The sequence below is a fragment of the Harmonia axyridis genome, chromosome 5 (assembly GCF_914767665.1).
Source record: "Harmonia axyridis chromosome 5, icHarAxyr1.1, whole genome shotgun sequence".
NCBI lineage: Eukaryota > Metazoa > Arthropoda > Insecta > Coleoptera > Coccinellidae > Harmonia > Harmonia axyridis.
In genome coordinates, this window is record NC_059505.1 from 30,504,829 (window position 1) to 30,793,186 (window position 288,358).

The window sequence follows — 288,358 nt, forward strand, 5'->3', positions numbered from 1 at the left end:
TTCATCAATAGGTAAAATATACATCAGACAAAAACTTCACTTGCAGAAATATACAGCCTAAGCAAGCTTGTATGCTGTCATTATCTGCTTTTACAACTGATGAACATTCTCCCCAGTTATACAAAAAATCAATACATTTGTTGAAAGAGAAACAACAAAAATGTAGATTACCAATTGAAAGGCATAACAAGCCAAAGAAATGCAAAAAAAAACAGAAAACAAAAATTATGCCGATAGGATGGCTTCGAACCTATCGGAATTAACAATTACATAAATTCGGAGATGATATCTGAAAATTTTACTTTTTACATTGGTTGTTGATTTAAGTTCTTGGGAGAGGAGGTTTTAATTTTTTTTTTTTTATCAAACTCCAACGCATTTGAGTAAAACATCAAATCATCAAAAAATTTTTTCGTATACAACGTATATTGAAATGTACCATATTCATATTCGATAGACATATCGAATTCAATCTCCTTTCTAGCAACATCAACACTAAAATATTTGTTCTCTGTGTCATCCAATTCTGATTCGAAGCAATCCATTATACAACTACAATAGCAAAAGAATAGTAAAAATATAGTAAAAAAAAAAATTCCACAATCAAACTCTACAACAATTGTAGGCAGTATGTACAGTGAAACTACCCCGATAAGCGTATATGAACTAAACCTATATAGAAATCACCTACATCATACAACATAATAATACAATTCAATTCAATCATTATCAACTCATTTAAACTAAGGAATCTACGTCCTGTTTATCATTAAATGAAATTACACCTTTTTCAGTTCTAACCTTAATTATACCATCACATTCTTGGGAAATTTCGCTATGGCATACTTGAATATATCGATTCTTTTTCTGGTTGGATCTTCTTTCACAAAGACCTTTGATCCCACAAAAAGTTTTCTTGATGAGTAAAATTCACTACGATATGATTCATCTAAAAATTTGACAATAATCGGACGTGTTTTGTTTTTAACTCTTTTTCCTAAACGGTAGCAGGATTTTATAAATCGTGCATCAATGTTTACCATTTTATCTTGACACATGGCTATAACTTTCTTTTTCAGATCCGAATTATCAGATTCCGGAATTCCAAAAACAATAACATTGTTTCTTTTACTTTCCTGTTGTAAATGTTCCAAATAAGACTCGGTCTTGTGAAGCCTTGATTTTAGTTCTTCCAAATTTCGATCGGTAGAAGGAAACTCATCATCTTGCAATCGAAAATTCAACCGTTTAAACTCTTCCTCCATTCTGTCCTTAATCTTGAGCATTATTTTCTTAGTAATGGTATCTAAATAGCAATCCAGTACGGCCACTACTGTCCCTTTAACGATTCCTTTCAATTCTTCTATATTATAAGCTATCCAAATTTGTTTTTTACTACTCCTCATAATACAGGGTGTTGAAAATGTAAGCATTAAAATGTACAACCTAGTCTGCCCCTGGTGAACTAAAATAGTTAATTTAAATTTGAGGGCAGTATTTGAAGAGGTCATTACTCCTTACGGTAATTCTTTACTTTAACGCCCATCATATCAAATTTTCTTTAATTTATATTAAATAGTTTGAAATTTATTACAGTAAAATGGATTTCCAGCGACGTCATTCAAGAGGCCGTTTCTCCGTTGGGAGGAGGGCCGCTAGGAAAAAAAGTTATGGGAACTTGTCAGAATGCCAGAATGGTCTCCAATATCCGATAACGGATTGGCACTATCAAGAAGAAGAACTTGTCATCTTGTTTTTTTACGTTTTATCTGAATCCGAGAGATTTCCCACATTTTCCCGGACACCCTGTATAATACAAAACCAAAAACAATCGTTACTAATAAAAATCGACGCCTCCAGTTGGGTCGGCTGTTGAACTCTTATCTTCAAATCTCCACCCGTAGTAGACCTAACATTATCATCAAACGTTCAGAATCGCCAATGAACCGAAATATTCCACGCCATATCATTTTCCTGCGAAGAACCTATCAATTACTCAATTCCAAAATGTCGGAGCTACTTTAAATGTCATTACTTCCTGTCGATAGTGTCAATCGATATCGTTGATTTTCCGCAGTTTCTCACAGTTTGAGCGAACACCACCTCTGCCCGTTTGGGAAAGTGAAGTTTCTGATTCTGTTCACTGAATTCGACATTAATTATTATTGTTGTGCATGAAGTTGGAGTGAAGTGAGCTAGAAGTGTGGTTAACGATGGGGATCTTCAAACGATCACCGAAACAGAATAGGTAGGCTATAAGTGTTTGCAATGATAGGAGTTGGCGCCATTAGCTTGAAATCTTCATTCCTAAAAATATCCTTATAGTTTTCGGTATTATTTTTTCATATTGGTTATTGTTGTTTTATGGCATCGGTATCGATACGATAAATTCCAAATATTTCAACTTCTCAATAGTGTCAAGTACCATAATCCAGAACTTTCTGCTTTTCAATATAGATGTTACCATTTTCAGAAACTAAAAGTCCCTTACTCAATTTACATAATCATGCAAAAGAATTACGCAATAACCACTTCCATGTGATAAATTTATTCCTCAAAACCTTCGACAACATCTTATTAACGATTTAAAATCGATTAATGCTTTACTTAGATTGAGCAGTAGTTACTCAAAAAGTCTGTCTTTTATTTATACATCCTAATAGCATCTTATGTATTCAGAAACATTCAATATTCTTTCAACTGTTCAGGAATACATATACCATGATCAGTTTCTGAGACAAAATCAGCAATAGCAGCACTTATCGATCATGATTATGCTCCTATTTATCAACAATATTATGAGTAGTTCATCCTTTATATACTAACTGACGAAAAAACTGCAACATCCAGAAGAAGTTTTTCAATTTCTTTCTTTGTGAAACATAGATAGTATAGCAAGAAGTAAATGATTGAAATTTGGAGAAAAAAACGAAGGGTTTACAATTTTTTAAATAAATTCGTTAATAATGTGTTTGTCCACCGCGATTATCTATACACTCCCTGAAACGTCTCGGCATTGATGCAATAAGATGGTCTATTTCTTCTTGAGGGATACTATCCCAATCTACCTCTACTCCATGTCTCAGAGCCGCCAAAGTCAGTGGGAGGTGGGGTAAATTTCCAAGCCTTCTACCCATAATGTCCCAAACCTGTCTATGGGCGGAAGATCGGGGGATCTGGGCGGCCAGGGCAAAAGATTTACATGGGTCGCTTCGAAAAAGTTTATGCTAACTGTAGCAACATGAGGTCGGGCATTATCTTACTGAAATATTGTATGTTCGAGCTGGTTAAGGTGAGGGAGAACATATGACTCCACTATTCCTTGGAGGTAATGCAGCGCTGTCAAATTACCTCGAATAAAGACTAAAGAACTACTTGCATGTGCAATAGCACCGCATTCCATAACGCCTACTGTCCGATGTACAAGATGCTCAACATCAAACTGAGGTTTCACGTCTTTCTCCCCGACATCGTTTAACCCTTCTTCGGCCATCATGTGCACCCAAAGAGAATCGAGATTCATCAGAAAAGATGATGTGAGGCCATTCCACATTCTAATGTTGCCGGCGATGCTCAACCGTCAGAGGTAAGACAAGATGGGGTCGATAATGCTGCAGTCCAAAAGACCTTACCGGGGTTAAAAAGTTAGGAAAGTTACAGGATGACCTTGTTCTCCTAACCACTCATCAGTCAAAGATCGAGTTGTCGCAAATCGGTCTCTAACGGCCATAAGTCTTAGACGTCGATCTTGAACTCCATTTGTGGCCCATCGACGTCCGGTGCCTACACTTCTCCAATTTTGGGTATTATCAAAGCACGCTTGACAACATATCATAACAGTAGTTGGATTTCTGTTCGTACGGTTAGCGATTTCTCGAAATGACAACCCCGCCTCCCGTAGACCAATAAATCGACCTCTTTCAAATTCACTTAGCTGGCGATGAATTCCGCGTACACGTGCTCTAGGTATTTTAACTACAACTGAATATCGACTTTGGATCTCCTCGAACAGCTGGTTTGTTGTAAAATTGAAGTAACAAAAATTGTCTACCCGAAAAAACCTTCACGGTTTTCAACATAAATATGTCAGCTTATCCTGTAAATTTTTACACAAACCAGTCACTACACCGATACGGGGAGACAGAGTTTTTGCTAAGGTTTTTATCTGTTCTTCATATCATACGTTGAAATGTATGATGCCCCGTTTACATTTCCTCTGCTAATACTGAAATTACATCTACACATGCTTTGTTGTTTGAAGTTGATAATTTTTGTATTGCTCTCAAAGGAATATATATATAACAAAAAAAAAATTCAAACAGCTCCTTCTGTGTGTTGCAGTTTCTTTGTCAGTTAGTATATGGTTCCACCAACGCACCAAAAACTATTGTCAAATTATTTCCTAAATGGTCACCTAATAATCAAACGATTTTTTGTTACATCGTTTATTTTTTCCAATCGTATCATCCTTCCCGTTTTTTCCGCCTTCCATTAATCAAATCAGGCTGCGTTCCTTTCCAGAACGTCCGTTAATAAAAATAGAACGCGTACTACATAGGTGCAGCTCATATCGGAACCAACCGGATATCGCCTTATCATTACAAAGCCACCAACAGCGCCCGAGACATGTACAAAGAACGCTACCGCGTGAGACAGCTGGAATATTGCAACAAACAAATGTTCGGTAACCTCATCGTCACATGCCCGAACCACGTCAGTCAGATGCCAAAAAAGTTGATACAGCCAGTTCCGATCACGGTTAAGCCGGTATCTACGCCGCAAGAGATAGTGAGGAGGCACATGATGGAGGCTGAGAGAAGAAGGGCTTCGATGCTCGTGGACCAGCTGCTGATAGACATCCACAACAGCATCCAGCACACCACTGATTACAACTCAACCACCAGCGGAAGGTCCTCGCAGAAGTTTAGCAGGTCTATGACGCACGATCTGTCCAAGAGAGGTGAGTTTGTGGTTTTTTCGTTGCTTTGGGGTTTTTGTGGCTTCGGATGGACAGTGGTTGAAAATCTTTTGATTCAACTGCTCCTTTGCCAGTTCAGAGTTTCAGAATTGAAGGATAGAGCAAAATCTCAGGGCTACCTGACGTTACTTATTTTGGGTCGCATTATAAAGTATTTGTTGTATACTATAATGGTATCGATACTCCCTTGTTTGAGTCACGAACCAATTTAGAGGTATCAATGCCTGAAGGTACATAAATACATTACTAACACTTAAATACTCAAATTGTTTTAAGAAATCCCATAAAAAAATCCCACAAAATCTCATCCAAAATTGTGAATAAGTATTGCCAGATTTATTTACATGTTTTGTTGTAGGTATTGTCATAATTAAATCATGTATGTTGAATTCCAGTTCATTTTTGGATTCAATATAGATTTTAAACTACAATCAAAAACTGTTAGTAGGTGTACGTTATTGTCTTACTAATATCAGTTATAACTAGTACTGCATATTGGGTTCAGAAAATAAGTAATGTTTGGTTACCCTGGGTCTTACAGAACTTAAAGGAATGCTATGCTATGTATTTTTATACATTATAATTATTTTTATGTTCAACTAAAATGAAGAAAAGTTTATAGATATGTTATAACATAAACAAAAAGAATTATTAGAAAAATTTGGCTCAGTTTCTAAAGAAAAAATTCACTCTTAGAGTTCGTTAGCAATCTTAAGATTTCGATCAAAAATAACGGAGATAAAATATTGGTTAAACTGTAATAATTGCTCTTCATTGTTAATATGTATATTGATAAATCGTTCGATCTTTCAAGATGAGATTATAAGAACATCAGAGGAACTCTATATCAGAAACTTGTCATTCAACATATGCGATTCATTCAAAAAAGTTCGAATTTTGAGAGTACCCCTTTAACAACAAAAAAAATCTAATGAAATCTCTCAACAGTTTCGATAAAGTTCGTAGTTTTGTATTAATTATGCTTAACTTCGTTGACCAAGAACTTTTGTAATTTTTCATGGATTTCGATTATTTCTACGCCAAACTGAAGATAAATTCTTTGGTATTTACAAACTACAGAAAAGTATTCCAAAAATGTTGATAGTTTATTTATACCTACAGGGTGAATACAAACCATGTGTTTGTGGTTTGTAGTCCAATTTCTTAACACCCAGTGGAACAGTTCGGGAAATTTGTAGTGTTTACACTCAGTTTTTTACAAAGACCATCGTTTTCGCCATCTATTTGTTTTTATTTCACCTTGATATCTTGATTTATTTGGAAGATATACGTATTCAAATAAAAGCCTGGAATTTTATAAACACACCAAGTTCTAAGGAGAGGTTTACCGACTATATCTGGACGAATCTCATATCAAAGAGGTTCTGTTATGGTATGGGCCGGTATATCAAAAGCTCCACGTACCGAATTATTATTTATTGAAAACGGAGCTCTAAATGCTCAACGATACATACAAGATGTTCTTCAGGAAGCTGTAGTCCCCTACGCTCCATTGGTTGGAGATGACATTTAATGGACTCATGTAGCAAATATTGTTAACCAATATTTGGATGAGATTGATATCCAATGATTAGAATGGCCAGCATGTAGCCCGGATCTGAATCCGATTGAATATCTCTAGGATAAATTTAAAAAAAATCATTAGTCGTCATCCTATACTACCAGGAACACTTGACGAGCTGCGTTTTGCGTTTCAATCTGAATATGACGCAATTCCTCAAGATCGCATTATTCCTCTTATCAATTCGATGTCTCGGCGATTGCGTACAGTTATTTCCGCTAGAGTTGGCAAACGAAATATTAAAAAAATGCCAATTTCAATTTTATTTTTGTTTCAAATCACTATAGAATATTAAAACATTACCAATCAAATTTTTCCCTAGGATTTTAGTCGAAAAAACGTATCATCAAAAGAAATCGAGATATTAAGGTGAAATAAAAACTGAAAGATGGCGGAAAAAATTGTGTTTGTGAAAAACTGAGTGTGAACTTTACAAATTTCTTGAACGGTTCCACAGGGTATTGAGAAATTGCACTGGAAAAACAAACCATTTTTTCACCCTCTATAAATAAGCTACCAACATTTTTGGAAAACTTTTCTAGAGTTTGTTTCGAACAAACAAAAAATTCATCATCAATTTGGAGTATAATCAATTGAAATCGATGAAAAATTACGAAACTTCTTGGTCAACGAACTCCAGTAAAATTTCAGGTGGCTCAGTGTTTTCGCCGGTGATTGTATTAATACGTCACACAAAAAAACCCGATCCTGGTGCACAGATGGCACCACTAGTGCCATACCATTTTTTTTTGCATTAGTACTAAGCTCTAAAGGCGGCCACTCACGAGGCTACCATGTTCGAGCGTTCGGATAATTTTACAGTCGGGCAGCTCGGGACACGACCGCACGACTGTAAATCAGAGAATGAACTTGACTGCCCGACTGGAATCTCTTGGACGCTTGGCGTTCGAAGTCTCGAAAAAACGCTTCGTTAGATGCGGGTCAAAATTTCAGAACAGAGTTATGCCTGGATCGAATTATTGAAGGTTAAGTGGCGCTTCATTTGTTGTTTGTTTCAAAATTGGATAAAAACGAGTTTCGTGGAATTTTATAACATGTTTTTTTGGTGGGAAAAAAAGTGTGCAAGCAAAGCAATTACTTGATAAGCCTTTATAAGCTCTGCTACATCGACAACAACGGTTAAAAAGTACTCCAGGGAAAGAAAATTCGCTTGATGAAGAAGTGATTGCCGCGGTTGAAACCTATTTCGAAAACAAAGACGAATCATTCAACAGAAAAGGTATAGAAAAGTTAGAGTAGCGTTGGAGTACATGTGAATCTGTTGACGAAAAGTCGAATTTTAAAGAAAAATGTGTTTTTACTAGTTAGCCCCCGTACTTATTGAATGAATTGTTTTTCATATAGATCGTAACAGATTCGATGACAAGTATCCGTCAAGGATCTGTTCTAGTCTCCTAAATATTCGGAAACTCTCGAAATTAAGTTCGTATGATATGCAGCTCAGTCTATTGCTCCAAAATCTAGGACATCCACCACTGTGAATATTCTCAACACTTACCCTTGATATATAATCGTACACCCTCATTATAGTCCCCTTATCTCCAATTTCAGACATAGAAGACCTATCCGCCCTTGTGGTCCTCCTCGGCGGACAAATTGAGCGGGTTGGTGTCAAGTTAGTCCGCCGTCTGAAGCGTCGCGAGGCCCTGCGACGCCAGCAGGAAGCTCACTGCGACGTCATTACCTGTCAGCTGAAGAGACGTAAGTATGCGTTGTTGTCGAATTTCTGGCGAAATCCTACAAAACTAGGAAGTGATCGAAGTTGATAACAATTTTTTTTTCAAACTGACTGACAATATCATCGAAAAGTTCTACTTTTTGTCCACCAGAGGGAAAAGTGTAGACTACCAATGATAACTATCAACTAAGATGTCTAAAAATATGGTGAATGCACTCGTTAGTTTTTGAATGGAATGACATTCGATCAAATTGAAAATATAAGTTTTATTTCGTGGCGGCGCCGCAATGTCATACCTTTTTTTCCTTTGATTTTGACAGGATACATCAATTAAAACCCGATCCTAGCCAATCAGAAGCTTGAACTAATATTCTCAAAATTGGCAAAACAAAAGCTAATCAGTCCATACACCAGGTTTTTAGACATCTTACTATCAACTATTATACTTCATGTCTGTCAAAATTAATTCAGCATGACAACCATAATCAGGCAAATTTTCCATTAATCGATCAATTTAGCAATCGTTATGATTAATGTTTCGAAACATTTGAAAAAAATTGCATATTTTCTCTATTTCTGTATCATAATGAGTTCATTACAGTACTAGAAACAGTGCTGTAACGAACTCATTGCAGTATTGTTTTCAGTTATATTTTTCGTTTTGTGGTTGTCAACACAGACTTCGAATCTCATCAAAATTCAACACACATCAATTGTCAATATAATAATTTGGATTGAAAGAAATGATTTGCGACATTATTCGCAATTTCTTTTAATTCTGTTGGTGTTAAATCGATTTCGACAGAGATAATTCACGAATTTAATGCATATTTATAAATTATTTAGAAATTCCGAACGTACGATTCGAATTCAAATTCCGTAATCTGTCAATTTTTTAACAGTCACACCAACTGCCAAGATACAATACAAATGTCACTAGTATGTATAATCTGAATTTTTCATTGAATTTCGACAATATTTCACAAAACTTGACTGAAATACAGAAAATGTCTAATACTCGTTGCAGAAGGCAATTCCAACACTCATGCGTTGAATTTCGCATTGGTGTTGGAATAGGGGCCCATTCTGCAACTCGTTTTAGAATATACTAAAAGGAAAAGTGACTTTTCATGGCTCGCCTTCAACACAGGCTCCTCCTCATTGAATGGTTTACTATTACTTTCACTTTTAAAATTTGAGTTTGATCATATGAAATTGGAGTGTACAATTTTTCGATGTGCCGTTTTCTGAAAGAGCGCATTGGACAAATTAAATCTTTGTAGGTTGTAGAATGAGGTCAATCAGAGAAATTCAATCGATGAAAAGACAATTTAGGTCTCAGCTATGTCAATAAAACTTGAATCACATTAATTTAAAATGATTTTGATGTGTTTCAAATCGATTTTATACTCGCTATTACGACAATAACATGAATGTTTCTGTTTTAGTTAACGATCATTAAATATTACATAATAGTTCTTAAAAGAATGTGGTTTTTTCAACTAAAACAAGAATTGTATCGACTTATGAATATTCAAAAAAAGTCCCTCGTTTTTCAGTCTTATCAGTAACCAGCTGGACTATTTTATGTGGGTTCTATGTTCATCTTGAGCATTTGCATTGAAACATATACATAATAGATAATTGGAAGAACTAGTTAAAAGATTCAGTTTCCTACACTTTCATTAATTTGATTTAAATTGTGATAGAGAACATCTTTGTGTGACAACCAAAATGCTCGTGTGGTAGGTGCATCTATCAGTCTATACACTTCAGTGATGGTTGATAAGTGCTTCAGTTATCGATATTCGGAATTGAATCTTTAATCTGAATTGTCTTAGTTCGTCACTACCACATTCAGGCTTAGCTTAATAACAGCTAGTTTCGTTGTCAACCATCAATGTTGGAACTGACAGAAAACTAATTTGGCTTTAGCCATTCCATTTTCCATTCAGCTTCACTAGCAGTCACTATTTCTACTTCTGTTGTGGAAATTACAATAGTTGAAGTTGACTACCAAGAAATACTTCCACCACCATACCATGCATAACAAGTAAGAAGTCGAGTATTCTATTCTAATGTCTTCTTCTTGCTGATCATCACTGAAGGCCAACTGATAAAAAAAGATGTGGCCTAATTTGTCATCTTCTTTTATGCAAGAAAAATATGTATTCCGTCTTTGAAGAATTCTTCTCAACATAATGACTTTCACACCACTGATTGATTCTTGTAGTAGAAAATAGAAGTTGTTGAAGGTTTTCTAGGTTTTTGATTCCACTATGATATTTGTGTCATCGGCATAATTTATCAAGGAAGACTGGTTGGCATATCGTTCACGTATACAAAAAAAATAGAGGAGCCAGGATGCTCCCTTGTGGAACCTCTCCAACTATATGAGACCTAGCAGATAAATACTTAGAATCCTTGACATTGATGGAAACATATTGGGTTCTTTCTGAAGGGTAACTACGAAAAAAACCAGCTGTTTCTTCCTAATACTACAGCAGTAAAGCTTCCGCAAGAGAACCAACTGCGAAATGCATTCAAAAGCCTTTCTTACGTCTATAAATATTCCCAGCGGCAATTTTTTCCTCTATACAATCAGTGAGTTGCTCTATGGGATTAAAGATAGCTTTTTCTGTCCTCTTGCTGATGAATCCATGTTGACTGCTAAGACTCCCACTGTGTTGCACATGATATAACGTATGAAACTTTCTATCACTGGAGCTATAAAAACGTGCCCAACTAGAGCATTGGAGATCACACAGATCATACAGATATCATACCTCCCGATCTAGCGATAGAGAAAGTGGCCTACGAGGTCACTCTAAGACTATCTGGGGAAGATACCGGCAATGAGTGAATTAGGAATAAGAGAGCCTAGTTTTCCCTGACGTATTACATACCATCAGCGAACCTTTCCATTGACGGGATGGTGAAGAAAATTAGCAACGAAAAAACTTTCATTCCGATACTAAATAGAGAAGAATATTGGGAAAATGAGTCCACAATCCCAGTTCTCAAAAAGAATACCATGAAATGGTACACAGATGGTTCCAAAACCCCGATGGGGACTGGTGGTGGAGTATCGTTTGGTCGCTATCTGTGTGTCTTTCAGGCATACTTGAAATAGAAAGATTTGTACAAATTAACCTAGCAAGAAACTGTCAGCAATGTGATATAGCGATACATTTTAATGGTCAGGCTGCAAACAAAGCACTGAGCTCACATATTATTGATTAAAAGATGGTATTGGAATGCCGACGAAACCTTAATGGAATAGGCATGAATAACAAGGACTTTTTAGTCTAGGTTCCCGGCCACTCAGGAATTAGAGGGAATGAAGAGGCCAACACTCTTGTCAGAAAAGAAGCACAAACTTCTTTCATGGGCCCGGAACCTTTCTGTGGCGTAGACAAATGAACTTACAAGAAAGAATTTCAGGAGAAGGAAAAAACCGAAAGAGAAACACTCTGGAAGAATCTTTCTGGTTTGTATCACTCCAAAAAGTTTCGTCGAAACTTTGACTCTGCGAGATCCAAGAAGTATCTAGATCGTAATAAAAATATGCTACATATTCCTCACAGGGCATTGTCGGCTTAGGAAACACCTCATGAGAAAGGGTCTAACAGAAAATGACGAGTGCAGATTCAGTGGGGAGGAGGAAGAAACTCCTGATCACCTGGTAATGGAATACCTCGCCATCACTATCCAACGCAAAACCTGCTTTGGACACGAAACTTGTAGAAGTGAGGAATTAGCCTCCTTGAAGCCATCCCAGATACTGGCTCTCATTAAAACTCTGGAACTGGAAGGCGAGCTGTAGATCACGTTATAGAGAAAATAGCTCTGATTGGGGGCACAATAGACCATTAGGTCGTAGTGAAACGGAACCTCCTCAATTAAATCTATCTAACAAGAGAAGCTATAGCTTGTGCATATGGCGTATATGCCACATTGCGTCTGAAATGAAGAATTGAGATCCTGTCCGTTCTCGTCCCTTCCCAACTAAAGTTCATAAAATTATAAAATTCTTCATATAACTATGTAAATAAAATGAGATTTATTGTTCAATAGACTGGAAGATCTACAATATATCATATCATAGGTGTCTTGTAAAGCGTATTACCACATCTCTGAACTAGTATATAGACAGGTTAATTTCAAATTTAAATCTTACTAATACTGAAGTATTACTCAAAGTAGTAATTGGTGTTGTTATTTTCTTCTTCTTAGTTACTTAAAATTATTTGGTGCTGTCATTTTTCTTGTTTCCAACGTTTTTTTACCTCCATTTTTTTCCCGAATCTTCCCCTAAAGTTCCAACTTGGCAACGTCAGCCCAAATCGATAGTCCTCTATCCCTATTGACGACGAGCCCATTTCTACGTCACAACCCTCCGACGCGTCGTCTTTTGCGTCGGACAAGGAGGATATCTGCTCACGTTTGAGAAAAAACGATTACTATTAACCTTTGCGATCCAAGTGACAGAACTTCATGCAGTTTACTTTCAGAGATGTTTGAAGTGACGCGTCCACATGAGTGCTTTCCTGAATTCGCTGATGAAAGCTGCAAGTGGGTCCAGCACTGGTAAGCTGATTTTGAGGACTGAATAGAAGGATAGCCATTGAGACGAGATGAGTTTCATTCAGAATTTTTTGGTTATGGTCCGCCTCGTTTTTTTCCGAAATTCGTTGTTTCAAACGATCAAAATTCACTTTTTCGCGGATTAGCTATCGCTAACGTATTGACAAAACAGCTGGGAAACTAAAACAAAGGGGTATAGCTGTTTTGAATTGCAAATTTCGCTCAACATATGGTACGTGTCAATTAAATGCATGTATTATCTTGTTAATCATAGTATACGAGTTAATCTGTATTCAGCTATTGTGATCCTAGTGAAATGAACTGGGTTATTACTGTCCCGAAATAGATATTATACTCGACGATGAGTTTTATCAAAGAACTTCTGCTCTCTCTTTCGAACAACTTTTTAACTGAGATCATTAACTGCTGGTTAGATTAACGTACTTCAAGTGTTACTTTTTAATTAAGTTCGAAGAAGAATATTGCAATAGCTCGACATTCAAAGAAAAGTTTAAAAGTGCTTCTGAAACGACTGTTGCAATGGATTTATGTTGATGTATTGTGTTTAAAAAATTTTCTGAAGTACAAAACACACTCTACAATAGAAGAGATAAGAAGCCTAAAGAACGTGTTCGTAATGAAATTGTACTAACAGAAAACTTTTATGCTCAAACAATCACAGCACCTTTTTTTCAGACATTTTTTCATCTAAAAAGTCATCATACTAATCTATTGATTAAATATTCCTTTTATCTTATCGAGGCAAAGCTCATAAGTCCAACATATTCCAAATGAATTTCTAGTATAAATGTAATTCATCCTTATCCTCATTTCTGTTATGAAGAAAAATAATTATAAGAGTATAATATAAGCACCAAATATTTTTTCTGGTGATACGATCCTCATAAAATCAGGCATGAACATTCGGGTTTTTATTTTACATAAACCAACTGAATTTGAATGCATAGTTACGAGAATATTGGGTATTATTTTTCGATATTTACTCAAATTTTTCAAATGCCACGTGATCAACATTGTTATTGTTGTTATTTTCCATCCACATGAACAATTTAAACTTGGCCAGCTGTGTTATCACAGGAATATTTTGTATTATTCTTTTTAATTTCCTCTGGTCTGGTGACGCGATCAACATGAAACTTTACATGAAGCTTGAAATTGTTGTTGTTCATGTAAGTGCAAAATTTGAACTTGATCGAATTCATAATTCGATATTTATGGGATCCCTTGTCAGATTCTGCCTTTGAAAAAACCCAACCGAGGCATTCTTGATTCATACCTATTTTAAAAAATTTTATCGTGTACTTCGTACCGTTCTGGACAGATGTACAGAATTGTTTTTGACCAAGAATTCGTCATCAGTGAGCCGAAATTTATAGTTTCGGACCATCTCGGCTAAAAATACTAAAATAAGGAAGAGTAAACAGATCGCTCAAAAAACAGAGAATTATGATTTTGAACTGTTTTGCTACAATAATTCTAAAATACATTAATCTTTCTTAGACTCATATGTATTTTTGTTTTCAGTCCTGCCGAGCTCCCCAAAAGAAATGTGTTTCACAGTGAACCCCCAAGCTGGAGAATCAAGTTTTTCACAATGGGTTACAGCCATGAAGATGGTTGCCCAACTGCCAGGAGGTATACCACCAGAATTTCGAAAAAGGTTATGGTTAACGATGGCAGAAAAGCATCTGGCTTCGAAAGGGGTAGGTCAAATGAAATCGAATGTTACTCTTTTTTAAGCAAGTCTGATGGCGTCTCTTGATGAAAAATATTCAGATCAACTTTTAGTTTTCTCAAATTTTGAACTCCAAGTAGCAGATCATATTTAACAATGCAGCTAGTCAATCTCTCACTTGTACTTCTTAAATACCTTTTCAGTCTTTTGAGGGTAGAATAAGTTCTTTCTGGCAAGACCGTCGATACTGGTAACGTACAAAATATTTTGCGTGATATAGATATGTTATAAAATAACTGCACATAATATTTAGAAAGTACCGATATTCTACTAAATTTCGAATCGGAAATTCTCGATTATTTCTTCTTCCGCATCTTTAATTCAAATTCAAGGGTTATTTCGTTGGCTATTTTCGAATCTATTCAATATAACTTTCTCAATTTTTTTTAAATCAGTCGAAGTGTCATTATTCCGATCAATCAAAAACATGAATTGATGTTTGAGAAATCTGTTATTCAATCGGAAATTTTAAAGTCAGGTGTTTATATTGCTTCGACTTCAAAGCCCCCTAACTGCGATAGTGAATTACAGACATTGGGGTGGAACCAAAAATGTGGTGAAATGCATTCTTGATAAATATATCACCAAATACATATAATTTTCAGGTCACTGAAGACATACTTCACTATCTTTTTCCATATAATAAAGACAAAGGAGTTTTGATATTAGGCAATGTGCTCATTTGGGAATTATGCAAACATATTCAGAGGGGATGACTTGTCCACTTATCCTTATCAATTCCACGTTATGAATATGCAAAACTTTTGATAACACACAGTGTCAATATTAATTCAATAATCCCAACCATTATAATATTAACATTACTGGAATTTTCAACAAGAAACTATTTGAAACTACTCAAGATTCGAATTAGGTCTGCTATTGAAGTCATAAAATATTTTACCTACCATAAATCGCTTTGATTGTTTACCCACCATAATTAATCTACTTCCCCAACCATGTCGATTGTGTGTAGAATTTTAATGATGTGTGACAATTTGCAGGTAATTAATTGACTTAATCACCAAATAATTCAAACGAATCATTTAAATCAAAATGCATATTTCATGAAACACTGTGTTTGTTGTTGACATTATTTCGGAGTTTCGGACTAAATAGTGTCATCAACACCTAGTTCGAATTATTACTGATTTCAAGTTTCGAAAAGAAACCAGTATTTCAATGAAACAGATAAATTTTAATTGCACAAGAATCAAATTTAGTTATGAATGATTCAGTTTTCTGAGCAATCTCTTCGCAATATCAATATTTTTTTTCAACAATTTCCAATAAATAATCAAAATTGATATTTATTGTCGCTCTATCATTTCGTCACAAAGTTTGCAATTATCGAATGATTTAACTCACTGACGACGAATCCGTGATCAAGAGCTAGATACTTAAAATTTTCAAGGTAACTTCAAATTTTGAATGCCGCAGTTAAGATCGTAAGAAGGAAAAATCCGACTAGGGGTTCTGGGAATATGAAATGAAAGTTCACATTCGAATATAGATGAAATTAATATCACGGCTATCAGACAATTTTTCCACGAGCGGGACTCGAACCCGCAACCTCCAAATCACCAGTCCGATTGCTCTTGAGATTTTTTAGATCTATTCCAGTTTTTGAGATAATAATTGGAATAGTTCTCGTTGATGTTATTCACTGACCTTTTATTTGAAACTCGAGTACCCTTAATTTTGAAATTTTTTCAACTTGCTTTTGACGCATGTTGTTGTTATTTGGTATTGCTACATCGATGAATATTGCTTCTGATTTTTATCGACTAGTAATATATTTGGTCAGTTTGGTCTATTGTGAGAGACTGTTTTATCAGTTTATTTATTTTTTTTACTTTGAATGAAGGCATCGACTGCTATGGTTATTAGCCTGTTTATCAGTTTATTATTATTATTATTAGTAGTAGGATCCATGAGCAGATATGAATATTCGCATTTTTCGCGTTGGTTTGGTAGCTTTAATGCAGAGTTGGTTACATGTATTTCAGAATTGATAAAAATGAGTAGCCATATCTAGTATTATTATTATTACTGAATCAAAGTAGTTGTGGCTATTTCAGTCTTCCGGGGAATTGTGTCCAAATTGATATTTCGTTCTTAACCCAAGATATTCATACAAACCCAAGGAGGCCTTAGATACTGTTGACGATATCTTTAGGAGCCTGTTACTTTGTGAGTATCCAGCACTGGCTTTTCCATTGGAGTGGATCTTAGGCCAGTCAACCCCGGACATTTGCACACTATGTGTTCGGCTGTTTCAACTTCCTTTCCACAGAGCAAGCAAATCTTATCTATTGATTTACCTATGAGGTACAAGAGGTATTTGCACCTACATACAGTGCACCCGAAGCTCAGCTCGTGGTAGCGTCAAGAACTTCCTGGTATAGGTCGGTGAAAAGACCACAAATATCTTTAGCTTAGCAAGACCAGCAGTGTTCCTCCAGAGAGTTATTCTATTGTTCAACTCCTATTGTCAGACAGTTGTTATATTGGTCTTTTCCAGACCCACAGAAAAACCAACAGGTGTTAACCTTAATACTCTTTTCGCAAGTTCATCGGCTTTTTCGTTTCTTTCAATATTACAATGCCCCGGTAGCCATGTCTATGTAATACCTGCATTGCACATTGGACCGGTACCTTACAATCGGTACTTTACTGTTCATTATGATTGTTGAGAAACAGACATCATCAGATCACATTAGCAGTGAAATAAATCTATTATTTTGTGCAAGTTGTTTTAGATGTCTTGAATACTGGTGTATGGATCTCTTCATCCTTTTCTTCCTTAAGGAGGCGCTATACAGAGAATTGACCAATCAACGGCATCAATTCAAAATTTTCATTTCTCCTTCATTTGTTTTGTCAAAAGTCGTTGAGCTGATTCAATAGATTTCATATGAATAAAATTAGGTCTATGGCTGATTTTCATCAATCAATTCATCTTAAAACCTCATTGACAGTAAGACGACGTGAGCGCCATAAGAAAAGATGAGGAAATGAAGCAAATAGAGACCAATGCCATTAAAATCCAAGAAGTATGATCCGTACAAAAGTCACCACTTTAATCTTAAGGTTTTCCAAGAGTAGGTGAACACATCAGTGTTTTAGACATCTTAAGGTTTTTGTAACCATCGACAAAATTCTAGTTGTTATCATTTCAACTGGTATTTTCGTTAGTCGACCTACTTTCAATTCAAACATGAAAATGAATTACATCAAATTTTTTGTAACTTCTAAGCGCATACGTATCGGATCTATGTTCATGAGAAGAAGGTCTAAAATCCGCTCAACTATCATTTTGTCGTGTAGCTTCTAGAACACCTTGTATATTAGAAATTTGATAATTTCATCTACCATTGAATATAAAAAGTCCGAATCGATACAGCACGAACTGAAAAATCCTGCTGAATAGAATAATATCCAGTACCACTCACATCAAAGAGTATTGCAGTCCACATGGAAACCTTACTATGTAATGAAATGTCTGCCGGTCTTTTTTCCCATTCAAGTATTCCTCCAGCATGTGTAATCCAATAAAGTAACTCTGGGGCCCCATGTAGGCTGTAAAGCTATTCGAGGAGCATACGACATCGAATTTCAGAACATAGGGCCCTTAATCTTAATTAACGCTATCTTCTGCTTCTACAACGTTATAAGGAGTTTGTAAGCAGAGGTTCGCTCCTTGCAGTCGTCTCTTTTGCCGTCGACAAAATTAAAAAAGCTCGGCTACACTTACCTCGTGAGAGATATTTCTCTCGACGTATGGAAAATTCGTTAGGGATGTAAAATATTCAGTTCGAGAAACATCTTAGGGTATTTTCTTGGAGTTTGAGTATTCCCTAAGCATTCATTAATTCCTGTTTTCCCATCAGAAAACTTAAATGTGCTCTTTTGTTGTGTTTTTATGATGATCATTTTTCGTATGATAATTGTACCTCTTCAGTATAGAGGTTAACTTTGAAACTGTGAAAATTCTGAATAGGATTATTACATTCTGAAGAAATTAATATTATAGGATCCAACAAAAAGTTCATTCAATATTGATATGATTTTTCTATCTTAGGTGTAGTAAAAAGAAATGCTTAATTTTTTCAATAGAACACTTTAGTTATCTGTATCTCGCGTTGTATAAGTCCTAACGGTTTCCAGTAGATGGCGTTGGAAAGATGAGATTTCGTACAACAAAAACTTCTATGACAGTTTTGTGATTGGTTGACTCTATTTAGTTTGAGATTGAGAGCGCATCAAAGATGGACACGGGCAAAGAGAAAATACACTATATTTTGTTATGTTTCTTCGATAAAGACTAAAATGCAAGTCAGGTGGCTTATGGCCCTGATACTGTAACAGACAATTTGGTTTCAACGATTCCGTCCCAGTAATTTCGATGTCAAAGATGTACCACGCACTGGAAGGCCAATTGTCGAAAATTTCGATATAATCATGGAAATTTTCGAGTCCTACCATAATGCTCCCATGTCGAGTGTTAAGAAGTGCACAAAAAACCGTTTAAAACCATTTGCATAAGGTTGAACCCAAGAAGAAACTCGATGTATGGGTACCACACGAGTTAACGCAAAAACCTCATGTCCATCTGCGAATCGTTGCTGAATTGCAACAAAATAGACCCATTTTTGAAATGGTTGATGACTGGTGATTAAAAGTAGATCACTAACGACTACGTCAAGCGAAAACGGTCGGGGTCGAAACACGGTAAACAGGCGGAAACGGTGGCCAAGCTAAGACTGACGGCCAGGAAGGTTTTGATGTGTGTTTGGTAGGATTGGCAGAGAGTTATCCACTATGAGCTGTTCCCCTATTCCACAACTGTTAACTCGGAACTATACTGTCCACATTTGGACCGTCTGAAGGAAGCGACCAGCTTTGGCCATTAGGAGAGGAATTGTGTTCCATCAGGACAACGCCAGGCCACAAACATCGATAGTGACTCGCCGGAAATCCGGGAGCTTGGTTGGGAGGTTATTATGCATCCACCTTATAGTCCGGACCTAGCACCAAGTGGTTACTACCATCTGTTCCTGTCAATAGTGATCTATTTTGCTGGTGAAAAATTCGCTTCAAGCTTGTGAAAATCGACTGTCTCAATATTTTGCCAATAGGGATGAGAGCTTCTATGAGAGAGGCATAATGATATCACTTTCAAAATGGCAACAAGTTATCGAACAAAACGGTGCATATTTGACCTAAACCGGATATTCTAACTATGGTAATCAAAGCCTTGCTTTTCATGTAAAAATAATGGATTTCATTTTAATACACACATTTTCACAGGAGTCATTTCGTATTATTTCGTTTTGTTTCGTGTTTCGTTTCTTTTTTCTTCATATCTCTTCTCTTTTCTGTTCTCTTCGTTTAGTTTCTTGCATATGATCTTTCTGATCACGAGGTCAACTTGAGATTTTTATGAAACCCGATATTGTTATTTCATATTTACTAGCAAAATCTCAACTAACTGCAATATTAGGTTTTTTCAAAATTCTGCTTGAACTTTCTATAAGCTTATAGTGAACAATGATGTAGTAAGTTGTGTGTATTTGCTTGAAGCTTCAAATTATTATTTCATTAATGAAAATTTTAACCGTAGCATTCGAGATCCGAACCCTGAAAATTTCATGTTTCTAGTTCAAGAGTTTTCGTGTTTACGGCCGGGCACACTTGAATTTGACTCCGAATTCATCAGAAGTGATTGGAACCTTATCTTTGGAGACCATTTCTGGCTCAAAATTGGAATATTGCAGACATGCTAACGAAATAATCCAACTAATTTATCGCGAAGAGTAAGTGAGACAATAATTAAAAATATCATCTGAGTATTATTTGACGTTTGAATTAGCAAATACATTGAAAATATCGAATTCGTGGAAAAGAAAACTTCAAAACTTCGAATTCAATTTGAAACAAATTGTACTTGTACAACTTGTTTCTTTGTGAAATTTCGTATATTTTCCTTCAAACTCCGTCAAAGTTCCTAGTTAGGTCAACACCTCCCCGAATTTTCCCCAACGAAAATTCTTCGTTTATTCTGAAAGTTATTTGAAATCCAACAAGAAGAAAGTATCGATAAAATTATTCACTTGTAGAAAAGTTTATTGTTGCTAGTTCGTAAGAATGGCTGTATGCACTTGTTGAGACAAAGTTTTTCTGGCGGTCTGCATTTGACACACGTTCGGTTTTATATATACTTCAGAGTTTTGGTTCTTCGAAGTTTGAGTCTCCAAGGGTCAACGCTTGATCGTTCTCATCTATTCTCAGGCAGAAGTTCATTCCAACATGTCGAACTATAAAACTATTTTAAAAATATAGTGTCAGTCGAAACAATAATTCCACGAAAGGAAACTTTCATTGACTTCCGTACTACTGGATCTACTACTAATCTTTAAATTTTCGCAAGAATTCTTCATATAACAACATATGATGAGGTTTTATAGCATACCTATAGCCAACATATTTGTGTTGTAGAAACATCAACTTTGATAAAAGTTGATATTGTGTTATACTCACATTTCTTCATCGATTTTAAAATTTTCAAAGTTGCTTCAGTATCTTTCTAAAGAGTCGAATAGAATAGAATTGTTATTTCATTTCTACAACCGAAATCTAAATCAACTTCGTCGGTTTTGAGTTCACGGAAATATTGGCTAATTTTTGTCGATATTCTTCTTTATTTTCTATAGTTATCGTTACTGAATATACATGTAACTTTTCAAAAGGCTTTAAATCGTTATTCTATATCCAGAAATGAATCTTCGTTTCTATCAAATGAACAATTCTAAAGTTAACAAGAATCCAAAAATTCGGAAGACTTTATTTACACAACGACTAGACCGATTATGGACATCAACTTATATAAGCGCAGCATTCAAAAACTGAACCAGTCCTCCAAATATCAAGTCTCCAGGTCCTTCCGTTCGAAAGTTATGTTGTTTATGCCAGACAGACAGTTAGAATCGAATTCGGAGTAAGTGAGTTGAACCTTATCGTTTTAGAACATTCCTGTCTCAAAATTTGAAAATTACAGACATTATAGAGCGGTCTGTTCAGAGAACAAGTGCTCAAGAAACATAATAATATTCGGAGTAATTTGATATTCAATCAAGCATCACAGAGGTAATACTCAACCCCATTTTTGAACCTTTTCAAATTAATCAATTTGTCAAATATAATATTCGATTCAAAGTCATCAAAGTGGGGTAAAACCTTTTCAAACCATGGAAGAAGCCGTCTGAAAATTACACTTTATTGTCGATCAATATGAACAACGAACTGATAACAATGTGCCACAGTGAGAATCTCATTATGAGTATACAAAGCTACTACTATCAACCTAGTTCAACCTGAGGTTCAACCCCGAATCTATTTCAACGTGTAGGCCAATATCATTCCATATAATGCAAGTTATGAATTTTTCAACTTTGTTAAAAGGGAATATTATATTACAATAACTATTCTCCTCAAAAAATGTCAATATTAACGCATAGATATAATACAAATCCTCGTAAGAATCACTTAGCAACGAACCAATATTTTCGAATATCAATGTAGCGTAGAATATCCGGGTATTTACACTTGTGCTATAGGTGAATATTTTTGTGACGTTTTAAACCATCGAAAACATTCGGGATGATTGTCAAAAAGATTTATTTATTCAAATTACCATGGCAGGCGTTAGGGGTGAAACAGTGAAGTAATCGTTTCAGGCGCCACTATTTGAGGGTTGGCAATTCGGCCCATTTTGCGGGGCGCCTTTTCATATCCCATTCTTGATCCTTGAGAAAAACATAAGGTTGTTCCATTCCGCTGCGTTTGTCAACATTCTCAGCAATAAAAATCTCAAAAACACCTTTATCAAGCTGCCTGTTTAATAAATAATACATGGCAGTCCATCCAATATAAACATAATTCCCTACTACCTTCATTGAAAGAGGGATAAAATCGTGAAATTCACAAAGACGAAAAACAACACTATCTTCGCTTTCGAATTATTTAGAAGCCGATATTTACACATTCATTATAGGGAAAATTCCTACATTTGGTATTCTAAACTTCTTACTGTTGAATACCAAATGTTTTCAGCAGAACCAATGGGTTTTAGAATCATTTTCGATCAATCGATTTTTTTCTGGGGGAGGGTTCTTTTGAGGGAAATCATGTTGTTATCAATGCTTTCTCAGTAGGAGCGCCGAAAAATTCTTTGTTTCAGACACCAAAATTACTCGCGCCGGCCCTGCAAATTACAGTTAGTATTCGAACAATACAATTAAAATTAAGTGAAATAGTGCTTCATATACTTTTTGCTTACCATATTATCGAATATTTCCCTGCCTGCACGAAGAGCAGCACTGCCAGCACTCGGGATATAATTACTGACTCTTTTCTTCGTTTTGATTTCCATCAATCACAAACGTTCAATTTTAAATTACTAATGGTTTCTAGATGGAAAAACTGTATGGCAGCACCTGTCAGCAGTTTTTTCGAGTTTACATGAGGCAGAACTCGACAGCTGTTCAAATGGTCTGAAATATTATAAAACCTTCGACAACAAGTGACTATGGTCTCATGAGATAGTCTTGTCGAATACCATTCGGACATTTAATTTTTCCTGTGAAAGAAATCGAAAAAATCCAATGCAAAGTTACAATTTTTTATCGAGAAGCACTCGTGCAAGTGCAAAAAGCTCGTCTTCGACTCGGATTTTTGTTACCACAGCACTCATGCTCCTTGTTAAATTATTACTTAGCATGTGTTTCGATTTTTTCCGGAAAAATTAGTTGTCCTTATTATATTACGAATGAGAACATAAAAATGTTCAATCTTTCGCAAAAATCAAATAAAAGAGATTCGAGTCGAATGAAGAAGTCATTACCGAAACAAACGCTTATTTCAAGAGCCTCGAGAAAACCTATAATTTGGAGGGAAAACAATTATAAAACGCTGGACTTAAGGCATCGAGCTAAAAGGTGATTATGTAGAATAATAAAATGTTTAATTGTTTTATTCAAAAAGTCACTGACTTATCAAACCGCCCTCGTAGCATTTCAAGTTTTTTACATAAGCTATGTCTCTGAATGAGGAATACCAACAACTTTTGTGATAATACCCCCCATAGGATCCTATAAACACCTAATTTAATTTCGTTCATATACGTCCGAATGTGAACTCAATAATAGTATGATTAACTCCGTCTCTGAGCTCTCAAAACCGAATTGCCCATAAAAATTCAGGCCATATTCACTCGAAAACGACTACGTCTTCCTTTTATGTATTGTTAGGATAAATGTGGATATCGATCCTTGGGGACGATGTGCGGCATTTCAAAGGGAAACATTTATGAATCCGCCGAGTATGAGTTCGCTAATATCCCTGATGAAATGAAAATAACTAATCAGCTCAACGTTTCCAAACAATTCTCCCCGTGAAATTCAAATTGGGCATTCCCCAAAAAAAAAGTCCCTGTAGCAGCGTTTAAAACTGGCAGAATTATTAAGGATGTCGAGGGTATACCCATCACGTTAGTGTGATAACTCAGATGCGTTTCAACGTGGAGACTAATCTACTACGATTTCTGATCCCAAATGATATAATTATCCCAAATTTATACTTGTTATTTTTACATTTTTGACATAAGAAGATCATATTCCAACAAAATCCAAGTTGAGACATTATTCCTCCTGAGTGTAATGTCACTGAGTGACATTGCTCATTTCTCGATATCTATCGCGAATGCGTAAAAATAACAAATAAATTTATGAACAAAAGATAGACTTCATTTCATATGTTAGAATCCCCTGTTACAATCACTCTACATAGTGGATGATGTAAAGCCTTAAACGTAACCTTTATTTCAAATTTGATCTTAATATCTCAAAAACTGGAAGAGCTATGAAGAAAAAACAAAAAAAAATTGTGAAACCTTAACGCCCTGCAGTTCGGTAACGAAGTATTTGCGAACACATGTCTCATTGTGATTTAAAAAACACGACCTTGAAATCTTGATACTAAATTCTAAATCATCCTGTTCAAATCTAAGACGGAGCAATATAAACAAAGTAAATCGCAGGATTTGCGCATAGTGCAACTGTTATTGGTCAAACACGCATAAATCTTATCCTAACAGACTGCCACGATCCTACTCGCAACTGAATGTGGATATCAATTATAAATTGATGATTTGTATAACCATTTCATAGAAGAGTAAGGCTTTACGTCTTGGTATATATATTGTGTTGAGATATTTTGTAAATTAATATAGGGTAGAAAAGAAACTGTATGATCATGTGAACTATCCTTAGTTTGACTCTGGGCGGACAGTAGGTACCTCATCCTATTTATGCGCGAACTGATTTATATTGCTCGGTCTTATATTCGAACAGACTATAGGACCTTCCGTTCGAAAGCTATCATATATGCGCTCAACAGGCGGACAATATTGAATTCGGTATTAATATTATTAATATCAATTACTGTCATTATGACGAACTGATAGGGTGACATCAAGCGCTCAAAAAAACAGAAATAATATTCGAAACAATTCAATATTCTTAATCAAGCATCACAGAGACAATATTCAGCACCAGTCACATTTTAAACCCTTTCAAATACATGATATCTAATATTCGATTCAGGATCATCCTCAGAGTAATTAACATAAATAGAGGGAGTCATTTTCAGTAATCAAATTTTGTCTCCAACATGAACCATCAAATTTGACATGAAGCGCGCGGAAATGAAAACATATCAGTGATACGATATTTCACTCAATTCGCGAGTTTCTCCACAAAGAAGGCACTTCTTATCTCCCATAGTGAATCAACATTTCATATCAACTCAAAATATATCGAGATGAATACTTAAATTTATCAGAAATTCAGAAAACAAAAGTCAAGCGAGCCTGACGACATGAAAAAACCGATGACACTAGGAGAGCAAAAGTTGCCAAACCTTTGATTTCAGCACGTTGATACAAAAAATAATAAATATTCTGCTTATTATAAATTCGACAAGAAAAATATCGGATTCTAAATATCCAAATTTGCATATTTAATTGGGAATCACTCAAATAAATGTATTTCATTATGATATAATAACCATTCATAATGATATAGTAAAATTGTGGATTTAAAAAGACATCACAAACCAAAAACGTAACCTAACCATGTTGGGGACATGTAAATTGGGTATACTTCCTCTATCTATGTTTATTACTTTATGGCATAAGGTAACTGTTATTGGTCAAACGCTCATAAATCATATCCTTTCTTCGTCCCTAACAGACTGCCAAGATCGTACTTGCAAATGAATGTGGATATCATTTGTAAATGGATGATTTGTTTATCTATTTCACAGAATAGTAAGAGAGCGAATATAGGGCTTCACTTTTTGGGGTATATTTTATGTTGAGATATATTATAAATTAATATAGAGTAGAGAACAAACTGAATGATTATGTGAACTATCCTTAGTCTTATTTTGACTCTGGGCGGACAGTAGATACCTCATCCTATTTATGCGCGAACTGGTTTATATTGCTCCGTCTTATATTTGAACAGACTATTAGGTCCTTCCGTTCGAATGTAATGTATGCGCGCGACAAGCGGCAATAGTATTGAATTCGGCATTAATAAATAATTAAGACCACAATCTGCTCAAAATTCGAAAATCACTGACATCATGACTAAATATTACGGTGATCTGCTTTGAAAACAAACGCTCAAAAAACAGAAATAATATTCGAAATAATCCAGTATTCTCAATCAAGCATCACAGAGACAATATTCAGTACCTGTCACATTTTGAACCTTTTCAAATTAATGAGATCTAATATTCGATTCAGGGTCATCAAAGTGGAATTGCACAAAATAAAACCTTTTCAAACTATGGAAGAAGCCGTCCGAAAATAACACGTTATTGTCCCTGCAAAGTCGATCAATATGAACAACGAACTGATAACAATGTGCCACAGTGAGAATCTCATTATGAGTATACAAAGCTACTTTTATCAACCTACGTCAACCTCAAATCTATTTCGACGTGCAGGGCAATATGCGTCCGTATAATGCAACGTGGGTATTTACATAAACAACCCAAGGCATAATAAAAAAAATTACCATTTTTCGACGGGAGCAAGGCAAATATACTGGGCGGCATTAATGAATGACAGACGTAACCTGAGGGGGGTTAGCAATAAAGGTTATCTCGTTTTTATAGCCTACCTTCTGCTGGAGGTCTGAAAGGTGTTTTTTTTGACGGACGTCAAGGGGTTGGACAGATACAATCGGTGACCAAAAAAGTAAATACGGTTTTTCTTACAAAGATTTCAGTTATTTGTGGACAGCACTTGTTTATTTTTTGTCATTCATTTCAATATACGAATTGTTTCATTAAAAAAAAAGTTCCCATGAACCTCTGTCGCAAAAGCTACTTGACAAGAAGTGTTGAATTTGAAAAAAAAATAGTTTTTTCTAATATCTTAGTAACTCCACAAGATATTAGAATAACCCATGATATGTTACAACTTTTTAACCCTGTAAATAAGAATTCAATTTGTTTTCAAATAGTCAGGGGCGAAGAATATAGGGGTAGCGGTGGGTTTATTATCCCCATTTTAAAATTTACGCCCATTCAAGAATCGTTTCGAATTGCCAAATGAATTTTGAAATAAATAAAAATAATATTTTATGGGCGAGTGATTCTAATCACATCATTAAAAAGACTGAATCATACTGATTTTGACATTCAATAATAAAAACTTTGCCGAAAACCTGGCATCTTTAGTTTCAGAACTAAAATTTGTTTTTGAGAAATTAGGTAATTGAAAGATTATGTTTATTTATTTTGATATTATATATAATATAACCCTATATTATTCTACCCTGATCACTTTTTTCGGAAGAATTTCAATATTAGTGAGTATAGTTTGAAAGTTTATAACAATACTTCAAAGCTCATTTTATTATATGTTGTGGTTTCCAAGATACCAAGGAAAAATGTTTCTTCTCAAACTTCAACTCAAGGAGGCATTTGCGGACTAGCTGGCTAAATCTAGCAGAACCACCACAGTAATCTGGGGTGCTTTTACTGTTAGATGTACTATTGTTTTTACTACTTTATATGTACTACATAAAAATTACTAAGCAAATTGATCGATAGTACCAGGACGACGATTAGAAAAATTGAAGCCGGAGTTCCCCAAGAATCGGTGATAGGACCGCTGCTGTTCAACTTATACATGACAGACATACCAAAAATCAATAGATGCAAGATAGCCAAGCTGCCAGATGACATCGCTATCTACTATCTCAGTAGAATGCGGAAAACGATTACAAATCAGTTACAGATAGACTGATGGAATAGGTACTTCAAGAAATGGTAATTTAAAGTGAATACGACGAAAAGAGTAGCAATCTAATACCGAGGAACAACAGCAATGAAAGAGAAAGCAGGAACGTTAAAAATAAGCTCTCGAAATTTTCTTCTATGTTATTCTTAAACAACCTGGTTGTTTTCTGTCTGTCAATTGTATTATTTAGTCCAAATAAAACGAAGCGGTTATCCTAACTCGTACAAGCTCTAAACATCTGAGACGTCTCACAGGGGCCAAGGAAAATCGAAAAAGAAAACATTGAATAATAAAAATAAGAGATGTTTTTCATTATTTTAGATAAAAGAACGTAAATATAAAATAACAATATAAATAATGTCATATTCCATTCGAATCCTGGTCTGTACCTTGGTCTTTATTTTAGTTTTAGTGTATAGATTTTCTCCACCATATCATAAAACTGCGCTGCTGCGAATGCCATTCATAAGAACATACACGGTGAATGCATTACTGGTTTAGATATAACATCACAACACAGGCTTCATTAGCCTAGCGTGAGTCTACTTCAGTGATGCATCATTGCATCTGAATATAGAAGCAAGCCGTTGGTTGAAGAAAATAGCAATTACAGATATTGACTTATAATAATATAACCAATTTGAGAATGGTACTGATGATGAATATTGTATTTAATGTGTTGAATAAAGTTTGATTTGATTTGACGTGAATCAGAGTGCGTGACATCACAGTTTGTAAGACAAACAAAAATTCATTCCACTTCCACTACAAGGAATATTATGAAAAAGCGGTAGAAAGAGCGCTTTAACTCCAGATAAGATCATCCCACAAGAGATTTACTACGAGCGTAATTAAAATCAACAAGAATTGTCCATTATGATTTCTTGGAAACGTTGGAAGCCATCACTGCTTAAATCCACTATAATCAACTTCATATTCAACTCATCCAGAAAAAGCCTTCTTTCATAATCAACAGAAAGTGCTCATCTTATTTTCGTTCACCGTTTCATTTCTCTTTGGCGATAACAATGGTAATTTAATTTTGCTAAACTGTTTCTTTTCTTCCTCGATGTTTTCTCAAGAAAAGACTTAATGAAATGCTTAATTCTTTCGCAGGTGGACTGGAACAGAGTGGAGAGGACGTGCTTCAGCGAATGGGCTCATCCAGAAGACGGAGAACTGGGGGTACAAATAGTGAAAGACCTGCACAGAACAGGTTGCAGCCTGTTTTGCGGAGAAGGCGGACAGGAAAATCAGGCTCTGCTAAAGAAGGTCCTGTTGGCATACGCTAGATGGAACAAAGCTGTAGGTGAGATATAAAATATAAACTTGATTCTTAATGAATTACAATTTGCTACCAAGTCTACCACAATGGTACATTTTTTTGTTAAGGATAAATTCTAAAAATTTAAGTAAAATGAAACAAAAATGTGGAAGAATCATTGAAATATCTCTAGAAATGAAAAAGTTATGGGACTTTGAAGTTGCGCTTGGAAGAATAATTTCATAGTACGCAGCGTCTAGTGTGTGACGTCACGCCACTTACACGGGGCGACTGGTATTCGCAGTGTGCTTACGAATTCATTGGTGTACAATCACTTGTGCCGTTCGTGTCGTGTTTTGTTCGTTACACGATGGCTGAAATAAAAAATAATCCTACAAATATTGTATTGTGCCTATGTGTGCAAGCACGACAATTAAAAACCCCAATAAATTGTTTTTTCATGTACCAAATGACATGAATCAAAGGAAGAAGTGGTGCAAATTAATGAGGCGTGACTTAATTGGAACTAAAACTACTTCATATGTGTGTGAAGATATTTTGATGTAAATTCACACACAAAAAACAACATACTACACCACTGACATTGCGAACTATCTCCCTCGTGTTTTAAAACATAAACATGACGATATGACGCCCGTCAATATCCAGTCCACTTAGATAGAATTGATGCATACCGGATTCAGCACTGACTTAAGATGGATTTGAAGAAAAAAACTCCATCACTGCAAATATATCTATTTTAGGCAAATTGTCACTTTGTCCTTTCACTTAGCCTTCTTCCATTATGGTGACATAAAAACAAAACTCGAGTTAAAACTACACTGTACAACTTCAAACGGCGCGAGAGCCTTGGCGCGGCTAAGTATTTAAACGTAATTTGTGGTGTAGCGATCACAGGCAAGTGGCGTGACGTCACAGAGGAGTCGGAGACCAAAGACGTTCCGCGCTAAAATACGTAAATTTAAATAATCTATTTCTCAGTCATTTATTGGTGGATTTGCAAAATTTTTTCACTGATTTATCAGTTTTGCTCTATATTTTAATTTTATCGTGTCAAATATAGTATTATCTTCTTCTTCTTCTTCCACATATCATAGGCCTTAGGCCTGTGTTTTCCAACTCTCAGCTCTCTTGAGAGTATCACTTTTAGGATGAAAAAAATCTGAAACCATAGACGGTTTCAGATTTTTCATGCCCGAAATGTATATCAGGCCATCCAGAACAACTTTGGTTTCGTGTATGTTTCTATGTTAGTCCGCACATCCTTGCAACAGCCTTAATTAGGGTCCCTTTTCCACTAACCGAATTCGAATCAATCATAATCAATCCTAATTCGATTAAATCCACCCTGATTGAAGAGAAAGGGGGAATTGGCATGTTTTCCTTCCGCCACGGCGTCAATCGTGAATAAAACAGGAGGTATATTTAGATCTTCTCATCGTTCCGAAGGTTAGGTTTTAGATAAAAAAAAAGTCGGTCTTTGGGTCCTCACATCCTTATAACAGGTGTTGAGGTTGTGTTAAGGTTCCATGGGAATTCCCAATGTATCTGTTGCACATGCGTAACTTAGAACTTCCTGGTAGATGACAGTTTCACAATACCAACAAAAGCATCGCAAAAGGTAGGACTGGGACAATACCTACTACCATAGTATAAGGAAAGGATAGTAAGCCAACCGCCGTTTGACGGCAAGGAAATAGTCACCAGGGGTCGCTACTGTAGTTGGATTTGGATTTAGAGAAGTAACTCGATAATAGATAGCGCTGACTCATGAGCTATAGATGGCGCAGAAATAATACGATAATTCATTCAGTGGCGTGGTTGAAAAGGGTTCGCATGACATTGCCAACAATTTATATGTTATTATTAAGTTATCACAAATACATGCCACTGGCGTAAATGCTTATTACAGAGCAGAAAAAATATCAAAATATAGAAATCTTCTGACCACTTTATTTCAAATATTTCAGTTCTTCAAAATAACACCGATTTTTTCAGAGGGCTCCACTTTAGGGACCAATTTTTGACAGTAAGATTCGAGTAAAACGTGAGTACAACTAGATGGCGCTCAACATCAACAAAATCGAAAAAATCACTACACTGGCTTACTATCCTTTCCTTATACTATGCCACTACATACATAGATTACGAATCGTGTCGAACGCAGCCGTAATGCTAGGAATCGTACAGTTTTTTTTAATTTATGAATACCAATAAAAGTGAATAAAAAATAAACTTATTTTTTCAGATGAGAATCATCAATTATAAAAAAGACGGAAATAATATTCAACATATTCATACATTTTTCATAATATAGAAGAGTGATTCAAAAATTGAGGAATGTATACAGGCGGATATTCTCGAGCATAGATTATGAATCGTTCACCACACATTTTTTTCTCAAAGAAATTTCTCCATGAGCATTTCATTTTTTGAAGTACCCACTATTCGACTTTTTTTTTTGTTACCTAATTAGATATAATAATGAAGTTCAAACTTCGGCATCTGAATTAGATTTAAATACAGAAAGCGAATCGAGGGATTCCAACATTTGACACAAGAACCCAAGTAAACATTTTGAATCCCACCCAGTAGTGGGATCTTACTAATTTGTTATCAATCGATAATAAATTAGTAGGATTTCACCATCTATGTGATACCCGCTTAAGGTTTACAAACCTTTGGACTCAATACACGAATACCAAACTTGTAGTAGTTGTCTACTACTCGAGAGCAGTACATAGCAATAGCCTGCGTGCTAATATAAAAAAGAAAACCCTTATTTTTTGCATAAAAACAAGGCTTCAAATAATAATAATAATAAAGGATAGTGTGCGCCTCAAAGTGTGAATACTTTTAAAAATCTGTTGGATGCACTCCAATGTCGTTTTCCATTTTCTTTATTTTAAGGTTATGTAAATTTTTCTGTATTTTTTCCTGAGAGTTATAGGCTTGTATGCCTCCTCTCTTATCCATTTTGTAATAATAATAATAAATTGCCTTTATTAAAGAAGAGAAAAATACATATCAAGAGGCGAAGTTTAGCATAGCTTCTTTTACTTAACCTCTGCGCCGTTTTCTTTGATAACTTGTTGTCATTTTGAAGACCATATCATTAAGCCTATCTCATAGAAGCCCTTGTTCCTTTTGGAAAAAAATTAAGACATTCACAAGCCTCTGTTGAAGCGAATTTTTCACCAGCAAAATTGTTCGCCTTCGACAAGAAAAAAATGGTAATCACTTGGTGCCAGATCTGGACTATAAGGTGGATGCATAATAACCTGCCAACCCATAGCTTCTTGCGAGTCACTATGTGTGTGGCCTGTGCGTTGTCCTTATAGAACACAATTCCTCTCCTATCGGCCAAAGCTAGCCGCTTCTGGGCGATTGCTTCCTTCAGACAGTCCAATTGATGACTGTTTAGTTCCGGAATCGATAAAATCAAAATAGCGCGTGATAGATTATAACAGTGTCAAGACCATAAACACTACTTACATTTTCAGCCGCTTGTCTTGCATTTATCGAAGAAAAACTATAATATATACAGGGTGTTTCCTAAACATGCGGCAAAAATTCAGGGGGTTGTTCCTTGGACTATTTCAAGCATGTTTTGTCCCTGGATGATTTTTGAAAAACCTCTTTTTTTCGAAGATACAGGGCGAACAACATTTTTCATATTTTTAAAATTAATAATAGTTTAAATAAATCCAGATCGCTGGATTGGAAGAGGTGGACCTCATTTATGGCTTGCTCGTTCCCCGGACTTAAACCCCTTAGATTATTTCCTATGGGGCCATCTAAAATCATTAGTTTATACCACTCCAGTAGAAAATGTGGAAGACTTGCGAAATCGGATCATTGCTGGTTGTAACTTAATAAGAAATGATCCTAGTGATTTTGAAAGGGTTCGGCAGTCAATGAGGAGATGATTGGATGCTTGTATGCTGGCTAGAGGTGGTCATTTTCAACAGTTTTTGTAGGTTGAGTTGAATTTTCATGTAATTTTTCATAATAAAATGTTATTATCTGAAATTTTGTTTCCCCTATATCTTCGAAACAAATAGGTTTTTCAAAAATCATCAAAGGACAAAATATTCTTAGAATAGTCCAAGGAACAACCCCCTGAATTTTTGCCGCATGTTTAGGAAACACCCTGTATAACGTATTTTCTTTTTACTAGTGTTCATCTTTGACGCGCGCTCAAACTGAACTTAGTCAACTAATTACAAAACTGTCAGAGAAGTTCTTGTAGTACGAAATCTCATCTTTCTACAGCAATCTGGTGGTATCCGATCGGAGTTATACAACGCGAAATACAGATAACTAAAGCCATCCATTGGAAGAATAATGGATTTCTTTTACTACTCCTGATATGCGCCTCGTTAACATCGTTGTCTTCGATTGAATATTATTGTATTTATTAACACTGCATGTATTATGAAAGCTCAAAGGAAAATATGTAGGTAACCCTTTCGACTTAACTTATTTTGACTCGATTGGTGTAAAGACATAGACATAGAGACTGCGAGTCAAATTCCTCCTGATTGGAATTGATTCTTATTAATTCAGATTCTTATAATGGGTATGTAGAATTTGAATTTAGCGGATTGTCTAATATTTGAGATGATAAAATCTTCAAATACTACCTGTATTTCACTGGTTCTGGATGTCTTCTATCTTTTGTCTTTGATTTTCAAACAAGAAGTTGAAGCTTTAATGAAACGTTTGTAGAATATTTCGTGTTACTTGTTGAAAATGTGAATTATGAAAATTGTAGGAAAATCTGTATCATCCATATGCCATCGAAAGACTTAGTAGATACAGTCAGATTTGAAGGAAAATTGATAAATAAAATCAAAATTAAGAAATAGAGAAATTTAACTAAAACAAATAATTACACTGCGAGGTTTCTAAAATAGGAAAGGGGCCTAACAGATCCTATCGAATTGGGAGAAAGTGAATCCAATTTTTCCAAAAATACAATCACATCAATTTCTCTCCATACCATGTATTGCTTTCATCTCGGCCACATCTTCCGGTTTCCGTATCCTTCCAATATCAATGAAACGGCTTTCGAGCTGAGGCAAACCTCATTAAAACACTGGCTTCTTTATGTGTAATCTCGGTTTTGACGTCGCTTTTGTATCAAATGTACCTAATTCAATTAAGTGCCATCCAAGGCGTAAGGTAATGTTTCCATTCAACCGAATGGCTTTTTGAATCAAATTGGAAGAGTTTAGTGGAATTGTTTTCTGTCACGCAGATCGGGGACTTGAGGTGGTATTACTTTGAGGTGAGTTGCTTTCGGGAATTATTCTCTTACGGTTGAAAGATATTGATCTTTTTTTATGATTCGTTTCGAGATACTTTTGAGGTTGATTGGTATTAAGAGGGAACACCACCACGTGACATTCTCGTGATCTGTCAATATTTGCTCAGAGGAGGGCGGGGGGGCACAAATAATGTGCGTTGTTGCCATAACGATTGAATGATCAGTAGAAGTTGGGAATATTACAATAGTTCCCATTTTCGTCAGAAGGAAGTACGAGTCTTTTCAAAAACTTTCACAATATTAGATTTTTGCCTGCTTTGTAATGATTTTTTCTGAAATTCTTCACGAATATTTTTAAAATACATCAGTGCTTTTTAGGAATACTAGGTATATCACCAATTATTGCACGAAAAAAAGGAAAGTTACCAAAATTATAATTTTGTTATTCATTATTATTATTATTCAACTTAAAAGTATTGAAATACTACAATGTAGATCATTTTTTGAAGAAATTTTGTGAAAACCCCATAAAAGAAGCGACTTGAAAGGAGAAATATCTCTAATTTCTTTCTGAACGAATTACTTGATCGAATTGAGTGACCTTCAAGAGTGATACATGAACTCCAACGCTGCTCTAACTTTTCAAAATCTTTTCTGTAGAAATATTCGTCTTTACTTTCGAAATAATCTTCAACCTCGGCATTCACTTCTTCATAAGAGCCAAATTTCTTTCCCTGGAGCATTTTTTGAGGTCTGCAAAAAACAAGTATTCACTAAATGCTAGATCTAGAGCATAAGGTGGAAAATCGAGCAGTTTGAATCGCATTGCGTTCAATTTTACCATGGTTTTCATCGATTTGTGACAAGAAGCATTGTCTTGGTGAAAGAGAATTTTTGATTTTGCATTTGAAGATGTTAAATCTTAATTTATTCATTATGTCAATCCAATAACATTATATTCACCGTTTATGGTTTCACCTTTATCAAGATATTCACTGAACAATATAGCAGACACGTCTCGAATACACTTCGGGATAGATGCCATAACTTTGCCAGTTTGAAATGTTTGTCTCTTGGAACAGCATTCACCGACTGCTTTCCTCTCAGGTGAGACTCTCATTGATTCATGGTGTAGTGATGACTCCCTGTTTCGTCAACTGCCACATATCAATGCAAAAAAATCGCATTTATTCCGCTTAAATAACTCCAAACAACATTCGGAATCGACAATGCACAACTTCAATTTACGATCGCTCAGAACAAAAACATTTCCTGTACTTTTTGCTTGATATTATATAATGCCTCCCATTCTCATACGTTGAAGAAAGTATAAATTCAAGCGCTGTTTCATTATAGTGTGGGAATAATTTGTATGCCTTAGAAATTTTTTCCATGAAATTAAGGCTCTCTTGTATATTAACATCATCTCTATATCTATTTTGGTACAAATATTTAATGGTCACAACTATGTTAACAATTTTCAGAACAACAAAAATAGTTCTTCGAGTCCCAAAGATGATTTGTTTCCGATCCAAACCAAATTAATCCAGCATCAGGCTTTATCAGCTCGATAATTTTGATATGAACCAAGCATGAAATCAAATTCCACAGTTCATTATAAGCAATGTTAACAACAGATGAAAAGGTCAAGATCAATTAAATTGTGCAGCAAATATGGACCCATCAGTAACACAATTTTATTAAATCTATTCTTGCACTTCAGCATCAGTAAATGCCATTTTTCAGCGGGATAATCGAATTCAACATTTTGGAGTGATAATCAGAGCTGCCAATAAATTTTTCGTCTTCACAATTGGCGGCATTGCAGACATTTCATCAGTCACAAAAAATCAATATCTCGAATAAAAGGAAGTTGATGTAATGCATTCACAAGAATATTTCAAGAAAATTATTTTATTAGTTACGATGAAGGCTTCAATAAAATTGTTAAGTGCTTCACCCTGTACACTCAAGTAAACACTAATTGAGATTCATATCCGGTATTTTCGATGTTTTCATTCCTCTTCATTTCCGTCCACGCATTCAATCAAATTATATATAAATATTATGCTTCTGCTGAGAAAACCGAATGAGGAAACAGGAGGAAAAATAAATCAAACAATTCCACTAAAGCGGCAATTCACATGTACAGACACAGAAAAACCTTAAAAGACTGTCGAATCGTATCGTTAATCCTAAGTTATAGCGAGGGATTAAAGTAAATCCCATATCTTTATTCAATTTACGGAACCTATAAAATCAATTCAGCTTGTTTGCACACTAGACTTCGACGACGCTTGACCAATATGAATCGATGAATTCAGGCCTTTCGTACCAAATTGCAGGGAATCAATAAAATTCACTAAGCAATAAAATGGTTATCTGAAAATTATTTTGTAGTATTTAATTAAAAACCAACCATCCAAAAATTTCAATACAGCAAAGTTGTACGCCTAGTGCAACTTTGCTCCCGCCGTTTTTTCCGGAATTCGAAGGCTTTATTGCAAAAAACTGGTTATATAAGTATTGTCCATCGATGGCCACTACTTTCTCCCATCTTTCGGGCAGCGTACGAATCCCGCGTTGAAAAAATTGGTCATCTTTTGAAGCAGTCCACGAATCGGTCCGATTATGTACTTCTTCATAAGAACGGAAATGCTGGTCGGCCAAGCCGTGTGCCATCAATCGAAACAAGTGATAGTCCGAAGGAGCAACAACTGAAGAATACGGCGATTGGAGTAGGACTTCCTATTTCAACGTTTCCAAGTATGTCTTGACCACTTTCGCAACATGGGGTCCAGCATTGTTATGCTGTAAAATCACTTTATCATATCTCTCGTTGTATTGCCGCCGTTTGTCTTTCAATACTGGGCTCAAACGCATTAATTGCGTTCGATAACGATCGCCTGTGATTGTTTCAGTCGGTTTTAATAACTCATAATGCACTACGCTGAGCTGGTCCGATCAAATACTGAGCATGAGCTCGAAACCGTGAATATTCGGTTTGGCCGTCGACATAGAAGTATCCCCATGTTTTTCTGCGCTGGGATTATCGCAGTGAACCAATTTCTCGTCTCCAGTCACAATGCGATGCAGATATCTTCTTTATCTTAGCCTTCAACTCGTACGGCGTCCAATTTCCTTGTTTCTGAATCATTCCCAAGGCTTTCAGGCTTTTTGAAATAGCTTGTTGCGTCACTTCCAATGATCCTGCCAATTCTTGTTGCGCTTGATACGAATCTTGATCAAGTAATGCCTCCAATTCTGCATCTTCGAAAACCTTCTCTCTTCCACTGTCATGCTGATCTTCGACGTCATAATCACCGTTCTTGCAGCATTGAATCTACTATCGTTACGTTCTTTCACTAATAGCGGCCTCACCATAGGTATTTCAGAGCATTCGATGAGCCTCAATCGCAGATTTCTTCATATTAAAGCAGAAAATTCAAACCTCCCGCAAATTTCGAGGTTTGACTAGTAAGCTGACATGTTTAATCGAGAATAACTTTATGATGCAGACACAAATCGACTAATATTTCGATAGCGTTATTATAACAAATACCCAAGCTTATTGTATGAAATCTACGATCTATTTATTTCGACTACCACTAACCGCCACAGACATATATTGCAAAACGGCAGAAGCAAAGTTGTACACCTAATATAAGGACAATCTCGAATCCCGGTGTAATACAAGGTTCTAGTTCTAGCCAAACCGAGCACTTACATATTCATACCTAATGAGAATAATAACGATGAAGTTTGAGATCTCGTTTAACATAGGGATACTTACATTTGGCATCTTCAGCATTTTTACATGAATTATTTATCAAAGACCCCAACCTCAAAAACTTCGGAAATTTGTCTAGAACACACTGTTATCATGTGATTAAAAAAGTGGTTAGAGAAAAATATTATTCTACCCTCTTAATATACAAATATATTTCAACAACTAGTACCTTATGTACTATATTTCATTTAGTAAATATGCATATCATTACCTGATTGTCTTCTTCTATATCTGCAGGTTACTGCCAAGGTTTCAACATGCTAGCAGCCCTTATTCTGCAAGTAACTGATAAGAGTGAAACTGATGCCCTAAAGCTGATGATCTACCTCATAGAGGGTGTCCTTCCTGACTCCTACTTTGCTGATAGTCTCCGAGGACTATCCGTAGATATGGCTGTTTTCAGAGAACTACTGAGAACTAGGCTACCTAGATTATCCAAACACTTGGACCTACTTCAAAACTTGTCCAAAGAAGGAACTACTAGCTACGAACCACCCCTCACGAACGTCTTCACCATGCAATGGTGAGTCCTGGAACTCCATTGGATACATTTCATATTTCCTTCCTATCTTGAATTCTCTCCTTCAGGTTTCTCACTCTCTTTTGTAACTGTCTTCCTCAACCCTCAGTCCTTCGAATCTGGGACCTGATACTTCTTGAAGGAAACGAAATTTTACTTCGTACAGCATTGGCAATATGGCAGACTCTAGCAGAAAAGATTCTAAGGGTGAGAAGTGCTGACGAGTTCTATTGTATCATGGGTATTTTGACGACAGAACTTCTCGAGAATAATCTTATAGACGCTAACACTCTTATAAAAGCAGTTGTGTCTGTTGGGCCGCTCATCGAGCTGAAGAGCTTGAGGGAGCATTATCTTTTCAACATCAATCCTCTTGGTCCTATACCAGCAAATTTGGGATTTGCCGAGAAACAGTTGAAGATATATCCTAAAGAAAGGTACGGTAAGAGATTAGTTAATATGAAACATTTCATTCATGCTTGGTTCTAGGATTGCTCTCGACATCAGCACCCTCAAAAAGCAATATATGAAGCTGAGACAGAGGCAAAGACAAGCTCATATCATCTTCTCAGCAGCAATCAACAGACAACCACCTCCTAAAGCTCCTGTAGCAATGAATCACCTTCTTCTTGGCAAAAGTGCCTTGGTACCTGCGAAACGACTCGGTCCTCCTAAAGGTAGTACCACAAAACCCAATTGGGGCTCTTCTTCAACACTTCTTTAATTTCAGGAAGTATTCCACCTGCCAGAGTACCCACCACACTTCTCTGGAAGGATACGAAACAACCATCCAGTTCATCATCGTCAGATACTGAACTTTGCGACGATGACAATCCTCCAAGTGAATGCTCGGATGACGCGAATCGAAAATCGCCCGTCCCTGATCTTCCTGAAGACAATCCCAAACAAAGTGATACCTCAAACGTCGAAGAAGATGTTCAAAACACTCCGACTAGTTTAGTCGAAATAGACAATATAGAAAATCAAAAAAGCGGTGATATTTTCGAAACGTTAGTTAGTAGTGATTTCAACATAGAGAAAATTGCCGATGTAGACTCTGAAGATGACTCTGTAGACTTCGAGCTTTTTCTCGAAGATCGCGTTAAAAGTTTGAAGCAAGATGGTGAAAATAAAAGGGTTAGTTTGTCTAGAAGAAACAGTGAAAGAGCCTTACAAATTATTCAAGAAAATTCGTTGATTCTACACAGAATCCTGCAGTGTCAATCTAGACTCAGTTTGTCTCCACCAGCTACAGAAACCGGTTGTGATACTGAAGAAGAATCCAACTCGAAGAAGAGTCCTTGTTTTGCAGCAGATGAAATGGAATACGGATCGACATCCAGGTCAGAAACCACAAGTTATAATGCCGAAGAAGTAATGTCAAGTTCAAAAATGGAATCATATCCAGATATCTCAAACTACTCACCCAAAACTCCTGGAGATGAGAATGAATACATTTTCCCCTCAAAATACGAAGATATATTGACGAAAAGCAAATGTCTTAACGAAAAATGTGATGATCTTTTCAATACCAAGAAGGACGAATCGAAGGAAGGGGATATAGAGTTACCTGAATCTAAAACATTCACCAATCAAGATGAATTGATAGATCTTATATCTGGTTTCACTGAATTCCCTAATAGTAAGAATAACTTCGATAGTACGTCCTCTGAAAATACATTGATCAATTTTGATGAAGTGATCGAAGATGATAAAATAAGACCATGGTTGGAAAAAATTGATCTGAACCGAAACACAGAGTATCTGCAGGATTCAAAATTAATGAAAAATGACTCGATTCCCCAACACACGGAAAACGAAGATTTGAAAAGCTCCACCTCCTCCAGATATTTTGATGATACACAAGCAACAATTCCAGATATGATTGTAAGCTTTTCTGAAAGTAGAAAAAATTCGGAAAAGGAATCTAATATTTTGTTATCGAGTATTGACAATGAATGGTCAAAGAAATTCTTGTCGGATATTAACAAATCTGCAGGTACTATCGAATCTATATCGGCCTTAACAACCGCTAATTATACCTCAAAACTTGAAACCCCTAATTTTGAAAGGAAAAGTTTATCAGCAACCAATTCTATCGAAAAAACTGAGGAAGTCAATGATAGGAGGAGCTTATCAGCCAACAATTTAATGGAAAGAACTTCATCTCCATCTTCCAGGGTTATAGATGAAGATATACAAAAAGAAGATACTAAAAGATTTAGGATAAAGTCACCAGATACGTCTTATGATGGTAATGTTTTGTCTCCACCAAGATCAAGGCTTAGCAGCAGCAATTCAAGAGATCTGACATCACCTCTCAATGAGTCAAGTATATCCATTTCTAGTCGAGTATCTTCACCATCTCCTGAAAGAGATTCTGAATCTTATAGAAGATATTCTCCAAGGAGAACGTGTAATCTCGCCAGAGATGATGTGAAAGGTGCATTTTGTGAAGATATAACTGAAATGAGGAGTAAATCACCAAAAAAGAACTTTGAAATCGATGACCCTCGTGACAGTTCAGAATACAGAAACTATAGAGTATCTAAAGATAGAATAGAAAGAAAGCTTTATGGTGATTCTTCGGAATCGTCTAAAAGTGCCAGAGATTCGAGTGAAAACTTAGATTTGGCATTCAGAGGCTTGTCCGCTTCCATAACATCCCCAGAGAAACGTTTCGATAACCCTAGAGATCCCTTGGGATCTCCAGATGAGGCGCATATTTTTTTCAGAAGTCCATCTGGGAACCGATCAACTGAAGAACAATCTGAAATAAGAAACCAAGACACGCGCAAATCATATTTGGAGCAGGATGACTTCAAATATAGACCTACATCTCCAAAATTCTCCTCGACTGGTTCGTACTCTTCTAGATCTTCTCCATTACTGAGGTTCGATGAAAGACGTGGTAGTCCTTCTCCTAAATCACCAACAAAAGTCTTCAACCCTTTTCCTATACCTCTGAGCTCGAGGCAGAACAAGGAGATTGGTGTAAAGCTTGGTTTATACAAAAAGTGACAAATTACATCAGCCTTACGTGATTTCTCAATAATTGAAAGACTGCCCTAGCTTAGTATCGGCTATATTATGATCTTATAAAGCGTTTCTTATGTAATAATTTATTTTATTGAATATTTACAAAATGATTGAGTGTAGTTATTGTGTTATTGTAAGACATGATGACATGTTTTATTGTTTAAAAACACTTATAGTGGTTGTGACGTGCTATTGTTCTAAAGAGCTCGTTTCTACTTCAGTATTATAGGAATATTTCAAGTTATAAGCTTCAATTTTTCGAGGATAAATCTTTTTGGAAATATTTAACGTGATGCACTTTTTCAATATGGCACTTTTGGATCTTCTAATTTATTCTGTCCTTGGAATGACCTTCATCTGGAAGGAATTAAACTGAGGCATCTGAGAAGACTGACAAGAACGGTTAGAAACGTGAAAAACTTCTATTCAAAAAGAAAAACTATGTGAATTTTTGCACTGTCCTTTTCAAATCAAAGCTTCAACTACTCTTATGCCAGCTGCTGTCGATATAATTGATCTAAGTATATAGATGGAACCATGCAGTGTATATTCTCTTCGTTAATCACAATCAGCGTTTTAATATAAAAATAGTCGGGATTATCGAAAATAAGGTAGACAACAAACTTTTAATCAAATATATTTACAGAAATGTATGTGGGTGAAAAAATTTGAAACTGTTTTGTTACTGAATGAATATAATCAGCGAAAATTCCGCTTCTCAAACAGAATATCATTAATAACCTGATTGTTCGCATAATAGAATATTTTTAGAATGAAATCCTAAGCGACAAAAAAATTCAAACTAATTCCATTCATAATCAAGTCAATTTTGTATTCCAGTGTTTTCGATAGGGCAGATGGAAGCAAAAACAAATGAATATATAAGTTTTTAAAAAATCTACATCATTCATTTCGGCGATTCCACGAAGTAAAATTGAAATCACTCATAAATAATTCAATCATCATCACATTAAACTTTTCTTCTCTTTTTTCTCTATTCAATTTCTTTTTCACATATTTATTTCATTCATCGATTCACAACCATTTATATATGTTGAATGACAATTAGATTCGTCAAATGATGTAAAGCATAAATTTTGTGATTACTAGATAAGTTAAGTATTTTCCATAAGTATGCGCTGTGCCACATCTGTTCTCGATAAAAACAATGTTAGCGAATTATATATTTCCATGAAAAGTTGTTGAAAATAATTCAATAAATAGTTTTCTTTTTCAATCGTTTTTCTAGGATTGTCCAAAAATTCTATAATTCCACTTACAATAATCTTAACCTAACTTAACCTCAACTTCCTTATGTTAATTACAATGGTTTGTATCATTTTTTATGACCTTAGAAATTGTGAAAAGTAGATAATGATTTCAATTGAACAAAATGTTTCTTAGTGAACACACATTTGCTTACTTAATAATTATATTCATCTAGGATAGGTGGGCATGTACAAACCAAATGTTTATCACCATAGATATCGTCTATTCTTGCTACAGTAGGCCACACCTTAACTTCTGGTTTAACGAAAGGTGCAGGAAAAGCTGCTTGTTCTCGAGAGTAGGGTCTTTCCCAAGTTGAACTCGTCACTTGTTCTTGTGTATGAGGAGCCATTTTTAACGGATTAACTCTAATGTCCATCCTACCCTCTTCTATATCTTTTATTTCTTGTCTTATACTGATCATAGCGTCACAGAATCGGTCAAGTTCTTGTTTATCTTCAGATTCTGTAGGTTCAATCATCAGGGTTCCTAGAATACAAATATTGTAGTATGGATTTAGAAAAACAATTTAAAACTTACCAGTAACTGGCCAGGACATAGTTGGGGCGTGAAAACCATAGTCCATCAGCCTCTTAGCGATATCATGTGCCTCGATATGGGCAGTCTTCTTGAATTCTCTCACATCTAAAATGAATTCGTGAGCGCACAAATTGGTGGTGGGGCTCTTGAATAGTGTTATGTAGTATGGCTCCAGAACTTTAGACATATAGTTGGCGTTAAGAATGGCGACCTAAAACGAAGTTTTCAATTTTGTGCTGTTGATTTTTATAGAAAAACTAACCTGGGTAGCTTTTCTCAAGCCTCTAGCACCCATCATCCTGATGTATGCCCATGAGATTGGAAGAATGGCTGCAGAGCCGAATGGACCAGCACTCACAGCTCCACCATTGGTGGTACCATTCTCACCCAAGGGATTTACAACAGGATGTCCTGGTAGATATGGCGCTAAGTGGGATTTTACTCCAATAGGACCCATACCAGGTCCCCCACCACCATGAGGAATACAGAAAGTCTTGTGCAGATTCAGATGAGATACGTCACAACCATAATCACCTGGAATTTTCAACATTCAAATTTTTGTATATGCATATTTAAAAAAATCCTACCTACCTGGTCTACACAGTCCAACCTGAGCGTTCATATTAGCTCCATCCATATAGACTTGACCACCATTCTTATGTATTATATCACAGACATCAGCTATAGTTTCTTCATACACGCCAAAGGTGGAAGGGTAAGTTATCATCAAACATGATAGTCTGCCACTGAATTTTGCAGCTTTGCTCTTCAAATCATCCATGTCGATTGAACCATCTTGTTTCACCTTAACAGCTTCAACCTGAAGAAAGGATTCAAGATTCAAGAGCTTTTACTCTCTAATTTTGGTATTTGAACTACTTTCAATCGACATTTTTATTGCCGATAAATGAACATAAAATATATGTCAGCGAGTTTGAGTAAAATTATTATTCCTTTCTCACTAAAACAAGATGTGCCACCGATCTACCTTTCAAGCTGATTCACATTTGAAGTAGTTCAGAAAGTTGTTTATCCCTTAGATGCATTAGCACCCAAACAACTAGCAAGTGCCGATATTGTATATTTCACACAAAAAAGTTGAATAAATAATCAAGATTTCTACGTCTTAAAACGAGCAAATATTACTCAACTTAGGTGCTTATTAAGAAGCGAGCAAAAACATGATAAACCTTCAATAATACTCACCTTCATACCTGCCATTTGGGCACTTGCAGGATTCGTACCATGGGCACTCACGGGTATCAAACATATATTTTTTTGACCGTCTCCTATCGCTTCCTGATAGCATTGAATGGCTCTCAAACCTGCATATTCTCCTTGTGCACCACTATTTGGTTGAAAACTGATGTTATCAAAGCCAGTAATTGCACATAAGTCCCTTTCCAACTCTTCAAAAAGCTGCTTGTAACCAAGAGCCTGCTCAGCAGGAACAAATGGATGCATGTCAGTGAAATGCTTGAAAGAACATGGCATCATTTCTGTGGTTGCATTCAGTTTCATCGTGCAAGATCCTAAAGGTATCATGGAATGAACTAGTGAAACATCCTTATTTTCTAATATCTTCATATAACGAACAATTCTGTTTTCTGAATGGTGCGAATTGAAAACTGGGTGAGTTAAGAAGGGTGATGTTCTCTTGAAAGGGCTGTTACTGATGGAGGCTTCCTTCACACGAGGTCTCAAACTGAAAATTAAAAACCCCAAATCTGAATATCTAGACACTATAAAACGACAAAGTATGTAACTTACGCGCTTTGGGTTAATTCCTCTACTGTGTGATTACTACCAAATACATAAAAAAGATCATTAACATCTTCTACAGTAACTGTTTCATCTAAAGATACTCCCACAGCTCCTTGATCGTCATAGTAACGTAAATTGATTTTTTTCTCATTTGCACGTTTTTTAACCTCTTCCACACCTATCCTTGGATGAATCCTAAGGGTGTCAAAAAACAATTTATTGGCTTGTTGATTTCCATCTTCTTGTAGTCCATAATTAAGCACCTTAAAAAAATCTATTAGTTCTATGAAGAAGGAAGGAAGTTCAAATACTCACCAAAGACAAATTATGCACTCTACTAGCTATATCTTTCAAACCTTGTGGTCCATGATAGACAGCAAACATTGCTGACATTGTAGCAAGTAAGGCTTGAGCGGTACAGATATTGCTAGTAGCTTTATCTCTTCTTATATGCTGTTCTCTCGTTTGTAAAGCCAATCGGTATCCATCTCGACCAGCAGCATCCCTTGTTACACCAACCATTCTTCCTGGCATCAATCTAACCAAAGATTGATTACAAGCAAAGAATCCAGCATGAGGTCCACCGTAACCTAGGGGAACTCCAAGCCTTTGAGAGGTTCCTATTGCAATGTCTACTCCAAAATCACTTGGTGGGTGTAGGAGAGTTAGACTTAGAAGATCAGTAGCGCAACAAACCAGGGTTCCTGAGGAAGATGAAATATTATTACGTATTTATTTCTGTGATGTGATGCTTACCGTTGGCATGGGCATCCTCGACAACTTTGGAGAAATCCATCACATTTCCTTCAGTGTCAGGATATTGAAACAAAACACCAGCAATTTCGTGATTGCTAAAATCAAAATTGAATACATTGCCAACCTCGATTTCTAATCCTAAAGATTTCGATCTTGTTTCCACGACAGATATTGTTTGAGGATGTAATTTGTCAGAGAGGAGCATCTTCTTCCTCTTGTTGTGTCTGTAGCATAAAGACAGTGCTTCAGCTGCAGCTGTTCCTTCATCGAGTAGGGAAGCATTGGAGACGTCCAATCCTGTCAATTCAGAAACCATGGTCTGATAGTTCAGAAAACTTTCCAGTCGACCTTGGGCAATCTGTTAAAAAAATGCAACAGAGTTGATTGGTGGTATTTGATGATTTTCCACTAAAATCATAAGACTACTATGTCAAAAAAGTACCAAAAAGTGGTTAATAAAACACAAAAGATGTATGCTTTGTTCAAATTCATCTTATCGATTTCAAAGCAGGACTCTTCCCTAATAAATGATAATGCAATGACACTCAAACTTTCCATGAGTATAACCGGCAGTTGTTTCAACTTGATATAGATTCTTTGAAGCAAGCTTTTTAAATAATCTGTTTCAGGTACTTTCATAACTCAACAAACCTCTGGTTGATATGGTGTATAAGATGTGGTCCATCCTGGATTTTCGAAGATATTTCTCATCAATGCGTGAGGCACGCAGCAATTGTGGTATCCCATACCTATATAGGACCTCCATATTTGATTTTTCTCAGCGATATTTGTTATTTTCTTGATCAACTCGTATTCCCCTGCAAAATATTGTAAACAATTATGAATCCCCAGAAGTTAGGAAAGAAAGAATAATATGATTGTACGTTGACCTCTGATTCCATCATTTCTTATAGGGTCAATAAGATAAAAGCTCTGCTGGGGATCTTATTCAAATAGATGGAATATTTCACAGTATAATGATGAAATATCATCAGTGTATTGTTGTTCACTATGATAATAAAATATGAAAATTTTCATCAAAACATGAGCACATTTGAGTACATTTGTATGAATATTTGAAATGAGAAATTTGTATATCTATACTTCCTTCTAATGTCAAACAAGCTTACCAAGATTATGAGTGCGAATAAAAATGATCGTTGTGAAATGTATTAATTACTCACCTAAAGGTTCCTCAATATCAAGAGGTTTATCTAATCTTATTTTCTTTGGAACGGCTTTGTTGGTTAATTCATCTAAACTCTGCAATTTAGAGAAATACAATGAACATAACTATATGGAATAAGAGTTAAAAAATTTGCACTCTCATTCAATCATTTTTTGATTGAATTTTCATGATAATCGAATTCATGATTTTCATTAATAATGAATTAATTCGCTCTATATCGGTACATATATTGAATATTTTCAAAACATGTTATTATTGGCTAAATTCATTAGGTATATTATTTTTTTCATATTCAAACTTCATTGAATGCAGTTTAATGAAACAGATCGAAAATGAATATCTATTCTGAATAAGTTTATTAAATTAAAATTCATTTATGGTATCGAAGAAATCCTTTGAAATGAGTGTAGACAAAATTATGCATCATTGAAAAAGTTGAAGAGTGTTTTAGTTTAAATGGAATATTTAATTATTTTTCGTTTACATACTTTAAATCCTAAGCTATCTAACATAGTTATTATATCTATGTCCCTAGGACCAATGTGTCGACTTGTAAACTCATCTCTTTTAGGGAATAAATTCTCATCAATTCTAAGTACATTACTGACACTCAAATTTCTTGCGCTCAACACTTTATAATTTGATTGAAAATGTCTATTCACTTTTAACAAGAGTCGACTATACATGTTTGAAATCAAATTGCGAATATTTTACGATATCTTAACTCTTCGAGTGATATTACAGATACTAACTAAATCGTTAAGAAGAATTTCTCAACAATTATTCGAATGATTCAGGTCATAGGTTATACCTATCAGAAATTACAAGATAAATACGTGTTTTGTCATCTTCAAAAGGAAATAAGTGGTTGAGAAATTAATTCATGTCGAATAAATCTTTACTTTACTGACAAAAATAAATATTTTCTTTAATTGTTTCCAATTTTCCTCTCTCCTAACTTTATTCTTTTTGTGTTTATCTACTATTCCCAATGTGTACAATTCAAAAAGTTTCATGTTTGATTTTCTTATTAGAAAAAGCGAAGATAAGCGCAAATTAAATAATGAAGTTTTTTTCAAGAATCCTTCATAATAGTTAATTTTTTATTTTTTCTGTAACAAATATCTAAGCTTAGCTCAAAAACCACATATGAATATCAAACAGAGGAGTTTTAAAGCTTAATCTTTAAGGACGCGAAATAGGTATACCTATATACCTATTCTTTCGGATGTCATCATTCATACTATTACAAAGTTTCATTTTCATCATTTTATGTTATATTAATCTTTCTGAAATGTTTCTTTAGAGCTCCCTAAGTTTTAAGTATTGAGTTAAATCAAACAGATCAATGACCAACTTTCGTACAACGAGGTCTAACAGTTTCCAAGAAAATCTCTGAACGGCGGACGGAGCCGACGGAGGAATTCTCGATTTAAAGCCACATAAAATGTAGATGCATATTGAATATTCCTATTGTATCATACGCTTCATTATTTAGTTTATAAGATTGAAATATCCACATTTCAAAATTAAAACCTATACGTATTTCTGTGAGAAAATGTTATGCATTATGCAACCATCATAACACTATTTGTACGAAAATTGTATTACATGTAGCCTGTACAGTATACCTTGAATAGAAATTCTGAAGATTCATCTGAACAAATTAACTTAATTAACCCTCAGTGTCTATTTCAAAATGAATATGTTCAAGAACTCATGAAAATTCTAGAAATCCATTTCGCTTAACCACATTTCTAGCCTTATGACATCGCTGTCATGAACTATATGTCATCAGCATAAACGCCAACATCATCGGTCACGTGACCCACATCTACTGCTACGTGTACGCCGAGTGGCCGGAATCTCTTTGGAAAGTACCGTATATTCTCCGATGAACTGGCATTCCACATTAGCAACAAACATTTAGTGGATGGTGGATTACAAGTTTAGTTAGTTTTTTGAAATTAAATAGTTCACAAAACCCTTCAAGATGGGTAGTAAGTATAGCAGTTTATTTAATTCATTAAAATCTAACCTTTTCATGCCGATATTTTTATTTTTTTGTCTGAAACTTATCGTATTTTCGAAATACGTAAATTGAACGAAATATGTTTTCTTGTTTCAGTTAAATTCTTGGAAGTCATCAAGCCTTTTTGTAGTATATTACCTGAAATAGCTAAGCCTGAAAGAAAGGTGGGTGTCCCAGTTATCTTAGTGATTTTCTCATTTGATTTGAAAACTTTTGTGATATACATATTGAACTTCAGTCCTTACCCTTATGGTATACAGAAAACTTTCAATTGCATTCATTGTTTCAGATTCAATTCAGAGAAAAAGTATTATGGACAGCCATTACTCTATTTATTTTCTTAGTATGCTGCCAGGTGAGTGTTAATAATCACTAATTAACGAAATTCAGCAATTTCAATTTTTTTTTTTCTTATAAGATTCCCTTATTCGGAATCATGAGCTCAGATTCAGCCGATCCATTTTACTGGATCCGTGTTATCCTTGCTTCAAACAGAGGAACACTTATGGAGTTGGGTATATCTCCAATTGTAACATCTGGATTGATCATGCAACTTCTTGCTGGTGCTAAAATCATCGAAGTTGGTGATACTCCTAAAGACAGAGCATTATTTAATGGAGCTCAGAAATGTGAGTTGAATATATACCAATTTTAAAAATTGTAATTATATAGGTAATGTAGATTCTGAATTTATAAAACAAAGTTTAAATTTTTTCAGTATTCGGTATGGTCATCACTGTTGGTCAGGCTATTGTTTATGTTATGACTGGAATGTATGGAGATCCTTCAGAAATTGGAGCTGGAGTATGTCTTCTAATTATCATCCAATTGTTTGTTGCTGGTTTAATTGTACTTCTACTTGATGAGCTGCTACAGAAAGGTTATGGGCTTGGATCTGGTATTTCTCTGTTCATTGCTACCAATATCTGTGAAACAATTATTTGGAAAGCATTCTCTCCTGCTACTGTTAACACTGGAAGGGGTACAGAATTCGAAGGTGCTGTGATTGCTTTGTTCCATCTCCTAAGCACACGTCAAGACAAAATCAGGGGTCTCAGGGAAGCATTCTACCGCCAGAATTTACCAAACTTGATGAACTTACTGGCTACTGTCCTCGTTTTTGCTATAGTCATATACTTCCAGGTGAGTTTCACAAAAAAAAATGTCATTCACTTCTTCAATAAATGGAAGTATCATGATGAAACTTCAAAATTATCCAACTCACTCTTTTTCTATTGTAGGGCTTCCGTGTGGATCTACCAATCAAAAGCGCCAAGTACAGAGGCCAGTATTCAAGTTATCCTATCAAACTATTCTACACATCAAATATTCCAATCATTCTACAATCTGCGCTCGTCTCAAATTTGTATGTTATCTCTCAAATGTTAGCTGTTAAATTCCAAGGAAATTTCTTAATCAATTTACTCGGTGTTTGGGCTGATGTTGGAGGTGGTGGCCCTGCTAGGTCCTATCCTATTGGAGGTAAGTTGAACGGTGCCTGAATTTTGTGCAAGATAAAAATTTTAATTCGTTCTTAGGTTTGTGCTATTACCTCTCGCCTCCTGAAAGTGTAGGACATATTCTGGAAGATCCAGTTCATGCTCTCCTATATATCGTTTTCATGTTGGGATCCTGTGCCTTCTTCTCAAAAACGTGGATTGAAGTTTCTGGAAGTTCTGCCAAAGATGTCGCTAAGCAGTTGAAAGAACAACAGATGGTCATGAGAGGACACAGAGACAATTCCATGATCCACGAATTGAACAGGTAATTAAATGATATTATATAAATTGTTATGAAATATCAAAAATGGCAAACCTGAAATTTATTTCCTTTCTTTTCCTAAGGTTTCGGAATTTTTTTTCATATAAAGCTAAAAATTTAACATATCAAACTATATATAACAAATACCATCTCACCTCCACTTTATATTATAGATCGCCTCTGTTGGATATCAAACTATATTTAACTCAAAAATTTTAAACGCAATTTATCTTTATTTTATTTTATTCTTCGATATTTGGACCTCATCAAAAAAGTTATCAAATTCTCCATATTGTATACTATTCTTAGATCTAAAGAATCAAAAGTATTAATATATTAAATTAATTCCACAGCTTATCAAACAATTTTTCAATTCTGGAAAAAGTACCCCCTCCAATTCAAAAAATTGTCTGATAAGCTGTGAAATTAATTTCATATATTAACACACAGACGTGAAAATCATTATTCAATAGTATATTCTAAAACAAGTTGTAGAATGGGCTTCTATTCCAACACGAATGCAAAACGTGTAAGTATTGGAATTGCATTCTGCAACGATTATTAGACGATATTTTTTCTATTTCAGTCAAATTTTATGAAATATTGTCGAAATTCATTGAAAAATTCAGACTATACATTCTAGTGATTTTTGTATTGCATCTTGGCAGTTGGTGTTACTGTTACGAAAATTGACAGATTACAGAATATGAATTGTACCTTCCGAATTTCAGAAGCTTAGTAATTATGCATTAAATTCGTGAATTATGTCTGATGAAATCGATTTAACACCACCAGAATTAAGAGAAATGGGAATAATGTTGAAAATAATTTCACTATATCCAAATTATATCATATTGACATTTGAGGTGTGTTGAAATTTGATAGGATCGAAAGTCAGTGTAGACAACCACAAAACGAAAAATATAACTGAAAACAATGCTGTAATGAATGAATTCATTACGATACGGAAATAGAGAAAAGAATTAATTAATTAATTTTTCAGATACATTCCTACTGCGGCAGCTTTTGGCGGCCTTTGCATTGGAGCCTTATCAGTTTTGGCTGATTTCCTAGGAGCCATTGGTTCAGGTACCGGTATCTTGCTGGCCGTTACCATCATCTATCAATATTTCGAAATATTCGTCAAAGAACAAAGTGAGACTGGAGGCATGGGAACCTTGCTATTCTAAATATAGGTTTTAACAAATTACCCTTGATGCAATTCGAAATTGCTTCTGCAATTCTGTGTGATATCAACTGTAGTGGTATGCAGGGTGTTGAAAAATTATTTATTACTTGTCAGCTTGATTTTTACTTCATTGAAGTAAAAGTTTTTGATTTGTGTAGTTAGGACTTTTGATAGGATGTATCAAATATTTACATTTTCTGGATCCAGATTGAATTTGTTATTTCATCACCCTGTATACATTAAGTTTCTAGTACAATGGTTGATATAATTTTCTAATTAGGAAATATGGAATGTGTCACGATGTGACTCTGATTTTGTAATAAATAATGAAAAAATATATTGTTTCTCATTGTATATTTTTTGTCATATTGATCATCTCATTCTGTGAGGTTGTGTATTGTTGCGAGTTTATTTATAATTTTTTTTTAAATACAACATCCATACCTATAAAATTTTTGTTTTGTCTTCCTATTTGAATATTTGAAATTCATTCTTTTCAGCTCTCTCCCTTTCACTTGAAAGGGAGAGAGCTGAAAAGAATGCGGAATTCAAATCAGTTATATCAGTTCAATCCATAAGTATTATTTATTTAGAGCGTTAGTCTTTTTCACTCACAATGACTATCTTGCATAACAAGAACAGAAGATTCGAGAATTATGGGGCGACCATCAATCTGTTCAAGATTAAATACTTTGAGTTGAAATTCACTTCCTTATTTTTCTGAGTAAGCCTAGAATACATGAATCTTAATTGGAATGGTTGTTCATCGTCAGTACTGCGAAACGATTCAATATCCGATGCGAAAATAGTAATAATAAATGACTTTATTCATGTAGAAAAAAAATATACATATAAAAAAATTGAATAAATAATATGTATATAATAAGTTCAGATGGACTAACAGAATAGATAGGACATTGGCGTTCTATGAAAACACTACAGTGACACTGTTTCTTGAGCCCTCATTCGGTTGTTCCATCAATTACTATGATATTACAGAAAACTACATTGACACATATAGAAGCCGCACCTGGCGCAAAATTCAAATTAGTTCAATTAGTAGCGTTATAGAAATTGATGAATAAATAATTAATGAATGAAATTGAGAACATATGTCAAGAAATATATATTTATTTACCACAAAAAAAAATATATATATACATACAACAATAACAAATATCCATAACTGAGAAAATTACAGGGTTGATTTTATGAACAAAAGTACATGTATATAATGAGAAAATATATTATATATTACATTTTATATCAGTCAATATAAATGTAAGTAATTTAATATTCTGCACCTTTTTTTCAAACGCGATTTTTGCCTGAATCTCTATCGGGTCAATGAAATCTTTATTGAGATTCAGCGATGAAAATTTCATGAACTTAGAGTCTTTCCCATTTAGATTCTGTTCATTTTGTTGGCACCTCCAGAATAACGAACATCTAACGATCTTTAAACATAATATACCAACATAATAATCAAGTGAAGGAATACTGGCCACTATAAAACTCTGAAATTGAAATTTGATTTCAGTTTATTCTGTAGAAATGCCGAAATATTCCTTCTCAAATTAATATATTGTCAAGGCTTGATTAAATTTCCGAATTTATATTTTTTGCAAAGTATGAATTTTTCGCAATTTTTTATTGATTGTTTTTTCAAAATAATTTTAATATTTCACAGAGGTTACCACAGTAAAGAACCATATAATATTTCTGTATTCATTGTTACTTTTCAGAGCTCGTTAATTTCCACTGTTGTTTATATTTGTTGATTTATTAGATAGGTACTTATATAGTTCGAGAGAAAGATTTTGAGTGATTGTGATTCGACCTTATATCCCATCCTTCTCCACCCTCATTGTAGCATTTCAGGCACAGTATAGGAACTGTATATAGTTCCTATACTGTGATTTCAGGTTCCGAATCACCCAGCCCACACCCTGAGCTGAGGTAGTCGCATTATATGATATTATTGAATCGGTGGCGCCCTTTTAGATCTAATCCGGAGCTAGTCACTGGTCGCAGTGGGCTCTGTGAAGAAGGTGATATAACCACTCATATAAACGAGAGTGCATCTGCTGATTCTGTTGCCCCGTGAAAAGTAGTAATATTCCTCGAAACATTGACGGAAAATGAAAAATCTTGCGAAGAAGGAATACCTTATCTTTTATTTGTTGTAAGGAAAGAATTCAGATTGTACAAACAAGGACTTCCTGACAATTTTATTCTACAGAATGAACAAATAATCACTAAAGTTTTGAATGATGCAATAAAATAAACATTCGAGTTAGTTTTCCTTACTCCATGAGTCCGAATATTACCAAAAAAGTTTTCTAAACAACCTTGGTTGAACCCCCCAGTCAATCCAGAAATTAACTTCCCAAATCTCAAACCCTTTAGGCTAATTTTATTATATTTTTTATACTGCCAACCATTTTTTTTTGGACAATAGAGTTTTATACTCTTCAAAATTTCTATCGCATTCTACCAAAAAACCTTGTGGCTTGATATCTTACTCACTGATGACCAGTGAGTAAGATTCGTCATTTATTTTGGTGCACATTTTGATACCTTTACTCACATTCAATGAGTCGAACGATTCATCCAAGATTAATATTAAATGTGTGGCCTTGAATTTGCAAATTAGAATGCTGATTTCTTTTCTGCTGTCTTCAATTTGTAATGCTGTGTTGTTTTAATTAGGCCTATACAGTAGTACCATTGTATAAGAATTTTTATGGTATGGAAGTAAAGAATAAGAATCCTGACTAACGCCATCTATTCTCAAAAACCAAAATTATGATTTCCTAAACTGATACTAATGAAACCAATACTACTTGTATCTTCACCATCTGTTAATATTTCATTGTTTTCATGAAAGAAACATTTGAAAACCGCTAAATCTTTCTGAAAACCTGAATACAGAAATGATTTACAAGCAAAACCTTCAATGACAACACTCAACGATCTACAATGGACTAGTTTTCATTTTTTTGTTAAGGTTTAATTCTAAAAATTTAAGTAAAATGAAACAAAAATGTGGAAGAATCATTGAAATATCTCTAGAAATGAAAAAGTTATGGGACTTTGAAGTTGCGCTTGAAAGAATAATTTCATAGTCTAGTGTGTGACGTCACGCCACTTACACGAGGCGACTGGTATTCGCAGAGTGCTTACGAATTCATTGGTGTACAATCACTTGTGCCGTTCGTGTCGTGTTTTGTTCGTTACACGATGGCTGAAATAAAAAAAAATCCTACAAATATTGTATTGTGCCTATGTGTGCAAGCACGACAATTAAAAACCCCAATAAATTGTTTTTTCATGTACCAAATGACATGAATCAAAGGAAGAAGTGGTGCAAATTAATGAGGCGTGGCTTAATTGGACCTAAAACTACTTCATATGTGTGTGAAGATCATTTTGATGTAAGTACCTATCAGTATACTAGCTAGTCTATTTCTGATAATAAAAATACTAAGGTGTAAGTTGGTTTGAAATAAGTTATTGAGTAAAAATAACTTTGTCCTTTCACGAAGCCTTCTTCCATTATGGTGGCATAAAAACAAAACTCGAGTTAAAACTACACTGTACAACTACAAACGGCGCGAGAGCCTTGTCGCGGCTAAGTATTCAAACGTAATTTATGGTCTAGCGATCACAGGCAAGTGGCGTGACGTCACAGACGAGTCGGAGGCCAAAGACGTTCCGCGCTAAAATACGTAAATTTAAATAATCTATTTCTCAGTCATTTATTGATGGATTTTCAAAATTTTTTCACTGATTTATCAGTTTTGCTCTATATTTTAATTCTATCGTGTCAAATATAGTATTATCAACATCACTAAACTAGTCCATTCCGATTACTGTTTTTTATTAAGATGTATTTTAGACTAACTTATTATTATTAGAATAACTTTTTTATGAAAATATTCAAAATGTTTAAAAAAAGATAACAACAACCTGATAAGATAATAAAGTATAGTTACAAATTATCAAAATTTTTTATCAAAGCTCAAAAAAATGGTATAATCTGCTATTAAGTAAAAAATTAACGGTACTGTACCTGAAGTGGCTATAGGGCATAGGTCCAAAGCTCACAGAACATAACCGGTAGGTATTCCTAATGCATAAAAGTTGCTAACTCAAAACTTCTGAAAAGTCTCCAAGGGGCATAGGAAAGTCGGGATAGAAAACATTTACCAGTATTCTCTCTTTCGTTAAGAAACAGAAAATACAAATGATTTTAAATGTCGTGGTAATCTGGTTCCTTCTTTCAAAGCAAACATATGGACGAGCTACCTATAGCGGCAACATTGTGCAAACAAATTACCTTCATAAAGATGCGAACAGTTCAAAACCCGTTTTAATGAATTGTTGTTGTTTTATTTCACCTTCGATGCAGCAGCGTAGCACTCCCCAAATCTCAGCAAAGTTTTCATTCAGAAATTTTCATACATATGATCGATTGATATTACGCGCTTGCGTTCTCAACAATAATCCATTTTCCAACTGCCTGGTTATCAGCACTCAGTCGTCCAGCAATACTAAAGCCCTACACTGATGATTCTACATTTGAATGTTAAAAGTTTATCTTCTAGTATTTGATAAGAGATAAATTTGTCTCCTACTACTCAAAGCTGTCAAGCAGACAGTGACGCTAGTAATAATTTTCAAAATGCTTTAATCAAATACCATATCGGAAGCAGTCATACAATACGATCAAATTATTAGTGAATCATTAACAACAATAGGTGAAACAGCTCAATTTACAATCAATATGTAAGTAGTTATTACGTTTAAAAATTTCGTTTTATCTTATCTCAAGATACGATTGGATAGAAGTATTTCGAAAGATAGAGTATGTTTCCACTGGATTTTTTTTTGGAAATGAGGAACAAGAATTGAATCGAATGAAATAATCGTATGAAGCATTATTTGACTGAAAAGAAAGTACCTACTCTTTTCCTATAAAGGTCATATAGGTTCAGGATATTGCACCTGCATATTGGACCTACATCTATATACACTATTTACATCTGCTGTAACAAAATTGAATATTTTCCATAATAAACTACAATCTATTTTATTTTCTTCTTAACAGAATTAATCCTTGAAAATTATGTTAATGGGACGATTGTAATGAACTTCTTTTATGTTACTGCATCTTAGATTCCAAGGGCAACCATAGCTTTTACCATGTAGTCAATAATGATTAAATGCATTTTGTAGATTTTTCTCAATGAACTATGACAAGAGTTACAAATCTGTTCGTTAGGACACTTGCACAAGCCACAATCGACATAGACAAATCAGAATACGATTTGGACACATTTTTGGGACGATGCAGACACTTCTTCGAGATCACCAATCCATTAAATCTGCTTGTAAGCGATGCAGAATTGGAAAGGTCCAAAGAACTAGTTTTAGCTTGCAGGTGAGTAGTATGGAAATAGCAATGAATGCAATATTTCAAAGACCTAGGTTCTAAATTTTGTTGTTTTCCAGACAAAACCAACCATTGCCAGATGATGTTGTAGAAGGGGAGTTGCGAAGGGCTAAAATTCTCTACGATTCCGCTTTTCATCCTGAGACAGGCGAAAAGATGAACCTGATAGGCAGGATGTCAGCGCAGGTCCCATGTAACATGCTCATTACCGGTGGAATGATGACATTCTACAAGTCCAATCTGGAGGTATTTCTCTGGCAATGGATAAATCAGTCTTTCAACGCCTTAGTTAATTTCACCAATAGAAGCGGAGATGCATCTTTCACAAATGAGTAAGCCCTTTCATTTCTTAGTTTCCACTTTCCTTAGTCCATGCAAAACCCCAATCTATAAGGAAGTATATCAACCTCTACTCTAACTGATCTTCATACTTGTTTCTATCCAGGCAAATTGCACAGTCTTATGTTCTCGCAACCAGTGGTGCCGTTGTTACCGCAGTTGGTCTCAATAAAGCCCTCAAGGTCAGTATCTAACACAGGAATCACACTTTTACTTTTCATCTCTACTTCTAGAGAGCACCACCAGTAGTTAAGAGGATGGTACCCTTCTTTGCTGTCTTTGCTGCCAACTGTATCAATATTCCACTGATGAGAGCTCAGTAAGTATAATAAGATGTTCGAAAAATTATACTGCTATTAATAATTTTCCTAGAGAACTAAAATGTGGTACAGCAATTTACGACAGTGATAATAATAAGGTAGGCTACTCTAAAGCAGCCGCCCAGAAGGGTATTTCTCAGGTTATCATCAGCAGGGTATTCATGGCAGTACCAGGAATGTGTAAGTAGTTCAGTACAAATAATTACTCGATACATAATAATACACTTTTGCGAATCAGATATTGTTTTTATTACTTTTATTACTATAAACACTTGCAGTATTCACACCCTTTGTGATGAACCACTTCGAAAAAAAAGGGGTACTTAGAAGGATGCCTTGGATTACCTTACCCTTACAAATAGCTCTAGTTGGGGCTTGCATTACAATAACGACCCCTGTAGGGTGTGCCCTCTATAAACAAAATGCTACTATGCCTTTTGACCAATTAGAAACTGAACTCAGGGTGAGTTGACGATGACAAGCATTTTAGGGAATGCAATAAAGCTGTATGTGTTTAAATATCATTTCACTCTCATCTCATCATAGGTTCAAGGCATGATTTCTAGAAGGAAGATGGCTAATATTGACTGAATACTGCACTTTTATTACTTATCAAATTAATTGTTCCATTCGACAAACCCTTTAACTAAAAATGGATAAAGTCAAATACTGTTTTGGTTTAGTCGTTAGCTTTTAAAGTGAAAGTGTTCCCTATTGCATGAAAATATCCCCCCTTGTTTTTAGTGTTTTCTCCGGTAATAATGAATGGGTTGGAACAAAGAGGCACCTTTTGTAGATATCCCTGGCTTGCTTTACCCTTGCAAACTGGTATATTAGGACTGTTCTCACTTTTCGCTACTCCTGCTGGATGTGCTTTATTCAAACAATGTCAAAAATTACAATTTGAAGATCTGGAATGTTCAGTACAGGTTCAAACTCGTTTCCATTAATTCTCCATACATAATTAATCTTCCTATAAATATTATTTAACCTCATTAATTTACTTCGTAGATTTATATGTTGCTCCGTTATGTTTCAGGATGACCTTAGACGTAGATACCAAAATAAGCCCCCCGCTGAAGTATTTTTCAACAAAGGGTTATAAATTAGCTTCCAAGCGAATTTTCGAATATAGCAATATCGACAATAATGAAGTGTTGTGATTGGTTATCGTTTTGTTTATTACAAATTCAATAAATGATTGGTCTATTTAACGTGCATCATTTTTCACATTTAAGATGAACTATCTAATATCTCAATTATACATCACTGAATCATCAGAAAAAACATCGGGCTGTACAGATTTCCAAGCAGACAACAGAACTTCACTAGGAGACTTTGCTACTTCCACAGAATTCGACAGTGCTACCATATAACCTGAAAGTTGAGGTTAAATCAGATCGAAACAACCTAAACTATAGGTTAGAACCTGGAAACCAAGGAGGTGGCTGAGATCCTCTCAGTTGCACTCTTGAGAGGTATTGGTGTGGCTCACAATCCAAAATGTACTCCACACCTTTAGCTGTTTCTTTCTTCAACCTTCCCATCGATACAGTGTCCAAAATATCAGGAGGATGAAGAGAATATGATGGACGGGCACCAACTGCTTCAATAGACACAAGCAAAGCTGGAAAGGGATTTCTACTAGTAGGTGCAAACATATAATGAGAGTCACTATTGTTACCCACCTTCATTACTCCAAGGTGGATCCTCAGCTGATAAAGGCTTATACGGTCTTTTTCTTCTTCCTGAGAAAGATTCATTGTATTTAATCAAACCGACGCAAATAATTGCAATAAAACTAAAATTAAATTAACCTTTGCGCCTTGGTTTTGAAGGTTGAGCTTTCAGAAAACTATCTTCAGAAGGTTTATTATCCGTCAGCTGCACCAAAGCAGATACTTGCTCCATCTGTCTGCTCAAAATTTGCTGGTGGATATTTTCATCCACGAATGTTGGTATTACCACGTCTTCCAGAGGTCCTGGAGAGGCAGAACTGTAATTACAATAGCGGATATATCTGATTAGCCGATATTTTACCTTAAAATCACATAAGGGCTACTTTCCCGTTCAGCACCGAACAATGAATTGAATATCCTTTCTGTTGGAATGGTAGACAAGCCACTTTTATTGGAGACGTCCATTACTGTTGCTACTAATTCGGGAGATGCTTCTACTGTAGGTAAATCAGCAGTTATTGGTGATGATGTGAATGACTGTAAAAGCATGAATGAGAAGAATAGTTTCAGAAATTGTATACGAATGTAGACTAGTTAAGTCTTTTAGAAAAAGTCTTTTAAAAAAAAGCTGAATTGAAACAAAATTTGAACAATCCAACCAAGGAGTTCTTGACTAAGCACCGTGTTACAGAGCTAGTGTGCTAGAAAAGGAGTCATTTGTTTCACTCTTGTCCCATTAAATCTCCTAATTTCATGATTGTGCCCTATAAATTTCGAAAATTCGATCAATAAATTTAGGACCCTTAAAAAATATCGATCAGATTATTGAGCCAGGAGAATCAATACTGTAAAGCAACCCATTCCTGTATTCAATAATATGATCCCAATAACTTCAATAATTCCCGAGAAAAGCTTCAGTTAACGGACAGCAGACGGTTTTTTTATTCTTCTATTTTCGATTTTACACATTCCAAAATGTGAAGTGTTAAAATTCAAGAGAGCTCAGAAAATTAAAATTAGAGGTTTCTGAAGGTTTATTATTGAAAAAAATAACCAAAAATGATCTCACTTTTTCCAATAATCCAGCATTTTCCGGACTAAGACTGAGCTGTTGATGTCGTTTCTTCAAAGAAAACAGTCGAGGATCTTGATTCACTAATTCTGGGGCAACATTTTTGAGTATATTGGAGACATCTTCTGTTTCCTCTCTGACAAGAAGTTCAACTCTGTTTTTGTCCATGCCTAAGTCCAAAGTCAACTATAAAATACATGTTTTCGCATAAATTTTCATTTCAATTCATCTGAACATACCTTTATGGTCTCCCGAATTATATTTTTCCTACTCATGACGAAGGAAGTTGTTATGTCTCTTTCGCTTACGATAGAAACAGTTTCTTTGATTAGTCCCTGAGAACATTTCATACAGATTATTATAGGCGGATGTCGATTATGCCAACGATACCTTAGACGGTGGAAATTCTGGATTTCTGAAATACAATAGTTTTGGTTTCGGATTAGTTTAATCTAAAAGTACCATATTCAATGATTTTCGTAGCATCATCATGAAAAACGATTTGCTTACTCACAGCTCCTGGAACTCCTCTTCAACGAGAATGTTTTCTCCAGTAGCAGGATCAGTTTCAATCGTCCTGATATTTTTCGCTACTACTTCCCCATATTTTGTCCTCTCTACTCTCTTCTCTGTTATTACCTTCTGAAGTACCTGTTGTGGTCCATGTGATGTCATGATTTCTTCTAATGGTGCGACCTTAGAACTTTTAGCTCCCACACCAGTAACCTTAGCACCAATTGGGGCCTTAGAAAGCATACTTTTCATCTGAAGAGATACTTCTTTTCTGAGCGAAGATGGTGGGACTAGAATGGCCCTTTTTCAGAATCTTACAAAATGAAGAAACTAAAACTTACGGTTTGGCATAGCTGCAGATTTTCTGACAGCCAACGAAGATCCTGAAAATTTTCAAAATATTGATGGAGTAACAACAAAAATTTTGGTAAACAACAATTTTGCACTAACCCGCTTTCGTTGGTGCATTATTCCCTGAAAATTAACAACAAGGTAATTTTATTGATAATGTGGGTGCTTTCATTATTTTTATATCATACCTTCAGGAAAAATAGATGTGTCAATTTTATTGAACATCTTCTCTTCTCCAGTGGTCTTTGTTACTTTGACGTTGATTTTTGAATGTATGATTTTGGTTTTCGCAGTTGAAGGTCTGAAATTAACAGAATTATTTAAATATCGATGAATAAGTAAGGAGTATTATTCTTTCTACCTGAGTGGAATATTCTTATCAACATACTCGTTAGATTCATGTAACCTTACAGCAACAGTCGATGGTCTCAATCGAGCTATCTTGGAAGCTGAATAATGAATGATGAGCACTTTATCTTCACGCATGGAAAACTTATGTCTTCTTACCTGATATCAGTGGCACAGATGAAGACCCAACTTGATTGGTTGACGAAACATGTTGACTTTCTGACTTGAGATTTCTAAACTTTAAAATAGGCAATCCTGAAGGCTGGAACAGCCTTGACATTATATTCCGACAGCAATAAAATTTTGCATTTATAGACGGTAAATTTCAGGAAAATTATAACAGGGGAGGATTTCTGACGTTTCCATTTTATTCTGTGATAATCTCAAGTTTGCTAAAATCAAATGAAAGCTTTTTGAAAGGAATGAATTAATTTTAGATCAAGTAACATTGGATCTTCTCCAAGAATGACAATTCAAATCCGAAAACTGACGGTTCAAACATTCAATTTTGCTTAATAATACAAAATTTTCAGTTAGTTGAACAAAATGTCGCGATTACCTAAACCAAGCGGGTTACCAGGACCAAGAACTGGTATACCAAGACCTGGGGCACCCAGAACAGCACCAGGTCTGGGTTTGTAAAAAAAGTCAATTTTAAACAGCTCTTTTTCAAGAACGTATTCGTATTCCTAATCTAGCTGCACAGTCAACGATTTCTGCAGCAACAGCTGGACCTTCAGGGTTAAGACCTCCTGGGTCAGGTTTGAGACCACCGGGAGGAACTGGTTTAAGACCACCGGGTGCAACAGGTTTAAGGCCACCAGGAGCTACAGGTTTAAGGCCACCAGGAGCTACAGGTTTAAGGCCACCAGGAGCTACAGGTTTGAGGCCACCGTCAAGGTATTCTCTGTAATCATCGCATTCAATAAATGATTTGGTAACACCATAATTATATTGTTGAAGGCCTTCTTCTGCTGGAACTAGAGAAATTGCTTCAAAAACTACAGTTACAGTGACCAAAGGACCTGGACAAAAATCAGTAGCCGTTAAAACTGACCAAAGCGTAGTTCCTAAAGGTTAAACTTATCAAGAATTCCAATTAAAACACAATCTGATCGAAAATCCGTATATTTCAGCTTCGAGAACTCAACCCAAGCCAAAAATGGGTAAGATCATTTTAATTTAAACTCTTCCTACAAACTAATTACATATTAAAGCCTACCATTATTCACAGGAGCTCCTGTAGGTCCAAAAAAATCTCAAGCAGCGGTACCTATACGTAAGTTTCATCTTTGGGTGACAGGAAGAGCTTAAAAACTTCTATAATTTCAGCTCCACCTTCGGTTTTGAGGAAACAGGTAGCCCTCCAGGTGAAAGGGACTGCCGCTAAAGCTCCTCAGGGTTCTAGAGTAACTGCCGCTGCTTCCAAAAAGACGACAGTGCCACCAATGGAACAAATAATGACACCAGATGGACCACAGCAGGTACTCCAAAAGATTATAACGGAGAAGAGAGTTGAGAGATCAAAGCAAGGAGAAATAGTCTCGAGGAATATCAAGACTATCGAGACCGATCCAACTACAGGAGTGACTACTCAAGTTGAAGAAGAAGTTCAGAAGCTGTAAGTTTTGAGTAGATGTAGTCCACTGAGAAACTTGTTAGATTTCTCTATCTAGTCTTGATAAAAGAAATCGAGGTTTGTTTTTTTTTACACCTGAATGCTGTCATTGACCCTAATGAAAACATGCCTTCCTCAAAATATTTGTTCAACCTACTCAATATTATGGGACTAATCAATCTCGAACTTCCTTCCAACGCTGCTCATTTCGAAAAAAAAATTTAACTCACATTCATTTGCAGGAATCCTGATTTTCCGGTACCGAAGGTAGGTGCTTCGAAATCCTCTTAAAGAGGTCATTAACTACTTTGTTATAGGGTCCTGTCAAAGAAATTGTAACGGTTGTAAGCGAAAAGGACATCACAGCTTCGTACGAGGCCACAACCGAAAATGTCATACGGGAAACTACCAAGGTTATTCAGCAAAAAGTAGTGTTTGCAAATATGATCATTGAATAATATATTTTCAGCTTGATGCAGGATTGGGTATGGATCCCTTACAAGTATCGCAGCTTGTAGAAGAAGAGAAAGAGGATGTAGAGAACGCTTTAAGAATCAACCCGCCGGAGTTAGTGAATCAATCACCTGAAAGATTTCCTTTGAAGAAACGACTGCAAGCACTTAGATTAAGTCCAGAAAATATCGCACTCTTAGAACAGGTACTTTTCAAACCACAATTATACTTAGCGGCATTGGATGTGTAACAACCATATTTGAAAGGATGCAATGGTGTAACAGTGTGCGCGTTTCATCATTAATATTTTTAACTCTGTAAGCCGTTCGGCCTTGGAAGCCTTTAGCTATTTAAAATCGCATAGTTAAAAACTGTCGATTCAACATTTTTAATTTCAATGGTGAGCATTGGGCAAGCATCAGGCAAGACAGTCTGTCTTGCCTGATGCTTTTGTTTATACTGATAAGTATTGTTTGATATGGTTTTAATGCTATCCTGAGAATGCCATTTTATTGTATGAACATTTATTTGATGATTTCGATGTATTCGAATGATTTATTACCGTTATTCATAGGCCTGATGAAGGAGCTAAATGCTCAGAAACGTTGCCATTGAATAAATTGTATACAACTGTTCCTTGTGACTGATATTCCTCACCATTGAATTAAATCTTCGGAACGATAATTTTTTCTGAAATTTTTAATTTCTTCAGTCAGTGATTCAACCCCCAATTACGGCAGATGAGCCGCTACCGGAAGCCTCCCCAGAAGTGATGGCCAAAGTTCTGAATGCAATGGATAAAAGTATGCAGCCAAAGCTAGATCCGGAAGCTACATTCAACACCCTCTTCACTGAAGGTGGTCAAGAAGAGGCTCCTTCTGCATTAATCAATATAAGGTAACCTTCCCAATTATTCTCAATAAAATTAATCTCTACTTGCTCTTTAACACCTATATCCAAGCTCTGTTGCGCCTGGGCCACTTGGAGATGTCGTCATCCCTATTGATGATGCTCCTGACACTATACAGGAGGAAATGTTGAGTCAAAGAATGGAGCAAACTTCTGTTATTGTTCAAACTGCTGAAGAAAAACCTTCCGACTTTTCCTATTCTATGAGAACGCCTCAACAACCCAAACGGAAAGGTTTCTGTTTATTCTAAAGTGTAGTATTTTTACCAATGAGTGAATATTTTACAGAAAGAAAAAAGTGGGGTGCTTACAAACCTCTGACTCAAGAAGACCCTCCTTGGTTGAAGCAAGGTGAGGAAATGCATACCTGAAGAGAAACAATTTCATTTTTCCTATTTCAGATATGCCAGATGCTATTGAAGCAGTAGGAGCTGTTCCTAGAGAAAATATGTTTGCAGCAAATGTATTGGAGACAACTCAAGCTGGAAACATGAATGAAGAGGTCAGCAAGGGCATCGAATATTTTATAGACTGCAATCCACTTCAATATTGTTCCCGAGTACAGCTTAGGGGATCACAACCACCACCATGGTTTCCAGGTAAATATTAGAAACGATCTAGTTCAAAAACACAATTCATTTTGACTTTTAGGCTATGTCTATGCTCTGTCAGACATGGGTGACAGCGTAGAGGTTGCAAGATCGCCTAGTCAGGTTATGTTTGCAGCTTGGAGATCCGTTCAACCAGAAATATTTGGAGATGATTCAATCGTTTACAATTAATGTAAATGATGATGTATTAATGAAAATAAAAAACAAAGTAACGTTCAGTAGATTTTTTAATGAGGTTTCATTCATACAATTTTAAAACAAAAATATGACAAAACTGAATATGTACAACGTACACATAATAAAGTGACAATGTCTCTTATCACAATAGATGTAGAAAACTTGTGTTCAGAATATTTTCAAAAAAGAAAAAATTATAGCTAGGCATATCAGTTTAATTCGAAGGTTTTCTTAAAGTAAATTCAAGGCTATAAATCGAAATAGAATGAAATTCAATATGAAACTTACTTTGAACTGCGGTTTTTTTGAAGGAGGTAGTCCTCATTCACGTTAAATATTTTAAAATTAACCAACAAAACCCGAATATCCACTGAGTTCCTAGTCGATCTGAACACGTTTCTAAACAATAATTTAAAATACTATATGATAGTACTCCCATCTGAACGAAGTCAATATCATACGTAAAGTTGATAAGGACTTTATCACAGCCTAGTAAATGTCATTCGTAAATGACATAATTAACAAAAATGAAAATATTTTATGTATATATAGATATATATGACTACAATGTTTTTCATTCATTAACAAACTCGCCCATGCACGTTGACGAAAAGATTCGAATTTCTTTTTTCCTGAAAAGTATATACAGAGTTCACAGAGAATTTTACATACTAAAACCAGACTCACATTAGGGAAGAATAACTTATCATTTGGCTTGAGAACTCAAGAAGTTAAATTTCCTGAAGAATTAGTTTCTTTCCTAATATAAATCTGGTTTTCTTTACATTCTTAGTGTGCAGAAAATCAACATTTTTAGCCATTTTTCGTTCACCTTATAAAAATATCTTCTCTTTTATTCTATTGTTTAAATTTGACAACAAAATCGATATCTAACCTTTCAATATTCACTCGAAATTGACTTTCTATCCTTGTTCAACGGTTGAGCGCGTAGAAGCGTAAATATTACAATTATTATTTCACACAAGTATCATTAACAAACTTCTTGGATTCGATGAATCATTGAAATAGAAATTCAGAAACTTAATGATGTACGATTCAAATTGAAAGATTTGGTACTTAAGATATAATTTATAAATGATTTAGGACATTACTCTTTTTCTTAATTTCCAATGAATGAATTCCATTTTTAGATTCTGTTGCAATTACAGTGCGCTGACCTAATTCAACTGATAAGTTATCTAAAATAACTTTGTCCTTATCCAGAATATATTTTATGTGTTTTGATTAAAAAAGTGAATGATGTCTAAACTAAGATTTCGAAAATGTACCATTACCTAACTAAAAATCGAAGGAGAGTGGCAGTTAAAAATGAATACATGAATAGTTCTGGCAATTTTTTTGAAGAACCTGAGAAATAATATTCAGGGTGAAATCCATTACTTGGTTTTATATTTTCAAACAATTCCTCTTCTCCTAATAATTTCAATGTATGAGATGTAAAAGATATGTTCAATTTTTCTATAAGAATTCATACTTGTGATGGTACACCTAGAGGAACATAACCATAATGAAGGAATTCTCATCTTCATTAGGACAATTAGTGCCACTAAAGCATACATTTTGCCCTTTTTCAGTTGTCTATTAACGCCTGTTATACAATGACATCCAAACAGAAAATAAAATATAAATTCCGAGCGAAAATTTGTATTAAAAAAAATATGTTTTGTAATTTAAAACATTAATAATAATCATACTTGAATATACACATATGAGGACTGACCGTACATATAGATTAAATTTGATAATTGTTTTAATTGCATTCCTGTCAAGTTACTTATATTATTGTATAACAGGTTTACGATTTATAGCTTTGTGTGTTCGAAACTTTTTGAGAATAGATGAAAAATTCTATTTGAGTTTAACAATATGTGAATGAATATTTTTCGGTGAGTTTCAGAATAATGGAACTTCTTTTGAAATATTCCTTCTTAAATCCAGATTATGTTGATTCTATATCTTCAGGTCAACAAAATTGTATGAATAACTCCGTTATTTCTAAGCCGACGCAATACCAATAATTTTCCATTCATATTTACATCCTGACGGAAATTCAATACTTATCACAGCTTTATTTAGTTGGTGAAAACGAACAACATAATGAATGTGAAGCAGTTCCTACTATTCGAAATGACCGCTTTGGTCCAATTCCACAGAATGTAGGTTAGGTTTTAACAGTTCCACACACTGGGTGAAAATAGCAATTATCACATGCAAGACTTGTACGAATATAGGGTGTGGATTGTTTTTAACCATTCGTCTGTGAAACTGTCCCCAGAAAACGACGTTAGTTTTCCATTCAAAACTAGCCTATAACCTCTTTGTCGAGTTGAACTTTTGAGACTGCTTGAAACGGGGAAAAATGTAGAAATTTTTTCATTTAATATTGTCGAATTTTTTTTCTCGTCTTTGTCGTATTCGTCTATCAACAAGATGAACCAGCATCTTTCTCTAAAATAGACATCTAACGTAATTTTTTCAAAAGAATCAACAAAACAAAAATATAATCGATCAATGGCATGGATACTCACATGTCTTAACATTATAATTTACAAATTAAAAGGAATTCCGACCACTAGGTATGGGAACAATCCAGCACTGTGCCCTTACTCCTGCTGCCAAAATTGGCGTCAGAAGTGTGCATTGTGTTGAAATTTAGGGCGCCGTACAGTCCCGTGCCGGCAGCTATTGAGGGTAGTTCACGAGGTTTTAAAATTGTCGTTTTCTCGGGGGTCAAATGTTCTGACTGCGGAGGAGGTCTCGATGGTGGCTGATTGCTGTTATCGTCTTCGGCTAGTACTGTAACGGAAGGAGACGCTATCGCTTTCGCTTGCAATAAGTATTTGAAGAATTCGTATGTGGACCAACAGATGGCGGTCGATGGCATTTGATACATTATACGGGCTTGCATTCCTCTGAAGTAGCCTGTTGGGCCACCTAGCCTGTAAAACAAAATAAAAGAAATTAATAAAAATTAGGAACATCTCTGACGTGAAATCTTGTGAACGCTCGCATTCATGAGCCAACTGCGCCTTTGGAGACCACAGAACCGTATATGAATAGATGTGGTCTACAAATGCTTACTTCATTTTTCTCAATATTTTGCTTGGAATTGTGATTTTTAATATAGAGACAAAATATCAACTCGATTGTATCTGTTATCACAGAAATATCGTGTATTTCTTTTCCAATATTCAACATCCAAAAACTCGAATACATCGGTTTGTGATTTTTTTTTCAATGATTTTTAGAAGAGTTCTTAGTTTGATTCTTATTTTAAAAATGCTTTTGAGGATATATTGCATAGAATACTCCGGTTTTTCTATCACTTATTCATTTGACTGGTATAATGACATGAGTTTCATAGTTCTTGATACAATTTCAAATTGGTGTATTACAATTTATTGATGTAAAGAACTTTGAAAAGTGGGGAATTCCATAGTTCGTTTTGTTCTTTCAGAAGGTCTAGTTTTCTTCATTTGGTCACAGGTTAGGATTCTTTATTTTTCATTCTTTGCAGTTCAGGCAGCAATAGGAAAAGTTTCTCTGATATGAACAAATTTACACATAATGATTAATTTTTTTGGTCTCCACTTCATGGACACTCATAAATATTTTCTCAATATCAATATGTATAAATTAATTGAAAGACAAATCTCATAAGTATACAGGCTGAAAAAAGAATTGAAAAAACAAGAAAGAACATAAACTAGACAATCAGCAAAAAAGTAGATGTAGAAAAACATAATCAAAAGGAGAAAAACTCGTGAGATGCTCGAAATAATGATAGACGAAGTGAGCTCCCTTAATAACCATGATCTTAATAGCTCAATAAATGAAAGATGTTATGCAGATGCTTCTTTAAGTTGCGAAATATTAGAGACCTTTATGAAATTTGGAAAATTGAAAAAAGGTAGAGTTCCTCGAGGTCTAGACATGCTCAGGCTTGCCATATTGGAGTGTTTTCCCTCAAATTTGGGGAATTTTAGAACACTCGGAGGAAATTTGGGGAATATTTCTTGAGGTATTTTTTTGGGGTTTCAGTTTTTCATTTTCAGATATCCTATGAATTTCATCGTTTTCAGGCTAATAGCCATTTTTCATGTATTAAGAGTAATTAAACATTTATTTCATTATATTCTGTGTATACATGCAATAGAACCTTAATTAATTAATCGAAAATTAACATGCCTGATGATAACACTCACCTATACACCGTCTTCACAGCGTGCACCAAACCTGTGGCCGAGGCGTCCTGCTGGGTGTTCAGCAGCGTCTTGCACACGTCCAGTGGCGTCGTTATGGCGGCGGCAGTGGCGCCCGCCACCGCACCACTTATCATGTGCGCCGTAGGATTGTATTTACCATCGGGATTCATCTGTTTCTGCATCCACTCGTACGTAATGAAATGAAAACATTGGAAGGGAACGTTCATGGTGAGCTGTGTGGTGTACGATCGGTAAAATGCTGTTATGCCCTCTGTTCGGTATACCTTCACCAGGCACTCTAGGGCCGTCTTGTAGGGGGAGTTTGCCATTTGTAATCGCTGCTTTATAACTGTAAGACAATAAGGGATTTATCATTTTAACTGGGTCAATATTTACAAATTTTTAAAATTCTCCCAAATTATTCATTGATGTATATTGTGAACGGTGCGTTTTTTCAATTAACTCAAATAGTTCCCAAAGAAATAGCAATCAGAAAAATAGAAGTGACGTCACTTGAATAGATAATCGATCCTATTGGGTTTTCCAATTTAAAAAGATTATAATGGCAACAATGTGTAATAATTTTTCATTCGTGTTCAGTGCCATTCAATCATAGAAAGATACACGCTTCAGCAACGTTCAGAAAATGTTTTATCAAAATCGGTGCAGAAGGATGAACTATTTTATTCAGAGATGAAATTCATTTTTGGTTAAATGGCTATATAAACAAATAGAATTTGGAGTGATGAAAATTCACACTAAATTGTTGAGACACCATTACATCCAGATAAAGTCACTATGTGGTATGCATAGAGTAATAAACATAAAAGGAGAATACGCAATTTTTATGTCCCCAACATGGTTAAATTACGTTTTCAGATTGTGATTTATTTTCAAATCCTCAATTTTACTATATCATTATGAATGTATATTATATTGAATGAAATATACATATGTATTTGAGTGATTCCCGACTGTCAAAAGTTGCATGCATAAGAATTCAATATAAATTTGAAAATTCAGGAGAAAATAAACATTATGTAAATTTTGTTCACAAATGCAGATGGAGACCTGTGAAATTAAATTTATATTGATTTCATATTCGTATTCGCAATTGTGTCATGTAGACGAAAATCGAATTTTCAATTTATAGTAGAATATCGTATAGGAGCATCGGAATTTTAAAGTTGGCTTAAGTTATGTCTGACGAAATCGATTCAACATCACCAGAATCAAGAGATTGCGAATGAAGTTATCAAATCATTTCACTATATGCAAATATTATATTGGCAATTGAAGTATGTTGAAATTTGATAGGATCACTCTAGTCACTCTAGACAACCACAAAACGAAAAATATAACTGAAAACAATGCTGTAAAGGGTTCATTAAAGCACTGTTTTTAGAAAGGTAATGAACTCATTATGATACTGAAATAGAGACAAAAATTTAATGCTATATTGAAAGTTTTTAATTCCTATAGCAGCCTTCAATATATGGCGATTTTCAAAATTGAGATTTTTCCTGGTTTTGAAAAAAATGTATTCATAATTAGCTTTCATAAATCAGCTTTTTCGGAAAAAACTCGAATATGAAAATTTGTTTCTATAAAAAAATTATCAGAGATGAATCTTTTACATTATCAAGATAACATGTTTCAACAAATATAATCATTCGGATGCCATAAAATCAGATTTAAAAAATTAATCCTTTTGGGTGCAACACTGATATCTCTGGGCGTGTTTAGTCAATTTAAAAACAGCATATTGTAAACAAACTGTCATTCACTATCAAACGTTCCCCTTCGAATAATTCAAGTTTTATAGTTACAGTTTGATGCCAATTGTAAAATAATTTTGAATGTCCACGAACCAAACGCTAAATTAGAGTTTTTCGTTCTCCCCATTTTATACTCTCGCTGAGTTTTTGGCTCACAAATTTTGAATTTTATCAATGTAAAGATCTTCATATATGTGAAAACTATACTATTTTATTTTTATAATGACGTTCCTTGTGAATTCTGGAGGATAATAAACTACAATAACCAATGTAGTATAGCAATTGATTTTTTTTCACGTGATTTCACGACTCAGAGTAATAAACATAGATAGAGGGAGCATATGTCATTTTCAGTAAGCAAATTTTGTCCCTAACATAAACTATAAAATTTGACAAGCGCGAGGAAATGAAAACATATCAGTGATACGATATTTCATTCAATTCCCGAGTTTATCCACTTCTTATGTCCCATAGTGAATCAACGTTTCATATTAACTCAAAATATATTGAAATAAATACCTTAATAAATCAGAAATTCAGAAAAACTTCAAACGCGCCAAACGACATGAAACAACCGATGGCACTAGGAGAGTAAAAGTTGCCAAACCTTTTATTTCAGCAGGTAGATACAAAAAATAATGAATGTTTTGCTTATTATAAATTCGGCAATTAGGAAAAATATCGGATTCCAAATATTCAAATTTACAGATTTAATCGGGAATCACTCAAATAAATATATTTCATTCAATATAATATACATTCATAACGATATTGTAGTAAAATTGTGGATTTGAAAATATATCACAAACTGACAACGTAATCTAACCATGTTGGGGACATGTAAAAATTGCGTATGCTCCCTCTATCTATGTTTATTACTCTGTGACTATGACCAATGTGGTATAGCGACCGATTTTTTTTCACGTGATTCCACGTAAATCTACTTCTACAATTTCCGATAAAGGTTCTCTACATATTCCAGAACATTAATAAACGATTCCAAAGGTTCATCATGGAAAATCATAAACACAAATTCGTCGCATTTAAATTAAAACATAACAATCCCATGAACTTGACATCGTAATTAGCTCCAAACACCTCAAGGTCGCTTATATCGTGTAACAATCTCATCGAAAATGTGCGCGATTTGAATTACGGCAACATCAATATTTCTCTATTCTTACCTTCTGCAGGATTCATGAAACCGTCGTGTAGCAACGTTGCTATGCAACCGGCTGCGCCTGTAATAAAAAAAATATGTATCAATACATAGCACTAATGGATAACATGCATTTTATTATGGTTGTTACATTTGGTCCATCGGAGGTAGGTAGGGAATCATAGGTGAGAGTAATATAGGGTGATTCAGGGCGATGGCCTATTATACGTTTATGGAAAACTAATGAGGGATTTTGTGCTGAAAATTTGCATGTTGGGGTTTGAGACAATGATCTTTCTCCCTAAAATATTTTCATATATCTAACGGGTGTTTTTTTTTCGAGGTATATAACTTTAAGTTGGCATTACTGTTCAAGATGGCGATCGATTTAACAGCTGTCAAGTGATTTATTCTCAGTTTGGTTTGGCAATTCATCATGAATAGACTCACGCCTTAATAACGCTTGCAAGTAGTGCAATTTTATTTCGAAAATAATGGTTCTGTGCTGAATACGTATCGCGCACTACAACCATTTAATTTTGTTTAGCGATGAAGCGCACTTCTGGTTGAATGGCTACGTCAACAAACAAAACTGCCGCATTTGGAGTGAAGCTAATCCTCAAATGTATGTCGAAACACCGTTACATCCAGAAAAACTGACTGCTTGGTGCGCTTTATGGGTTGGTGGAATCATTGGTCCGTACTTCTTCAAAAACGATGATGGCCAGAACGTTACAGTCAATGGTGATCGGTATAGAGCCATGATTACTAACTTTTTCATTCCTGAATTGAACAATCATGATGTCCAGGAGCTGTGGTTCCAACAAGACGGCGCAACATGTCACACAGCTCGTGCCACAATCGATTTATTGAAAGACACGTTTGGTGACCGCCTAATTTCACGTTTTGGACCTGTGAATTGGCCTCCAAGATCTTGTGATTTAACACCGCTAGACTACTTCCTGTGGGGCTATGTAAAGTCATTGGTCTATGCGGATAACCCACAAACCCTTGACCATTTGGAAGACAACATTCGCCGTGTTATTAGAGAGTTATTGCAACGCACAAATAAGCGATCTTTTATTAAAGGATCCTGTAATAAAGGATCCTCTATCGTGGACGTTAAAAGTGAACTATTGCAAGGTGCTTTTAACGAAAGTCAGTAAAGTGACAGATCTTTAAATTTGACATATTTATATTTTGTCACCTTTAGTTTGTATTCTGATAAATAAAATAATTCATTTGGTAAAAGTTCAAAATCGAAAATGAAAGAACAAATAGCGTTAGCAATTTTAGCTGGGAACATTATTGAGGAATTGATTTTTCATAATAGATACAGTTGGTGTAGAAAATATATCAAAACCAATTCAAACAAATCGACTAGTTGACTTGGAAAACTTTTACTACAAGTCTCGCAATCATTATCGAAGTTTTTATTTTTATAACTGCAAACTTCATTGTGGAAAATCATGGGCACTTCTAAGATAATTTGAATGCACATAAGTGGCTTTATAGAAATAGTTATCAGCTCTAGTTATAGGTAAGCTATTACCTGAATTGAACTTAAATTATATATTATATTACCTTAATTCATTTTTAGTCTACCAATTCGTTATATGGGAGGAGCTGTACCAAACTACTGGGGTTTTATCGATGGAACTATTAGAGAAACTTGTTGACAAAGTATCATCACTATGTAAAATATCAGTCTACTTTATGTACTTGTTTGAATGGAAGTCAATCAAGTATTTCTTTTCATGTAAAACCACCAGTATTGGAAGATTATTTTGTTTAACAGAATTATGTTATGTATTTTCCCACAATTATTTTGAAATAAGTGTACTTAACGTATAATTTTATAGTAACATTATTGATAATTAATTAGGTTCTGCATTGTGATTTGCTTTTTTTATGCTATGTTGATCCAATATATAAAAAAGTACTTAGGTAACAAGTTTATTACTTTTCTTTCAAAACAATCCCATTGGTGTGTCCATATTACAGAATAAATTACTCATATTCAATATAAAAGAATGATTTTCAGTATGCAGTAGGATTCTGCAACAATACTACATTATATATATAGGTAAATTCTTATTTCTAATAAAATTCAGGATTTATCAGTATTATTTTTAATTCTTTTAGTAGGATCAAATTAAATATGATGTTTTGTTGAGAATCGTATAAGTTCTTGAAAAATTCGTTATTGAGAGCACATTTTTTTCCTCGAATCAAATGGTTCCCACAGATGCCCAAAATCAAGAAATAAAATGCAAATTTCTCGAAAAGTTCACTTTGTTTACCTAAACAGCTACAAATATTTATAGGTTAGTTCTTGCTGATTAACGACGGCAAATATTCGGCATAAACAGATATCTGTCAAAATAAAGGATCCTTAAATAAAAGTTGGTCGCCTGTATTTAAATAAAGTAAGGGAGGCCTGTATTTTAGATTTAGACAATCCTTAATATCTGACTCAATGCGCATGCGTACATGTCAAAATAAGAGATCCTGTAATAAAAGATCGCTTATTTGTGTGTTGCAATAACTCTCTATTGCCGATATACGGCCACAAATGTTGGAAAAAGTCATCGAAAATTGGACGTCCAGATTGGACTACATCTGAGCCAGCCGTGGCGGTCATATGCCAGAAATCATATTTAAAATGTAATGCCACAAGATCAGATAAGATTAGGGAATTGAAAATAAAATAATCCAGAACCCCAAGCGGCAATAAAATTCGGCAACGTAGAGCGAAAGCCGACAAACCTGATGAGTACATGTTTTTTTGTTAGCGTCAATAACTCGTTAACATCACTATGAGGACATCATGCCACATTTGGATATTTATATACAGGGTGGCCATTTGAAAACGAAACAGACGAGATTACAGACGAAATAAAGTTTTTCGATAGAAATGCTCGGACAGGTCGATTTCTGTTTCGAGGGGGACAACTTAAGATGTAGGTTACGGACGCATAGCGCTTCAACCCTTGCTACTACAACCCTCACCCCCAAATTTTGAATAGGGAAGATGGGGTGAGTGATACCTCATTTGAAAGGTATTTTTATACTGATTTCAGCACAGTAATTGTTTTTTCATTTTATGCATTAGTTCTCGAAATATTCTCAACTAAGTATTTGAAAATGAAGTAGTGTTTTCATGGCACTTGTAGTGTTTTGTGAAAAATCGACATTTTGAGCTTCAAATCAACCATGACTGTGGCTTCCTTCCTAACTAACTAACGCATGAATATTTCGAGAACTAATGCATAAAATGAAAAAACAATTACTGTGCTGAAATCAGTATAAAAATACCTTTAAATTGAGGTATCACTCACCCCATCTTCCCTATTCAAAAATTGGGGGTGGGGGTTGTAGCAGCAAGGGTTGAAGCGCTATGCGTCCGTAACCTACATCTTAAGTTGTCCCCCTCGAAACAGAAATCGACCTGTCCGAACATTTCTATCGAAAAACTTTATTTCGTCTGTAATCTTGTCTGTTTCGTTTTCAAATGGCCACCCTGTATAGTATAATGTATAATGCGACACCTTTGATGGTTTTTGATGTTATTTAAATTTGTCGGTATTTCTCCCTGTTGTTGCTGACTGAAATAAATCTCACTTGGCACTTCGAATTTCTACACATCTGATTTTTGTTGATCAATTTTGAAATGCCGCCCTTGAAGTTTGCCGCCCTAGGCGACCGCCTACCCTGCTTAGCTCCTAGCGACGGCCCAGGCGATACGACCCCGAACATATCCAACAAAAGGATCTGATCGAGGCCCCTCACTGAATAAACTCCATCCTCCCTCCAAACTAGATATTTTAGATATTTCCGCTGCACAGATTCTAAATGACGACGATGGATGTTATAGATAGGGTGCCAAATAATACAGCCAAAAATAATTCTGCTTTTAACCAATGAGTCAAATGATTTTAGAAGTGTTGCAGTGTTTACAAAGCATCCAGCATTTCGCACAACAGAACCAAACACCTCGAATGCAGAAGATAAAGCAGAGTTTACCTATATGAGGGCAAAATGTTAAACGCTGGTGAAATATAATGCCAAGATCCCGAATATCGTCAACTCTACTCAAAACAGATTCACCAGTGGTATACACAAGGCAAACATTATGGATCTTCCTACTAAATGTAACAACATTGTACTTCTCAACATTCAGGCTCAACCTGTTCAACGCACACAAATATAGACAATATTAAATAGAGAAGAATGCCATAATTTGCCCTAAAATTTGTTTATTGTCGAAAGAATTTTTTTTTCAGAAATGATGAAGATATTCACATTACGGAACGGGATTTTCAAATTGACATCTAGCCAGCAAAACCTTTCTCATGTAAAGGAAAACCGAAGAGTATTAGGCCAATTGAAAAGTCCCGGTCTGATGCACAGATGGCGGTGCTAGTATTAAATCCGATTTTTAGTGTTTGAAGCTGTTTAAGTGCAATAAACCTGAATTTTTCCGTCGATATGTGACAATGGATGAAACATGGCTCCATCATTTCACTCCGGAGTCCAATCGACAGTCAGCTGAGTGGACTGCACACGATGAACCGAATCCAAAGCGAGGAAAAACACAACAGTCAGCTGGTTATGACTTCAGTATTCTGGGATGCGCAAGGTATAATATTCATTGATTACATCCAAAAGGGCCAGACCATCAACAGTGATTATTATATAGCGTTATTGGATCGTTTAAAGGATGAAATCGTTAAAAAATGGTCCCATTTGAAGAAAAAAAGGTGCTGTTTCATCAAGGCAATGCGCCGTGTCACAAATCAATGAAAACAATGGCAAAATTGCATGAATTTGGCTTCGAATTGCTTCTGCATCCACCGTATTCGCCAGATCTGGTTCCTACCGACTTTTTCCTGTTCTCAGACATCGAAAGAATGCTCGCTGGAAAGAAATTTAGCGCCAATGAGTAATCGCCGAAACTGAGGCCTATTTTGAAGTGAAAGACAAATCGTACTGCAAAAATGGTATCGAAAAGTTGGAAGATCGCTATAATCGCTGTATCCCTCGAAGGCAACTATGTTGAATTATAAAATAATTTTTTGCCAAAAAAAATGTGTTTTACTATGGTAGACCGGGACTTTTCAATTTGCCTGTTATCAATGTCAGGAAAATTGAATTAAGCTCAAAAGTATGTGTTTAATTTTTTCATTTCTTGCCGGTTATATTTTCTCGAGCACATAGTATTCAATTGGATATTCGTCGGTCGAATCCGTTTTTAAATTCTATTTATAATTTCATGATTCCACACAACAGATTTCAGTGCGAAAACTTCAAAATTATTGATTATTCTTTCCGGAAACACATTTTAGGAATTATCAGAAAAATATTAGTACAGCTTTTTTTTCAGGCTGTAAAATTTCTACCAGACCTCATATAACACAGTATGAAAATAGACCGAACAACAATCTTCATAACGTTTAGTATTGACGTGAATATTTATGTAATTGAAAATGTCGTGACTGCCTATATTTAGGTCGAATAAGAATCGATAATTCTTTCAACATTTATTCAAGAGTTCTCCCAAACAGCCCACCAAACAATTAGGGGTCGAAGAATAAATCGAATAACAAAACACCCCCATCTCAGATAAACCCTGAAATAACCTTAGGGTAGCAATGCAGTTCAAGGTCATTTACAGACCTGTATACAAGGCTCTAATTGCCGAGTTGTCCAAGTAAACGAGACATTTTTCTCGGGAAAATTTACAACTTCGGGATTTTCCGAAGGCGACTGATTATCCTTAGTGATTTCCCTACTGAAAAATATCATAGATGTCATGCAGACGTATTAAATATCCCAATCCGAGAAATCAGTACGTATCATCCTCTTAATGATGATTTAAGTATTCCTAAACCTCTGGAATTTCCAACTTCTAACATCGTCTAAAAAGTAATTTACATCATCGGTAAAAAAACCTAATCACATTCGCGTCGATACGTCGGAAGCACGTGACGTCACAACATTTAGAAAATCGTAACAGGCCACGTTGGATTGACAATTGCAGCATGTGAATATGTCGATGAATATATTTAACATTTTTTGCCTCTTATATATTCTTACTATTGTTCAATCCGATTTACACGTTGCTTCTTTCGCGTACAATTTAAATATTAGCATGTAATTGTGCACGCCCTACGACGCCATCTTGATTCCATATTTCACGATATGTGCAGGTGGACAGAGGCAAAAGCGTAGTCAGGGGAATACCAAGTAGATCTGAATATTTTTATACGAAAATGCCAGTTCCGTCGCATTGTTCCAATGAAGACACAATAAGTAACAAACTATTAGGTAATGTCAAGGTCAACGTACAATGCGAAATACATAAATAATCCTAGATTGCTATCCAGAATAAATAAATACACATGGAGTGCAAATACAAGCATTCTCAATTCATAGTTTGAAAAGTGCATAAAATTTTTTTTATTCCAACGATAATGTGAGAAAAACTTCATCAATTACTTAATATAACTTTATATGCTTTTGCAACCTTTTTTTTAACTCTATGATAGTCCAATGATTTTTCCATCTGACCATGAACTGAATCGTATCTAAACCTAATAAAGCAGAAGATGTTGATGTGACTACATTTCATTAATTCATGAAAAAGAGTAGAAAGGATAGTAACAGATAACAAAAATACAAATTTTAAAATTTTGTCTGTCTGTACGTCATAATCTCTCAAAAACTTCTGCATGAATTTTATTACGGTTTTCATTTATATCGGATGGAAGTGAAAAAAGTTATAACCATTCCAAGATTAACGCGTGCGAAATCGAGGGCTTAAACTAGTTACTGATAAATTTTTAAGTTATTCGATAAATTGACCGAATTTTACGAGGAAGATAATATGCGAATGTTCACAACAATAAAAGAAAGTATGACTATAAACAGAATATAAAAAAGAATCAAAGAGAAACGACATAAAATAATACGATATTTTTTATGCGATCATCAAAACCAACTTCCATATAAATTCCACATCAAAATTTATTCAACAAATCTACAGTTTTATATTAGTTTTATAATACCATCACATTTAACACTAAGTGTTACATGAATTTATGTTCTAAGTCTCATCAACTGAGAGACAATTATTTACTTCACAGAGATTTTGAGATAAATCACGAACTACTTGGCTAAATGAGGCAATTAAATTCGTTTGTTCTAGGAGATCAAGACAGTAAACATGCACACCATTGTGGTTCCAGATGAAATGTTTTATTTTATTACAAATAAAATGATAAGCACGTCCACTGACAGATGCTAAATAATATTTTGGATTTATAATCCATAATGAATTGTATCTACTTGTATTCGGAAAAAAATTAACTCAGTGCAATGTTCACCAATTCGGTACTCAAATGCTAGTACAGTTTAGTTCAAAAGAGTAGAAGACAAAACCTTGTTGGTTACATTAAAAAACTATTCAACTCATAAAAATATCTAATTCATTCAAAATATGTTTCAATTCTAGTTCACACTAGGATAATTGGCTAAATATCACATCCAAGATCCGCCAAAATTGAAAAAATCTACCGTATTATAAATAAAATTTTTTGGATCTCTATTTTTTATGGAAAAACCGAGCGCCAAAACTAGGGTCACACTGTATATTTACTATGAACTCCATATTCTACATAGCACATGTATATTATATAAAATAGGTTAGATGGAAGCTAATATTAATTTCAAAATAGAACTGAGCAAGTGCAGATAGCCTACAAGGTCGTTTAAATGTATGTAGCATTAATCTGGTTGCATATTCTAAATATTTTGTAAATAAAGCTATTAAAACCCAAGTTGCATTGATTCATGATTCTCAATGTAGGCTCTGAAATGTATAAGCCAATAAAATAACAAAACATAAATGATATCAACACACCTTCATAAATTCTAAAACTTAACATACAATGATGGGCAACATTGGTATTTTGAAACCAGTTATGGGGTAAAAAACTCAATAAGTTTTCTGAATGAAGACTTCTTTCCCTCTTCAAAGATCAAAGCAATCAAAATACCTTGTAAATTCAAGTCATCTGTACTTGAATAGAATTTAACCAAAATGAACATGGTACTCAATCCTAAGTTGCAATAATTTGAATCAAATAAATTTCAATTATCATTCTCTACTATCTTTTCATTAAAACGAAAAGCCATTAGAATGAATAGTAAGAATGAAACAATGCTGCAGGTTGGAATAATTAAAATCCTATTTGATAAAGTTAACGATAAACCAAATGCTACTTACCATGAATGACATGATGATACCGAGCGCTATTCGTTCTTTGTCTAAGTGTGTTTTTGATGTATTCATATGTGCTAAAATAAAGGGCATGAGAAGGTCCAGCTCCAACAACCATAGCAGACATGCCCCTAATTGGTCTGAAGAGCCCTTCTTTTTTTACCATTCTGTAGAATGTGTCAATAATACCATGTTGATTTGTTCGAGATAAGGACTGCATTCGAGTCTATAAAGGGACACATAATTACATTTATATTTGAATACAAAACATTTATTCTTATTGGCATAGCACTGGAATGATATTTGTTACAATTGGGATTACAATACAAATAAACATATTTTCCTCAAGGACCTTCTTTATTCAACTTTTGTTTACATTCTTTCAATATCTTGGATTTTTATTTTGACCCATATCTGAGATAATGTCTGATAATGTGGTAACATTTCAGGATTAGCATAGAGTCGAATAACCACAATTTTTTTTTTCAAAAATTGATTGTTGTCAAATAGAATACTGAAGCCTAATAAATATTTTTTATTATTTTTCTTCCTTTTCGGTCCGGATTTATCATAACAACAAATTTTGCATTCATAACATGAAAAAATACAAAACATAACAAGATTAGAATGGCATTCTTTATGTGGATTTGATGATGTATATCTTGAAAATATGTATCTTGATTCAATTTTCTTTTAGGTCGTCACAAGTTTCGATTTCAATCAGAATGTCATAAAATTAGCAAAGTCGAAATGTGTATTTGATTTCGTCGAACTCCTAAGTTGACGACATCCCTACAATTCTGAATGAAGACAGCAATGAAATTATCGAATTAAGTGTAATCAATCATAGTCATTATAATGTGTTCGCCTTGAAGTCTTCCTAGGAGCTATTCAAAAACGATGAGACTTTTGACAAATCCTAACCTAAAAATAGGAATCGCGTTAGCTTAACCTTCAAAAAGGGGAATGACAGCTTCATTTCCTCACGAAAACCGAAGGATTATCATGTAAGGGAGTCCCAATTTTCCAAAAATCTTATTTAAAACTCACTTTCACTGAATCCAGGGGGTACATTACGCAATGCTCCATAACTCCGGCAATGGCACCTGCAGTCATATGCGTAACTACATTATTAGTTGGAAGAGCTTCATAATCGTCAGGATTCATGTTTGTTTATTTATATTTTTTATTCTGACTTAAACGACGTGCGATTCCGTTCCCTTCCGTGATTGACACTTTTTTCTAATACGTTTTCTGTTGAAATAATACGAAAATTTAGGACACGGATGACACCACGCTCTCGCCAGCGTAATGAATAACGAGAAACTTGTTTCCCCACCACAGAAGCGGTCCTAGATGCACGGAACATGCGTGCGGTATGCGCGCCAATCGGTGGTGTCCTCAGTGGCGTAACAAGAATATTTGTAATCGCAATGAAAAGATCCAAAAATGTTAAAATTTTTATTCTCGAAATCATTCAAAATATCTAGTGATAAGGAAGACATTATTATAATTATTATTGGGTTTACAGTACGAACTTTATTACAATACTGTTTATTACTCGAAATGAGGATGTTACTACTCCTCAATAGTTAATTTTTTTGGTCGGAAAATCTATATGTAAATATACTCTAGGCTAAACATGGTACCCAACAACTCCTAGAATTACATGATGTTACTTCTCGTTTTCAAAAACCAATGGAAATTAGTCACTTAAGCTAAAAAAAAAGGTCAACCTCAGAACGAAACGGTATAAACTGAATTTCTGTGAGAATCTTTATTTCGTCATATAAAATGTTCTCCCATAAGATCACCAGACCCGGAGTTAGGGGTGAAACGGCGAGATAGGCGCTTAATAACATTCTGAAATGTTGGAACTTGGGAATTAAAGTCTATATTATAGCAAAAAATTTTTCTCATAACATTACCTTCAAAAAGGACCTACAGAACATCTTTTTTTTGAACACCAAGGCACTATCAAGACAAGGATTAACCAGTCCAGCAGAGAATACTAACGTTACCAAACTGATACCTATCAATAGCGGAGCTACCTACTTACGTTACCGACCTGTCTGCTGAACACGGCCAATTTCCTCAATAAAAAATTAATGTTACTATAAATAATATTGATGAGTTAAGATTAGAAAATCGAGAAGATCGCAATATTTTATCTCTATCAAAACCATATTGACTATATATTTCATGAACCTACAAAGTTTTATTCAAATAAACTCATAAGATATTTTTATTCCACGTTAACAAAAACAATTGGTATTTACAACAATGGAAAACCAGCACATACTAACACTACTATTCGTTTTACTTAAAATCACCCTTTACCTTTAAACCTTAAAATGGAAGCTTTATAACTGGATGATTCATAGACTAATCACCTGATAATTTTGTGAAAAATTGAATATAATTAAAAATGGTTGCAATCCGTATATCATTGGAAATATATTGGTTAACAAACAAAAGAAAGTGGCACTGAGTCTAGCATATTATTATATCCTATTTTAAAAGACATGAGACTGAACCAAAATGTTTTTCATAATCGATAGTACATATAAATAGTAAGAAAAAGTTGAATTGTTAAGTATCTTTCAGAACAATTAACATTATCGAAGGAGTCACATGTATACGCGTCCTAAGAAATTCAAGATCAAATGTCGAAAAACCATTTTTTTTCACTTTAATTCGTTTTGTATTCATTATATGAATTACAGAGCATAAAATTCTCTACAAATTCTTCCTGAAGCAATTTTTTATACCTTGAACCGTTTTTGAGATCGGGGATCAAAATAAAGATCCTCACAAAAATTAAGCATATTCCTTTTCATTCCGAGGAAAAACCCCTAAGGTGGCTGCACTATTAGTTTTTCCTCTGTTTGATTCTTTGATTGATGAACAATAATTAATAAGTATCTAAAACAATTGCATAATTTTTGAATAATTCTTCACAAAAATTAGTTATAATTTTCTATAATCCAACAATTTGCAATTGCCCCTTCTCTACGCCCATGGTGCCATAGATAATATTGAATTCAGTTTGACAGATGTACCTTTAATTTCAAATCGCAATGTAATTATTTATTGGTTAGGAAATCATAATATTCTTAGAAAAATGATTAATTAGAATATTGCACCCAAATCTAAGAACAAAATCAACATATAATACAAAAATATTATGTCTCAAGGTCGCTTAAATTTGTAACTTCTAGTATTAGGTAATTTGTACTAAAATTGTACCTACTATGAATTAATATATGTAAATTTTCTCATAAGTTAACTATGATGAAGTTTTGTCGCGAAGACCTATGGTATTTGAAAACCAGTTTCTTCAGAAAGTTAGTCGCTGATTGGATTAAGTCACCAATAAGGAAATACGAACGAGATTTGAATTTTAACAAACGTTATTCCAAAAGATTTTGATTAATAATTTGTGAAGAAAAATTTGCGTAATATTCTTATTCATCAATTCTTCAAACTATCAGTGTACGTGTTCCCATATTTTTGGTATATTTTAATCTTATCTTGAACGTGGATGATATAAGAAGATAATTTTGTTGTACCTACATTTGAATTCTAAAATAATCTATGAACACGCAACAATTGTTATCTAGGAATACGTCGGATTGATTATTGTTAAGAAATAGAGATGATTGAATATGCCTCTAAAAGTATTGTTTCTCTAAATTATCTTCTATCATGTTATACCTGTCCATGTTTTTCAACACTTGATCTATTTTCGCTATATTAATTACTCTATTCCTGAGTTTGTCACGTTCCATAGCAACAAGATACAATGTCAACCTACCTACTCTTCTCTTTTTATCGTGATTTAAAATCAAGCTTATGCGTTCTTCGCCACTGATGTCTGGATTCAAATATGATGATCTTGGAAAGTGTTTAATTTCGAAATATGGGCTAGTCAGCAAGACAAACCGTCTGAACTTTATCCAACGAGAGTCTGTGTTAGGTGTAATCAAAAGAAATCCATTATTTTTCCAATAGATGGCTTTAATGATCTCTGTATCTCGCGTTGTATATAAGTCTGATCGGGTTCCACTAGATGGAATTAGAAAGATGAGTTTTCGTACTACAAAAACTTTTGTGGCAGTTTTGTGATTAGTTGACTCAGTTTAGTTTGAGCGCGCGTCAAAGATGGATACGAAAGCTACGAGAAAATACGCTATATTTCACAGTTTTTCTTCGATAAATGCGAAAATGCAAGACAGGCGGCTGAAAACGTAAATAGTGTTTAAGGTTATGATACTGTTACAGTCAATCACGCGCAATTTTTGCTTCGTTGATTCTGTTCCGGTAATTTCGATGTGAAAGATGCACTACGCACTGGATGGCCAATTGTCAAAATGTCGTTGTAATCATTTACATTGACGATATTGTCGAGTCCGACCAACAGCTAAACTTGGACAAAAAACCGCCTTAAGGCTAGTATCAAGAAGAAGCTCGATGTATGGGTACCACACGAGCTAACAGCGAATCCCTGCTGAATCTCAACAAAATCGAACCATTTTTGAAGCGATTGGTAATGAAAAGTGGATCAGATACGACAACGTCAAGCGAAAACGGTCGTGGTCGAAACTCGGTGAGCCGGCGGATGGAAGCAATCGTCTAGAAGCGGCCAGCTTAGGCTAGCCGTGTTTTTCATCATGGATTTTTTTTTACTACACCTTATTATATAGAGATGCTATTTTCTGAAACCGAAAACACATAACACAAGCTTAGTTCCAACATCTAAAATAAAGACCTTCATTATTATTATTATTTTCAGACTCACTCAATGGTTTTCTAGCAAGAGTTGAATCGTAAGCATTATAACAAGCACCCATCTCTCTACATTTCCCCTTGTCCAGAAATCAAAACAACAAAAGGAGACCAAGAATAATTTTTTCAAAAATACACATATAAAACGGGTAAAATCAATCCAAAATTCGTCAAAATTGAAAAAAAACACTGCCCCTTCTTTCTGTTAATTATAGTCAGATGAGGAAGTAGAACTTTATGAATAATCATTCAGAAGTTACATCAAGCATTCAATATATTTGCAGACGTAGAACATCTCAATTTAAGATGAACAAAGGAACATCAGGCACCTGAATGTATGAAAAATGGTTACCGGTTAATTTCAAATGTAAGTATTTCTTTTTGTAGACCTTGTTATGCTCTTTACAAGAAAAGCTGATCAGAAGACTATGGTCAATGCCGGTTCGCAAGTTACATATAAGATTGTAAAGTAGACATAGCGGTAAAATGTAATTGACCATATTCACCGTCGCCATATTGTTATGCGACAATACCAACTACCCAGTGTTCCCAACGGAGAAATATTGAGTTTACTAGAAAAATTCCACAATATAAAGTTTATAAGTGAAGTTTATGTGTACCTTTTCTGGCTGCTACGCCAGATAGGCTTGTTTGGGACAACATTGTGCAAAAATTTCACCTTTTGTATATAAAAAGATTAGTGAAAGGTGGTTTTCTGAATAAATTAATTGTAGCCGAGTGTATAAATGAATGCTTCGCTCCATTTTTGGAAATAGTCAGTGGAAGAAAAGTCTTTATGGCTGATAGTATTTTTGATATTAGCGGTATTTTTGTAGTAAACTCAATATTTCTCCGTTGGGAACACTGGGTAGTTGGTATTGTCGCATAACAATATGGCGACGGTGAATATGGTCAATTTTATCATAACTTTTCGTACTGGCAGTGCCATCTGCTGCCAGGCCTGGAATTTTTTATAGGCAGAGCTAGTTGAAGTAAATATCATAGTTAAAATATTCAAATATTGAAACCATATTCGTTTTTATTATTTAATATAATAATAATATTTATGTATAATAATAAAAGATAAAATCCGCTACTAGAGATATGAATGAATAGGTTATCGGATTCTATGAAACTTGGCATTAATTACATTCTATGATCTTAACTTCCAAGTTATTTTTTTTATGACGTCTTGTCAGTAGATGAAAAGATGGCGAATGTGCGTGATAGTGATACAAGTTTGTGGCTACACAATAAACTCGGTATATCGAATGATTCCTGGACCGGGGGCTCAATATGTTCACAATTAAATGTAGAAGTTTTACGAAATATAAAAGACTGTTTTCCAGACTTACAGACACAAGTAAAATTGAAGTTGTTGCTCAGTTTCTTTCATATCCCGCGAAGGAATTTGGAAGAGGTAGATACTAACATTGTTGTTTATATGATGAATTGGTCTCACGTGGAAAAGAGAGAAACATCATAAAGCAAATTTGACTCAAGTTTTACAGATAAAACAAGACTTCCCGTTTAGAATTTTTTTTTTTATCAATTTTGTTTTGTTGATTTATTTGTTTCAAAGTTATGAATTATGTAAATCCCTTGTGGATTTAACACTAACAATCCAATTTTTAGTGGAAGTCGGAACTTGAATCAATATTGGATGTAGCAGTACAAGATTCTGAATTATGGGTGGCGATGTTGGCTGAAGCTTTAAAAACCTATCCTTCAACAGGTTCATTAAATACAGAAATATCGGATTTAGAAGAAGTAAAGCCTATTGTTACTGATTTAGTAAATGATCTCAGAAAGTTAATTAGGAAACAACTGGAAACTGTGATGCTACCTATGGAATGTCATTATTTAAACAAATCGGCACTTGTATCAGTGGTATGTATGGAAGTTGAATGTTTTTAATTTTTAAATTGACGATTGATTATATTCTAGGTTGGAAACAGACCTGAACCTTTGAAACATTTCACTCTTAGAAAAAAGCAAAAATCTGCTGTATTACGAACTGAATTATTGCAAAAATCAATGGATGCAGCATCTAATCTTAAAAAATCTTCTGCACCTGTTGTTCCTGTACGCTCTAGAGGAATGCCTAGAAAAATGACTGATACTAGTGAGTGGATTTTTTTATTACCAAATATACTCTTTCTAAACTATATCATTTTCAGCACCCTTAAAAGGTATACCAAGCAGAGTTCCCACTTCAGGTTTTAGGCCCATATCATCAAGTCTGAATAATAGGCTCCCTACTATCAGACCTCCTGCTGGTAGAAAAGAAGGAGGGGTTAAGATGCTTGATATTGCTGATCAACCTGTTGGATTTGCGACAGCAAAGAAACGAAAAAGATTGCAAGGTAGGCCATTAGCACACAAGTTATTTGACATAATATCGTATTTGATGTTTCTGCATTTCTTCCTTCTGTTGCAGAAATGGAAAGTGCCAAAAAAGCAGCAACAGAAGCCAATACAGTACAAAGTCCTCCAGCTACAACTGGATCCACCCCAGATCACGCTTCAAATTTGAGTACAGCTCCAACATATGCTCCAGCACCGCAACCTACAGTTCAACCCACAGGTAATTGGTTATTGGGCCGATATCAGGGACGTAAATGTGGTTGGTCACGTTGAAAATATTAAAATCAAACCTGTTCCGCCTTGTTGGTGAAAAAATTTGCAAAATGTGATTTAAAAGCCAAAACGGAAAAGTCCATTCCAAATTATTAAAGAATATATATATCATGCAGAATCTGTGATAAGAAGAATAGAAAAACTCTCCAAAAAGAAAATTCACTGTTGGAAAATATTAGGAAAATTTGACGCCCTACAATTTGAAGAAAGTTATTACTACAAGAAGAGAAAATTAGATTTTTATCAAATATATTCAAAAAATTTATTCATTATTATTATATTTATATTCATGTTTGTTATTATATATCATGGAAATTACTTTTCTATGCATAACTAGAAGGTTCTTCAGGAACACCAGTGTTTTTTGTCTAGTCAAGAAAATATATTTAGACTTTTCCAAATTTATTTTTCATTATTTATTTATTATTGTATCTGTGAAATATCAAGACTGCTCCTTCCACCAAATTTATTTAAGGTCTGAAATCTCGGTTGAAATTCTAGTGTTGCAGGAAAATATATATGCCTTCCATTTTCGCTGAATATTTATGTTTTAACGTTTATGGTGATTGCTATTCGATTACAACTCTTCGATTTTTAATTGAATTTCGAAAATCATAAACTTAAAAAAGAATAATTTATTAATAAACTATTGCTACATTAATGATAATGAAGAAATGCTCAGAATTTGGTGGTGGTTACTTTTATTTGTTTATTGCTCCAATCATATAATTAAATATATAATTATATTTCCTTTTATCAGCTACTCCAGCAACGCCTCAAGTCACAGCTCAACCGACAGTGGTTGTGCCTGTATCCCAAGTACAATCCGCCATTACTGTTCAAACTGCGACAGCTTTACCTACAGCCACTCAGTTCTCCACAACTACATCCTTACGACCAGTCCCGCCGCTTTTGGCAACAACGCCTTTAGGACAGAGAACTATAGTGGCTGATCAACAGACCTTCACTGTGGTGGGGCAAATACCTACCCCCAACATAGTGACGCAAAGGCCAATGCAGAATCAGTCCACCGTTACTCATATTCGTATACACACGCCACAACAGCCTGCCAGTGCTCTACAGAAGAGAGGATTGGCTTTAACGGTTAGTTTTTTACTTGTTTTAATGGTTTGAATTATGATCATTATTACCATCATACCATAGCACACCCCAAACTCGGAGAAATATTATACTTAGAGATGCCATGCCTTCTCTAACAGTGCAGTTTGTTGTGAAGCCAAATATTTTTTGTTGTTTTGATTTTTGGGTAGGGAAAGGTAATGAGGAGTGGGGGTTTGTTATGATGTGAAAAATTCTGACAGCAATCAAAGATCAGAAAACTCTTGCTAGTAAATCAATGAGTCGAAACACTTGAAACTATGTGGAGGATTCACTACTCTGAAACCCGCAACATACAGGAGTGGGGTTCGCTAAATTTTGAGGAAATGGTTCTCAGTTATTGAATTGGCTGAATATAGTGAGTTGGGTTATCATTATGTGATCAAACATTCCAGAGACTAATAAATGCCTCGTTCAAACACAATAACAATTCGAATTTTGAGTATTACCTACTTATTGAATAGGAATTCACAAGACGAAAAATTCATGAGGCCTTTTCTCTTTAATTTTGACAAACACTACTGAACATACATTTTTGATATTCTCTAATTGAAATGCATCTAAAATCATACTGATGTTTCTGAGAAATGACCAATAATTAAAATATCATTAACTTCTCAGATATGTCTGGCACTGATACACAATTCTTTTTTGATGGTTGTTTCACCGCGAATAATAGAACTACAAACCCCTAAGTTGTATTTATTATTGTTTCATACCTTTTTTAATGATTAATATCACATGAAAGGATGTTACGAAAAGCATTATAGGTGTAGAAATAGCCCTGAAAAGAGGGGTTAAAATCTTGACCAATATGTCCTTGAAATCGAGTTGTAAAAACGAACTTTGAAGCCGTTTAATCCACTCATTTTCGAAAAGTGTAAAAAAAGTATTACTTTCCAGAGAGAGCAAATGCTAGAAGCCCAAGATATGTTCCGAACTGCCAACAAAGTTACACGTCCAGAGAAAGCACTCATTCTTGGCTTCATGGCTGGTTCACGAGACAATCCTTGTCCCCATTTGGGTAATATAGTGACAATAAAACTTTCCGAGGACCAAGAAAATGTGCAACAATCTGATGAAACATACCTAACTATGATGGTGGAAACTCATTTCCAAATGAACTACAATAATGGAGAATGGAAAAGGATAAAAAAATACCGTCACATTGAGAATATGGTGGAACCTGTGTCTCAAAATAATCAAGCTACTGCTTATGTCTGATAATACATGAGTGTGGAGACAGTTTTGTGACAGAGGAACTTTTGAAACAATACCGAAATACATTATATTACTCGTATAATTAAAGGTTATGTTGTGCCACTTTAAGCATGATACATCCCTTGGAATAGGGATGTAGCTGTTTAGAGGTGTTTTTTCACAAGTCTTAGACAATATATTCTACATGAATGCATTGCAAAATATCGTACTCTTCCAAGCTTTCTTCTTTATACGATGTTTTAAAACTTTTAGGATGGCTCTACTACGAGATTAAAATTCTATTGAGATGGTTCAAACAATTTCTTTTGTACAATATTAACTAAAAAGACTTAAAATTCGCTAATGAATTTTTGATTGTTATTTGTACAATTATTTTATTGATTTGTATATAAAATTGTATTAAGTTGAATATTAAGAAGAAAAAAATTATTGATCCTGTTATATTTGTATATACTTTGATTTATTATAGAAAGAATGCCAATTCTGAGATTCTCAGGTTTAAAAAAGCTTTATTGTGAGACGATTTTAAACATCAGCAATTTTGTAACCTCAAAATCTTTAGTCATTTCGGTATCCTCTATGAAGAAGGTAGAGAGGTAGATATCAATGATTGATCTGTTTTCAATGCAACATAATTTTGAGAGTATTTATACAAATTGTTATGAAAATAAAGATTATTATTTTAGATTATATGTTATTTCCCATAAAGAAGTATAAATTAATTTTAGAGCCTCACTGCTTTCAGAGGCGTCATGCGGTCATCATTGGCACTAATGAAATAAGCGCGAAAATTTGAAATATTTCGTTATATTTTAATTTGTTTCAGATTTTTGAAGTGAAATCAAACTATATTATTATATGGCGCAATTTTTTTCTGAAATTTATATTCTGCTTACCTGGCTTTACTAATTTGAGCCAAATATTTTGTTGGGGGTTTAAAGGTTTTTGAAGTCTCTGCTGATTACTCTCAACATCATCAGTTGAAATATGTAATCCTTGAATTTCGTTCCCATCTTCTCTGTCTTCACTTGGATCTGAAGATCAAGTGAAACATAAATAAAAAACTTAATAAAATTCCACAAATAAAAAGTGAGTGAGCAGTCCTCAAAAATGATATCTATCCTACATTCCTATACTTGATCAATTGCCGTTTTATTATTACACTGATGAAAATTTAACTCGCCAGGAAGAAATAAAACAGGGATAGCAGTTGAGCAAAAGTTGTAGGATGCTTTCTCTGCAATTGGAAACAATAATGTTTATTATACATAGCTAGTTTCTCATTTAGGAACACACTATTTGTTTAATTTTAAATTAGGTTCCCACATATTGAAAAAAATTAAAGCGCGCATCTGACGAAAAACTGCTTTCATATTTCAAGAAGAAGAAATATTCATATAAGAGTCGCCCTTGAAAGCAAAAAGATGGAAGACCCCATTGAAGATTAAAATTTTGAGAATTCATTCAGTATTTGAAGAATTTTACGTGGCAGTTGTACTAACTTTCAAAATTGGAACAAATTTGTCAACCATTCAATGAAGGTGAAATAAACTTTGAAAAGTCATTATTTATTGAAACTGTCCATGTATTATGATTAAACTTGTATGAAAAATGTAGATATCTATTTGTTCACTCTAGTTTCCCATCTTTTAACCGTTATATAGTAATGCTTTCATACCATTCGCTACTAAATTACATAGAGTATATCCCATAACAGCCTTGACCCACCCAATCTTTGCATGAAATCATTTTCAATTTGTGGGTTGTGGTCCTTATACAATGACTATCAAGTAGCTCACGGCCAAGGACAATTTAGGGAAATGAAAGAACGGGATAAAAATACGTATTCAATTTATTTCAACCCACTAAAAGAGTTTGAAAAAGATGATAATATTATGTCTAATCGATTTCTAGGGTCGCTGGACACTTGGGTCGTTGCGGCTCGGTCGCAGGTAGTTTTTCGCTGGTTTCGGGAACAGATGTGAAAATCTTGAATCTTCTCGTTGTCGGTGCAAGTGTTGCACATATGTTATAGTTGTAGACTGGTATGAACTCAATTGAATTATTCGCCCTGAAATGCCGAGTTTTATGGGCATACAGGCTGTTTTCCATTCGACCGTTCGCAACGCCTTTCTATGGATCCCTTAGGGGTGTGGCTTTGATAATCCTAAGTTTGTACACCGAATTCTTCAGTTCTCGGACTTAGAATATTTTCGAAGAAATCGATAGATTCCCTACACAGTCACCCACCAGTAACGAAGTAACGAAATCATTGTTAAGTACTTCTTTGGGAAGTGTACCTTCCTACCGGATCTGGTTTTTCTTGTTTCCGGGGATACTGCTTGATCATTGGCTTCGTTTTCTACTGGATCTTCTGCGTGATCTTCCTCGTTCTCTTCATTTTCAAAATTGTCGAATATGTAGGCTGGTTTAATCGGTCGATTGTCACCGTCGTTTCCTTGTCATCGATCTTGATGACGAAACATTTTGGATCTCTCCTCAAAACTCCGTATGGTCCATCGTAGGGTTTCTGCAGGCCTAATTTTGGGCCCTCATGTCAAACGAATGGTGACGTTTCCAATTCCTTGAACACGAAGATGGTGGTTGGCGTTGATGGGTCTAATTCTTCTTATTTGTTGCCTCAGATCCACTACGAAGTCGGCTGTGTCTGCATTGTCATCCGTACTTGTAGATAGAAATTCTCCGGGCAATCTTAATGGCTCTCCGTATACCATTTCTGCAGCAGTTGCTTTCATGTCTTCCCGCCAGACTGCTCTCATTCCCAGAAGGACACTGGGAAGCTTTTCGGTCCAACGGTCGTTGCTGTGGCATTTAATTGCTGCCTTGAGCTGTCGATGGATTCTTTCCACCATACCGTTGGCTGCTGGGTGGTATGCTGTGGTTCGAATGTGGTTGGTGCCAGTCAACTTACATAGCTCGTTGAACAGGCTTGACTCGAATTGTCTCCCTTGATCTGTGGTGATCCGAAGTGGAGTGCCGAACCTCGCTATCCAATTCGTGTAGAACTCCTTGGCGATGGTGGATGCTTCCTGGTTCTGCAGGGGAATTGCTTCCTGCCATCTGGTGAATCGATCGATACAGGTGAGGCAGTATCGGTAACCTTCGGTGTACGGCATGGTGATAACGTCCATGTGTACATGATCAAATCGACGTACTGGTGGCGTGAATGTCCCTAGTGGAGTAATGACGTGACGAGTAACTTTGGATCGCTGACATTCTAAGCAGGTGCGGGACCATTTCCTGCAATCTGCATTAAGTGAAGTCCAAACGAAACGTTGATTCACCATCTTCGTAGTCGCATTGGTACCAGGGATTGTGTCGAATGGTACTCCCCGGAATGGCTTCGTCAGGAATGGACGTGCTTGGGGGTCGACGTATCGCAGTACACCAAGGCGGTTGATCCATGCGGCTTCATCTTCCGGATCAGCAAACCTGTATCGCCTTGCAGATATCTCTGTAGCTCGTTGTCGTCCTTTTGTGATCTGGCCAATGCTGCATAGTCCAAGGTGGGAGTAATTTCGTCCACTCTTGAAAGGGCATCGGCGACGACGTTCTGATCTCCTGGGAAGTAGCGTATGTCGGTGGAGAACTGGGAGATGTAGTCCAGATGTCTGAGCGACCACTTATCTGGCTTCTGCTTCAAGGCGAATATCGGGGGTTTGTGATCCGTGAAGATCGTGAAGTTTCGGGCTTCTACCATGTGCTTGAAATGTTTGATGGCTAGGTAGATTGCTAGCAATTCTCGGTCCTAGGCTCCATATCTGGTTTCTGGTGGTGACAGCTTCTTCGAAAAAAATGCCAGTGGTTGCCATGCGCTGTTTGCTGAAGGGTCACTCCGACTGCAATGCCTGATGCTAACATCTTGCCTGAGGGCTAAAGGTGCACCATCCTTGGGGTGCGCCAGCAATGTTGCTGAGGCTAACATCTTCTTCCCTTCTGCAAATGCTGTAGTGGCTTCTGAGGTCCGTTGGATTTTCCCTTTTCTTTTCACCGTTGGAACTAGAAGGTCGTTGAGTGGCGCCAATGTCTGTGGTGCTCTGGGTATGAAACGACGATAGAAATTATAACAGTATTTCTTTTGTTATTGACTCGATAATCGGTATCTCCTACATGCTGTTTTTTCCAATTTTTCGTCTTTCCTAACATTACTATCCTATCTTATTTTTAGAATTCTTCCGATGCACAAACGAACTTCGCGTGTTGTATGAAAATTTTGAATCTTCATTCCATTTCAAGTGTTATCAATTTTTTTTATGAAATCGAATGTTGACAGTTTCGGTTATCCCTGAACGACCGATAAAGTATATATGAAGCGCATAAATCGATTCGATTCGAAATAGGAATTAGTTACGTAACCGCAGACGTGTGGTCTTTTACACCCCTCAAACATTTTCGAACGTAATATATTTATATTGGATCTCTGAAAACAAATTGTTGAATCTGCAGACGTGTTTTTACTTAATGACTGAGAGGTACATACACTGACATACATCTACTCATCATAGTTAAGAAGAAATATAAAATCTGAAACCTGGACGGGGTAAATTTGACCCCTCGTCTGTGATTACGGGTTTATGCCAAAATAACACTGTTCGCGCATGCGCATAATTTATCTCATAGTGGTTCGTTAATCTACAAGTTTACTTCAAAATTGATACAATTATTTTCACAATTTCTTGGATCAGAAACAATAACACAAACACAACTAAATTCAAAATATGTATCTTCTGCCAATGACATTTCTAATCCAAAATATTACTCAATGAGCCATTACCAACTTAATTTCGATTTTTCCCAGCCACCCGGGATGTCAATAATAATAAACCATATACTATTAACTGCGAATTAGGATCCTAAATTTTTTTTTAAACGAATAAATTCTTACTCATGTTTCTACCAGAAAATAATACATAATTAAATGATAAATCATATCTCACTTTTTTGTGTTGGTATTATGTAACTTTTTCAACATCAAAACCATAGAATTAATAAAATTTTTTAGTTCAATCATCAGAACTGTCATTTCTCAATTTCTGTGAAGAAAAGTCGGTGTCGATTAATATGTTTATGTTAACGTTATCAAAAAAGATTCAGGATAATGAAATATCTTAACACAGGTGGATATTTCAGATTGTTGATTATTGTGGAAATTCTCTCCTCAATTGATCAGAAAGTGATATATTCTTTACAAGTTAGTTGAAATGTAGGTGATGTTGAGGCACCAATATCCTATTTGTAAACTATAAGTGCAAAAATAAAACGATGTTACAAATTTCACTGTGAACAATTTAATTTCTGCTAGAAGGTAAGATATATTTTTCCAGACAATGAAATTTCCCATTTTTTTTTACTTAACACAACTATATTTTCATTTTGAATTGGATAGTTTGATTTGTAACTGATTAATTAAGTGTAAATTATAAAGTTTTCAAACTACTAGATTTATTATTAACTTTTGTAGTGTTATATTATTATTGAATAAAATCTTTGTTTCTAATTTATTTTTTTATTATATTTTGAAAACACTTTATTCTAGACATGTGACATTTTTTTTGAACCCTTGTTATTTTAGGAGTTATGGCGACAAGCTGCGATGGCAGTAATTCACCTTCCAATCAAAGAGGATCCAACATTCCCTCACATCGTTCTTCTCTACGTACTCCTAAAAGACAGCGTTTTCAAGAAGAGCGAAATCCAGATCTCTCTTGCCCAATATGTTTGAATTTGATTGAAGAAGCCCACATAACAAAATGTGGCCATACTTTCTGTTATGATTGTATTGTTAAATCAATAGAATCTTGCAAACGCTGTCCTCAATGTAATAATTCAATAACAAGTTTAGAAATGATATTTCCCAATTTTGCACTTAGTGAATTGATTAAAAAGCACAAATTAAGAATTAATGGATTGGAATCTGTTGGATCAAACCATAGCTCAACCGAATTTTGTGCAGATGGCCTGAGAGATTTTGTTGCTGCCGAATCACAAAATTTAACACTGCCAGATGTTAATGTAATGTTGGAAGTTTTAACACAAAGGAAACAACTTCTTGAAGCAGAGTCATGTGCAGCCCAAAACCGTTTGCTGCTCGAGTTTTTAAGACACTTGTTGAGACAGAAAAAAGAACAGCAACAGCAAATTGTTAAAGAAATTGCGATGATTGAACTTGATGTTGAAGAAGTTATCAAAAAATTGGATGAGGTCCACAAAAAATGTCCCACTTTTGAAGATGTGGAAAGGACAGTTTCAAATGCTTCAGAAAATGTGGCCCCTGCTGCAGTAAATGCAATGAAGAAAGAAATGCTGAGCTTAATTGATAATATATCAACATCTACATCTAGCCATGAAAAAATAGCTTCAATTGATAGTTCTTCTAGTACCGTTGGTACTTCTTTGGCTGCTAGAAGAAGAAGAATGTATTCACATTTTGATGATTTTGTTGGATGCTATTTTGCAACAAGATCCAAGGAAGTATACTTTGGGAAAGAGCATACAGATAAATCCACTAAAAACAGCAGTGAATTCAGTAAAGGCTTAGATGAGTTTAGGGAAAATCTAATCAAATTTTCCAGGTTCAACTCCTTAGCCTTACTTACATCTATTGACTATTCCAATAAAATTTTTTGTAACCCATCCATTGTTTCAAGCATTGAGTTTGATAAGGATAATGAATTCTTTGCTATTGCTGGCGTTACAAAAAGAATACAAGTGTTTGATTATAACTCTATTTTGAATGATACTATAGACATACATTATCCTTGTATTGAAATGGTATGCAAATCAAAGATATCTTGTGTCAGTTGGAATAGTTACCACAAAAGTACATTGGCATCTAGTGATTATGAAGGAACTGTAACTATATGGGATGCTTCTTCTGGACAAAGGACAAAAACATACCAAGAGCATGAAAAAAGATGTTGGAGTGTAGATTTCAATGAGATGGACACTAGATTAATAGCTTCTGGTTCTGATGATGCTAGAGTCAAACTCTATTCTCTAAACACAGAACATTCAATTGCTACCTTAGAAGCAAAAGCAAATGTTTGTTGTGTGAAGTTTCACCCAAAAAGCTCACTAAATCTTGCATTTGGTAGTGCTGATCACTGTGTACATTATTATGACTTGAGGAATATGAAAGAGGCTCTAATGATATTCAAAGGTCACAAGAAAGCTGTTAGTTATGTGAAATTTTTGAATAGTGATGAAATAGTCTCTGCTTCCACCGATTCACAATTGAAAATGTGGAACATAAATGCCCCAACCTGTACAAGATCATTTGTAGGACATATTAATGAGAAGAACTTTGTTGGTCTTGCCACAAATGGTGATTATGTAGCTTGTGGATCTGAAAACAATTCTCTTTATGTTTATTATAAAGGATTGAGCCAAATGCTTTTTAAGTACAAATTTACTTCTGTGCAAGGTGTTTTAGAACAAGAGCGAAGAGAAGATGACGTAAATGAATTTGTTTCTGCTGTTTGCTGGAAACAAAATTCTAATGTAATAGTAGCCGCAAATAGCCAAGGAATAATTAATATACTTCAGTTAGTATAGACTTGATACTAGAAGTTTTTGTGTTATTCAACTGTGTTGAAATTTTTTCCCCTGAATCGATGTGCCCAAGTATATAAATTGATGTTGAAAATTATTTATTCCCTTTGCAGAAGGTAATAATAACTCCATATCATTTTTACAGTATGGATTTATTGAAGTTATAGAGATGTTCATTCTAAATTTACAAATACTCTCACTTATCTGTGATTAAATTGAAATATACATATGAAGTACAGCAGTATTTCATTGATTATAAAGGTTAGAATATCTTTGGAAATTATCACATGATGAGTAAGTATTGATCAAAAATGAATGAGGCTATTGAAGAACCATAATGTTTTTATTTTTGACTACTATTCATGTATATCTATTTTAGTCCTCTAGATATCAATTCAGGATTAAAAATGAATACAATAATTCTTTAGTATTCAATCATCCTCAATTTTCTGTCTCGTCAGAATCATATTGGTATATAGTTGAAAATTTCGTTTCAATTTAATGAGGCTTGCGGAAAAAATGTTCAACTTATACCTAGAATCTGTAATGATTGAAATATAATTTATCTACTTTTCTTATTAAGTCAGCATGCATATGCCAAAAACAGTAGGCATAGTTAATGTTTTCTATAATTACTTTAATGGGTTTAAAGTTAAAAGTGATAAGAGGCTTAGGTTTTCTGGTTCGATTATAGAAATTAAAAATGTATTCGAATGATAATATAATTTGAATATTGCGAAGAGATAACTTGGTCATCTATTGAAACTTTCAAAATTTCCACCAATCAGATTCTTGGTTTGGACTCGGGTGTTTTCGTTATATATCGGATTTCTCCATTCAATTCGGTTTGGTTTCAATTGTTTCCATAACTGAATTATTTTCTAGAACTACGAGAGATTCAATCGTTCCATAACAAGTATATTGAAATAACCGTTTTTTCCTTCTTGTTTGAATACATTTCAAAGTTGGAATGTCAAGTGATCAAGTACAATATTTGACAGGTTAGGTGGCAGCACAGTCATTAGTTTTATTTCTGAACGTGGTATTGGGAATGAAATTAAGGTGCAGTTTAGATTGTGACAGCCGTATAAAGTGTAAACATATTTCAAGAATTTCTTGTATTCTCTAAAGGTTAAAATAGTTTAATTGATTTTACTGACATTAAGTTTTCTGAATATGCTTTAAGTATATTTTCCTTATTATTTTCATGTGTTCACAGAAAGTTTCTGTTGACATTCTGTCACAGAGTATCAGCCATTTTGTAGGCTTCGTTCCTATAATTCATGTGGAGGGTAATGATTTTTTGGCGCTAAATTTGATAATTTAATAAAATAATATAATAATTGATATGAATAACTCACTCAATATATACTTCATTATTTGAATCGGATAATGTAGAATTTTGATTTCAGGTTAACTTAATAAAGAGAAAATGGAAGAAGGGTTGGCAGACCCTCTCAGTTTAGCTAAGGATGCTTCTTTGATTAAAGGTAGAAGATAATATATTATTGTTATTAATCAAAATAATAAGTGTAGTTTTGAAAATTGTCTGCATTATATTTTGTATCACATATCTGAATGTTCATTCAACTAATTATGTTTATCTAGAAAAATTAATTGTTTTCAGTCATAGAATCTTTATTGGTACAAAGACAAAATTGGGATGATATGCATATACAATTGAATTAATTATTCATTAAATTCATTACTAAACTGAATGGCCTTAGTAACATGTGTTTAATTTCATTTTATAGAAGCCCAGGCTGTATATGGAAAGTTGGATGTTCTTATCTGTGGCATCTGCCACACAGTTTTTCATTTTATTGAAGAATATAATACCCATAAAAGCAACAATTGCCAAGAATCTGCAGTTTCCAAACAATGTGAGAATGATGATAAAGCTGTTACCTGGGCGTTTTGCCTATGGAAAAGTAGAGAGATGAAAGAACAGGATATCGGAATGTGGCCGATGTATCAAAAGTGGCACAAATTACCTCAAGAAGAGAAAGATTTATGGATTGCTGGTGGTCAGACTATTCTCAGTCTTAATAAGATTCGTGTAGCTAAAATGCAAGAAGTCAAATTCAAAGTGGTGAGTATTTATTTATCTTTATTTCACATTTAATATAATGATGAATATCTTCAGAAACGAGAAGAGGAGAAAGATCCATTAGCGCTCACAGAAAATGAAGAAAATCCAGATGAAAAAGGTATGTTGATTATTCATTTATTTGAATTTCAAGTAACATATGAATTGGTTGCTAAGTGATATTAACACTATTTTTGTATCTGCTCCAAATGAACATATCAATAAAATTTAATCGACTATAATCATTCCGGAAAAATGAGAACAGAAACAATGAAAGCAGAGGGTAATTCCCAGTTGAAGAACAAAAATGATGAAAATTCTGTGGCCAATGGTATAGTTGATTCTTTTTAAGTTTGGGAAAATATTATCATTTTGTCTATAAATATAATTTATATTCTGATATGAATTTATATCATTTAAGGGATACACTTGTAAGTTAGATGTTTTAATTTTCATATCCATTATGTTTATTTCAGATTTAAAAAATAATTCGAATAAATCAGTATTGTCAAAATCTCCAAAGATTAATGATATATCAAACACAGAAAAGGTGAGTTGAAAACTAATTAGACAAATAACATATTGATACAGAAATTAATGTTTCAGGAAACAACTAAAGAAGAACTAAATGAGTATGTTGTTGAATCCATTGTAGGAAAAAGGTTCAATGCCAGGAAAAAGACCTGGGAATATAAGGTTAAATGGGAAAATTGGGATGAGTGAGTAAAATATGACATTATTTTCGTAAACCTTGTGAATTACAAATAAATAAAACAGATTATCATATTCTTCCTATTTTTTCAAACAACTTTTATAGATTGGAATTTCATACCTTTCAGATCTCAATGTTCGTGGGAGCCTATGGAGCATTTGTCTGGATGCAAAGCATTAATTAATGTCTTCGAAGACAAATTGAAAATGGAAAAAGAAAGAAAAAAATTAGCAGAACAAGCAGTTAAGCTGGCAAAAGTGAAGACTGAAGTGAAAACTGATGATGAATCTGTAGATTACGGAACTGGAAGGTATACTTTTGAGAATATTGGATTTTAGTGTATCTTTATTATCAATTTAATTCCAGGCGTCCTCAAAGGAGCAGTAAGAAAAAGGCTCTACATCAAGTCAAAAGATGGTTGGGAGAAGGAGGATCTGATAATGATGATTCCAAAGACAGTAGAAAAAGATTACACATGGACGATGATAGTGACGATATGTCATTTGAAAAAAGAATGAAATTAGAAGAAGATTCGGACGATAGTTTAGATGACGAAGATGATGACAGGCCAAGGAAATCTTTGTTGAAGCAAAATAGTTCTAATGGATTGGGAGGAAAGAAAATACCAAACAATGTTTTGATACCAGACGCTCAAGGTGTAGTGAGAATAAATCAAAAGCAACTGCCCTCATTAAGTTCAGGTGTATATATTATGTCAAAAACTGCTGGGATCATCAAGCTGGATTCTAAAACATCGAAAATAGCGGCAAGTGGTGGACAGGCTGTTGTTAAAGTAGCTCCGAGAATAGGACAAACGCACATAAGAATAGTCAAGAAGGATGGGGCCACTGCCAATAGAATTATTCAAATGACCCCAAAATCAAAAACAGCTGGGTCTGGAACTCCAAGGCCAGTGGTGGCCCACAAAGTAACAAAGCTGGTTAGAAATCCAACTTCAAAAATAAAGTCTGATTCTAAAGCTGATGAGAAGAAAAACACAAATTCTTTAGGTGAAATGGACGATATGAGAGAATCCCAATCTGCTGCAGATGATGATTCAGACTCGGGACTCCCTGAACTAGAGTTTCCAGCCGAAATCATTCCTCCAGAACCGGAAGAACCTCCAGGAGAATTTACACTTGATCCAACTACTGGAAAAATAGCGGGTGTGGAATATCCAGAAAACGAGCTTGAGCATGGAACAACGACAGAAGATAACAAAGAAAATTCCGAGAATACTTTGGATAATATTGTAAAGTTGGCAGCAGCTGATATTACTGAAGCCGACCTGAAACCCGATTTGGGTGAGAATATAATCGAGACGAATCCTGATCTGCAAGGAACATCTCAAACTATATTGAATTTAGAAGAGAAGAAGCCTGAAATGCATAGACTAGAAGTGATGAGAGCTCGGAAAGAGCCCCCTCCTATGAGTAAAATACAACAAAAATTCGTTATTTCTCCTAACATAAGAAGCTCAAATATATTAGAAAGAACATTACAAACTCCACGAACGGTAGCAAAAACATCTGCCAGCTATTCAAGACAGGTATACACGAAATCGCCCCAAAGGATAATTAATTCGGCTATGACTCCTAAATTAACATCTCCCTTGGTGCGAACAGTGGTACGTAGTTCATACACTACTAAACCTAAGTCTGTATTCCCCAAACAGAGGGTTTACATGTCGGCTCCTAGTAATAAATTCAGTGAAAGTATAATCAAACAGCCCTATCCTCAGAAATCAAATGTCAATAAAAGAGTTGGTAATATTGGTGGTACTACAATATATAAGCGATCCTCACAGCAGAATAAAATGTCTGCCAATCCTAAAGTATTTCCAAGGACGAATGTGGTAAGAAAACCGTCACCCCTTGTTCGGACAGTCGTTCAAAAAAGTCCTAAGCCTGTTATCAATATGCCATCATTGATGGATGACGATTTACCAATGCAACCTGTTAATGACAACATGCAAATGGTTCAGAAGGTAGAAATGACACCACAAGATACACCAGAACCTGCAATGACAGTTGCATCATCGGCTTCCACTGCAGAAGCAGATATTTCTTCATTTACTGCTTTAGGAGATGGAGAAGCTCCCATATTCATTACAGGAGATGATGGAACTGTCTATCAAGTAGCAGGACAAAACGAACAAGGACAAACGATACTCATTACACAAGGACCAGATGGGCAGCAGCAATGTTTGTTGGTTACAAGCGAGAGTGCTGGTCCTGATGAAAATCAGGAGGCTCAAGAAGAAGCAACAACTCCTCAAGTTGCAACTATGACTGAGGGTGGTGAGTTGCCTATACAGCAGACTGAAGGTATCGTGGACGAGAGCAGTGCTATTGAAGAAACACAGACCAGTGCTCAAGAACCTCTTACTGTTAAAACTGAGCCAGACTCGACTTCTGAAGTTGTTGCACAATTCGTTAGAGCAGTACCACCTAGTCCAGGTTAGTGGAATATTCTTTCAGTGTAGAATTTTTTGAGTCCTTGTTAATAATATATAATTTTGCTGAAAATCTGTTTTCAAGGCATTCGATACATTTAATATTTCGTGAAAGAATTACTTGAATACAAATTTGATTATCGTACAAATGTTATCGGCTTTAAGTCTGTGCTTTTAATTTATTTTTATTTCAAATTGTAGACTAGGCTTTATTATTTCCTCCTTTTACCCAAATTATCTGAACACAAAGAAAAATATTAGAAATATCAATGTAAAAAATTGTAATGAAGATCCAAGGTGAAAAATATTTTGTTCAGTTTTATCTTAGCAATATGTGTTTTCAATGTCATGTATATGTTTAAATATGTATTTTCGAGAAATGAAATCTTTTAATTTTGTTTCCATGATTTTTTGCTTTTAAAATTCATAGATTGTATTCTCCAACTAGGAAGATCAATGTGCTACAGCAACAGATTTTTGGACCAAATTTCATGCAAATAGCTCTTAAACCCTTTACTATAGTAGGCCTGAGCCTAACTCTCTGTGTTTGAAATGCGAATCAGTTCTGATTTTGACTCTTGAATCAAGTATGAAATTCAATCTTTTCTTTTGCGCTAATTCGTAGGCGACCATATAACTATCACGATTTTTGAGGACCGAAGGATCAATTCTAACAAGGTCCTTCTCTCACACCGATGATAGAAATGAAAAAATAGAAATATTATACTTGTTAAAAATAATAATCCTCTACGTATGGAGGGTAGAGATGAGGAGAATAATTTCTTATGGTAGAACTGTTGAGAGAATGTCCAGCAGAAAAGGTTAAATAATATAAAATAATAATAAAATATAACATTTTCCACAATGGCTAAAAAGATACCAACCCAAGAAGGCGAACAGACTTTCATCCTTGTTCACTTCTTGCTTCATCTCTATCTATCTATCTCACTTTTAGACGTTTCCTATTTACACTAGCGCTACCAATTAAGGTTAGTTAACGACACTTAAAACGGGAAGACTATTCTCCTTATCTCTAGCCTCCATAGCCCTACCAAGGGCTACCATAAACAAATGAAAATTTCGGACTGGCAGAAATCTAAGTTAACATAGAAACAAGCTATCATTTTGGATGACTAGAAATGGATGGCTTTGCTCTTTTTCAAGCTCATCAGTAGAGCACATAACAATATCGATGGTAACTAAATGTCAACAGAGGTATTCGATTAAAAGCCAGTAGTAGCATCAATGTATGTAAGCATACGTACGCAGATTTCTAGTTTTTGAGTCACAATTAGAGCTGGGCAAGGGACAAAAAACTATCGATATATATATTGTATCCATATTTTCTGACACTATCGAAATATGTAACAGTAAAAATATCGATATTTATCGATATATCGCTGTAATATTTTTGTGTGGGAAAATTCTGTTGAATTCAATAAAGTTTTTCTATCATAGAGGAGAATAATAAGATTCAGATGACGAGATTCAGTTGAAAACGACATATTTAGTAGTTTGCTCCCATTTTTATGGAGTATTTTCGTTGAGCAGAATTACAGTTTTGCAATTCTACATATCGGGATTTATTTTAGAGCATCAAATTCGATAGTTTTTAATATTTCGCGCTATGAATTCGACCACACGAAAAACATATTATGATCTAGTTGCATTAGTCAAAAATTCTAATTTATCGTGACCAGAACCAGTTGAAAAGACAGAAAGATATTTGAAAGCGGCCATTGAATAATATTTCTATTTTATTGTTTTTATTTATTTCTGGAGCTCTCAGCAATATTGAGTCATAACTTTTTATTTTCAATATTTAGAATTCAAAAACTGATTCATATATCGAAAATATTCGATATCTATTTTATAATTCGCTAAATCAGGTTTTTCGATGGAACTAGAGTATAATTTTTTTTGTGAGGTCGAAATCATAATGCGAAATATTAATCGAATTTGATGCTCTTAACTAAATATCGATATGCAAAAATGGAATTCTGCTTATCGATAATATCGGTTGAAAATATCGACAATCGATAGTATCGGAATTAAAAATATCGATGTTATTTATCGAAAATTCCTAAAAAAATATCGATTTTTCGATATACGATATAATTGCCCATCCCTAGTCACAATTGCAAAGATAGCTTAGGTGGTTTGACGTCAGGTGTCGCATCAGCGCGTAGTTCAAATGTAAGATGCCCAGAAACCCCGGTGTGCCTACTTATACCTGTAAAACTTAGAGACAAAACGGAAAATTAATGCCTACTTGTATTTGAGAGATACACAATTTTTTTTTATATTTCATAAAAATTACATTTAATTTTTTTTCTTGCAGGAGGAACTCCGAAAGTCATGGTGATGCTACCTGATGGTAATCTTGTAGTAACACCTGTAACAGCTGAAGAGTATGCAAGTTGGCAGGAGTTGGAAAAGTAGTAGTTATCATTTTATATGTAATGTTATTATGATGTAAGATATTAATAGTTTGTGAGCGATGCCTGGAGTAATCTTCTTCTATTGGATAGTTTATTTATTATAAAAATCTGTTTCATCTTTTAATTTTCTTTGGAATAAATTTGCATTTATGTAATTCATAAAAATGCAATATTTTTCAAAAAACATGTATATATTATATGTAAGAAATTATGTTATAAGTTCTTCATTCAAATAAATCTTATACTTTATTGATATCGAGTTAATAATTAGCTGATTTATAAATCTTTTGTTGACAAATCAAACATCTCCAAGTTATGATATTCTGTGAAGATAAATGAAAATTTAATCTTTAGACACGAAACAAGCTGAAATAGATTTTTTCAAGATTCATAATTTGAAATTAATAAATAAATTAACATCAATACTTGTATAGTTAGTATCAGAAAATAGATCAGGGTTGCCATCATTGTACAGAACGTTTGTTATGTTGTGGGTTTAATTAACAAAATATGAAATAAATTTCAAAGCTTCCACTGTTTTTATCCCAATGTTAAAAGAACTGTGAGATCTCTCAGAATATTAGAGAAATTAAATGAAAATGGGTTTGAAATGAATCACTTCAAAGGAGAAATAAGCTTTGCTTGTGAACTATTATGTATTCTTATTGATAATTCGTAAAAGGAATGATGGCATCGGTTCAGAATGTAAATAAAGGTTTCTTTCAAATTAGTAATAAATATGTACCAAGATTTCAACTAGTTTGCCTTTGAATGTTTAATTCAAAACAATCAAATTATTTGTGTCAGGAGTACTCTATATTATTTTTGAAGAAATAGAATTAGTTTTTTCATGTTTATTATTTTTTTGTCATTTTTGACATTTCTCTTTTAGACTGAATTATTAAATAATAAAAGAACAAAATGGATTTGAATCCTTTAATTCCAAATGCAACAACTTCCCATGATATTGCTCATATTCTAAGTGAATCTTTCGAAGATACAATCAAAAGTTATATACTTCCAAGTGAAATTTCCGAAAACTTAAGGAAAAACAATGTTGATCAAGATTATTTATTATTTCAAAAGTATGGATATGAAGTGAAGCAGGTAATTATTTTCATTCAGAAAGAAATGTTGTTTGAGCGTATGAAATTTGGAATTGTGGGCTGGTAAAAAGGGTAATTACCCAATATGTAGTAAGTGATAAGAAAATTCCTTATAGTTTGCTGATATTGCAAGCGAAGAACATGCAAGTTTGCAGCTATTGGAATTGGATATTATGAAAAAGCAAGGATGTGACATGATACTGGAGAAGAGAATAGAAGATGATATTCGAATGAAAGAAGATATTCTACTGAAGAGAGATGGCTTTTTTTCTGGCTATCCATTTGATGTTAAAGATTTGAATTTAATAGATAAAGTGGACATATTGCCTACTAAAGTCGAACAATCGTTAGGTATATTTTTTGAAATATAAGTTGTGTTTAGTCGAACATATATATATACATATAATCGAACATATATATGTAAACTATACGTTAAATAATGGTATAAAAAGTTTCAGTAACTCATTTACAGTACATACATATATGGATTAGTTTAACATAAAATGATTCACTAGAGTTTGTACATCAAAAATACCTCCATGGATGCAGGGTCAAACATTGTGAAGAAAGAACTAAAGAAAAACTTAAAGAACATTCAAGACAATTCACAAGGTAAAATATCGATTGATATATAATGTAATATGGAAATGCATTTTTTGATAGTGGCTACAAGAATTAATTTGTTTTAACTTGAAAATATTGGGTGTCTATTCAATTTGAACTAGCCAATGTTATACCTTTCGTTCTTTTCTGTTCTGAATGAAATATTTTGAACGCATCAACATTGAGCATTTGTGAAATACAAGTTAGAAATCCAATAATTCAAGAACACCTAATTTTGAAAATTCAATCAATGTATTTTTTCTCTAGGATAGAATTAGACCCATGCGATATGAATATCAAAAAGAAACAAGAAGACATTGACGAAGTCCTTAGGTTAGAACCGAAAGAAATACTCTTCGAAGATTTCGAAATAAACACTATTTATAAAGTAGGTACCTACCTTGTGTTCTTTAAAATGTTCATTCCTGAAAAATATATCGGATAAGTAACTTGTGAGTACTACAGTGACTATATATGGTAATAAAGTCACTGTAGTGAGTACAGCATAATTGCGACTTTTCTACCCATTGGAGTCAATTATGAATTTTTTGTGAAGAAATCCCTGCAAGTGATGATTACTTGCGAATGAAAAAATCGTATTATTGACCAGGATAGTTGTACGTACATATTTGGGATGTTTATGTGTAAAATTTTCAAAACTATATCGGATAGACGAATTCTGATGATTATTTCGAATTCTGCACTCATAAAGACAAAACAATATTGTGTTATAATAACTCTATGTATATTTGCAGAGAAAAATTCGGCTACAAAATAATTCCCAGCGCAAGAGACCATTCTATTTCAAGTACCCCAAAAACTCCCCATTTTCCCTGAAGGCTCTTTCAGACGTCCTGTTCCTAGCGCCGGGGATGTACATCGATTTTCAAGTGTCATACTACACAGAAATATATCACAATTACAGTGCCAACATAGAATTCTCAACTTCTGGGGGATTTAGAACAGTCCTAAAAATCACCAGCTTCAGGAAACCACCTCATTTGAGAGTTTACCTCTTCTGGTCTATGAAGCACATCATGAACGATAAATGCCCTGGAACTAAGGAGTTCTGGGATAAGAGATGTACAGCACTGAACGACACCATCGATTGCGGTCATTGCTTTATCGGAAATTACATTTATTTGTCGCTTTTGATCGGGAACGTTGGTAACAGAGGTCAGTTCTTCCTGCTTACTGAGGACGAATGGATATCCGGCAGCGTTTGTGTAAGTTCAGTCGACTGAAGCGAATAAGCACCCTGCCATCGTATGTGTTTTAGGCGATCTTGCCAGAATGATAGCCAGCGATCGGCAGAATTGGGTAAGGTATTTTATCACACTTCATATTCAAGCTAGGTATACCATATTTAACTTGCTGAAGATGAAATAGGGATTCATCTCAAGGCTGACATGCCTAGGTATTGTATAGAATGCTTGAAAGGTCAGGCAAATTACATATTACAAAACAGTATAGTACCTACCCATTCATATAAGATAATAATTCACACCTGAATCATTCCATTTCACACATTCGGGGCAGACCAGCAGGCATTCTATACAATGCCTAGGAATTGTAAACTATGCCTAGGTAAAGTATAGGGTGCGGCAGAGCCGATTGACGAGTTTTGACAGGTCATTGCTCGGGATGTGGTGGAGGCAGGTAGGTGCGGAAAGGGTCTTTGTGTTCCTTAGAGTCTGTAGTTTTTAGTTAGCACCATGATTTGGACCGGAGTGTATCAAAGCTTTGCTGTCCGCACGTTTTGTGATCGCGACCCAGCCAGCATTTCGGCATTCCTCCACTCAATTCATCTTGAGTCACAGTTTGGTGTGCCTGAATTGAAAGAATTTGCTGAAGAACACGATCTGGGTGACATCTGGTTCCACTAGGATGGCCTTACAGCCCACACAGCTCGAAATCCATTAGCTGTTTTGAGACGGATGTTCCCAGGGAGATTGGTCCCACTGAGAGGGGATGTGGTTGGCCAGCGCGTTCACCAGATCTGAGCATCTGCGACTTCTTTCTTTGGGGCCACCTCAAAGATAAGGTCTTCAAACATCGTCCACACACCCTGCCAGAACTCGAACAGCGAATAACCAAAGAAATCTGGGCCATACCGCTCGAGATATGCCGAAAAGCTGTTGAAAACTTCCAAAATCGACTACATCAGAGTGTCGCTGCTGACGGCCGCCATCTTACTGATAACGTTTTCAAAACTTGAACAAGAAACTATATTCTTCGAATGAATAAAACCGTTTTTCTCTTACTTCTACCATTTGTTTTAAATTGCCCTTTGAAACTCGTCAGTCGGCTCTGCCGCACCCTGTATGAAATGGACAAACGCATTCATACTATTTTATACATTGCCTAGAAGCTAGAAGACCGAGGCATTGTATAGGATGCCAGAATTATACACATTGCCGGTAACCTATACATCAATACCTAGCATAAATATCAAGTTTGTTTAAATAATGTAAGTCTGCCGATCGCTGACCCTCTCTTCACTATTAAAATTTAATCGTAGGACGGTTTACTTTACTTCCGAGCAATTTTAACGTAAACAATTTTAGTTCACGACAATTTAATGTAGGACCATTTCAGCATAGGACAGTGTAGTACAGGATATTTTATCGTAGCATAGTATTTAGTGTAGGACAATTTCATCGTAGGACAGTTTAGTGAATGACAATTGTCAATTATAGCTTATAGGGAAGTTTAGAACTGGGTTATAATTCTCATATAGTTCATAAGAAAGGTGGTTTAATTGAAAAGTCCCCGGTCTACCATCGTAAAACACATTTTTCTGGCAAAATCCGATTTTACTATTCAACATATTTGCCTTCGAGGGCGATACAGCGATTATAGCGATCATCCAACTTTTCGATAACATTTTTGTATTACGATTTCTTTTTCACTTCAAAATAGGCCTCAGTTTCAGCGATTACTTCTACATTGGCGCTAAATTTCTTTCCAGCGAGTATTCTTTTGAGGTATGACAACAGGAAAAAGTAGCTGGGGGCCAGATTTTTCGAATACGGTGGATGCAGAAGCAATTCGAAGCCCAATTCATGCAATTTTGCCATTGTTTTCATTGATTTGTGACACGGCGCATTGTCTTGATGAAACAGCACCTTTTTTTCTCCTCGAATGGAGCCGTTTTTTAACGATTTCAGTCTTGAAACGATTCAATAACGCTATATAATAATCGCTGTTGATGGTCTGGCCCTTTTGGTGGTAATCAATGAATATTATACCTTGTGTATCCCAGAATACTGATGCCATAACCTTGCCAGCTGGCTGTTGTGTTTTTCCTTGATTTGGATTCGGTTCATCGTGTGCGTCCACTCGGCTGACTGACGATTGGACTCCGGAGTCGAATGATAGAGCCATGTTTCATCCATTTTCACATATCGACGCAAAAATTCAGGTTTATTACACTTAAACAGCTTCAAACACTGGATTTAATATACTGCTCAGAATCATTAATACGTTGTTGCTTTTGATCGATTGTAAGCTCGTACGGCACCCATTTTGAATTCAAATTTCAAATTTATTTTGTGAAATTTTTTGATTTTTTCGTAGGTGATAGCTTCTTTTGGGCGTTCACCGTCTTCGGTGCTCATTTCACCACGTTTAAACTTAGCATACCAATCAATGATGGTTGATTTTCCTGGTGCAGACCCCGGAAACTCTTCTTCAAGCCAGGATTTTGCTCCAATTGTATTTTTCCCTTCAAAAAGCAATATTTTATCAGCACACGAAATTCTTCTTTTTCCATCTTTTTTCAAATAACAAAAGTAACTACACTCACAACGCAATATCTCACGAACTAATGGTCGGAGTGCTTTCAAATTTTGACACGTATCGTTTGAAGGTTGGTAATTACTAAAAATCATATGAATTTAATGCTAGCACCGCCATCTGTGCATCAGAACGGGGACTTTTCAATTGGCCTATTATGCTATATGTTCAAATGTTGCCTGACGAAAGTTACTTTTGAAATCTAAGTATAATTAGACAAATTAGAAATAAACGTATTGTTTTACAGACCATCGATGACGCAATGCAATTCAATAAAGATTGTTTCAAATTGTTCCCAAGCTATATTACTGTGGATAAAGATGAAGTTGCAGAGATCTGCGTCATGTTTACTCCAAAGAGCTCTGGTTTGCATGTGGAGAAACTGTATCTAGTTTCAGATAACAACACGTCAAAAGCTGTAGAAATAATAGGAGACGGGTTGTTTTTTTCCAGAAGTATGATTCAAGTTCATCTGAAATCGAGCCAATTCGAAAATGTTGCTAAGATTGGCGACTGTGAATCATTGGACGAAGAACTTCAAGACAAACATTGTGTTTATGTAGGATACGTTGAAAACTATTCGTCGAATAGACTAACATTCACTGTGAATAATAGAAGGCAAGTAATTTTTCTTGTATGGCTATGTTCGCAAGAAACAGTCCTTTTAGCTGACCTTTGAGTACGAATCTCGCTGCGTCATATTAATTATTTGATTTTTGCGTACATGTTCTCATGTTCTGTTAAGGGGAATCAAGGTGCACATAATAAACCCTTCCAAGATTCATAGATCTTGGGAGGAAGAACAAACTACAGAGTTAAATTTTGCAGTGTTTATCTGGTAGATTCTAGAATAGTTATTTATAATACAAGTGCAGAAGGCATTGATATTCTTCCACGAGTTCAAAATTCAAAAACGAGCCACGAAGTGGCGAGTTTTGGAATGAACGAGTGGTAGAATGAGCCTTCTGTACGAGTATTATACATTATTTTCTCTAATTCATTGCATTTTCATTGAAATTAATGAAATATTTCCATAAATATAATTTAGTGATTTTTGCATTGAAAAATGTTGGTTGGCAGATCTGATTTCTTTAAGGCAAATTGATAAATTGACAGATAAAGCCGTGGCGGAAAGTTCGGAGTACCAACATAGAATAATAAAATATAACCACGAAAACTATGCGTTTCTGATATATTCTCGCACGATTTTGTTCTACAAGATGTGGAAGAATGAACGGAATAATCACAGAATTAGAGAAAAACACTGACTTGGTTGTGTTGTACTATAATATTGGGGTTTTATTTTTGAGCGGTTGTTTCCCGATGAATAGACCGTCGCGAGCGCTCGAAAGGTGGCTTATTAAGGATTTTTTTTTATGAATAATGAACTTTCATGCAACCTTCTTCGACTTAAACCTTTTTTTGTCAGTGCCATGAGGTTGAATTTTTATTGGACTTTTCGGAAGAACGAAACCGATCGAAACGTATCATTTTTGGAAACAGACTGGATCCAAATGAAGAATTCAGATCAAGATTTCTTGTCACCGTACACAACTTATGATTTCGATATTGATATTGTACCACAAGCAGATCGACCAGGACAATACGGAATAATAATTGGGTGAGGCAATTTCTCAAACTGAGTTTTTTCGGGTTCGGAAGTAGTACAATGTCATTCTCAATATTTGCAGTCTATGTATTGAAAATATTCCGGAAAATGCTTTGAAAGAGGAAGAAGAGTTCGTGGTGCGTAAAGAAGAGGAAATCGATGGTATAAATGTGAGTTGAGAATCTTGTCTAAGCAAAGATTGATAGCAAAAATCAATAAGAAGGTGGTTAGTGTTAGTCAAAAATTCGTTTTGATTTGGGTTTTTTTCTCCCTTGGATTCAATACTGATTTATTGTTTCTACCTGTTGAAATTCAAGCTTTGGCACCAAAGCGTTGTTATTCCGATCTTAGTGTGATCAGTTGTCCCAAGTATTTTCTTCACACATAAACTCAATTGTCATTAGAGTTAAGTTCATCTCTATGTAATAAAATTATAATGGATACTTATAGATGTAGGAACTATTATACATATATTGCCACTTGCATGGGCGTAAAGAGAGGGGGGTTATTGGGGACATAACTCCCCGTTGATTAGAATAAATGAAAAAAAATGTAAGTAACAATTCAAAAAAAAAATATATATAAACAGTCGAAAGATTTTGCTTTTCAAAATGTGCAGGGTAAACCCCATGAGTCCACTTTGGTTACGTCAATGCTCGTACAAGTTCTAAGCTTCTTAGAGGTGTCACAAAAGAGGCCTAGATAGAAAAAAATAAAAACATAAATATAATTAGTTCTAACTTTTAGAGAGTCAAGTAATAAAGGGTGTTTTTTTTAGAGCTATAGAACTTTAAATTGCAATAAAACAACGATGGATTATTCGATTGACATGAATTTTATTTATCCGCAAGATAATCTTGTGGCATTACATTTTAAATATGATTTCTGGCATATGACCGCCACGGCTGGCTCGGATGTAGTCCAATCTGGACGTCCAATTTTCGATGACTTTTTCCAACATTTGTGGCCGTATATCAGCAATAACACGGCGAATGTTGTCTTCCAAATGGTCAAGGGTTTGTGGCTTATCCGCATAGACCAATGACTTTACATAGCCCCAAGAAAGTAGTCAAGCGTTGTTAAATCACAAGATCTTGGAGGCCAATTTACAGGTCCAAAACGTGAAATTAGGCGGTCACCAAACGTATCTTTCAATAAATCGATTGTGGCACGAGCTGTGTGACATGTTGCGCCGTCTTGTTGGAACCACAGGTCCTGGACATCATGGTTGTTCAATTTAGGAATGAAAAAGCTAGTAATCATGGCTCTATACCGATCACCATTGACTGTAACGTTCTGGCCATCATCGTTTTTGAAGAAGTACGGACCAATGATTCCACCAGCCCATAAAGCACACCAAACAGTCAGTTTTTCTGGATGTAACGGTGTTTCGACATACACTTGAGGATTAGCTTCACTCCAAATGCGGCAGTTTTGTTTGTTGACGTAGCCATTCAACCAGAAGTGCGCTTCATCGCTAAACAAAATTCGCTTATGAAAATCGGGAACAACGGCAATCTCATTTTGGGCCCATTCGACGAATCTTCGCCTTACTTGATGATCGTTTGGCTTTAATTCTTGCACGAGTTGGATTTTGTAAGCACGCAAACCAAGATCCTTCCGGGAAATCTTCCATAAAGTGGATGGACACAGATCCAATTCCTGTGCTCGATGGCGGATAGACTCATTCGGGTCTTCCTTAATGCTACGCTCTACAGCAGCAATAGCTTCTTCTGTACGCACCGTACGGCGTCACTGGGGATGCGAGTTATCAATAAGAGTAAACGTGGTGCGAAAACGTTCCATGGTTAATCGAATTAACTGCTCTGAAGAACGATTTTGTCGACGATAAAATGGACGTAGTGCGCGATACGTATTCCGCACAGAACCATTATTTTCGAAATAAAATTGCACTATTTGCAAGCGTTGTTCAGTCGTTGTTCAGTCTATTTATGATGAATTGCCAAATCAAACTGAGAATAAATCACTTGACAGCTGTTAAATCGGTCGCCATCTTGAACAGTAATGCCAACTTAAAGTTATATACCTCGAAAAAAAAACACCCTATACCATCAAAACAATTTAGTGATTCGATAATTTTCCACAGTTCCTAGATATTCAATTGACAGAGCTGGAAATAGGGTGCAAGATCTACAATAAGGAAGTGTCGCAGGAACCAGAGACACCATCGATTAAATTGTACGCTGGTGGAAATAAAACAAAAATGATGGTAATACTGATTTTCCCATAGATGCGACTGTCCCAAACCACCCCCTCCTGTGGAGTCGAAGGTAAAGTTTTCCACCCAAATTATGGATTTTGGAGTCATCCCGATTGGAGTACAATTGGAAAGAAGTCTAAGTATCCTGAAAGCAACAGAAGAAGACGTAGATTGGGTTGTGAGGGAAATTGTTTATGATATAGATGTTCGACCATCGATGTACGCGGTGCGTCAAACTTCTTTGGATGAATCCCAAGGGACGTTGACCAATCAGCAGTATCAACTCAAATATTACATAAATGCTAAGGTGAGTCAGATAAGACTAAAGAAATGTTAGACCTTTAAATGAAAATCGATTCGTTCAAAAAATATTTGACTTCTGTTAATATTGGAATCACATAAGTGGCACTAGTGTCAAAATAACCGCTAATTCTGAAGCATGTAGATATGGATATATTCTTAGGTTCCCAACATTATTATCACGATTATAATGAATGAAGAAATACATACAGACTGTCAAAATAATGCTTCTACAGCTCGGAAAACAATTTTTGAGCTTCTCTTCCACATTCTTTGTAACAGGCTAATTGAAAAGTCCCCGGTCTACCAAAGTGAAACCCATTTTTTTTTTGGCAAAATTCGATTTTATTATTCAAGATGGTTGCCTTCGAGGGCGATACAGCGATTATAGCGATCTTCCAACTTCTCGATACCATTTTTGAAGTACAATTTGTCTTTCGCTTCAAAATAGACGACAGTTTCGGCGATTACTTCTTTATTGGCGCTAAATTTCTTTCCAGCGAGCATTCTTTGAGGTCTGAGAACAGGAAAAAGCAGCTGGGGTCCAGATCTTACGAATACGGTAGATGCAGAAGCAATTCGAAGCCCAATTCATGCAATGTTGCCATTGTTTTCATTGATTTGATGAAACAGCACCTTTTTTTCTTCGAATGGGGCCGTTTTTTAACGATTTCATCCTTTAAACGATCCAATAACGCTATATAAAAATCGCTGTTGATGGTCTAGCCTTTTTGGAGGTAATCAATGAATATTATTACCTTGAGCATCCCAGAATACTGATGTTATAACCTTGCCAGCTGACTGTTGTGTTTTTACTCGCTTTGGATTCGGTTCATCGTGTGCAGTCCACCCAGCTGACTGTCGATTGGACTCCTGAGTGAAATGATGGAGCCATGCTTCATCCATTGTCACATATCGACGCAAAAATCCAGGTTTATTCTACTTAAACAGCTTCAAACACTGCTCAGAATCATTAACACGTTGTTGCTTTTGATCGCACGGCACCCATTTTGCACACAGCTTTCTCATGTACAAATATTCGTGAATGATATGATGTACACCTTCAGATTATATCTTTTGTCAACTTTATTGATTTTTTCGTAGGTGACAGCTTTTTTTGGGCGTCCCATCTTCGGTGCTCATTTCACCAGGTTTAAACTTAGCATACCAATCAATGATGATTGATTTTCCTGGTGCAGACCCCGGAAACTCTTCATTAAGCCAGGATTTTGCTTCAACTGTATTTTTCCCTTCAAAAAGCAATATTTCATCAGCACACGAAATTCTTCTTTTTCCATCCTTTTTCAAACAAAAGTAGCTACACTCACAACGCAATATCTCACAAACTAATCGTCCAACTGCTGTCAAATTTTCACACATGAAAAATTAATTTTGCTAGGCTTCAAGAATATTTAAAGTCCGTAGAGAATGTCGAACAATATCATAATATCACTTTTCAGATTTCACATAGGTCTATTGTTCCAAAATAAATATTTAAGTAGTCCCAAGGGTGTAATAACGGGATGAAAGAAAGAGCAATCAAAAGCTCCAGACTGTCCTTGGACGTCTTCTTTAACAAGAATTACGATTATACTTACAGAAACCAATTCGCTGGGTGTCGATGTTGCTCCTCTTCACCGTCAGTGCCGCCAAAGATTTGGAACTCAACTCCATGTGCATGGTAACCTACGAGGTGGTCGACTGGGACATAAGAGTATACTCGGATGTGTCAAAGTTTCCCGTAGTGTGCTCTTTGAAACTGCACTACGTGGGTATAGAGTATGTTTGGACCTTCTACATCAAGAACTTCACGCCGATTATGGGTTGCTTCTGGCTGTTGTCTCCAATCGGTGAGGATGTGGACAAGATGGACTTGAGTTTTCATCCCAAGTTCGGGGTTATCCGACCTGGCGAGAGGGTGAAGGTCAAGGTCAAGGTGGTGCCGAAAGAAGTGGGGATCATAGAAAAGATTTTCGTACCGTGTTTCATAAGCAAATCCAGACCACCGATTATGATCACGATTTTGGCGGCCATAGACGATGTGAACGTTTACTTCTATATACCGAGTCAGGCAGAAGGATATGACAAGATAATCTGGCCTCCGAAGGTGCTGCACGAAGTGGATTTTCAGCATATGGTTTGTAAATCTTTCATGCTGTATTGGCAACAATATTTCTTGATTTTATAAATATCCAATGCCAGGAACAGAGAAAAATCCCATAAGTTAAATATAGTAGATGCGGTCATTTGAACAATCCTTTCCAACATCCCTTTGAGAGAAGGGGACACTTTGGAAATGATTCGTTTTAAATTATCAGAATTCTGTGTAGATATTTTAATGCGAAAAGGGGTGCAGTAATATTTCCTTCGAAAAACTTCATTTACAATATATTTAATTTGAGGTTTCATTGCACGCACATCGATATTAGACCTATAGTCACCCTTATCGGAGGTGTTCTGGCCATTAGTCTTCGTAGTCTACAGCTCGACCTCCAGTTTCAGAGTTCTATGAACTCGAGTATCTGGGTTGGCTTCAAGGAGATTACTTCCTCACTTCTACAAGTCTCTTGTCCAAAGTATTTTTTGAGTTGTCTACCGATGATGAGGCATTCCGTCACCAGGTGATATGGAGTTCCTTCCTCCTTCGCTCAGACTCTGCACTTGTTGTTTTCTTTAGACTCATTCTCATGAGGTGCTTCCTGCTGAATATTATTCACCTCCTCACTGGAGGAGGTGAATAATATTCTTGCTACGATCCAGATACTTAGATCTGTCAGTATCAAAGTTACGAAGAAACTTTTTGAAATGATCCAACCCAGGAAGATCTCCCACAGTGTTTCTCATTCGCTTTTCTTTTTCTTCTGAAACTCTTCCATGTAGGTACATTTACCTATAACCAACACCTATACGCAGAAAGGTTCTGGGTCAATGAAAGGAGTTTGTGCACATTTTTTGGCAAGTGTGTTGGCCTGTTCATTTCCTCTAATTTGCACGTAACCGGGAATCCAGACTAAACAGAATTTGTTATTTTTGCCTATTTCATTGAGTTTCCTTTGGCATTCCAATACCATCCAGAATCGATGATATGTGAGCTCAAAGCTTTAATTGCAGCTTGACTGCCAGAATGTATCGCTATATCAGATTTCTTACTAGGTTCATTTGCCACAACTTTCGATTGAAGTATCTCTGCCATTGCATTTATAATGCCAGTCCCGAATACTCCAGCGTCAGTTTCCATGGTGGTTTTAGAACCATCTATATCTATATATTCGATGTTATTCTTTTTGAGAGCTGGGATAGTGGACTCCCTTTCCCAATCTTCTTTTCTATAGGGTGTTTTTTTTCGAGGTATATAACTTTAAGTTGGCATTACTGTTCAAGATGGCGACCGATTTAACAGCTGTCGAGTGATTTATTCTCAGTTTGGTTTGGCAATTCATAATGAATAGACTCACGCCTAAACAACGCTTGCAAATAGTGCAATTTTATTTCGAAAATAATGGTTCTGTGCGGAATACGTATCGCGCACTACGTCCTTTTTATCGTCGACAAAATCGTCCATCAGAGCAGTTGAATGGCTGCGTCAACAAACAGAACTGCCACATTTGGAGTGAAGCTAATCCTCAAGTGTATGTCGAAGCACCGTTGCATCCAGAAAAACTGACTGTTTGGTGCGCTTTATGGGCTGATGGAATCATTGGTCCGGCCATCAAAAATGATGATGGCCAGAACGTTACAGTCAATGGTGATCGGTATAGAGCCATGATTACTAACTTTTTCATTCCTGAATTGAACAACCATGATGTCCAGGAGCTGTGGTTCCAACAAGACGGCGCAACATGTCGCACAGCTCGTGCCACAATCGATTTATTGAAAGATACGTTTGGTGACCGCCTAATTTCACGTTTTGGACCTGTGAATTGGCCTCCAAGATCTTGTGATTTAACACCGCTAGACTACTTTCTGTGGGGCTATGTAAAGTCATTGGTCTATGCGGATAAGTCACAAACCCTTGGCCATTTGGAAGACAACATTCGCCGTGTTATTGCCGATATACGGCCACAAATGTTGGAAAAAGTCATCGAAAATTGGACATCCAGATTGGACTACATCCAAGCCAGCCGTGGCGGTCATATGCCAGAAATCATATTTAAAATGTAATGCCACAAGATTATCTTGCGGATAAATAAAATTCATGTCAATCGAATAATCCATCGTTGTTTTATTATTTATTGCAATTTAAAGTTCTATAGCTCTAAAAAAACACCCTTTACTTAGCATGTTAGTGAAGGTTTTCTCGATGCTAGTTTTCTCCTCATCTCATCACGTCACTGGAAAGACCGGTACAGTTTAATGCAATTATTCGCTGGGGCACCAGTGCTCAACGTGACAAGGTTGGAAACACCCTCTCTCGACAATTAAATCCCTATGACTATGAGAATATCTGCAAGAACATCATCTTTCTTTCTTCACGTCAACCGTCCACCAATCAACTGTTATCGTCACATTGTCAAAATCTCGAAAGTACAGTTTCACTCCGCGCCACCATAGTTGTGTAAAATTCTGTTTGAACTAAATATACTCTGAAAAATGCGGCCCGAAGGACCATGAATTTCTTGTTCCCGAAAGGGTAGCCATTGGTGGTCATGTTCAGTCTTGTATTCAAAAGGCTTATGCTAGTCTGAGGATGCTTTATCCTCATAGGCACTCTCTCTCGACAAAACTTAAAATTTTGCTCACAGATGCTTTGGTCTTGAGCCACTTCAATTACTGTGACGCGGTTTACGGGCCATGTTTAACTAGAGTAGATTGTGACAGGATACAGAGAGTACAAAGATCTTGCCTTCGATTCATTTATGGTATAAGGAAATATGATCCTGTTATACATAAACTTAAGACATGTAAATGGCTTGATATGGAGTCTAGGCGTGAACTGCATGCTGCTGTGTTGTTCCATTCGGTTATTATAAATAAGTGTCCACCGTATCTATATGATAAGGTTCGTTTTCGTACTGATGTTCATTCTCTGAACTTAAGATTTAGGGGACTTCTTTCTCTACCACAGCATTCTACAGCTTCATTCACTCGTTCCTTCTCATACAGAATTTATCTACTTTATAACCGAATGCCAGTTAACTTCAAGTCTTTGCGTCTTGCCAGTTTCAGGCGGAATTATATGGAATGGCTGCGCGGACGTCTGTATTAGTCAGATGTAATTCTTATTTTCATTTTTAGAATGGTTTTAATATCGAGAATGTATGACACCTTTGATTTTTGTTTTTTTTTGTTTTTTCTCTTGTACGGAACATTATTTTGTATGTTTTTTTCTCTAAATTGTTTTTTCGGGACTTGATCTTATATCAGTTTTACTGCCTCAAGTTCCTTTCTACATCATTGAAAATGAGCTTATCTCTTGATATAATGTTACTTTACTGTATGTTGTGGATAAATAAAGATTATTATTATTATTATTATCAAGCCAAATTCAAGGCCCGCTGATGGTATGTAGTTGGTCAGATAGGACAGGCTCTCCGATCATTTACATAGTGTAACACAGTATCATTCCGATGTTCATCATGAAATTCAACAAACATAATAAATCTTCTGAATGATGCAGAAGTCAACGGAACGTCTGTGGACTGAAGGAGAATACGATTACTTCTATGACTGTAAGAATTCGACGATGTTGGAGAACATCGATCCAGATTTTCCAGCTGAAACCGATTTTTCGGATGTTACGCCATCCGTAAAACTGAAGCAATCCCAATTATCTACTTTCACCAACGTCAGTTCTAATTCGTACATAGTTTCACTGGTAGAATTTCTGAAGGAGCGCTGCAAGGAAGATTTCCTGAAGCAGGACTATGTGGTTGAGGTGAGGGACGTGCCATTGAAAAAACGTAAGTAGAAATATTGTTTGTACTCGAGCTCATGCGCATATATATAGCCCAAGTAGAAACTAATAGTTATTTGAGGTTGACCTAACATCACAACGCAAAAAAATACAGTGTTAAGTTTCACGATTTTTTTTTCAGCACAAAAATGTTCTTTCTACATTGAGAACGTGACGCCAATCGAGGCATATTTCAACATCGAAACGACAAATTTTCAACCGTGTATAGATACAGAAACGAGCATGGTCAACGCCATTACAATGATCTATCCAGATACAGTATGTGAGTATTACAAGTTGAATAGTTGATGTAGAATACGATCAAAATGCCTAATGATTTCAGAAATCCTCTAGATACAGGAGCTTCTACTCATTTGGGATATCGCATTTTTGTGGGGATTATTAAAACACTGAAAAAACGAAAGACGAGAACTTTATTGTGGAACAGCACTTGGAAACATCCTTGAACACTCTACTAACTCAACTAGTAACTTACTCCACTGAACTCTCCTTTTCTCATGTTTATACCTGGGTTACAAACATAAAATCATACTGTACACCGTGAATTTCTTCTTCCTTTTCTTATTCTCTAAGTTGTATGCCTGCGCAATGGTATCATGATGCCTGCATACTAATTAGGGTAAGTGAAAGATATTTTATCTTTCATGAGAACCCTATGAATACGAAAGTTGTATGCAAAAGTACTACGAAAGACCATTGTTACACTAATGCAGGTACATTTATATTAAGTATTGTGACGACAATTTCGGCTAGACACAGACATTATGTCTAACTCCTTTTTGTCGCCACACTCAGGTATCCAAGAAGGCCGAACTCTACCAAATTATATTTTACCCTGATCATCCTGAAGTAAACAAAGGTGTCTTTATTTGTTTCATATCAATATAGAGATTGAACTTCCGAATTATTTCAATCTTTTTTTTTATTATTCAATTTATCAATGACTTGTTGAAATTATTCCACGCATCAATGTCTTGAGGTGGTATCTTATACTGTATTATGGCAAGAAATACGATTTAGAAACATTATTATCTGTGTTAAACAAAAAACATGAAAATATTTTCAGATTCAATATGGGATAAGGCTTGCGCAAAACATGGAATAGTTGTTATTTTGGACGTCGAAAAAGGAACGCTTTCCTGTGGAGAGGTGATCCAGGTAAACGCGTGGATATATGCAACAACTTGGGGAATATACACTGAAGAAATTGTTGTCAATATCAATAACATTACGCCATTTTATTTCAATATTTTTATCGAGGTGAATGGGTCACCTATCGAATTTCCAATTGCGAAGAACACGATAAGGAACTATGCTACTTTAAGGTGAAATACTTGGAGCTACTACCATTGACAACTTGAAAAAAAAAAGTAAATCCATTATTTTTTCCAATAGACGGCTTTAATTATCTGTACCTCTTGCTGTATGAGCCCGATTGGGTTCTAATAGATGGCGTTAGAAAGATTAGATTTCCTACTACAAAAACTTTTGTGACAATTTTGTGATTAGTTGGTTTAGTTTGAGCGCTCTTCAACGATGGACAATGATAAAGAGAAAATACGCTATATTTTACAGTTTTTCTTCGAATAAGGGGAAAATGCTAGCCAGGCGGCTGAAAATGTACTGTTAACTCGGGACTGTACTGTCAACAACTGGACCATCTGAAGGAAGCAATCGTGTTCCATCAGGACAACGCCAGGCCACATATCGATAGTGACTCTCCAGAAGCTTGGTTGGGATATTCTTATGCATCCACCTTATAGGCCGAACCTAGCACTAAGTAATTGTCATCTTTTCCTGTTTATGGCGAACAATTTTGCTGGTGAAAAATTCGCTTCAACAAAGGCTTATGAGAATCGACAGTCTCAATTTTTTGCCAAAAGGGACAAGGGCTCTATGAGAGAGGCAACAACAAAATAGCAACAAGCTAACGAACAAAACGGCGTATCATTCTAGCTATGGTATTTGAAGCCTTGTTTTTCGAGCAAAAATAATGGATTTCTTTTTAATACACTTTATATTATTTCTATGGCATTTTGGCATAGTTTCCTGATACCCAACAATTCAAAAAAAATCTTTTCAGATTCGGTCACATACCATATATGACAGACGTAGTGACTAGAACTCTACACTTGAAGAACACCTCTTGTATACCTCTGAATATCGAGTGGTTTTTGTTCGTCACTTCCAACGAATCGCAACCCTTTAACGTTATCCTAGATATGATTAATGAAAATATCAGAAGTTCTAAGGGCATTATTCGTTTGTTCCTATCGAATAAAAACTATGGAGATCAAGATTTCGATTTCATGGAGGTAAAAAATTATTCAAAAATAAAAGCTTATAGATTAACCTCAATAACGTCCCTCTTGAGAATTATTTCAAATAGTGGTAGCAATGTAAGGAAGTTTTATTTGAATTATACAAGGTGATTCACCACGATAGCATATTAGACGTTCAAGAAAAACTAATCATTATTTTGTGCTGAATATGTGTGCGTGAAATTTCAATTAAAAATTTCAGGTGGTTCCTAGAAGTATACAACTCAATTCCCACGAATCATCTTCTGTTGAAATAAAAATGAATCCAGATCATTTTCCGGTGAATTTTAATGACACCAATATGAGTTGTCACTTGATAGGATATATCTTTGTAAAGGAAGAGCATAAGTGAGTTTTTTATTTTATTTATTCCTCAGGTAGAAATAGAATCAGTGGAAAACTTGAAATGTGTATTTTTCACATGGTTTTTAAAAATAATTTATTTCTTCTGATTCAATAATCACAACTCGAAATATCAGATGAATAAAGGAAATTATAAGTGCACTTCCACATTGCATTTTTTTTAATCTCCTTTTTTCACGGAGAGAAGTGTAAACCTATGTTGATCTCAATTCAGGTTACAGAATTATTTCCAAAACTAATGCATGTTTCAGAAATCGCCCGAATCTATTCTTCAGAAGATCAGCGGATGATCTGAAACCTCTTCATGTTGAACTGTTGGCAACCATTGCGATGCCGCTGTTGAAATTGGATTTGGTTCGTGGAAAATCCAGTATATATATGCACGCTACTGACATTTTGGAGGGTAGGAACGAATCCACCAACAAAATAAAACTCTCCTTTCAGAATAGCAATTTGACAACAGTGTTCGTTACTTTTCACGTTGATCTGCCATTTTCTATTAGTAACATTACAATGAGAGAATATCAATTTGTAAAAAATATTAATAATGCTATCATCAAGCCTGGAGACGTTTTAGAGGTGAGGAAAACCCTTCTATCAAATGTCCATAATCCTATATATTCGATATCAAGTCCCAAAAAATCAAACTAAAGTTTCTTTCCCATATTTAAACAACATAGAAAATAACATAATAGGGAACATTAACTCTGATCTTAAGAAGAACAATTACACGACAACAAATAAATAAGAAATCGTCATATCGAGGGTTTATATTTTTAAATATCAAATACTACACCAGAGAACAAAACAATTCAAAGACATTGACATTGATCATGTAATAATACTAGCCCCCCAATAATAATAAGGTAGATCGTATGAATTATATGATACCCCTATATCCGATCCGATCACAGAAAAATTTTTGTAAACCAAGAAATGACAAAATTGACAAAACATATAAAATCCGCTACTACGATAATATTGGATTAACTAAAGAAGTGGAGGAAATTTTCAAATTATTTGACTTAAATACTGCATAAAATAGAGACATTTTCATCAATATAATTTAGCATGCTAAGATACAGGAAGCACCCACATGTCTAATAAAAATCAAAATAAACAATGGTATAATATGGATATTATGAAAAAGGGATGAGGCATTTGCAAATTTCAAAAAGCAACCAACAAATAAATTAACGAAAAAAGTAGTGAACTCGAAAGACGTTGAACAAAGTGATTAGAAAGTTAAAACAGAAATAATTCCGTTAAAAATTTATGAATGTCGGTAGAAATAAATTAGGTAAAATAATAAAGAAATTAAAAAAACAAAAATTAAAATATTTTCTCCTATGCAATTTTGTTGCGCATGGGAACCTAATACAAAATACTAAACTCAGTTTGACTAGTTGCGATTGGAATGATACTTAATGTCGGTTTAACTCGCTTCATAACTATGAAGTCGAGAGTTCCAGCCTCGGATTTAGATTTTTTTTATTTCAGACGACAGAGCACCATAATCATATAAATTTTTTTTCAGATCGAGCTCGACTGTTTGGTCCAGCCGAGTGAAATCGAAAAGATGGCCAATTGGGTCTATACCAAAGATCAACCAGAAAGAGAAAAAGTCTGCAAAGACACAAAAGTTGTAACATTATGTAGACATTTGAACATTCACCAACGTGGTGTATTGGAGCAGGTGAATTGGTCTAGTTACGAATTAGAGCATGATTAGATTTATATGAAAACAATTTTTTCAGTCAGTTCCAATATGTTTCGATATTTTCTTCCCGAAAATCGAAGTCAATCCACCCTTCCTGAAATTTGAACACGTAAGAATTGGGTGTACGAAAAAGCTTTTTGTACATCTATACAATATGACGAGTAAGTATACAAAAAAATAATACACAGTTGGATTCAAGGTATTCAGTTAGTATAGTGAATTTGGAAGGAACAATTGAAATCTAACTTTCAGAATTGCTTCAATGGTCGAAATTGACAATTTATTCCTAAACTTGTCTTTGATGATGCTGATTATTGAAAATGCGCGTTCTACACTAGCATTTGAAAATATGAGGGATATAAGAGCTATAGCAAGCTTGGACACATGCCTAAACCGTGGTTCTCTAGAGCATTTTTGTTTTGAGTTACTTCAATCCAAAAATTTTCTGGATCTATACGAAGGAGGATCTCCCTCCCACTTACTGTTTCATCAACTTTCTCACATAAAAGCTTGAAATGTATGGCCAGAGGAGTGATATCTGGCCTTCCTACCTGACCAATTGCATTTTTTTGGGTCAAAAAATTGATTATTATCAATATTTTTCGGCAGTGTACACTGAATTTGTTTACATAATTCTACCAAGAAATATTTACATCTTTATCGAATATTTTCTAGTAGTAGTAATAGTTGAACACAATGATACAAAAAATATTATTATTTATTTGTATAAAATATTATGGTTGAACACGTTCTACAAAAACAATTCCTAGAGTCGACAAAGTTGCCGACGGATGCTGGTAATAATAAAAAATATGCAATTATGCTACTCCGAAGGGGTCCGAAGCAATAGATACATCTGGCTTTAGAACTCGACTTGCTCAATTTGTACATTCACAATTTTATTCGAGAGAAGTATTTCCATTAATACATAGTTATGAAATTAAGCAAACAATTCGACATAATAATATCAAATTTGAATATTTTTCCCGCAAAAATCAACAGTGGAATAACTGAAATCCCCAAAAAAATAACTCAAGAAATATAATCCCTGAGTGTCCAAAAATCCAAATTTGGGGGAAATTACCCCGATATGGCAACCCTGATACTGGCAGGGAAGTCATTCCTGACTCTTTGCTTGTCCTAGAGATGGCGTTCTAGGCTGTGAATCTCTTGGAAAATCGGCACCGGTTGTGGATATAAACCCAACTGTACTACGGCAAAGTCACTATGCTCCGCTATGGAGGTAGGAGGAGCATTTGATAGGAATCACTGAAACCCAAATTGTATATTCCATCAGGGATCCCGGGATGAAACACCCCAATATCTTGAGAGAGAGCGCACAATTAAAATTGGCTTTCAGTCAATGCCTCCGTCTACTAATAATGAATGCGAGAATTCAATGCTATCAAAATAATTATCAAGGAAATTACCGTCTTCAGCAGGGATGCATCAATTGTTAATGTTATGTCTTATTATGAAATTGGCAGCAGTATTCATCGTATTGCAATGTGTGTAAACCCACTTGTTAATCGATGAGTTATAATGAGCCGATAGAAGCTTAAAATAACAAGTTTTCGAGACTTTTTCGTTTTATGACGTTTAATATTTAAAATAATAAATGATGTACTCATTTTCAGAAGTGGATATTACTTTCGAAATCGAAAAAACTGCTGATTGGCCACAATTCAGTGTGAATCCTTGTTCTGGTATTATTCCAAAAGCAATTGGTTTTACCCAATCCTTTGTAGACATTTGTGTTTATTTCACACCAGCGTAAGTTGAAAATTCATATATAATATAGAAGGCATGCCGCAATAGCTCTACCACATATTTAATTACTCAATCTGTGCCAAAAGTTTTAGTTTGAACCAGAAATTGATCTATAATATTTTTTTCAGCTCATACCATTTCTACCAAGAGTCGATTATTATTAAAACACAAATTCCCCAATGTTATTTAGAAGTGCCAATGAATGGATATGGTATTCAAAACGAAAAGTTCGATGTAGATCATTATGCCTTTCAACCTTGAATTCACAACTCAATATGTAAATTTTCCGAATATAATGTGCGAATTGTTTTATTGCTTCTTTCATTTTTACCTATATTTTTCATTTATGGGTATTACTTTGAGATTGAAAGCATAGATAGACAATACTGTTCCAAGAGACTATAAAGGAACTGTGTGTTGAGTGGAATCTCTAGTTTTGGTAATTTTTTCAGCATAAACTAGCTCAGCAACTTCATGAAAATATTTGGATTTTTTATTGAAATTTATACATGCTTACTCCTAATCATCGTTTCTTTCTAAAACAAGCAATAAAAAACCCTATGGAGTCAATTCCCGTATCAGGTCCAAATCTTTGGATCAAATGCAGTTCTTCCGCCTTCAAAGAACTTCCTTGTAATCCTGGAGAACCAAGATGAGCTTTCGATTTTACCAACTCCAAATCAAATTTATTCAGTGCCCAAGCTACAATGCCCTCATTTTCGCCCAGTGTTATTGTACAAGTACTGTAAACCAAAACACCGTTCAGTTTCAGGAGGTTTACCGCCTAAAATGAGTACAAAAAAGTTACCAACTAACAAGAAATTAAGATCACATAAGTAAGTAGAGCTGTTTCAAATTCAAATATAAGGCATTAAAGACAAGAAAATCAATTGAATAACACTTACTGTGGAAAATAATTTTTTCTGTAAAGCCACATATGACTTCAGCACTTTATTGGTGATATTATTTCTGAACTGTGGTCGTTTTCCAAGAGCACTGCATGGGGCATCCAGTAATATTCTATCAAAAGACTCTGCTGCAAAAGGCGGACCTTCTGAATATCTATTCAGTGATGTGGAACAGAATATTTTTGTGGAATCAGCTAGGAAGATTTGAACTTTCGCATCGAAAACTGAGCAATGTCTTTCAAGATTTTTTATTTTGCCTGGTGTTTTATCAATAGCTATTAGTGTTCCCTGCAATGCCAAAACCAATTATTGTCCCAAATATCACCCAAATTAAATTATGCATTGAGTTATATTGGAAATATGAATATTCCATTGAGTGTTTTCATTGCAAAATGTCTTTATCTAAAGTAGAACAATAGTTATTTGTTGAATAATTTCTAATTGAATATGTGATATAAAACTGTATATAACTGGCTGGAAGACTGCGGTTGATAGCCATTTGATTGCGAGATCAATAAATATAGTTTCTCTGTCTTTACCTTTTTGAAATACAACACATTGAAATATAATATTAAATTAAATCAAAGCTCTGCTTCAATAAAAATTATCATGAAATAATAATAATCTATATATATAAAAAAGGATCTATGCTTATTATTTAAGGACATCACGTTCAAAGGACTACACCAAATTGGATCGTTCTTTTTTTTTGTGTTCATTACTGCCATTAAAGAAGTTTTATACAGCAAAATATTTTCGAAAAAATAGGCTTTCCTCTTTCCTCCGACAGTGCAAACAATCATAGAGTATAATTTGACACTTCGTAGGATGTATTTTTGGTTGCCTGACAGTATGTGCACCGCTGGGGTGGGAAGCTAGTATAAAATAAAGCTACAAGGTTTTTTTTTGTATAAAACAAAATTACCTGATTTTTCATGAGTGCTGCAATATGGGTAGTTTTGTGACCTGGTGCTGCACACATGTCCAAGATAACTTCATTTGGCTGAGGATCAAGGGTATGGACACATATAACAGAAGGTAAATTTTGAAGAAGTACAGTTCCTGGAGGAAAAAGGTCATCAGATATTTGCGGACATCCAGATATGGTTTCTGATACCTCCACAGCAATTCCTCTGCAAGCCATGGAAAAATAGATTACCGAATCTCTAGTAGATCTAATTCAAATATTTTATGTTGCCAATATTGATGTGTTTGTGTTGTTGATAATATTTATGTTTTCATAATGATTCGAAGTCACTGGATTCATTGTTAAAATTGTTGAAATTTAATTGGTCATTATAAACCCAAAATGGATATCTATGCTTTACTTATTACTAGTATTAAGACTCAAGTCTATAAATTTACCTTGGATTCAAATCTGCTCCATAAAGTTGTGATCTTGGCATTTGTACAACCCCATTCCCTATGTGCAATTTCAATCCAGTAAATTCTTTCTGTAATCCTTTTTTACATGTTTTCATGAGATCTATATGAATGCTTACTAGGTCACCCTTTTGACAATCTGAAATGTTATAGGTAAAAAATGAATATAAAAAGTTTCATTGTTATATACTCATGTAATTTTTGTTTAAGTGAAACACTGAATTCTATCTTGAATTAAATTTTGGATATATTCAGAAAATACCCACTGCTCATCATTCCCAATACACCGGGTGCAAAAATATGAGCACCTCTAAGGACTGCTGCCCCACAGTCAGTATCGATTATTACTTCCTTAACATAACTATTTGACAGTTTATTTGATGTGAAATGGATAATCAGAGTATCATCTAATTCATCTGAAATATTGCAACAGATGTTTGATTTCTTTGGGACCTGAAATAACATACCTATGTTACATATATTTTAATTGGAAACAAATATCCCACAAACTCACCGAAATCAAATGCAGCTTAAGGGATTCTAAAATTGTTTCTTTCGAAGATTTCAGCTTGTTTACTCGAAAGGAAGACATTTTTGGAATTGTGCAGAGCCATTTGAAAGTTTCCTTAAATTTTGAATCCTAAAAATTACCGCCAGTTAAAACATAGAACAGCGACAAACATAGAAAACTAATAAGAAAACGTACCAAATCAACAGATGACGAATGTGATGAATCATTTTCTATTTCGTACACCAACTTTGTATCAAGTTTTTCAGTAAATGGGGAGTCTGGGTACAACATATTCTTCTATTACTCATTGACAACTTCTCATTTCGAAGAAAAACGTGGATTTCAGTTGCTGAAGAATAAAAGTATTCCAGCTGATTGATCATTTTCAGGTTAACCACACAGGCATTTCGAACTACTTTTGACTCACGTGATCCTGCCGAACCAATTGGAATTCTATACTGTCAAGACGTGGCACGAAGTACAAATTCTCCTTCTGTTTCCGCCATATTGACATTCGACAAGATTTTGGGAGGTTTAGTGGATGTGTGCATTTTTCTTTTATTATAGTGTGTTATTATAAAAGGGTATGTAAAAAATATGCAAAAGAAACGCACAAAATGTTGCACGAATTAGTGTGATCTTATATTGTGGTGATTCATAGGAAAACTGCTCAATCATCAACAAAGTACACGTTAACTGACAAGACGTGTCGGCTTCCTAATTTTCATCATATTTCCTCGTTTCGCTTCGGTTTAATTCCATTCTTCTGCTTCCAAATAATTGGGAGGAATTAGGAAATTAACTATTTAGATCAATTTCGATTCTTAAGGTATGAGATGGTGATGTCAGTTTACTCAAATATTAAATCAATATGTCAGTAGAATACATTGAATAGTAACCTCACACCGTTTTATGAGATTTTAAGTTCCTTTGTTTAATGGAGCATTACGATAAATGATTCTTCTTGGAAAAATCTAATATGCTTTTCAATTTTCAGGAAACTTAATACTGTTAAAATGGGCAATGTATTTGCGAATTTATTTAAAGGTCTCTTTGGGAAGAAGGAAATGAGAATATTGATGGTTGGTTTGGATGCTGCTGGTAAAACCACAATTTTATATAAACTTAAATTAGGAGAAATTGTTACTACAATCCCCACTATCGGTAAGTTTTATTGTTTGACTATTTTCCTGTTTATGAGCTATATCAAATGAAAATTTCTAATAGGAATTCATCCATCTTGTATAAAATGCATTAATATTTTTCAATTTACTGCTGAATAGGTGTGCTTTTTTTAATTCAACACCAATATCAGTTTTCAATTGTGTATAATGCTCATTTTATTTATGAAAGTTTTGTACTTGAAATCTTATTAGAATTTTTGACACATCATCATTTTTATGTGATTAACCATTTTTCTTTCAAATCTGTTTTTTGATATACATGAATGTAGAATGTAAAGAACTAAATGTAATTTTTTTAAATCTTCAAATCTTGGTTATACTCGATAAAAATTAGAAAAAATATATATTTAATCAATCTCATAAATTTTTATTTGAAGAGTTTTTCATGTGAACGATTTGGAAAAGTTAATCACAGCTGATGATAATTTATGTTGAAGGAAGTAAAGAAAATTTAACTTCTATATGTGATTTTCCACATATTCACTCTTTGTCATAAGATGTGTATTTTCTCGGTAATATTCCTTATGTAAGCAAACCAACAAACCACAATTAAATTTATTCACCTTCTAAAGGAATTATTAGTCATACTGGACCAACAACAGGTACAATGAAATTTTGTGTAAATTTTGTTGTTGATATTGTCTTTCATATTTGGAAGGACTTTAAGCTTTCTTATAAATAGTAGATATTATTATGATACAAACTGCTGAAAGAAATTTTATTGTTAGTAGTAAAAAATTATTCAATTTTTTTATGTTTCTTTGGGTTTCATCAAGAATTAGCCTTCAACTTCTCTATTTTTTCAGGGTTCAATGTTGAAACTGTAGAATATAAGAACATTAGTTTTACTGTATGGGATGTTGGTGGCCAAGACAAAATTAGGCCATTGTGGAGACACTACTTCCAAAACACACAGGTAAAAAAAATTGCAATTTCCATTGACCACTAAAATAATTGATATTCATTCATAAATTGCAATTAATCAATTGCTTATTGAAATCAACTTGTATAAATATATTAGAATAAGTAATGATTATTTGGTGATGTCAAACTAAAAAAAATAATAAAGAATAGAAATAGCATTCGAGTCGCACTTCACCAATTCTAAGATGTATTTCAATATGATTCATCATATAAAATTTAGTTTTGAACACATTAGTATTCTCTTTTGATTTTCCTCAAAAACTTTCCAAAATATAGGTTAGCTATCAGAATTGTTATCTTGGTTATTAGCTTGATATCTTCTATATTGAAAATTATTCTTGAAATGAGTATCTAATATTCGAACTGATTATTTTCAAATCAATACAAGTGAGTCTTCAATATTAACAGATTTTTCAGGTTTTGAAATATAATATTTCTTTAATTTGAGTTTTTTAATATTCTTTCAAGGAACATTTAGTCTGTATTACAATTTCAACAATATGGAATTTGATGATATGAAAAAATGTTCCTATTTTTTGATATTCTCATAGATTGGACAAGAACGATCTGTACATTTTGATATAATGATTTTTAGATTTATTTACTAAAAATCACTCTTATAATGCAGTCCTATTAACAAGTGATAAACAAAAGTTAATAAGTGGTGATCACAATATCGTCGGCTAAGAGTGTAAATCTGCTATGTCCATAATGAACAATTTTACAGGAGACCAAAAAAACCGTACAGTAAGTGTTATAATAATAATAAGAGAGTTTATTCATAAAAATACATGCAATAAACTCTATTGAATGTATTTTCATGAATAACCTCTCTTATTATTATTATAACACTTACTGTACGGTTTTTTTGGTCTCCTGTAAAATTGTTCATTATGGACATAGCAGATTCACACTCTTAGCCGACGATATGTTTTATCTGCATTTAGTATTTCTCTGTGAATTTTGATAATTTCTACAATAAAAATATGCTATTTTGTTAATTTGAACAGATTGATTTTTCTGTAGCCAGATAATTGAAAATTGAAACATCGAATTCTAACCTCAATTAGATTATTATAATAATAAGTAATCAAAATGATCTGCCCCAAAAAAATGATTGAATCAATACTGAAAACAATCCATTTGTATATAACACTCGACTCAACAAAAAAATCTGTCAGAATTCCTATATTTTTCGGTTTCTTTCATAGTGAGATATTTAGTTTTTCAGTTGAAAATGTTTTCTAACGCAGTGTATTTGTTCTACAGGGCCTAATTTTCGTAGTTGATAGCAACGATAGAGAGCGTATTGGTGAAGCTAAAGACGAATTGATGCGCATGTTAGCAGAAGACGAACTCAGAGATGCTGTATTACTTATATTTGCTAACAAACAAGATTTGCCAAACGCAATGAACGCAGCGGAAATAACTGACAAACTGGGTCTCCATTCTTTGAGAAATCGCAACTGGTACATTCAAGCGACTTGTGCAACCAGCGGAGATGGGCTCTACGAAGGTCTAGATTGGCTCTCCAATCAGCTCAAGAATGCCCACCATTAGTACAGTGTTTTATTTCAATCACACTAATGTGATTGTGTATCAGACTTAAGTGTTACTTTACCATATGTTGCAATTCGACTGTTCTCCTCAAACCAATCACCTGTTGTCTCCTTACTGTTTGCCAACATACTATCCTCGGTCAATAAAATTATTAACATTATAGTTAGGCCTTTTTTTTTTTCATTAATTTTAGTGCATGTGTATGTGGTCAAACAGTATGCTTAGATTAACTTTAGTTTTATTCACTATCGTATTTTATATTTATTTTGGTAATGCAGATTTACGTTGTACATCTTAGGTTTTGTATAAGACACTTGTACAGTCTCTATTTGTATTAATAAAAATGATTGAAAAGGTATGTCTGTAACATATGGTAGGTTCCCTGATTTTTTTACTGATGGGCAAGTTAACGTACATTTTTGATTCTAAATAACTCTATTGGTTTCTGTTGGAGCTAGGAAACGATAGATTAGATTCGATTTAGCCTTAATTATTTTAAAATCAGAGGAAAATGTAATTCAACCTAGTGTGAATATTTTGTATTAGACTTCAAACTGGTCAGGTTTACATAACCTCAGATCAATAGGGAAATCCTGTGTTTCCACCATTTCATTTCACTTTCAGCATTTTAGGGTATGGACTTTTGAAACTGTTGAAGAACCAGGATATAATTTTTTTTAACACATTGACATCTTTGAAGGAGTTATTTATAACAATTATGTATGGAGTTATGCCCAGCAAAGAGCTTAGCTCAATGTAAGATTATCTCGTTGTTCGAATTGGAATTAAAATTATTTAAAAATTTGAACAATTTTTGGTAGTTTGTCTTCATTTTGAATTTTCGATTACTCACAAATATTGGCATATGTTGATGGAGTAATTTATTGAAAAAAAAAATGAATTGTATTTTTTCGGCTGAATCAGTTTCGTTGACATTCCCGTTTATCATGCTGTATTTCAAATGGATATACTATTAAAATTATTGTCGATAATTTATATTATGCATAATTAAATTGTATTCGAGACTTATCATTCTTCATTGAAAAACACCTTAATGAATCTTATTACCATTGGATATACTTTCCTTCAAAGAAGAGTTCTACTGATGCAAATTATTCAGCAAATAAGTAACATTGATTGCCATGAACTCTTGGGCAGGTACTCCTCAAATAAACAGTAATATAATTCAGAACTTGCACTTTTTTTACCTACATTATTACTTATTACTAAAATTATACCAATTCCAGTAACTGCTTTTAGTTTTTTAAAGTTCAGTATTTTTTTGCTTCACTATTTTATGAATATTTAATTCATATTGATTTGATTATTGAAAATTTGAATTAATTATTCAGATTTGTAACTACTGGTTCGTACATTTTCCTTCAAATTTTCAACTCGAGTAGCTTTTTGTGGCTTTATTATACTCAGGAAAAATGAGTGCAAATGATGAACACTTGTGTCACGAAATCTCTTGTAAATTCTTTATTGAAGTAGTTTATCAATAGTACGTTGCCTCTTCAATTTAAAAATTATTATTGTAATTCCATACTTCACTTGCTGGTTCGTGTGAGAGAAAGGTTTTCTTCAGTTTATTACTATAATCTCCAATCATATCTATTTGTTTCATGAAATAGTGAATTCATTAAAAAAATTGCGTTGATAAATCTAAGAATTGATTTCGAGTGAAGGATTAATAGTTCAAATGAAATTTTGGAAATCTATTTCATATTAAAGTGAAGAACTTCAAAACCATGAATGCCTTATGCCCGCCACTCACGAAGCGTTTCTTCAAGCGTTTGGTAGCAAGCGTCGAAGAGATTCCAGTCGGGCAGTCAAGTTCATACTCTGATTTACAGTCGTACGGCCGTATCCCGAGCTGTCTGACTGGAATCTCTTCGACGCTTGCTACCAAACGCTTGAAGAAACGCTTCGTGAGTGGCGGGCATAAGTAAATTTCAGAAGCGGCCTGATCGCTTGAATTCAACAAATAATAATTTACTCAAATGGTTTATGGAATGAAACGTTGTGTATGCAATCCAAAATACTAAAGTGAACCAGAGATTGCTCAGGGATCAGTCGGTACAGTTTCGGGTACAGTTTCATAAAAGAATAAAACGAATTGAAAATGGATTTAAAGTTTAATTGGACTTATTGGTGGCTTTTATCTATTGACAGATTTACAATATTATGGAATCTGATATACATCTCATTCAAATCGAGGGGTAGTTCTGTTAGCGACGGCACTGGGTGGTGTATATATATTTGAACGGCCGATATGCTTGATGAGTTATAGGTTGCTAAAAAAAACACAGGTATTATTTTATGAGTTGTAGTGATAATTGTCCTATATGCTTAAAGAGCATATTACTTCCTAGTCCACCAAGGAAGCATACTGTGATCACTTTTAGAATCATTGATCTCCGATTTCGTGTCTACAAATCCTTATAATAATCTTAACTTTTATAATTCTTACTCGATTTTTATAAAATTCGCTATGCGTAAGTTGGATATGCCAAGCGCAAAAAGGGTATCCCTTCTGTTGCGTTCTGCTGTCCAAAATTGATGAAATTTGGTATAGATTATGGGTATTCAAATGATTCGCAAACGTGATATTCCTTGAACCTCGAAATATTTCTTTTTAATTGTTCTTTATTGATGGGATTCGGTATGGTTCATCGGGTTGGGTCATAAGTGTTTCCAAAAGATTCAAGCTCTTTCGGAATATGTGTATATGTACCTCATTAATATGAAAATTAGATAATTCCTGGAACTTCAAGATTTTGTGTTCTACTGGTCTGATTTCAATGAAATTTAAAATGGGTATTTGGACTAGGACATAAATGATTTCATAGTATAATTTCAGCTTCTTTTCAAATATAAGGTGCTTGTTGGGCTTGCATAAATTAGAACTTCTCGGGGGATACGTTTAAAAATAATAACATATTTATTGATCCTTTGTGATCCCAGTGATCTACCGGCATAGTGACAGGATCCAAGGGGCGGAGCCCCTTCAGCGAGCAGAGCGAGTCTTATATAGATATAGCGCTTCCGCTAAGAATCCAGGTATGTAGGTATACAAAATCACAGCCTAAACGGGACCATATTGATTCTAGCTAGAGCAAAAATGACAAGAATGAGACCCCCCTCGAAATCGTCTCGAAGCCCCAGGAAAACTTCCAAACCTTAGATTTTCCTCGCGGTATACGGGGTGTTGCGGATTATTTTGACATTCAAGTCTCATTCATTTGTGGGTAATTTGAGAGTATACCACGACGAAAAATTCTGAGGGCCACAATCTCATATTTGATTAGTTATTATCTCGATATGTGAGGTGTGATGTTTTCTTTAATGATAGAAATTTTGATATTCTTTCTTTCAACCATTTTCTCATCATGAAAAGTTATTTGCATCAAATATTTTCATGTGGGCAGGGCCAAATGGTAGGTCCTAGGAAAAAAAGTCATATGGAGTACCCCTCTTAGGATCAAACGATCATACCGAGTGGATCGCCTGAAATCAGCTCACGATCCTGAAAAGAAATTCTTTTTCTTGACGAAAATCCAGTGAGGGATCTACCGGCATAGTGACGGGGTCCAAGGGGCGGATCCCCTTCGGTGAGCAAAGTGAGTTTCTTAATATCACGCCATCGAAATGTTAGTCGATTTGTGTCTGTATCATGAAGTTATTCTCGATTAAACATGTCAGCTACGAGCCAATTCTCGTTATTTGCGGGAGGTTTCAATTTTCTGCTTTAATTTGAAGAAATCTGCGGCTGAGGCTCATCGAATACTCTCAAATACCTAGGGTGAGGCCGCTATTAGTGAAAGAACGTGCTGAGAGTGGTTTCAACGCATCAAAATCGGTGATTTTGACGTCGAAGACCAGAGAATGACGGTGGAAGAGAGAAGGTTTTCGAAGATGCAGAATTGGAGGCATTACTTAATCAAGACTCGTGTCAAACGTAACAAGAATTGGCAGAATCATTGGAAATGACGCAACAAAAAATTTCGAAATGCCTGAAAGTCATGGGAATGATTCAGAAACGAAGAAATTGGATTTCGTACGAGTTGAATCCGAGATATGTTGAACGGTGTTTGTTTGCTTGTGAACAGCTGCTTCCAAGGAAATATGGAAGGGATTTCTGCTTCGCATTATGACTGGATACGAAAAATGGGTTCATTACGATAATCTCAAGCGCAGAAAATCATGGAGATATCCCGGCTATATTTTCACGTCGACGGCCATACCGAATATTCATGGTCCCAAGGTCATGCTCAGTATTTGGAGGGACCAGCTCGGCGTAGTGTATTATGAGTTGTTGAAACCGACTGAAACAATCACGGGCGATCGTTATCGAGCACAATTAATGCGTTTGAGCCGAGCATTGAAAGAAAAATGACCGCAATACAACGAGAGACATGATAAAGTGATTTTACAGCATGACAATTCTCGACATCATGTTGCGAAAGTGGTCAAGACATACTTGGACAAGTTGAAATGGAAAGTATTCTTCAGACGTTGCTTCCTCGGACTATCATTTGTTTCGATCAATGGCACACGTCCTGGCTGACCAGGATGAAGTAGTAAAAAAATGGATCGATTCGTGGATCGCTTCAAAAGATGACCAGTTTTGTCAACGCAGGATTCGTACGCTGCCCGAAAGATGGGAGAAATAAGTAGTGGCCAACAGTAGACAATACATAAACAATGGTTTTAACGTCTGTATATTACCATATTAAATTAATTTCACGGCATTCAGACAATTTTTTCAATTTTCGAAAAAGTATCTCCCCGAGCGGGACTCGAACCCGCAACCTTCGAATTATCAGTCCGATGCTCTCGCCTTTGAGCTATCTTCAACTTCCTCGATAGCTCAAAGGCGAGAGCATCGGACCAGTAATTCGGAAGTTGCATGTTCGAGTCCCGCTCGGGGAGGTACTTTTTTACAGAATTGAAAAATAAATGTCTGAATGCCGTGAAATTGATTCAATATGATAGACAATACTTTGAATCATATAGTATATAACATTACTAGCAAGGTAAGAGGGTTTTTACTGGCGAATGGAGGATATAATTGACGAGCCGCAGGCGAGTCAGTTACCTCCTTGAGCCTGTAAAACCCGTTACCTCGCGTGTATTGTTTTATATTTTATTTGTTTCTCATTTGTAAAAAGGCTAGATAAATTCCAAAAAAAACTAAATAATTTGTCTCAAGTGTCGTAAGCTATCATAGACATAAGTCTATGTAAGCTATGGAAGCGTTGCCATGAACATGTCTGTTTATTTTTCTTTACATTTGTTTTGGCGAAAACGAGAATGAATGTACCAAAAGAAATTATTGAGGCAGCCAGTAGTGTAGCTTCAAGTTTATTACCTGCAAAATCAGCTTCAAGGTACGAGCGAGAATACGACGACTTCAAAAAGTGGCAAAACAAAAATAGTGTGATTGGGGTAACTGAAGATGTTTTGTTAGTCTACTTGAATCAACTATCAGCTAGATTCAGCCCTAATACTTTATGGGGGAAATGGTCTATGCTGAAAAGCTGCTTGGAAATGAAAGAAAATGCACCTGTTCGCAGGTTTGTTTTCCTTTGAAAATTTATTGAAAAATATGACGTTTAGTTGTCATTTGCAGATTTCAAAAGGTAATAGCGTTTCTGAAACGAAAAAATGAGCGTTATACGCCAAAAAAGGCCAAGGTATTAAGTAAAGAAGATGCTGAACAATTTCTTTTACATGCTCCTGATGACCAGTGGTTGCTGGCGAAAATTGTAACAATATTTGGGATTTTTGGATGTTGTCGATGTGACATACCGACATGGAAAGTGCATTTCCCTTAATGCTGGCCAGCACACTATTGGTGGTATCCCAAAGCAAATAGCGAAATATTTAGGTTTGAAAGACCCAGATTTATACACCGGCCACTCTTTCCGCAGAACTGAAGCCACTATGGTTGCGGATTCGGGTGGAGATATTTTAGCACTAAAGCGTGCAGGAGGGTGGAAGAGCACCGAAATTGCGATGAGTTATGTAGATGATTCGGTCAACAAAAAAATCGAAATGTCTAGCAAATTATTTGGTTGTACGGAGAGTACAAATGATCTGCAGTCCTCGAGTTCAGCAGTTTCTGAGTCAACAGATGGTTCATCATCATCAGTATCAACTTTCATCATCAAAAATCTGTGTTACTGGAAATAACAATTGTACCATGATTTTCAACATATATGACGATAAAACAAAATTTTCTAATGTAAATAATACAACTAACTTGTAAAAATTTTGCAAGTCAACTGTCAGTTTTACAAGTTAGTGACTTGATAAAATAAACTTTCTTGATTAATATTGTGTTTTTGGAAACTGACGTTTACAAATGAGAAACAAATAAAATCTATAACCGGTTTTTTACAATAAAGCCTCGAATTTCGGAAAAAAAAACGGCGGAAGCAAAGTTGTACGCCTATGTATATGCCAGGTTTATATGTTTATATGGGGCGTCGATTGAAAATAAATGTCGGGCGTATTCTGAATCTGCTTAGACAACCGTTCAGTTATACCTACATACATAGTTTTAACAAGAATTAACTCAATGAAATGGAATTTTCATGGTAGATTTGAGACGGACAAACTACTAACTCTTCATCAATTTTTTTTACATAGAATTCCCAATTCTCAGAACCCTACTGATACGTTGGAATGCGGCTGATTCACTAAGCCTATCCTGTCCCGTCCAATAATACCCGACATCCAAATCATCCTCTCTTTCAGACCTAAGGAGAAAAAAGCGCGAAAGTTCTCACTTTATTATTAATAAAAATGAGCATAAATAATCTTGCATTGGAGGGTGTTAAATTTGACGTTCTCGGAACACCTCAAAGGCCACTCGGGCACCTTTCCCGACACCCCGGGTCGGAGTCGGTCGCGAAATGTACATAAATCATCATCTGGCTCTGCTAGCACGGCGGTTTTTTCAACGCCCACACGTCACCATGTTTCGCGCCGCTGGCTAAACTTTGTTTCCTCCACGCGGCCGTTGTGTTATTATGAGTCGAGGCAGGTAGGCATCTAATGGTAATTAATTGATGAAAATATTTGGGATTATGCATGAATTTAAAGCGCCGGAATGTCTATAATTCGATGGGAATGACGGGTTTGGAAAGGGGTGATGAGGAAGCAGGTTTTTTGTCTTATACAGGTTGGTCTTAAATTGGAGGTACAAATGAGAATTACAGATTCCTTGGATCATTTTAAGAAAAAAAGTCCTATAAACATGGACCCGCAAACGCTATTGTCCCCCTCGAAACAGAAATCGACCTGTCCGAGCATTTCTATCGAAAAACTTTATTTCGTCTGTAATCTTGTCTGTTTCGTTTTCAAATGGCCACCCTGTATTTTCTAGCTTCAGGGTGTTTGAAGGTTGATATTTTTCTCATAGTATCGTACCTTCATTAGATATTTAACTCAAATTTGGCATAGATATTCCAATTTGAGGTTTTCATCATGTGATATGACAATTTGAATGCGATTCTAAACGGTGTTATTTTTTCTGGAACAGTGCTCTCTTTTTTCCTCCAGAACTTTTTTCTGGTGGACCACTGATATTTTAGAAGAATGAAAAAAGAAACTTTGGTTCAGTACTACACTTTTCGGTTTCTTGTAGTTTTGTGGTATCTGCTACCGACTTCGAGAAAAAAATTCAAGCAATTTTCTAGTAATCTAAATCCAAATTATCATAAAGATCCCGTTAGTAGGCTGTGTTACCCCATAAAAAAGGTGGCTGTAAAAGGGAAATTCTATAATTTCATTTAGAACTGAGCAGTCACGTGTTGGTATTCCCTCTTCATTAAATACGAAATTCTAATCGATCAATTTAGTACTTAAACGTATTCTTGCCAATTGAAACGATACAAAATTAATTCCCAAAAATTTTAATATTTACAACAATTGCTTGTTAAAATTTTGGGAATAGTACCTATAATCTTAAACAAATTGCAGACTAGCTCCTCTTCCAACACGAATGCGAAATTCAAAAACTGGCGACGAAGGAGTATGGTATTGGAATTGCCTTCTGCAACGAGTATTAGACAATATTTTCTCTATTTCAGTCAAGTTTTATTAAATATTGTCGAAATTCAATGAAAAGTTCAGATTATACATCCTAGTGACTTCCTATGTATTGCATCTTGGCAGTTGGTGTGACTGTTACGAAAATTTGACAGATTACGGAATTTGAATTTGAATCGTACGTTCGAATTTTGAAACAATTTATAATTACGCATTAAATTCGTGAATTATGTCTGACGAAATCGATTCAACACCACCAGAATTAAGAGATATTGAGAATAGTGTTGTAAATCATTTCATTATATCCAAATTATGTCATATCGACTTGTGTTGAAATTTGATAGGACCGGAAGTCAGTATATAGACAACCACGAAAACGAAAAATATAACTGAAAACAATGCTATAATGAGCTCATTAAATCACTGTTTTTAGTGCTGTAATGAACTCATTACGATATTGAAATAGAGAATTATGTATTCGTATATGTAAATGTATAAGTGCGGATAATCATTGATCTATAGGGTGCCCTTGAAGTAATGATAAAAGATAGATATTTCTCTGCCGGATCTATCGTCACTACAATATTAGGTTTTATTCTACTTTAATTTTCTATGGTTCTGTTGAGGGCGATGAGGCGATCTACAAGGAATTTTGCATTAAACTTAAAATTGTTATTATTCATATACAGGTGAAATTCCAACTCGATCATATATACAGAGTGATCCACCATTTTCGCGACGCTCTATTAGGTACGGTTAAAAGCTGAAAATTTTGAATTTTTTTCACACAGCTCCATTAGAGCTACATTCTCAAAATGTTTGGAAATACACAGGGTCCCCAAAAAGGTGTAAACGACCGATTTAACACTATCAGAATTGAGAGAAATTGCGAATAATGTTGCGAATCATTTCACTATATCCAAATTATATTATATTGTTGAAATTTGATGGAATCGGAAGTCAGTGTAGACAACCACAAAACGAAAAATATAACTGAAAACAATGCTGTAATTAGCTCATTACAGCACTGTTTTTGGTACTGTAATGAAGTCATTACGATATTGAAATAGAGAAATATGTATTCTTGTCAAGTTCGAAAGAAAATACCTATTTTATCGCCTAGTTGCGGTTACCTTATCACCTACAACTACAAATATATCCCTAACCAGCCAATATCCGATTCGAACGAACGCAGCAACTCTGACCATGAATATGTTGTTCGACACATTCCCACAAATGCAAACAAGCGTTAAAAACATGTTTTGAAAATTGGGCTCCATCCAGCATGGGCGCGTCTGGGCACAAGGCGCCAGGAGCGGAATACGCCGAATGCTGAATTATGTGAGAATTATGGGAATGGCGCCTTCCACTACTACTACTAGGTAGTGTCATCGATTCCGCGGCGCCTGCAAGAGCGGCGCCTCAAGATATCGGCCATACTCTTGACAGATGCCAGTGTTTCTTCTGTAGACGATTGCGTCGTTCGCGCGGTGGAAACGCACGAATTCATTTTGGATGCGTAATGTTGTTTTCGTCAATGAAAGCGAAAGGGGGCCCGATTAGGTTACAGGGCGTTTCGTATTTGGTTTTCGAGTACACCGAAAACAGTATGAGTTTGGTCGCGAAGATAATTTGGTATGAATGTCCTTGTTTGGGTTGTAGATCTCATGATTTTCCTAATATAGGGTTTTACAATAGGAATAAAACAATTTGAAATGGTTACAATGGCAACACTGCTTATTATTTTTTGACATGTCACATGTCACTATAGGTCTTGAATAACAGGCAAATTGAAAAGTCCCCGGTCTACCATAGTAATTATCACATTTTTTCGGCAAAATTCGATTTTATTATTCAACATAGTTGACTTCGAGGGCGATACAGCGATTATAGCGATCTTCCAACTTCTCGATACCATTTTTGAAGTACAATTTGTCTTTCGCTTCAAAATAGACGACAGTTTCGGGATTACTTCTTTATTGGCGCTAAATTTCTTTCCAGCGAGCATTCTTTCGAGGTTTGAGAACAGGAAAAAGTTGCTGGAGGCCAGATCTGGCGAATACGGTGGATGCAGAACAATTCGGAGCTCAATTCATGCAATTTTGCCTTTGTTTTCATTGATTTGTGACACGGCGCATTGTCTTGATGAAACGGCACCTTTTTTTCTTCAAATTTCGCCGTTTTTTTAAAGATTTCATCCTTTAAACGATCCAATAACGCTATATAATGATCGCTGTTGATGGTCTGGCCCTTTTGGAAGTAATCAATGAATATTATTATACCTTGCGCATCCCAGGATACTAATGCTAGAACCTTGCCAGCTGATTGTTGTGTTTTTTCTCCCTCTGGATTCGGTTCAGTCCACTCAGCTGACTGTCGATTGGACTCCGGATTGAAATGATGGAGCCATGTTTCATCCATTGTCACATATCGACGCAAATATTCAGGTTTATTGAACTCAAACAGCTTCAAACACTGCTCAGGATCATTAACACGTTGTTGCTTTTGAACGATTGTAAGCTCGTGCGGCACCTATTTTGCACACAGCTTTCTCATGTACAATATTCGTGAATGATATGTACACGTTCAAATGATATCTTCACAATGCCTACTATCTCGATCAACTTCACTTCACGGTCATTCAAAATTATTTTTTGAACTTTTTTGATTTTTTCGTCGGTGACAGCCTCTTTTGGGCGTCCACTGCGTTCGCCGTCATCGGTGCTCATTTCACCACGTTTAAACTTAGCATACCAATCAATGATGGTTGATTTTCCAGGTGCAGACCCCGGAAACTCTTCATCAAGCCAAGATTTTGCTTCAACTGTATTTTTTCCCTTCATAAAGCAATATTTTATCAGCACACGAAATTATTTTTTTCGATCTTTTTTCGAATAACAAAAGTAGCTACACTCACAACGCAATATCTCACAAACTAATGGTCGGACTGCAGTCAAATTTTGACACGTATCGTTTGAAGGTAGGTACCAAAGATTACCCTAATCTTTGGTAGGTACTAACTAAAAATAATATGGATTTAATACTAGCACCGCCATCTTTGCATCACACCAGGAAACTTTCAATTGGCCTAATAAAACAGAGTAGTTTTTCTTTGTTCATACATATCATATACTTTTCTGATGAAAATAATACAACATTTAAATCAAACTTGGTCAATGTTTTATGTGGACGAAAAATGAAATGGGGTGAGAAATTCTTTAAAAAATACAAAAACTCAAATATCTCGGAAACTGTTGATTTTCGGTTATCAATAAGTATGGCTCAATCGACAGCAAATGGGTGATACTAACACCTCCTTCAAGGTTCATGTCTAATTTGGAAACACTCCGTATATTCTATAATTAAATAAAAAAACCCTCATTATGTACTATCCCATGTTTACCGTTGATAACCTACCATCCGTCAAAACGAGCACCAAACAATCATCCTACCACATATTAACAAGACGGATCGTCCTACCATAGAACATTATAGTCCCAATATACCGATAAAGGCCAACCGCGATCAAAACCGCAAACAAAGGTAGCTGAATATCAATGGGCGGAAAACATTGGGTGATCATGTAGCAAAGATATAAATAGATATGAACACGGATATTTTCAAGAGGTGGTCAGGAAGTCACCGAGCATTTTAATCGCTCGACGTCGTTCGAAAAACAGGGGCTCGGGTAGGTGAATGACGTTATGCGACTGTCGCTTTCGAGGAAGATATGAGACAGAATTCCGGAAAAAAAGTCTTCGCACTAGAGGTGGAACGATAAACTATCGGTGCTGATTGCTGGTTAAGAGCGTTTTTCATTTTCCGTTTCGTTTGTTGCGCCACCAAGGCTCCATGATATTTCCTACTTGCAGACGACGGGTTTGTGGATATTTACATTTCAAATCAGTTAATCAGTGATCTATAGGGTGTCCTTGAAGTATAGATTGAAGTGATACAGGGTGATTCACCGGAAAGGCCTATTAGACGTTTATGGAAAACTAATCATAATTTTGAGCTGAAAATTTGCATATTGGGGTTTAAGACAATGATCTTTCTCCATTATATATTTTATGATCTCTACAACAAGAGACAGAAAACGAACTGTTAAGAGCTGCAATTAATATATCGTATGTAATATGTGTAACGTTACAATTGCCCCTGAGACTGATTTTTAGGGGTGGCTTGGCTTATTTGACAACAACTTCTACCCAGGTTTTCACAAATTCAATAAAATTAAAATATACAAAGATCGATCCTTTTCACTTTAACATATCGTCGGCTAAGAGTGTAAATCTGCTAAGTCCATTTTGAACAATTTCACAGGAGACCAAAAAAACCGTACAGTACAGTGTTATAATAATAATAATAAGAGAGTTTATTCATGAAAATACATTCAATAGAGTTCATTGAATGTATTTTCATGAATAAACTCTCTTATTATTATTATTATAACACTGTACTGTACGGTTTTTTTGGTCTCCTGTGAAATTGTTCAAAATGGACTTAGCAGATTTACACTCTTAGCCGACGATATCATATTGAAATAAAAACTGAACTTGAATCAGTTTTTAATGAATTACTATGTGCTGTGAGATCTTGTTGCTGAAAGTCTCTTTCTAAAAAACGAAATAGGGATGAGGATACTTCACACTGATTTGAAATACCATCATCCTACCGAGTCTGGAATGTCATGCCCAAACGACCCGTCGTCAAGAAATCTTATAAATTGCAGCCACAGCTACCAAAAAGTAAACAGTGCTGCGGTTATATAAATGAAAACTGAAAAAACTAAATAAAAGTGAATAAATATTTAATGTGTGCCGTCGCACTTAAACAGGAAAAATCTTCCTGGCATCCGAGACGAAGGTGAACCAGAAAGGGGAGCATGCAAGATTTTTACTTTGAGTCCAAAATTTTCAAAAAAGACTTTATCATTCTATGTTTCTCGTGCAGAACGATGTCAAATCCGATAATAAAACATAATTAAGGTAAATCCAAAGTTAGCAAATACAACGTCAAATCCGGTAATGAAAAGTTAAGTTGAAATCGATATTTATCAACAACGAAAAAATGCGATAACACGCGACACAGTAGGTAAAAGATATAATTAACGCTGTCTCTGAAAAATCAGCCATAAGTGGCTCAATATAGTCAAATAATGTGTACAAAGATGTTTTGTACTGACGTGTATATGAATCGATAAGATAATAAGATAAGGAAACCTGGAAACGGGATATTGCCACAGTACACAGAAAATAAGAAGAAAACTGAATCTTTACAGGCCCAAAATAATAAAATTCTCCAAAGTGTAATCTCAGCTATGTCAAAATTAATTTGATCTGCATATCTGAAAGACCTCATACGCAAGTTCATGAGCCTTCAAGAAATCTGGATTAATCATTTTTTCAAATAAAATAAACACGAAAAAAATTATATCTTAATATATTGCTACCAAAAAAAATATCACGACACGTGTGGCCAATCTGATACCAACGAAAAATATCAAAGACGAGAGAAAAGAAAGAAAAAAATTTAAACAAAGATAAATTATTACTATAGAACTGAAAAGGTCGAAATGAGAGGAGCAAAATTTTCGGGCGCCAAAATGAGTAACGTTAAAATTGTCCATGAGACTCTAAGACTGATTTCTAGGGGTGGTTTGGCTTATTTGGCAACAAAACTCCTACCCAGGTTTTTAAAAATTCAATAAAATTAAAATATACAAAGATCGATCCTTTTCATTCTAAACAAATAATATTGTTATAAAAACTGAACTGAAATCAGTTTTTAATGAATAACTGTGCTAGTAGGATGGAAACTCTTTTGTAGATTATTTTCAGCCTTCTAAACACCAGATCTTAGTGGGAAGCTATAGTACTCCAATTCCCATTCAGCGAAGTTGATTTAATGACGCCCGGTATTACTATTATTATTATTATTCTGTCAGTTTCAGGAACTAAAGTGGTTTAACGTACGCACTATTCCAACTGCTATATCTCGAGGAAGTTTTTGTTTACGATATTTAAATCCCAATGGAGATTTTTATTGTGATGATTCGTAAGAAACCATCAAATCTACAGAGACTTCTTAGTCACTGTAAAAACTGTCACAGATTTGCTGAAGAAAAAATCCGAGAAACTTCTTGAAAACGCAAGTCAACATCCAAATGACGAGCTAAAAAGACTAGTTGACTACAACCCTGTTGAAGATGTGATACCAACATACTAAAGACCCAGATATCAACCACGAAAGATCAGAGATTGAGTACTACTCATTTTCATATCAAAAAGAAGATACTCTCTTATGAAGGACAAAAGTAAACAACGAAACCTCAAGACAGAAAACGTGATAGAGATCAAAAAAAGAGTCACAAGGTTAATAATAGCCAAATAGTTGTCGAGAATTTCAAGAGGGAACACCATCACGTGGTTGCTGAGTTGAGATTAGAATATATTGCTTTTTACAAATCACCAATTTTTATGGGGTTTTCACATTATTTACATTAATCGTACATCGTACAAGTTGTAGGAGAACGGGTATCAAAGTTTGACTGATACCCGAAAAACCACGTGGTGGCAATCCCTCTTAAGAACAACAGGTTAGATTTAGTGCGGTAGGTCGGGTTCATCAAACGGGGTGTTCCACACTGTTCAAACTTTCACGGTTTTATGAGATAGTTCATTCATGGAGATTACCCTGCTTTATTAAAAGAAAAAAATAACTCATTTTTTTACGAGCGAAGGACGAGGTATAATAGAGGAATAATATAGTATTTTGTTTTATTTACCAAATTCTGAACTTTTTGGAAATTGTGGTACTTTAAAGAACTCCTAGATATTGAAAATTATAGAAAACCATTGACTATATGCTCCGACATATCTCATTCAATTTCATATAGACCGTTTTTTTCACTGATCATTCTATGAGATAGAATGAGACAAAAAGCCATTGTGATAATTTTTTACCAAACAATCCAGTAAATACAAACATACTTCAGGGACTACTCGTACAATTCAACAACGTTATTTATTGCAGCTATGCACTTGCAGAAAAGCTCTCGAGATGTCGAAACAACTTGAAAATTTCGTTACTCGGAGGTGTGTTTGAATGTGTTCAGTGGGCAGATTTCCTTTCATATCCCATCTTAATCATTAATTTAAGATAGATAACGATCATAGATGTGTAATAGTGCTGAAAGTGGGTGGGCAGTATCGTTTAATGACACCAGACTCGAGACTTCAACGATGCCCGACTTATATGAATGAGTTTCGATGTAGTAAAAACCATTCAGCTAGCGAGGAGAAAATCCAGTTCCATTCTAGCACGGACAAACTGGAATAATAGAGACCATCTGTATATCGCCAGCAACATTGTACGTTATAGAATGAAGTCTCACCTCCGTAGTGATGTTACTTCGAAATCGGTATTTTTGCATAACTTAGTTAGACTGGTGATTTTACTATATGGTTTATTTGATTTATATTTATATTTATTTGATATTTTTTTTCCTAATTTTTTCTAATTCATCATGTGAATAGTTATTGTTTGGCTACACAGTAGCTTCCTCAGATTTATTACATTTTGAATAACTGAATATAAGAAATATGAAGAAGCTACTTTGTAGCGAAACAATTGTTATTTGCCTAGTAAAATAGTGGAAATTAGAATTACTCGTATTTAATACAATTTGAATGGAGCTCTCGACTAAGGCAATCAAATACATATAGGGTTCATTATTTTCTCAAGCTTTTTGGAGTATTATTATAGAAAGTAGTATTTTATTAGGAGCAAAATTATGATGATGCGTTTGATAATTCTAGATGTGCCAGAAAAAGTGCTCTGCTCTAAATAGGCCTATTTTTTTCGTAAACTGTATTAAAACGAAACAATATTTTCCAACTCAGTTCAATTAACCATTATACAAGGTGGTACTGATTTTAGTGCAATAACTTTGGCGTTAGATAGAACAGTTGCTTTAATATTTTCTTATTGAAAATCTTTATTTTTCGAACAAATTGTTTCATTTCTGAAATCAACAGAAATTCTTATGGAAAGGCCTCTTGAATTATTTCCATAGAATGTACCATTTTCGAGATAATCGAGAACATGGCAAATACAATGCACAAAAAAAGGACTTTGCTTCCGCCGATTTGCAATAGATGACTGTAGTGGTAAGTGGTTGTCGAAATAAAGAGATCGTAGATGTCATACAATCAGCTTAGGTATTTGTAAACATAACGCTATCGAAATATTAGTCGATTTGTGTCTGCATCATAAAGTCATTCTCGATTAAACATGTCAGCTTACGAGTCAAATTTTCGTTTTAATGTTCTGCTCTAATGACGGTGGAAAAGAGAAGGTTTTCGAAGATGCAAAGTTGGAAGCATTACTTGATCGAGACTCGTGTCAAACGCAACAAGAATTGGCAGGATCATTGGGAGTGACGCAACAATCCATTTCAAAACGCCTGATTCAGAAACAAGTAAATTGGTGAAAAGTACGAGTTGAAGCCGAGAGGTGTTGAACGGCATTTGTTTGCTTGGGAACAGCTGCTTGCATGCAAAGACGGAAGGGATTTCTGCATCGCATTGTGACTAGAGACAAAAAATGGGTTCATTATGATAATCTCAAGCACAGGAAATCATGGGGAAATCCCGGCCACGGTTCCAAGGTCATGCTCAGTATTTGGTGGAACCAGCTCGGCGTAATGTATCATGAGTTTTTAGAACCGACTGAAACAATCACAGGCGATCGTTATCGAACGCGATTAATGCGTTTGAATCGAGCATTGAGAGACAAATGGCCGCAATACATCGAGAGACATGATAAGTTGATTTTACAGCATAAAAATGCTCGACCCCATGTTTCAAAAGTAATCAGGACATACACTCTACTTGGAAACGTTCTCCAGACGTTGTTCCCTTGGACTATCACTTATTTCGATCAATGGCACACGGCCTGGCTGACTTGAACTTCCGGTCTTATGAAGAAGTAAAAAATTGGATCGATTCGTGGATCGCTTCGAAAGATTACCATTATTTTCAACGCGGGATTCGTACGATGCCCGAAAGATGGGAGAAAGTAGGGGCCAGCGATGGACAATACTTCGATTCATGAATGTAGAACCAATAAAACCTCGAAATTCTAAAAAAAAAAACGGCGGATTCAAAGTTGTACGCCTATGTATTATAATCAAGGCTTAGTATTGTTTCAATCAGAAAAAAAGAAAATGACGTCATGAAAAAAATTAAGGCAGTTTCCGTAATTTCGATCATTTCTGCCAGACGCTTTACAGTTCGCGAAAATCGACACAACAGGAATTAAACTTCTTCCGTTTATGAGATCCTGCTCCAAAACGTTTTCGACAGATCGCGAGCATGCCTAATAAATATGAATGAGAGTTTCGATGTAGTAGAAACCATTCAGCAAGCGAGAGAAAATCCAGTTCCATTCTAGCACAACAAACTGTAATAAAAGAAACCATCTGCATATCCCAGCAACATTGTACGCAGATTAGAAAGAACACTCACCTCCGTACCTACTATTTAGAGAAAAACCGCCGTTTCTTCAAAATCGTTATTTGTCCATATCTCGCAAAGATAAATAATTTGCAGGAAGTGTGGGTACATTTATATTTGTTTATTAAGCTGGAAGGTAGGCAGGGTACGAAGTTAAACATAGTTGAATCGACGACATAAATAAAAAGGAACCTGAATGAAGCGAGTTTCTTTACACCCACGATTCACCTTTTGTCGGTCATGTCTGTTGCATGGAGCCCACAGGCGCCACATTCACAGATATTATATGGGGATCTTTCAGCAATTACCTACAGCAAAAATTGAAGAACATCCGATATACGTGGGAATACGGTGAAATTCCGGTAAATATCTTTAGGTGGCGCCTGAAACGTGCCAGTAAGAATGGAGGCTAGGTGTGCACAGGGATGAATTTTGTTTTATTTGCTCTGATAAAGATGTGGGAATCGTGCTGGGTTCAAGCGATCTTCTATAGACGTCTGAAATCTCGGGCTCGTGGCTTAAGGAGGCTGAGAATTTTGTTTATATAGCATTCCTGCAGAACTGGGTCTATTTGACATCTGATATTCATTTGATATTCTCTATTAAGCTGGAATATTTGTGCCAGCTAAATAATTCCGGTTGAAAAGCGATGACAATAATGTTTCTCTAATTCTGTGGATAATTCGTTCATTCTGGAATATCTTGCAGAACAACATAGTATGGAAATATCTCAGTATCATACTCGTTTCATTGTTATAGGTTAGGTTAGATAAAGTCCGGCTAAACAGGGATGAACATAATGTTTTCCTACTAGCGTTTCGAAAGTATTACTTTCCACACGCATTGACGTTTGGAAGGTAGTACTTTTCCAAATTCGTGAGGAAAAAGCCCTGCTATTCACTTCCCGCACGCATATGCATGTGGAAAGTGAGTAGCAAGGGTTTTTCCGCACGCAAATATTAAAGAGTCGCATGAAACATAAAATTTTGACATGTCTCTATGCGCCAATCATGAAACTCAAACGTTTCTCTATGCGGCTGAGTGCACAAAAATATAAATTCTTATAACGTCAGTAGGTATCACGACGAAAACTCTCCGTGCAAGTGTTTCATTTACGCTAGTAGGAAAAATATTGTTCCTAACTCATGTGGAAAGTGCCTTTTCTGCACTCGACAGCTTGACCGAACGACGCGAAGCGGAGACTGCAGTCTCTTGCGGAAAAGTATCACTTTCCACACTTGTTAGGAAAATAACTATTTCCTACTAGCGTTTCGAAAGTATTACTTTCCACAGGCACTGACGTTTGGAAAGTAGTACTTTTCCAAATTCGTACAGAAAAAAAGCCCTGCCTTTCCGCATGCATATGCGTGCGGAAAGTGAATAGCAAGGTTTTTTCCGCACGCAAATATCAAAGAGTCCCATCAATCATAAAATTCAAATGTTTCTCTGAGCTAAGCGCACAACAATATAATTTTTTATAACGACAGTCAGTATCAAGACGAAAACTCTCCGTAAAAGTGTTTCATTTACGCTAGTAGGAAAAATATTGTTCCTAACTCATGTGGAAAGTCCCTCTTCCTCATTCGACAGCTTGAACGAACTACGCGAAGCGGAGACTGCAGTCTCTTACGGAAAAGTATCACTTTCCACACTTGTTTGGAAAATAACTATTCTCTAACACTTGTTCATTAAAAAACTGGCCACTTCGTGAACTCGTGGAAGAATATCGATTCCTCCTGCACTTATATTAAAAATAACTATTTTAGAATTCTGAATGAGTTTTGAATTTATCGGAATCGATTTCAAAATAACAGTAGTAGTTAATAATTAATCACAGGGAAACAAAAAAAATTTTTTTTTGAACTTATCTACTAATGTGGGTTTCTATAAATAGTGGAACCATTGCCTATCAGGTACCTGAACTTTTTTAATCCCCTAACTCGGGTAAGTACGAGAAAAAATCATACTTCCTCCGTTACATATAAAGTTGGGCTTAATGAAGCAAATTGTGAAGGCTATTGATCAGAATGGGTCATGTTTTACATATATAAGGGGTTAAAATGCATCATTTGATCATAGAAAGACTCAAAGCAGGGATGTTTGACGGCCCACAAATAAGACAATTAATTGAGGATCCTGCCTTCATAAATTAAATGAATCAAGTTGAAGCTTGGACATAATTTGTTGCAGTTGTAGAAAATTTTCTAGGCAAACATAAAGCTCAAAACTATGTTGAATTAGTTAATAAGATGCTTAATAGTTTCAAATCCTTAGGATCCAAAAATAGACCGTCTTCCAGAAGATTTAGGAGACATGATTGAGGAACAAGGTGAAAGATTTCACCAAGATATTAAAGTTATGGAGGAAAATGGGAAAGGAAAATGGGACATGCACATGATGGCAGATTACTGCTGGAGTTAAAAAAGGGACTGTTTAAAAAAACATTCGAGATTATCGCGGAAATGAAGCTTTCGAAGTGTTGTGTAACTATTTGATTTCTTCAATGTTTTTTCTTGTTTGTAAGTACGACATAATATTGTATTTTGTACCTATAACTAAAATAAAAATGTCGTATCTCTTTTTGTTTACTACACTTACGGATTTGAGTTAAAATAATGTAATTTATATTTCTCTAGAATTGTATATCTTGAAAATCCGAGCTCAAATACGTTATTTGAATTCAGGACATCAAATTTATATAGAATCAGCTCAAAAAACCTCAACACCAAAACAGCTGTTCCCCTGTGAAAAGATAAATCCGTGGTAACAGAGTTCCAAGTACCAACATATTATAATGAAATATAACAAACAAATCTGTATGAATTCGAGATATTCTCGCACAATTTTGTTCTACGAGGTATGTCAGAATAAACGGCTTAGCTACATAATTAGTAAAACTTAATTTTCATTACTTGTATTGTGATTTAGGGAAACTAATTAACCATTGTATAAAACTGGTAGTGTTATTGGCTCGAGTTGAACATCATTCGAAAATCGCAATGCTTTCTGATTTTAATCATTTCAAAACATAAGCGGCTAAAATTTCATAGAACTCTAACTCTTTTTCTTCCAACGTCTTCAGCGGTATTCCAAATAACAAACCAAAACACTCCTCTCTTAAGCCTCTCGTCGTATTATACATTCCACAGTGATGTACTCGGTTTGATGGGAGATAATATGCATTACATTCGAATTCATTGTCAAGATATTATCAGATCCGAGTCATACCGACCCGAGGTCACTTGATATATTCGTATGAATGGATGAGGAATATCGCATTTACGTTGGGAGATTTTTTGCAGGACCACCCATGCATATTGTGGGGCATTTAGTGAAATTCGAACACAATAAGAACGTTACTTATAAAAATTCACGGAATCGAGGTCAGCAGCATGGCTCGGCTTCAAGTTAATGGCTGTATTACAATGTGATATTGACTTGTAAAGATCGTTTGTGTATATTTTCGCGATAAACTTTGGAAACAAGGAGAATATAAACGTCTCATTATTTATTTTTTTTTTAGGAGATATCTTATTCGCCAGGTGTGAGTAATGGAAATTTTGGGGGTTTTGTCATCGCGTTCATTGAGTGTTACCTTCAATTTTGAAAGGGTCTGTTTGTGAATGGATTTCGACGGTTATTGCGATATTTATTCGATAATTTTGTTTCTCTAATTCTGTGGTTACTCCGTTCATTCTTCCACATCTTGTTGAACAAAATCGTGCGAGAATATATCAGAAACGCACAGTTTTCATGGTTATATTTTATTATTATATGTTGGTACTCCGAACTTTCCGCCACGGCTTTATCTGCCAATTCATCAATTTGCCTTAAAGAAATCAGTTCTGCCAACCAACATTTTTCGATGCAAAAATCACTAAATGATATTTATGGAAATATTTCATTAATTTCAATAAGAATGCAATGAATTAGAGAAAATAATGTATAATACTCGTACAGAAGGCTCATTCTACCACTCGTTCATTCAAAAACTCGTTTTTGAATTTTGAACTCGTGGAAGAATATCAATGCCTTCTGCACTTGTATTATAAATAACTATTCCAATAATAAACTTTGGAATCGTTCGAGGCAAAAAATTGTGAATCTCCTTTTCGGCCTGCAATAGTGAAACTGGTGGATTATTTTGTGCTGAAGAGCTCAAATTTATGTGCCCGTTATGTTAACGTAAAGTCAGGTTTGTCGATTTCTTGTGTCGAGTTTGGGAATTTTGCATTTCACAAACGACATTACACCGTCTTCTGTTGAAAGACTCAGGCATCGAGTCTTTTGAAGTGCAGTTAACACAAAAACTCAAGCTGGTCGATCACCAAAAATATCTAAAAATATCTTCGCTGATTGGAATGCTGTCAAATGATCAGGAGTTCCGTGTATACAAGAATACAGTAGGGGCAAGTCGGTATCTTGGGATGTAATCACTAAGCGTTAGAAAAAAAGTTAAATCCCTTTCCACAAATAGTGAAAGTCCAATCAGAAAGAAGAGGAGACTACATCAGTTGCTCTCTCTCTCTCTCTGCAAATTAGAAATCTGATAATCTAGATTCTAGATTGAATCATCTCCAATACGTCTACCCCTTTCCTCACAGTGATGTTGAAAAAGGAATTATTTAAATGAACGCATTATTCTATTTCTGTTTAACGTATGGGATTTCACCTCTATTCCTCGCATTTGATACCTACAATATACATACGTATCGTTGACAGTAGATAATGTAAATAATAATTTCAGAACACCAGTTTGGGCTTGGCAAAGAGCATTCAACGATCCACCAATTCGTACGACTCACTGAAAATATTAAGGAGCAAATGAACCTCTCTACTGATACTGGCGCAATATTTTTGGACATAGAAAAGGCATTTGATAAAATGTTGGATCAAGATCTGATAAACAAAATGAAGTTGATGAATACCTGGCAAATAGGACATAAAGTGTGAATATCTATAGTATCAGGTCAACGATTAGAGAAATTGAAGACGGAGTTCCCCAAGGATCGGTTATAGTACCGCTTCTGTTCAACTTATACATGGCAGACATACCAAAAATGAATAGATGCAAGATAGTCCAGTTTGCAGATGACACCACTATCTACTATCACAGTAGAACTCGGAAAGCAATTACTAGGCAGCAACAAATAGACCTAGATAAACTGATGGAATACTTCAAGAAATGGAGATTCAAAGTGAATACGACGTTGCAATCTACTGAGGAGGAACAACAATAAAGAAAGAGAAAACAGTAAACGTCAAAATAAATCAGACGATAGAATGAAAAAAAGAAGCAAAATATCTAAAAAGTAATTGTAGATGAAAGAATGAACTTTAGCAATCAGTTAGAAGAAAACAGAAACAAGGCAAGACAATTGCAAAGGAGACTCTACCCGCTGTTCAAAAATTAAAATTTCCTCAGACAACAAGCTGAATATAATAAAAATAGTGCTGATGCCAAGCATTACGTATACAGGAGTAACCAGGTATAATACGAAAGACAATAAGAAAGATCAATTACCAAGTACACTAAATACAATAATCAGAAGAGCGGTTGGCGCCCCATGGTATATTAGCAACCAACAAATCAGAGAAGAATTGAAAATCGAAACTATTGAGGAAATAGTAAAGAAACAAATAAAGAAGACAATAGAGGCACTAAAAGGGCACGAGAATAGAGAATTAAGAAAGATAATACAAATTACAACAAGAAAGACAGAAAAGAAGAAATACCTCTTTCAAAGAATCAAACAGAGAAAAATGTCATCCAGAAGGAAGAAAACTTTCCCAAATGATCAAGAAGATTGAAAAAATTATATTAGAGGCGTAGGGAATAAGATTCCAGTCTCCATACAAAAAGAAGACCTGAGATATTAGATAATGTATAAATGTATAATATAAATTCCAAGTTTTGTGCAAAATTTCGTCTTAATACCGGAGTCATTTAATTTTCTGGAAGTTGCATAGATAAATCATTGGTGCCTACCGCACGTACCACCCTATAATACAGGCTAACTAGAAAATGGTTCAATTATAGTCCTTAGTCATACTCCACACGGTTGAACAAAGCCTGATTGACCAACATTCATAATTAATTACTTGTCTACAGCAATTTCTCCGCTGCTAAGTCATTCGAGTAATCAAGATAAGTGTAAACAAACTCTATGCGCCTGTTCGGCCCGGTAGAAAAGTACAGATTGTTCCTTTACTGATTGATCGTTTTTATCAGAAAAGATAATGGAACGACCCATTCACGGCGTCTCATTCAGGCGAAAATTAATGGATTCAGTGTTGATCCTGACTAGTTTTCACGTGGAATCGGATACATAACTTCAGAATTTGATTTATCGAATGCAACAACACCTACGAAGTAACCAAGAAGTGAAAAATCAAACTTGTTCTCTTCAGTCGAAGTGAATTATGGCTGTGTCGGGTTTATTCAAGCGTTGAAGAGGGGGATTTTTCACGAAAAATTGTTAGAAAACAGTGGGATATCGCATCGTTCAGGCTCACGGGCCGTTCCGTTGACAGGGTACACGCCATTGATGATTTCGAAGTTAATTGAAGTCATTTTACACATATGAAACGCGAATGTGAAAGTGCTTGACAACTTCCTCTTGTAACGTGAATTAAATGCGGCTAGACAAATATGAGTTAGGGTGGTAATGAAAGCTTTTATGATGTTACTGCTAGTTGTAAATATCATGCAGGTTTTCTTAAAAAACCACGTTGTGTCCTTCGAACCAATAGCAGTCACTTGCGGAAAGTATCTTAGCTGTCGACTTAAGAAGAAAATGTAAACTGATAGCCTGTGACCTAAATAAGGCATTTGACTACCTCAACAACAACATTTTGCTGCAGAAGCTATATCGATATGGAATCAGAGGAGAGGTACTCAAGCTTATGAAGAACCACTTAACCAATATATTTCAGAGGGTTTTCGTTCAGGGGGAATGTTCGGAATGGGGCGAGTGCTGAGAGTGGTGTCCCTCAGGGGTCAATTCTGGGACCATTGTTGATTCAGATTTATATAGATGACTTACCACCAAATGCAGATTCACACAGCACGTTTCTTTTTGAGGACGACACTTCTTTCCACATTGTTGCTACTACTGAGGAAGAGCTTCAGGAAAAATCGCAAGTCCTAAAACAAGTTGAGTTGTGATTCCATGCAAACAGGTTCAAAATGAATAAGGAAAAGACTCAAAGTATTGTATTTGAGGCCAGATCCAGAGAGGCGACTACTTTGAAATTCTTGGGTTCATGTTTGGAACCAAACTTGAAGTTTTGGCAGCATACAGAAAATATGAAGAGAAAGTTGTCAATAGTTAGTTACACAATTAGAAGATCAAGACAAATATAAGGTAAAATGCAGGTAAGAAAGTTGCTAAACATGCTTACTTACTGCATATTTTCACAGCCTTATTAGTTGAGGACAGCTATTTTGGGGTGGTGGACCTTAAAAAAAACAGATTTTCGTCATACAAAAGAATGCCATACTTACCTGTATTGTATGTACTCAACAGCAGTAAGATGACGATTCAGAAGACTTGTGGAAAACATTAATCATACTTCATGTCATACTTCAATGATATGCATCGTCTGCTTCCGGATCCAAGTCTTATGGTTAGCCTGCCTGCCTCCTGATGCCTGATCAATATTCTTTGGACTGTAGATAGGCTAACATTCTTTCTTCTAGCAACAGATCTCTGGCTCAGCCCAGTGCCGATAATCTCGCATAATCTTCAATTGGTAAATTCATTTTATGAAATTGTTTCTTTCAGAGAGTGGAAAACAAACTTTCCAATGACCAATATTGAACGTACCTTATAAACGATGAATTTATCGTGAAGAGTTATTCGGAGATGGTTCCTTTCATCAAGTATTTTAGCCCATATGTCTGCATTTTGGGCATATCTAGTTGGTTTTTTATAATGAAAAATAGGTTAAGAACAAAATATTATTGAAACAATTTTTCTATTGGAAAAAACATTGTTAAATCTTAGTGACCCTTCTTTTGCTCGCCAGTGTATTTTCAGTGCACTCGTCACTTATCATATAAGGTGTAGTAATACATTATTTTTAAATGAAAAACAAGGCTTTAATTACCATAGTTAGAACGATCCGATTTAGGCTGTTTTGTTCGATAACTTGTTGTCATTGCCTCGTTTCTATTAGCAAAAAATTGAGACAATCGATTTTCACGAGCCTCTGTTGAAGCGAATTTTTCACTAGCAAAACTGTTTGCCATGGACAGGAATAGATGATAATCACTTGGTGCCAGGTCCAGACTTTAAAGTGTATGCATAAGAACCTCCCAACAAAGCTCCTGGAGCTGGCGAGTCACTATTGATGCTAGTTCTGGCGTTGTCCTGATGGAACACAATTCCTCTCCTATTGGCCAAAACTAGCCGCTTCTGGGCGATTGCTTTCTTCAGACGGTCCAATTGTTGACAGTACAGTTTCGAGTGCCAAAGGGTAATAGTTCATAGTAGATAATTTCCTGCCAATCTTACCAAACATACAACAAAACCTTCCTGGCCGTCAATCCTAGCTTGGACATGAGTTTTTTTGCGTTAACTCGTAAGCTACCTATACATCTACAAAGCTTCTTTTTGAGACCAGCCCTTAGGCAAATGGTTTCAAACATATCAGGACTATTAAACACTACCTTCAATTTCACCCACCTGACTTGCATTTTCACCTCCATCGAAGAACTATAAAATATAACGTATTTTCTATTTGCTAGTGTGCATCTTTGACGCGCGCTCAAACTAAACTCAGTCAACTAATCACAAAACTGTCAGAAAAGTTTTTGTAGTACGAAATCTTCATATTGAAGCCATCTATTGGAAAAATAATCCCTTTCTTTTTACCACACCTAATATATTGTCAGCTGAAAGTGCGAACATTCGCCATATTTCCTCTGCAATCTTATGCCATCCGACTGGACCACATCTGTCTACTCTCAATACGAAAACGTAGCAGATAAAGCACGCTGCACCGCGGTCGCTTTTAGCAGATGAATATCTCCAAAGAGACTCCCCCAGTCTTGATGTAATAGGCGCGATTAAATATTTCCTGGCCCTTATCACCTGAAGGCGCCAATTGCTTCGCTTGCCTATAGAGACACTGGTTATTAAGAGTTTTTTTCGCGTGTCTTTAATTCGAAGAGATTGCGATAAAGACGCACCATACTCCTCAAGTATACGCACAACGGCAATCTCATGTGAGGTCAACAATCCATATCCGAACAAGAATCCGTGGGCGGCGTAGGAGCAGGGGTGGACTCTGGGTTTTTTGGTTTGTCATTTTGTTTGAATTTCGTTCGAGAAATTTCTTTGAAGTATCAGAAATCAATTACCATTTTAGAGTTATTGTGCAAAGTTGGTGTTTCTTAAAAAGGACACCCGCAACGCAGTTGTTTAGCTGCAGATTCGTCGAAAAGTATTCAGTAATCGGCTTTTCAAAAATGTTATCCGTTCTGATGATATCAAGTTTTCCACTTAATTTTCTGATGGGACACCTATATATAAAAATTTCTCATTTATTTGGAAATTCGATTCAGTTTGTGTTCATTGTAGAATTGTAATTCAGTCATATAGAGTGTTCCATTTAAAAAACATCAACCTTCCTCTATATCTGTAAATCAATAATTAATTTCTTATTAAATGGGGAAACCCTTTACATACAATATGTAACTGAATTACAATAATACGATGAATATAAAATGAATTAAATCTCGAGATGAATAAAAAATGTGTACCGAGCTTTCTGGGGGAGATAGTACATTGAAAAATAAGTATAGTTTGATGAATAAACTTATGGCCCAAAATGCATATTAAGGGAGATATATAAAATTCCCCGCATAACTTCTACACTACTACATTTCTTATATTTTTATCAAGAGTGTTTTTAGAGGGTGAGTCATGATTTTTTGGAACAACTACTATGGCTATCTATGAATTTAACGATGAATGAATCTGCTGACATTATGTTACTACAAAAACTCACATATCTTGAAAACGGTTGAATTTTTTGTATTTGGATAAGAGTACCTTTTTCATGTAATTTTTTTCGCTCCATCAAATGGTTCTAATTTTTTAACGAAACGAATACAACGAAAGAGGTTGTCTGAAAAAATATCACGACTCACCTTTTAAAAACATTTTAATCAATGTCTTATGTTGGGTGTCCCATTTGAGAAACACCAACTCTCCTCTATTTCCCTTAAACAGTTATTAATTTCTATGATGTGGTATGCTTAAAATATTTGCCATAATAATTACTGAAAAAGCACAAAATGAATCAAATCTCGATATAAATGATGAATATTTATATATGTGGTGTCCCATCAAAACAATGAAGCTAAAACTCAATATCTTTGGAATGGATAAAATTTTTGAAGAGCCGATTACGGGATGTTTTTAGACAAATCTGTGGACAAAAAACTGCGTTGAAAAATAAAGGTTGTCCCATTCAAAAATTTTTTTTCAATTTTAATTTCAAAACAGAATATTCAATTCAAAATTCGGTAACTCAATCCAATAACAACTGGCGCCCAACGTGGGGCACTGGAAAAGTCCTGTAACTTGGGAAGGAATCAAGATATCTTTGATCTGCTTTCTGATATCTGATTTTTTCGGAAAAAGAGCTTGGGGGTCCTTGAAGATTTTTTGTCTTATAGTTTTCGAGATGTTTTCAGTGAGCATCGAATTTGGGACACCCTGTACTAAATACTTGAAATTGTGTATGTTTTCATCGAATGTCAAATTGCAGATTAAAATTGTAATTTCACGTCAGTGCATTCCTCGAATTTTTGTTTTTGATTCTACAGGGTGATTCTTTGACTTTAACATATATTTTAACCTAAGATTCCTGAGGTCAAAAGAAACATTTTTTCCTTTACTATTTTTTCCGATTCGATTTTTTGTCTCACTTAGTATAGCGGGCATTCTGAAGTTGACCGGGCTTTGATGGAATTTTATGTTCGGAAAAGATTCATCACATCAATAAAAAAATAAAAAACTATATTTCGAAAATCATTTTTTTCGATTCCATTCTATTTGCGATATTGTAACCTTACAATTGCGATATAAGAATGTGTTAACCTGAATTTACAACTCCTTCTCGGATTTCTAACCAAGACATTATAAAGAAATGATTACATTTATCATAAAAAAACTGAGAAGGAGTTTTGTTGAAGTTATTTGGCCCCAAAAGAATTCTACCAGACCTGAAATACGTTTCTACAAGATGCATTACTCTAAAAAAAACTACCGTTTCAAAATTAATCAATTCGTCCTGGTGAGATCATTACTTGTTGAATGCAAATATTAATGTCAACACTTATCGAGAATCCCGACACAATTCTCGCCAATAAATTAAATTCTAAATCTCAAATCAAACTAGTAATGGCTGAAATTCAAAAAAAGGTACGTATCTTCCCTGAAGTCTCGATAATCTTTCAGAAAATTCTCTCTGTTTCTTTCTTTAGATACGCGCATCTGTTGGCGCTTCATCGGCGACCAATAGCATACGATTAATTGACAAATTAGCGCGACTTTGAATATTCCAGTAGCGTAACATGAATTGAAGCCTGCAAAATATTTTTTTTATGGATTTTCAATAACCTTCATTTTCCTAACAGAGTTGAATCGGAAAAAATGGTAAAGGAAAAAAGTGTTTCCCTTGACAGTAGGAATCTTCGGTTGAAATATATGTAAAAGTCAAAGACTCACCCTGTATCATTTGATTTAATCGAAATACATAGATATATAAGTAAAAATAAAAATTCACACCCTAAGAGCAGAAATGTTTTCTTTTCTCCTATATCCACTGTAGTGGATTCTATGGGTCGAGCAGAAAATGTATTCAGATGTCAATTGAAAATAAGAACTAATGCTTATCGTCTGGTTCGCTCATGTCATTCGCAATTCCACTATTTCATTGATAAATATATTCCAGCGACCGATAATGCAAGAAGAGGTATCCGGAAAGACGAGTAGGTTGTAAAAAAAGGTGAAAAATCCGCCCACATCCGAATAACAGGCCAAGTTAATTACTTTATTATACAGTAGTGAACTAGCGAAACTACTGAAATACAAATTTTAGCACAGGCCAAATATGGAAATTGTAAAAAGACCGTTTGTGCATTGCAATGAGAGACCATCGACGCCAACGCCACAGGTGAATGACGAAAGAAAGAATGAAGACAAATCGACAGATCCGTATTCAACTTTGAGAATGAGGTTTGGAGGAGATAACGTAGGTTATGTTACTTCTAGAAAGCGCAATACAGTATGTTACGCCCACAGAATGAATATTAAATTAACGTAGAAAACGAGCACATAGAGTTTGCAACTATTGTTTGTGGTTCAATTAATAAAGCTACCATTGATATTTTTGTGTTATTTTCTGAATATAAAGAAGCTTTTGGCCAGTTGCACCATTTGCCTAAACATTGTTTAAAATTTAAACATCGATTAATTTCTGATTTCTCTTAAGAAATCAGAGAGTAATCAATGTTTAAATTTTTAATCCATGTTTAGGCAAACGGTGCAACTGGTCCTATGAACTGGTCCTATGAATTTTGGGGTTGACAGCTTCACGAAACATATCGATTTCTACGTTTTTACTTCTCACTCGTCGGTTCTGAAGGAAGGTCTGTCGACGTTTGGGTAGAGCCATAGAGCTTTGAAATTAAAACAAAAATTCTTTTTTACTTTAATACAATATACAATGACAGCTTTTTAATGTATTATTTTCAATTTGATCTTCAAAGTTCAAACAATGTACGATATTTTTCCCTAAAATCCAAAATTGAAGAACAATTCTGGGACAACCTCATAACCGTTATTTCATTTGAATGATAATATAGTGGGAAACATAACATGACACCTCTTTACGATATATTAAAAAAATAAATGGTTATGAGTTTCAGGTGAATTGAAAAAAATATAATATAAAAGACTTTCTTATTGAATCATGCTTTTTGTGATGTGTTACATTAGTTTTTCGAGAAAAAGTTTCGACCTTAAAGTTTAATATGTGCATTCGCCATTTTGTAACAACTTAATGTTATTTTTGGAGAATCATTCGAATGTGATGCAATAATCTTATAAAATTACCTTCGAATATATCATCTGCCTCGTTTTTTTTCACTATCTCAAACTATTCATAAAATTGAGATTCATCTCTCATTATTATCGAAGTAATTTTTTAAACTGAAGCATAATCATTCAAGGATGAACCACATGGGTTCTGCTTACTAGAATTATAATATTATGATATGAAAAGGTGTGCAAATATTGAAATTAGGTAATCTCAGGAAGAAAAGTCTCGATTTAATACTTGAAGGATTTACATATTTTTATATTTCAATAGGTTGAAGGACGTATGTATATTTTTAGAAAAATAATATAATTCACTATAATTACAATATCATCAAACTATAATTTATTTTAATTGAAATAATATTGAATGACTAATCAAAAATATATCGACTTTTTATTGAATAATCAGTAATATTTCTTAGATGATATTTTTTGGTACGTCAGAGGATCTGTCTTGTCAGAAGTTCGTTTCATAGATGAAAAATGAAAATCAAATTAATCTCATAATTATGTATATTTTGTGTATTTTCTAATAAATCTGCTTTTTGTTCGTTTTTAATTAAATCTCTAAGAAGAATTCCATATAGGAATTAAAATTTTCCTCTTCTTCGAATGCAGAACAACCTTTGTGGACCAATTCTGATCTGGCACTGTTCTACAATCGGCTGTCAACCCAATTTCTCTCGAACTGACTTTAATCTACATTTTGTAACTTTACATCTATTGTCAAAGTGTCATGACATTTGAAAAATTACCTACCTTGACCACTATCGCCTGATAATTTTGCTTGATGATGATGAGTTCTCTAGTTTCTGAAATTGTCAGAAAACGTCGTAGCTTTTTGATAAAATCTTTATTTCAAAACACATCGAAAATCTTAATGATCGGTCCAGTCATTCTTGAGTTCTAAACCAGATACTACATAATTATATTTATGAATAATATTGAATCTTGAATAAGATTGGCGTTCCCTAAATAAAAAAATTTTGATTCATTTACCCAAAGGTTTTGGCAAAAATATGTTTCACTATACTTCCGTTTATATGATATAATATACAGGGTGTATATGAATAGATGCGAAAAAATTTAGGGGGCGATTCTTCGTCAAAGAATAGGGTGGGTCTTTTATATAAACATATTTTTTGACCCTCCTGCTTAGTTATCCCCCTAAAGATGACAACCGAAAAGTAGTTTTTGATTTGTGACAAATGCATAATTGTTTTTTTAATATTTATTTTATATTTGTACCAGTTCTCAATAAAAATATTGTTTTGATATTCGCCTATTGGATAAATGTAAAGTCGAAAATAATTCCAGCCTCCACAACTCAGGCGTATGATCTGTAGATAATTTTTTTTCTCAAAAACCGTAAATTTTAGTGAAAAATTATAATAAACCTAATTTGTTAAGAATTGATCAGTCTATCCAAAATTAATTTTCTTGAAATCATAGACGAACACCACCAAAATTTTTCTGGAAGCCTTCTTGTCCGAATAAAATATCAGCTCAATTTCATTTTCGTGAATTCTTCGTTTTTAAGAAAAAACTACTTTTCGGGCGCCATCCTTAAGGAGCTGTAAATAAGCAGGGAGGGGCCCAAAAAAAGTTTTTATTAAAGAACCACCCTACTTTTAGACAAGGAATCACTACCTTAATTTTTTCGCAACTATTCATATGCACCCTATATAAAAAAAAACACATGATTGCAAACAACTTTTCTCGGATTATTCGAATTTTTGGATTCATATTCGTTCTATGAACTGAGAAGATAACTTCAGTGTCCAATTTTGAAAGATAGATGCTTCTCGGGACCTCCGACAAACCTTTATTGTCACTTCAAAATGTAAATTAACCAGAACAAGGATTTCACTGAAACCTCACGTTCCAACTATAATAAACTCGAAATTGAATTAGAAGAGGCGCCAAAATGAGAGCACCGAAGTTAACTTGGACTAATAGCAACCATAAATCATGATTTTATATTACGACCCTAATTTTTTTTGTTGTCTCTAATCTCTACAGCGTATTCTTGGAAGAGAAGAACAGCTGCATAATCTAGTGTGAAAAACAAATATTTTATTCCCGAACTATTCTATTCGACCGAGATGGTATTGTCCATTATGAATATTAATTCTCAATGACTAATTTTGTACCTTTCAAATTCTATGGAAATAGTTTTCTGATATTTTCAAAGGAAGGGATTGGAAAGCGTATGATGGAAATATGATGTATTTACTTTTTTTATCTACATACTTCTAAAATAAAACTGTTGAAATTTCCAGAGCTTTTCAAATATTTATTATTGAAAACAAATATTTTATTCCCCTACTATTCTTTTAGACTTAGATGGATTCGTCCATTTTGAATTTTAATTCTCAATAACTAATTTTTGTAGCTACCAAATTCTATGGAAACAGTTTTCTGATATTTTCTAAGGAAAGGATTGGAGGGCATATGATGGAAAGATGATTTATTTACTTCGATTTTTAGATTGTATCTGCACCTTGTAAAGATCGGATTGAAATTATACTTATGCCTATACATTAAGAATTACAATGTCGAGATTCATGCAGAATTTCGTGTTTATAGCCTCATAAGAACCATAGAAAATTCAAGCAAAATGATAATTAAAAATTAATTTGAGTGATAAAAGGCCCAACAAGTTTGAAATTTTGAATTATATAAAGAATAACAAATTCAAATCTACAAAATTTCATGCCTCTAGAGTCTAGCGACATCAGAATAATTAAAAATTCAAGTAGAAAATCGAAGTCAGAGGTGCTTTTGAGAGATTGTGCAATTTGATGTGCCAAAACTGTTTATAGATACAAGGGTGCAATTAGAGATTCACGGCTTGACCTGATATTCAAGCTATTTGACTTGTCTTGACTTGACTTCAAATCAAGTGAAGTTCAAGTCAAATATTAGTTTTTCAATGTCAAGTTGAGTCAAGAATTTTGCAAAAAGCACTTTGATTTATGAACTTTATTGTATACAAGAACCCAAAAGATCAACTATTTTAAAATTTAAACACAAATAAAATCACTTTAAAACATAACAAAAAATATAGTGTTTTAATATTGAGCTGAGAAACCTTTAAGCAATGATTATATAACTTTTTATTAAGTAGCTTGATATCAAGTCAAGCATTAAAATCTCAAATCAAGTTCAAGTATGTGATTTATCACGAGCTTGATTTTCAAGTCATGTAGTTGGTTAAAATATCAAGCTACTTGACTTGATGAATTCCTAGGTTCGATTGGCGCATGAATGAACGAGCGCTCAAAAACTCTCGACTCAATATTTCCCTAATTTTTTTAAATGAAATTGATCATTAAAAATCTCAAATTGATCAGTTATAGAGTATAGAACTTGCAATAATATTAATATTGTCTTATTATATTTGTCTAATATTACTTACTCCACAATTTCGGGGTTCCATTATTCCTCGGGAATAATAATAATAATAAACTTTATTTAGCACTCGGCTATTGAAAACAATACAAATGTTATCCACTAACTTAATTAAATTCTTCATGAATATAACTCATTAAACATTTTTTGAATTCTCTATAATTATTACAATATTTGATCTTTTCAGGTAGTTTATTGAAGATAACTAATCCCCTGCTAAGTGTGGATTTATTTATTAATGTAGTATTAACTTTTTCTATGTAAAAATCACCTCGACGTCGTGTATTATAATTATGTATCTCATTAGCAAATTTTAGGTTTTCACTCAAATATTCAGGTAACATTTCATTCCTTGCTTTGAATATTAAATCTAATGTTCTATAAATAATCCTTTGATTGACACTCATCAATTTCAAACAATTTAACATATTTCTTATGGGAGTTCTTTTATTAGATTCCAAAATAATTCTCATACCTCTATTTTGTACTTTTTGTAACTTATCTATGCTACCTTTATTTAAATTAAACATAACTGACGAGCAATAATCCACATGAGGAAGTACCAATGATCTAAACAACATCATTGACGTATTCATATCAATTTTACCCCTTATTCTAGATATGAACCCAACCTTTTTGGACATTTTATTTGCGATATAATCCACGTGAAACTGAAACTTTAAATTCTCGTCTAAAATCAATCCTAAGTATTTCATTTTAGTAACCCTCTCTATTTCATCTTTATCAATATTAATTCTGAAATTACTTATGTCGGTACTACGTATCCTATATTCACTACCTATTAATATATACTTCGATTTTTTTATATTGACTTTCAAGTTATTGTCGCAAAGTCAAATGAACAACCTATCCAAATCCTCGTTAACTAATTTGAACAAAATTTCAACATCATATCCAGAAACATATATATCATAGTATCATCCGCAAACAAAGTTATCTTACAATTCCATACATATTTCACTACATCATTTATATACAATAGAAATAAAATTGTTCCCAAATTTGTACCCTGAGGTACCCCAAATTCATTTTTCCCAATTAATGACACAAAATTTCCGAATTTTACTTTTTGCGTCCTTCCTGTCAAATATGACTCAAACCACACATAATAACTATTTACTAGTTGTAAAATATAATATTGTGTAAAATTCAGAGAATTTCATTCATTATCTCATCCATTCAAATCCAGAAAAGAAGAGTGAATCATCATACCCAAGACCTCCACCATCGAGGTCCATCTCACGCATAGGAAGTGTCCGATTTCTTTGTAGTATTCATAACATTCTTCACAGTAATTGGTTTCAATTCAATGTCCCTTGAAGGAGGTGTGAAGCCATTCATGTTAACTGATATTTTCATCCCATTCTTTCCTTCAGGTGCATTTGCGGCGCCTTTGGACGTTTTATGTTCACAATAAAATGAAAATATTTGTGTTAAATAACCGGGCTTGTTGATTTCGTACAAATTTACAACCTTCAGCGGCAAATCATCGAGTTGTATAATTTGATTTTTACGACTCCGTGCAGTCCAGTTTATAGGGGCGTATATATTCGAAGTTGGAATCATTGAGTGTTTACGCGATTCTGGATTTTATTGGAGAATGGCTGCAATTGCATATTGGACGGTCGTGTTTACGTCTGTCTTGTACGAACATTAGATATACGATTTTTTTTGATAAATTTTATGGTTTGTCTAGTGAGTTTCACTCAATGAGTTGTGCGACTCGCTAGTAAAACACGTGTTTTATTAAAAATTCGACTTTAATCGTCCGCACAGTCTCCTCCAAAAGTGATACACGTAACATGTACAGGGTGGGCCAAACTGGACACTTTTGAATGAGAAGTCCTATTTCTACATATCATACTAGAAAGAAGGAAAATTATGTCGGTGTCTGAGGAACAATTTTCACAAAAAACTCATTGGCGAGAAGTCCATAGCTATCACCGTTACGTAGTTATACAGGGTGTTTTTCGAAAATTTAGCTGTAACATTTTTTTGTTGAAAATTTTCCATTTCTGTAAAAACTGTCTCGTAATAACTTTTTGACAAGAATTCGAAGTAGAATTTAATGACGTTAATTCCATTTTCAGCAAACTGATATTTCAAGAGATAAATCGCTATGACTTTCTTTTTTCAAATGTAACACCCCGTATATTTCGATGGAGCTGAAAATTAACATTCCAAAAATATGACATACTGGATAAATATCAACATGACTTCAGAAAAATTTCATGACACAACAGGTGGCCGACTATAGGCCGCCTTACCTATCGTCTATTATTATAATATATCTTTACATCTTCCCTAAAGGTAAAAGTCCATAGATGTTAGGTCAGGCAACCTAGCTTAGCCTAGGAAAAATTGGAACATTTATTAGAAGAAATGCACTTTTACTGCTAATAAACAATATACTATTTTCAGACCTGATTCTTTCAATTTTCATCCTCTTCTGGTTTTTCGAAGGGTTTTGCAAATTGTAGCATTGATGGAATCTAGCAAACAACAATGTTCATATCAAATTTTAATCAAATAAAATAATTTTCCAAGATATGCTCTGAAAAGTTGATGAAAAATTTTGCTTTATTATTTCCAGAAATAAACCTTTCGAACTTTAGAAATATTTTCTGAAATAACTCTGAATTAAAAATTCACGGCTTGAGCTTGATTTGATTTCAAGTCAAGCAAAACACACTTTTATTTATTGAACTTATTGTATAGAAGAACCGAAAATATAAACTTTTTTGAAATAGAAACATGAATTAAATCACTATAAATCATATATGTGTAACGTATAACCATCTTTACAATCTCCATTCTTCTAGGAATTTCTTGGAGAAAGTAGAAAATGCCACACTCCAATATTTGCCGCCCCTCTAGAGCGGGTCCTGCGGCTTCAAGTTCTTCTGCCGATCTTATAAATCGCTTGAACATTTTGTTTTTTTTTTAAAGATTGAGTAAAACAATCGGATGATGCAGATGAACCATTATTTTGAATTCGAATGCGCCTACGCCCAACCCTTGGTAATTTGAAATAAAAAATCATCTGTGAAATTAAATAAAATTATTCAATACATAGGTACTAGGAATTCGGATTTTTCGGAAAGAGTAGAAAATACCGTCCTCAGATATTTGCCGCTTCGGCGAAATTCGTTTTGTTTTTTCCTAAGAAAAAATTCCATTCTTTCTAGTTTTTCATATAAATACATATATGTAAGTGTGTAATATTTTTTTAATAAATTCTATATATTTTTCTCGTTTCTGATATTCTCTTTTTCCGAGTCTTTTTCATACTGAATATATAAACATTAATTAATTTCAATGTTTTTTCAAACCTATATTTTCAATGTGGCTCTAGCTCTTAGATTTCTGAAACTACCAAAATCGACCAATAGGTTTTATAGAAATTTGAGAAAATTACTATTAAAGTCACACTGGCGAATTGCCCCACACTCTCAGCGATCGAGGAATCCCCGAGATTGCAGAAATATATGCCGTGCGACGCGTGCATAATAAGCTCAAGTCATATCAAGTAGCTTGATATCAAGTCAAGCAATAAATATCAAATATCAAGCTCAAGTATGTAATTTTTCTCGAGCTTCATTTTCAAGTCAAGTAGTTGGTTAAAATGTCAAGCTACTTGGCTTGATGAATCCCTGCTGTGAATTGAAAGAACATATAAATTCTAATACAAAAAATTCAAAAAAATCAACTCAAATAGGTATTGAAATTGAGTTTATTTTAAGTCAATTCCAAGTCAAGTAGCTTGAATATCAAGTCAAGTAGCTGAATATCAAGTTAAGCCGTAAATCCCTAATCAAAATGTCGCCGGTTCATAGTTTTTCTCTGAAATTACGTAATATAAGAATTATCTGCATGAACCCAAATTCGATGATATCTATTCCACAAAACCACCCAGATTTAGCGATGACAACCAAACACCTCTTCTCCGTCCCTTACCATTTAAGGCGTTATCATTAATATTTTTCATTCTCTTCGCCAAATTTATGTGGATCCCATCTCCATAAATTTCCACCGTCGCTCGATCCACAATATCAAATTTCCACAATTTTATTTTTGCTCAAAACGTCGGATGTATAAATTATGCGGAATGTCTTCTCTTTTTTTTTCCTTTATCCCTGCAGCACCTTCACACACAGGACAAGATCGGAGCTGATTGGGCTCGCGCCTCTACTCCGCAGTCCCATTCACGAACAGAAATTGCTTTCGCCAAGTTGGCATGAGAAATAATGGATGTATGAATCGGTAATGTTCGAGTTGAATATCTGGTTTTAAATCTGGGAATTGCCTATTATGGATAGGATCCAGTGGTCATGATTTGCAATTGAGATCATACCGAGTGCTTGGATTCGTTCATGGTTATCGATATTGGGGTATTTTGTGCCCACCACAAGAGTATTAGCGACAGAATTCTGCTACAGAATAGTATCTTTTGTCTGAGCAGTATGAGTTGGGATAGAACTGTCATTAAAAGGATATTTAAAAAAGGATTAAGTCAGGAGTTTCTGAGCTATGGTTCATTCAAGCGCCAACTACACTCTTGGAGACCACATAATTTGTGTAACGAGTTTTCCAATAGGAATGATACCATTTGAAAACGTTTTAATGGCAACACTCTGTATAATTTTTTTACATTACTTATGTTATTTGTGTTCAGTAGGTTGGTTATGCCATTTGATTTAGGAAAGATACACGCTTCAACAAGGTTTAGAAATTGTTGAATTGTTTTATCAACATCAGTTTTCATTTGTGAATTCTGAGAAAAAATTCGTCAACGACATTATTCAATTGATCAACTCATTAGTCATCTTATATTAGACAAATTTGAGAGTGGTACCCTTAAAAATATAAACATAAACATATTTTTTCCAATCTTCTTTTTGAATTTTCTGATTAAGGGATCAGATTAAAATTTTGAGCGGACTTTGAAATTGTTATTTTATATCTTAACTTATCGCAGTTTTGTTGTGACGAATATATTGGGAAAAATAATAAGAAACTATCTGAGAAACAGGAATTTTTACGTTAAAATAGATAATGCACTATCTATGAACAAACAAGTAAAAGCAGGAGTGCCCCAAGGTTCAGTTCTAGGACCTCTATTCTACAATATTTTTACATATGAATGTATCCCAAAAAATCTAAGGAATCTGTTAGCCCTATATACAGTTGATATGGAAGAAACACTCAGACATCGAAGAACAGAATTATACAGAAGAATTAAAGAAGCACAGAACATACAGACGAATGGTTCATCAAATACAAAATTCAAATAAACAGCTAAATGAGCCGGAGTATTCCCCTACATACTGACTCGAGATCAGCTAAAATCTAAGAATAGATGGAGAAGAGATAAAATGGGAGGAAGAAGTCAAGTATCTAGTTGTAACACTAGATAATAGACTCACATGGAAAAACTGAATGATATATGCAGTGAATAAATCAAACTTGGCAATGAGCAGACTTCACCGACTTTTAGGAGGATAAAGCTAAATGAACCATAAGACGAAAAAAAGCCAATACGTAATTCGCTAGCCTTTTCTAACGTCTTATGTACGTGAAATTGAATTTTCTGTACTTGCTTCCTAGAAATCCAAATACGGAATTATACTTCAAGTAGCAAATTAACTCAGATTGACCATCTCTAACATGACACCAAATTTAGAAAAATTGTGCGCCTTAAAACAAGCTCATGTTAGCTGTTAGCTATTTGTTAGGCCTCAAAATGTTTCTTTGTTATTGTTAAATAAAATTCCAAGAAATATTCTTTCAAATCTCTCTTTAGCATTCTATTTTTATCCTTTTATTTTCAATTTCTTGTGAGCCCCTCCAATCATGTAGATGAGCCCTCCTTAGGGGACGCGCCCCACAGTTTGAGGAAAATTATCGAAAAAAATGTACCTAATCTGCAAGTGGTTATTCTGCATGAAAAAATAATGACAGTTTGTTATATAATATTTGTTCGGAAATGCTTCCTTTTTCAAGTTTGTCTTAAAAACTAACTATTTATTCATTGCTCTAAAACCGTGGTCTTTTTTTTTTAACTGTACGCCAGATATTTCAAGCTGAAAGTCATTGTCGAAATCCTCGTCAATTTGTGACAAAAAGTCTCATATGCATTTTTCGTAAGTGAAACATTTTTCATTTCTTCAATAAATTATTATCTATAATGATGGAAGTAAAGTTAAGATGGAAGTGAAGTTAAGATGATTCAATTTTTTTGCATAAAAAAGGCGCCTCACAGGAAAAAAAAGCATGGGAGATTTTTTGTCAGAATTTGAACGGGTATTTCAAAAATGATTTTCAGATTGTGATATATCAGTGGCTTACCATTTTACTTTAAAAAAATTGCAAGCAATAAATAATTAGTCAGTTTTTAAGAAAAACTTCAACACCCTGTAGCTCACAATACGAAGCCTTTGCGAACAAAAGTTATAAAGCAAACTGCCCTTATGTTTTCATCCAAAATCACCACCTAAAGTTTGACGCACTATTCACTAACACCCTGTATCTAACGAATTCATAATTCAAACCAATTTTTCCAGATATATCACAAGGGCTTCACAACGAACATATTTTCATCACGAATAATAGCCTTGGAATACCGCATAAAGGGCTCTTGTGCCTCTAGCTTTCAAAGGTTACCCGACAGAGGGTTGTGGACTGGACACGCTGGCGCCAGTCTCAGTCTGGTCCATTCAAGACTCTGCTGAATGCATTCTTCGTCCATTGTAACACCTGAATGAAAATTTATGTTGAAATGGAGTACTATTCTCACTAGCCAAAGGGAGCACAAAAGGGTCAGCTATTTATGATGGATTTCACACCTAACTGCTGTTTAACGCCATCCTGTCTGTTCATGTTCGAGGATGGTATTTTTTTCGGAATGAGTGTACATAAACAGAACCCTGAACACCTGAAAACCATTATTCGGTAGGTACTTTGAAGGGCCTTCCAACGTTTAGGTGGTAACTAATGACCTGCTATTAGGTTGGCATAATAAATTGATTACACCTTTACTTTTCGATTATAGGAAATGTCGAATTTCTATTTTTTTTAAAATATTTTTCATTTTGATGTATCTTATTTTTTGATTCATTAATAATCATTAGTGATTAAAGGAACAATTTAAAGCAAATAATTTTTTAACCTTTTTTGAGAGTTAACAATTCCCTATGTATGTAGTATGTAGTAGTAAGCCAGCAGATCTACCTTCTGGGTAGATCTATTTAATCAACAGATCTATCAAGCTGGCAGATTTGAATATTGAAGAGTGGTCCAGACTTTAGTACAATAACTTTAGTGTCGGATAAAACGACTCTTTCCAAGAAAAAAAAATCATATAAACATTTATTCTAATAAGCTTCGTTTTCGAGACACAGGGTATCAAGACGAAAAACATCCTTGAAAGTGTTTCTTTTACGCTAGTGAGAAAAAATATTGTTCCTAACTCATGTGGAAAGTGCCTTTTCCGCACTCGACAGCATGACCGTACTCCGCTTTCACGCTAACAAGTAACAAGTAACACTTTCCACACTTGTTAGGAAATATAACTATTTTTTACAAGCATGCGCTTTCAACTCTTTTTCCACACGCATTTTAAGTCACAAAGAGTAACCTTCCCACGCAGTATTAAATAATGAATTATATTTCGGCATGTCTCTATGCACTGAACGCCCAATCAACGGCAAGGACATGCAGAATTACGTCTATCATCAATGTGTATGTGAATAATTAATCGAATCTTTTGAGTTTCAATTTATTTCAGCGCTTGTAGAAAAAAATGTTGTTCCTAACTCTTACGGAAAGTGTCTTTCCCGCACTCAACTGCTTGCCCGAACTCTGTTTTGCGCGTCGTTCGGGCAACGGCAGTTTCATGCGGAAAAATACCACTTTCCGCACTTGTAACGAAATAGTAATTTACGTAACAAGTCCGGAAAATAGGGTTTTTTTGGACGAATAGACAAAATTCCAGGACGAGCGTAAGCGAGTCCTGGAAGTCTGTGAGTCCAAAAACCATTTTCGGGCGTGTTGCGTACAATATTTTTTCGGCAACCATGTAAAATAACACTATCGCTGCTGCTTTCCATATTTTATCGCGATTGCGATCAAAAAACATGCAAATTTTTGACAACTAATTTCATATGAACTGTCAGCCGTTATCTCGGTTGCTATGGATTCTATGATTCTTTTCCGGCCTAGTCCGGGAAGTACGTACTTTCCGGACTAGGCCGGGAAATGCTACTTTTTCAGAGAAAAAGCGTCCGGGAAGTGCTCACTTCCCCGACGGTTGCCGAAAATAGTTATTTTCCTAATAAGTGTGGAAATTGATACTTTTCCGCAGTTGCCCGAACGACGCGAAACGGAGATCAAGCTGTCGAGTGCGAAAAAGACACTTTCCACATGAGTTAGGAACATTATTTTTCCTACTAGCATAAATGAAACACTTTCACGGAGAGTTTTCGTCTTGATACCGACTGACGTTACAAGAAATTTTATTTTTGAGCGCTCAGCCGCATAGAGAAAAGTTTGAATTTTTGATTATGATTAGCGCATAGAGACATGCCAAAATTTTATGCTTTATGCGACTCTTCAATATTTTCGTGCGGAAAAAACCCTTGCTGTCCACATTCCGCATGCATATGCGTGCGGAAAGTGAAAAACAGAGCCTTTTTCCGCACTATGTAAAAGTACTACTTTCCAAACGTCAATGCGTGTGGAAAGTAATACATACTTTCGAAACGCTAGTAGGAAAAATTTTGGCATGTCTGCCAATCAACGTCAAGGACATGCAGAATAACGTCTGTCATTAATGTGTATGTTAATAATTAATCAAATCTTTTGAGTTTAAATTCTGCTTTCACAAGAGCTTGTAGAAAAAATGTTGTTCCTAACTCTTGTGGAAAGTGTCTTTCCCGCACTCAACTGACAGTTCCATGCGGGAAAGTACCACATTCCGCACTTGATAGTAAAATAATTATTTAGGGAACGAGCGCTAAAAAAAACTGAAAGGAAAAAATAAATCAAGACCACGTCATCGTAAATCCTCAACAGCACACCACCGACGGGGTTCATTAACAACTTCTTCCTGGACTCTACCAAACCAGAGGAACGTCCCCATTCAACAGGTGTTCCGAAAAAACCACCCCACAACGTAGACCGCCGCGGCGCGATTTGTACCTGGGGCAACGAATTTTACTACATTTCAAGGGAAACGCAACAAAGAGAGGAAAGGAAGAATGCATTCAGGAGAAAGACTGAATGAAACCGAGTGGCGCCGGCCAGTCCGTACCTTTGTGCTCAAAACGCCTCGCCTTCTCCACGGAGCGGTTTTCTTTTAATTCTTCCTCTGGCCGACGCGCATTTGTCACCCGGTACAGATCTCGGACGTAATCGCATTCTTCATCAGTTTCGGTCTGAGATATCCGATTCTTAATCTGATTGACACTTAACACCCCTTTCCGCGCTTTTAAAAATGGCCGAGTATGGTGCGGGTCAGACGGCAGGGTAGGATCTAGGAGGACGTCCTTTTCCTTTTCGATTAGTTTAGTTTTTTAGCAATGCAGCATCGACAACGACATCGGTCATTACGCGTAATCAAACCATGTGAGAAGGAGTTGAAGGTGATACTGTCTTATGTTATAAATAACTTACTCAAATTTGGTATATTCCCTAAGCAATTGAAACCAGGGGCGGATCCAGGCGATGTCTGAGGGGAGGTGGGGCAAAGAAAGTCAAGGCTCATATCGATTAGCAAAATAGCGGAATTTTTGTTGGTGCCTACTGAGTCAAGTGTTTTTTTATAGAAAGATGTATTTTAGTAACTCATATCATATTCAGTTTTAAAAATTTTTGTAGTACAGAAACAAGTTCGAACAATTTCATGAATATATGTAGATTTATTTCATGAGAAACTCGGGCACAAGAATGTATGAGGTATAGAAAAAAATTCATTATTTTTGCATAAAAATCAAGACTTCAATTACCACAGTTGATCCGATTAAGGTCGAATATGCACCGTTTTTTTCTATAACTTGTTGCCAGTCGATTTTCACAAGCCTCTGTTGAAACGAATTTTTCACCAGCAAAATTGTTTGCCATGGACAGCAAGAGATGATAATCACTTGGGACCAGGTCTGGACTATAAGGTGGATGCATAAGAACCTCTGACGAGTCACTATCGATGTGTGTGGCCTTACGTTGTCCCAATGGAACACAATTCCTCTCCTATTGGTCAATTCTGGGCTATTGCTTCCTTCAATTGGTCCAAATGTTATCAGTACAGTTCCGAGTCAACATTTGTGCCTTAGGGGAGCAGCTCATGTAGGTAACACACAGCAAAACTTTCCTGACCGTTTCCGACAGCTCACAGCTTTTTTACCACGACCGTTTTCGCTTGACGTTGTCGTAAGTCATCCACTTTTCAACACCAGCCACCAACCGTTTCAAAAATGGGGTGATTTTGTTGCGATTCAGCAGCAATTCGCAGATGGAAATTCGGTTCAAGTGGTTTTTTGCGGTAATTCGTATGGTACCCATACATCTAGCTTCTTCTTGAGACTAGCCTTATGCAAATTGTTCCAAACGGTTTTTGTGCAATCTTCAAATCTTGAGCAATGGAAACAGGACTCGACAATGTCCATGATTTTGTCGATATTTTCGACAATTGGTCTCCAGTGCGTGATACATCTTTGACATAGAAATTATCGAAACGGAATCGACGAAACAAAAATAGCGCGTGATTGGCTATTACAGTATCAAGACCATGAACTCTATTTAAATTTTCAGCCGCTTGGATTGCATTTTCTCCTTTATCGAAAAAAAACTCAAATACAACGTATTTTTTCTTTGTTATAGTGTCCATCTTTAACGCGCGCTCAAACTTAACTGAGTAAACTAATCATAAAACTGTCGCAAAAGATTATGTAGTACGAAATTTCATCATTCAAACGCCATTTAGTGGAACCCGATCGGACTTATTAAACACGCAATGCAGATAACTAAAGCTATCTATTGGAAAAAATATTAAAAACTAAATAAGTGCATATTTTTCCTTAATTCATGATACACTTTTATATTAAGAAGGTCCACGAGGGGGGCCATGGCCCCCATGGCCCCCCCTGTATGCGCCCCTGATTGAAACTAGCATTAGTCCACCCCATTCATAAAAAAGGTGATGAAGAATCATTTGAGAATTATCGTCCCATTAGTATTTTATCTAGTTTTTCTGAAATATTTGAACATGTAGTTTGTATGTAGTATGATTAATTTCATAAAAGATTGTATTGTATATCCAAAGTCACTTGAACTAGTCCATAAAAACGCTTGGCCATGTGGATACCGCGATCCGCTAAATACCGGGGTTTATTTGGAAGTATTGTTTGGCAATAAATTCACTGGCCCCAAAGATATTTCTGGAAACTTGGACAACCCTAGTATAATCGAAATTTCAGCTTCCTCCAAGTGACTTTGGATATACTATAACATCTTTTCAAATGCACAGCATCGTTATCTCCGAAGAATATCCACACAAACTGCTATCTTTGAGTTCACGAAGTTGGTATTAGACCTTATAGAACAGGACAATTTAGCATTGGCACAAAAAGCCAATGACTGCTTATCAAGATCATCTATATTGAAGAAACTCAAAAAAATGGGAATTTGAGGAAATGCATTATTGTGGTTGGAATCCTACCTAACCGACAGAAAGCAGAGAGTTGTGATCAAGAAATCTGGAATAAAAGCCAAATCATCGATAGAGCAATGTCAACACGGAGTGCCACATGGTAGTGTTTTAGGACCAATATTTTTTATTTAAATTTCTAGGTGTCTATGTTGATAATTATTTGAAATGAACACAGCATATTGAATGGCTAAGTAAGAAACTGAGCCCTTTATGTTTCGCCATGAGAGTTTTGACATATTATCTAGGAGAGAGTTGCTAAAGAAATGTTTATTTCGCAAATTGGGAATCAATAGCTCGTTACGGAATAATATTCTGGGGGGACGTTTTTTTGACGTCACTCGTTTGCATTTTATGTAATCATTCTAGGGATTATTATGTAGATTGCAATATGAAATGAAGGATTTATTATATTATTATTATTATTACGCCTACCTTCCAGCTTCATAAACAAATATAAATGTACCCACACTTCCTGCAAATTATTCATTTTTGCGAGATATGGCCAAATAACGATTTTGAAGAAACGGCGGTTTTTCTCTAAATAGTACAGGGGTGAGTGTTCTTTCTAATCTGAGTACAATGTTGCTGGGATATGCAGATAGTTTTCTTATTACAGTTTGTCGTGCTAGAATGGAACTGGATATTCTCTCGCTTGCTGAATGGTTTCTACTACATCGAAACTCTCATATTTATTAGGCATGTTCGCGATCTGTCGAAAACGTTTTGGAGCAGGATCTCATAAACGGAAGGAGTTTGTTATTTTCTGCTCTGTCAATTTTCGCGAACTGTAAAGCGTCAGGCTGAATTGGTCGAATTTACGGAAACTGCATCAATTTTTTTTAAATAACTTTTCTTCTGATCGAAAAAATATTAAGCAATATCACAAAGGCGTACAACTCTGCTTCCATCGTTTTTCCGAAATTCGAGGTTTTATTGTAAAACACTGGTTATACATTTATAATTCAGAGTATTGTCCATCGGGGGCCACTACTTTCTCCAATCTTTCGGGCAGCGTACGAATCCCGCGTTGAAAAAACTGGTCATTTTTCGAAGTGATCCACGAATTGATCCAATTTTCCACTTCTTCATAAGACCGGATGTGCTGTTCAGCTAGGCCCTGTGCCTTTGATCGAAACAAGTGATAGTCCGGAGGAGCAACGTCTGGAGAATACGGCAGATGGGGTAAGACTTCCATTTCAACGTTTCCAAGTATGTCTTGACCAATTTCGCAACACGGGGTCGAAAATTGTTATGTTGTAAAATCACTTTATCATGTCTCTCGTTGTATTGCGGCAGTTTGTCTTTCAATGCTCGGCTCAAACGCATTAATTGCGTTCGATAACGATCGCCTGTGATTTTTTCAGTCGGTTTCAACAACTCATAATACACTACGCCGAGCTGGTTCCACAATATACTGAGCATGACCTTGGAACCGTGAATATCCGGGTTCGGGTTGGCCATCGACGTGGAAGCATGTCCCCATGACTTTATGCTCTTGGGATTATCATTATGAACCCATTTGTCGTCTTCAATCACAATGCTATGCGGGTATCCCTTCAGTCTTTGCCTTGCAGGCAGCTGTTCACAAGCAAACAAATGCCGTTCAACATCTATCGGCTTCAACTCGTACGGCAACCAATTTCCTTGTTTCCGAATCATTTCCATGACTTTCAGGATTTTTTAAATGACTTGTTGCGTCAATCCTAATAATCCTTCCAATTCTTGTTGCGTTTGATACGAGTCTTGATCAAGTAATGCCTCCAATTCTGTATCTTCGAAATCATCGTTCTTGAAGCATTTAAACCACTCTCGGCACGTTCTTTCACTAATAGCGGCATCACCTGAGAGCATTCGATGAGCCTCAGCCACAGATTTCGTCATATTAAAGCAGAAAATTGAAACCTCCCGCAAATGATGTGAATTTAACTCGTAAGCTGACATGTTTAATCGAGAATAACGTTATGATGCAGACACAAATCGACTAATATTTCGATGGCGTTATGTTTACAAATACCTAAGCTTAATGTAGGACATCTGAGATCTATATATTAAAATTAAGACTACTACTTACCGCCACAGACATCTATTTCAAAACGACGGAAGCAAAGTTGTACACCTAAAATATGTATACGGTATAATTTTGTGCTCTTTAGATTTTAAGGTCTTGAGACTATGTATTTGTGATAAATGTCGCATGTTCTGGGACTGCAATCTTTCTGTCTCAAGGTAAAAGATCCTGATCTGTGATTTTTTCCTATTGAGAAGAAATATTGTATATTGTGTTGTGCTATATCATACATATAATAAAATTATTATTATTCCCAACTTCAGCCTATACGCGTATAGGAGAGAAAACTCCCCTTGTAGTCGGCTTTCTCACTCCCAGTTAAGGGAAACAATCACTCAATCCCAGATATTCAAAATATCAGAAGGATAGAGCTCGGTCGTGTTCGGTCCTTGTGGTCCCTCTGATCCTCGTTGAGCTTCTGGTCTTCTTCCACGCGACTCCGCGGATCCTTGGATGTGTCCGTCGCTTCCTAGGAATCTTCTAACTGTTCTTGCAGTACCTAAAATTTGAGATTTTTGGTTACTTTTCCAGTTATTGAGATGATAATTGGAATAATAGTTCTCAACTCTCGTTGGTATAATTTCCCACTGGCGCTTTATTGGAAACTCGAGGTTTCTATATTAAGATATTTTTCGACCTCCTTTTGACGCATGTTGTTGTTATTTGGTATTGCTACGTCGCCGTCGATCAGTATTGCTGTCTGCAGATGTTTATCGATTAGTAATAACGGGTGTTTTTTTTTGAGGTATATAACTTTAAGTTGGCATTTTACTGTTCAAGATGACGACCGATTTAACAGCTGTCAAGTGATTTATTCTCAGTTTAGTTTGGCAATTCATCATTAATAGATCAAGTAAGGCGTATATTCGTCGAAAAGGCCCAAAATGAGATTGCCGTTGTTCCCGATTTTCATAAGCGAATTTTGTTTAGCGATGAAGCGCACTTCTGGTTGAATGGCTACGTCAACAAACAAAACTGACTGTTTGGTGCGCTTTATGGGCTGGTGGAATCATTGGTCCGTACTTCTTCAAAAACGATGATGGCCAAAACGCTACAGTCAATGGTGATCGGTATAGAGCCATGAATACTAACTTTTTCATTCCTGAATTGAACAACCATTGATGTCCAGGAGCCGTGGTTCCAACAAGACGACGCAACATGTCACACAGCTCGTGCCACAATCGATTTATTGAAAGACACGTTTGGTGACCGCCTAATTTCACGTTTTGGACCTGTGAATTGGCCTCCAAGATCTTGTGATTGAACACCGATAGACTACTTTCTGTGGGGCTATGTAAAATCATTGGTCTATGCGGATAAGCCACAAACCCTTGACCATTTGGAAGACAACATTCGCTGTGTTATTGCCGATATACGGCCACAAATGTTGGAAAAGTCATCGAAAATTGGACGTCCAGATTGGACTACATCCGAGCCAGCCATGGCGGTCATATGCCAGAAATCATATTTAAAATGTAATGCCACAAGATTATCTTGCGGATAAATAAAATTCATGTCAATCGAATAATCCATCGTTGTTTTATTGCAATTTAAAGTTCTATAGCTCTAAAAAAAACACCTTTTATATCTGGTCTGCTGTGAGGAACGCTTTTATCAGTCAAAACCATACGATCCCATTACAGTTTATAGCGTTCGGTTTCCAGGATGACCTCCGGTAGTATGGCACTTTTTTAAAGTCAATAAGTTCTTATTATTATCAACAAAAACCTGCCATGGTCTTCTAAATCACCGACGTTTAGACGAATTGAGTCGTCTCGTCTGCATGAACCAAAAATTCCTAAAATTAAAATGATCTTTGCAAGCCACTAGTCATTTGATACTTGCTCTGCCCTCGCTACACTCAGGCTACACATTTTCGCCTTGGAATTGAAAATACCACTTTAGTCCCTAGATATATAATATACTAAGTATTTTAGTAGTTGCATTTTGAAAGCATCTATTTTTTATTGCCTCGCTAGCGAAGTGAAAAGCGTCCAAAACATTTTTGCAGAAAATCCATACAAAAACAAATGAGCGGTGAGCGTCCCTTTGAACAAAATTTACAGCATTTTCCAAATAGTTCTGCTCGAAATTTATCTACATACGAGAGAGTTTCTATAAATTTCGCTTTGCGTTTGACTGGCCCAAAGGAAATTGAAGTGACGACAGGGTAGCCCACTTACTAGACCTAAAAAAATTAAGTAGCTATTACCACGACAGAATTATTTAACTTGCAGATTGATCTTGATGTTCCTCGTGATTTCCTAAAGCTATCAATTTCGTTTTAATAGGACGAAGCGCTGAAACTTATATTCATACGGCTTCCAAAAGAAAAGTAGGTTTTAGATTTTGTTTTTGCCGCGATCTGTATTTTTGAAATGGACTGAAGTTTTTTTTTATTATGACTAATATCCCCAAATCCTGGCAACAACATTACTCACTAATGTCTGGTAGATGATGTAACAGATATAATTATTATTTTAGAAAGTCGAGTGGATTGAATTGAAGTGTGAAATGTACAGGTGTCCAAGATATCCGAATCGAAAGGCAAATTGCCAAGAGAGAGAATAGACGATGTTTCTGAGAATTTTTCTATATTTTTAATTTACTGAGTAATATGGATCTCAGACCCGTCCCCCAATGCAGGAAGTAGAAGGAGTTGGCTGGGAAGAACAGGATTCACTTAGGATTGTATGTTTAGAATGATTTATATCGAAAAATTGTTCGAATTCCCTTTTCGCTCGGTTGTTAAATTGAACAGGACAACATTTGCGAATTAGAAGCGAAAGTGATCTGTGTGTTATCAAACGAATTTTCTAAAGAAGAATCTTATAATGTGCCAACAAGTTGGTAGTTCATCAATAAAATTTTGACATTTTTTTATTTGAGATAAGGTAATGTTGTTGATCGCTAGGAGTAAATGAATGAAATTTGGAGAAAAAAACGAAGGGTTTACAATTTTTTTCAAAAAATTTGTTAATAATGTGTTTGTCCACCGCGATTATCTATACACTTCCCAACACTTCTCAGCATTGATGCAATAAGATGGACTTTTTCTTCTTGAAGGATACTATCCCAAGCTACCTGTACTTCATGTCTCAGAGCCGCCAAAGTTCGTGGGGGCTGGGGTAAATTTCCATGCCTTCTTCTCATGATGTCCCGAACATGCTTTATGGGCGAAAGATGGGGGATCTGGCCGGCCATGGCAAAAGATTCACATGGGTCGCTTCAAAAAAGTCTAAATTATCTCTGGCAACATGAGGTGATGCTGAAATATTGAATTCTCGAGCCGGTTAAGGTAAGGGAGAGCATATGGCTCCAGTATTTCTTGAAGGTAACGCAGCGCTTTCATGTTACCTCGAATAAAGACTTAAAGTGACCCACTTGCATGTGAAATAGCACCCCATACCATAACGCCTACTGTCCAGTGTACATGACGCTCAACATCAAACTGAGGTTCACGTCTTTCTTCTGTAGTAAATCGGATATTTGGAAATTATTGGAATTATTATGCAGAGGGAATATACGTTAAATTCAAAAGAGCGATCGCGACTTGTGTAAACTGATCTTATCTTAGAATAAGGATGTTTTATTTTTCAATCAATACTTTTCTTAGTTACCGTCTCACGGCATTGGTGAAATCGATATATTTTTTACGGATAAGAAAAATAATTTAGATATGGGGAAAATTTTGACTTATCTGAGTTCGATACATGCGAAAAACCGTCCGGGTCGTTCCCAGATGACACAGCAAAAAGGTCTTAGGCAGAGTCGAAGTATGTTTCTTGCTGAGATCGACAGAAAAATTTAGTTTGAAATAGAGGTAGGGACTCTTATTGAAAAAGGATAAAAAATGTTCTAACCAATGATCTAATTGACATGGTATTTTGGGGGAATTTTTGGGGCGGTCTTAGAGAAGTAAGAGGTTACGATTTTTGTGGAGGTCGAAAGAAGAAGTTAGTATCGCTTAGGGTCTCTTATTGAAAAAGGTTGAGAATTAGAACGTCGGTCGCGAAACCGCACTTAGAGCAAAACAATTTCTTTTCAATATCAGAGTAATTTTTTTTGAGGTTGAATCAAAAATAAAGGAAATTTAGTAGATGATAGAGAGTTGAAGGAATTTTAAGTTTTTTTGGAAGAAGGAATTGTTTTGGCTCTGAGAAAGGAAGACTTAGGTCAGAAATAGAAAATTAGGGATTATTTTTTTTTGGGACAAAGTTTAGAATCTGTTTTGGAATAAATTAGGTTAAATCATAGTTCGCGGATCGGGAGTGAAGTTTTATATAAGGAATTACACGTTTTCGAGTGAACAGTTTGGAAAAATTAAAACTAGGTTTAGGCAGGGCCTAAAATACTCTCCTAGCATCGTGGGATAAGGGCAAGTCTTTTGGCTATTTACTCTTTATTTTAGTTGTTGATGTTTGAATGCTTTTTCGATGAAAATAAGTTTATTTGGTAGTCCCGATTTCTCCCAAATTCAAAGTTGGTATATTGTTTCGTTTGTTTGAATAACAGATTATTTGAGACATTTTTTTTGTTTTTTTTTGAGTTTTAGCCGTTGAGTCAACATAGAAATTGAGGGAATATTGTAATTTTAGATATTTTTATTTTTCTTTATTATATTTAGTTTTAAAATTTAAATCGATTTTTATTGACCCAGTAAACTAATCATGTCCCTAGAGAAAGAAAGTCAACTAAAAAGACCTGTCCATTGAAGCGACGGGCCGGATTCACCCATAACATCTTTGTGAATTTATATAATTATTAATTCTCCGAGACCTCTGGAAAGCCGCTCTTCCAGGGGTTAAAAGAACATCTCAACCGGAGATAAATGAACGTTGGTCAACTTTCTCTGACCAACCCGTTCATGACACTTCCCGACGTCGTCTATTTCTATTTTAACCATTTTTCGGCATAATTTGAACCAAGGAGAATATAGATTCATCAGAAAAAACGATATGATTCCATTCCACATTCTAATGTTGACGTTCTCTGCACCACTGTAATCGTTGCCGGCTATGCTCAACCGTCAGAGGTAACACAAGATGGGGTCGATAATGCTGCAGGATGGCCTTGTGCTCATAACCACTCATCAGCCAAAGACTGAATTGTCGCAAATCGGTGTCTAATGTCCATAAGTCCTAGACGTCGATCTTGAACTTCATTTGTGCCCCTTCGACGTCCGGTGCCTACTCTCATTCGATTTTGGGCATTATCAAACTACGCTTGACAACATCTCTTAACAGTAGTTGGATTTGTGTTCGTACGGTTAGCGATTTCTCGAAATGACAACTACGCCTCTCGTAGTCCTATATTTCGACCTCTTTCAAATTCACTTAACTGGCGATTAATTTCGAGTACACGTGCTCTTGTCATTCTTACAACAACTAAACATCGACTTTGGATCTCCTCGAACAACTGGTTTGTTGCAAAATTAAGAAACTTGCAAAAAACGACTACAATATTGAAGTTACAAAAATTGTTCACATGAAAAAACCTTCACTATTTTTTCTCCAAATTGTATAATTTATTCCTTGCTATACTATCTAGTATGTCTTACCAAAAAAAATTGAAATTCAAACAGCTACTTCTGGGTCTTGCAGTTTCTTTGTCAGGTAGTATATTCAAGTTTTTTGCTTTTCGACAATATCGCTCATGACATTTGTATTAATGTCATGCGGTCATGCGTATAATTTTATCTCTAGTGGTATTGCAAATGAAAAAGAAGAAAAATCAAGAATTAAAAAAAAATCTTATCAGAAGAAGAATGAAATAAAAATGAATAATGCTGTATCTTGTGTCGGTTATTATGGAGCTGAAATCACGTGAGATAATAAATTATTTTGTAAATTATAAAATTATGACAGTTCCTTGCATCTACATATATAAATGTCTTCTTTATGTAAAGGAAAACTTCAGCAACTTCATAAAGTTATCTGATGGTACAAAATATAACACCAGGAAACAATGTATTCTCTCTATTCCTCGGCATAGAACTTCTAAATATGAGAGCTCCCCATATTATCAGGGGATTAAACTTTATAATCATCTACCAATAGAGATTCGAATGCTTGAGTATTCTGCCTTTAAAAAACACATAAAAAGCTATTATATACCAAAGCTTATTACAGTCTTAAGGAATATTTTGATGATAATTTGTAAAACTGATAGCTAAGATAATATTTTTTTTCTTTATTTTTGTAGCATGTATTTCTCTGTTTACTGTATTTTGACTTGTCCCATACATACTTGTTATATGTCTAAAGGGAATGAACAAAGATTATTATTATAAATAAGAATACTGGTTGTTTAAACAGTATATTTTGTTCCTAACTTTCATATAGAAAATTTCAGTGGCCATGTAAAAGGTTGGAATCTGATAATATAAAAAATCAAGATAAGCGAAGATTGAAGGAGTGCAATTTCTTTGAATTGCTTTATATAGATATTTAGTTCCTGATTTGTTTTCTCGAGTGTTGACAGCATTTATCGATACAATTGAAGAAATTTCAAAAGAAATATCTGATTTCTATTCGATTGGATTCGCGTTTCCACACAAAATACCAACAAATGAAATTCTCCTGGCGCCGACTGTGCTAATATTGAATTAACCCACATGATTTCGTCGAGCAAGGTGCGATATCGTATCAATAAAGGACAAGGATTAAATATAGAGTTAATTTAGGAACGAATTTCAACGTAATCTGCGATTTATCACGGTAACTGAGGGAGTTGCGAAAAAATTGATTTCGGAATGCTTTTCCTCCATTCGATAATCCCTCCGAGGAAAAGGATTCTTGGTACCGAATATTTAAGGGACAAATTTTTTGAATTTTCATGTTTTCAACATTTCAAATTCCTGGAAATTCCAGAACTTCTCTTGGAAAAATTACCAATTCAACAAGCGTCAAAAGCGAAAGACCATCAATATCGTACAAGAACTGCCGAAAAAAACTTTGAACGCCCAAGATCAGTAAAGAGGATAGGCCAAAGATGTTGCACCTACATAGCCCCGAGACTTTTTCCCCTAGTACTACAAGAAATAAAAAATGTGAAGAACAAAATATCATTTAAAAGAAAATTGAAAAAATGGATAATAGACTTTGATAAAACAAAATTACATAAAATAATAAATCAGAACTATTAATGTACACACGAATATGACAAAGAGAAATACAGAATATGACACACAAAAATCACGATATCGACAGATATACTACAGGATTTTCGACAAATATAATACAGGATTTCGACCATTATCTGTGATGAAGCACACGATTGTTCCACTTAATTAGAAGATAATATATTTGGCGGTGTATAAAGAGTAAATTTTATGTTCATTACTGTGCACAGTTTATATTTTTATAAAACTCTACAGAATTATAGAGTTTATTGAATGTATTTTCATGAATAAACTCTCTTATTATTATTATTATTATTATTAACACAACAAATTTTCCGAATTTCGTTCGACAATAGTTTAAAATTCTGGTGTAATAATTGAATGTATATTATTTCCAATAGGAATGATTCGTTTCAAAATTATTATGGATTCACGGCATGGCTTGATTTTCAAGCTACTTGGCTTGAGCTTGAATAGATTTCAAGTCAAACTCAAGTCAAGTAGTGGTTTTTCAATCTCAAGTCAACTATTTATTTATCAAGTACTTGAATCATATCAAGCTACTCGATTTGTAGCAGTTTTATTGTGTAATGTCACATCAATAAAAAAATGATGAAATGAGAAGAAACCTTGCAAAAAAAACTTTTATTTATTAAACTGATTATACAGGGTGTCCCATAAGTGGCACGTCACAGTGACACCGGAGGTAGGTCAGCTAAAGAGGGACCTAACCAGCCTAACATGACCCCAGTAAAAGTTGCATGGTTTTCGAGTTATTACCAAATTACGTTTTTTAGTGAATTTTCACCTTTTTTAACATTGTCAGGGTCAGAATTCTGCTGGAAAGCTCGCGAAGCTTATTTTTTTTGTTGTAATGGAATCTTAAATAGTTATTTAAGATGACATGAGTATGATTCTGTCAAAAAGTTATGTGGATTTCCGTAAATTAATGGATAAATCTTGATTTCAATTGCTAGCAAAACGAGAACTTCGACTTTGGACACCTGCTGTGAAAAAAAAATCCTTGAAACAAAACGAGCAAGTAACATAAAAAAATTGGGCATTTTAGACAGATTTAGAAATGGTACAATACACGAATCTTATGCCCATAAAACTAGGTATTTTCATCATTTTACCGATGCCCTACTTAACTAAGTTGAAACTAGGAACCCCGCTATCAGGTAATTTTGCCGCTTGCTATGACATTACATTTGATACCGGGCTTTGTTATTATTTGTTAAAGTCACAATAGGGAAAAAGATGGATTAGGGGAAGAGAAAAAGGAATATTATTGAAAAAAAAGGTAACTTAATTAAAAACAGACTTAACTTTCGATTATTTATTTAATTCTTACATCTAACTTACAGTAAATGTTCAAACTGTTTCCCTCGGACTCTAATGCATAAATGACACCGTTTTATAAAATTACGATTCAATTTTCTTAAACTAATTTCCGATATGGTCCGGGCTGCGTCGAATACGCGTTCACGCAATTCTTCCTCGCTTCTTATTGGTTTTGCATACACTTTGTCCTTTGAACATCCCCAATAAAAAAAATCCGGTGTCATTTATGCATTAGAGTCCGAGGGGAACAGTTTGAACATTTACTGTAAGTTAGATTTAAGAATTAAATAAATAATCGAAAGTTAAGTCTGTTTTTAATTAATTTACCTTTTTTTTCAATAATATTCCTTTTCCGCTTCCCCTAATCCATCTTTTTCCCTATTGTGACTTTAACAAATAATAACAAAGCCCGGTATCAAATGTAATGTCATAGCAAGCGGCAAAATTACCTGATAGCGGGGTTCCTAGTTTCAACTTAGTTAAGTAGGGCATCGGTAAAATGATGAAAATACCTAGTTTTATGGGCATAAGATTCGTGTATTGTACCATTTCTAAATCTGTCTAAAATGCCCAATTTTTTTATGTTACTTGCTCGTTTTGTTTCAAGGATTTTTTTTTCACAGCAGGTGTCCAAAGTCGAAGTTCTCGTTTTGCTAGCAATTGAAATCAAGATTTATCCATTAATTTACGGAAATCCACATAAGTTTTTGACAGAATCATACTCATGTCATCTTAAATAACTATTTAAGATTCCATTACAACAAAAAAAATAAGCTTCGCGAGCTTTCCAGCAGAATTCTGACCCTGACAATGTTAAAAAAGGTGAAAATTCACTAAAAAACGTAATTTGGTAATAACTCGAAAACCATGCAACTTTTACTGGGGTCATGTTAGGCTGGTTAGGTCCCTCTTTAGCTGACCTACCTCCGGTGTCACTGTGACGTGCAACTTATGGGACACCCTGTATAAAGAACTGAAAATATCAACTTTGATATATATACATAAATTAGATCACTATAAATCATATATGTGAAACGTATAGCCATTTTTCCAATCCATTCTTCTAGGAATTCCGATTACTTGGAAAAAGAAAAAACTGCTACCCTCCAATATTTGCCGCCCCTCTAGACCGGGCCCTGCAGCTTCAAGTTCTTCTGCTGAGTTTCGATTATATAAAACGCTTGAACATTTTGTTTTTTTTTCTTCAAGAAGATTTAGTAAAACAATCGGATGATGCGGATGAACCATTATTTTAAATTCGAATGAGCCCACGGCCAACACACTAGTTAATTTAATATGAAAAATCATCTTTGAAATTGAATGAATTTCTTCAATACATAAGTACTTCTAGGAATTCGGATTTCTCCGAAATAGTAGAAAATGTCGCCCACCAATATTTGCCGCTTCGGCGAAATTCGTTTTATTTTTTCCTGAGAAAAAATTCCATTCTTTTCGGTTTTTTGAATATGTACAAATATGTAAGAGTGTAATATTTTTTTAATAAATTTTATATATTTTTCTTGTTTCTGATATTCTCTTTCCGAGTCTTATTCATATTGAATGAAAACATTAACTAATTTCAATGCCTTTTTTTCAATGTGGCTCCAGCTTCTAGATATCTGAAACTACCAAAAGATTTCATAGAAATGTGAGGAAACTACTAATAAAGTCACACTGGCGAATGCTTCAGTCTCTCGGCGCTCGAGGAATTCCCTTATTTAGTCTAAGCCCGCACGAGATTGCAGAAATATATGCCGTGCGACGCGTGCATATCAAGCTCAAGTAATATCAAGTAGCTTGATGTCAAGTCAAGCAATAAATATCTAAAATCGAGTCAAGTCAAGCTCAAGTATGTAATTTTTCACGAGCTTGATTTTCAAGTCAAGTAGTTGGTTAAAATGTCAAGCTACTTGGCTTGATATATATCAAGCCAAGTAAAATGTTTCAATTTTTTCATTCCTTCTCATATGAGAAGGAATGAAAAAATTAAAACATTTCATCTTCCTTGCTATTGAAGTATTACTATATTTGAATATGTATTTAAATTGATACTTCATCTACCTAGAAGAGTTGCTTTAACAACATTTTAAGATTAGCTATAAAAAAATTTAAATTAAATTACAGACATTACGGGATGAAATTGATAGAGCGATCTGTTCGTGGAACGACCAGGGAAAGAGAGTCTGAAAAAAAATTAATGAATTTTTACGAACTGATTGGCATCAACTCAGAGCTGGCCGAATGTCAAACGAGGGGTATTTCCATTCATTATTTTAATTTGGAGTTCTAATGAGTAATGAGAATTCCCTAAAAATTCTATTGTTGTTACAATGTCAAACCGTTTCTGAGTCCTTTAATTTTCTGTTGAAATTATTGAGCTCGTATAGATATCCAAGAAGAAACCTCTCTTATTCCATCGATGTGCGGAAAATCATGGTGAAATATTCTTCACACGCAATAAAATATGCAAATTCGGTGAAGAATCTCGAAACTATGCCTTTCGCAAAGTGCATTATGTAAATATTTAAATGCATTAGTATAATTGAATTGAAACCTGTACCTGGGGTTTATTCTGATATCCTGGAGATTTATTAACCATAAATCAGTAAATTTGACGTTTACAATTGAACGTAGTAATTCACAGTACGATAACTTACAACATATCAATAGTGGAGAGTGTTGAATGATGGAAAGTTGTTCAAACGCGTAATTTTTATTAATCAAGGAAAGTTCTAGCTTCTTCTTCTTCTTCGAAAGGACGATCGAGGAACAAATTGGCGGCGTAGTTTCATTTTGTACCGTTTCATGTCCTATCTTTCAAACTTTCGATCTTTCATTGGAATATCAATATATTAATCATCATTTACTTCAGCAATCAAAATGAAAATATAGTAGCCAGGCGATGGAAACAATAGTCTTACTGCTTACAAAACAAACTTTGAGATTCTATAATGTAAAAGGTTTTTAAAGAGTCAGGTTGTTCGACTGAACTAAAAAATTCTCTCCACTTCCGATAGATCTCGTTTTTGCAAAATCTATTGCTAGTCCAGTCAATTTGTGCTCACAAGGGCTCCTAAGGGGAAAGTTTTGGGATAGTTTTGATTTCTTCGATTTAAATTTTTTTTGGGGTACTGAATCTGAATCTGAGGTTTGCCACTCAAATTTAGTGAAGGAACATTGAAAAAAATACAAAAAAAGATAAAAAATTGCATTCTTTGCTCGGAAAATATCAATTTTTTGTGAAATAGTTTTCTATACAAAACAGTGAATCGAAGTTTATACAAATTTTTCCATTAATGTTTTTGTACGATAAATCGTTCTGGCTCAAACGATAGATAAAATTTGGAGTTTTTTCTGTCTTTGCAAAAAAACACTTTTGAGGTTTTGATTTATTCGATTTTATATATTTTTTGGGGTGTTGTAACGATTTTGCACGCTTCAATTCATGGTACGCTACGGGAATTTTAAAAGACGGTTTGTTGATTCGTCGTGTGTGGTTGGTTGCCGATGAAGCGCCAACAGATGCGTGTATCTAAAAAAAAAACAGAGAGGATTTTCTGAAAGAAAACCACCACTAGAAACCAGTCTTAGAGTCTCATGGGCAATTGAAACTTTACACATTTTGGCGCCCAACGTGGGGTACTACTACGTGGGGTAGTACTCCATTCAGCGAAGTTGATGTAATAACGCCCGGTATTACGCAGGTATTCTCTCAAATCCCTTATCCATAAATTGAACAAATCAAAGTTGTGGCAATATTTACCTTCTTTCGTCCAACTTGTGGAATGACTGGAATAAGGAATGTAAACAGAAATCTAACCATCATCGAATAAAAGATAAATCAGATGATGTAGTACTGCAGTTCACTAAAATGCATTTTTATGTTCAATGTATAATAAAAAAGCATAACTATTTCATTATTAATGTTACCTGTGTTATCGACATTTCTCTTGTCCGAATCAACGTTTTCTCTGATATTTTTATACATTTCTATGTTAAAACTATCGACATCGAGAACATAATATTCTATGTTCGGAAAAATAACGATGGAATTGTTCTATCCCTAATGGGAGACAAAACACTGGTAGTTTTTTTTATTTTAGATCAATATTGAAGGAGAATTGATTAAATCAGTTTGTCATGAGATTTATTTTCTGCAGGAGCGACCATTTCATTAATTATATTCTCCGCAACTAATGTATCACATAGAATATTCAAACGATAAGAAACCCGAATATTATCTTGTAGTTCTAATCGCGGATTCTGTGTCGCAGGTATCAGAGGAAGTAAACGAAAATGCCGGTTGTAAATCACAAAAGGTAAATTCAAACGACGAAAAGTTTAATCCAGATATTTTGAACACATGCCAATTTCGGGACTTGTTTACTCTCTTAGCGGAAATTCTTTTCGTTGTTTTGTGTAGTTATATTATTGTGTCGACTGATAGGGTATTTATCTATGGTTGTTGCAGTGAAAATTGACATGGAAATTCAAGTTATAGTAAAAGCGATGGCAGATAGTAAAATGCCGCTGTTCATCACCTCGCTATTTTCTTTGATATTTTTAGCAACATAGCAACACAATAAAATTTCATTTGAATCGATGAAAGCAATATTTGTTATTATGTGAAAATTCTGGACATGTAAATGATATTGAGTCCATAGGATTTTTCAGGCGTTTTATTCGTATTGTGCTAGTTCAAACCGTAGGAACTCAATTAAAAAGAAAACTCAATTTGATAATACGATACAGGGTAATTCATCGAGATGGCCTATTAGAAGTTTATGGAAAACTAATCATAATTTTATTATGATTAGGAAATAGCGGTCAAAAAGTGGAGATGGACTGATCACATAGCCAGACAAGACAGCAGCAGATGGAAACTAAGAACACTACTATGGAGACCTCGTGAGACCAGGAGAAGTAGAGGCAGGCCACAAAGAAGATGGGTGGACGACATCCGAGAGATAACAGGTAGAAACTGGCTGAGTCAGGCCAGAGATAGACGAATGTGGAAGAGTATAGAGGAGGCTTTCATTCAGGAGTGGATGGTGAACAGCTGAAAGAGAAGAAGAATCCTAATCTTGAGCTAAAAATTTGTATATTGGGGTTTGACACAATGATCTTTGTCCCTAACAGACTACTACTTTCCTATTTCAAATGGCACACCCAATATATTATTATATCATTAGTTAGCTTTTTTGACAACAATTTCGGCAATATGCCATACCTTGGGTAAAAACTCAACGGTTCATGAATTAATGTGATTCTTATAAAAAAAATGGTGGCGATGAGGACTCTTATTTTTCTTTAATATTTCGGCAGAAAAAGCTTTTTTCGAAACATTTTTTTCTTTTTCGATTCTGCAAATACGTAGTCTTGTAAGAATGTTTGTGGTTTGGACTAAAAATGTTCGGGGTGTTTATAAGAAGATCATGAACTTGGACAACTCAAACTCATCAAAACTCAAGATTTTCAAATTAGATTATTCATTTTTTATTATTTCAGTCGATTCTACGAACAAAAATAGTGGAGGTTACTTCAGCAAACCCCATACCTAAAATGAATAATTTAAGAGTTATCGCTGAATCACCCTGTATGCGACCTATAATATGATTAGAAGACATCAGAAATCGATATTTCTTCAAATAAATAATTTGAAATCATTTAGAGCTGCACTGCCAAAATTCAATGCAACTCATTCCTCACTTTCTTATTATTGGCATTTCAACATTGACAGAATTTCACCTGAGAGCTTCGTAGAATGATTGAAATAATAAAGAATATAGGTTCTTATTTGAAAATTTTTAGTTTCGATGAATTTGAATTGTCCAGGTGAGTGTTGATTTTTTTTAAATGAGACACCCTATATGACTGGATTGCAGTTCTTCAATGAACACAAAATGAATCAAATCTCCAAATAAATGAAACGTAGATATTTATAGGGTGTCCCATCAGAAAATTGAGTCGAAAAACTCAATAAGTTCGAAACGATTGACATTTTTGAAAAATCGAAAACGCAATAGTTTTCGACAAATCTGAAAACTGCCTTGAAAAATATAGGTCGTCCCATTTAACACCAACTCTCGTCTATATCTCTAAAATAGTAATTGATTTCTATGATCTGTTGTGAGTATCATATGAACCATAAAAACTACCTACTGAAATAAACGCTTACAACTTTTGAAAATCTCGAACAGAAACCAAGATATACCGAAATATTTGAAAAATTCATTTTCCAGAAACGTCCTGTATCTCGAGAACGAATCAAGATATCTAAGAATTTCGAAAAAAGAGCTAGGGGGATTTTTCTCTAAGTCTTAAACATAGCCGTACAACTTTGCTTCCGCCTCTTTTTTTCAAAATTCAAGGCTTTATTGTAAAGAAAAAGTTATATATTGATGATTCCATAGTATTGTCCATCGCTGGCCATTACTTTCTACCATTTTTCGGGCAGCATAAGAATCCCGCGTTGAAAAAACTGGTCTTCTTTTGAAGTGATCTACGAATCGATCCAATTTCATATTTCATAAAAGTAGAAGTGCTCAGCTCAATGCTCAGCTCAAACGCATTATATGCATTCGATAACGTTTGCCTGTGTTTCAGTCGGTTTTTACAACTCATATTACACTTCGCCGAGCTGATCCCACCAAATACTCAGCATGACATTGGAAGCGTGAATAATCAGTTTGGTCATCGACGTGGAAGCATGACCGGTATATCTTCATGATATTCTGCGCTTGGGATTATCGTAATGAACCCATTTCTCCAGTCACAATTCTATGCAGGAATCCCTTCCGTCTTTACATTGCAAGTAGTTGTTTACAAGCAAACAAACGTCGTTCAACATCTCTCGGCTTCAACTCGTGGAGCACCCAATTTCCTTGTTTCTGAATCATTCCCATGACTTTCAGGTGTTTTGAAATGGCTTGTTGCGTCACTCCCAATGATCCTGCCAATACTTGTTGCGTTGGACACGAGTCTTGATTAAGTAATATTCTGCATCTTCGAAAACCTTCTCTCTTCCACCGCTGGTCTTCGAAATCAGCGTTCTTGAAGCGTTGAAACCACTCTCGACACGTTCTTCCACTAATAGTGGCCTCGCCATAGGTATTTGGGAGCATTCGATAAGTTTCAGCTCAGATTTCTTCATATTATTGCAAAAAATTAAAACCTCCCGTAAATGATGAGAATAGTTGCCGAGATACTTTCAGTGAGCTATTTCTACTATTTCGAATTGTAAAAATTTTTTGTTCCTTGTCAGCCATAAAATAAGGTATACGTATACATTAATTTAAAGTTTTTTTGTATTTACCAACACCAGGGAAACTTTTTAATAAATTTCTCTCAATTTTTCTGTGGGTGGTTGGTATATTGAAATTAAGTACTTATAATTTTTTTGAGTGGAGGTATTTTGTTCGATAGTCCTGAAAAATTAAGACGAAATAACTATGTTATCATATTCCTATAAGAGGAGTGATCCTCTAAGTTTAGAACAATTATTGTATAAAATTTGCAATAAGTACTTGATTTCAATAATCCTCAGATTAATCGCCGAATATGGTATTTAGGTCGGTCTCATAGTAACCCGTATTTGCAAATTCGATCAGACTTTTCTACATTCGTCGTAAATTTTCAATTAAACATCAAAATCACTTCGTTATCTCCACCGCAAAAATATACACACATAGCGCAGACACATATGCTGTTTTGTTTGGCGTTTTCACACCAAACGGCGCCAATACCCATTTATTTCTAATTCACGACAAGATATTCAATAATAACAAACCGTGATTTATGTGCAAACAGTTCTTCTGGCGATGATTTCGATTATTTTCACATTACGATAAATACTCGGCCTGTGGCTTGTGCCCATTTTTCATTCGTTTTCAATAAAAACGAATCAATCGCCAATGTTTTATGTCTGATATGGTAATAGCTTAATCGAGTTATTAGTCGTAAATAAGCTAATGAGCGTAAATATTTTGTATTGACGCATTCCGATTGATCAGAATACGGATGACACAATTTGATTGTGTAACGAACTTTTTATTGTTACCGCTTTCGGCATCAGCGCGGCTTTGCCTGTATAAATAATGAGATGGATATGGGTAATTGAGACTTATTTTGCTGCTGTTGGTTAGCAGGTAACAGGCCAATCGAAAAGTCCCCGGTCTACCATAGTAAAACACATTTTTTTGGCAAAATTATTATTCAACATAGTTGCCTTCGAGGGCGATACAGCGATTATAGCGATCTTCCAACTCTTCGATACCAATTTTGTAGTACGATTTGTCTTTCTCTTCCAAATAGGCCTCAGTTTCGGCGATTACTTCTTCATTGGCGCTAAATTTCTTTCCAGCGAGCATTCTTTTGAGGTCTGAGAACAGGAAAAAGTCGCTGGGTCCAGATCTGGCGGATACGGTGGATGCAGAAGCAATTCGAAGCCCAATTCATGCAATTTTGCCATTGTTTTCATTGATTTGTGACACGCCGCATTGTCTCGATGAAATAGTACTTTTGTGTTCTACAAATGGGGGCGATTTCATCCTTTAAACGATCCAATAATGCTATATAATAATCGCTATTGATGGTCTGGCACTTTTGAAGGTAATCAATGAATATTATACCTTGCGCATTCCATAATACTGATGCCATAACCTTGCCAGCTGATTGTTGTGTTTTTCGTCGCTTTGGATTCGGTTCATCGTGTGCATTCCACTCAGCTAACTGTCGATTGGACTCCGGAGTGAAATGATGGAGCCATGAATCATCCATTGTCACATATCGACGCAAAAATTCAGGTTTATTGCAATTAAACAGCTTCAAACACTGCCCAGAATCATCAACACGTTGTTGCTTTTGATCGATTGTGAGCTCGCGTGGCACCCATTTTTCACACAACACAAAGTAGCTTCACTCACAACACAATATCTCACAAACTATTGGTCGGACTGCTGTCAAATTTTGACACGTATCGTTTGAAGGTTGGTATAATCAATAATATCCCATATGATACCTGTATATAGTGTATGGGTTATTGGGTATCTAATGAAAAAAGAGTTAATAAGGGCACACAATGATGCGCGGGGATCAAGTTCAAGCAATAACGTCAATACACACATCGTCAAAAGTTTTGGCCCCCTCCCTATCAACCTTCTACAACAACAACAACAACAACAATTTTTTGTGAGTGAAATCTTCACTATCTTATCACTTAAATTAAAACAATAAACCATCGAAAAATGTATATTGTTCAGTAGAATACAGGTGTATTCGAAGTTAATCAGTTTTCAGCGAATAACGAAATATATTATTGAGAATATTCCCATGGAAAATGCCGGATCATCCAATTTCTCAGATTGACCGGACTAGAATAGTAGCCCTACATCAAGAAGCTTTGTCGAATCATCAGATTGAGGATTACTAGAGAATTGTTTGAAATTTTTTCTCAATCGGCGGCAGATACGACAAAACTATAACAAACTAGAGGTGAAGTACTAAACCAAAGTTTCTCCTACATTTTTCTGAACTACTAGTGCTCCACCACAAAAATATTCTGAAGGAATCAAGCGAGGACTGTTCCAGCAAAATATCACTCTGTAGATTTGCAATGAAAATTAGAGTATCCCATGATGAAATCTTAAACAAAGCGTTTGCGGGCCAGTATTCAACGGAATTCTTGCTTAAAATGATTCGAGTATTCTCCCATTTTTGTTTTTACCTCCAATTCAGGACATACTGTAAAAATATTCTTCAGTTTCCAATAGACGCATAAATGACGAACGCTCAAAAGATGATTTTCTTTGAACACGAATGCGAAATTCTAAAACAAGCGAGGAAGGTGCGAGTTTTTGAACGCATGAGTGTTGGAAGTGCGTTTTGCAACGAGTATTAGATGATATTTTTTCTATTTCAGTCAAGTTTTGTGAAAAATTGTCGAAATACAATGAAAAATTCATATTATACATCCTAGTGACTTGTATTGTTTCTCGGCAGTTGGAGTGACTGTTACGAATTTGAATTTGAATCGTACGTTTCGAATTTGGAAATAATTTATAATTACGCATTAAATTCGTGAATTACTTCTGATGAAATCGATTTAACAACACCAGAATTAAGAGAAATTACGAAGAAAGTTGCAAATCGTTTCACTATATCCAAATCATTTTCGGTATGTATATTGACAATTGAAGTATGTTGAAATTTGAATCGGAAGTCAGTGTTGACAACCACTAAACGAAAATATAACTGAAAACAATGGTGTAATGAGTTCATTACAGCACTGTTTTTAGTACTGTAATGAATTCATTACGATACTGAAATGGAGAAAAAATTTGCAGCGATTTTGAAATTGGATGGAGGTATCCCTAAGGAGTAGTTCCTTCCCAAAATTCGCGTCTGAGCTGAATTTTTGCAAAGGCAAAGTGTGGGAATGAATAATGACCCATTGAGATGATTGATTAATCCGTTTACAGAAATGAATCATGCCATCAGCCAAGTGTATCGCCAAGAAATGCAATTTCTCAATTAAAAACAATTGCATATGGTCGATATAATTGCCATTGACGACGGATAATTAATCGTTTTATGCAAATCATAATTAAGTGTTATTTTTATGAATACCCCAGATTTAACATATCAGATAAAACTGCATTGTTCCGAGTTGACTTAATGTGTATTTTTAACTGCATTTGAATTGAGTTAGAACAATAAAGGGACAGTTTTGAACAAATTCACATGACATCATCACTATTTCTATAATAGCGCAATCTATTAGCTCCATTTCGAATAGCGTATCGTCGAATGATCCGCATCACATGAAGCTTAATAATTCGCGAACATATTGCCGCTTAGAAACAGCCTGTGAGGTTTGAGGCCCGGCCCAAATTGCCTCTGAATTGCCGCAGACTTATTGGATGAGTAAGAAATTCGAGTCGGTTAATCGAAGGATTTACACGGTCGTAACACACTAGAGGACAATAATCTTCTTCTTCTTCGTTTTACGTTCGCTACAATGGAAATTTCCGAGGACAAGGCTAGCTAGTAAGTGGTTTCAATAAGTTATCTATCTAACGAATTTATGGAGTTCGTGTTTTATCATAATCAAGAATTTATATTGTTTCTTCATATTTGCGACTATGTTCTCGTATTAGAAATGGGACATTCATCGTCTATGTTTTGTTATCGATGCTCTAACCATCGATGTCTGTGAAAATTATTATCAACGATTTCCAAATGAAAAATGTTACCTGGATAAAGTTGATAACGGAATAGAGAATCAGTTTTCAAATTCACTGAATATCAAGAATTCTATTATTAAACTGCGAACTTACCTACTTTTAAGAACAATTTGACAATTAAATTTCAATGCTTTTTTATTTTTTATTGATCATAATTCTTGTTCTATGAACTAAATAGCGTGCAAATGCATTTCAAGATTGAAACACACCCCGTTTTATCAGTTGCTACCTGTGGTTGCAATTTTCTTGCAATTTTTTTGGTATTATATTAGATTTAATATCCTCAGCCAACTTTGAAATTCCGGATGAGAGTTCCTCTTGATTCGCAACCATTTTGTTATCACATAAACTATCAAATGAGTTTGTCAACATAAATTGTTGTGAAAAGTGATCCAGATTTTGAATCCACTCAAAAAGAAACTGCAACACCCAGAAGGGTGTTTAAATTTTGAATTCTTTACATTAAAACATAGATAGTATACAAGGAGTGAATGATCGAATTTGGAGAAAAAAATCGTGAAGGTTTTTTAATGTAAACAATTTTTGTTACTTGAATATTCTAGTCGTTTTTGGTAAGTTCTTCAAATTTTACAAAAAACTAGCATAGAAACTCGATGTTTAGTTGTTGTTAAAATACCTAGAGCATGTGTACGCGCAATTTATCGCCAGATAAGTAAATTTGAAAGAGGTCAAATTATTGGTCTACGGGAAGCGGGATTATCATTTCGAGAAATCGCTTACCGTATGAACAGAAATCCAACTACTGTTATGAGATGTTGTCGAGCGTGGTTTGATAATGCCCAAAATTGAAGAAGAGTAGGCACCGGACGTCGAAGGGGCACAAATGAAGTTCAAGATCGACGTCTAAGACTTATGGCCATTAAAGATCGATTTGCGACAACTGGATCTTTGGCTGATGAGTGGTTAGGAGAACAAGGCCATCCTGTAACTGTCCGAATGGTTTACCGCCGGATAAGTTCTTTTGGACTGCAGCATTATCGACCCCATCTTGTTTTACCTCTGACGGTTGAGCATCGCCGGCAACGATTACAGTGGTGCAGAGAACGTCAACATTGGAATGTGGAATGGCATCAGGTCGTATTTTCTGATGAATCTCAATTCTTCTTGGGTACACATGATGGCCAACAAGAAGGGTTAGACAACGTCAGAGAGAAATATGTGAACCTCAGTTTGATGTTGAGCGTCATGTACACCGGACAGTCAGCGTTATGGTATGGGGTGCTATTGCACATGCAAGTAGGTCACCTTAAATTTTTAATCGAAGTAACAGGACAGCGCTGCGTTACCTTCAAGAAATAGTGGAGCCATATGTTCTCCCTTACCTTAACCGGCTCGAAAATTGAATATTTCAGTAAGATAATGGCCGACCTCAAGTTGCCAGGGCTCTAAGACATGAATGAAGTAGGGGATAGTATCCCTGAAGAAGAAATAGACCTTTTTTTATTGATCTTATTGCATCAATGCCGAGAAGTGTTGGGGAGTGTATAGATAATATTAACAAATTTATCGAAAAAAATTGTAAACCCTTCGTTTTTTTTTCTACAAATTTCAATTTCATTTACTGCTTGCTATATTATCTATGTTCAACCAAAAAAGATTAAAATTTAAACAGTTCCTTCTGGATGTAATGAAAGTTTCCGAAATGCAGTAGCCGAAAAAAAAAACGCGGGAGAGTGAACATATTGAAATTTTAAAAAATTGCTTGTTTATAATATAGCAGTTCTCAAAAAAAAATTGCTTTATTTCAAATGAAATAAATTTTCCTTTGGAAGTGAAAGTATCCCTGAAGGAACAGTTATCACTTCTAGACGAAGAAGATAAAACAAGGTCAGTCCTGATATGTATTTGTTTTCTATCATATATTCAGGTTGATCCTAGATACTTTGAAAATGTTTCTTTCTTGATTTGATGTTCAATATGAATGGAAAATGGTAAGAAAAGCAATGTGCTTTATAACTACCGATCTATTCAATATTTCTGTATATTAAAAATTCACAAATAATATTATTTCTGTAGCAAATCTTATTCTTGTAGTAAATTTTCATATTAGTTCTTTATCTGCACTCTCGTTGAATGGAATATCAAAAATATTTCAATTCGTCACATTGCACGTGCACTCTAAAATATTCCAAAATGTTTCTAGATGAGCGATTTCAACGCAATCATTAGATTTATTATTTATTACTCAAACTAAAAGCATTGTCGTTCGCTTTTATACATGCATAGATATTCTGATTTATACGGTCGTTGTGAAATAATGCATTACAGTATGCATTTGTTCTACGTCATACAATCATAGAAAAAACCGGTGTTATAACCAAATCATGAGAAATGAATTCGATTCAAGAAAAAAGTTTCACGACTTCAATATGGGCAGGTATGTGCATACAAACTATGTCACTTTCATTGTTTTACCTTCATATATGATGTAATATTAGAGTACAGGGAAAATTATTGGGATATGTTTCTGTTTCAATATTACAGTCGAATGACTTCATTATCATAGGAGTAATAAAATTTATTGAACAGAAATTAACATTAAAATACGTCGCCAATATTGGACCAATGTGAATGTATTTTTTCAGAATTTTTTTTTAATCGTAAGTATTAATTGTACAACTTTGCTTCCGACGTTTTGCAATAGATGGCTGTAGCGGTAATAGGTAGTCGGAATAAATAGATCGTAGATATCATACAATAAGCTAAGGTATTTGTGAACATAACGCCATCGAAATATTAGTCGATTTGTGTCTGCCTCAAAAGGTTATTCTCGATCAAACATGTCAGCTCACGAGCCAAGTTCTCGTCATTTATGAGAGGTTTTAATTTTCTGCTTTGATATGAAGAAATCTACGGCTTAACCTCATTGAATGCTCTCAAATACCTATGGTGAGGCCGGTATTAGTGAAAGAAAGTTCTGAGAGGGGTTTCAACGCTTCAAGAACGGTGATTTTGACGTCGAATACCAGCATGGCGGTGGAAGAGAGAAGGCTTTCGAAAATGCAAAATTGGAGGCATTATTTGATAAAGACTTGTGTCAAACGCAACAGGAATTGACTGGATCATTGGGAGTGACGCAACAAGCTATTTCAAAACTCATGAAAGTCATGGGAATTATTCATAAACAAGGAAATTGTGTGCCGTACGAGTTGAAGCCGAGAAGTGTTGGCAAAGATGAAAAGAATTTCTGCATCGCATTGTGACTGGATGACTGGAGACAAATATGGGTTCATTACGATAATCTCAAGCGCAGAAATTTATGGGGATATCCCGGCCATGCTTCCACGTCGACGGCTCAGTGTTTGGTGGGACCAGTTCGGCGTAGTGTATTATGAGTTGCTAAAACCGACTAAAACAATCACAGCTGATCGTTATCGAACACAATTAATGCGTTTGAGCCTAGCATTGAAAGACAGACGGCTGCAATACGATGGAAGACATGATAAAGTGATTTAACAGCATAACAATGCTCGACCCCATGTTGTGAAAGTGGTCAAGACATACATGGAAATGTTAAAATGGGTAACACTTCCGGTCTTATGAAGGAGTGAAAAATTGGATCGATACGTGGATCGCTTCAAAAGATGACCAGTTTTTTCAACGCGGGATTCGTACGCTGCCCGAAAGATAGGAGAAGGATAAAGTAAAGGCCAGTGATTGACAATACTTTGAATCATAAATGAATAACTAGTTTTTCACAATAAAGCCTCGAATTTCGGAAAAAAAAACGGCGGAAGCAAAGTAGTACGCCTATTCTGAAATCTGTAATTTTTCTGTGTTTTTGTTAATATAATCAATAAAAATTGATAATAATTTAAATTAATGATTATGATTTCCTAGTGAAGTATTTTCTTAAATACATTTAATCATTATCTTTTCTCTTGCAACATTTTTTTATGTTGATTCTTCTTGTTATTAATGTCTTGCGCTATTAATGTAGGTATCGCACCCATTCGAGCTAACAAGCGAAATACCTAATATTATTTGACAGTATATTCATTCTGTTCTTATTTATAGACTCAAAAAGCTTGCGAAGACACTTAAAATTAATTCCATATTATTTAGTGATTAGGTAATTATTATTCATCAAACAGGTGTGAAATGGCGAATGCGCTGGGTACCACTAATTGGTCCGATTTCAATATGAATGATAAATACTCCAGGTGATAACTTCTAATTGAATTCTAAGTTCTCTTCATTCGGTAACAAATTGCTAAAGGTGACAACCTAAATTTGGAATATGTAATCGCATAAATTTATAACACATTTGCACTTAAAAGTATTCATAAACTTACCCTTGTCACTTTCATTATTCCAAATTGAATACACTACATGTAGATAATCATAAATATAATAGATTCATAAGAGAATTTCATTTCACAAATTATGATTACCCTCAGATTCTGCAAATCTGCTATCTTATATTAGAATAAACAGCTCATTTGAATTATAATGGAAAATACTACCAGTTATTTTGTTATAACAAAGATCTTGATTATATTTCCGATAAAAAGTTTAAGAGGGAAAATATTCACATTTTGAGTTAATTGCCATTCTGAGGAATATTTCAGGTACCTCACATTTTCACTATTTGTTTCACCCCATCACTTTCTAAAATCACTTACGTGTCCGATTATTTCAGCTCTATGTTATAACTTGAAGAAGATTATTATAATTCGTAGTTAGGAGTTGAAATTCCACTTTATCGTCAATGCTCAATCTAAAAACCTTGTTATATTTTGAAATCAAATAAATTTTTTCGATGGGATCCCAATATTCAGAACACGTGACAAAACGAAGAGTATATTAATGACAAATGCAACGAGACAAAGGCAATGTGAGGGGAATTTGGGCAAAATTGGATGCAGCTCAACATAGGTATATGAAAACCATGTTGAAACAACTACACTCACTGGCAAAAAAACTCGGCCACCTAAAATTTTGCTGAAGTTCGTTGAACTAATAACTTTCATAATTTTCCATCGATTTCAATTGTTTCTAAGCCAAATTGAAGATAAATTCATTGGTACTATAACAAACTCCAGGAAAATTCTCAGAAAATGTTGATAGCTTAATTATAGGGAGGTGAAAAAAACATGTATTTGTAGTCCATTTTCTTAACACCCTGTGGAAGAGTTCAGAAATTTTGTAGAGCTTACGCTTAGTTTATTACAAAGATCATCTTTTTTTCCATTTTTCAGTTTTCATTTCATCTTGATATCTTAATTCCTTTCGAAGATACACGTTCTCAAATGAAAGCCTGGAATTGTTTTAGGAACAAAATTTAATTGGAAATGTTTTAATTAAACAGTAATTTGGAACGAAAAAAACATAATTGGCATTTTTCTATATTCCGTATGCCCACCTCTTGGGGAAATAAATTGCACACAATCGTCGAGATATCGAATTGAAACGACGAATAATGCGATATTGAGGAATTGCGTCATATTCAGATTGCGCTACGCAAAACGCAGCTCGTCAAATGTTTCGGGTAGTATAGGACGACAGGACGACGAATGTTCCTTTGAATTTCATCCCAGAAATATTCAATCGGATTCAGATACGGGCTACATGCAGGCCATTCTAATCATTGGATACCAACCTCATTCAAATATTGGTTAACAATATTTGCTACATGCGATCTTACATTGTCGTGCATTAAAATGAAGTATACTGACGGAATATTACGATCTTTAGATAAGGGTTATGCTACCATTCTTGTACTATTAGATTTCGCAAAGGCGTTTGATACCTTGGACCATAATCTACCTATTTCGGTTTTGACGGAACAGCCCTGAGGTTTTTTGAGTCCTACCTTTTTGGAAGATACCAATGTGTCAGATTGCGTGACACCTTTTCAGATATTTGTCCAATAACCTCAGCAGTTCCGCAGGGCCCCATTCTCGGTCCATTACTATTTTTAATTTATATTTCGGATATGTATAAAGTAGTTAAATTCGTTTCCACCTATTTTTATTGATTTTATTGCGTGCTGTTGATCAGTTAAACGGAGATTTGTCAGCAATAATGTGCTATTGTCAGTCAAATAATTTGAAAATAAATGTGAAAAAATGTTTCCACATACCTTTCTTCCCCAGAACGCTTTCTGTTGAGGTTGAAGTAAATATGGGTCGTGAGAAAATTCCATCTTCTACTTATTGCAGGAACCTTGGCATCATTTATGATTGTCAGCTGAGATTTAGGGAAGATGCAGATTACTATTGAAGAAGTCCTTTCTTGCATTGCGTCAATTATATTGGCAGATACATTTTTTGGACTTCTCCTCGCGAAAGTACCTCTGTGGGTCATTAGTGTTGTCCAAGTTGAACTATGGATTGACAATATTTTATCCTTGTCTTGATTCTGTTTCAAGGTATATATTACAGAAGGAACAGAACTCGTGCTGTCGGTTCATCTTCTGGTTGAGAAAGTATCGGGTGTTTTTTTTCGAGGTATATATCTTTAAGTTGGCATTACTGTTCAAGATGACGACCGATTTAACAGCTGTCAAGTGATTCATTCTCAGTTTAGTTTGGCAATTCATCATGAATAGATAGTAAGGCGTATATTCGTCGAATGGGCCCAAAATGATATTACCGTTGTTCCCGATTTTCATAGGCGAATTTTGTTTAGCGATGAAGCGCACTTCTGGTTGAATATCTACGTCAACAAACAAAACTGCCGTATTTGGAGTGAAGCTAATCCTCAAGTGTATGTCGAAACACCGTTACATCCAGAAAAACTGACTGTTTGGTGCGCTTTATGGGCTGGTGGAATCATTGGTCCGTATTTCTTCAAAAACGATGATGGCCAGAACGTTACAGTCAATGGTGATCGGTATAAAGCCATGATTACTAACTCTTTCATTACTGAATTGAACAATCATGATGTCCAGGAGCTGTGGTTCCAACAAGACGGCGCAACATGTCACACAGCTCGTGCCACAATCGATTTATTGAAAGACACGTTTGGTGACCGCCTAATTTCACGTTTTGCGCCTGTGAATTGGCCTCCAAGATCATGTGATTTAACACCGCTAGACTACTTTCTGTGGGGCTATGTAAAGTCATTGGTCTATGCGGATAAGCCACAAAGCCTTGACCATTTAGAAGACAACATTCGCCGTGTTATTGCCGATATACGGCCACAAATGTTGGAAAAAGTCATCGAAAATTGGACGTCCAGATTGAACTACATCCGAGCCAGCCGTGGCGGTCATATAACAGAAATCATATTTAAAATGTAATGCCACAAGATTATCTTGCGGATAAATAAAATTCATGTCAATCGAATAATCCATCGTTGTTTTATTGCAATTTAAAGTTCTATAGCCGTAAAAAAAACACCCTTTATGATAGGGGAATAAGTGTTGAAATGAATCAACTTGCGTGGCTCCGGGTCGAGAATATTTTTCGGCATCAGATGACGATGACTGTAGAAAGAATTTTGAGTTCCTCTAGTCCTCCCTATTTGAAGGAAAAGTTAATTTTAGGCGTGATATTCATGAGGTTGCCATTAGGCATAGACAGAGGCTTGCGTTGCGTTGCCTAGATTTGGTTCAGCCATGTTTCAGCGTTCCTTCACTTACAATGCAATGAAGTTACGTAATATTTATTTAATTTCATGTGGGATGCTCTCTATTGTTTTTTTATCTATTTTCTGTTAGTATTTTTCTGGATTTTTTGTTTTTTTATTTTGGGGTTGAATGGAGTAGCTTAAGCTAGACTTCGCCCCAATATCATATATTTTTTTTCTCTTACAATAAAGGCACTATTATTATTTTTATTGAGTCATTTCCAATAAATGGAGCAGAGGGAACTACAGCTGACGTAAGAACGTATTGTATGTAACGTTGAGCATTTATAGCTCCGTTTTTAATAAAAAATAATTTGGCCTGTGCTCCTCTCGGCGTACCGGCTTGTTCCTCAATAATTCCTTTCATTTGAATATGTGTACCTATCTACAAAAGAAATCAAGATATCAAGGTGAAATCAAAACTTAAAGATGGCGAAAAGTATGGTCTTTGTAATAAACTGAGCGTTAACTCAACAAATAACTGCTCCACAGGGTGTTGAGAGATTGGACTTTTTTCACCCTGTATGAATAAACTATCAAAAATTTTGGAAAACTTTTATTTAGTTTATTTTTATACCAAAGAATTTATCTTCAATTTGGCTTGGAAAAAATTGAGATCGATGAAAAATTTCGAAAATTCTTGGACAGCGAACTTCAGCAAAATTTTAGGTAGTCGAGTTTTTTTGCCGGTGAGTGTATTCCAAGATTCTAAGATTGTATTCCGAACGTTTCATTGTATACTGGAAGATTAATTATGATTCATTCAAATTCTTATGAAATTAATAATTTATATAAATACCGATGACATGACATGAGTATAGCAGACGAACATCAAATTAAAAACAACCAAAACTAATTTTGGCTAAGATTAAAATGAATACGAACAATCAAAATAAATAGATTGGCTACATACCAAAGGGTTAATAACACAAAATTTAGGAATTGCCTGATTTCAATACATTTGGCATCTATGATTCAGGATCCATGACGTCATACCGTTTGTAAACTAAATATACTGTATAAGTACTCATATTTTGGATCGATGTCAGATTGCAACAGCCCAAGACCGAAATCAATGGAGTGAGTGAGAGAGCTGTGAATTTTTTTTGCAGATAAATTTCAAAATCCAGCAAATTCTCGATTTTAGGCGTTAAGTTCACTTTACTGTTACTGAAATGCAAGTTTAACAAACTGAAGATGTTTTTATTATTTTATGAATAATTACTCTCGTATATGAATGCTTAAACTCCAGGAAACCTGTTAAACCATAAATATCTTAAGCTCACTCCCCTTATGACAATTTTATTGTTGACTGAGGATAAAAGTCACTTCGACCGCTACTGTTTATTGAAGTCAACAACCATCCTTCAGACGTACGTGACCAGAACTATGAACTATAGTCCCATAAACCTGTGTAGGTAAGTGAAGGTAAGAGAAAAATTACCAATATTGCATTCGAAAATTACTCGGATATTTCTCAGGAAAGTGACCGGAATCAGCCAATAAAATTGTTATTGATGGCAACTCCCTCTAAAAACGGTATACCTCGAGCTCGAAGCTTTTATTTGTTGAACAGAACTTTGTCACTTCGTCATCAAATAATTATAACCTTTTTGAGTAGGTGAGAATTGATTCCGACTGGAGTTGTATTAATAATAAGACATTTTTCATGTTTTCATCTTTTTATATTTATATTATATTATAATAGATAGATCTTTTAGTCAAGTACCTAATTCAAAGAATTACATTTTTTACAAGATTTTTCTTTTAAAATAAAACTAAGAATTTCAAATGGTATAAAATGAACTTAATTTCTATAATTTTTCAATATTATATTTCAATATTCAATTCAGGTTCGACTGATATCGAAATGTAAAATCAACACGAAGAAGTACAGTGTTGGCGAAACAATTGTGGTTAATTCTGAAAAATTTGTGGATATTGTTTTATTTTTCTGTTTGAACACGCAGCTCTGATAGAGCTTTATGATAATGAATGGAAAAAAATTCGAAAATTTCAACGCTTAATCTTAACAGTGTCTATAATGGAACATCCTGTATATGAGATGTTATTTATTATAATGTCATGATTGATATTTAATTTATCTAGGAGGGATCTCCTTGAGATTTGGCTAATTATTTTATTTATTTTGCAGAATAAATTTTAATCTAATCCAATCTGTTACAGAAATATTCGGTATTTCATTTCGATAATAATTTGTATGTATTTTGTTAAGTTTTTTTTTGCGTGGATCAACATGAAACTTTGTTCAAAGTCTTAACCCGACCTATTCATTTCCAGAATTCTTTACGATTCTGATGGTGTGATCCGCTTGAAATTTTGAAGAATTGTCGCATTTTGTTTATATCCACACGAAAATCTCAACTCAGTTTTGTAGTCAAGGAAATAGGGTATATTTTTTTTCCGATATTCTCCTTAATTTTTTTTCATTTCTGGTAACGCGATTAACATGAAATTTTGCTTGAGGGTTGAAAAATTGAGTAAAGCAATCTCAAACGTTCCTCTGATATACCCTCGGATATACCGTCTTTTTTACCACATGCAATCATTCAAAATAAGTTTCAATTTTTTTTTCATTATTGATTTCAGAAAAATCACATACTGAAACGGTAAAGACCCCTCTTAACGTCTGAATTTCAAATTTCACATCGATTCAATCAGTAGTTTTCAATATATCAAGAGAATAATAGGCCATTTGATTTGTATATTTTTTTCGATATTCTTCTTGAATTTTCTTCATTCCTGGTGAAGGAATTAGAATGAACTTTCGACTGGGAGTTGAAATTGTTATTTTACATCTGAATGAGAATTTTCACACCTATTCAATCAGTAGTTTTTGAGTTATCAAGAACATAATCGACCATATTTACGGCACCCTTAATTAGATTTTGCCCATGAACGAACACAATAATATATATATTCGGGTTCTTAACCTTCCCTAGCGAAGTCTTCAGTACCCTCGATTCGAGAGTTATCGTGATCACGGCGACCGGCCGGACTAGCAGAATTGATTTTGACCTCTGACATTGTAAGAAAATAACAATATTTGAGCAAAATGGGCACCAAAATACCTCCTGTTAATTTTAACCTTTGTCCTATGTTCCCCGCCACAGAATATATCGATAAAAAATTCTTCTTCTCCTTTCTGGTTAGAAAGGAATTTAATTTTCATTCATTCTAACCAAATAAAAACATTTTGAAGTTAAAAACGCAAATCATTATTTCCTCGAATTATTTTTATTACCATACCTTTTTGTCATAAGTGACATATAAAGGTAACAATGTGCAATTATGTTATTAGACATGATGGTGATATAAATCAAGAACAGTGTTACCTGCACCAAACTTTTATACAACAGGTCGGATATCATTGATGCTTATGATTCACTGAAGGTGTTCAGAATTGAATAATCCCTAATGATTTGTGTATCTTCATCATCTCCTTATTCTTCTTCATCTTCAAAAAACGCTGGGTGATCGTTTATTTCTAAGAATGGGTGAGTCAATATAAATAAATCACTTGTTCTCAAGTCCAATCGTTTTGATAGAAAAAAAACAACACTGCGGCGCCTTTCTGTATAGGAATATAATGTGGAGTTTGATTGTGAACTGAAAATTCATGTTGGTTTTTGATGCCTTTTCTGCGTATTACTGAAAGCGAAAGGACTATTATGTGGAGAATCTGAATTGGACTGATTGGAATCCCCACAACAAAAAACTTGACAATACAAAACAATAGAAGTTTAATATTTAGAATCATCAGAAAAGAGCTGTACAAAAGATAATAAACAGGCAATTCATTTCAATATGTTGGTTTTTTATTGAACCTTAGAACTTTAAGAATTTCCCAAAAAATTATCTGATTTTCCAAACATTTTTACCAATTGATGCAATTTAAAAAAGATATAAAGACATTTCTTACGTCATTTTTGTTCAGTAGGTTATGCCATTCAATCTTGGAATGATATACGCTTCCACAATATTGAGAAATTATTGTTGAATTTTTTATCGAAATAAGTGCTCATAAATACTGAGAAAAATTTCTCAATGTTGTTGAAGTGTATATCTTTCCATAATTAAATGGCATAACCTACTCAGGGATTCACGGCTTGGCTTGATTTTCAAGCTTCTGGGTTTGAGCTTGACTAGATTTCAAGTCAAGCTCAAGTCAAGTAGTAGTTTTTAATCTCAAGTCAAGTATTTATTTATCAAGTGCTTGAATCATATCAAGCTACTTGATTTTTAGCAGTTTTATTGTGTAGTGTCACATCAATAAAAAAGTTTGCATGGTTTGCAAGTTTGGAAAGATAGTTCTGAAACTACCAAAATCTACCAATAGATTTCATAGAAATGTGAGAAAACTACTAATAAAGTCACACTGACGAATGCTTCAGTCTCTCGGCGCTCGAGGAATCCCCCTATTTAGTCTAAGCGCGCACGAAATTGCATAAATATATGCCGTGTGACGCGTGCATATCAAGCTCAAGTAATATCGAGTAGCTTGATATCAAGTCAAACAATAAATATCTAAAATCAAGTCAAGTGCAAGTATATAATTTTTCACGAGCTTGATTTTCAAGTCAAGTAGTTAGTTGAAATGTCAAGCTACTTGGCTCGATGAATCCCTAAACCTATTGTATCTACCAATGATATAAGAAATGTCCAAAAATAATGCACAGTGTTGCCATTAGAACCATTGTCAATTCTATCATTCTTATTGGAAAAACCTATATTTATTCGGATCGGAATTTGTTTTAGAGTCTTTCAGTCTTCGATTTGAAAATTTCCATATTTAAAATGCATTTTATTCCATCCTGAATAACTTTGGTTTTGTGGAGCTTTGTCCTATGTTTCCTCAAATTCTTGTAACAGTCTTAACTTTAACAATTTTTATTCGATTTTATTGATTTTTTTCTGAATTTTTTGTTTCGCTTTTGATTTCTTCAATTTCGATGGAAATTATCACTGATACTTGGATTAAGTAGTAAATTTTTTGATCAAAATTTAAGCCTTGGATTTCATTAGAATTTTGTTTGGGCATTCTAATTGTGACATAAAAGGTTCCATCATTTGGTAGATAATAGTGTCACAAGACCTAAAAGAAAATGAGAAAGCATAGTGTGCCTCACTTTTTTCAGTAAGTTATACTTTATTCGAATTGAAAAATAATATTAACCTATAATATCAAAAATGAGCAATTTAACAGTGTGAAAAAGGATAGCGCCAAATTACCAAAGCATAACATTCGGGCCAAGGTCATTGTATTTCAAAATAAACATATCCGATATTTGACAATAAAGAGATAGTAAATCATATCGCGGAAATTTTTATTTCACAATTCGGAAAAGTTCTACTTGATACGGAAACATACATTTAACTAATGAATCAGAACTACATTTAGTAACAATCATTGACCCTGGCAAAATCAACAATTCCGTCAGTTGTCAGAAATATGAATTTCGATGAAGTACATATGTCACACCTTTATGTATCTATAGTTTCAATCGAGCTATGTAAACATTAAAATTAATTTCAGATCTCTAATCATACGTTTGTATTTAAACATTCAATTATGTCCCTTTCTATTTATTCAACACTTCCTTTAACATAATACTGAAATGGAAAACAATCAAGATCAAATGAATAGATTACAGAAATCAAGTGTTTCAATTTATATGAAAATTGTTGTTTTGATTCGAATCTCTAAGTTTCACCTGTGAAAACAAAGTTCACTTCATATTTATTTTTCATCAATAGGATTTTCCAGAGACTCCCACAACGAATACAAATTTAATTGTAAAAATAATCCATCTTGAATAAAACTGATCAATATCTTATTCTCTTCAACTTGTTTATTGAGTGATTTTATATTATATAATATTCGTTTGTGGATTTTGTTAACAGATGTTGGATTAAATCTAAAGGGTGTTTCCAATTTGAAGGTTTAAACGAATAGGAGTGGTTTTTTAGATGATATAAAGAAAAAATTGAACTGTCACGTGGCGCACTACTGATAATTTGAAAATAAGAAAAAAATTCATTCGAAAACTTTTTGATACCCCGAATTTTTTTGCCACCTTTACAGACAATTTTTTTTATTTCAAGAGAATTGTTCACAATTTATTTTTTCGAAAACTTCATCATATACGAAAAATTTCGAGAAATTGCAAATTACCTGAAAAACAAAGATTATTTTTTATATTTTTTTATTCTCCAGTAAGTTACTTTTAAAAATGTAAGAAATGACAATGTTTCTTCTTCTTTTATTCTGTTTAGGTTTTTGCAAGCAATTGATATGATGTAAACCTCAAACTGTAATGACTGCCAAATTCCAACTGAATATCTTGAAAAATGCAGGTACCTACTATTAGAAAAAAAACATTCAAGAAAATCAAACATTAACACCCTGTATTTTTACAAAGAAGCGTTTAACTACCCATATTATTTATGACATTCTTAATTCCTTAATTAATTTCTTCTTGAAGTGATGTAAATAATCATCTCTCTTCGTTAATACCTCCAATTTACAAACAACCTGTATATTGATATGTAGATTTCATTAACCTAAATAAAATATGTTCTTTAGTTGGATATACCAGAGCAACAAAATGAATCATCCATGAAACATTAAAAAAAAAACATTCGTGATAAAAAATGAGGACATGAGAAATTGTTTTGAAAATCTAATTAGCAGTCATGCGCAATTTGTTTTGAAATTATAAGCATATTTTCAATATCAATAATAATATCAATATAACAGTTTGAATTTAATTTGAATTTTGGTAATTTTTTTAATATTTATTTCATTCAAACAACATATGGGGAAGTAATCCACTTCATACATAATATGTGTCAAGTGTTTTTGAGTTTATATTGAAAAACAATAAGTTTTATAATTGATACATCAAGTAGATCTTAGTATATTCAGAACAATGATCACACTATTGAATTATTCCATCACTTTACTTGAAATTTCAATATTATTTGCATAAATTAAATATTTATTAATTAATTGAGTCATCAAAAATGAAAAAATAACAAATGCCGGTGAAATGTGACAACTAACCTCAAGCAATCTATTTTTATTTTTTATAATCAGAATGCATTCTTCAGTTCTTTCTATTTTTGAAGTTATCCAAAAATGTTGCATTTTCGTCCAACTCGAATAATTTAATTTAAAAAAATTAAATATGATTTTAAATGGGGTGACTTGGCTAAAAAATGAAAATAATCGAGATAGCCAAAGTCATCCCATTTGGAAAACCTACCATCCCCACCCTGTTTTAAAATTTTTTCCAAAATAATTTTTCTTATTGGGGCGTAGATCATACGATTGATGAAAAAAAAAACACTATATAGAAGCAAAATTTACCCCATTTTACTGTACTCAAAAAGTATAATCTGAAGAAACATGAATTTGTGAACTCAAATACCAATTGTCTAATTTATCATATCATAATGGTTTTTCGTTTTCAGTTTATTGTTGAATTTCAATATGAATTCGATAATTATCCAAAAATCTTGAGGTAGTATTTATGAACAAATTAATTTTTAGCTAAACAGACCATTTTAAAGAAATAATCCTGAAACACGTCGATTTTTTATTTTAATTTACCGTATTTCAAAATAATAATCTAATATACAGGGTGAATTACTTTCGAGTAAGGACGTCACATTCTTCATTAGTTAAATTAACAATATTATCGAAAATACTTATTGTCTAGCTGCAATTGGTTTGAATGCAACACCCTGTTTGTTACAGAATATGAAAGAAATTATTTCTTATCAATTTGTTTAGTAATTTATAGGTGTTCAATGACAGTTTAGTACTACAATATTTTGGTATTCGTGAATGTTTTAATTATTGCTTAGATTCAATTTATTATTTTTGTCCACCCTTTACCAATTGAAATCAACATGTGATACATATTTGGAATCAGCTCAGCTAGAGTTATCGGAAAATTGAAACAAAATGGGGGTGTATGGGAGTGTTACATTAAAAAAAATGACGTCATTACTCGAAAGTAATTCACCCTGTATATCAGATTATTATTTTAAAATACGGTAAAAAAAAATCGACGTGTTTCAGGATTATTCCTTCAAATGGTCTGTTTAGCTAAAAATGAATTTGTTCCCTACTTTACGGACACAGTGTATATGCAGTAACATGAATCTGAGTATTTTCAAAAATACAGCATCCAAAACATTAAAAAAAAATTTTTGAAATGGCATCCGAATATTTTTTCGTCATAATAACATCTAATGATTACAATACCCCCAATTCATTGTTAAAACGTTCAAAAAGCATCCTTCATCATAATACGCCTACACAAAACAGCGGCTTCCTTGTGGCAGCTTAGGCAATCATCTCTTGACAAAATTCCTCAACACTCGAAATTTATTTCACATCGTAACGCTCTATAATCCTCGTACGCCATCAACAGTCACGTAGAATCGCAACGAAACTTCGTACCTACCCAAAATCGAACTTTGAAAAAGTCCCCCCTATGGAGAAACAGAAAAGAACATTCGGTAAACAATCAGATCGAACCAGTAGCGTGAAAGAGCGCCACCATTGGCCAGGGAGCTTTTGGCGAACATCCTCATCTAATAGACCGATCTAATAGTAATCCTGCAGGACGATAGCCGTGAAGGAAGAATAGAGAGTAGGGGAACAGTACATAGTCGACAAAGTCGTACTGTATGCTTTCTCGAGCACAGTTTCGACTAAACAAGCCGTGTGAGCGCTTCAAACGTCACCGAGTGTCACCTTCTTACATAAATATAATCTCGATACATTCAAACATGTTGCATTTCAGATAGGTATAGCACGAACTTTGCGGACTAATTTTTTTTTTCGCCGATTTACGATACGTCGCCGAGTGAAGTTACTGTGATAATCTGGTGGACGGTATTTCGCTTGTTTGTCCGGCCATGGCCAACTTGGTTTTTTCGATATTTTTGGTTCTATGCGTGCTCGTTATCAAAAGCGAGGCTAGGAATAGGCCGCCGCTGATAACAGATGACAACAACAGGATGAGGAACAAAGCTGCCGGTGAGTCTCAACATTTTCCGTCTGTCAATAGATTTTTGCAAACTCTCATAACACTCCCACAGCCTCCTCTAACAATAACACCCTCTATTACCCAACAAAATCGATAATTGTAGAAAAAACTAGAGTTCCCTCCTAATCTTATCTAATTTCTACTCAACACTAGCCTAGATACAACCCAAACCTAAAATCTTCGTATTTCGTAGTAAAGTTCTCATAAGGTTGTCTAACTTCAGTCCAGACTGGATCATTTCAAATTTATATTTAACAGAACGCGTCTGACCGTTGCTGTAGTAACCGACTATCGAAAATAACATTGTCTGCAAATATAGAACTGAAGGAGGGCTTCTAAAGAGTTCTTGAAGGAGTGGTATTCCTAACTCAATCTTCATGCCTCGATAGAATTCATAATCGAAAAATTTGGGTAATCAAGCTGGAACAACTGTTTCACTTCATTACTATTTCGAATGCGTTCTTGTAGTTTTTTCGCATTTGAATTCGGTATTACACTATGTGAGAACTTAAATTTCAACCCTACATTTTAAACATATCAGTAAAGATATTAACAGATAGATACTTAACTTAAAGTATGCTGGTAGTATGTAAATATGAAAAATTTGAAGTAAAAAATCATATCATTTCAATATATATTTTATGCTTATTATTACTTAAGTTATGCTAATTAATATTATCGTAATTAGAGTCCTTAGCTGGTTTTGCATTTGCAATGACACCTTCCACAACTAACATATAATTCAAACTGGCGAATTGCACTAATTATGAACTGATTTTTCGGTACAAGCAAATTCCAATGCTATGTTCTTATTTATAATTAGATTCAATTCCGTGGATAGATTTACTGTTTTATGTTCATTGCCTTTGGTTATGAATGGATCAAAACATTCTTATTAGAATTTTATCTCATCATACATTCAAATCTTTTTCATGTTTACAATGTATGTTCTTTTACTGATTCCTAAAAAACATACAAATGGTTTCACGTTTGGATCTTATAAAGTCTACTTGAATTAACTTATATGCTTCCCATATGCTTCGAAAAGAAGCGAATTTAGCAGTAAAAACAAACCCAAAAGCTATTCAAATCAAAAACTTACTTAACATACTTTTCAATACTTCATACTTTTTCAATGTAAAACTTAACATGCCTTTCAATGAAAGAACAAGAACAACTTTAATGTAAGAACAATATATGCATCTCGATAAAATAAAACGTTTCGAATAAAATGTAGGATTACTACAAATGTATCTTATTATTCAAATCGACAGGAGTTGAAGCCGTATCAAACTTATATAGCACTGAATCGTTTGAAAGTAAATCAGTGTTTTTATTGTGCCCCTCGTTGTCCTTTATCACTACGCTTGCATTCACAATTTCTATTTTTAAAGACATCCTCATTTGAGTCCCGATTCAATGTTTGTTTATATTATTCGTAGGGGACAGTCAAATTAAGAAACATCTTAATAAACTCCAATTTGCTGAGCGTCAATGTAGCATACGATTTATGTGATAACGCAAATGAGTTGAGATAGGATAACCGAATAGGAATTACCTCATTGTGACACAATGTTGTTGCAAGCGGAATAATTTTTTTTTTATAAATCAAACATAAACCGATTTTTATCTTTTACACCTGTTCCACATCGGAAGTAGGAATCCTTGAAAATAGATTTGAAATTTCACAGTTTTTACATCTTTTGAAAGACAAAAGTACACAAAATATTCTCACAGATATACAGGCTGTATAACGGAAGTATGAATATTTTATTTATTTAACAAATTTTTTAAATAATTACTTATAATGAATTCAAAGGGAAAAATATTCTTTTACAAAATTCTATATTGATTACTGCAGTCGTGTTGCAATTTTTTATTAGATTAGTGGGATCAATGCTGGTTTTTAAAGCATGTTTAATGAGAACTTCTCCGTTAGTTGCTAACTATAATTGAAACGTAAATTGTGATAATTTTATGAAAGTTGTATATCCAAACAGTTTTTGTATTGCATAAAATAATTCAAAAACTGCATTGAATGGATAAACAGAAAGTTTATTTATCGCTATTTCTGGTCGACTTTTAATCGTAAATTCAAATTCTTGCGAATAAAAATTCAAGAGATAGTAAACTCAATGAATAATTAATTTCAATCAAGCTATACAACATCTAGATTAGATATATCTTCTGGAACATAAAAAAAAACTACTTTCCCATTGGATAGACGAAAAGTTATGTATTTTCGAATTTCACAATAATATTATTGACTAGAAGATGAGTAATACTGAAATTATCAGATATTCCTTATAATTTATGGAAGCACAGAAATAATATATGATAATTAATGAACTAATAATATCAATATATTCAGATTAACCAGAATGAGGGTTTCATTAAGAGTTTCAGGATTTTTTTTCATCGTAAAAATTACCATAATCCAATGCACTACTGTGACTTTTTGTCTGATCAAGTCGTGAAATTCTTTTCCATATTGAATGACGTAATATTTTCTGAATTGATAAAGGAAATATGTACGTGGTGTAAGCATCCTCTGGTATAGTAGCAAAAAGGTCTAGATTCTCCAATGATAGCGTCTAGAGTAGATCATGATTCCAAATAGAAAGAGCACAGTTGTTTCTGTTTCTGAGACAAAATCGAATCATCAATCATATGAATTAAACATCTCTTAATTAGCGATCTCCAAGTGAATGAAATCATCTCCCTCAATAGTTAAATAAAGCGGATAAAAATTAAACGCAAATTGTAAACGCGACAACAAGAAACAAAGATTGCACACTACACTGCTAAACATAAACTAAGGAACATCCAATCGTTTCGAAAATTTTTCCACGGAATATTTTCTAGTAATTATTTGAATTTCCTACTTAAAGAATGTTGAAAAATTTATGTGGAAATCAACGAATTAAAAAATTAAATATTTCGACAAATAATTTACTCTTTATTCATTGAACATCTAATGAAGTTATAGGGATAACTCCAGGACTCGTAGATCAAAAAACGAAAATCAGTTTCATCCATATCATCAAAATTTATGTCCTACTTTTCCAGTTTTTTACAAGACAATAAATTATTCGAACATGATTTGAGCTGCTAATAAATTTCGAAAGTTGAATTTTTCCCAGCAAATTTTCTGCTTGTGGTTTCTTGCCCGAATCGGCGATAACTTCAAGAATGAAATAAAGTCTGGTTCTATCAATTATGTTATTTGAGCTGGCAAAAACCTACAAATCTTTTTGGTTTTTCCCATTTTGATAGAATATAATATAATGAGTGACATAGAAAAGGACAACCAATATTAAGGAAGTTATTACAACAATATTTTGTATAAATGTATCTTAATGTATTAATAATGTATGTATGTGTAATAATGTATTAATTTATTGAAATTTTAACCGTTGAAAGGAATGAAGAGTATAATAGTTGGGTCTCCATGACATCTTATGCACTCAGAAACACGTCTGGGCATAATCCTAATCAGTTGATTGATTTCCTCTTGAGACTAATTGTAGACCTCATGCCGCAAGAGTCTATGGAGGATGAGTTGAACGAGATTATCGTCTTCCCATAATATCCCAGATGTGTTCAATGGGTGAAAGATCGGGAAATCTAGCGGGCCAAGGCAACAAAGACTTTTTTGTCTTAAAAAGGGCTCTACTTATATTTAGGGGTACACTTAAGTTTCACATTTGCTCTGATTAGTCTTTCAGATAACTTGGCTAATTGCTGTTTTTCACACTTCCATTTCTTTGATAATCTTATTAATATCAATGTTTGAATTGAAGCAGGGTGATATTTCAAAATCCTTTAAACATATGAAATATAATTTTCGGGGATCATGCTCGATGTTCAAATTGAATTCGTTATTGAATCAAATCGAAAAATTCAAATTTAATGTAATAGTTGAATTTAAATTTTTAAAATTCCTTCAACATAGTAATTTCAATCTTTCAAATTTATTTATCATCAAATTGAATTTATGATTTAATTAAATTGGAAAATTTTAAATATTGTAATCATTAGATTTAAATTTTTAGAATCCTTTCAACTCAGTTATATCAATATTTGAATTGAATTTATTATTGAATTGCATTAAAAAGTTTGAATTCAATATAACAATCAAATTTAAATTTAAAATCATTTCTGCATATAGTAATTTCAATCTTTCAATTCAACTCATTATTGAATTGAATTTATTATTTATTAATTGAATACAAAAAATTTAAATTATTGTAATCATTGAATTGAAATTTTTATAATCCTTTCAACATGGTTATTTCAATGTTTGAATTTAATTTATTATTGAATTAATTTAAAAATTAGATTTCAATATAACCATCAAATTTAAATTTAAAATCATTTCAGCATATAGTATTTCCAACTTATTATTGAATTGAATTTAGGTATTATTTAATTGAATTAAAAAAATTTGAATCATTGTAATCATTAAATTCAAATCCTTCTAGTCCTTTCATCATGGTTATTCCAATTTTTGAAATGAAATTATTATTTAATTAATTTAAAAATTTGAATTCAATATAACAATCAAATTAAAATTTAAAATCATTTTAGCATATAGTATTTTCAAACTTTCTATTCAACTCATTATTGAATTGAATTTATTATTTAATTGAATTAAAAAATCGAATTATTGTAATCATTAAATTCAAATTTTTATAATCTTTTCAACCTGGTTATCTCAAAGTTCAAATTGAATTTATAATTGAATTGATTCAAAAATTAATTTATCATTAAATTGAATTTTTCATTTGATAGAATTAAAAAAATTCAAACTATTGTAATCATTAAATTTAAATTTTTATAATCCTTTCAGCATAATAAAATCAATGTTTAAATTGAATTGAAAAGATTAAATTCAACATAAAAATAAAATTTAAAATTAGATTAATTTCAACATATATTTGTCGAGCAGTGTATTTACAACTCCAGACTTCGTCTCTGTCTCCCGTCAACCAGCTGAATCATCCGGAAAAGAAGTAACGAACATAATATCGAGCTTTGAATGAACAAGCGGCAACTGGTTTTGATTCATTATGCGAATTTGGGCAGACTGCGATTATGTCTTGGATGTCAAAGGTGACACTGACTAGTCCACTAATAAACTGTTAGAATCGCTTTTGATTATCAGCCATCATCTCAATGGGTGTAGAACCCGTTTCTGCAACAGCGAAACTGCCAATTCAGATATCGTGGGATCGACGTGTGTGTGTGTAGTTCCTCCTTTTGCAATGGCCCCATTTGAATATATTGAAATTTCAAATTTATTCTTCTCACGCTACTATTCCGAGCCCCGTCTGTAAACATAAGGTTGTGTGTGAGGAATGACGCGAAGTAGGAGCTTTTGAGCGTTTGTACTTAAAATTCTTACCTGAAAATTTGGAATAAAGTGGTCACTCTCACAGATGCTGACCCTAAGCAACAATTTTTGACTTTCAATTAAAAAAAAAATTCTAAAAAATATTTATTAACCCAATGAAACATTGGCGTTTTCAATATTCTTTTTGAAAATAATATAAAAAAATAGTTTCGACAAATATTTGAATGTTAACAACAATTGTTTTGCCAACACTGTGACTTCTTCAGATTTATTTTACACTACGACTTTTATCAAGTAACAACCTGATTCGTTAAATATTCTATTCGAATGATTTTTGATTCTGATGACGAGATGAACATGAAATTTCTATAAAGCTTGAAATTATTATTCTTCATCTACACGCAAAATTTCAACTCCGTCGTATCTATCATTATTCCTCATTTTATTTTTGATATTCTGTTCGATTTTTCTATGATTCTAAGATTGTTGTTTTATTTTTAGTTGCTAAATATCAACTCAACCGGGTTCGTTATCTCTGAATATTTTTTTTCCAATATTCTTCTTGAAATTTCATCGGTTTTGATGACGGTATCAATTTTGCAGGATATTTGAAATTATTACATATCCATGGTGAGATCTGGTGTCACTATTATATAGAAAGTATTTTTTCCGATATTCATATGGAATTTTTTCTGGTAAAAGCAATCGAAATGAAATTTTTTCAAAGCTTGAAACTTTTATTTTGCGTCTGAGTGTGAAATTTCATTTCGATCAATTCAGAATTTTTGAATGAATTTATCCGAGAATTTTGCCTCAATCATTCAAAAACTCGCTACTTAGTGGCGCGTTTTCGAATTTTGAAAATATTTATTCATTCTACATTCATAATAATAGTTATTTATGATAATGCAGAAGGTATTGATATTCTTCCAAAAATGTCAAAATTGAAGAACTAGTGGCGAAGTGAAAAGTTTTTCATGAACGAGTGGTGAAATGATGCGAAAATTAAACATTATTTTGTCTAATTCATTGAATTTTTGTTGAAATTCATGGAATATTTCCATAAATATAGTTCAGTCATTTTTAAATTGAAAAATGTAGGTTTGTAGAACAGTTTTCTGTATCAAAAATTGGGCAGATAGATAGATAAATTCGTGATATAAGAGTTCCGAGTACCAACATATAATAATAAAATATAACCATGAAATCTGTGTTAATCTGGGATATGCTCGCACGATTTTGTTCTACAAGAAGAATGAACAAATATGTCGCAGAACTAGAAAAACACAATTTAGAACGTCCATATTTAGAAACCACCTACTCGAGGCGTTCGAGTCAAAGCTACCCAGAAAAATTCTAAGATACTCCGTTCGATACTTATCGTGTTTACTGCCGACCGGACGGGTAGAATTGAATTTAACCTTGAATTCGTCAATAGTGAATCGGACCTTATTCTTTAGGAACTTTACCGAGAGAAAAATCTAAAAATAAAATAATAAATGGCATAAATGATGTTCTGTTCGGGGAACGAGTGCTTGAAAACGAGAAACGTATTGGCCAACCACAAAAGTTGGAAAAATTAATTTTTTTGATGATTTTAGATTGATAAGTGCACCCAAAAACCACGAAAAATTTTAGTAAGATGGAAACAAATAGTAATAGGTGGAAAAACATAAGAAATCAACTTTATATACACAAAATGGATATTTAAAAATCCTACTTTTTATAAATTGATTTGAATTGCCGATTCTAATTCCATGAAACATTTGAAACAACGAGACCTAGATTTTGGCAAAGCATTGGTCCTTCGATATTAACGATATTCCATCAAGTATTAGCGCATTCTAAACAATCACAAAGTGATAATAGTAAAGGAAAAACGTAATTAATCAAAATTTTCAGATCTCCTCTAAAAATACTCCAAGACCGTCGCCAAAAATCGCGTGATATGAGTGAATCATTTATTTGTGCTCTACTTTATTTTAGCTGCGTAAATTTTGAGTTGTTGATGCTGTAATTCGCCGAAAAAATGAAAAACAAATAACTCGATGGGATATTGTATTGTGTTTCTAGCAGATGATGAATAATTATGATTAGGAACCTTATCGATAATAAGGAGTCGCCACAATTCTACAAATACTTAATGATGAGAGTTGGTAGTATGTATTTATGGACCAAATTTGACACTTTTGAATGAGAATTAGTACTTCTATAATACTTAGATTAGATAGAGGAAACAATTTTCACGAGAATCTCATTAGCGAAAACCGCAAGTTTCATAGCTATTACCGTTAAATATTTACAGGGTGTTTTGCGAAAATGTTAATTTTGCTCTAACTTTTTTTTGTTGAAAATTTTTCATTTCAGTAAAAACCGTTTTGTATCAACTTTTTACGTGAAATTCAATTTCCTTAATTGAATTTTCCGCAATCTGATATTTCATGAGATATCATTATTGAAATATTTTAAAAAATGGGGCATCCCGTTCAATTCTACATATTTCGATAGAGCTGAAAATTACTATCTAAGTCATGTTCGATGTTCTAACAGGTAACTAGCTAGGTTACCTAACCTAACATCTATGGACTTTTATCTTTAGGGAAGATTAAAAGATATTATATAATAAAAGACGTAAGGTCAGGCAACCTAGCTGGTCACCTGTTGGTACTTCGAACATGACTTCAGAGAAATATCGAACGCATTGAAATTTTTGAAATTCGTCATAGTGTGCAAAACGAAAGCACTTTTGGGTTGCCCTGAAGTACCTTCTTGGCCGGTAATAGTGAAACTGATGGAAAAATTTGAGCTTTTAGGACAAGTTAGGGATGTGAAGATTCGAAACCGTGTGCGTCGCTCAAGAACAACTGAGAATATTACTCCTGTAGTTCGGAGTATGAACGAAAACCCAGAATGTTGATTCCTCGTTGATTTTTCGAACAAGGAATTTCTCCAAGAACATTACACTGTATATGCATAAAGACTTAGCTCTGAACTTTCATTTTCAACAAGACGGCATAAGATGCCATAAAAGCAACAAATCGAAATTTTTCAAAAAAATATCCCTGGTCTTGTTATTTCTCGAAGAGGTGATCACAATTGGCCACCAAAATCTTGTGATCTAACACCTTATAATTTTTTCTTTGGTGTCACGTGAAAGATAAGGTCAATGTCAATGCACCACAATCGATTCAAGACCTTAAAGATGGAATTTGTGAAGTTATCAAGGACATACAGCCGCAAATGTACGAATTGGTCAGTAGAAATTTTGCCGATCCCCTCATCAGAAACTAAGAAAATTCGAAATTCAGAATATCGAAGGAAGTTACCCAATATTTCAGTGACAACTAATTCAAACTGTGGTCTCCAAGGACATAATGGACACATGAACGAACGTATGTTCAAAAGCTCAAGACCCCTCGAATTTTTACGTAGTTTTATCCAAAGAGCTCTTTTAGTTTCCGATAAATTTTCTGCTCGAATGGACTAATTTTTTATCGAATTCTACGAATCTCAAAAGATTTATTGTGATATAATCAATAAACCAATAAGTCTTGACCTTTCATGCAGTGCAATATGTAAATATAGATGTAGATAAATAGACAAATTCCACGTAACTAACTGCCAGTAAAAGACTCGATTCGCAAAAACCCAGACGCTGACCTTGATCACAGATTTCCTAATCCGAAATACTCTAAGCTTCCTTCTATTTTCTCAATTCTGATCCTGAATGACGAGTCTTTTTCCACAGGAAGTTGCATCATTATTACAACCGTGACAAATTCTTACGTTTATGAGTGCGACCGAATTTTGCGCCAATACCTGTGCCAAAAACACGAGACTGATTTATAACTCATTGATAAAATAAAAACATCTCCCTTTCGGTAAACATTTCGAAAAGTCCCGAATTTCACTCTCGTTCCCCCCGATAAATCCAGTATTAATACGTCGTTATTAATTTTTTTTTGGCGCACTTATTAAAACGTAAATGTCACTGCCGCAATTGTTTGGAATCGATTACTCTTGCATGTTTACAAAACATTTTGAGGTATATCCATTCATAGTATTCACTTCGTAGAAATTATGCTCAGTTTTTGGAACGAACAGCGATCGCATTTGTTAACAGGTCTTCATTTTGTAAGGACAGGAATTTTATTCCCTACGCCTCTACTATAATTTCTCCAGTTTTCTACTGTTGTTCATTTAGGAGAGTTTTCTCTGCATGACACTATTTTCCTCTATTTGATTCTTTGAAAGTGGTATTTTCTCTTTTCTGGCTTGTTGGAATTTATATTATCTTTCTTAATTCTCGTGCGATTTTAGCGTCTCCATTGTCTTCTTTATTTCTTTGTTTACTATTTCCTCAATAGTTCTAATTTTCAATTCTTTTTGGTTGCTAATATAATGGGGCGTCAACCGCTATTTTGGTTACTGTATTTAGTGTACTTTGTAACTCATCTTTCTTATTGTCTTTCGTATTATACCAGGTTACTCCTGCATACGTAATGCTTGGTAACAGCTCTATTTTTATTTTTTTGAGCTTGTTTTCTGAGGAAAGTTTATTTTTTGGGTAGAGTCTCCCGTACAATTGCCTTGCCTATTTTCCGTTTTCTTCTATATGTTCATTCTTTCATCTAGAATTATTTTGCTTCCTTTTTCTTTTCTATTGTCTGATTTTCTATTTTGACGTTCCCTGCTTTCCTTTCCTTTACTGTTGCTCCTCCGAAGTAGATGGCAACTGTTTTCGTCGTATTCACTTTGAATTTCCATTTCTTGAAGTTTTCCAACAGTTTATCAAGGTCTATCTGTGACAGTTTTGATTCGCATTCAACTGTAATAGTAAATGGCGGTGTCATCTGCAAACTGGGCTATCTTGCATCTATTCATTCTTGGTATGTCTGCCATATATTAATTGAACAACAGCGGTCCTATCACCGATCCTTGGGGAACACCGACTTCAATTTCTCTAATCGTGGACCTGGTACTATCGATATTAACTCTAAATTTTCTATTTCCCATCAGGTATGATTTCATTAACCTCGTATGTTTGGTTGGAAATTTTATCAGCTTCATTATGTAAATCAGACCTTGACGCCACATTTTATCAAATGCCTTTTCTATATCCACAAATATTGCACCAGTAGATAGGTTCATTGATCGCATTTGTCAATACGTTTAAGGAAAAAGGAATCTGCAATATCACGTCAGAATTACATTACAATGTCTGTAATTCTCGAATTTTGAATCGAAAATATTCTAAAATGATGGGGTTCGACTCACTGATGATGAATCCGTCCTTGAATTCTGTGGATAATAAGGAATAGAAAAGACCTAAAAACTGGTAGACTATTATAGACTCTTGGATCAATGAATTTGATAAATTCATCGGGTTTATCGATTACATTCACTCTTATTATCACTTCTCATTTTTATTCACTCTTTATTAATACTTCAGCTTTCGCAACTTATGTTTTCCTTCTTCAGCAGGCTATAATAAAGAAATTAATGGGCTCATGCAGTCCTATCCTTTCGATGCTCACACCACCGAGATTACTCATAATTCGATAATTATTCTGTTTCAAATTTTTCCAATATGACCCCAAAACAAAACGAAGAATCAAGCTTCAGTTATAAATATGAAACATAAAATGCGGTTATGCACAACAATAACTGAAACACGGATCCATGGGAAGATACCTGCAGAAAGAGGCTGGCATATGATATAAATTTTACCTAGGCGGCTATTTGATTTGAAACCGCTGGCAAGGCTTATTAGGCGATAAGCGTTCATTGCGAGCAAACTGCAGATACGTGATCTGCACCACAATGCCGAGAGCTGCAAGCCGGTATATATATGCCATGTTCGCAAAAAACAGCAGAGCTGCAGAACGGCCTCTAAAACAACCTTGTATTTATGAGAAAATTATAACCTAAGTGGAACATTGAACGATTGACAAGAATTCCTTCTCGTTTTGTCTCGTTTCGGTGGTACCGGCTACTTTTGTCAGGACGTTCCATAAGCTCATCACGAATAGGGCAAGATCCGTCAGACGTTACTTATTTCCACGAAATATGCCAAACATATCAACGACACATTTTGATGAATAAAAAATAAGTACCTAACTTCGGAGTAGTACGTATAAGTACGACACATTTTGTTAATCAAAAAATACTTATTCTTGCTTATTTCCTGATTGACACAATGTGTCCTACTACTGAGTAGTATTGGTACGGCACATTTTGTTGATCACAAAAAGCTTATTAGTGCTTATTTCCTGATTGACAAAATGTGTCGTACTGTGTAGTGCAAAACAGAAAATAAGTACATAACTTCGGAGTAGTAGGTATAAGTACGACACATTTTGTTGATCAGAAAATAGTTATTAATGCTTATTTCTTGATTGGCACAATGTGTCGTACTGGGTTGTATTAGCACGGAACATTTTGTTGATCACAAAAAACTTATTAGTGCTTATTTCCTGATTGACAAAATGAGTCGTACTGTGTAGTGCAAAACAAAAAATAAGTACCTAACTTCGGAGTAGTAGGTATGTGTACGACACATTTTGTTGATCAGAAAATACTTATTAATGCTTATTTCTTGATTGGCACATTTGTGTCGTACTGGGTAGTATTAGCACGGAACATTTTGTTGATCACAAAAAACTTATTAGTGCTTATTTCCTGATTGACAAAATGTGTTGTACTGTGTAGTGCAAAATAGAAAATAAGTTCTAATAAACATTACGTCATATTTTGTAATTGATAATGTAAAATAACTGCATAGTACGACACATTTTCTTCAAGTTCAAGATTTCAGGGCAGCCAGACTACTTCGTTATCAAAAAAATGTATCGTATTCCGAAATGTGGCTTTCTCAGTACTTCATATTTTCTTAATCAGAAGGTAAATCAAGATCTCTAGGAAGCTAGACGTAAATTATTTTTTTATTAACAAATATATCGTAATAATAGTAGTACGACACATTTTGTCAATCAGAAATGATGCTTCTAGTCCAAGATGCCAGAGCTGCCAGACGTTACTTATGTTCTTATCAATAAATGTGTCGTACTTAGTGCTGTCAATACGACACATTTTTTTGTGCTGATACTGATTACGATACATTTTGTTAATTAAATCCGAAACTTATTTTAACTACTGAAGAATCTTGATCCGAATATACCATAGAACAAAAAGGTTCTGCTGACGGTATTTCAAATTCGCGTTATGGTCTCTTTAATGACCAACATTGCGTACAGTGTGGATCATAAACAGAATTTCCGCCAACTAACGTAACCGGAGTTTGAAATATCTACGTACATTCAGCTGTTAACCTACATCGAAGAAATTTAGTTGTTTTTATCGTGCACCCAATGTGATTTATGTTCTATCTCGAGAATGGTTCCATTATCGTCTTCTAACAGGGGTATCACGGTATTTACGGTCATCATAATTGCTACCGTGGTACCTATCCATAAATTCTTTAGATTTTCACTAGTGCTCAACGTTAAGGATTCGTGACGTTGTCGTCAGACGTTTATTTTTGTGTCGTTGTTACATCTGAGACAATAAACATTGAGGTGGACATGAAATGTCAATCTAAAGCAATGAAGAAGGACGATAGTGTAATTGAATAACACTCATTTGATGGTCATAGAAAAATGTTCTTTTTTATGGAGTCGACATAAAGAATTTCCAAATTTCGAAATCATACCTTTTATTCACTTATAAACTAGAAATGGAAATCGTTAGCGATTGAAATACAGCCAACTTAAGGAAATGGAATGAACTAATTGAGCTCCTATAGAAACATTAAGTTGGTGCCAAGATCAAATAATTGATAATGTTTATCGAAAGAGAACTGTAAAGAGATAAGATTTTTCACCTTTTTATAGAGTTAGGTAATTTGAGATTAAATAAGTGTATGTAGTTCAAGTCTGGTGACCTACAGTTCATCAAACATGTGGATCAGCGAATCTCAAACAATAGCAAATCAGTGAATGAAGCCTTTGAGCTGGTCTTACCAAATCGGAATACTGAATAGTCAGTATACTTTTGTTGATTCACTTATTACATTTTATCTTATAATTTTTTTATTATTGTGGTCATGAGCAGTATAGCATGAATTCTTCTTGAATCAATTTTCTTGCTTATGAAGACGAATTTATCTTTTGAAAAATTGGAATGTATGTACCGGGTTTTTCACCATAATTTGACTCCCCCTTTAACTTTGTTATTGAAAGAGGTACAAAAAAATGTTTTCTACAAAAGTTTCACGAAATCGACTAGTGTTTTCTGAAATGATTTCACAAAACGAAATATATAAAGAGTGGCCAACATATTGATTGCAAAATTTGTTCAAATGTAACACCCTGTATATTTTTCTATATTTCACTAGCTCTTTTCCCCCTGATTTCGAATATATAACATATATTTGATCTATCTCTCGTATTCTGAGTACCACAGAGTTTCAAATTTTAAGAACCACCTAGCATGCTCAGTAAATAGTTTTCAAATGGTAGGCTGTGATAACTCAAAATGCCTTTTTGAGTTTTCTCGTTGGCAACGATATGACATACGTTTTTCACTAAGAATTTAAATAGGATGATTTGGACGCAACTCCATATATTCTCTCCATGTAGCTTTCTTATTTTTATTGTTCTTCATAAAGTGAAGATATTTAAAGTTTTTCCGCTTCTGTGAAGTGCATATTCGATTAATAGTTTCATTCAATGACAAACGTATGTCATATATCGTTGCCAACGCTATAACTCAAAAAAGGATATTTTGAATTATCGCAGCCTTCCATTTGAAAACTGATTACTTAGCTTGCCAGGTGGTTCTTGAAATTTTAAACTCTGTAGTACTCAGAATGAGAGAGATAGGCCAAACATATGTCATATATTTGAAATCAGGGGAAAAAGAGCTAGTCAAATATAGAAAAATATACAGGGTGCTTCATTTGAAAAAATGAAGTTGCAATCAATATGTTGGCCACTCTGTAAATATTTCGTTTTGAGGAATCATTTCAAAAAACACTGGTCGATTTCGTGAAACTTTTGTAGAAAACATTTTTTTGTACCTCTTTCAGTAACAAAGTTAAAGGAGGGGTCAAATTATGGTGAAAAACCCGGTACATAGATTCCTCCAAAGGAGTTCTGTTGTCATTTTGGCAATTGGGTTTCTTGGTGATTAAAAATAATATGTAACTATGCTTCATTTAATCCTGGTATTTTTGTTATAGCCTGTCAGTAACCGAGCTAAACAAATATCAGAAAATCGACATCACAGTCTCATTCACAGTTGAACCACGTCCAAGCAATTGTAACACCTTCAGATTTCTGATGGAACGATATCAATACGGAACATTTGCTCCAGTTGTTCAAAATAATGCATCCGATAAATTTGAGAACCTCTGAATTAATATTATTTCGAATGACCGACTAGAGTGCTAAGTTTCAACAGTATGAGGCGCCAGATAATTATAGAAACAATAACAAATAATAAAGTTTCAGTCAGCAAAACAAACATACAATGCGAAATCGTTATTGCTGAGAACAGGAAGGTATTTTATTTGCACACTGAACCGAAAATAATCCACCTCTATATACGTTTCTGTTGTTTTCACACATAAGATGGTTTTCATTCAGCTGCAACAATCCAATTTCTTGAAAAAACAATGTACAAACTGAATCTCAGGTAGAAGTATTAGTTGGGAAGGAAGGAAAAACATATATTTGTATCAATTATTAACTAGCTATGTAAATAAATTATATACATAATTTTAGAATTGAAAACTTCAATAGTTATGGTGCGTTAAAATTTTTAAGATGATATATTTGTTGTGTGAGAATATTTGGATATTTTTAGTGGGAATACTTAAAAATTATTCAACCAGCGGAAGAAATATCATCGTGAAGAGGCAAAAGTAAGTGCAGAATCACTGCCTAAGAAGTCACGTGAGAGATGTAAAACCAGTATCCTCTATTTTGCAATTTGCACCTATAAAAGAAAGTTCTAAATGTAAATGATGATTATCTTCCAGTTTTTTTGCCAGAAAAAACATCTCCATGAAAATGTCAACTAATGATAAATTCATTTTGAATTAACTTATATTTATATTATTTCCCTCACTTCGAAGGACTTCAACTCGAAATCAAAAGAAGAAAACTCTTGATTTTTGCTACAAATTGATCTCAACATCTTTTTAATCTATGCAGAAGTACCCTGTTGTTGATTTACGAATTGTAAAGTATTGATTTTTGTCTTCACATTCACTTCGAATATCTGAAAACATTTTTTTCCGACTTTTATCGGGTATCGTCGATGAGTGCGAATTGGTTATTTTTTTCCAATTATCTATCGTGATTCACACCGATAAAAATATCTGACATGGAATAAATATTTTTTCTGGTTCTAATTCCCTGCTTTTGATGGAGATTTGTATCATTTCTTTGATCTGGCAACAGTGATCCATACCAAAACAGCGTCTCCTCGTTCTCTACACATGATTTGAATATGCACATAAGTGTGGTATGTGCCAGAAATATTGCTCTGTTTCCAAAAATACATAATCTTTCTATAAAATCTTTGATCTGGCCGATCTAACATAAATTCGATGAAGAGAGGCAGATTTCTTGTTTTGCAAAATATAGGTAGGTTTATTCTGATACGAGAACAGCTCATCTAACAAATATTCAAGCATGCGGGAACTCGTAAGTTTTGAAATATACTGCATTACTACTGAATAAATTGGGAGGCGTTTCTGTGGTCTGAACATTGAACTTTGCCATTTGTTTTTTTAGCAAGAATGCAGGAACAACAATAAATATATGGGTTTCTGTATTTGGAGAGGAAAGGTTTTTTGCGCTCTTGCAGGCTATCATTCTTTTCAAATGCATGTAATTTTCGAATTTAGAGCAGATAATGGTTTCAAATTATGTTCCGTCGAATTTGAATATACTGCAGGAAGATGCGCAATCAGAATAACCAGAGGTTCATCACTATATTGGAAGATGTTCTTGATCCTTGAAGTAAATGCTAATAGGACATTTTACTTTACCACAAGTGTGGGATTTGATTATATTCATTTCATGGAAAAATTAGCAATGGAGTGGTGTTCTGATCACCATGTTTCGATTAATTCTGATTTAAAAGAACAGTTCTGCGGGAACGATACTTTGTATTGCCTTTTATCACTCTTCCAGTCTTCCACCCATGATTCCAAGTTGACCTAATTGTTCCGATAGATCAATTGTGCTACTATATAAAAAAATTTCTTCTCATATTATTCAACATCTAAGGAGTGATCGACCAAATTAAATTTTTGCAATAATTTTGAAAGCAAAGACGTTGATAATGAAAAGACCTTTTACAGGCGCATACCCATTTGAAAAATTGGGGGTTGTCTTTCGAAGGGGATTCCATTTAGGATTAGCATTTTTACGAAGAAAAATGATGATTTAGAATTTTAATTTGACGTGTTTCGGGATTTTCCATTAATATTTATAGCAATCAAGATAATGAATTAATGAATTTATTCCATTTGACTTTTAAACACAGCATATGTGAAAAGATATATCATATACGAACATTAACAACTAAATTAACAATTAAATTTTTTGGCTATTTATGGATTTATTTGGATGGTGATTCCAAAATAAAAAATATATCAATATTATCAAGTAGAGAATAAGGAGAAGATATAAATTGTTTTTTTTATTATTTTATGTTAGAAAAAAAAATTGTGCTAGCCGATATTATAGCGTTAAACTTTTCTTCTTGAAATCCCCTGAAGATTCACATTTTTAAGGATCAGTATTTCATTTTGAAAAACCCTGTATAGTGGAATATACCAAAATGGGAATATTGACTCTACCAAGCAAACATATTTATCTGTATGTGCTTTTTTGTTTCTTCAAGAATATTGTTTCCAAAAACTGAAGGCAATTGTGTTGAAAGTACATATTACGTAATTCTATTTTGATGGTATGTGACATGGTAGGTTACATCAGTAATTTGTAATTTCGTTTTTTGTTACTAAATACTTTTCAAATTATACTGTCTATTTGTCCACTGCCATCTATCACTATCAGTAGTATGTTATATTTTCTGCAGAAAAAATTATATCTTCAGAACTATTATTATTCTGAAGAGAAAATTGAAGCGTCAATTTTTCATTCAAAATTGCATCAACCGCGTTTAAAAACACTTATAAATTCACACTGAAGTTAAATATTTTCTCGTAAAATATTTTAAATCATTATAAGTAGCGGTCAACAAAAATGTAAATGATGATTTTGTAATGAAAATTAAGGTTGGTATTTTGTTTATAATTTTTCGGAAAACTTCCCCCCAGAAGAGTTACACCCCTCCGAAGATTAACAATTTTTTTTTTTCATTTTCTTTGTTTATTGAGCTGAAGGCACGAAACTTGGTTAATATTATTTGTCTTGGCTTAGACTTTTACAACTGAAACGATGGTAGACAAACAATGAACAAAAACCTGTAGAATATTGACAATATTATAATATTTGTTGAAAATTTTTTGTTGTTAATCTTCGGAAGGGTGTTTTTCAAAAAATTCTATACCAAATTTCATGTATATGTACCTTTATTTTCCTCACGGAATCACCCCTTACATTTTTTGGTGTTATTCAGATACACCATACTCCCTGTATAAGTGCTAGGATTTTGCAGAAAAAAATAATATATTTGAATTTGTCAGAAATAATTTGTTATTTTTGGAACCTTGATTTTATTTTGGAGCCAGAAGGATCAGTGCGCTATAACAATTGATTTTATACAAAAGTTCATACTAAAAACTTTCTCGTAATTCCCGAGAAAAGCTCTGGACAACGGACGAACAGATTTTTATTATTTGATTTTCGGATTCTACACATTCCAAAACTAAATCTGCGAAAATTTTATAAGGTGCTAAAATTTTTTTTCGCCGGACGATTTATGAACGAAAATAACACACCAAAATCCAACGAATACCGGAAAATTATGATTTATGTGCGGAACCCGAGCACGCACAGCCGGTCTTCAGAAGAGTCTGTTCCTCTGAGACGGCAAGGACGGCCAGCAATCAACGTCAAGAAGCATCAGGAAACAGGCTCTTTCGATGCGAGCGGCTCTGTCTCGACTCATTGACGTTGAGACGTAGGAATCAAAACAAAATCATTTTACGCGTCATGAAGAAGTGGCCTGCACTTATTTTATAACGTACTCTATCGGAGTGGACGACCTCAATCGAGTACAGCCTCAAATAGAACGTCGCGACGTTCAACAGACCTCGTAATAATGAACACTAGTTTAATTTGATGCCTCGCTCGTTCTTGCTTGAGATCCGACGAGCTTTTGACGGTGTCGTTTGCCGATTCTGGAATTTAATATGGCCTTTTGCGTTTTCGTTCGTGATTATCCCAATTTGGCTGAATTGGGAGTTTGTTAATTTTTTTTTGCAACAAAAAAACAAAAATTATCCAATAATGAATATGTTATTCTGAAAGGAATTTTTCTCATTATAGTGTTGTGAGTTTTCAAACTTGGCAACGTTTGAAGTAGAAAATTCACAAATGAATATCTTTTATTTATTTATATGAAAATAAAGAGTTGAATGGGTAACTTTTGTACGGAATGCAATAAACAACGATAATAAATTATTGGAGATGAATATCAGAGCTAATATAGGTGATAAAAGTTCAATGAGTCTTCATGATAAAGAATATTTAATTTAAATCAAATAATTATAAAAGTTTAATGAGTCTTCTTGATGAAGGATATTTAATATAAATCAAATAATTTGACAACTTTGTGTCTAATCCTTCACAATAATATATCTGTATGATATATTCAGTTTATTTTTGTCTTGGAATATATTCCAATTCTAAAAATGACAAATTTAATAATCAACCAAAAGAAAAATTCAAAATGACTAAAACTGTACAAATTGAGTAAACGGTTAAAAAATTGAACAACTAAATTAACATAAAGACAGACCAAAACAAAATTCAAAATGACTAAAACTGTACAAATTAAGTAAACGGTTAAAAAATTGAACAACTAAATTAACATAAAGACAGACGTACGTTTCGGAATTTTTGTATTAAATAATACAATTTTTCCTCATCAGTGCCTTATAGTTCAACGAATTCAGTGAATTTACAAACTCACCACGTGTATATTCACTTCACCAAAATTGCTTTGTGAATCCTTACTAGAGCAACCTGTACGTTTAGTTAGTTTGTAGTTTCTTACTTGCAATTTTGGTGAAGTGGATATACACGTGGTGAGTTTGTAAATTCAATAATTTCGTTGAACTATAAGGCACTGATGAGGAAAAATTGTATTATTAAATACAAAAATTCTGAAACGTACGTCTGTCTTTATGTTGATTTAGTTGTTCAATTTGTTAACCGTTCACTTAATTTGTACAGTTTTAGTCATTTTGAATTTTCTTTTGGTTGGTTATTAAATTTGTCATTTTTAGAATTGGAATATATTCCAAGACAAAAATAAACTAAATATATCATACAGATATATTATTGTGAAGGATTAGACACGGGAAGAATGGTGGGGGAAAGAAGTGTTCCTTTTGCCCTCAAGAATCAAAGTATATGGTACAAGTCAAAAACTCACCCTGTATAAGTACACACAAAGCCTCTATTGCCACTAAAATATAGAATATATTTTTTCGAAATTCTTCTTGAATTTTCTTTGGGTTCTAGTAACGCGATGATAATGAAATTCGTCATGAAGCTGGACATTGCTTGGCATACTTCATTTAAATTTAAATGCTATAATTTTAAAATTTTCAGGGTAAAAGGTTTTCAACGCCCATTCTAGCCATATTTGGCCTATTAACAAACTTATCCGGGACATATATATATAATCTTTATCCCATTTGTTACCTTTCGGTGTATGGGTTATCCGGGACATTCGAGATCTAAAATTTCAAGTTTCTAGAATCCTCCATTCGAGATTTATCATGTTTACGGTCGGAGATACGGACAGAATTGTATTTGACGACGGTTTCGTCATCAGTGAGTCGAAACTTATCGTTTAAGATCACCCTTGGCTCGAATTTGAAAATTACAGATATCCTGACGAAATTTTAAAGCGCGCCCTCCTGTTCGATCACCGAGCACTTAAAAACGATTGAAATGAAATTGATTGGTGTTATGAATTATATTGTATGTAAAACAACTTGTTTTTTTTGCAAGCTGTGCTCCAATAAGAGGTTCCATTTTGATTTGAAAAAAAAAATCTAGTACCTAGGTATATTTTAAGAGAAATCAAAGGATGTTTATTTCATTTTGAAGAGGAAGGTATGCTGTTGTCAATGGAAAACGATAAGATTCAACTGGGCGCCACGACTAAGGTTGATACATTTTTGATCCTGCTCGAAGGACCAAAAATGTATAAAGGGCTTTAGTCTTGCGAACGGCGACTGCGAAATTTTGTAGTGAATTTTAACAACTTGAATGCGTTATTGAAGAGTGTATCGTTCCATTTTTAGTAATGGCGTATTATTCACTTGTCAAATGTCGAAATATGAAAGCTTCAAAAGTGAGAGCTTCCGAGATAGCAGGCTATTCGAAATGGAATCTCTTATTGGAAATTCCTTTATAAGAACGTTGTGACGTATTGTTGAAACCGCATTTTGACTAGGTTTACATCGTCTTCCTTGATCTTTCGAGCTTATCTCATTTGCATTCAGAGCTTTGATATCTATTTGCTCTGGAGAATGATTGGCAGTTCCTTCCTAGATTGTACATATCTTTTTACGAAAAAATGAATGAAGCAATAACTACGAATTCTCTTACGATAACCTTTTGCGGAATGTGTTTTTCTGATATTAATCATTGTTATCATATACAGTGTGATTCGAAAAATTTACGATAACGAAACTGAAACAGATGAATCAAGAAATATCATCTGAAATGGCAACAAAGTAATGGCAATATGAATGAATATCTTTTGGACCGATGTAGTGTAGTATGTATGTAAAATTTGAAGAGCCATTTTAAAAATCCATGTTGCAGACACCGTCAAACAGATTATGTTGTCGTGTAAGAATGAACGTCGCGCAAATATTCGCACTTTTTAAATATCAACAATGGCTTCGCATTTTTAATGAATTGTTATGTTGGTTCTTGAACCGCATTCAAAGCACCTACATACTTTAACTAATGCGGAACACCCTAGTATCTCATTAGCATTCAATAAAATGTATTCTATTTTTTTCATTGAGCACTGCGGCATCTTTGATGGATTCGAAATCGAATTTGTATGCCAAGTCGTCCTCACAATGAGATCAGATTATATAATAAAACTGCTCACAATCATTTGCGATTTCGAAGCGGATAAAAAATGATGGGTTCAGTCCTAGCTGAACTCGGTACAGTGACAATAGAATCGATTTTTTTTATCGTCATATACGTATTCAGCTATTCTTTGGAATGTTAATGACATAGTTTTATTCTAGATCAAAAATAAGCCAATTCTATTGTTCGTTTATATAAAAAATAAGCAAAGCACTGGCGCGAAGTCAGAAGCTTTTGAGCGCTCGTTCATTCTATGCCAATTGCAATTGACGAAAGCTTTCCTTAAATTTTTTGGATATTCTCCTTAGATTTTTTACAATTCTGATGACCCTTTTACCACGAGATTTTGCGGGAGAATTGAAATTGTTATTTTTTATAATAACGCAAAATTTCTTTATTTAAAACTGAATGATGACGCTATCAACACGAAATTGTGCATGAAGCATATACAGGGTGATTCACCGGGATAGCCTATTAGACGTTTATGGAAAACTTATCATAATTTTCAGCTGAAAATTTGCATATAGGGTTTCGAGATCTTTCTCCCTAAAATATTTTCAAATCTCTACAACTTCCGGCTATATCGGAAACCGACTACTTCTCCCTTATTTCAAATGGCATACCCATTTTATTATTGCAACATTAGATAGCTTTTTTGACGACAATTTCGGCAATATATCATACCTTGGGTAAAAACACAAAGGCTCATGAGTTAATGGGATTTTTATGAAAAAAATGGTGGCGATGAGGACTCAAATTTTTTCAAATTTTTCGGCAAAAATTTTTCTTTTTTTGATTCTGCATATACGTAGTATTATAAGATTATTTGTGATTTGGACCAAAAATGTACTGGGTGTTTATAAGAAGATCTTGAACTTGGACAACTCAAATTCATCAAAACTCAAGATTTTCAAATTAGAATATTTTTATTATTTCAGTTGTTTATACGTACAAAAATAGTGGGAGTTACTTAAGCAAACTCTATACCTAAAATGAATACTTTTTTATTTATCGAGGAATAACCTTAAATGAGGAAAAACCGCAATTCCTCACTGTGTGGAGTAGTCTGTGACTTTAGGAAAATACAGAAAAAAACTAAAATTCAATGTTTGGATAACTAAATTTCACATTTCAAGAATTATAATTAATTTTTCGTTGGGATTGTTGAGCAATCCATAAACCAATACAATTTTCAATTACGAATAATTCATTACAATTCTTGAAATTTCAAATTTAGTTATGGAAACATCAAATTTTAGTTTCTTTCTGTTTTCCGGAAGTCATAGACTATTCCACACAATGAGGAATTACGGTTTTTCCTCGATAACCCATAAAGTATTCACTTTAGGTATAGGGTTTGTTTAAGTAACCCCCACTATTTTGTACGTAGAATCGACTGAAATAATAACAAAATATAGGTTCTAATTTGAAAATCTTGGGTTTTGATACATTTGAGCTGTCCAAATTCAAGATCTTTTCATAAACACCCTGTATATTTTTGGTCCAAAGAATACTTAAGATGAAAAAGGATGACTGACTTTCCGCCTACGGTTCAGGAACTGTAATAATAATAATAATAAACTTTATTTAGCAGGAATCTCTTCGATATGAGTGCAATCCTGGGTATTTCTCAGAAATCCAAGTTGCTTAGGGATTGTTCTAAATCAAGAACATGGCGGAACAACAAAATGATTAAATTAGCCTGCAACTACAACTATTCAAAACTTCCGTATTCAAACAGCTATGTATTTATAAATTGAATTTCTCTTGTTGCGATTTGCAGTGAAATTGCTCAGTGTTGAAAATTAATGTCATCAGACCTTGCGCTTAAGAAATATAGGATGAGTTCAGCAATTACAAGTTGTGTTTCAGGTCACTCATTGTGGTCAGCTTTGAGGCATAAATTTTGCTCTGACAAGAAACAAAGATTTATTATTATCTAAATGTAAGAACGTTTGAATGAGTCGATTTATTTATTTTTTTGTCAATGAGATATTGCATAAATGTCACGGGATTTGTGTTTTTTCTTCGAATTTGGAATTTGACAATGGTCTCATTGAAAGGAAATCTGAGTTTAAAATGAACCAAATAACAAGATATTTCTCGAAAAGAGAAACCTATTAAATTTTCGTCCCCGTTCTTCCATAGTAAAACACATTTTTTTTGACAAAATTCGAATTTATTATTCAACATAGTTGCCTTCGAGGGCGATACAACGATTATAGCGATCTTCCAACTTTTCGATACCATATTTTTCGTACGATTTGTCTTTCGCTTCAAAATAGGCCTCTGTTTCGGCGATTTCTTCTTTAGTGGCAAGTTTAGTTTCCAGCAAGAATTCTTTTGAGGTCTGAGAACAGGAAAAAATCGATGGGGGCCAGATCTGGCGAATACAGTGGATGCGAAGCAATTTGAAGTCCAATTCATGCAATTTTGCCATTGTTTTCATTGATTTGTGACATGGAGCATTGTCTTGATGAAACAGCACCTTTTTTTTCAAATGGGGCCGTTTTTTAACGATTTCATATTTTAAATATTATACCTTGCGCATCCCATATTCTTGCCAGCGGACTGTTGTGTTTTTCCTCGCTTTGGATTTGGTTCATCGTGTGCAGTCCACTCAGCTGACTGTCGATTGGACTCCGGAGTGGAATGATGGAGCCATGTTTTATCCATTGTCACATTTAAACAGCTTCAAACACTGCTCAGAATCATTAACACGTTGTTGCTTTTGATTAATTGTGAGCTCTCGCGGCACCCATTTTGCACACAGCTTTTTCATGTACAAATTTTCGTAAATGATGTGATGTACACGTTCAGATGATATCTTCACAATTTCTGCTATCTCGATCAACTTCACTTTACAGTAATTCAAAATTATTTTGTGAACTCTTTTCATTTTTTCGTCGGTGACAGCCTCTTTTGGGCGTCCACTGCGTTCGCCGTCTTCAGTGCTCATTTCAACACGTTTAAACTTAGCATACCAATCATACAAATAAATGATGGATGATTTTCCTGGTGCAGACCCCGGAAACTCTTCATCGAGCCAAGATTTTGCTTCAACTGCATTTTATTCCTTCAAAAAGCAATATTTAATCAGCACACATAATTCTTTTTTTCCATCTTTTTCCAAATAACAAAAGTAGCTACAGTCACAACGCAATATCTCACAAACTAATGGTCGGACTACTGTCAAATTTTGACACGTATCGTTTGAAGTTTGGTACTAACTAAAAATCATATGGATTTAACACTAGCACTACCATCTGTGCATCAAACCGGGGATTTTTAAATTGGCCTAATAATTAGGTATAAAGGTCAATCCAAAATACAAGATTCAATTGACGAAATTTCAACAGAAAAAACTTCGTGCACTTCTCTTATCGAAAAGAGTCACATCAAGAGACGGAATGTTATTTTAGCTCATGTGCAACAATCATCAACATTAAACCTCAAACATATGCGCTCTGTTTATTCAGGAATTGATCCTAAGATAGATGTCAATCAACAAGCCGAATATTTATTTTATCCGCGATATTGCTCGTCCTTTTTGACAGTGACACGTGCCTGCAAACGCATCCAGGTTATGTCAGTCAGTAGGATCAGATCAAAATTCAGCCAAAAATCGGATTTACGACTTTTCATAAATTTCTAGCCTCGTGCGATTCATTCGAGTATTTTTCTTACGCACGTTTACTGGCGAAAACCGAAGTAGAATATCTCTAAGCTGTTCTAGTATAAATAGAAGAAAATCGTGTAAACAAATCGTTGAATACATGATAGTAACGCATGGATTAATAAACAGAAAATATGCAATGTAAATACATGTACTCTCAAAAGCGTGAGATGCAATTCGACCAGTAAATTCACATTCCTATTTGTTGTGTATGACTGTGTTGCAATAAATAACCGTTCTTTGAGTGTTATTAATTGAAAATCAAATTCCTAGTAAATAACATAATGTTACCGTTGTTGTGGAATTATTGATCATAATTGCACAGTAGCGTAGCTTATCGGTAGAAAATCGTTGAATTTGCAAAGCAAAATTCGACATTAAAGTGATTAATTCTATGTTGCATCGAAATTTAACTATGTTGCTTGTTAATTCATTTCTAGGTTTGATTACAGTTCCATCAAAATAAAATCAGAATTGAAATTTTATTCAGAGAATATGTAACCTATTCTGCAGCGAAAGTTTACTGCATAATAATAATTATAAATGATTTGCGTACGTTTTCGGTTTTTTTGCTGTGTATCTACCATTCCATAATAAATTTGTTTTAATGGAAAATAATATACGTAATATATAATAATATGTACAGGTGTGTGAATAAGTCTTTCCCGTTTTTTTTCAAATTTTGAGCCTTTATTGTGAAAAAATGGTTACAAATGAATTATTGAAAGTATTGGCCATCGCTAGCTACAACTTCTCCCCATCTTTCTGGCAACATACGAATCCCGTTGCGAAAAAATTCGACCGGTTTGGCCTCTATCCAGTCATCCACCCATTTTTTGGCTTCCTCGTAGGAATGGAAGTGCTGGTCAGCCAGGCCATGCGTCATCGATCTGAAGAGATGGTAATCAGACGGAGCAATGTCTGGACTATACGGCGGGTGGGGTAGGACTTCCCATTTGAGCGTTTCTAAGTATGTTTTCACCGGCTGTGCAACATGTGGGTGAGCATTGTCATGTTGCAAAATTACTTTGTCGTGCCTGTCGGAGTATTGTGGCCGTTTTTCTCGCAGTGCGCGGCTCAAACGCATCAATTGTCGTCGATAGACCTCGCCTGTGATCCTTTCATTCGGTTTCAGAAGCTCATAGTAAACCACACCTAGCTGGTCCCACCATATACAGAGCATGAGCTTGGCGCCATGAATATTTGGCTTGGCCGTCGATGATGTTGCATGACCGGGTAGTCCCCATGATTTTCTTCGCTTCGGATTATCGTAACGGATCCACTTTTCATCGCCAGTCACGATACGATGCAGAAAACCCTTTCTTTTATGTCGCTGAAGCAGCTGTTCGCAAGTGAAAAAACGCCTTTCGGCGTCTCTCAGCTTCAGTTCGTACGGCACCCAATTTCCTTGCTTTTGGATCATTCCCATGGCTTTCAAACGCTTGGAAATGGTTGTTCGGTCAACTCCCAATGCTTCAGCAAGTTCTTCTTGCGTTTGACACGAATCTTCATCAAACAAAGTCGCCAATTCTTGATCTTCAAAGATTTGCGGCCGCCCGGAACGCTCCTTGTCTTCCACGTCGAAATCGCCACTTTTGAAGCGTCGAAACCATCCGCGAACACTTTGAATCATCGACACAACCTTCTCCATAAGCTTCCTGAAGCAACCGATGCGCCTCGGCAGCAGATTTCTTCAAATTGAACCAATAAAGTGAAACTTCCCGCAAATGACGTCGACTCGGCTCAAATTTCGACATTTTCACGATTTCAAAAATTTATGATGCGAAAAAATTTCAACTAATGTGTTAGTGTGGAATTGTTGACAGATGAATAAGCTTTGATTATGACATATGTAACCATTAAATACTCGCACAGTATTGGTGGCGCCATCTCTTACAAAAAACGGGAAAGACTTATTCACACACGTGATAATATACTTCGTTGAATCGAATTGTAGAATTCCCGAAATCATTTTCGAAAGAGTAAAAAAGGTAGTAAGAAACTAATTGCCAAAAATGTCACGAAACTCTTAATACAAAGAGTACCACCGAATGAGCCTTTTTTTATGTATCAGGTGTCCCAAATTCGTTGTTTAGTGAGGGGATCTCAGAATACCTTTGAGCTAGAAATGGTGAAAACCACAACCTCATAAATGAATCTGTTTTCAAGTTAAAAGAGAAAATTGGAAAAAGGCGTGAAATGATAAGTTCTCATAACTTTTTTAATTCTGATGCTATTAACATGAACTAAAAACATTCTACAGGCACTTTTTCCAGTAAAAGCCATTGGTGTAAACATTGGTAGTATTAGTTATAAAACAAACTTGCGGTTTTTTTTTTAAGAAACCATAAAAAGCTCTATGAGAAATAAAATTGCTTTTTTCGCTTCTGTCGAAGTCAAGAACTCATATACTCATGTAGATGACAAAGAATCAGTTTTTGGTAAAAGTAGCAGAGACAAATATCGATAAAAAGTGCGTTCCCAAAATTGTGAAAAAAGACGAAATAAATAGTTTAAAGCTAATGTGAGAAAACATATCTTTATGCTCACAGGATTGTCCAAAAAAAGTTTTTTCTGACATAAAGACGAGGCAAAATTCCTTGTATCCTTGCAAAATATCTGGGTTTATGGGATCCTGAAAAAAATTCAGAACACTGTCTGCATCAAACATCATCAGGAACTCTTCTGACAGATGCTGGAGCACGTATGACCAAACTGAAACGTCATTCTGAAGGATATTTAGATGGCAGTATATCTCAAAAAAATGAGATTTTAAGAATGCTTGTAGGCATACCTTTTGAGTCTGGTTTTTCTCACAAAAAGTTGATAACCAGGTAATGGTTAATGAATCCATGTTTGCTGCAAGAAATCTAATATTCACGGTATCTCTTTAGAATCCCCAATTTCATATTAATTCGAATGAAAATTGTTAATAGTGGATTTGTAAATGGAATTGAATTATTTTTCTGTTTACATTATTTCCAAGGGCATAATCTAAAAACATCATGTATTGAGATAGATTAATCTAAAAACCTCATGTATTAAGATTATGCTCAAGGGCATAATGTACTCAATAATGGCATTGGTAACAAGCCATAAAATCAAAATAACAAAGTTGTATGACATAAAATTTATTTATTATACCTGCATAACAAAATTCCCTACGCTCAAACTGGATAGTTGAATAAAAACAAAGTCAGAGTAAATGTTTACTCATGCAGTCCTTATAAACAGTTGATGAAATAAATATCTTATCATTGTTATTACTTCGCTGATAGTATGAAGAGTAAATTCATTCAACACTGGGTAGAGGAATTGCGTAGAACGTCATGTATGTAACACCTTCTGTTTTTGTCCAATCAATATACACGACTTCAATACGATATACCTATACAACAAAGCACATCAGATGTACAAAAAATAAAGTATGTACAGAAAACCGATCCAAAATCATAAATTTAACAAATCAAATAACGTAGAATTTTGTAGGTAGAATTATTTTTAGTCATATTTGTAGAAGTTAGGGGGTTTTACCTGAAAAACATACCCCTTTCAATTATTCAATAATAAAATACTTGTATGTTGATTTTTTTACGTAGTAATTGTTGAGTATTGTGTGTAGTTAATTGATGAAATCAGAGATTTGAAGCAAATTCAACATCATTTGTAGATCTTCCGCTGGCCATTGGAGAAATATACCCGGAAAGTGAAATGGAATTACAATCAGGTAATATCATAGACAAATTTTGTGGAAAACCTGCATGATTTTGGAATTTCAAATTCTAATAGGTACCTACATTATTTTCAGGAACTCAATAAAGACATCATTGATAACTAGATATTTTCAAATTTCTATAGAATAATTAAAGAAAATCGAATGAGTTGAGTTTCTGAAAATTTGTTGATAATTTTCATCATTTCATGGGTTTAAAAATATCATTTTATTTTTGGATCATTCATCGATAAAATCAATTAATATTCGATCAATAATCAAGGAAGCTCTATTCGATACGAAAATAAATTGCTGGAATTGTCCAAATCTGAACGATAAAGAGATATTTCTCATCGATAATCTCAATATCCTACTTTATGAATTGAATAGATTATTATGAGTGGAGTGCCACCATGTGAGCACTTATTTTATCAGAGAGATCATGTTTCATCAGTGGATATGTAGAACTTAATTATTGGTAATCATTTATACTGTATAATCAATATTAATTGCATAGCGAATCCGAAATGATAACTTAATGAAATTAAAAGATGATGCCTTCTTCACACAATCTGTTCGATCTTAATTGAGATAACTTTTTCAATAAGAATTTTAATTCGAGACAATGCCGTGTATGTCAGGTTTTAAGGTGTGTTAAGAAAATATTTCGAAATGAAAACCATCATTATTTGAATTATCCCACAATATTTTTAACTAGTGAATGAAAGAATGACATGACACTGACAACTTATATCATTTCCGCAATTTTATTATATAAAACAATGCTCTATTATTTTGTCATTTTCTGGGTAATTCGCTAATTTTTTGCCAATATTTTTTTCCAAGCAATATGTAGGTAATTGGATAGATGAAGGAAAAAATTGGTTTTTATTTTAATGTGATATCTTGCATCTTCATACCAATAGCTACAAAATATCAAACCAATATAATACAGGATTAGAACTATTTTAGAGGGGCACTATCCACAGGGATAGTGTTTTTTTTTCGAGGTATATAACTTTAAGTTGGCATTTCTGTTCAAGATGGCGACCGATTTAACAGCTGTCAAATGATTTATTCTCAGTTTGGTTTGGCAATTCATCATGAATAGACTTAAGCCTGAACAACGCTTGCAAATTTATTTCGAAAATAATGGTTCTGTGCGGAATACGTATCGCGCACTACGTCCATTTTAGCGATGAAGCGCACTTCTGGTTGAATGGCTACGTCAACAAACAAAACTGCCGCATTTGGAGTGAAGCTAATCCTCAAGTGTATGTCGAAACATCGTTACATCCAGAAAAACTGACTGTTTGGTGCGCTTTATGGGCTGGTGGAATCATTGGTCCGTACTTCTTCAAAAACGATGATGGCCAGAACGTTACAGTCAATGGTGATCGGTATAGAGCCATGATTACTAACTTTTTCATTCCTGAATGAACAACCATGATGTCCAGGAGCTGTGGTTCCAACAAGACGGCGCAACATGTCACAAAGCTCGTGCCACAATCGATTTATTGAAAAACACGTTTGGTGACCGCCTAATTTCACGTTTTGGACTTGTGAATTGGCCTCCAAGATCTTGTGATTTAACACCGCTAGAATACTTTCTGTGGGGCTATGTTAAGTCATTGGTCTATGCGGATAAGCCACAAAGCCTTGACCATTTGGAAGACAACATTCGCCGTGTTATTGCCTATATACGGCCACAAATGTTGGAAAATGTCATCGAAAATTGGACGTCCAGATTGAACTACATCCTAGCCAGCCGTGGCGGTCATATGCCAGAAAGCATATTTAAAATGTAATGCCACAAGATTATCTTGCGGATAAATAAAATTCATGTCAATCGAATAATCCATCGTTGTTTCATTGCAATTTAAAGTTCTATAACTCTAAAAAAAAACCCTTTAATTCAAGCCACCTGTATTTCTAACGGTTTTCTATATCCCTGTTGTGTTCTAAATGGTTCTAACCCTGTATATCGCCATTCAAAGAGACATTCGATCCGTATATATCTTAAGATTCTTAAGAGAACATTGATTAATTGTGCATTCGCGTATTATGTTGTCATTAATACATCAAACATCAGATGATCGTCATTCCAGATCGATTAGAAAACGTGATGCTTCACCGTGAATAGAGAGGTGTGTCAACAACAGCATTGAATTTGCGTCAAGTTCGACAGAACATGACTAATATATCCTGGGGGCCCCTTGACTAAACTTCTGGCATGTTAACTGGTGTTAAAAGAACGTTTTTTGTTTATTATTATCCTCACATCTCTACTTGTCTATTCTGAGTATATGCGAAAGATATCATCTGAATTATTGCATACTAATTTTCGCCTGCGACTTTGCCCACCTGTTCACAGGAGGTTTTGCGCATCTATGCAATGAGAACTGTTTTTATTATCGTTATTTTCGATACGTAGTAAACAAGAAAAAAAGTATTTTTTAAAATTCACATGCTAATATTATTGCTGTGTTTATTTGTTTGAGATGGTAATAGGTTTTTCAATAGGAATGATACAACTTAAAATGGTTATAATGGCAACACTGTGTATTATTTTTTGAAGTTTCTCACATTATTAATGCTCAGTAGGTTATGCAATTTGATAATGTAAAGATACACATTCATTCAAGAATGATTAGAAATTGTTAAATTGCTTTATCAAAATCAGTGCTAATTTTCAAATACTGAGAGAACGTTGAGAATAATTCATGAACGACATTATTCGTTTAATCGACTAACTATTTGTCCTATTATAGAAAAATTTTAAAGTGAATTTTCTTTACACGATATAAGATTACCAGTACAACAAAAAAATGCACACTCACAACATAAAATTGATTTGGAAGCAGCAGTGTGAAAGAAATCCAAATTTATCAGTTCCACGTCCTTCTTTTTTTTATTTTTTTTGATATTATTGCTTCTACTTCTACTGATACAATAATTGATCACATGGATTTGAAGTGAAACAAATAATAGAAGTTCTCAACGATCAAATCCTTCTCAAGCAACAACACGGAGATTCAAGAAAATATTTGGGCTTACATCCTCACAAAATTCATATAGTACAAGAATTGCAGCCATTATACCACTATAACTATCGTTCATTTTCCGGGTTTGCTTTTGAACAATTTACAAATTATGAAATATTCAATCTAAAAATTGTATTCAGTGACGAAGCTCATTTTTTAATGAACGATTGTTCAAACCGAATTGCCAAATTTGGAGTGAAAACCCACAAGAAATCATGACATCCAGATAAAGTCAGTGTGTGGTGTGCACTTCATGCTAGCTGAATGATTTCTTTGCAGAAGATGGTAGAATAGTAACAGTCAATGGAGAACGTTACAAAACAAAGTGAAATGAATTTTTTACCTGCTGTTGTAGAGAATAATCTGAAAAATATGTAGATTCAACAAGACGGCTCCATGTGCCACACAGCCACCTTATAATCTATCTATTGAAAATAAAATTAGTTGATGAAATTATCTAAAAAAAAAGTCCAGTTAATATCCTTCCTGATCGTGTCATGATAATCTAATAAGAACTGAGAAATTCCGAAATCAACATTGAACGTACTATTGATCAAATTTATGTGAATTCAGATCGTACGGAAGAGGTTATTTGAATTATATTATTTTCCATACATATAAGCATGATATATTACTTCAAATGAAAAAAAAATTGTATCTCGCGAAATGATATACACGTTTTTTTTTTCATTTTTAAATTGTATCATCACTATAAGAAAACCCTATTATTAATGACTGACAGAAATTTCTTGGCGTTTGCGACTATAAATTTGAGAAATTGGATTGATTTTGTATTTCAAGGAAATTCTGATCGGCAAGTCTGTTGAAACCATAGAATTTATCTCCAAATGTGGGTTATAATATTATCTAATAGTGATTTTTTAAAGGTTTAGGACTTTGACAATCAATGTCAAGGTGCAGAATCTCAGAGTAATAAACATAGATAGAAGAAGCATATGTCATTTTGAGTAAACAAATTTTGTCCCCAACATGAACTATCAAATTTGACATGAAGCGCGCGGAAATGAAAACATATCAGTGATGCGATATTTCACTCAATTTCTCCACAAAGAATGCACTTCTTATCTGCCATAGTGAATCAACGTTATACATATATAAACTCAAACTATATTGAAATAAACACCTAAATATATCAGAAATTCAGAAAACAAACTTCAAGCGCGCCAAACGACGTGAAACAACCAATGACACTAGGAGAGCAAAAGTTGCCAAACCTTGGATTTCAGCAGGTAGATACAAAAAAAAAATACTCTGCTTTATATAAATTCGACAAAATTAGGAAAAATATCGGATTCCAGTTATTTATATTGCATGTTTAATCGGGAATCACTCAAATAAATATACTTCATTCAATATAATATGCATTCATAACGATATAGTAAAATTGTGGATTTGAAATATATCACAGTCCGACAACGTAATCTAACTATGTTGGGGACATGTAAAATTGCGTATACTCCCTCTATCTATGTTTATTAGGCTAGGAACATAGTGAAGCGACCAAGAGGTGCGAAGAGGATAGCAGAGAGGATAGCGGTTTCCGAGAGTAGCGGCGATGACGAGGTGACATCTCATAGTGAGGCGAACAAGAAATCAAGGCGATAGTCGAGTTTGATTATTATAGAGGAGGCGCGTTTTCGAAAAATGGAATTTTACTGTTAGAAAATTCGTTATTGAAACTCTGGTATGTAATGAAAAATGATGAAAATAGAAGAACTTGTAGTGTTCACGAAATTAATAAATCTAGGAAAGTACATGGTGAATTTCATCACTTTTATAAAGAATTACGCGATCATCCAGAGAAATGTCTTTCATATTTCCGTATTAATATTGCAACGACTACATTCTAGAAAAAATTGAATCTAAATTGATGAAAAACTAGACTAATTTCATTCGCGACCCTATCACTTCCACGGATTAATTACTTGTTAGTTTCATTTCATCCGCTACAGCATCCCATAATTTGTCCAAAATATATCAAGTCGAGTTTGATTATTATAGAGGAGGTGCGTTTCCGAAAAATGGATTTATACTGTTAGAAAATTCGCTATTGAAACGCTGGTATGTAATGAAAAATCATGAAAATAGAAGAACTTGTAGTGTTCACGAAATTAATAAATCTAGGAAAGTACATGGTGAATTTCATCACTTGTATAAAGAATTACGCGATCATCCAGAGAAATTTCTTTCATATTTCCGTATGAATATTGCAACGAGTACATTCTGGAAAAAATTGAATCTAAATTAATGAAAAACTGGACTAATTTCATTCGCGACCCTATCACTCCCACGGATTAATTACTTGTTTGTTTCATTTCATCCGCTACAGCATCCCATAAATTGTCCAAAATATATAGATTATGATGTTGAGCATGTCTCTGATTCCATAAATTACTTTTCACAAATATCGAACTTATGAATGCGTCAATATCCCATTTTATTTATTAATTGCGCAGCAGCGCGGCGATGAAAGAAAACAAACTTCCCCGATCGCGCCTCTATCCTCGCTTAACCGCCTCGCGCAACCGCATTCGGGATCGCTGCACTATGTACTACCCTATTAGTAGTTATTTGTTTGAATTCGCCTCTATCCTCTCTACTATCCTCTTCGCACCTCTTGGTCGCTTCACTATGTTCCTAGCCTTACTCTATGTGCTGAATACTGCTTACGTCAGTTTGACAGATATTATGTCGACTACCGATCATAGAGTGGGGTGGGATTATTGAAAGTTACTCTGCATTATTTAAATGGTAGCATTAATATTCTGGGATTTCAACATTCAGAATCACATATCTATCCATTCATTATAAGTTTGAATGAATCAAAATTTTCGAATGAAAAAAAAATTAAAGGTTCATCAAAAATTCTAATTTGGAAACAAACCAAATCGAGATTTCGGATAGCACAAATTCTGTTCGATCAGCTAGTTCGAAATATATTCAATTCGATCAATTGAAGATCATGATATTGATGAAAATTTGGTTCCTCTAATCCATAAAAGTCGAATTTAAGTTTTTCTCAAGTTCAGTAGACATTTTGAAATAATGAATTCTTAGCAAAGGAACCTTCTTGCAACTGGCGAATTTTCATCGATGAACCAGCATTCGATCGACCTCAGAACGGCGAGGAGCCGATAAATCAACAATATAATTCTATATTTAAATTTGTAGTTTCATCTGGTGATTCTGATTCATTTTGTTCCAGAGACAGACGCCAAACGCTAGAGTAATATCGGAGTGAAAATGTTGGTTTTATGTTTGGAAGTCAATGTTCTGATAATGGATGGTGCCTTGACGTCCCGAGTACATTAAAGGCGTCAGCTCCATTGCAATCGCGAATTTTCATGAGAATTCAGCTGATTTGGTACTATACGCGTTCTGCCGATTCAGAAATAAAAACACGAAGCGCTGATCCATTCGAAGGTTATTGACAGCTACTGGCACGATTAATTGAAAACTCAAATTATCTTTTCACCGGAAATATTCGTTGTTAACAGGCCAATTGAAAAGTCCCCGATTTAACATAGTAAAACACATTTTTTTTGTCAAAATTCGATTTTATTATTCAACATAGTTGCCTTCGAGGGCGATACAGCGATAATAGCGATCTTCCAACTTTTCGATACCATTTTTATAGTACGATTTGTCTTTGGCTTCAAAATAGACCTCAGTTTCGGCGATTACTTCTTCATTAGCGCTAAATTTCTTTACAGCGAGCATTCTTTTGAGGTCTGAGAACAGGAAAAAGTCGCTGGGGGCCAGATCTGGCGGATACGGTGGATGCAGAAGTAATTCGAAGCCCAATTCATGCAATTTTGTCATTGTTTTCATTGATTTGTGACACGGCGCATTGTCTTCATGAAACAGCACTTTTTCCGTATTCAAATGGGGCTTTTTTTACAGATCTCATCCTTCAAACGATCCAATAACGCTATATATAATAATCGCTGTTGATGGTCTGGCCCTTTTTATCGAATGTAATTAATGCGTCTAAGCCGAGCATTGGAAGAGAAACGGCCGCAATACAACGAGTGATATGATAAAGTTATTTTACAGAATGACAAAGCTCGACCCCATGTTGCGAAAGTGGTGAAGACAAACTTGGAAACGTTGAAATGGGAAGTCCTTACATCGACCGCCGTATTCTCCAGACGGTGCTCCCTCTGACCTGGCCTGGCTGACCAGCATCGTGGATCGTTTCAAAAGATGATCAGTTTTTTAAAAGTGGGATTCGTACGCTGCCCAAAAGTAGTGGCCAGCGATGGACAATACTTCGAATCATAATTAATTTATAACAAGTTTTTTACAATAACGCATCGAATTTCGAAAAAACCGGCGGAAGCAAAGTTGTACGCCTATATAGTTCATTAATTTTTTACCATTCGTTTTATCTTCTTTACCTCACCAGAGTGTGTTGTTGGCTGCGACCTTTTCTTTATGCCTAGAGACAGAAAACGGAAGAGGCGTAGTGGCAAAATACTCGTAGAGCTAGTTGTCTGAAGCGCTTATCTTTATAATCTCTGATACGCCACGGTTATCATCCAGTTGGTCTTCATCGTATTCCTCTACCTCCCTCTGCTCACAATATTGACATAGATTATGTGGAACAATTTTGACACGGAGTCTAACTAATCTCTTGATCTGCCACAATAATTCTACTCCTATATTGTAAGAAAACACTATGTTTCATCAATTTCGATAATACATATAGTTTTATTCAATTCTTCAGGCGTTTTTCGGCCAGAAATACGATCATTTTCAGTTGAAAACCTTAAGCCAACGTAAATTCTGTCAAATTGAAGTCAATCTATATTCTGTGATTTGGCATCGATTGTTTAAATGAGGACCTTTCTTAAATTACCTATCTTTCGGCTATTCAGAACCTCGAATAGATTCAATCCAATCCAATTATATAAAAATTGAAAGCTTAAAAATCAAGAGGATTCATTAAATCACTAAAAGAAAATCTTAATATCTTGATAATTCCTGAACAAAATATTGTGTTCAATATATTCCTCATTAATTAAATTAGGAATCTAAGAAATCAACAGAACTATAAATCAAAAGTTCTGAATATTTTCGAAATGCATACTCTATTCCATCAGATTACCCAAAAACTTTGGGTACTTATCGTCGAAAGAATTCAAAATGGAATTCCAGCAATGCAATAAATTCTATCGGTCCGTTTTTATTGCAATTATTAAAGGAGCAATCGATATGAATATTGTATTGTATAACCTACTCTATCATCATACGCATTCTGTTCATTCCAGACCGTGAAAAATCACAATGGCAAATAACAATATCTATAGGTATCATATTTCAAGCTTGTAATCATAATTTCAACAGCTCTACAGGTAATATGGTGACTCTCACAGTTTCGTTGAGTGAAGGATTCTACGAAAAGCTGTTAATTACATAGTACATTTTCGAAGTTAACAGCAAACAGTTTTGGAAAGGAAAAAAAATATGAATAAAATATTGAAGCTAGAGAATTTGAAAAATTTCGAAAACAAGGCATTAGGAACACATTAAAGTGACATAACCTATGTTTCATCTCAGACTGATATTTGATAATTACACTAATCAGATGGCTCAACCGGTGCAATATCCATATCTATCACTTAATTTGTACCAAGCTTCAAGAGATTCAAGTCATAATTTCGGAACATGGAGTTTAGTCGAAGGTTAAGTAACGCTATATTTGTTGTTGCTTGAAAAATGAATGGAAAAGTGTTTCTCTATTTCAGTATCGTAATGGGTTCGTTACAGAATCAAAAACAGTGCTGTAATGAACTCATTACGTCATTGTTTTCAGTAATATTTCTCGTTTTGTGGTTGTCAACACAGACTATCCTATCAAATGTCAATATAATATTATTTGAATATAGTGAAATAATCTACAAAATTCGCAATTTCTTTTAATTCTGGTGGTATTAAATCGATTTCGTCAGACATAATTCACGAATTTAATGCGTAATCATTAACTATTTCAAAATTCGAAGCATACGATTCAAATTGAAATTCCGTAATCTGTCAATTTTCGTAACAGTCACACCAACTGCCAGAATGCTATACAAAAGTCACTAAGATGTATAATCTGAATTCTTCATTGAATTTCGACAATATTTCACAAAACTTGACTGAAATAGAGAAAATTTCGTCTAATAGTCGTTGCAGAAGGCAATTCCAACACTCATGCTTTCGAATTTCGCATTTGTATTGGAATAAAAGCCCATTCTGCTACTTGTTTTAGAATATACTATTCGTGTATTACTGAAAATATGCAAGCAAAACAATGGCTTAATAGATGTTATTCAGACTCTGCCTCATCAACAACAACATGTATCACACTTGAAGGTGACTATGTTGACGATTAAAGTTGAATTTAAAAAAAAATGAGTTTTTATAGGTTAGGTCCGGGACGTACCTATTGTGTGCAGTGTTCCAGATCAAAATATTTTTTCTCATTGGCTAGACCTTAATTCTGTCAATATTGCAAATAGCTCCGACTGAATATCAAGTATCTCCAAGTGCTAGTGGGTTGACTATATGGAACAATGATGATTAGTTTTAAATTGCTAATAATTACGTTACATTACGTTCAAAACTCATCGACATACCCTATCAATTGGAAACTCTATCGCATTTCTTTTTATTGCAGACAAGGGGCATTCATCACTTATGAAGCAATAAATTGGTAAAAAAAAATTGGTAGTAGGTACCTCACATATAAGCGAGTAGTTAAACATTCAAAGTTACGCGCGTCCATTGCCATATCATATATATAATCACCAATGATGAATTGTGCATTAATAGCTGTGCGGCTACTTAAATGGAACTGACCAAATATGGCAATAAAAAACTTCTTTTCGTGGATTCGATGAGAATGATTTTATGTACACGTTACTTCCATTATTTCAGGTTTAATCGTCTCATGTAGTTGAACAACTGTACAACGTGCTAGATTTTATCGATAAATCACCATCGGTTTCTCTCGTATTCTAAAGCCCAGTAAATTCAAATAAATATTTCAATCCGAAGAATCTGTCTTCATTTTCAGAACAAGAAAATCTAATCTACGTTCTCATCTGACACTACGAATGAAAATTCATAAAATTATGTTTTCATTGACTCTTAACACGCCAATTGAAAAGTCCCCAGTCTACCATAAATGAAACACATTTTTTTGTCAAAATTCGACTTTATTATTCAACATATTTGCCTTCGAGGGCGATACAGCGATTATAGCGATTTGTCTTTCGCTTCAAAGTAGGCCTCAGTTTCGGCGATTACTTCTTCATTGGCTCTAAATTTCTTTCTAGCGAGCTTTCTTCTGAGGTCTGAGAACAGGAAAAAGTCGATGAGGGGCTTTTTTCTTCAAATGGGGCCGTTTTTTAACGATTTCATCCTTTAAACGATCCAATAACACTATATAATAATCGCTGTTGATGGTCTGGAAATTTTGAAAGTAATCAATGAATATTATACCTTGCGCATCCCAGAGTACTGATGCCATAACCTTGCCAGCTGACTCTTGTGTTTATCCTCGTTTTGGATGCGGTTCATCGTGTGCAGTCCGCTCAGCTGACTGTCGATTGGACTCCGAAGTGAAATGATGGAGCCATGTTTCATCCATTGTCACATATCGACGCAAAAATTCAGGTTTATTGAACTTAAACAGCTTGAAACACTGCTCAGAATCATTAACACGTTGTTGCTTTTGATCGATTGTGAGCTCGCGAGGCACCCATTTTGCACACAGCTTTCTCATGTACAAATATTCGTGAATGATATGATGTACACGTTCAGATGATACCTTCACAATGTCTGCTATCTCCATCAAGTTCACTTTTCAGTCATTCAAAATTATTTTGTGAACTTTCTTGATTTTTTCGTCGGTGACAGCCTCTTTTCGACGTCCACTGCGTTGGCCGTCTTCAGTGCTCATTTCACCACGTTTAAACTCAGCATACCAATCAATGATGGTTGATTTTCCTGGTGCAGACCCCGGAAACTCTTTATCAAGCCAAAATTTTACTTCAACTGTATATTTCCCTTCAAAAAGCAATATTTTGTCAGCACACGAAATACTTTTTTTCCATATTTTTCCAAATAACAGAAGTAGCTACACTCACAACGCAATATCTCACAAACTAATAGTAGACTGCTGTCAAATTTTGACACGTATCGTTTGAAGGTTGGTACTAACTAAAAATCATATGGATACTAGCACCGCCATCTGTGCCTCAGACCGAGGACATTTCAATTGGCCTAATAATATAATAATAATTATTTCATTATACATATATAAAAAGCTGCCTAAATTATTGAACATTTTTCGCACTTCATTCATCATTTCACCAAATGTATGACAAAGTGCTCTATCCTATTGATATCAAGTGCCATTGAAATCGAAATTTTCCAGACAAAAAGTACGGATTTCTTTTCTTTTCAAAGAAATATTATATGGGAAACTGATCCCTCATTTTTTCGAATTTTTTTGTAAGAAGTTGTCTCACAGTGACTATCAATGCAAATATAATATTTCATTATAATGCAGCAGTAGTCCTTTGTTTTCATTGACATTTTGTTATAGTGTTCCTGAATGACAAGAAGGTGAAAGGAATAATTTGAATATCATATTAAATACCAAAGAAAACATTACCAATAATAACTAAACTTATTGCTCAAAAAATAGTAGTATTTTATGAAGCTTTTTTGGATTTCCTCATGCATGTTTTCCTAATTTTCTTCTCAATAAACAATAATTTATATCAACATGATATTAAAAGTATTTCAAAAATCTCATAGCAGAAATATACTCCTTATTTAGATATCGGTGAAAATTTCAGAAGTGTACTGAAATCGAATCATACTAGGTCCGCACTTGAATGTCAAATCAATTACAACCAAAGGCTCGGATAGGTGTGTTTTGAACATGAAATTCCACTCATCGATAGTGAGAATTTCTCAGAAAAATAGCAGCAGCTGTCCTAGTTTCTCTTTAACCCATGTAGTTTTTGCAGGTGATATAAATTTTGCTGGGCATAAATGTGAGCCGAATGGAGAGAAAAATAAGGGTAAAATATAAGGATTAAGCCAACATTGAATGGCGACAACGTTGAAATAAATACCTTGGTCAATTAATATAAATCTTAATTTATAAATGAAAAGAATTCCAGATTTGTTTCAGGTTAGGTTTGGATAAATCTGAAACTAAAAAGGAATTAATCTAAAGTGAAAAATGAAGAAAACTAAATTGCAATCATTTTCAAATAAATACCATGGTCATATATTCGGTTGCATGAATGAAAATCTGCCTTGATTCATTTTCTGGTTGGACAGACAAAAACGATATAATGTATTGTCCACGGATAATTGGAAAAATACTATACTGTCACTATATCTTCATTAACTTATTAGTTAAACGATTCGAGTACATCAACACTAATTACGGATCTCAATCTTCTAGAACTAAATTGGTTGTGTTGTGACTTTAATAATCATTCTGGGTGAATTAATATACATATAGGAATTCATTTGATTGATTTCATTCAATGGCATGTTTTCAAGCAAACATATGATATTTTATTTGTTTCATCTGAATTTTTTTTTCCAGAATGTGTGTTCGGTAATGAAGTGAGAGAACTTGGATCACAATGGATACCTAATTTGGGAGTACCTTTTGGGATATTATACTGCATGAAATGTGAATGTGTACCTGTGAGTATCTTTTATTTTTGTTAGAAACTCGTGAACTCTGAACCGTAGAAAATCTAAGAAGAATATTGAAAAAAAAAAATGTCCAATGGAACATTCAAGCAGAATATCACAAGAAAACCTAATATATCAGTTGAAATTTTGGGTGTATATACAGGGTGTACCAGAATAACCTTAGAAAATTTCGAGTGTTTTGGAAAAAATTCCCATGAATATGGTTTAGGAAAACACAAAATATATCAAAATTCACTTCATATAATAGTTATTTATGATACGAGTGCAGAAGGCATCGATATTCTTCCACGAGTTCAAAATTCAAAAACGAGCCACGAAGTGGCGAGTTTTTGAATGAACGAGAGTGGTAGAATGAGCCTTCTGTACGAGTATTATACATTATTTTCTCTAATTCATTGCATTTTCATTGAAATTAATGAAATATTTCCATAAATATCATTTAGTGATTTTTGCATTGAAAAATGTTGGTTGGCAGAACTGATTTCTTCAAGGCAAATTGATGAATTGACAGATAAAGCCGTGACGGAAAGTTCGGAGTACCAACATATAATAATAAAATATAACCATGAAAACTGTGCGTTTCTGATATATTCTCGCACGATTTTGTTCTACAAGATGTGGAAGAATGAACGGAATAACCACAGAATTAGAGAAAATTATTTTTCAGAAAAATGTTCATTTATTTTGAAAACGATCGAAAATATCAACTGAAAGGAAGAAAAGAAAGAATATACTCTATCAAAAATATGAGTGAATGAAATAAAACAAGTCGGGAGCTTTTGAGCGCTCATCATTGATACGTAAATTGCACTCATGTACCAGAACAGAACATTTTAGGAACGAAAAGGTTCTGAACTTTCAATTGATTCAAATTCCAACATTGTTTTTGTAATAATTTTTGAGTTCCGAATGAATTGTGACTTGAAATGTTGACATATTAAAAAAAAGTTACCAATTAAATCAAAATACCCACACCAGTGGCGTAACACATTTTATAAGTATCTTAAAAATTATTTTTATATCAAGAATTAAATTATAAAATAATATAAAATCTTGTGGACTTTTTGCTTACGCCACTGGCGACAATAAACAAGGTACGGATGAAGTTCGCATTATCCATTCAAAGTCTCCCCCCATTGCAGAATCAATCGTATGTAAAGTACGGTTTTTATACTTCTGTTTGTGAATTCCAAGTAGCCAGTTTTTGCGTATTTGAAAACAGAATTCCAATAACATTGAATGATTCTAAGTATTTCAGGTATGGAAGATTTATTTTTATTCATTATTGAGAAACGACTCTGGAATGAACACGTGAGCCTTGATTGTAAATCCCACTAAGTGAATCAAACAGGTTGATCTGTATTAGTTCATTTCTTGTTCTGCTAATATTCTGACTGACCGTGCATCTTTCCTACCAGTCACGCACAATCCTTAGGAATTTTATTCGATTATTTATTCAGTTAGATCGAGCCCGAGATAATTTTCAGGTTCATGTCGAATACTAGGAAAAATTATAAAAAAGTCAAAATAAAAAAACTGCTGATGTGAAGTCAGGAACTTCAGATGGCCTGTTTATTCATACTCCAATTATGCGCGCTTAAAGATCATGAAAGTCTATATGAATATATTTAGTCTCCAGCAACTGGCGCATTATTTATTATTATTTCCAAAATTCGAGGCTCTATTGCAAAAAACTGGCTATACATTTATGATTCAAAACATGGAGTCGAGCATTGTCATGCTGTAAAATCACTTTATTATGTCTCTCGTTGTATTGCGACCGTTTTTCTTCCAATGCTCGGCTCAAACGCATTAATAGCGTACGATAACGATCCCCTGTGATTGTTTCAGTTGGTTTTAACAACTCATAATATACTACGCCGAGCTGGTCCTACCAAATACTAAGCATGAACTTGGAACCGTGAATATTCGGTTTTGCCGTCGACGTGGAATCATGGCTGGGATATCACCAAGATTTTCTGCGCTTAGGATGATCGTCATGCACCCATTTTTTGTCTCCAGTCACAATGCGTTGCAGAAATCCCTTTCATCTTTGCCTTGCAAGCAGCTGTTCACAAGCAAACAAACGCCGTTCAACATCTCTCGACTTCAACTTGTATGGCACCCAATTTCCTTGATTCTGAATCATTCCCATGACTTTCAGGCGTTTTGACATGGTTTGTAGCGTCACTCCCAATGATCCTGCCAATTCTTGTTGCGTTTGACACGAGTCTTGATCAAGTAATGCCTCCAATTCTGCATCTTCGAAAATCTCTCTTCCACTGCCATGCTGATCTTCGACGTCAAAATAACCGTTCTTGAAGCGTTGAAACCACACTCGGAACGTTCTCTCAGTAAAAGCGGCCTCACCATTGTATTTGAGATAATTCGATGAGCCTCAGCCAAAGATGACTTCATATTAAAGAAGAAAATTAAAACCACCCTCGAATGACGAGAATTTGGCTCGTAAGCTGACATATTTAATCGAGAATAACTTTATGATGCAGACACAAATCGACTAATATTTCGATGGCGGTATGTTTACAAATACCTAAGCATATTGTACGACATCTACGATCTATTCATTTTGACTCATCGTTATAGTCATCTATTGCAAAACGGCGGAAGCAAAGTTGTACATCTTATATTCAATTCATTGAAAATTTAAACTCAATCGGATCTCCTTTCACTGAAATATCATTTTTTTCGATATTCATCTCGAATTTTCTATGATTCTGATAAAGCTATCGACACTAAATTTCGCACGAACCTTGAAATGAATCTTTTTTATATACACACGAAATCTCAACCCGATCGAATTGTCTGATCACGCTAATATTGGGTATTTATTTTCCAATATTCTTCTTGATTCGCATGATATTATCTATTTTCTATGGTTCTGATGATGTGATCAGCTTGAAATTTTGCATGGAGCCTGAAAATGTTAATTTTTTTAAATATTCTCCTTGAATTTTCTATAGTTCTGATGATTTGATCAGTTTGAAAATGCATGGAGCTTGAAATTGTTATTGATTTCGTGTTTACGGCATCGTGGCAGAAATATCATCTCAATGAAATTAATAGTGCTCTGATCGGGAAAAGATCCAGCCACTAAAAAATAATACCAATTTCAAATTTTTATCGTTTGAATAAAATTTTTTGTATAGAACTATTCGATCTATTTTTCTACATTTGTGTAGGTAATTTTTTTTATCTCACAAATGTAATTTCATTTTATTCCCTATGAACCTTGAAATATTTCGAAAGATTTCATACCATATTCTTAGTAATAAAAAAAATACAACTTGGAAGTAATTAAAATTAATTAGTTTATAGATAAGTAAACATATGTTAAAATTAAATATGCAGAATAATTTATTTTATTTCTTGGATACATGTATAGTGAAAACCATTTTTATTTGGGAACCTACTCGTTCTTTAATGATGCTTTTTAAACACCGAAGATTTATTATATTTCTGATCTGAGATTCGAAAACAATACATAAAAACTACGGATGAGAAGTAATTTTATCACAAGGTTAATCCAAAGAAAAAAAAGTTGGGTCCAATGTTTTTATCATTTTTTTGTGTTTGTTTCTTTAATGAGTTTTTGGATATCTATTAAGAGGAATAAAATTGTTATACAGAATTTTGCTATTTTTTCTTCAAAATGTTCACGTTTTATTTTCAAGGAATATATCTATTCGAAAACGATTCTCGCATCATTCTTTGGAACCATTAAAAAATCAACATGAATACAGGAAATGATTCTTTACGGCTGGCAATTTTGATCCATGAAGTTAGCAGGCTGAAGAAAATTTTTAAAAATTCTCTTCCTGTAAACCATAACACATACAATCAGGAAATTGAAAACACCAAATACAATTTTTTCATCATAGTCATATTCTTTATAGTTTCGAATTCAAGAATTTTGAATGAGTGAAATTAATATAAAATAGATACATGTTCGCCGACTTAGCTGCTTACTGATCAGTGTAAAACCAATAATAAGTCGAATCCTCGAATCTACACTTTTTCATGTTATGAGTTTTTTCAACTAGTTGATATAGGTGAATAATTATTCTTACAATTAATATTCTACCAAATGGCGAATGCGCTGGTTCTGATTACCGAACTCAAAAACTCTTGAACTTTGACATAATTACCTTTTATCCTGCAGGGTTTGAAGTTGGGAAGATAAATTTCTAGTTTCGAATAAAATTTTCAACAATTTTAGAATTTGCTCTTTTTTGATTGCTTTCAAAATCAATGAAAATTATAATACACATCTACTATTCTAGATGAACGAAGATTCATGAAAATGATAAATAGTACACATAATTATTATTGATACCTTCAATTATAAAATCCTATTCAAAACAAATTTTCTCACATTTTTCATACTGAACAAATTGTACGAGTAATAAAGCCTCATTTGACTTGAAACTATGAGAGATTGAAGATTGTAAATTTAACCTTATTGTGGAATAATTTTTGCTTCATTCATGGCAATGGTTGGATTTCATTCTGGATGGTTGAATCCATAGAGTAATAAACATAGATAGATAGAGTATACGCAATTTTTTCATGACCCCCATTTGGTTAGGTTACGTTCTTCATGAATGTATATTATATTGAATGAAATATTTTTATTTAAGTGTTCTCAATTAAATATGCAAATTTGAACATTTAGAATACGATAATTTCCCTAATTGTTTAATTTATAATTAGCAAGATATTTATTATTTTCTGGATCTACCTGCTGAAATCCAAGGTTTGGCAAATTTTGCTCTCCTAGTGTCATCGGTTGTTTCACGTCGTTTGGCGCGCTTGAAGTTTGTTTTCTGAATTTTTGATATATTTAGGAATTTATTTCAATATATTTCGAGTTAATATAAAACTTTCATTCACTATGGGACTTAAGAAGTGCGTTCTTTGTGGAGAAACTCGCGAATTGAGTGAAATATTACATCACTGATATGTTTTCATTTCCGCGCGCTTCATGTCAAATTTGATAGTTCATGTTGGCGACAAAATTTGCTCACTGAAAATTACATAATATGCTCCCTCTATCTATGTTTATTATTCTGAGGTTGAATCCAAAAATTAATTCAGATCAAACACAGAAATAATTCGATTTTGACGACGCAATAAGAATTCTGTGAAACCTATCATAGAAACTATTCGGTTATTCTACCGTGTTCGAATTTAAATGAGTGTTGTCTAAGAAAACCTTCCTTTTCGAGGTCAGATCACTATTCCAAATATTTCGCGTTTGTGAGATCACACTAAATATAAATCACAGCTCTACTCGTTTGTATAACTAAATTGCACTTAATCAAGGACTTATGTAAGTTGGAACACAAATCTCGACTTTGAAAGAATCCGAATCATACGATATTTGAACTCTGATATCATCTCACCAAACGATTCTTAAATTGGACAATGATTCCAAGGTTGTCTCATCGTCGATGCTAGTGACTTTAACCGAAAAGCGTCAATGTTAAGGTTAGACATTAGAACAGGTGAGCTCTGCCAGATTTATTACTATTTTAGTAGATTTGTACAGGTGTCCAAACACTCCTCACGAGCAGCTCATTTTTGAGCACTCGTTCCCTGAATAGAGCGGCGCTATATTGTTTCGTCATGATGTCTGTAGTTTTCGACTCTCAAAGGATAAGATATCATACAATGATGACGAAAACATGGTCAAGTTCAATTCTGACCATCCGGTCGTGAACACGATATCTGTCGAACGGAACAATCTATAGAAACTTGAAATATAGTTCGAAGATCGAATACCGCGGTTAAGTTCGTTAATGGGTATAATCCTTAGAGTAATAAACATATATCGAGGAGGTATACGCAATTTTTACATGCCCCCAACATGGTTAGATCACGTTGTCGGATTGTGATATATTTTCAAATTCACAATATTACTATGATATATCGTTATGAGTGTATATCATATTGAATGAAATATATTTATTTGAGTGATTCCCGATTAAATATGCAAATTTGAATATTAGGAATCCGATATTTTTCGTAATTGTCGAATTTATTATAAGCAGAATATTTACTATTTTTTGTATCTACCTGCTGAAATCCAAGGTTTAGCAACTTCTGCTCTCCTAGTGTCATCAGTTGTTTCACGTCGTTTGGCGCGCTTGAAGTTTGTTTTCTGAATTTCTGATATATTTAGGTAGTTATTTCAATATATTTTGACTTGATATGGAACGTTGGTTCACAATGAGATATGGAAAGTGCGTTTTTTCGGAGAAATTCGCAAATTGAGTGAAATATCGTATCACTGATACGTTTTCATTTCCGCTCGCTTCATGTCAAATTTGATAATTCATGTTGGGGACAAAATTTGTTTACTGAAAATGACATACTCTCTCTATCTATGTTTATAACTCTGTGGTATAATCCGAATGGGGGTTCCGTGGATATGGCCGTTCGAAATTTTGTTTTCCTGGTAATTTCAAAATCACTGATTAGATGAAAATAAAATTATACATTTGAATATAGAATTAAGAGTTCAAGCTTCATACGAAACATCGTGTTGATTGCTTGGTCACTTTAATTGACAGGTCAGATAATACATATTTCGAATTGTAGCTCTATTTTTCAGATTCAATATTCGGAATCCTTCGAAATTGTTGTAATTGTATGTTTCGATTCTGTAGGATATACAGCGTTTGTTGTGTAACGACTTAGGCATTCTTCACAATTAAATTGTGCTAGCCATCAAATACTCTGTTATGACGAAGATAATGAAAATTGTTTACGATTGTAATTTTTCTCATTATTGCTTTCATTAGCTGCTCCGTCTATAACGCTTCCTGATTATTACTGCTTCGATTAACGCAAACTGAACTACACATACGAGGAAACAATACAGAAATTGATCAGCCTATACTTATGATTGAAGATGTTTCCCTAAAACTAAAATATACCTCTGGATTCATTCAAGTAAACCTATAACTATAATTGCTGTTTTGGTGTCGAGGTTGTCTGAGCTGATTCTATATCAATTTGATGTCCTGAATTCAAATAATCTGTTTATTTTTACCTAGGAGCTCAAATTTTTAAGATTTACAATTTTAGAGAAATATAAGTTACATTATTCTAACTCAAATTCTTAGTGTAGTAAACAAAAGTAAATACGAAATTTTTATTTCAGTCATTCAAAATACAATATTATATCGTACTTACAAACAAAAAAATTGAAGAAATCGAATAGTCACTCAACACTTCGAAAGTTTTCCGCGACATTCTTGAATGTTTTTAAAACAGTCCCTTTTCAAACTCCAGCAGTAATCTGCCATCATGTGCATGTCCCATCTTCCTTGGTAGCGCTCCTCAATAACTTTAATATCTTGGTGAAATGTTTCACCTTGTTCCTCACTCATATCTCCTAAATTTTCTGGAAAACAGTCTAAGTGGCTGTATAGGTAACTAGTGTATTTTAATACTCATATTGCACCCTAAGGATTTGAAACTATTAAGCATCTTGTTGATCATTTCAACATAGTTTTGAGCTTTATGTTTGCCTAGAAAATTTTCTACAACTGCAACATATGATGTCCAAGCTTCTAGTTCAACTTGATTCATTGAATTTATGAAGGCAGGATACTTAATTCATTGTCTTATTTTTAGGCCGTCAAATACCCATGCTTCGAGTTTTTCTGTGCTCAATTGATGCATTTTCACCTCTTTATATGCAAAACATGGCCCATTCTTATCAAAAGCCTTTACAAATTGTAACAATACGCACAAACCACTCAATTTTAGAATAATGTCGAAGCTTCAGAGTAATATACATAGATGGAGAGAGCATATGTCATTTGCAGTAAGCAAATTTCGTCCCCAACATGAACTATCAAAATTGAAATAAAGCGCGCGGAAATGAAAACATATCAGTAATATGATATTTCATACAATTCGCGAGTTTCTCCACGAAGAACGCACTTTTTATGTCCCATAGTGAATCAACGTTTCATATCAACTCGAAATATATTGAAATAAATACATAAATATATCAGAAATTCAGAAAACAAACTTCAAGCGTGCCAAACGACGTGAAACAACCGATGACACTAAGCGAGCAAAAGTTGCCAAACCCTGGATTTCCGCAGGTAGATACAGAATTTCGTAAATATTCTGCTTATCATAAATTCGACAATCAGGAAAAATATAGGATTCCAAATATTCAAATTTGCATATTTAATCGGGAATCACTCAATTAAATATATTTCATTGAATATAAAATTCATTCATAATGATATAGTAAAATTTTGGATTTGAAAATATATCACAATCCGAAAACGTAATCTAACCATGTTGGGGACATGTAAAAATTGCGTATACTTCCTCTATCTATGTTTATTACTCTATGGTCGAAGCCGACCTGTCTATCGGAACGATTCGAACGATCTGCATTCGTTTTCGTCCGTTTAAAATTCAGGATGATAGCACATCAATGACGCAAGGCTGAGAACGAGATACATTTAGATTATCGAGATTAACCGCCTCCCTGCCTCCTTTATCGAGAGGCCGAAACGAGCGTTGCATCAATAGCCGTATTAAAATTATCTCCAAAAAGAAAAAAAAACATTTCCTGTATTATGCACAGGGCAGCGAAATAGGACAAAACGTGGGTGAACAACCAAGACAGATGCGAAAGGTGTCGGTATATCACATTGATCACGCCAGAATGTGAAACAGAAACAGCTGGCGGTCACCGACCTGCTTGACCTCTACCATTGGACGCCCCCATCTGGGATCGATCGACTAGAAAGCTCTTCTTTAATGATGTCATACTATTTATTTGATTGTCACATACATTTATATTCAAAAATTACTAATACGTTTGACATTTCGCATTTAATAATGTTATTGATGACCTAACCCAAAAACACGTGCTTTGACCTTTGCCCGTTCGATGTAAAACTCTCGATGACTTATTCTATTTTGGTACCATCTTCGTTTTAGTTTTTTCAGCGCTCTTCTATGTTAAATTATCTACAGTTTCTAATGTAAGAAATAATACTACCACCCAAGAAGCAGAGTTTATTATAACAAACACAGTTTAACTAAGTTACTATACAGAATCTAAGTCGAAATAATATCATTGACAGCCATCTCGAAAGTGTATGTTAGGGCGACGGTACCTTGGTACGTTCCCTGTGGTTGGGTTCGATCAAAGAGACGCATGCGCGTGGTTTCAGCAGGTAGATACAGAAAATCATAAATATTCAGCATACTATAAATTCGACAATTAGGAAAAATATCGGATTCCAAATATTCAAATTTGCATATTTAATCGAGATTCACTTAAATAAATATATTTCATTCAATATAATATACATTCATAATGATATAGTAAAATTGTGGATTGAAAATATATCACAATCCGACAACGTAGTCTAACCATGTTGGGTTGAGGACATGTAAAAATTGCTTATACTCCTTCTATCTATGTTTATTACTCGATGAAACTACCTAATAGTAAATAATTTATTGAAGAAATGAAGAATATCAATCAATCTGTGGTAGGTATTTTGTTTATTCCGATGAACATGATTATGTAATATGTTTATGTAATATTGTTTATGATTTATGGAATAAATATATATTATTATATTATTATTATTTCGGCGGTGTTTTTGAATTTTTTGAATTGCGCAAATTGAACTCGAGAAATAGTGACTTCATAGCTATGAATGAGTATAATATGTACGTAGAAAGTTTCGGAGAATCGAAAAATTGTGATAAAATTGCAATTTGAATTTGGGAAGGATCAACCAGTCGTACGCCTCTGGTGGTAGCCAGAAACGTTCATTCAACATATTATAGTAAGGTTTTCATTACCTATACACTTCCTGCCGAATATGAAAATAATACTCCAAATAAGTTTTGAAGTAAAACTTAGTGAAGAAAATTATTTTATCTAGTTGATTTTGAAAGTGAGGAAAATTTTTTTATCTAGTTGATTGGACTGAATCTCAATATTTTAGGTTCAAGATCCTTAATTGAAACATTTTTAATTACTCATGTCACACAATATTAATTTGCAGTTTTGCGAAATTGGCGGTCAAGTTGATTGTACTGCAGGCGTTTTAGACAACTAGCTCTACGAGACAGTTTTACCACTTTACATGACCCAATGTTGTTGGGGGGCTAAGCTATTTATCACCGACCAATAACTTTGTCATGTATTGGTGCCTTTGGAGAACATAATAATATCGTCTTCAGTATTGAATCGCGAATTTATCAGGTACGCAGGAAGGCTGTAATCTCATTTAATAACTTTATTTCCAATCGGAATCGAGAAAGAATTCAACTTACTAGAGTTTTCTTAGAATTCATTGAAACTAATTGAAGATGAGATATCATATAAATGAATTGTATTATGCAATACATACGAACATGTTACGTATCGATAAGTATTCAAAACAATTCTTGGATTTGTTCAAGTTATTATTAATTATTGTTTAGTTTCAGCGAAAAAGGCGAGTGGTAGCGAAGGTACAGTGCAGAAACATCCAAAAAGAATGTCCTGAACCAACATGCAGCGAACCAGTCCTCAAGAAGGGTAGATGCTGCAAAACGTGCCCCGGAGATACAAACAGTAAGTTTATTCACTAATCCATAATTTTTACTGAATTAAATGATCATCATTTTCAAACAATCCAATGAAATCAATATTTTCATGCTGATCAAACAATAACAGTCCTCCATCTCTGTACAGCGAGCACCCAGACTTTCTGATGCCACCAATGAGAATTCGCAATCATGAATTCACATTTACATTAATTAGTGAAAGTTATCCATTGCTCCAAAGTGGACTTTGTTGTTTATACTAATGAAACACTAGCTATGTGATGATGAACACGTTTGACGTATAGGTGCCCGTTTAAGGATTATAATCGCTGACGAAAAGATCTGAATGATAATTAATATCTCATTGAATCTGTAATGAGGTGATTTGATCTGTTATTTTCCGCAAACATGATTGTTGTCACGGCCTCTTTCGAGCTGCACTTATGCCAACAATACATGGAATAGAAAATTCTTTTCATAAATTGCAATTTTTTGTCCTAATGAAGTAGTCTTTTAGAGTTTTAAAGGGTTAATATAATTTTCAAATTTCATTGTCTCATGAAATTAAAAATACCTTCACATATTGATTTGCTATTCGATAAGAAACATCTGATTTTCTTTTTAACGTGATTCGTAATGAGGTTTGCTCAAACCCTAAACAAATTTTCTGTCTTTCAAATTCTAGGTCAATTGTTAATAAATACAATCTGCTATTCACAGATTATTCAATTTATTAAGTGAGGTAGGTTTATTGAGGACATAAAATATATGGATTTGGGCATTTTCAATTCCCAGAAATATTTATCAGCAAAATTGCAATCGAAAAAGGTAAATTCAAAGAGGTCACAAGAGTTCATTTGCACGCTACGTGACGTCACTTGGAAGTTTTAACAATCATATATAGCCATATGCGAAAACGTTGCATAACTGATTCAATCATTTTTTTCGTGACGATCATTTTGATTTTAATAATAAACTAACTATTTAGTAGTAGTTCATTGAAAAGAACTCCTGACTTCACGTCAGTACTTTTCCATTTTTTTTTAAATATTATCAAACACCCCATTCCATATCAAATTGTCGATAAGTCCAATATCAACTCCTACAATCAAAAGATGGCAATAAAAAAATGATTGAAATGAAAATTCATATAACGTAATTGGTGTCAGGCACAGCGAAAATTATGGTCAATACACAATATTTTATATCGAACATATATGCAACGCCACAATATACACCTCACTGTATTTTATGCTCCTTACAGTACAGGAGGTTATAACTTCTTTGCTATCTCATCTCGACTCTCCCTCGCGAATACTGTACAACACCGTACCTTACCAATAGGAATAATAACCAAGGTGGCCTTGTCCCAAGCTTACACACTACCGCGAAAATATCACCTCATGTAGAAAATAAACTTTGAATATGCAGAAAATGTGGTTTTCTCATTATCGATTGTAGCCTATACATTCTTCAGTGTTAGATCTCGTTTCACAAGCGTTTAAATCCCAATCGTCGTATTTTCTGCGAGATAATGAAGCCAGTGGTTTATAAAGTCAGATACGTGCAATTAATTCCTCGGCTGTTTTTTTTTCTCTTCTTCTTCTGATCTCCATTGAAAACGGTCCAGTGTCAATTAGGATACATGCGATTAATAACCTCATGTTGGGACTGGGTTTTTTTATGTGTGTTACTAGTGTTTTATATCGCGGCTCGTGTTTGTTGGGACCGCCAATGGGTTATGTTGCATATTGATTTCGCCGTTTTTTTCCGAAATTCCAGGCTTTATTGTAAAAAAATTGTTATACATTAATAATTCAAAGTATTGTCCATCGCTGGCCACTACTTTCTCCCATCTTTCGGGCAGCGTCCGAATCCCACGTTGAAAAAACTGGTCATCTTTTGAAGCGATCCACGAATTGATCCAATTTTTACGTCTTCATAAGATCGGAAGTGCTGGTCGGCAAGGACGTGTGCCATTGATCGAAACAAGTGATAGTCCGAGGGAGAATACGGCAAGTGGTGTAGGACTTCCCATTCAACGTTTCCAAGTATGTCTTGACCACTTTCGCAACATGGAGTCGATCAGTGTCATGCTGTAAAATCACTCTCGTTGTATTGTGGCTGTTTGTCTTTCAATGCTCGGCTCAAACGTATTATTTGCGTTCGATAACGATCTCCTGTAATTGTTTCAGTCGGTTTCAACAACCCATAATACACTACGACTAGCTGGTCCCACCAAATACTGAGCATTACCTTGGAACCGTGAATATTCGGTTTGACCGTCTACGTGAAAGCATGGCCGTGACATTCCTATGATTTTCTGTGCTCAGGATTATCGTAATAAACCCATTTTTCGTCTCCAGTCACATTGCGATGCAGATATCCCTTCTGTAATTGCCTTGCAAGCAGCTGGTCACAAGTAAACAGACGCCGTTCATCAGATTTCAGCTTTAACTCGTACGGCACCCAATTTCCTTGTTTCTGAATCATTCCCATGACTTTCAGGCGTCTTGAAATGGCTTGGTGCGTCCCTCCCAATGATCCTGCCAATTCTTGTTGCGTTTGATACAAGTCTTGATCAAGTAATGCCTCCAATTCTGCATCTTCGAAAACCTTCTCTCTTCCACCGCCATGCTGGTCTTCGACGTCAAAATCACCGTTTTTGAAGCGTTGAAACCACACTCGGCACGTTCTTCCACTAATAGCGGCCTCATTTGAGACCATTCGATGAGCCTCAGTAGCAGATCTTCATATTGAAGCAGAAAATTAAAACCTCCCGCAAATAACTATAGCTTGGCTCGTTAGCTGACATGTTTAATCGAGAATTACTTTATGATGCAGACCCAAATCGACTAAAATTTGGATGGCGTTATGTTTAGTGTTTACAAATACCTAAGCTTATTGTATGACATCTACGATCTATTTATTTCGACTACCACTAACTGCTACAGTCATCTATTGCAAAACGGCGAAAGCAAAGTTGTACACCTAATAGTTTTACAGTTCAAGATTTATAGTCCTAAGAAGGACCAGGTGGCAGCCTAAGGGAAAAAGTTTCAATTTATTTTTCCTCAATTTTTTCTATGTTGTAAAATATAACCTCCTAAACAACAATAGACTTATGTGTCCAACTCAATCCTTCGACTAGTTTTTGAGATATAGGGTGTCGAAATTGGAAAATAAAAGAGCATTGCTTCCAAAGATTTCTCGTAGGAAAACACCTCTAATGAAACATTTTTGCGCGACAAAAATTGCTCACCAATAAGCTACTTATTTTAGACTGCTTTTTGATCTACATTATTGTTAGATACGGAGAGAGTCAAACATTATTCCAAATAAAATTCATTTAGTCTGTAATTGAAAAAGGCGTCCGTGGAATTTCCCAATTTTTGTCAATACTCTTAGTTCAAGTACACTATTATAATATCAGTATTGTATCAAGTATTGGCTTTGCTATGGCCAGTTCTTGAGATACACAGGGTAATATATTAAGAGGGACGACCGTTACTACAAAAATTGTCAAAAAATTATTTACAATGAAAATTTCATACGGAGTAACGGTAAGAGACGTTGGCGTTTGCTTATTGTTATTTTGTCATTGTACAATGAAAGACATTGTACAAGGTGTTCCAAATGCGATTATCACTTAGAGCATCTCAAGAACTATAAGACTAGAGTCAAATAATAGATATCTTGAAGCTTGATACCAACAAAAGACAAAAGTGTTAAGGCACTGGCGGTATCATATGTGCGCCAGGCCTATGACGTCATCAGTGACGTATTAGTACTCATTTGATGTAGGTGTAGGTGTAGGGAGTGGTTTTATCCAAAAATAATAAGCTATATATTGAGAGAACTAATTTTCTGGAAGATCTTCCTCATTGTCCTTCGAAAATACCTCAAAATAAAAAAAATATCTTCATCTGGCACCGAGGTGACGGAGTTCCGATCATATTCGGAATCGGATAACGGTACGAAACCCTCAGATCGCGAGTTCTACACGTACATGGCCAGTTTTTTTTCTTCTCTCAGTCCGAGATGTATGCGAAAACGTCCTGAATCAGTTCTTTCATACCTACACTGGTTTCTTTTTGTCCGGACGTATCTCCGGATCGACCGGAGCCGAGAAAACATTCCGCCCATTGTGCTTTTCCACGAACCGGCCGGCTATTACCATTTTTGTCAGCATCAAAAATGCACTTCCAGATAATTCTCAATCAGTCACCTCTTTCGAATCCTACAATCGCGATCTCGGCCCGATAGGAATAGGGATTTTTTCGATTTTCGACGGTTTTAAGTGGGCTTGGTGAATGGGTACGGGAGCACCGGAAGCGAATTTGTATCTTCTGTTTTTGTTCGAAGAGTAGAACTTCAACAAGAACGTTCAGTAGTGAAATTTCTCTTACATTCTAGGATGTGTTCCTAAATAGGATATACTAAGGAAAAGGACAGATTCCTCGGACAATTTTAAGGAAAAAAGTACAATATTATTTTCGAAATACAGGGTGTTTCACTTTATTGTTATGATTAAAATATTTATCGAATTTTTATTCATATTCGCTACAGATTGGGATAAATAAGTACCAAAACTTATAATTAAATCATTCATCATACCTTAGTAACTGGATCTTTATTTCCTCGAAATCAGTTGGCTTGATACTAACAAGAGAAAAAAGTGGTCTGACACTGGCAGTGCCATATGTGCGCCAGGCCCATGACGTCATCAGTGACGTGTTAGTACCAACCTTTATGATAATTTGGATATTCCTAAGGATTAGTAGAGAATTGTTTGATTTTTTTTTTCTCGGAATCAGTTTGCGTTTACTTATTGTTATTTTGTCATTGTACAATGAAAGGCATTGTACAATGAAAGACCCAAATTCGATGCTCACTTGGAGCATATCAAGAACTATAAAACTAAGAAAAAAAAATCTTCAGAGGCCCCCAGTCTTTTTTTTTAAATAATTAGATATCAGAAAGCAGATAATAGAAATCTTGTAGCTTGATAGTAACAAGAGAAAAAAGTGGTCTGACAGTGGCAGTGTCATATGTGCGCCAGGCCCATGACGTCATCAGTGACGTGTTAGTACCGACCTTTATAATAATTTGGATATTCCTATGGATTACTAGAGAATTGTTTGAATTTTTTTCTCGAAACCAGTAGCAGATACGACAAAATTCCAAGAAACCAAAAAGTGTAGTACTGGAAGTCTGAACCAGAGATTCTTTTTACTTTTTTCTAAACTACCAGTGGTTCATCACAAAAAGTTCAGAGGAGAGAAGCAGGCACAGTTCAAGGAAAAAAGTATAATCCTGTAGTTTAACATTAAAAATTAGCGTAGCACATGTTGAAATATTTAAATTGAAATATCTATGCTAAATAAGGGTTAAATATCTTGAGAAGGGAAGGTGCTATGAGAAAAAACCTTGAAATAAATCCGTCTTCAACACCATGTATCTCCAAAACAAAGCGTTTGCGAACCCATGTTCATAGGACTTTTTTTCTTAAAATAATCCGGAGAATTTGTCATTTTTGTTTGCACCTTCAATTTAGGAAGTATATGGCATTCCTAAAATAGCCAGTGAATATATGAAAGTTCATTTTGTTCCCTGATTCCTGTAAAATAATATCTGCAAAACCCCAATAAAGAAGATTAATCTGGAAAGAAAACAGAAAATCTCTTCACCAAATACTCAGTTCTTGAAATTACTCATAAAGAGAAGATAAAAGTATAAAATAACTAATCGAACAACGTCCAATTCAGGAATAAATACAAAATATACCTTCACCAAAATTGGGAATTTCTCAGAAATTCTACTGAATATATGAAATTCCGTCCGAAACCTAAATAGAGAATATTCTTCAGTAAATAAGACAAAATATATCGCGTTTCCTTCATTCTGGGAAATGAGATGAACTTAAGAGGGATTACCACCACGTAGTATTTCGCGTATCAGTCAAACTTTGGTACCCATTCATTTTCCATCTGACGCTCCTGTGATGACCAAACTTTGTACGGTGTACAAAATTGCATATTCACTTCATCTTCTTTATTTTTTCGAAGCAAAGAAGTAGAGGGCAGCACAGTATGATGGCTTTCACGAAATTATAGTTTTTACAACTCATATCAGTTATGAAGAAAAAGGCAAACTTATGACATAAATTCAGTCGGAGTGGAATTACTTAAACAATATCATAGGTAAAAAATTACTCAAATCTGTTGTTAAACTGTCACATACATCTGAAAACACCGAAATTAACAGAACAATCAGAATCAAGAGTCAATTATCGACAATTCGAACTTGACTAGAGCTCCTGATTAGTTCTCTTAACAAGGACAAAAATAGTCGTTTGGTGTTTACAAAAAATTATTCGTATTTGACACTTAAAAGCGTCGTGCCTTGTCGTGCTCACAAATTCTTCATACTTATGGCAATTGTTTTTGAAGAGAGTTACAGATTATAAAGTTCCAAGAATGCATTAAGCCTTCAGTCCTGGTATATAAACTTGTATCTTTCCACTACGTTTTCCGTATATCGCCTTCTTCCTTACTTAAAACGGCGACAACCCACACAAAAATATCCTTTCAATAATTGCTGTTTGAGCTCCTTTTTTGGATAGGGCATTGGCTTCGAAAATTTCTCCCATTGTCTAGTCAACCTGAAATGAGTTTTTTGCTCCCTGCCAGCTGTATATATGATTTTTCACAGTTCCAGATGGTTGAATCTTGGATTGAATTTCCCAAGGCCGTTTGTCTATCTATGATAATGCAAATTCTGCCACCTACATGTTGTCTGGATGGGCAGACTTATTCATAACACTCAACTACCAGACTTTCAGCCTGAAGCGTTGCTAGAAGTTGATTTGAAGACGGGGATTCCGATCATTAAGAGTACTCCGATAGAAATGAAGAATTCAATGATTCAAAAAAGCATATTGCGAAGCCTTGTTGAAGATTTTTATGTTTTATTAAATTACCTTATAAAGTTGTTAAATCACAAGAGCATGGCGGCATTCTTGTTATCAAAGTGGAAGATGACACAAAGAGGAAAGGACACGTCAATCTGCCTATTTGTCAACGTAATCAACATGCCTTGTATCTTGTAATCTATTGATGCATAACTTTAAATGTGAATATCTCAGTTCTTTTTTCTATTGCGTAATAGGCGAATTTGAGTTCCATGTTTGGGTTACAGATCGGCTGAATTCGTTGCGTCTTTTGGTGTTCCCCATGGATCTATATTGGGTCCACTACTATTTATAGTCTTCATAAATGATATTTGTTCACATTTGTTTTCCCAAACTTTGCTTTATGTTGGTGATTGCAAGTTGTTCCGTCGAATTCAGTGTGTTGAGGATTGTTGGAATCTCCAGGGTGACATAGATGGGCTTAATGATTGGTGTTGCAAAAACTTGCTTCCTCTTAACATTCATAAGTGCAATGTGGTTTTTTTTAGCCGTAAGAAATCAATAGTAGAGTTCCATATAGCGTAGATGGTCACGTTCTCAGCAGAGTCGTTCAGTATAGAGACCTTGGCCTTCTGTTCGACCAGAAACTTTGCTTCACGTGCCATGTGCGTTCTATTGTTTCGAGTGACTTTAAGACTCTAGGTTTCATCGTGAGAAATTCAGGATATTTCCGGGATTGAGGAACATTTTTTGTTTCATTCAATGTGCTTTTGAGGTCAAAGATTGAGTATGGATGCGTTATCTGAGTCCTGGGTATAATGTATACATCAGAGGTTCGAAAAATATACAGAGGCGATTCTTGAAGTAGGTATGTTAGTTTTACCCGATGGTGTTTATCCAAACCGTGGTATACAACATGATCAGTTGTTGAGTAGATTCCAAGGTGATTCTTTGGGCGTCGTACCTACTTAGGTATACTATTTCTTAGAGATATGTTTCACTCGTTAATCGACTGTCCCTATTTGCTATCACTTATTAGTCTTCATGCTCCTAGACTGCCTGTACACAGCCCAACTACATTTTATCTACCTTTTCAACTCTCTAACGTCCTTCTTTTTTAACCTCAGTATCGTATATGTCATGTCTACATGACCATCCAGGATATTATTGATATTTTTCATTGTAATCAATCTGATATAAGGAGGGCTGTTCTGAAATCAGGGCTTCACTGTGGGTAGTTAGGCGAAAGCTTTTTCTCAATGAGTTTTTGTTGCTCAACCCTGGCTCTATATGATTTGTTCTGGGTTTTATTATCTTCTTTGTTTTCAGTGTATAACTTTCAAGCTTCATTTCTTGTATATTTATTTTTCCATTCTGTAATTGGCGTAGGTTGTAGAATGATGTAATTATTAAATAAAATTATGTTTAAAGAAAGAAAGTTTCAGTAAGGAGAAAATTCTTGATGTCGAAAAGCTGCATCGGTCGAGAGAAAAAGATAACAGTAGAATTTTTCAATTTTTCAATACATTTTGGTAACGAAAATGTTCAGTTGAACATTTTTCGAAGCGGAAAAACATAACGAAGTTTCGTTATTTCATCAATGTTTTTCCGCTTCTACCTGATTTTTCTTCTGTACAAGCCTTCAATATTAACAATCGGTAACAGCTCTATCTTCCAGAAACCTTAAACCGACTAATATTAATTGATAATCAGAGATCAGAGGAGACTGAAGGGATACATTGGTGACAACATAAACTGGTAGTGCTGCATCCTAATTTGGCCGAATTCATTTCGCATTGCAATTGTGTCATTTCGTTTATCAGTGCTCCGCTTTTTGGTGAATATTGTGAGCAGCAGCACGATCAGACTATGTGTTGAACAATATCGAAGAATATAGAAGAGATAAAAAATAGCAAAGCTAGAGTTGAAACCAAAGTCAAAAATACATGAGGTGAGGTCATAATAAACTCGATTAGATGAACGAATCGGCCATTCTGGCCGACGACCAAGTCTGAGGCCACTCCCGGACAGGCAGGGAACCTCGGCACAAGGTGGTGCGATTCGAATTGATATCTTATCAAGATGTACCTTTCGGTTGTTGAACACAAATTCCTGCCATGATCTGGACAGTAAAATTGGGTGTTTTGTTTCGGTCAGAATGCAAGGGAACGATTCTGAAATGGGATATTCTGTGGGTCGCCGCATGCCGATCTCTGGTCTTAGATATAACTTTACGGCTAATATATTTTATGTCGTGTCACCGCTTGTCGTCGGCTTCTATTTTTTTCACACCGTCTGCCTTTACGACATTCAAGGGCGTCGGGATGGGAAAAAGTGAAACTTGACGTACTACCGTATTATGTCGATTCGCTAATAATAGAAGGGAATTTTTGTCGTGATTTTTTCGAGGCGGCCAGTGCCAACTGTTTCGTTGACTTTGACATCGTAACGAATTACGAGACAAATTCGCCTTGTTTTAACGATTACGGGGAAGCGTTTTCCAGACACGGGAAGTGACGGCGGATTCCTTTCAGCACGTTGTACACCGGGTGTGCGAATTTCGCCGAGGGAAAATCGAAAAAAAAATTGAGAGAATTTTTGGAATCGGGAGCTTCGGAGCTCTCGCTCATTCATCTGCCTGCTGCCCCATTATAGACCAAATAACTGAATATGATGTCATTGTTGTCGGTTATTTTATCTAGACTCGCGGTTCTGATGATACGATCCTCCTGAAATTCGGCATGATCATTCGAGTGATTATTTGACATTCACAAACAATTGATTTCAGCCTAGTTAAATCTGGTGTTTATTAGTTTTTTTTTTCGATATCCTACTTGAATTTTGCATGTTTCTTATGACGTAATCGGAATGATTTTTTACATAAATCTGGAAATGATTGATTTACACCGAAAATTTCAAATCAATGGAATATGTTGTCACTTGAATTTTCAAAAGTTGCGATGATTCTATCGATACGAAACTTTGAACGAAGTTTAAATAATATACATGCAAAATCTCAACCCGATCTAATCTGTTGTTACAAAAATATTGGGTATTTTTCCAACATATTTCTTGAATTTCTATGGATCTGATGATGTGGTTAGCTCGGAATTTAGCACGAAGTTTGAAATTCATTTTATTTCTACACCCAAAAACACGACCGAACCGTTTTTGTGGCCAAAAAATACTGGATTATCCATGTCGTGGTCCCAATTCCAAAGACATATAATATGTCTTGTTTGACAAATTATGTCAAACAAAACTGTCATCCGGAGCGTCATATGTTTAGTTGAAGGCATAGAGTAATAAACATAGATAGAGGGAGTATACGCAATTTTTACATGTCCCCCAACATGGTTAGATTACGTTGTCGGATTGTCATATATTTTCAAATCCACAATTTTACTATATCATTATGAATATATATTATATTGAATCAAATATATTTATTTGAGTGATTCCCGATTAAATATACAAATTTGAATATTTGGAATCCGATCTTTTTCCTAATTGTCGAATTTATTATAAACAGAATATTTATTATTTTCTGTATTTACCTGCTGAAATCCAAGGTTTGGCAACTTTTACTCTCCTAGTGTCATCGGTTGTCACGTCGTTTGGCGCGCTTGAAGTTTATTTTCTGAATTTCTGATATATGTAAGTATTTATCTCAATATATTTTAGTTAATATGAAACGTTGATTCACTATGGGACATTAGAAGTGCGTTCTTTGTGAAGGAACTCGCGAATTGAGTGAAATATCGTAACACTGATATGTTTTCATTTCCGCGCGCGTCATGTCAAATTTTATAGTTCATGTTGGGAACAAAATTTGCTCATTGAAAATGACATACGCTCCCTCTCTCTATGTTTATTACTCTGAGGTTGAAGGTAATTCATTTTTCAGTATGAATCGTTTATCCTACTATTGAACGTGTGAATAAAAATATAAAAAATTAGTACGTTTCGTGCAATGGGCAGATTATGGTTGACATAATCGTCCATTTGAACGAACAATTGTTAAGACATTGAAAAAATTCGAACAGACTGGATCTGTTACTGATGTCTTAAGGCTCATACATCATCGAAATGCACGCTCGATCGAAAATACTGCTGCTGTGAGTAAAACTTTTGAAGAAAATCCAAATGTATTCATTTCTCGGCGCGCACAGTATTTGGGCCTTTCCTACGACACGCTAAGGCGTATTTTGCATCTAGATTTTCATCTACATTCTTATAAGCTTCAGTTTACACAAGAACTTAAGTCAGCTGACCATGGCCATGAAATGCGTAAAAGAGATGCCAATTGGATGCTTAAGCAACAACATTTAGATGACGATTTTTCGCAACGAATTTATCACTTGGTGGCTATGTGAACAATCAAAACTGTTGCATATGGGACAGTGAAAATCCTCAAGTAACTGCTGAAAGACTACTACTACATCCACAAAAGTTACTGTATGGTTTACGATTTAGTCTGCTGGCTTCTTCGAAAATGAAAAAGGTGTCGTCACTCAAACCATCAATTCTCATAGCTATAGCTAAATGAAAACCGATTATGTTTGATCTGAAATTAATAATATTGAATTGGAAGAGATGTGGTTCTGGCAAGATAGTGCAACAAGCCACACATACGACCCACTTTGGCTCTAATGCTAGAAAAATTCCCAGGACGAGTAATTTATCGTTTTGGCGATGTGAATTGGCCACCAATATCTTATGATTTATCGCCTTTGGATTTTATTTTGTGGGGTTATGCGAAGTATTGTGTTTATGTCGATAATCCTCAGACTATAGACGGACGATCTGAAAACCAATATCCGACAAGTGATTGGTGAGATATTTCCCAAAATGTGTCGGCAAATCATCGAAATTACCTCACAAGGATTGAGGCCTGTAAGAGATCACGCGGAGGACATTCAAGTAATTTTGAATTCCACACATAATGTCATTATATTAAAATAAAAATTTGATCGATATCCAAATGAAAGTTTGTTTTATTTACGTTGTTTTTCGGAACCACAAAATTTATATCCCTTCATTAAGTATTTTTTTCGATATTCATGGCGAATTTTCTGTGGTTCTGGTGACGCGATGATATTGTGCATTAAGATTGAAATTGTTATTTTAACGAATTCAACAGCAATGTTCGAGAGTCGAGCCTACCTTGAAAATTTAATGTTTTATGGAAAACACAAAAATGTCAATTGACCTCAGAAAACTACAAAATTTGAATTCCACCATTTATTGGTGTAATATTTGTAATGGCAGTATTAATTCATAATCGGCCCACTCATTGAGTTATTTACGATTTATCAAGTGAATGGTGGGATTCTTAGAACACCTTCATTCAACACTGATACTAATTAATGTTTCTCTGAAGTCAAAACTTACGATGAAATGTTCGCAACTGTTTCTGTTGAACGTATGAATGGGCATTGAAGGATAACCAAAATATGCATTGAATAATAATGGGCATGGGCGTAGATGGTGAGGGAAGAAGTACGCTGTTCTCGACCTGTACACCCACTAGTTGTCGTTTCTGCTATGGTGCCAACTCCCACTACAAAATATTTCTTTGAGTAATCTACAAGTCCTCTATAATGGAAATTTGTTTGTTCAACGGAATCCTTATTGGTGACCATTAAGGTCTAGATGCAATCGAATATTTCACAGTTTAATGAGTTTAGGTACTCACGTATAGCATCGCCATTTTGCTCATTTCAGTTTGAGCAATATTTAAGGTGCAATTTCTGACTGAAAAGAGATCATTCTCATTATTACTCATAATTTTTCTTTCAATTATCCAGTTGGTGATGTTATCCTTTCACGTAATACTCCATGTTTATTGATTTCATTATGATCGAAATTAAAAGATATTTATGTAGACGATGGCGCTACGTACCACACACGCTCGAAGAGGTGATCCCAATTGGCCATCGAGATCTTGTGATTTGACGCCTTTAGACTTTTTTCTTTGAGGTCACGTGAACGATAGATTCTAAGTCAATGCTCCATAATCGATTCAATACCTTAAATATGAAATTCTTGAAGTTATCGGGGACATATAGCCGCAAGTGTGCGAGTTAGTGTTGAAAAATTTCATGAAAAGGATATGGTGCTGTAACCAAAGCACATTTGACTGAAAACGTTTTCCATCATTAATGTCATAGGTACCTTTCTCTTCACAATGAACCTATAAATATCCATTGACTTTTCTTGAAACATACTCTTTTTACAATATCAAAACACCTTTTTATAAGCCTTCATATCGCTATTCTACATCTATCTAGGTTCAATTCGACCACATGGTTTAGTTTTTATTTATTAGGAAACAAAGTTTCAGATGACTATCTCGATGGTTATGAATCCGAAACGTAGCCAGACTGCGAGAATGCTTTAGAAACTTCAGAAGTTGGCTACGGCATTTCTTTCGTTCTATGATCGGCACCCAACAGATGGCTTAATGGCTGTTAAACTGGCGTCAACCTATATTGTGCAACTTGACATCGCTCGTCAAAGTCTCATGAGCTTTTAAAATTTCCTTAGAGTAATAAACATACATAGAGGGAACATATGTCATTTTCAGTAAGCAAATTTTGTACCCAACATGAACTATCAAATTTGACATGAAGCGCGCGGAAATGAAAACATATCAGTGATACGATATTTCACTCAATTCGCGTGTTTCTCCACAAAGAACGCACTTCTTAGGTGCCATAGTGAATCAACGTTTCATATTAACTCAAAATATATTGAAATGAATACCTAAAAAATCAGAAATTCAGAAAACAAACTTCAAGCACGCCAAACGACGTGAAACAAACGATTACACTAGGAGAGCAGAAGTTGACAAACCTTGGATTTCAGCAGGTAGATACAGAAAATAATAAATATTCTGCATACTATAAATTCGACAATTTGGAAAATATCGGATTCCAAATATTCAAATTTGCATATTTAATTGAGAATCACTCAAATAAATATATTTCATTCAATATAATATACATTCATAATGATAAAGTAAAATTGTGGATTTGAAAATATATCACAATCCGACAACGTAATCTAACCATGTTGGGGACATTTAAAAATTGCGTATACTCCTATCTATGTTTATTACTCTATGTGATGAACTGACGTTAACCTATATTGTACAACTTAACATCACTTGTCAAAGTCTCATAACTTTTTAAAAATTTCCTACTCTGACTTCTATTGTCAGATAATATTGGTCATAAATTATTTGATTTTTGCAATTGACCATTTTTCCGGAAAACATTGTAAACCCTTTATAGTTTTCTTATTTTCAAATTCCTATTCTTTGTTACGGGGATTTTTTTCAATTTGTTTAAATCAAAGATTTCTCAAGATCAAGATTATATCAAAAATAGGTATTTAAAATTGGTTCGGTTATTGATGAACAGACGATCTGTGTATCTGACTTTGTTTCAAATATTTTAGTAAATAGTCTTTACAATACTCATCTACCTACTCTAAATTGCATTTCTGGTTTTGGAAAAAAGGGGTTCACAAAATTTTAATAAGAATTGATAATGCCTAATAATTATTATCAATTTCGAAATTTTATTTTGTGCAATAGTTGTCAGTATTAGTGGAAAGCGGTTCAGATCATCTCAAAGGCAACTACAACGTCACAATCCTCCACGAAGACCCTCTACAAGCTGAGATAATAATACCACAATAAACGTAGGTACAAATTGCCATAAGTGTCATCGATGTGAGTAGAATATTTTCAACGTGCACGTTAAAAACCGGGGCAGGTCCGGCCGTGCGCGGCCATCTTTAGCCGACATACAAGATCGGCCGACAATCGAAAGAAATAGAAAGTTTAAAGGATAAACGTGAATTGTGAATGACGCTGCATATAAGGATATCGCGCTTACGGAACCACCATCTGTCCCTAATTCCGTCTAATAACCCCGGAAAAGCGTGGTCTGGCGGCGTGGGACCAGTCGGAAAACGGGGGAAAATCGCAAAACACAAACGACCATCCGGCCTCAGGCTCCCCATCGGTCCAAGTACGTCTAGGCGTCTGAGCGTCATCTGAGGCGGAGCAGAAGACGCGATAACATTGTCTCACCTAGCGGGCGCCAGTCTGGCGTTAAGAGTCCGCATTCATCACCGACAACCTGTCCATAAACTCATTGATTATTCCACAATCAATTAAAATGTGCATACAGGACGGTTATTTTTTCGTTGTAACAATAAAATATCGGATAAATGGATGAATTTTTTGCCGACCTTCTCCGGAGGTGTGGCTGTATGAATTTGCATGCCTAATTCTTAATTCTTATATTTATCGGACCGGATTGTATATTTCGCTGCTTTGATCGGAATAGAATATTACAAGTTCCCATTTGATTAGCGCTAATTATAACTATTTGGGCCTAATTGAAGTACATTTTTTTTTGAGGTCTTGACAAATATCCCGTGTAATTTTATGTTGATACAAACTGGCGTCATCGCTTTAGCTCAGCCTTAATTTATTCCCAAAAAAAAATAAAATAACACGCTTCCATTCAGATCTGCTGAATAGCGTGGACTTCATAAAAAATACAAGGATCTTCAAAAACATTCAACCGCCGAAGGGAATTTTCCAACAGCCAAAAAAGGAACCTATTTGCGCGTTATTCGTCAATAAAGTGACCTTAGAACTTTATTAGGTGCTTTTGCGTTTTAAGATTGACCTTCGATCATCAATATCATAAACGTTTTTGGCCTAATTATAATGTTGTTATTGGATCTCAAAGGTAGATCAAATCTAAAGAGAAACAAATAAAATAGTTAAACTTCGAATTGGAAAATAAGTAGTTCCTTTGTTTTTAAATAATGTTTGTTTTCCTATGTTTCGATAGTTATTCTGCCACTTGGAACTTGGAACGGGGACAAATCCAACAAACCGAAGATAAACAAACAACAAAACAACAACAAAAATAAAAATCGATCCATCGATATACCTACTTGTTATAAATTATGAATCAATAAGATCACAAGATTTCAGTTTCACCCATTTTGAACCTTAGAATTTGGCGCTAAAATTTACATACTTCTAAGTTGTCAAGTACGTAACGAATTTAGCGCTATATGTACAGATTGAGTCTTTTACTTGTTCATTATTTCAACCGAAGATTCTTGAGGTAAAAAAAAACCTTTTTTTCTTTACCATTTTTTCCGATTCGTTTTTTTTCGCACTTAGTATTGCGGACATTCTGGAATTGACCGGACTTCGATGGAATTTTATGTTCGAAAAAGATTCATCACATCAATAAATAACTATTCCGAAAATCATTTCCTTCGATTCCATACCATTTGCAAGATATAACTAAAAATTATTTTTTATGGATTATTAACTGCCTGTATCTTTTCAACCGAGCCGAATCGGAAACAATGGTAAAGGAAAAAAATGTTTCCTTTGACCTCAGAAATCTTCGGTTGAAATATATGTACAATCAAAGACTCACCCTGTATAATACTCTGATTGTTTTTTGAAATTCATGGATTAAATTTCAAGATGTTCTGCACCTACCATATTTCATTCAAGCTCTTATAATTTCTGGAAACAGTTCTGTATTCATGACCAAGATATGTTCTGAAAGCGGCTTAAATTTGTTTCGAATTGTATACTACAAATTTGCATATGTTCAAACATGTTCCACCTGATACAAACGAATAGTTTCACTAGACCACATTTCTGCATAAGTTTGGAATATAATATAATGTGGGAAATAG

The 288,358-nt window shown here is 34.6% G+C and overlaps 14 protein-coding genes and 1 long non-coding RNA gene across 40 annotated transcripts in view; 11 read left to right on the top strand and 4 right to left on the bottom strand.

The window, feature by feature from the left end:
- Window positions 1-1,856: 1,856 nt before the first annotated feature.
- Window positions 1,857-43,123, top strand: LOC123681333 (dentin sialophosphoprotein). 4 transcript variants are annotated; one of them, XM_045619675.1, is made up of 9 exons: window positions 1,857-2,248; window positions 4,505-4,960; window positions 8,133-8,282; window positions 14,392-14,570; window positions 29,097-29,289; window positions 38,565-38,850; window positions 38,916-39,284; window positions 39,337-39,524; window positions 39,578-43,123. In XM_045619675.1, the coding sequence occupies exons 2-9, from the start codon at window positions 4,627-4,629 to the stop codon at window positions 41,866-41,868; spliced, it is 3,990 nt and encodes a 1,329-aa protein (XP_045475631.1). In that variant the 5' UTR covers window positions 1,857-2,248; window positions 4,505-4,626; the 3' UTR covers window positions 41,869-43,123. The 4 variants fall into 4 exon arrangements, with proteins under 4 accessions (XP_045475631.1, XP_045475632.1, XP_045475630.1 ...); XM_045619676.1 differs by having other exon boundaries at window positions 4,559-4,960; XM_045619674.1 differs by having other exon boundaries at window positions 1,858-2,248; window positions 4,522-4,960.
- LOC123681334 (glycine dehydrogenase (decarboxylating), mitochondrial) lies at window positions 42,508-48,156 on the bottom strand. The gene is made up of 11 exons (XM_045619679.1): window positions 47,893-48,156; window positions 47,400-47,478; window positions 46,867-47,033; window positions 46,216-46,573; window positions 45,775-46,163; window positions 45,466-45,722; window positions 44,902-45,400; window positions 44,287-44,515; window positions 43,958-44,229; window positions 43,696-43,906; window positions 42,508-43,644 (listed from the first exon to the last, which is right to left on the bottom strand). Exons 1-11 carry the CDS (start codon window positions 48,088-48,090, stop codon window positions 43,310-43,312), a joined length of 2,994 nt encoding a protein of 997 aa, XP_045475635.1. The 5' UTR covers window positions 48,091-48,156; the 3' UTR covers window positions 42,508-43,309.
- A 1,065-nt stretch (window positions 48,157-49,221) lies between these two features.
- LOC123681335 (protein transport protein Sec61 subunit alpha) lies at window positions 49,222-52,723 on the top strand. Its single transcript, XM_045619680.1, has 8 exons — window positions 49,222-49,404; window positions 49,533-49,600; window positions 49,726-49,791; window positions 49,855-50,065; window positions 50,155-50,579; window positions 50,678-50,918; window positions 50,975-51,200; window positions 52,201-52,723. Exons 1-8 carry the CDS (start codon window positions 49,398-49,400, stop codon window positions 52,385-52,387), a joined length of 1,431 nt encoding a protein of 476 aa, XP_045475636.1. The 5' UTR covers window positions 49,222-49,397; the 3' UTR covers window positions 52,388-52,723.
- Window positions 52,724-56,779: 4,056 nt separating this feature from the next.
- On the top strand, window positions 56,780-59,717 carry LOC123681340 (sideroflexin-1). Of its 4 annotated transcripts, none has more exons than XM_045619692.1 (8): window positions 56,780-57,177; window positions 57,674-57,832; window positions 57,904-58,176; window positions 58,290-58,365; window positions 58,417-58,502; window positions 58,556-58,683; window positions 58,782-58,966; window positions 59,543-59,717. In XM_045619692.1, coding segments are annotated over exons 1-8 (975 nt in total). In that variant the 5' UTR covers window positions 56,780-57,175; the 3' UTR covers window positions 59,609-59,717. The 4 variants fall into 4 exon arrangements, with proteins under 4 accessions (XP_045475648.1, XP_045475647.1, XP_045475649.1 ...); XM_045619691.1 differs by lacking the exon at window positions 58,782-58,966 and adding an exon at window positions 59,248-59,432 and having other exon boundaries at window positions 56,816-57,177; window positions 57,628-57,832; XM_045619693.1 differs by lacking the exon at window positions 59,543-59,717 and adding an exon at window positions 59,248-59,398 and having other exon boundaries at window positions 56,840-57,177; window positions 57,628-57,832.
- Window positions 59,667-62,896, bottom strand: LOC123681337. Of its 5 annotated transcripts, none has more exons than XR_006747684.1 (14): window positions 62,626-62,896; window positions 62,480-62,567; window positions 62,307-62,419; window positions 62,218-62,241; window positions 62,109-62,150; window positions 61,769-62,057; window positions 61,645-61,669; window positions 61,494-61,589; window positions 61,252-61,440; window positions 60,544-60,719; window positions 60,321-60,499; window positions 60,192-60,251; window positions 59,933-60,144; window positions 59,667-59,868 (listed from the first exon to the last, which is right to left on the bottom strand). XR_006747684.1 is itself a non-coding variant. In XM_045619684.1 (14 exons), the coding sequence occupies exons 1-14, from the start codon at window positions 62,744-62,746 to the stop codon at window positions 59,759-59,761; spliced, it is 1,710 nt and encodes a 569-aa protein (XP_045475640.1). In that variant the 5' UTR covers window positions 62,747-62,896; the 3' UTR covers window positions 59,667-59,758. The 5 variants fall into 5 exon arrangements, 3 of the variants coding, with proteins under 3 accessions (XP_045475640.1, XP_045475639.1, XP_045475641.1); XR_006747683.1 differs by having other exon boundaries at window positions 59,667-59,880; XM_045619684.1 differs by having other exon boundaries at window positions 59,933-60,130.
- Window positions 62,897-62,915: 19 nt separating this feature from the next.
- On the top strand, window positions 62,916-66,275 carry LOC123681336 (transcription initiation factor TFIID subunit 4-like). 2 transcript variants are annotated; one of them, XM_045619682.1, is made up of 14 exons: window positions 62,916-63,094; window positions 63,165-63,366; window positions 63,430-63,542; window positions 63,603-63,632; window positions 63,701-63,745; window positions 63,799-64,087; window positions 64,327-64,351; window positions 64,402-64,497; window positions 64,554-64,742; window positions 65,250-65,434; window positions 65,499-65,680; window positions 65,735-65,797; window positions 65,848-66,045; window positions 66,098-66,275. In XM_045619682.1, the coding sequence occupies exons 1-14, from the start codon at window positions 63,013-63,015 to the stop codon at window positions 66,226-66,228; spliced, it is 1,830 nt and encodes a 609-aa protein (XP_045475638.1). In that variant the 5' UTR covers window positions 62,916-63,012; the 3' UTR covers window positions 66,229-66,275. The 2 variants fall into 2 exon arrangements, with proteins under 2 accessions (XP_045475638.1, XP_045475637.1); XM_045619681.1 differs by having other exon boundaries at window positions 62,959-63,100.
- LOC123681339 (mitoferrin-1-like) lies at window positions 66,267-83,004 on the bottom strand. 3 transcript variants are annotated; one of them, XM_045619687.1, is made up of 6 exons: window positions 82,732-83,004; window positions 81,688-81,907; window positions 73,423-73,479; window positions 70,461-70,809; window positions 68,784-69,194; window positions 66,267-66,866 (listed from the first exon to the last, which is right to left on the bottom strand). In XM_045619687.1, the coding sequence occupies exons 1-5, from the start codon at window positions 82,846-82,848 to the stop codon at window positions 68,828-68,830; spliced, it is 1,110 nt and encodes a 369-aa protein (XP_045475643.1). In that variant the 5' UTR covers window positions 82,849-83,004; the 3' UTR covers window positions 66,267-66,866; window positions 68,784-68,827. The 3 variants fall into 3 exon arrangements, with proteins under 3 accessions (XP_045475643.1, XP_045475644.1, XP_045475642.1); XM_045619688.1 differs by having other exon boundaries at window positions 66,267-68,703; XM_045619686.1 differs by having other exon boundaries at window positions 66,267-69,194.
- LOC123681341 lies at window positions 74,657-75,348 on the top strand. Its single transcript, XR_006747685.1, has 2 exons — window positions 74,657-74,937; window positions 74,998-75,348. It is a non-coding gene; the product is annotated as an uncharacterized LOC123681341 (long non-coding RNA).
- A 4,651-nt stretch (window positions 83,005-87,655) lies between the features above and the next one.
- LOC123681342 (negative elongation factor A) lies at window positions 87,656-92,134 on the top strand. Its single transcript, XM_045619694.1, has 7 exons — window positions 87,656-87,889; window positions 88,105-88,359; window positions 88,417-88,594; window positions 88,650-88,835; window positions 88,910-89,056; window positions 89,870-90,213; window positions 91,132-92,134. Exons 1-7 carry the CDS (start codon window positions 87,680-87,682, stop codon window positions 91,450-91,452), a joined length of 1,641 nt encoding a protein of 546 aa, XP_045475650.1. The 5' UTR covers window positions 87,656-87,679; the 3' UTR covers window positions 91,453-92,134.
- Window positions 92,135-96,487: 4,353 nt separating this feature from the next.
- LOC123681346 (E3 ubiquitin-protein ligase COP1-like) lies at window positions 96,488-99,259 on the top strand. The gene is made up of 2 exons (XM_045619703.1): window positions 96,488-96,775; window positions 97,043-99,259. The coding sequence occupies exon 2, from the start codon at window positions 97,048-97,050 to the stop codon at window positions 99,022-99,024; it is 1,977 nt and encodes a 658-aa protein (XP_045475659.1). The 5' UTR covers window positions 96,488-96,775; window positions 97,043-97,047; the 3' UTR covers window positions 99,025-99,259.
- Window positions 99,260-100,001: 742 nt separating this feature from the next.
- On the top strand, window positions 100,002-106,971 carry LOC123681345. Of its 3 annotated transcripts, none has more exons than XM_045619699.1 (9): window positions 100,002-100,152; window positions 100,434-100,511; window positions 100,776-101,113; window positions 101,168-101,231; window positions 101,587-101,660; window positions 101,717-101,829; window positions 101,950-102,132; window positions 102,189-104,281; window positions 106,619-106,971. In XM_045619699.1, the coding sequence occupies exons 2-9, from the start codon at window positions 100,454-100,456 to the stop codon at window positions 106,717-106,719; spliced, it is 3,024 nt and encodes a 1,007-aa protein (XP_045475655.1). In that variant the 5' UTR covers window positions 100,002-100,152; window positions 100,434-100,453; the 3' UTR covers window positions 106,720-106,971. The 3 variants fall into 3 exon arrangements, with proteins under 3 accessions (XP_045475655.1, XP_045475656.1, XP_045475657.1); XM_045619700.1 differs by having other exon boundaries at window positions 100,098-100,313; XM_045619701.1 differs by lacking the exons at window positions 100,002-100,152; window positions 100,434-100,511; window positions 100,776-101,113; window positions 101,168-101,231 and adding an exon at window positions 101,292-101,441.
- A 489-nt stretch (window positions 106,972-107,460) lies between these two features.
- On the top strand, window positions 107,461-128,755 carry LOC123681343. Of its 4 annotated transcripts, XM_045619695.1 has the most exons (21): window positions 107,461-107,825; window positions 107,941-108,175; window positions 108,340-108,436; window positions 108,695-108,815; window positions 109,183-109,653; window positions 112,473-112,843; window positions 113,655-113,846; window positions 113,917-114,004; window positions 115,942-116,033; window positions 116,086-116,362; window positions 117,956-118,492; window positions 121,973-122,255; window positions 122,391-122,531; window positions 123,336-123,594; window positions 124,353-124,584; window positions 124,793-124,938; window positions 125,205-125,532; window positions 126,491-126,649; window positions 126,711-126,834; window positions 128,311-128,446; window positions 128,572-128,755. In XM_045619695.1, the coding sequence occupies exons 1-21, from the start codon at window positions 107,640-107,642 to the stop codon at window positions 128,702-128,704; spliced, it is 4,608 nt and encodes a 1,535-aa protein (XP_045475651.1). In that variant the 5' UTR covers window positions 107,461-107,639; the 3' UTR covers window positions 128,705-128,755. The 4 variants fall into 4 exon arrangements, with proteins under 4 accessions (XP_045475651.1, XP_045475652.1, XP_045475654.1 ...); XM_045619696.1 differs by lacking the exon at window positions 107,461-107,825 and having other exon boundaries at window positions 108,036-108,175; window positions 108,700-108,815; XM_045619698.1 differs by lacking the exon at window positions 107,461-107,825 and having other exon boundaries at window positions 108,038-108,175; window positions 108,297-108,436; window positions 108,700-108,815.
- A 164-nt stretch (window positions 128,756-128,919) lies between these two features.
- Window positions 128,920-131,582, bottom strand: LOC123681347 (tRNA (cytosine(72)-C(5))-methyltransferase NSUN6). The gene is made up of 7 exons (XM_045619704.1): window positions 131,441-131,582; window positions 131,249-131,374; window positions 131,001-131,187; window positions 130,717-130,873; window positions 130,277-130,484; window positions 129,349-129,639; window positions 128,920-129,227 (listed from the first exon to the last, which is right to left on the bottom strand). The coding sequence occupies exons 1-7, from the start codon at window positions 131,534-131,536 to the stop codon at window positions 128,967-128,969; spliced, it is 1,326 nt and encodes a 441-aa protein (XP_045475660.1). The 5' UTR covers window positions 131,537-131,582; the 3' UTR covers window positions 128,920-128,966.
- Window positions 131,583-131,691: 109 nt separating this feature from the next.
- Window positions 131,692-135,938, top strand: LOC123681348 (ADP-ribosylation factor 1). 2 transcript variants are annotated; one of them, XM_045619706.1, is made up of 4 exons: window positions 131,692-131,829; window positions 132,243-132,409; window positions 133,236-133,345; window positions 134,623-135,938. In XM_045619706.1, the coding sequence occupies exons 2-4, from the start codon at window positions 132,262-132,264 to the stop codon at window positions 134,911-134,913; spliced, it is 549 nt and encodes a 182-aa protein (XP_045475662.1). In that variant the 5' UTR covers window positions 131,692-131,829; window positions 132,243-132,261; the 3' UTR covers window positions 134,914-135,938. The 2 variants fall into 2 exon arrangements, with proteins under 2 accessions (XP_045475662.1, XP_045475661.1); XM_045619705.1 differs by having other exon boundaries at window positions 131,755-132,074.
- A 66,202-nt stretch (window positions 135,939-202,140) lies between these two features.
- Window positions 202,141-288,358, top strand: part of LOC123681349 (dorsal-ventral patterning protein Sog) — a 95,330-nt gene continuing 9,112 nt past the window's right edge. The window contains exons 1-4 of one of the 7 annotated variants that reach the window (XM_045619709.1): window positions 218,783-219,199; window positions 248,240-248,296; window positions 260,969-261,072; window positions 271,594-271,720. In XM_045619709.1, coding sequence (XP_045475665.1) covers window positions 219,079-219,199; window positions 248,240-248,296; window positions 260,969-261,072; window positions 271,594-271,720 — 409 coding nt within the window. In that variant the 5' untranslated portion in view covers window positions 218,783-219,078. Of the gene's footprint in view, window positions 202,331-218,782; window positions 219,200-247,833; window positions 247,901-248,239; window positions 248,297-260,968; window positions 261,073-271,587; window positions 271,721-288,358 lie in introns of those variants that run through there. The other 6 variants (XM_045619708.1, XM_045619712.1, XM_045619714.1 and 3 more) reach the window with 6 other exon arrangements.

Bases quoted from the DNA above. Each gene is read 5' to 3' on its own strand.
- LOC123681333 (XM_045619675.1), top strand. From the start codon at position 4,627: ATGTACAAAGAACGCTACCGCGTGAGACAGCTGGAATATTGCAACAAA. The intron at 4,961-8,132 runs GTGAGTTTGTGG...CTCCAATTTCAG, and splicing joins GCACGATCTGTCCAAGAGAG to ACATAGAAGACCTATCCGCC. The intron at 38,851-38,915 runs GTGAGTCCTGGA...TCTCTCCTTCAG, and splicing joins AACGTCTTCACCATGCAATG to GTTTCTCACTCTCTTTTGTA.
- LOC123681334 (XM_045619679.1), bottom strand. From the start codon at position 48,090: ATGTATAGTCGACTCTTGTTAAAAGTGAATAGACATTTTCAATCAAAT. The intron at 47,479-47,892 runs GTATGTAAACGA...TCTAAATTGCAG, and splicing joins TAGATAGCTTAGGATTTAAA to AGTTTAGATGAATTAACCAA. The intron at 45,401-45,465 runs GTAAGTTACATA...TTTAATTTTCAG, and splicing joins GAGGAATTAACCCAAAGCGC to TTTGAGACCTCGTGTGAAGG.
- LOC123681335 (XM_045619680.1), top strand. The intron at 49,792-49,854 runs GTGAGTGTTAAT...TTTTCTTATAAG, and splicing joins TTTTCTTAGTATGCTGCCAG to ATTCCCTTATTCGGAATCAT. The intron at 50,580-50,677 runs GTGAGTTTCACA...TTTCTATTGTAG, and splicing joins CTATAGTCATATACTTCCAG to GGCTTCCGTGTGGATCTACC.
- LOC123681340 (XM_045619691.1), top strand. From the start codon at position 57,645: ATGACAAGAGTTACAAATCTGTTCGTTAGGACACTTGCACAAGCCACA. The intron at 58,503-58,555 runs GTAAGTATAATA...TAATTTTCCTAG, and splicing joins ATTCCACTGATGAGAGCTCA to AGAACTAAAATGTGGTACAG. The intron at 58,684-59,247 runs GTAAGTAGTTCA...CCTTGTTTTTAG, and splicing joins CATGGCAGTACCAGGAATGT to TGTTTTCTCCGGTAATAATG.
- LOC123681337 (XM_045619683.1), bottom strand. From the start codon at position 62,746: ATGTCAAGGCTGTTCCAGCCTTCAGGATTGCCTATTTTAAAGTTTAGA. The intron at 61,590-61,644 runs GTATCGTTGGCA...AAATGTTCTCAG, and splicing joins CAGAATTTCCACCGTCTAAG to GGACTAATCAAAGAAACTGT. The intron at 60,500-60,543 runs GTAAAATATCGG...TTGTAATTACAG, and splicing joins AGCCCTTATGTGATTTTAAG to TTCTGCCTCTCCAGGACCTC.
- LOC123681336 (XM_045619681.1), top strand. From the start codon at position 63,013: ATGTCGCGATTACCTAAACCAAGCGGGTTACCAGGACCAAGAACTGGT. The intron at 63,367-63,429 runs GTATTCTCTGTA...ATATTGTTGAAG, and splicing joins GGTTTGAGGCCACCGTCAAG to GCCTTCTTCTGCTGGAACTA. The intron at 63,543-63,602 runs GTTAAACTTATC...CGTATATTTCAG, and splicing joins CCAAAGCGTAGTTCCTAAAG to CTTCGAGAACTCAACCCAAG.
- LOC123681339 (XM_045619687.1), bottom strand. From the start codon at position 82,848: ATGAATCCTGACGATTATGAAGCTCTTCCAACTAATAATGTAGTTACG. The intron at 81,908-82,731 runs GTGAGTTTTAAA...GTCCCTTTATAG, and splicing joins ACCCCCTGGATTCAGTGAAA to ACTCGAATGCAGTCCTTATC. The intron at 73,480-81,687 runs GTAAGTAGCATT...TTTTTATTACAG, and splicing joins GTATCATCATGTCATTCATG to GCGCAGCCGGTTGCATAGCA.
- LOC123681342 (XM_045619694.1), top strand. From the start codon at position 87,680: ATGGCGAATGTGCGTGATAGTGATACAAGTTTGTGGCTACACAATAAA. The intron at 88,595-88,649 runs GTGAGTGGATTT...TATCATTTTCAG, and splicing joins TAGAAAAATGACTGATACTA to CACCCTTAAAAGGTATACCA. The intron at 90,214-91,131 runs GTTAGTTTTTTA...ATTACTTTCCAG, and splicing joins AGAGAGGATTGGCTTTAACG to AGAGAGCAAATGCTAGAAGC.
- LOC123681346 (XM_045619703.1), top strand. From the start codon at position 97,048: ATGGCGACAAGCTGCGATGGCAGTAATTCACCTTCCAATCAAAGAGGA.
- LOC123681345 (XM_045619699.1), top strand. From the start codon at position 100,454: ATGGAAGAAGGGTTGGCAGACCCTCTCAGTTTAGCTAAGGATGCTTCT. The intron at 102,133-102,188 runs GTATACTTTTGA...ATTTAATTCCAG, and splicing joins GTAGATTACGGAACTGGAAG to GCGTCCTCAAAGGAGCAGTA. The intron at 104,282-106,618 runs GTTAGTGGAATA...TTTTTCTTGCAG, and splicing joins AGCAGTACCACCTAGTCCAG to GAGGAACTCCGAAAGTCATG.
- LOC123681343 (XM_045619695.1), top strand. From the start codon at position 107,640: ATGGATTTGAATCCTTTAATTCCAAATGCAACAACTTCCCATGATATT. The intron at 125,533-126,490 runs GTGAGGAAAACC...ATTTTTTTTCAG, and splicing joins AGCCTGGAGACGTTTTAGAG to ATCGAGCTCGACTGTTTGGT. The intron at 126,835-128,310 runs GTAAGTATACAA...ACTCATTTTCAG, and splicing joins ACATCTATACAATATGACGA to AAGTGGATATTACTTTCGAA.
- LOC123681347 (XM_045619704.1), bottom strand. From the start codon at position 131,536: ATGTTGTACCCAGACTCCCCATTTACTGAAAAACTTGATACAAAGTTG. The intron at 131,375-131,440 runs GTACGTTTTCTT...GGTAATTTTTAG, and splicing joins ATTCGTCATCTGTTGATTTG to GATTCAAAATTTAAGGAAAC. The intron at 131,188-131,248 runs GTGAGTTTGTGG...ATGTTATTTCAG, and splicing joins TTAAGCTGCATTTGATTTCG to GTCCCAAAGAAATCAAACAT.
- LOC123681348 (XM_045619706.1), top strand. From the start codon at position 132,262: ATGGGCAATGTATTTGCGAATTTATTTAAAGGTCTCTTTGGGAAGAAG. The intron at 132,410-133,235 runs GTAAGTTTTATT...CTATTTTTTCAG, and splicing joins TACTACAATCCCCACTATCG to GGTTCAATGTTGAAACTGTA. The intron at 133,346-134,622 runs GTAAAAAAAATT...TTTGTTCTACAG, and splicing joins ACTACTTCCAAAACACACAG to GGCCTAATTTTCGTAGTTGA.